Here is a 281,422-nt window from a genome sequence, read left to right as displayed (position 1 = left end):
ACATTTCCTCATATTCTGGGGTCTCAGGTCTGCATTTGTATTTATCACTCAAACTTGTCATCCAAATATTACAACTGTCATGTGTTGTGCTTTCCAGGAAGCTCATGGGCCGACTCATTTTTACTGGGTTATCATCTGTTGGTACAAATACAACACTGCGGGAACATTTTTTCATTTTTAGGCCACAGACTCGAGTCACACACTCCTGTGCGCTGATCTCTCTCTTTTTTGAGTAAGCCTGCATCACAGCTCTCATTTCATCACATTCATTGACGGTGTTCTTATCAGAGTTATCGATAACTGTCTTCAGGTATTCAGAGAGGCCAGATTCTTTCTTTGTTATATATTTACAGAGGTATTCTACACATGAATAGGCATTCAAAATGAATGAGACATCTAAATTAGAGTTCCAGGCTTCAAGCAGGTCTGGGTTGTAATTGTTGATCCAACAGTCCTTTGGGTCACGTTTCAGAATCAGAGCTGTTTTCTTGTTTATGTTCTGGAGGCATTGTTCATACTCATTCATTGTCAAGTTGCATCGTGACAGAATCTGCTCTATGGTGAGGGAAGCAGCTTCAGGTTCCTTCAGCAGGTTCAACAAAGGTCTGAGTTTGGCTTTTGCAGCTTCAGTGTCTGAATCCTCATCCTGTCTCACAATCATTGTTCTTGTGGATGGTGGTTTTGGAAACCCAAATCTACAACCAGAGTTCACACTCTTAAAGCATGTCTTTGTGTGGTTCTTGCTGTGCTTTTGTAGTTCAGAGACTTTTTTGTGCAGTTCAGGTTGTTTTTCTGGATCAGGGAGTTGAGCTGAGATGTATCTGTCCACAAAGTCACAGACAGTTTGGTCATCATCCACATCTGCTTCTACCTTTTCTCGAATCCACAGCAACATGTGTATATGCGGACTACCTCTGTGCTGGAACTCAACTCTGTAAAAGTAATCAATGATCTCACCAAGGGGCTGTGCAGGAGAAAAAAGCAAATCTCTGAACAAAGCCTCAACACGCTTATCAAACATCCGCATGGTGGTTACTGGATTTGATCTTAGAATTTCACACTTTTCTGACCAGTCCAGGGCTTCAAAATCAACCTCTTCACCTTGCTGTCTCTTTATTGCTTGAATCACTTCAGGCCATCTCATCTCAGCAGCAGAGAAAGTGACAAAGAACTGAGGTGTTCCTATTTGACGAATCATACTGAATAAATCTTTGGTAGTTTTCTGCCAGTAAGCTGGAGTTCCTCTGAGTGGCTGCATAAATCTGATTGCATCTTTATTTCTTACCAGCTTCTCTACTTCTGTCTTACTTTGTAACATTCCCGATGTGATTTTGCGTCCATCTTTGGTCATAGTTTTACCTTTCCTTAGCTGTATTGTCATGCTGGAATTAGCCAAATGTATTTCAGTGACAAACTGTGAGAAAAACAGGTAATTTGTGTCTTTAGCAAATCTTGCATCAATGTTGAAAAGCCTTGACTTGAAGTAAGCACTTGGTGTGAGTTTAAGAAGTCTCTTTTCATCCAGTGTATTCTGACCGGTAGGAAACTGCACAGGAAATGCCATGGCTTCCAAATGAGGAGTTCTGAAGAAGCTAACAGGATTGTTTCTTTCTGCAGGAGCCACACAATATGTGTTATCAGTGAAACAGAGAATCTCTTCTGAAATGTCAACAGGCTGCAGACAACTTTCTAGAGCAAAACCTCCATTGTTCAAATCACTTTCTGGTTCATCTGGATTTTGTTCCTCTGGTTGTTCATCACAGGATTGCATATTAATAGCTTGTTCACTTTCAGACTCACTTTCGCACAAAAGGGCATCTTTTTCATAGTTGTCAATTTCCATTAAATCTGCTTCATCATAATCATCACTTCCCATGCTGGCTTCATCACTGCTGTCATCATCAGGTAACGTTGGATCACAAAGCAATGCATCATCTCTGATAATAATATCTGTGTACTGTGGATGAATTTGTTTGAGTTTACGCAGGGCTTGAATGAGTTTAGACCAGGTGACAGTCTGGAACAGCTGATGGCCTTTGTAGCACAGTCGTCTTTTCAGCTTTATCCTCATGATCTGTGATTGGCTTCTGATCCTCGGTAAACTGTCAACTGTTTGTTGGACTTCAGATGGTACACACACCACATTACCACGTATGAGTCTCTGTCTGCCCTTTGGAAGTGGAATAATCTTAGCAAATGGTATGCATTTGGCAATCAGATGTCTCTCCAGAATGTTGAGATCGCACAGTTCAGCTGGAATATCCTGCAGTTCTAAACCGTTGACAGCAGCAAGTCTTGGCATGCGTCCACTTTTGAGGGAACTGTGACACGTGTGACAGATATACTCCTTTTTTCTCTCAACAGGAAAGCTGCAGTGATCATGACATGCTTCATCACACACATGAACAAATTTACCAGTTAGACACTGCTGAGCTACAATTTGGTGTTTTGAGTAATTTTCTCTTTTGCAGATTTTCACCTGATTAGGAAAAGAAGCTTTTAGACAAACAGTACAAACATAAGATGGTGCTGACTTAATGTTGGATCTGAAACGAGATATGGCCTCATTCATTAAAGTGTTCTCTGGATGACACTGTAAACTGTCAGCTGGTCGATGCATCTGACGATATTTTCTTTTTATTTTCATTGCACATCTGATATTATGCATCTGTCTAAAAGAAATACTGTTCCAATATTTTACTCTCATTCGTTCTCTCATATTGTCCTTGTGTTGCTGCTGAAATTGTCTCTCTTCTCCATAACGTTTAGTGATGTAACATTTTTTTTTCTGTCTAAATTCTACACTTTCTTTATATAGGTTAGAAACATATGACCTCATGTAAGCTTTATGTTTCTCTCTGAATCCAGCACAAGTTCTGTAATTTCTTCTTATACGTTCCTTCTGCTGTTCTTTGAATATAGGAGATTGTCTATAAGATTCTTTATATGTTTTTCTCATACGTTCCTTCTGCTTTTCTCGAAAAATGGGAGATTCTCTATATGTTCTTGTTATACGTTCCTTCTGCTTTTCTCTGAATGAAGAATCTTCTTTATACATCCTTATGACATGTTCTCTTTTTCTCTCTCTAATTTTAGCACTATCTCTATAGATTTTTCTAAAATGTTCTCTCTGTTTCTCTCTATATGTAGCATTGAGTTTACACAGATTATTTTTGTACACACTCTTCTTCTGTCTGTGATCAGGATCATGAGACTTTCTGCTAGAATCTTTTTTCTTTGCCTTAAAGCTTTCATCAAAAGCGTACATCTGTCTTTCTTTCTTTTTCTGATTTTCCCTTCTCTGTGGTAGTTTTTCTTGGACCAACAGTCGTCTCCTAATCTTTCTCCTTTGCTGTTTATTATGCTTCAACAGTTTATGTGAGAGTTCATCTGTTGTCATAGTTAAACAGGAGGCAGTGTTTAAATCATTCAGAGGAACAGAATCTTTTGTTACCTGAGTGTCTCTTACAGAAGATGCAGAGGTTTCTATTTCTAAATAATCAGAATTGTTCAGCTCAGCAGCTGGCTCATTTGAATAATCCACTCTGGATGACATCACTTCAGTAGCTAAAGTGTCGGCCACAGTTTTCTGTGTTTTCTCAGTGGATTTGGGGGTTTCAAATTTAGGTTCATTTAAAGCTGGTGCTGGAACAGTTGTAGCTGTTTGTCTGTTTTCATCAGCATTTCTTTGGTCAGCAACGTTTTCACTGTGGAACTCAACAGGCTGTAGCTCATAAGTGCAGGTTGGTGCGATGCTACACATTCTGTACAAACGTTTGATCCTGTCAATCATGTCGTTAAGACGTGTGAATTTTAACATAACTGCAGTTCCACCACTTACACTTAGCGACAATGGCATTCCTGTAGACTTACGTGGGTGAGGATCAAAATATGCGTATTCACCTGAAGTCAGCCTGGAAACTGCAATGGCGGTTCCTCCCATGACTAGCAAAGCATAGCAAATGTCTGAAGCCAAACACTGTAGTCCCTGTTCAAGGCTCGGAAGATGATCTGTACCGTCAAATGTGCCATAAAGAGCAAACTGAGACATGTCGACTTGATACTCGTGTCTGCGGCTGATGATCACAGTGGGAAGTTCATCACAGGCTAGAAACACGCTGTTCACAAACCTCTTTCTGGCATCTGAATACACGGCATGGCCTTTATCCAACACACGGTTAAGATCTGCTCTGGTAATGAATTCATCCTCGTGTAAGAATGACAGGAAAACCAAACTGTTCGCCATGCATTGCTGATTCCGGTACTTTCCATACTTAGCATTGGCCTGGCTTCGGGATGCACAGATGCTACTCACTCGTGAACGACTTTCACTGTTTGTAACCTGTACATGAGACGGTCCTGGAGCTTCTCCATCATGCTGCGTTTGCACAGTTAGCTGGGGTTCAGTCTGGATTACCTGCTGTACTTTAGCATTTGGCACCGATGATGAGCAAACACCTCTCTTTACCACATCTGCATAAGACACTGCGGCTGTCTGAACGCTGAGCTGCACTTCTGGACTGGGAATACTTGTAACAGACACCTTTACCTGCTCACCGGTCTGAGAAAGATTTACCTGTTCCTTCTGCTTTTGCCATCTAAGCTTCTGGGACTGTGACCTTTGACCTTTCCTTGGCATTTTGTGCAAGTACAAACTGGACCTTATATGTATTTATACACAAATGTATACAAAAATCAACCTGTAAACACTGAAAAACTCCTCAAGTTTCTATTAAATGGATAAATGTAAAACTATACAAATGATAAAGTGTTCTTATAACTGTTTAATTGATGTAAAAGGCTGACTTAAATACAAACTCAATATAAAAGTTATTGAAAGATCTTTAAAAAGTTTTATTGTAGCTTTTTCAAAAACTGTATATTATACTTTTTTTTTTTTAAACCAGACTGGTTAATGAATAGGTCTATACTTCTGTGAAGTAATATGCAGAATAAATCTCAACAATCAATCAACAGGCTATAATAAAACTCTTAGTTTTAAAGTAGACTTTGTGTAAATCTTTCAGATATCTAAAATCTAAAGCAAATATAAGGAGCTGTGGTGGTGATCAGATGACAGGCGATGAGGATTCTTCAGCTGTATGTTCTGCAGCAGTCAGGAAACAGGAAGTCTGGGTTCTCAGGGCAGCCTCTAGATGACAATTGTAACTGAATACTTACACTGAGTGACAAAAAAAAGGGGTTGTCCTTAAATAATAATAGTTTAAACTTGTAGTCAAATGTTATAGCCAGTGAAACAGACTAACAGACTGGATCTAATTTATTATTTATCTGAATGTATGTATTACAAAATAACCAGATTGTCTTATTACAAATAAACCTTTAAGAGGTGTATATTTTATATAATTTCTCAAAGTAATTGCACCTGTAAGCCAAACAGCCAATCAATGTTTATTCCAAAGTGTAATGCAAAATTAAAATGACAAATTTAGGGCTGTGTAAATAGTTTCTACAGTGACTTCTACTGTACTGTATATTCAACTTCTTACTTGTAATTTCCAGTAAAATGAGTGGATATGAGAGAGTTTAACGACAGGAAAGAAGGAGCAGTGAGAGCAGAGATCTCTCAGATTTCTGAAAACAGATCGTCGAAGTTGCGGTAACTTCAATTTCCAAAAACTTGGTTTGTTGTCAACCTTGGTTTGTTGTCAAACTTGGTTTCTTGTCAAACTAGGGCTTATGCTTGTCAAAATTAGATAGAGTACATGGCGGAGAAATGATAGAAGATAGAATCCCTTGTCAAAAAAGATGGAGCAGGGAGAGGGAGAGTGATAGGACAGACTGAATTTGCTTGTTAATGGCTTGTTAATGATAGAGGGAGAGGGTTTTCTGCAGCAGGTCACCTGTAAGACAGAAAGAAAGTGGAATTAGACACACTTCCAATAAACCTGGCTTTACCCTATTTTTCAGACTATAAGGCACATTTAAAAGCCTTTAATTTTCTCAAAAATAGACAGTGCACCTTATGTATGGTTGTGCTTACTGATTTCAAACCAATTCTATGTGGTACACGGCACTCTGTCAAATGTTTTAGTATGACTTTGGTAAGCTACAAAGCAGCACCACTTGATGTATCGTCGGAGCATGGCTACCATAGTCAGCACCCTCGTAGAGTAATTCGTACTGTGCTTCAACATAATATGGTGTGTGTGTATAAGGGCCTGGCACCTGTTGAGAGCCATGCTTATGTAGCAGATTTCAAACTGATCAATCCACATTCATCAGTCCATAAATCCTGAAAAGTAAGTGTATTGTTCTGTATTTTATGTCTTACAACTGAACAATTTTGAGAGTTATTGTAAATGAGTTGAATAAAGTTTGACTTATCTGTTTTGTTTGGCTTAATGTGCCTTAGAATTTAGTGCGCCTTACAGTCCGAAAAATACAGAACATATATATCATTACACACTGAAGAGTTGTACAGTACATTATTAGATTCAACTGAATAAAAATGTTTATCATATGGTGGTGGAACATTTCTAAGGACATTTTCGCATTCTATTAACACAATAAAAACAAACAGAGTCTGTAAACCAAGATATGGTGCTATAGTAACTTACTATAAACATTATATGGTCAAGCTAAACCCACACAATGAAGTCAGAGCAGACAGTTTCAGACCACCTGCTTTAAACACTTCACATGCACTCAACTCACATGATCCTAAATGCCCAAAGGTCTCAAATTCCCGTTTCTGTGTGTACTTACCTGGTACAACAGTATATCATAATGTCTGGGGAGCAGTTAACATAAAAGTAAAAAATAATTTACTCAGTATGACTTTTGGCAAAATGAAAAATTTGGAGACAGATGACTCCTAAACAGCAGTTTCTACATTTTTCAGTCAAATTTGGGGCATGTTTAATACACACTCCACTAAATCTACAATAAACTTAGCATGGCCGATATTAGGGCCTAATTAAAAATGTACTATGATGATAAGAGAGATCTGTAAGTCTGGAAATGTTTACATAGACTTTTCTATGATCTGATTATTCCCAAGAGCTGTGCTGACTCACTGCACTAAACTGAATCTCCTATAATGAGAAACATTTCCCAGAACTGCACCTCAGACAAACCTTTACTTACCAGACTGAGACGATCAGATCAGCAGTCTAGAGAAAGGAAACAATTCATCAGATCACTGTTTGATGATTCAGACTGTTGAGCCTCTTCACACACAATCCAATTTACTGTGACATAAATTAACTAGTAAATTTATTTAAGGCTTTATGAGCTTACTGTAGTCTAAAGAGGAGATAAATGAACTGCAGCGTCTCACATGGCTATAGCAAGTGTAATAAAAGCATTCTTTACTACAGAAATACAAAGAATAGCCACCAATATTTGTTGGCACAAGTGCAGGATATACCAAATATTTCCTACACAGAAGCTTTGTGGCTCCAACATTTTCTACAACAGGTCAGTACTAGTAAAGTGTGAAAACCAAAACTTTTAAAAATGTTAGATACAAAGTAATTATATAAATCAGAAGCAACAGAAAACCTCATCATGTCTGATATGAATATGTAAATCTTAAAATAAATATTGACATGTTACAATAGCAGAGGTGCACCATGTTTTGTAATTAAAATTAAATGTCTTAAATTTTTACACTAAAAAGTCCTCTCATTGTACCCGTTGCTAGGAATATTTATGTATTTTGCAGTGTACCTTTTTGGCAACTTTTCTATTTAATTTTAAAACACATTATATTCGCCAAATAAGTGATAAACTAATTAGACACACTGGCTGTAATGTACCTAACAATGTCCACTCACACCTCTGGTTCTCTTAGTTTTTCATTATGACTTTGTGTTTTTGCCAATCAGTAAATGGAAACATATCACAAAAAGTCAGACTACTGTATGTAAGTTGCCAAATGTGCTACGCAATGCCAGGTTCATACTGCTTCAGTTACAATCACTGTTTACTTACCAGCAAAGGCAAAACCAAAGATCTCTTTCACTCTGTGTAACAAAAGACAAAGCACAAAAACACAGAATAAGACAACTCAAATCAGCATCACAGTCAATACTGCATCACTCTGTGTAGTCCAAAAGATTCAGTACACTTCTTTGTTTACCACAGCAACAAACAACTCACCTCTTTTTTCTACACCTTATTAAAGATTACGTCTTCATTAAGGTAAAATGTGGTTTCATCCATTTGTAATAAGCCACACACGTTTCTCAGTTATGTGATAGCTCTATTAGTTTGGTGCTATTAGATAACACAGTAGATTTAATAAGCAATGATTTACTACACCTAGCTCTGCACACTTTATCAAATTCTGACATCACAATTTCAAAGCATGAACAATCATAAATGAAAGCTTGGATGATATTTTTGTAGGCTTCAACATTTGAGTTCGTCTGCATTCAAATTCTGCTTCCTAAAAATATTATCACCTGCACACAGTATCATTTAATATGCTGTTGTTTTAAATATCTACATATCATATTTATAATATTAATGGTGCACTGCTGCATTTTATTTATTTGAAGGTGGACGTTTTTTATATTTCGTTAGTTTTTCACAAAGTGAGAAGTTAAACAGAACTGCAGGTGAAGGTTTTATTTAAAAAAAAAAACAACCTGCACAAACAAGTGTTTGTTAAACAGTTCTTAAAATTTAACTAAAAAAACTAAAATTACCTAATTAAAAAAAACTTCTTGTTAAGAGATGTTATTATTCTTATATTATGTGTTTCATCCTCACTCTCTCTCTCCCTTCTGTTAATTAACCCACAGCACAAAAACACACCGGTACAGGCACGTGACTCTTCTTCTCCCGGCTTTCAGTCAGAAGCTGTGTCCCAAAATGTCGGCTGCATCCTCCGGAGGCCGCATTTGAAGGCCGATTATGTCACAGCCAGTCGACGAAGGCTGTCTCAAATGCGGCCGACAAATGAGTCCTTCATTTCATAAACTTTTAACATATTTTTAGGCGAGAGAGTAGCGGTGTAAATTGCAAATATCTGCTTGGTTTATCAAGACATCGCATATTTGCAAAAGTGTGCCGACGTTTTCAGAGACGTCTGTCACCCACCGGCTCGATGGCAAGCCGGGAGGGGGGTTCAGACCCCCGCTCTTTCGCTACTCAGGTTAAACATGATATACAAGTCACTCTGATAACTTAAAAATGTAATTGTTTGCCTTTTTCTGTGTTTTATTTGTTCTGGAGTAAATCTGTTTGGCTGAGATCAAAGTTATTAGATTATTAGATTAAATAAAGCTTTATTAATCCATCCGGTGGGTTCCTCCGGGATTTTCACATAGCTCAATAAACGTTAAACGGTCGAGAATTTACGCCAGTGTCCAGTTATATTTTAAATAGCAAGGAGCAGACGGCCAAATTTATTAAACTCCAGCGAGACAGCGGTGACGCAAATCTGAAGGCTAGACCGTCCAGTTTCACAGCCTTCTCGGTCCACGTAGACCGCGAAGGCCGGGTCCTCCGAAAGATGCAGCCGACATTTTGGGACACAGCTAATGGCGGTAAAATGGCTCCTTTGAAGTTGCCGACCCTGCTGCTTCAGCAGCTAATCAGTGGTTCTAAAATGACGGCTCATTACCTTACAACCGAAAGAATGAGGCCGTTTTAACTGACTGATTTGTGAAGAGAACTAACTTCAGCTTCCCTAACAGACTCAGAAACACTAACACACCGAATGAACCAAATACAACACAATAACTGTAATAAACAATCAAATGAACCATATTAATTTCACACTGGGCCTATAGCAGCTAGGCTAGGCGTTAGCACTTAGGGCTAGCATACCAAACACTCCTTTTAAATAGTAAAATTACAACGTTTCACTAAAAAAGCAGCCATTGTGTTACTTTAACATGACTTATACTTCGACTGGCTTCATAAGTCACTAACAACAACTGGGTAAATCCCTCATACAGCTTATAGACATTTCATTTCAGAAAAGAGAGACAGAGAAGCAGCGCTTACCGGTGGGGATCCAGCTGAGAGTGGACGGAGATTCAGGAGTCAGGCAGAGACGTTAAAAAAAGAGGCATTCACGGGTAGTGGGAAACTCCGCAATTACACAAAATTGGCATGGAAAACGTGAAAAATATATGTAAATTTAAATATTATTATACTAGATTTTTTTGCAACAAAAAGCAACTAGCAGAAATTTAATTCTATAAGTTTAATAAATGTTTAAAACAGGATTCTTTGAATTTGAAATAATGGTTAAAAGACATAAATAAACACAAGGTCATTATGTTAAAATGTACTTTATTATGATAGATTTATTTAACTGACTGCAGTAATAAGAACAGTCTTCTGCTGAACACCAACACCAAGGAGCTGGTGTTGGTGATCGCCTAAGCATCCTCACAGTAGGAGCTGCAGAGGTTCATCTCACTCCACTGCAGGACTCAAGAGGTTCAGGAGGTCCCTTAACCCCACTGCTATGAGACTTTTTAACAGCGACTCCTGATATGTTCATTGCACATTTGTTTCTTTTATTCTACTACATATTGGTTGTAATCATGAATTCTGAATTGCTTTAAAGCTGAAGCTGTCTGCTAAAACTAGCTGAAAAAGCTGAAAAGTTGCAGAAATTGTAAAAACTTTGCAGAAGCAAAGGAACTTTGCTAAAATGGAATAACTTAGCAGAACTGCAATATCTTAGAGGAAACATAATACTTGGCAGAAATACAATAGCATAGCAGAACTTAACAGAAATATTGTAACTTACCAGAAACATGATAACTTCTCAAAAATACAAGAATTTAGGAGAAATAGTATAAGATAACAGAAAGAATATATTTAGCCAAAAATACTTAAACATTACAGAAACATTATGATTTAGAAAAATAGTACAACATAGCAGGAATACTGTGATTTACCAGAAATACAATTATGGAGGACTAATACTTTAAAATGGGAGATATATTGATACACACACACATACACAGAGCCTAAAGGGAAGAGTATTTGTGCCATGGAGTCTTAACAAGAATGTGAGGTCCATATTAGAAAAGCTGGTAAAATCATAAAAGTTTGCAGAATTGTAATAAATGATGAATATGAATTACTGGTCTGTGACAGTGTATTAATTTGTAGGGAAAAAAACATGTTGACCAAGGTGGAATCGAACCCACGATCTTTGGCTTGCAGACCCATGTCATTACCAACTGCGCCACTGGGAAAGAGAGGAGCCGTTTTGAAAAACAGGGTAATGAGGAGTCAGAATTAGATCGCGGCGAGAGGCGAAAAACGCCGTTTTTTGGAGTTACAAAACGTTGTGTAACTCAAAACCTAGGTGGACTAGAAGCATAATTCTTGTACTACTGATCAGGCACCTCACTCCAGGAAGAAGGGCTGCAAGCCTGTCATCGTTTCCAGTGTGGCTTTGTATTCTTGGGGTAGCATCAGATTTTTCCCACAAATATTTAAAGGTAACCCTTATTTTGAGCTTATTTATTAAATCAAAAGTCTTCCATTGTGTAAATTATATTTGATATGTTTTTGTCTTCTTTTAGATTTAGATGCAGTGACCGGATGTGCTGCAGCTTTGTTAACTGTTTGGAAAACATCTGTTTGTGATGGTATTTAAAATTACACTTTAAGGTGACAGTTTCCATGTAATTTCAGTCCTTTTTCTAAACAAAAACATTTTTTAATTAACATATTTTTTTATTTGTTTTACCAGCACATCATTAGTCAAAGTTAAAAAGAGCCACATGTTACACCAACAATGAATTTTTGACTGTGTTTGTGTCACCAGATTTAACAAACAATATCAGACCTATGAAATAAGTAATTGCACCATTTTTGGATAAATGTGCAATTATATTGTTTTGTATTTTCAATTGTTGAATAATTATGTTATAGAACAAACTCAATCTGTTTAGCCAAACAACATAATTTGTTTGGTTAAATAGTGGATTTGTATAATTTTACTCTATAAGTACAGCAAGCTGAATTCATACAAACACACAGCTCTAAATCTTGAATTGTAGGATGCACAATAATGATCATTTAATTATTATGGACATTTAAATCAGAATCTATTGAACCATTACACATATTCTTAATAATTAATTATTTTTAAGAGAGAAGTGCATCAGCGTGTGAACATGAAAGTAATACCAGTCCACGCTCTCTCTGATGCTGCTGTTACCTTTAACTGTTAACTATGCACTTCTCTCTTAAAAATAATTTGATTTCTATTGTGTGGTCTTAAAAAAGTACAGGTGATTTAAAGATGCCAAGTTAAATGTTCAGTATGTTGGTCACACCAAACACATGCACTCTCCAGTTTCTTCTTCTCATCTAATGCAATCTTAATGGTAAATCAACAGGGTACCTGGTTGCATAATTAGGTACCCTGTTGAGGGTACCAGGGAGCCTCAGGGTGGACAACGAGGCCATGAGGCCTATAGTTAAAGTTTTTCAATTTGCAGTTTTCTCCAGCTGCGTTAAACTCCATGTCTGTCCCTGTGCTCACGTCTGCAGTCTGTCTCGTTCCTTTGAGGATTCTCTCTGCACAGTTTCACCCCTCATATAACAAACCTCTTAAACATGAAGATGTAATCTTGGCCTCTGGAACTGATGCCACTCCTGGTCGGCTGCCTGTTCACCTGTTGCTGTCTCAATCTTATTTGCCATGTCGTCTGTGCTTTCATCCTCACTGCAGACATGCACACACTCTGTGGGGTCCAGCCTGTACTCACAGTGTAGAGTAGCAGTGGCAGGTAAAGAAGAGGATCTTGGTAAATGTTTACCAAGATCCAATTCAGTCAACCAGTCTAAATATATTGAATTTGAATCTTAGAATGAGATAATCACATTAAAAGGCTTTCTCTCTCTCTCTCTCTCTCTCTGACACACACACACACACACACACACACACACACACACACACACACACACACACACACACACACACAGACAAACAGGGAGAGAGAAGTAAATTTCTAGGTCAGCCTGGGAGCTGCTGAATTTGAATCCACCAATCAGAGAGGCTGTGTACTTTTTCCCGCCAAAACTGGTGCCTGCAGCACACAGAGAGACACAGGATTATTGCAGCCTATTTCTCATAGTGACGACTCCCCTCAAACAAATGACCATAATTTCCTAACCGTAGGGGCTAGAGCCGTCATTCTTACACCGTTTTGTTCAGAAGAGATGGGGGAATCTTCCAGTGTTAACAATTTATCATTAAAATATGAATTATTAAAGATATTTGACTTGTAATGCACCATAACTGAGTAGAGCGAAGCAAAAACTGCCTTGACTTGCCCTCAAACAACGCTTTCTAACTCGAAATCTATTTGGAGTATCGATATCATTCTTTCACCGTAAGAGACAGCAGGCTTTGGTGAACAATCATGGAAATTTTCAGGTCTCTGTGGAAATCCAACAAAAAGTTATGACGAGAGAAAAAAGTGGTTCATTTCCAGAGTTTGAAATCTGAAGAAATCTGAGCGAGGGACAAATTTCCTACCCTCAAACAAACATAATTCATGGCCAAATGGTAATAGGTGAGAAAACAATTCTTGAATTGTGAGCGTCAGGAGTGTCTGAAAATATACCAGGACAAGCCTCATGTCTTAACTTTGCTTCGTTAAGGAGATATGACGATTCGAATATGCCTCTCATTACAGAAATCCAGCGATGATTTTGAACAAACTCTCCATTGACTTTGTATGGAGAGTTTTCTGACCTTGTGTTGGTCTGAGGAGATTTGCCAAAATTCTATGAATCCCACAACAATGATAGTGACATTGTCTGAAAGCCAGCAAAAATACCTACGTTTTGATGTATAATTTGTGGAAGTTGAGTGAAAATTGAGCAAGTAGCAAGAAGTTGTTCGGACATGAAGTGAAAATTGCAAAACCTTCAGTGACACACTGGAAGCCAAGAGCATAGCAACCATAACAACGCATGTATTTTGTGAAAAATCACAATTGTGCAACTGAAAACTTTAAGAGGCATAAAAGTAAAATGGTAAAAGATTTGAAAAAGCTGAATCATACATCAATAGCCCAATAATTTGTGAACATTTTAAAGTTTGAATGGTTGTTCTAGGTGAAAGTATGAGGAAGTAGTTAAGTTTCAAAAACAAGCAAAATTTAGCAGAATTTTGGAAGTTTCCCATTCATTTCAATGGGACAAATTAAAGGAAAAAAGTGGAATATTTTAAAAAGTATAATAGCAAAAAATAGCAAAAATCATAGCGATCATTAGCAGAAATAGCAGAATAGTTTAAAATTTGAACGGTGAAAATCGGCTGAAAATTGTGGAAGTAGTTAAGTGCCAAAAAGTGTACGGAAGCAACTGGAATAATAAAGTATAAAGAATAAAGAGAAACAGGAACTCAATAGTGTGGATGCTTAAAGCATCCACACAATAAAGTATAAAGAATAAAGAGAAACAGGAACTCAATAGTGTGGATGCTTAAAGCATCCACACAATAACTAGAAAGTGCATTTTCTGAAGAAACTGCAGTGTGAATGCTTGAATCTGAATGTATGCACTGAAATGAATTAATTGCTGAATTTTGAGTTAAAAATATTGAATGAGATTAAAAAAAACCAAAAAAACCCCGAATTTAACCTGAAAACAAAGGTGCTGAACTGCTAAAAGCTGAAGGTTACACAGAAGGAGGAGTTGGAAAAAAACTGAAAATGTTTTAAATGTAAATTAGAAAACCCTAAGAAATGAGAAAAGAACATTTAGAGTCAGAAAACATCTGAATGAATATTAAAAGGTCATATTCTTTGAATCACTGAATGAAGAAAATGTGATCCCTCCACTTTGATCCACACAGTTTAAAAAGTTTAAATGCCTGAGCTTTGAAAGATACGGTGTTGGAAAGAGAACAATAATGGCGACAATTTGAGGGTAAAATGATGGCTGTAACACTGTGGACACAGCAGCAGTTGAAAGAGAAGTGCTTAAGATGAATCTTGGCACAGTGGCAGGCAGAGCTCGTTAAGCAGGCAGGTGTGAGCCTGGTTGCTATAGTGACTGCACCCAATGGCTCCATACACACGTACACAGACATGCACCTCACTTTTGCTGCTTAAAATGAACAGAAAAGTCAGGCCCAAACAAATTCTTCCCAAATGAAAAGTACATGTCGTATTGACAAAATTCTTTCACCGTGAGCGACAGCCATGTCTAGTCTACCTAATTCTCAGTTTTCATGCCTGTGGAGTTTATTATATGGACGTGGTGACAGTGTAAAGACATCATGCTCTTCTGATTTTCAAACGAACCTTCTGAGCCATTTTAACATTAGAGTCTATGGAAGAGTTGGAGGGAGGAGGCTGTGCATCGGTGACATTTATGAAAGAACCATAACACCTAGTACAATAGTAAACACATTGGATGAAAGAGGACAGCCATGGCTACGTTTTGAGGGTAAAATCATACCTGTAGAGCAAACGCTGTGGACACAGCAGCAGTTTTAAAAAAGATTTTAAGATTAATTTTTTTGCTCCTCTCACTCTAGCAGTTGAGCTGTCTCACTCTAGCCCCAACATTCCGTCCCATACACACCCATTATAAACTCTGAAACGGGTGAAAAAACATCATGAAACTTAAACTGGAACTGAAGAAAAAGTATAATAGATATTGAAAAGATAAATACAAGTTGAATAGTTGAATGTCTTGTCTTCGTTTTAAAGTTTGAATGGTGGCTCTATGTCAATGTATGTGGAAGTAGTAAGAGTTTAAAAATGAGTAAGTTGAATGAGGATTTGAAGGGTCTCCCCATTGAAATACATTATAAATTTTTGTTGAATAAAGTTGAATAAAATTAAAAATATAAATGTTAAAAATATGAAAAATAGAAGCAGTGTTGTCCAAAAGAATAGGAATCTAACGATGTTTGAATGGTTTTTCTAAGTTGAACGGTTTTGAAGGAGTAGGCTTTCAAAAAACGTACGGAAAAATAATAAAATATAACTAGAAAGTGCATTTTCTGAAGAAACTGCAGTGTGAATGCTTGAATCTGAATGTATGCACTGAAATGAATTAATTGCTGAATATTAAGCTAAAAATGTTGAATTAGCTGGAAAATAAAGAATTTTTAACCTGAAAACAAAAGTGCTGAACTTTTGAAAGCTGATGTTCACACAGAAGAAGTTGGAAAATAACTGAAAATGTTTAAAATTTTAATTAGAAAAAGATGAGTAATGACAAAAAGAAAATGTAGTCAGCAAACCTCTGAATGAATAACAAAAGTTCATATTCTTCTAATCACTTAAAGAGTGGAATTATGTTTTATAAATCTCTAATTCATAAAAAAAATAATAAAAATAAATGTAAAAACAAATTTGTTAAATTGAACTGAAAAGATGAACAAACATTCTGGAGAAAATACAAACTTTCATATACAGCATAATGTTTTTCAGACATATACACATATGTATATCATGTTTAATAGTACCGGTATTATATACATCAATTTGTTTTGTATGTCATAGAAAATAACATAAAAATCTTAAGTCATATTTTACAGCTTCTTTCTGAAAAGGACTAGTAGAATAAATAAAAATAACTAAATTAAATAAGTAAATAAAAATAATAAGCAACACATGAAATACATGAAAATTCCACTTTTAAAACCACAATCCTGAACCTTTAAACTGTGTTGGTTTCTTAGAACATGGCTGAACAACTGTTTCTATTGGTCTACTTAATCTACTGATCTGTCTACACATCTCTTTATTACTCATTCTTTTTTATGTTTTAATGTAAACAGAGTCCACACAGTGGTAAAAGAGAACTGTATAGAGACTTTTGAGTAAACTCAAATGAAAGCGTAAGGTGGTGACACAGTTTAACACGTGCAAATAATCAAATAAAAACATTAGTCCTTTTTGTGAACATGGATAAATAAGTATCAATAGTTTACAGCATTGTTCAGCCATGCCGCTAAATGCTTTTTTACACGTTGTTTTAACCTGGGCTCAGACACAAAGTCCCAAATTTAGTTAGTCCCTGACTTTGAGTTGTGGTTATGACTAATTATTATACACAAGGCTTTATCTATCTGAACTCTAAGGACACAAATGTGAAAAAAAAACTATACTTACCAGCTGATACCCCACACTACACACTAGGTGTGCCATGTGACCTGAAACTTTGGTACAAAATCATCATAATCATTCTGTTAACACTGTTTTTTAACACTGTTTGTGTTGCTGTTCAGCAGTTTAAAATGTTTTAGATTGGATTACATGGAATGAATTTGAATTTTCTTGGGGGGTTTTGTGTGTGTTTTGTTCTTAGCAGATTTTTTCTTCCATACTGTTGAATTCCAGTTACCACATTTCTGGTCATATGACATCCCGAGTGCCCACTTAAAAAAATCCCCACAGTTAATTCAACATTAGAACAAAATAAAAAAATGTTAAATAAATAAAGGTTTGCTCTGTGATGAAATATTAAATAAGCATACATTGTACAGAGCACTAACAATGAAAACAATCCTTTAGCCTGTTGATCAGAGAGAGGCCGTCATTATGTCCATTTAAAACCTGTAATCACAGAGCACAACGTTTCTGTGAAACTATGAAGTCCCATATGATCCTCATCATGTCCAGTGACTGCAGAGTGGATCCTCCCTGTCATCCGACCAGTGTTTGACGTGTGGCAAGCAGCACAGAAGCAGGATAGCGGAGGACTTTAAAAGAAGAGCAGAAAACAGGAATATGTAGTTGTAAATGTAAATATCAGTGATACTTGTCTTGTGAAAGGGAATAAAATAATGGAAATGTTAACTTACACACTCATTTAGGGAGGATCTTGACACTGCACAGAGGAGGCACAGTCAGTCTGACAATGATGGTGATCTCCAGGGATGTTTTCCTGCAGCAACATTCTTGCCAACTGGCCATATGATCCAGAGTAGTTGGTTTGTAATGAACAGAAAGGTGTATATGTTAGGTAGTGTGCACTCAGAGCTGGTCCTAAGAAACAAACACATCCTGTAATAAACTGAATACCTGTAGTAGTGCTGCTGCAAATATGAAGCCCTTCTATCATGTGTGGTTTCAAAGAAGGCTCAGTCACAGAAACTGTGCAGTCTGTTCAGTCCTGAGTGTCTCAGCTCTGAAGGGGATGAATCACAGAGGGAAACACCTGAGTACAGACATTACAATACACTCTAACACTCCTAAGGTCAAGTGAAAACACAATTTAAACAGTTTACAAAGAATGAATACATGTTTTCATGGAAATAATGTCATTAACCCTTTTTGTTGTTAGTAAATCTCACCGACTGCTTGTGGGACAAGCTAGAAGGAGGACTTATCACAGAATCTCTCCTGTGCTCCAGATGTGAAGTCTCACGCTCTGATCGTATGGCGATGAAGATGGTGATGATGAAGTTTCTCTGATCTGTGGCATTACAGTTTCTAGCTGCTATGTGCTTCACACTGTTGGATCTTACATGTGAAGCTTGGAGAAGACACAGGAGGACTGTGTCTCTCTTAAAAAGAAAAAAAAAGAAAAACAAAGGAAACCTAACAGGAATGGAACCCCCCCCCCCCCTCAACTCCCACCGTAACCCCCCCCCCTTCCACTCAACTCCCCAACCTCACACCATCCAATGTCTATACAAATGTAGGGTATCAGCTGGTAACAGAAAGCAAGTGTAACATATGTACTACATATGTAACACTGCTGAAACATTTCTGGCCAGAAATGTGCAGTTATCAACCCAGACCCACCCTGATGATTGCACTGGCCGAAACATGATAAAAGCTCATAAAAATTTATGTTTCATAGAAAAATTTGTCCAAAAATATAATCGTATACTTTTGAAAAAGTTTAAAGTTTATAACAAACCAAAATAATAACATTTTTGTAAATAGTATTTCAAAATAGAGGCACACATAAAGTGGCTTAACTGTCATTATTGCTGTAATTAGGTTTGTTTGTTTGTTTTTTTAAAAAGCAACCTTTAGTCATTATTGTTCTCTCAGAAACAATGAAGAAGCTGTTGAACATTTATGTGTTGTGTAGGCAATCCTCTGGTCCACCCTCCCTCCCTCCCAGCCACAGTGAGACTGGGGCAGCCTGGCAGGATGTTGAAGCCTGGCTGCAGAGAGGATATGCCTACACTGTTCGTTTCAAACTGCTATATTTGATTTTTCTGACATTTATAGGTTACTGTTAGTGAATTTTAGATTTTCTGTAATAAATAAAATTGTCATCTTTTACTGATATCATTACTTAATTCATGTAATTATATTTTATGTAAACAATTCAACCATTATACTGCAATGCAGGGCGTCAACTTTTAAATATCGCTCTACTTTCTTAAGTCATTCAAAAATATAGAAATTACTTACTGTATTCAAAGATCTAGATCATGAATCATCACAGGACAATACACAGTATACTGGGTCATGGTAACTATGGTATGTCTTCATGACTCCAGAATGGAGACATCGATCTGACTGAGAAATGAAAATTAGGTCAAGCAGTGTGTTCTTCTCTGTGGTAGGGGCAGTGATGACCTGTGCGTATCCCCTAGACTCAAACAACTCCATGATTGGTTTGTTTGCACTGGATAAAACATTCTCATTAAAATCACCACAAACTATGATGGGATGACAGTCCATGATCTCCAATGAGTCTAATAGGCTTACCAGGTTTTTCAGGAATGGCCTCAGAGTGTAGTCTGGAGGTCTGTATACAACTGCAATCAGAGCACTGACTGGTGCTTCAACCTTTAAAGCCAGAAATTCAAGGTCAGTTACATTATGGATGTACTGTTTTTCATGCACTTGAATGTCACTTTTCACATAAACAGCAACTCCACCACCACTTCTGTTTGCCATCTGGGGAAAGTTTGTGTAGGACAGGTGTCTGTTGCGTTTGAACAAATTGTAATTTTCCAAGTGGAGACTCTCTGCGACAAAAGAGCCCCGCAGGTGTGTTTCTGTTAGGCACAAAACATCTGCTAGACACAATTCATGGTGACTTTTGATGTCATTAATGTGAGCTGGCAGTCCCTCTGTATTATGATGAACAATGGTGAAAACCTCTGACCTGCTGAGGGTTTGTCTCACGTGTAGAAGAGGCATCATGTCATCAAGGTTGGCTTGTCTCATGTTCTCAAGTGCTGCAGTGATTTCTGGGTTGGTGAATATTTTTTTCTCCTCCATATCAAGAAGATACAGTCCACTGAGAGACGTCACTCTACTGACAGCTACGTAGGCCATGCCGGGCTCAAAAATGCTCTTAAGAGAGACAACAGCTGATGTAGTTGTCATACCCTGTACCTTATGTATTGTACATGCAAAGGCCAGCTTCACTGGGAACTGTCTTCGTACCACTCCTTTCTGCTTCAGATTCTCCTCTGCTCTCTCAATGTACACCATGTCGTCTGCTGGTGTGCGGTTATTCTTTCCAGATGTCTCATTATCCATTTTAAGTCCAAGTTTGATGATGTGTTGGTCGTTTTCAGAGTGAACTACTCTAAGTAGTTTTCCAAAAGCTCCATTAACCAAACCATTTTGTATGTCAATGTTTCTGGTGAGCATGACACGAGCTCCTTCTGCAACTTTCAGTGTGTCTGGTAACTCGTTTTTACCTCCTTTCAACGGTCTGTCTTGAAGTGCCATTCTGCCAGTTCTAGGATCTTTTCTATAATCATCTGCATGGATGTCAATGATATGAGTGTGGAGCAGAGCCAGTGTTGAAGAGTTGTGTGCATCCACTTCTTTATTAGTTGCAAAAATGTGCAATGCATCAGTCGGACAATGGGCTGGTTCAGTTATGGCCTGTAACAACAAATCTCTATCTGCTTCGCAAAGCTCATCCAACTTTCCTTTCACACGAATTCTGTTCAGCATCTCAGCAAAGACAACATCATCTTTCTGACGCATAATCTCAGTCAGAGTGATCATCTGAAAATGCTCCCGCCACAGGTCGATCTCGGACGGGTCGTGCACACAGAGAGGTTTAGACTGTCGCACTGGGGGTAGCTGATAGAAGTCTCCGACAGCAATGACTGACATGCCTCCAAAGGGTCTCCGAGTCCCTTTGATCTGTTTGAGTCTTGCATCTACATATGCAAAGAGATGTCTTGACACCATAGACACTTCGTCAATGACGATTATTTCAGCATTCAAAAGTTCTGATCTGACTTCATCCAGCTGATTGCCAAGTCCCTGAATGGGAGGTTTTAAGCTTCTCGGGAGCTTGAGAAGAGAATGCAGTGTTGTTCCAGAAATGTTAAAAGCTGCAGTCCCAGTGAAAGCAGTTAACAGGACAGTGGGTTTTGATATGTCAACGTCGTCTGCATATCTGGGCACTTTGCTCAGTATCTTAGATGCTTCTGAGTAGATGCATTTGATAAGATGTGATTTTCCTGTTCCAGCACCACCATTAATATAAAAGAAAAACTGCTCTGGATTTAGAGCACAGACTCTTTTAATGCACCAGTCTCTAACTGCATAAAATATGCAGGCTTGCTTCTTATTCAGATTTTGAAACATCTGACGTAACAATGTGGGATCAATAGCAGGGGGTTCCCTGATGGCTCTGACTTCTGTTGAAGCATCAGCCTGACGGCTGTAGTCGGGCACATCTTCCTGTTCATTTTCATTGTCTCGCTCTCTTTCTTGTTCAACAAGTGGCAACCTTACGAGATCTGATTCAGGTGCCAGATTACACCATTCGTCAGTCACACCTCTGTTCTGCTCATATTCCTCAACAGCGCTCTCGATCTCCTCACTGTTTTTCTCATATTTTTCTCTGTTTCTTTTGACAATGTGTTGCACGTACTCAAGACGGTCAGTACCTGGCAGCTGTACACAGCCAGCACCATAGAAAGCCTGATAGGTTGGCAACGATGGTGTTTTCAGTTCGTGGTCTGAACGATGAGGAAGGTACAGTTTAAGCAGTCTTCCGTAATATTGCTCTGGATGTTTTTCTTGTGAGCAGCGGTGAAATCTGATGATAGCAGGCTTATTGTTTTTGCGCCTTTGCACAAACCCCATCTCATTGAGAAGGGGCAAAACATCTTTACCTTTTTTCTGTTGGCCATAGACAATCCTGCAAGTAGCAGCAAAGTCTGCCATGCACATCTCCTCATACTCTGGTGTTTCAGGTCTGGCTTTGTATTTGTCATTCAAAGATGTCATCCAAACATTGGAAGACTCAGGTGTTGTGTTGTCCAGAACTGACAGGGGACGACTCATTTTCACAGGATTATCATCAGTTGGAATGAATATTACAGCACGTGAACATTGCTTCATGTGAAGACCACATGCACGAGCAACACACTCCTGTGCACTGATCTCTCGCTTCTTTGAATATGCCTGCATGACGGCTCTCATTTCATCGCACTCATTTACACTGTCCTTATGGGAGTTCTCAATGACAGTTTTCAGGTACTCAGATAGCCCGCCCTCTTTTTTTGATATATATTTCATTAAATAATTTGCAGCGCCGAAAGCATCTAAAACAAAGCTTATGTCGATATTACTGTTCCAGGCTTCAAGCAGATGTGGATTATAGCCATTTATCCAAGAGTCTTTTGGATCACGCTTTAGTATGATCGTACTCCTCATGTTCATTTTATTCAGGTATCTCTCATATTCTGCATGTGTCAACTTGCATCTTTCCAAGAGCTGCTCTAAACTCATGGAAGCAGTTTCAGGTTCATTCAGCAGCTGGTTCAGTGGTCTGAGCTTGTTCTTTGCCGTTTCTACTTCCAGTGCATCATCCTCACTGGGTCTTGTGATCATTGTCTCATTGCAGGGTGGTTTGGGAAAACCAAAACGGCACCCGGAGCTTAAACTCCTAAAGCACGTCTTTGTGTGGTTCTTACTGTGTTTTTGCACTTCTGTTACTTTTTTGTACAGTTCGGGTTGTTTATGTGGATCAGGCAGCTGAGCTGTGATGTATTTGTTTATAAAATCAACAACAGTTTGCTCATCATCCTCCTCAAACACAGGAGCACCTTCTACCCACAGGAGACAGTGTATGTGTGGGCTTCCTCTGTGCTGAAACTCAACTCTGTAAAAGTAGTCAATGACTTTGCCAAGTGGCTCTGCGGGAGATAAGAGTAAATCTCTGAATAATGCTTCAACTCTCTTGTCAAACATGCGCATTGTTGTGACAGGATTGCTTCTCAGGATGTCACACTTTGCTGACCAGTCGAGTCCTTCAAAATTCACTTGTTCACCTTGCTGCCTTGTTATTGCCTCGATCACTTCAGGCCAGCGCATTTCAGCAGCTGAAAATGTGCAAAAGAACGTGGGAGTTCCCAACTGTCTGATCATGGCAAAAAGATCTCTTGTTGTTTTCTCCCAATAGGCTGGGGTTCCTCTCAGAGGCTGCATGAATCTCACTGCATCTTTATTTCGCACCAGTTTCTCCACCTCATGTTTATCTTGTAACATGCCTGAGGTTATTTTTCTACCATCTCTGGTCAGAGGCTTTGCCTTCCTTAACTGTACTGTCATGCTGGATGTAGCCAAGTGTATTTCAGTCACAAACTGTGCAAAGAACAAATAGTTTGTGTCTTTGGCAAAACGATCATCAATGCAGAAAAGTCTTGATTTGAAATACCCACTGGGGGATACTTTGATCAGCCTTCTTTCATCAAGTGTGTTTTGGCCTGTAGGAAACTGCACAGGGAAGGCCATGGCCTCCAGTTTAGGTGTTTTGAAAAAACTTATTGGATTGTTTCTCTCTGCAGGAGCAACAGAGTAGATTCCTTCACTGAAACATAATATCTCCTCAGCCACATCAGGGGGCTGCAAACAGGACTCGAGTGCAAAACCACCATTAGTCAGTCCATCTGCTTGCTCTGAATCATCTCTCATCTGTTCATGCGATTGTTCACCATCACAGGGTAACGTGTCAATGTCCTGTTCATTTTTATTTTGTGCTTCACTCAGTGCATTTTTCTCACAGCTGTCAATTTCCATTAAATCAGCCTCATCATAATCGTCCTCATTCATGTTTTCATCATCATCATCATCATCATCATCATCATCATCTTCATCAGGAAGTGTTGGATCACACAGCTCAGCATCATCTCTGATGCTCACATCCTTATACTGTGGGTGAATCTGCTTGAGTTTATGCAGTGCTTGCACAAGTTTAGACCAGCTTACAGTCTGAAACAGCTGATGACCTTTGTAAGACAAGCGTCTCTTCAGTTTTATTCTCATGACCTGAGAATTAATTCTCAATCGAGGCAATGCTTCAACAGTTTCCTGTACCTCGGATGGGACACAGACCACATTTCCTCTAATTGCTCTTTGTCTGCCTTTGGGAAGAGGAATGATCTTGGCAAATGGTATGCACTTGGCTATGAGATGTCTCTCCAGTATGTTGAGATCAGACAGTTCAGGTGGAGTATCAGCAAGATCCAGTTTATTGGCAACAGCAAGTGCTGGCATGGATCCATTTTTAAGATGATCGTGGCAGGTGTGACAAATCCACTCTCTCTTTCTCTCATCGGGAACATTGCACTGCTCATTTCTGCAGTTTTCATCACAAACATGAACAAATCTTCCAGTCAAACATGTTGCAACCACATGTGGGTTTTTGACATACTTTGACCTTGTGCAGGGTCGCACTTGGTTTGGAAATGAAGCCTTGAAACAGACAGTACATGGGTATGATGGTCCAGCTTTGATTTGTGATTTGAACACAGATATGGCCTCGTTGATCACACTGTTGTCACTCTCTTGGGTTTGTCTGTTCACCCATCTGTATTTCCTTTTTATTTTCATGGCACATCTCATGTTGTGCATAATCCTGAATGCAAGATTACTTTGATACCTGTCTCGCATTAGTTGTTTCATTAGTTGTCTGTGTCTTACTCTGAATGCATTGTCACGTGCATAACGCTGAGTCACTCGAGACCTCTGTCTCTCTCTGAATTCAGGGTTTTCTTGATACCTTTTAGTTATATAGTTTTTTTTTTTTTGTCTAAATTCAGCATTGTCACAGTAGCGTCTTTTAATATATTGTTGTTGTTTCTTTCTAACTGTAGCATTCTCAGAAAAACGTTTTTTAACATATTGTTTTTGTTTCTTTCTGAATTCATCATTTTCACAGTAACGTCTTCTAATATATTGCTGTTGTTTCTGTCTGAATTCATCATTTTCACAGTAGCGTCTTTTCATATACTGTTGTTGTTTTTGTCTAACTTCAGGATTGTTTTTATATGTCTCGCTTGTGCAAGATTTTTTCTTTTCTTTGTAATCTTTATTTGAAGCATACTTTTGTCGTTCTTTCCTTTTTTGGTTTTCTTTTCTCTGATTTCTGGGTTTCTCTGATGCCATTAATCTTCTTTTCATTTTGTTCCTTTGTTGTTTATTAACTTTTTTCACTTTTTGTAAAACTATATCAGAAAGGTCACAGGCAGCAACATTTGTTATGGCAGCATTTGATTGACATGAAAAAGCATCACTTGATGGAAGGAAACTTAATTCACTGCATAGTTCTTCAGTTGGTATATTAGGAGGTTCATTCTGATCTTCATATGATGTGAACTGAGTCATGTGGACTTCTTTTTGTTTCACCAGTGGCGTACAAATGGACATTTGACAAAAGATATTTTCAGTCGGATCAGTGGTTGTGTTTCTCCTTGGAGTAGAGGGGTTTGCTTCATCAACAGTTGTATCAGAGTGAGTAGGTGCCACAGCAGTGGCAGCTGTTGGTCTGCAGACTGTGTCTGTGATAGTATCACTCAGGTTGACTGTGCTCATACTGTAGAACTGCACAGGCTTCAGTTCATAGTTACAAGAGGGTGATATCTCCATCATTTCATAAGAATCTTGTAGCCTCTTAATCATGTCACTGAGGAGTGTGAATTTCAGCATCACAGCTGTACCACGATTACGTGACTGTAGTAGTAGAGGAAGACCAATGGGTGTTCTGGGGTGTGGGTCAAAGAAACCATATATGCCTGATGTGGATCTGAACACTGCGATACACAATCCACTCATAATCAGTAAGGCATACTGCACATCTGACAACAGGCAGCTCAGTCCTGCTTCTAAGCTCAGAAAGGTATCTACTGCCTCCTCTGGAGGTTCTTCAAATGTCCCATACCGGGAAGGCTGTGTCATGTTGACATGATACATAGACCTGCGAGCATCAACTTTGTCTGGCAGCTCATCGGTAGCCAAATGAATATTTTTAGGAAATCTTTTCTTGGCCTCTTTGTACATCACATCACCTTTATCCAAGACCAGATTAAGATCAGCTGTAGTCATGTTTTCATTCTCATGAAGGAAAGCAAGAAATGTGAGTGAGTTACATGTGCACTGCTTGTTTCTGGAGTCTCCATATTTAGGATGAGCCTGGCTGCGAGATGCACAGACATATATAACAGAGGGCTGGTTTTCAAGGTTCAGTCTTTCTGCATGAGATGGTCCTGCCACATCACTGTGACAGCCTCTTTTCAAAAAATCAGCATAACCCACCTGTGGGTCACATGACACCTCATGTTGTTCATTAAATTCATGCTGCAGTCCACTCTTTACAGCATCAGCATAAGATACCTGTTGTACATGTGCAGGAACATGTTGACCTGCCTGTTTGACACTGTCAGAATTGGTCTTTGTAGACACACTGTCTTCTGCAGAGCTCTGAGAAAAATCAAACTCAGCTTGTTCACATGTTGGTACTTTGTGAAACTCATGAAACTTTTTCCAGCGTTGTTTTGCAGCTTGTGACTTTTTCTGCTTCCTTGGCATTTTCACACACTGCAAGTGTTTCTTAGTCTTTAGAAAATATGTTCACAAGAGAAGAGTGGCACACACCAGGAGATGTTGTCTTTGTTTTTATATTTCAGTTTTTATTTGTCTTAAACAGTTGTCTTTCGTTTGACAGTTTGTTCTTCAGTTGAGAGAATATTATGCACTCTCTTTATTGGCTTGGCACAACTTAGCAGCAAGCCAAGAGTGAAAAACAGGTAGAGAGAAAATTTAGAAGAGAGAACAGGCAGAGCAGGAGAGACACGGCTGGGAAATCACAATCAAACCGTGAATTAGTTTTCTTTGTTTGTTCAGTTTGTTCTCAGGTAGAGGCAATATATGCACTCTTTATTGCTTTAATGGCTTGGCGTTTTTCAGCAGCAAGCCAAGAGTGAAAAACAGGTAGAGAGAAAATTTAGCAGTGAGAACAGACAGAGCAGGAGAGACACGGCTTTAAATCAAACCGCAGATTTTTCTTTGTTTGTTCAGTTTGTTCATAGGTTGAGGCAAAATATGCACTCTTTATTGCTTTGTTGGCTTGGCGTTTTTCAGCAGCAAGCCAAGAGTGAAAAACAGGTAGAGAGAAAATTTAGCAGAGAGAACAGACAGAGCAGGAGAGACACGGCTTTAAATCAAACCGCAAAAGGATTGTTGGTTTGGCAAAATTTCTCACAAACCACAGAGTGAAATACAGATGGAAAGAAGGCAGAGACAATAGGTGGAGGAGGATAGAGGGGTTGGGGGGTTGGGATGTGAGAGAGAAGACTGGAGATCTGGTCCTTGTTCTTCTTCTTCTTCTACACACTCTGAACAAAAAACAAGAAAAAAAAATAATTTTATTAAAATTATATCACATGGTAATTGTATGAACTAAATGTGACTACTGCAAAAGGACAAAACAAATATTCAAGCTAAACTGTTGTCGGCTGCCATGTGCAAAAAGTTGCATAATTGGGCACTTTTTAAAAGAATAAATATTTAATTAAATTCAGCAATAATATTTTTAAATACAAATATGATTGAGTGAATCATTAATTAATCACATGTAGTGTGACTACAAAAATGTACGGAAAAAATATTTTAGCCCAATTGTTAAGCTGCACTTATGTGTATTTATTATAAAATTGTGTTTAAAAGGTCTAGCACAAAGTTTGAACCCATCACTTTACAGCTTATATTAGTCATATTATTTTTTTATTTTGGTCTACTTCTCTTACAGTATGTGCACACCTACCAGGCAAAGCACAGTGTCAGTCAGGTTCCTGAAAGAAACGAGAAATAATACGTTAGTTGTCTGTACAGTGTTATCAGACTAACAGAAATACAAAGCCCACACGACATGATACACTGAACTTCTAGTCAGCAGGGTAATTATAGAGTAATATAGCACACCAACTGATACAGCAGTCATTTTACAATTCAAACTAGTTAACTGAAGTATTTCCACTTATGTAAGGCTACTGTTAGACTGTTACTAGCCTTAGCATTGCTGCTAGCGCTAGCATTCCGGCTAGCATTAGCACTTCAGTTAGTGTTAGCAATGCAGCTAGCGTTAGCATTGCAGCTAGCGTTAGCATTGCAGCTAGCGTTAGCAATGCTGCTAGCGCTAGCAGCATTGCAGCTAGCGTTAGCAATGCTGCTAGCGCTAGCACTCTTACTGTTAAAACTGAGCCACAATGGCAATAATAAAGCTAATTTCTTACTTTTGTCTCACTGACCAGCAAGAAATATCACAGGAATATTATTTTTGTCAGTTAACAACTGCTAAGGCTAGTGTTAGCACTATAGCTAGCGTTAGCATTGTTGCTAGCATTAGCATCGAAGCTAGCGTTAGCACTGCTGCTAACAGCAAAACATCATAAACGTATATAAATGATAGCGAAGGTTATTCTTTTTTCTTTCTTCTTTGAATTCTTTTTAACTCTGTTGGACTTGATATGTGAGTTTAAATGTCAAACATGTATTTTTTCCATCATAAAAATAAAACACTGCAGTACTGAGTGTACTGTACTTACCACAACAGAGAGCAAAGCGGAATGACGACAGTTGGTCCAGTGATAGGTTAAAAACAGATGAGGCGTTCAGGTGGTGCTTGGAAATTTGACCATCAGTTTGAACAGCAATAATGAGCATATACATGTCTGTGTGTTGGTCTCTGTGTGTGACAGACATAGAGAGATAGAGGGAAAAAATACACTATACTAGTGTACAAATTGGTACTTTTTGCCCAAGTATAAGCGAATGAGTGACATACAGAAAAACAGGGCAACTGGCATTAAATGAGCAAATAAAAAGTATTAAATCTTGAACTGTTTTGTGGGTTTTATTTTAAGACTACTTTGAGTGTATTCGTGGGGAGATAAACTATACAGACTATAAACAGAAACATTAAATGAGATTAGATTAGTTAAACGTTAGTTAAAAGGTGGGGGAAATTAACTACAGACCAATAGATGCTGAGAGCTTTAATTATCCAGTCAGAAAGGATGATTTTGAAGTCATCAACTGACTCCAACTGCCCAGATCTGAAAAACCTTTGTGCCAATCACAATGCTCTACTTAGTTGGCATATACTAACTAGTGACAAACTATTAATCTGTGGCAAAACCCTGTCAAAACTGTCTTATTGTACTTTTGAAAAAGTTAATCTTACTACAATCTAACATTTTTAGGTTTAACCTTGGCAGAGTGAGAGAGAGCTCGTTAAGCAGGCAGGTGTGAGCCTGGTTGCTATAGTAACTGCACCCAATGGCTCCATACACACGACACAGACATGTGCCTCACTTTTGCTGCTTAAAATGAACAGAAAAGTCAGGCCGAAACAAATTCTTCCCAAATGAAAAGTACATGTCGTGTTGACAAAATTCTTTCACCGTGAGCGACAGCAATGTCTAGTCTACTGAATTCTCAGTTTTCATGTCTGTGGAGTTTATTATATGGACGTGGTGACAGTGGAAAGACACCATGCTCTTCTGATTTTCAAACAAACCTTCTGAGCCATTTTAACATTAGAGTCTATGGAAGAGTTGGAGGGAGGAGGCTGTGCATTGGTGACATTTATGAAAGAACCATAACACCTAGTACAATAGTAAACACATTGGATGAAAGAGGACAGCCATGGCTACGTTTTGAGGGTAAAATCATACCTGTAGAGCAAACGCTGCGGACACAGCAGCAGTTTTAAAAAAGATTTTAAGATTATTTTTTTTGCTCCTCTCACTCTAGCAGTTGAGCTGCCTCACTCTAGCCCCAACATTCCGTCCCATACACACCCATTATAAACTCTGAAATGGGTGAAAAAACATCATGAAACTTAAACTGGAACTGAAGAAAAAGTATAATAGATATTGAAAAGATAAATACAAGTTGAATAGTTGAATGTCTTGTCTTCGTTTTAAAGTTTGAATGGTGGCTCTATGTGAACGTATGTTGAAGTAGTAAGAGTTTAAAAATGAGTAAGTTGAATGAGAATTTGAAGGGTCTCCCCATTGAAATACATGGGAAATTTTTGTTGAATAAAGTTGAATAAAATTAAAAATATAAATGTTAGAAATGAGAAAAATACAAGCAATCATGTCCAAAAGAATAGGAATCTAATGGTGTTTGAATGGTTTTTCTAAGTTGAACGGTTTTGAAGGAGTAGGCTTTCAAAAAACGTACGGAATAGATAATAATAAAATGGAACTAGAAAGTGCATTTTCTGAAGAAACTGCAGTGTGAATGCTTGAATCTGAATGTATGCACTGAAATGAATTAATTGCTGAATTTTGAGTTAAAAATATTGAATGAGATTTAAAAAAAACAACAACAAAAAACGAATTTAACCTGAAAACAAAGGTGCTGAACTGCTAAAAGCTGAAGGTTACACAGAAGAAGAAGTTGGAAAAAAGCTGAAAATGTTTTAATTGTAAATTAGAAAAACCTAAGAAATGAGAAAAGAACATTTAGAGTCAGAAAACATCTGAAAGAATATTAAAAGGTCATATTCTTTGAATCACTGAATGACTAAAATGTGATCCCTCCACTTGGATCCACACAGTTTAAAAAGTTTACATCTCTGAGCTTTGAAAGACAAGATGTTGGAAAGAGAACAACGATGGCGACGTTTTGAGGGTAAAATGATGGCTGTAACACTGTGGAGACAGCAGCAGTTGAAAGAGAAGTGTTTCAGATGAATCTTGGCAGAGTGAGAGAGAGAGCTCGTTAAGCAGGCAGGTGTGAGCCTGGTTGCTATAGTGACCGCACCCAATGGCTCCATACACACGGACACAGACATGCACCTCACTTTTGCTGCTTAAAATGAACAGAAAAGTCAGGCCGAAACAAATCGTTCCCATATGAAAAGTACAAGTCGTATTGACGAAATTCTTTCACCGTGAGCGACAGCAATGTCTAGTCTACTGAATTCTCAGTTTTCATGCCTGTGGAGTTTATTATATGGACGTGGTGACAGTGGAAAGACACCATGCTCTTCTGATTTTCAAAAGAACCTTCTGAGCCATTTTAACATTAGAGTCTATGGAAGAGTTGGAGGGAGGAGGCTGTGCATTGGTGACATTTACGAAAGAACCATAACACCTAGGACAATAGTAAACACATTGGATGAAAGAGGACAGCGATGGCTACGTTTTGAGGGTAAAATGGTGGCTGTAGAGCAAACGCTGTGGACACAGCAGCAGTTTTAAAAAAGATTTTAAGATTAATTTTTTTGCTCCTCTCACTCTAGCAGTTGAGCTCTCTCACTCTAGCCCCAACATTCCGTCCCATACACACCCATTATAAACTCTGAAACGGGTGAAAAAACATCATGAAACTTAAACTGGAACTGAAGAAAAAGTATAATAGATATTGAAAAGATAAATACAAGTTGAATAGTTGAATGTCTTGTCTTCGTTTTAAAGTTTGAATGGTGGCTCTATGTGAACGTATGTGGAAGTAGTAAGAGTTTAAAAATGAGTAAGTTGAATGAGAATTTGAAGGGTCTCCCCATTGAAATACATGGGAAATTTTTGTTGAATAAAGTTGAATAAAATTAAAAATATAAATGTTAAAAATGAGAAAAATAGAAGCAGTCATGTCCAAAATAATAGGAATCTAACGATGTTTGAATGGTTTTTCTAAGTTGAACGGTTTTGAAGGAGTAGGCTTTCAAAAAACGTACGGAAAAATAAAATATAATAATAACTAGAAAGTGCATTTTCTGAAGAAACTGCAGTGTGAATGCTTGAATCTGAATGTATGCACTGAAATGAATTAATTGCTGAATTTTGAGTTAAAAATATTGAATGAGATTTAAAAAAAAACAAAAAAAAAAACGAATTTAACCTGAAAACAAAGGTGCTGAACTGCTAAAAGCTGAAGGTTACACAGAAGAAGAAGTTGGAAAAAAACTGAAAATGTTTTAAATGTAAATTAGAAAACCCTAAGAAATGAGAAAAGAACATTTAGAGTCAGAAAACATCTGAATGAATATTAAAAGGTCATATTCTTTGAATCACTGAATGACTCAAATGTGATCCCTCCACTTTGATCCACACAGTTTAAAAAGTTTAAATGCCTGAGCTTTGAAAGATACGGTGTTGGAAAGAGAACAATAATGGCGACAATTTGAGGGTAAAATGATGGCTGTAACACTGTGGACACAGCAGCAGTTGAAAGAGAAGTGCTTAAGATGAATCTTGGTACAGTGGCAGGCAGAGCTCGTTAAGCAGGCAGGTGTGAGCCTGGTTGCTATAGTGACTGCACCCAATGGCTCCATACACACGTACACAGACATGCGCCTCACTTTTGCTGCTTAAAATGAACAGAAAAGTCAGGCCGAAACAAATCGTTCCCAAATGAAAAGTAAAAGTCGTATTGACAAAATTCTTTCACCGCGAGTGACAGCAATGTCTAGTCTACTGAATTCTCAGTTTTCATGCCTGTGGAGTTTATTATATGGACGTGGTGACAGTGGAAAGACACCATGCTCTTCTGATTTTCAAACGAACCTTCTGAGCCATTTTAACATTAGAGTCTATGGAAGAGTTGGAGGGAGGAGGCTGTGCATTGGTGACATTTACGAAAGAACCATAACACCTAGGACAATAGTAAACACATTGGATGAAAGAGGACAGCCATGGCTACGTTTTGAGGGTAAAATCATACCTGTAGAGCAAACGCTGCGGACACAGCAGCAGTTTTAAAAAAGATTTTAAGATAAAATTTTTTGCTCCTCTCACTCTAGCAGTTGAGCTGCCTCACTCTAGCCCCAACATTCCGTCCCATACACACCCATTATAAACTCTGAAACGGGTGAAAAAACATCATGAAACTTAAACTGGAACTGAAGAAAAAGTATAATAGATATTGAAAAGATAAATACAAGTTGAATACTTGAATGTCTTGTCTTCGTTTTAAAGTTTGAATGGTGGCTCTATGTCAATGTATGTGGAAGTAGTAAGAGTTTAAAAATGAGTAAGTTGAATGAGGATTTGAAGGGTCTCCCCATTGAAATACATTATAAATTTTTGTTGAATAAAGTTGAATAAAATTAAAAATATAAATGTTAAAAATATGAAAAATAGAAGCAGTGTTGTCCAAAAGAATAGGAATCTAACGGTGTTTGAATGGTTTTTCTAAGTTGAACGGTTTTGAAGGAGTAGGATTACAAAAAACGTACGGAATAGATAAAATATAATAATAATAATAACTAGAAAGTGCATTTTCTGAAGAAACTGCAGTGTGAATGCTTGAATCTGAATGTATGCACTGAAATGAATTAATTGCTGAATTTTGAGTTAAAAATATTGAATGAGATAAAAAAAAAAAAAAAAAAAACCCGAATTTAACCTGAAAACAAAGGTGCTGAACTGCTAAAAGCTGAAGGTTACACAGAAGAAGAAGTTGGAAAAAAACTGAAAATGTTTTAAATGTAAATTAGAAAACCCTAAGAAATGAGAAAAGAACATTTAGAGTCAGAAAACATCTGAATGAATATTAAAAGGTCATATTCTTTGAATCACTGAATGACTCAAATGTGATCCCTCCACTTTGATCCACACAGTTTAAAAAGTTTAAATGCCTGAGCTTTGAAAGATACGGTGTTGGAAAGAGAACAATAATGGCGACGTTTTGAGGGTAAAATGATGGCTGTAACACTGTGGACACAGCAGCAGTTGAAAGAGAAGTGCTTAAGATGAATCTTGGTACAGTGGCAGGCAGAGCTCGTTAAGCAGGCAGGTGTGAGCCTGGTTGCTATAGTGACCGCACCCAATGGCTCCATACACACGTACACAGACATGCGCCTCACTTTTGCTGCTTAAAATGAACAGAAAAGTCAGGCCGAAACAAATCGCTCCCAAATGAAAAGTAAAAGTCGTATTGACAAAATTCTTTCACCGTGAGCGACAGCAATGTCTAGTCTACCTAATTCTCAGTTTTCATGCCTGTGGAGCTTATTATATGGACGTGGTGACAGTGGAAAGACACCATGCTCTTCTGATTTTCAAACGAACCTTCTGAGCCATTTTAACATTAGAGTCTATGGAAGAGTTGGAGGGAGGAGGCTGTGCATTGGTGACATTTATGAAAGAACCATAACACCTAGTACAATAGTAAACACATTGGATGAAAGAGGACAGCGATGGCTACGTTTTGAGGGTAAAATCATACCTGTAGAGCAAACGCTGCGGACACAGCAGCAGTTTTAAAAAAGATTTTAAGATTAATTTTTTTGCTCCTCTCACTCTAGCAGTTGAGCTGCCTCACTCTAGCCCCAACATTCCGTCCCATACACACCCATTATAAACTCTGAAACGGGTGAAAAAACATCATGAAACTTAAACTGGAACTGAAGAAAAAGTATAATAGATATTGAAAAGATAAATACAAGTTGAATAGTTGAATGTCTTGTCTTCGTTTTAAAGTTTGAATGGTGGCTCTATGTCAATGTATGTGGAAGTAGTAAGAGTTTAAAAATGAGTAAGTTGAATGAGGATTTGAAGGGTCTCCCCATTGAAATACATTATAAATTTTTGTTGAATAAAGTTGAATAAAATTAAAAATATAAATGTTAAAAATATGAAAAATAGAAGCAGTGTTGTCCAAAAGAATAGGAATCTAACGGTGTTTGAATGGTTTTTCTAAGTTGAACGGTTTTGAAGGAGTAGGCTTATAAAAAACGTACGGAAAAATAAAATATAATAATAATAATAATAATAAAGATTAGAATAACAATACTGTGAATGCTTTTCAAGCATTCACACTAACTAGAAAGTGCATTTTCTGAAGAAACTGCAGTGTGAATGCTTGAATCTGAATGTATGCACTGAAATGAATTAATTGCTGAATTCTAAGTTAAAAATGTTGAATGACATAAAACAAAACAAAAAAATTCGAATTTAACCTGAAAACAAAGGTGCTGAATTGCTAAAAGCTGAAGGTTACACAGAAGAAGAAGTTGGAAAAAAGCTGAAAATGTTTTAATTGTAAATTAGAAAACCCTAAGAAATGAGAAAAGAACATTTAGAGTAAGAAAACATCTGAATGAATATCAAAAGTTCATATTCTTTGAATCACTGAATGACTAAAATTTGATCCCTCCGCTTGGATCCACACAGTTTAAAAAATTTAAAAGTCTGAGCTTTGAAAGACACGGTGTTGGAAAGAGAACAATAATGGCGACAATTTGAGGGTAAAATGATGGCTGTAACACTGTGGACACAGCAGCAGTTGAAAGAGAAGTGTTTAAGATGAATCTTGGTACAGTGGCAGGCAGAGCTCGTTAAGCAGGCAGGTGTGAGCCTGGTTGCTATAGTGACCGCACCCAATGGCTCCATACACACGTACACAGACATGCGCCTCACTTTTGCTCCTTAAAATGAACAGAAAAGTCAGGCCGAAACAAATCGCTCCCAAATGAAAAGTAAAAGTCGTATTGACGAAATTCTTTCACCGTGAGCGACAGCAATGTCTAGTCTACCTAATTCTCAGTTTTCATGCCTGTGGAGCTTATTATATGGACGTGGTGACAGTGTAAAGACACCATGCTCTTCTGATTTTCAAACGAACCTTCTGAGCCATTTTAACATTAGAGTCTATGGAAGAGTTGGAGGGAGGAGGCTGTGCATTGGTGACATTTATGAAAGAACCATAACACCTAGTACAATAGTAAACACATTGGATGAAAGAGGACAGCCATGGCTACGTTTTGAGGGTAAAATCATACCTGTAGAGCAAACGCTGCGGACACAGCAGCAGTTTTAAAAAAGATTTTAAGATTATTTTTTTTGCTCCTCTCACTCTAGCAGTTGAGCTGCCTCACTCTAGCCCCAACATTCCGTCCCATACACACCCATTATAAACTTTGAAACGGGTGAAAAAACATCATGAAACTTAAACTGGAACTGAAGAAAAAGTATAATAGATATTGAAAAGATAAATGCAAGTTGAATAGTTGAATGTCTTGTCTTCGTTTTAAAGTTTGAATGGTGGCTCTATGTCAATGTATGTGGAAGTAGTAAGAGTTTAAAAATGAGTAAGTTGAATGAGGATTTGAAGGGTCTCCCCATTGAAATACATTATAAATTTTTGTTGAATAAAGTTGAATAAAATTAAAAATATAAATGTTAAAAATATGAAAAATGGAAGCAGTGTTGTCCAAAAGAATAGGAATCTAACGGTGTTGGAATGGTTTTTCTAAGTTGAACGGTTTTGAAGGAGTAGGATTACAAAAAACGTACGGAATACAGAATAAAATATAATAATAATAATAATAAAGATTAGAAGAACAATACTGTGAATGCTTTTCAAGCATTCACACTAATAAAGATTCGAATAACAATACTGTGAATGCTTTTCAAGCATTCACACTAACTAGAAAGTGCATTTTCTGAAGAAACTGCAGTGTGAATGCTTGAATCTGAATGTATGCACTGAATTGAATTAATTGCTGAATTTTGAGTTACAAATATTGAATGAGATTAAAAAAAAACAAAAAAAACCCCGAATTTAACCTGAAAACAAAGGTGCTGAACTGCTAAAAGCTGAAGGTTACACAGAAGGAGGAGTTGGAAAAAAACTGAAAATGTTTTAAATGTAAATTAGAAAACCCTAAGAAATGAGAAAAGAACATTTAGAGTCAGAAAACATCTGAATGAATATTAAAAGGTCATATTCTTTGAATCACTGAATAACTCAAATGTGATCCCTCCACTTTGATCCACACAGTTTAAAAAGTTTAAATGCCTGAGCTTTGAAAGATACGGTGTTGGAAAGAGAACAATAATGGCGACAATTTGAGGGTAAAATGATGGCTGTAACACTGTGGACACAGCAGCAGTTGAAAGAGAAGTGTTTAAGATGAATCTTGGCAGAGTGGCAGGCAGAGCTCGTTAAGCAGGCAGGTGTGAGCCTGGTTGCTATAGTGACCGCACCCAATGGCTCCATACACACGTACACAGACATGCGCCTCACTTTTGCTGCTTAAAATGAACAGAAAAGTCAGGCCGAAACAAATTGTTCCCAAATGAAAAGTAAAAGTCGTATTGACAAAATTCTTTCACCGTGAGTGACAGCAATGTCTAGTCTACTGAATTCTCAGTTTTCATGCCTGTGGAGTTTATTATATGGACGTGGTGACAGTGGAAAGACACCATGCTCTTCTGATTTTCAAACGAACCTTCTGAGCCATTTTAACATTAGAGTCTATGGAAGAGTTGGAGGGAGGAGGCTGTGCATTGGTGACATTTACGAAAGAACCATAACACCTAGGACAATAGTAAACACATTGGATGAAAGAGGACAGCCATGGCTACGTTTTGAGGGTAAAATCATACCTGTAGAGCAAACGCTGCGGACACAGCAGCAGTTTTAAAAAAGATTTTAAGATTAATTTTTTTGCTCCTCTCACTCTAGCAGTTGAGCTGCCTCACTCTAGCCCCAACATTCCGTCCCATACACACCCATTATAAACTCTGAAACGGGTGAAAAAACATCATGAAACTTAAACTGGAACTGAAGAAAAAGTATAATAGATATTGAAAAGATAAATACAAGTTGAATAGTTGAATGTCTTGTCTTCGTTTTAAAGTTTGAATGGTGGCTCTATGTCAATGTATGTGGAAGTAGTAAGAGTTTAAAAATGAATAAGTTGAATGAGAATTTGAAGGGTCTCCCCATTGAAATACATGGGAAATTTTGGGAAATTTTTTTTGAATAAAGTTGAATAAAATTAAAAATATAAATGTTAAAAATATGAAAAATAGAAGCAGTCATGTCCAAAAGAAGAGGAATCTAATGGTGTTTGAATGGTTTTTCTAAGTTGAACGGTTTTGAAGGAGTAGGAGTACAAAAAACGTACGGAATACAGAATAAAATATAACTAGAAAGTGCATTTTCTGAAGAAACTGCAGTGTGAATGCTTGAATCTGAATGTATGGAGTGAAATGAATTAATTGCTGAATTTTGAGTTAAAAATTTTGAATGAGATAAAAAAAAAAAAAACAACCTGAATTTAACCTGAAAACAACAGTGCTGAACTGCTAAAAGCTGAAGGTTACACAGAAGAAGAAGTTGGAAAAAAGCTGAAAATGTTTTAATTGTAAATTAGAAAAACCTAAGAAATGAGAAAAGAACATTTAGAGTCAGAAAACATCTGAAAGAATATTAAAAGGTCATATTCTTTGAATCACTGAATGACTAAAATGTGATCCCTCCACTTGGACCCACACAGTTTAAAAAGTTTAAATGCCTGAGCTTTGAAAGATACTGTGTTGGAAAGAGAACAATAATGGCGACAATTTGAGGGTAAAATGATGGCTTTAACACTGTGGACACAGCAGCAGTTGAAAGAGAAGTGCTTAAGATGAATCTTGGTACAGTGGCAGGCAGAGCTCGTTAAGCAGGCAGGTGTGAGCCTGGTTGCTATAGTGACCGCACCCAATGGCTCCATACACACGTACACAGACATGCGCCTCACTTTTGCTCCTTAAAATGAACAGAAAAGTCAGGGCGAAACAAATCGTTCCCAAATGAAAAGTATAGGTCGTATTGACGAAATTCTTTCACCGTGAGCGACAGCAGCTTCTAGTCTACTGAATTCTCAGTTTTCATGCCTGTGGAGTTTATTATATGGACGTGGTGACAGTGGAAAGACACCATGCTCTTCTGATTTTCAAACGAACCTTCTGAGCCATTTTAACATTAGAGTCTATGGAAGAGTTGGAGGGAGGAGGCTGTGCATTGGTGACATTTATGAAAGAACCATAACACCTAGGACAATAGTAAACACATTGGATGAAAGAGGACAGCGATGGCTACGTTTTGAGGGTAAAATCATACCTGTAGAGCAAACGCTGCGGACACAGCAGCAGTTTTAAAAAAGATTTTAAGATTAATTTTTTTGCTCCTCTCACTCTAGCAGTTGAGCTGTCTCACTCTAGCCCCAACATTCCGTCCCATACACACCCATTATAAACTCTGAAACGGGTGAAAAAACATCATGAAACTTAAACTGGAACTGAAGAAAAAGTATAATAGATATTGAAAAGATAAATACAAGTTGAATAGTTGAATGTCTTGTCTTCGTTTTAAAGTTTGAATGGTGGCTCTATGTCAATGTATGTGGAAGTAGATACAGTTTAAAGAGGAGGAAGTTGAATGAGAATTTGAAGGGTCTCCCCATTGAAATACATGGGAAATTTTTGTTGAAAAAAGTTGAATAAAATTAAAAATATAAATGTTAAAAATGAGAAAAATAGAAGCAGTCATGTCCAAAAGAATAGGAATCTAATGGTGTTTGAATGGTTTTTCTAAGTTGAACGGTTTTGAAGGAGATAGAGTACAAAAAACGTACGGAATCCATAATAATAAAATATAATAAAATAGAATAAAGATTAGAAGAACAATACTGTGAATGCTTTTCAAGCATTCACACTAATAACTAGAAAGTGCATTTTCTGAAGAAACTGCAGTGTGAATGCTTGAATCTGAATGTATGCACTGAAATGAATTAATTACTGAATGTTAAGTTAAAAATTCTGAATGAGCTGGAAAATACAGAATTTTTAAAGTGAAAACAAAAGTGCAGAACTTTTGAAAGCTGATGTTCACACAGAAGAAGTTGGAAAAAAGCTAAACATGTTTAAAATGTAAATAATAAAAAAATGAGTAATGACAAAAGAAAATTTAGAGTCAGAAAATCTCTGAATGAATATTAAAAGTTCAAATTCTTCTAACTGAAATGAACTTAAAAGATGAACAAAAATTCTGGAGAAAATGCAAACTTTAATATACAGCATAATGTTTTTCAGACATATACACATGTGTATATCATGTTTAATAGTATTACATACATCAATTTGTTTTGTATGTCATAGAAAATAAAAAAAAAATCTTAAGTCATATTTTACAGCTTCTTTCTGAAAAGGACTAGTAGAATAAATAAAAATAACTAAATTAAATAACTAAATAAAAAATAATAAGCAAGATATGAAATACATGAAAATTCAACTTTTAAAACCACAATCCTGAACCTTTAAATTGTGTTGGTTTCTTAGAACATGGCTGAACAGCTGTTTCTATCGTCCTACTTAATCTGTCTACACATCTTTTTATTACTCATTCTTCTTTATGTTTTAATGTAAACAGAGTCCACACAGTGGTAAAAGAGAACTGTATAGAGATTTTTGAGTAAACTCAAATGAAAGCCTAAGGTGGTGACACAGTTTAACACGTGCAAATAATCAAATAAACACATTAGTCCTTTTTGTGAACATGGATAAATAAGTATCAATACAGCATTGTTCAGCCATGCCACTAAATGCTTTTTTACACATTGTTTTAACCTGGGCTCAGACACAAAGTCCCAAAATTAGTTAGTCCCTGACTTTGAGTTGTGGTTATGACTAATTATTATACACAAGGCTTTATCTATCTAAACTCTAAGTACACAAATATGAAAAAAAAACCTATACTTACCAGCTGATACCCCACACTACACACTAGGTGTGCCATGTGACCTGAAACTTTGGTACAAAATCATCATAATCATTCTGTTAACACTGTTTTTTAACACTGTTTGTGTTGCTGTTCAGCAGTTTAAAATGTTTTAGATTGGATTACATGGAATGAATTTGAATTTTCTTGGGGGGTTTTGTGTGTGTTTTGTTCTTAGCAGATTTTTTCTTCCATAACGTTGAATTCCAGTTACCACATTTCTGGTCATATGACATCCCGAGTGCCCACTTAAAAAAATCCCCACAGTTAATTCAACATTAAAACAAAATAAAAATATGTTAAATAAATAAAGGTTTGCTCTGTGATGAAATACTAAATAAGCATACATTGTACAGAGCACTAACAATGACAACAATCCTTTAGCCTGTTGATCAGAGAGAGGCAGTCATTATGTCCATTTAAAACCTGTAATCACAGAGCACAACGTTTCTGTGAAACTATGAAGTCCCATATGATCCTCATCATGTCCAGTGACTTCAGAGTGGATCCTCCCTGTCATCCGGCCAGTGTTTGATGTGTGGCAAGCAGCACAGAAGCAGGATAGCTGAGGACTTTAAAAGAAGAGCAGAAAACAGGAATATGTAGTTGTAAATGTAAATATCAGTGATACTTGTCTTGTCAAAGGGAATAAAATAATGAAAATGTTAACTTACACACTCATTTAGGGAGGATCTTGACACTGCACAGAGGAGGCACAGTCAGTCTGACAATGATGGTGATCTCCAGGGATGTTTTCCTGCAGCAACATTCCTGCCAACTGGCCATATGATCCAGAGTAGTTGGTTTGTAATAAACAGAAAGGTGTATATGTTAGGTAGTGTGCACTCAGAGCTGGTCCTAAGAAACAAACACATCCTGTAATAAACTGAATACCTGTAGTAGTGCTGCTGCAAATATGAAGCCCTTCTATCATGAGTGGTTTCAAAGAAGGTGTTTTGGAGGCTCAGTCACAGAAACTGTGCAGTCTGTTCAGTCCTGAGTGTCTCGGCTCTGAAGGGGATGGATCACAGAGGGAAACACCTGAGTACAGACATTACAATACACTCTAACACTCCTAAGGTCAAGTGAAAACACAATTTAAACACTTCACAAAGAATGAATACATGTTTTCATGGAAATAATGTCATTAACCCTTTTTGTTGTTAGTAAATCTCACCGACTGCTTGTGGGACAAGCTAGAAGGAAGACTTATCACAGAATCTCTCCTGTGCTCCAGATGTGAAGTCTCACGCTCTGATCGTATGGCGATGAAGATGGTGATGATGAAGTTTCTCTGATCTGTGGCATTACAGTTTCTGGCTGCTATGTGCTTCACATTGTTGGATTTTACATGTGAAGATTGGAGAAGACACAGGAGGACTGTGTCTTGCTTAAAAAAAAAAAAAAAAAAAAAAGGAAACCTAACAGGAAAGGAACCCCCCCCCCCTCAACTCCCACCGTACCCCCCCCCCCCCCCCCCCTTCCCACTCAACTCCCCAACCTCACACCATCAAATGTCTATACAAATGTAGGGTATCAGCTGGTAACAGAAAGCAAGTGTAACATATGCACTACATATGTAACACTGCTGAAACATTTCTGGCCAGAAATGTGCAGTTATCAACCCAGACCCACCCTGATGATTGCACTGGCCAGAAACATGATAAAAGCTCATAAAAATTTATGTTTCATAGAAAAATTTGTCCAAAAATATAATTGTGTACTTTTGAAAAAGTTTAAAGTTTATAACAAACCAAAATAATAATATTTTTGTAAATAGTATTTCAAAATAGAGGCACACATAAAGTGGCTTAACTGTCATTATTGCTGTAATTAGGTTTGTTTGTTTGTTTGTTTGTTTGTTTGTTTGTTTGTTTGTTTTTTTAAAAAGCAACCTTTAGTCATTATTGTTCTCTCAGAAACAATGAAGAAGCTGTTGAACATTTATGTTTTGTGTGGGCAATCCTCTGGTCCACCCTCCCTCCCTCCCAGCCACAGTGAGACTGGGGCAGCCTGGCAGGATGTTGAAGCCTGGCTGCAGAGAGGATATGCCTACACTATTCATTTTAAACTGCTATATTTGATTTTTCTGACATTTATAGGTTACTGTTAGTGAATTTTAGATTTTCTGTAATAAATAAAATTGTCATCAAACATTATACTGCAATGCAGGGCGTCAACTTTTAAATATCGCTCTACTTTCTTAAGTCATTCAAAAATATAGATATTACTTACTGTATTCAAAGATCTAGATCATGAATCATCACAGGACAATACACAGTATACTGGGTCATGGTAACTATGGTATGTCTTCATGACTCCAGAATGGAGACATCGATCTGACTGAGAAATGAAAATTAGGTCAAGCAGTGTGTTCTTCTCTGTGGTAGGGGCAGTGATGACCTGTGCGTATCCCCTAGACTCAAACAGCTCCAGGATTGGTTTGTTTGCACTGGATAAAACATTCTCATTAAAATCACCACAAACTATGATGGGATGACAGTCCATGATCTCCAATGAGTCTAATAGGCTTACCAGGTTTTTCAGGAATGGCCTCAGAGTGTAGTCTGGAGGTCTGTATACAACTGCAATCAGAGCACTGACTGGTGCTTCAACCTTTAAAGCCAGAAATTCAAGGTCAGTTACATTATGGATGTACTGTTTTTCATGCACTTGAATGTCACTTTTCACATAAACAGCAACTCCACCACCACTTCTGTTTGCCATCTGGGGAAAGTTTGTGTAGGACAGGTGTCTGTTGCGTTTGAACAAATTGTAATTTTCCAAGTGGAGACTCTCTGCGACAAAAGAGCCCCGCAGGTGTGTTTCTGTTAGGCACAAAACATCTGCTAGACACAATTCATGGTGACTTTTGATGTCATTAATGTGAGCTGGCAGTCCCTCTGTATTATGATGAACAATGGTGAAAACCTCTGACCTGCTCAGTGTTTGCCTCACGTGTAGAAGAGGCATCATGTCATCAAGGTTGGCTTGTCTCATGTTCTCAAGCGCTGCAGTGATTTCTGGGTTGGTGAATATTTTTTTCTCCTCCATATCAAGAAGATACAGTCCACTGAGAGACGTCACTCTACTGACAGCTACGTAGGCCATGCCGGGCTCAAAAATGCTCTTAAGAGAGACAACAGCTGATGTAGTTGTCATACCCTGTACCTTATGTATTGTACATGCAAAGGCCAGCTTCACTGGGAACTGTCTTCGTACCACTCCTTTCTGCTTCAGATTCTCCTCTGCTCTCTCAATGTACACCATGTCGTCTGCTGGTGTGCGGTTATTCTTTCCAGATGTCTCATTATCCATTTTAAGTCCAAGCTTGATGATGTGTTGGTCGTTTTCAGAGTGAACTACTCTAAGTAGTTTTCCAAAAGCTCCATTAACCAAACCATTTTGTATGTCAATGTTTCTGGTGAGCATGACACGAGCTCCTTCTGCAACTTTCAGTGTGTCTGGTAACTCGTTTTTACCTCCTTTCAATGGTCTGTCTTGAAGTGCCATTCTGCCAGTTCTAGGATCTTTTCTATAATCATCTGCATGGATGTCAATGATATGAGTGTGGAGCAGAGCCAGTGTTGCAGAGTTGTGTGCATCCACTTCTTTATTAGTTGCAAAAATGTGCAACGCATCAGTTGGACAAAGGGCTGGTTCAGTTATGGCCTGTGACAACAAATTTCTATCTGCTTCGCAAAGCTCATCCAACTTTCCTTTCACACGAATTCTGTTCAGCATCTCTGCAAAGACAACATCATCTTTCTGACGCATAATCTCAGTCAGAGTGATCATCTGAAAATGCTCCCGCCACAGGTCGATCTCAGACGGGTCGTGCACACAGAGAGGTTTAGACTGTCGCACTGGGGGTAGCTGATAGAAGTCTCCGACAGCAATGACTGACATGCCTCCAAAGGGTCTCCGAGTCCCTTTGATCTGTTTGAGTCTTGCATCTACATATGCAAACAGATGTCTTGACACCATAGACACTTCGTCAATGACGATTATTTCAGCATTCAAAAGTTCTGATCTGACTTCATCCAGCTGATTGCCAAGTCCCTGAATGGGAGGTTTTAAGCTTCTAGGCAGCTTGAGAAGAGAATGCAGTGTTGTTCCAGAAATGTTAAAAGCTGCAGTCCCAGTGAAAGCAGTTAACAGGACAGTGGGTTTTGATATGTCAACGTCGTCTGCATATCTGGGCACTTTGCTCAGTATCTTAGATGCTTCTGAGTAGATGCATTTGATAAGATGTGATTTTCCTGTTCCAGCACCACCATTAATATAAAAGAAAAACTGCTCTGGATTTAGAGCACAGACTCTTTTAATGCACCAGTCTCTAACTGCATAAAATATGCAGGCTTGCTTCTTGTTCAGATTCTGAAACATCTGACGTAACAATGTGGGATCAATAGCAGGGGGTTCCCTGATGGCTCTGACTTCTGTTGAAGCATCAGCCTGACGGCTGTAGTCGGGCACATCTTCCTGTTCATTTTCATTGTCTCGCTCTCTTTCTTGTTCAACAAGTGGCAACCTTACGAGATCTGATTCAGGTGCCAGATTACACCATTCGTCAGTCACACCTCTGTTCTGCTCATATTCCTCAACAGCGCTCTCGATCTCCTCACTGTTTTTCTCATATTTTTCTCTGTTTCTTTTGACAATGTGTTGCACGTACTCAAGACGGTCAGTACCTGGCAGCTGTACACAGCCAGCACCATAGAAAGCCTGATAGGTTGGCAACGATGGTGTTTTCAGTTCGTGGTCTGAACGATGAGGAAGGTACAGTTTAAGCAGTCTTCCGTAATATTGCTCTGGATGTTTTTCTTGTGAGCAGCGGTGAAATCTGATGATAGCAGGCTTATTGTTTTTGCGCCTTTGCACAAACCCCATCTCATTGAGAAGGGGCAAAACATCTTTACCTTTTTTCTGTTGGCCATAGACAATCCTGCAAGTAGCAGCAAAGTCTGCCATGCACATCTCCTCATACTCTGGTGTTTCAGGTCTGGCTTTGTATTTGTCATTCAAAGATGTCATCCAAACATTGGAAGACTCAGGTGTTGTGTTGTCCAGAACTGACAGGGGACGACTCATTTTCACAGGATTATCATCAGTTGGTATGAATATTACAGCACGTGAACATTGCTTCATGTGAAGACCACATGCACGAGCAACACACTCCTGTGCACTGATCTCTCGCTTCTTTGAATATGCCTGCATGACGGCTCTCATTTCATCGCACTCATTTACACTGTCCTTATTGGAGTTTTCAATGACAGTTTTCAGGTACTCAGATAGCCCGCCCTCTTTTTTTGATATATATTTCATTAAATAATTTGCAGCGCCGAAAGCATCTAAAACAAAGCTTATGTCGATATTACTGTTCCAGGCTTCAAGCAGATGTGGATTATAGCCATTTATCCAAGAGTCTTTTGGATCACGCTTTAGTATGATCGTACTCCTCATGTTCATTTTATTCAGGTATCTCTCATATTCTGCATGTGTCAACTTGCATCTTTCCAAGAGCTGCTCTAAACTCATGGAAGCAGTTTCAGGTTCATTCAGCAGCTGGTTCAGTGGTCTGAGCTTGTTCTTTGCCGTTTCTACTTCCAGTGCATCATCCTCACTGGGTCTTGTGATCATTGTCTCATTGCAGGGTGGTTTGGGAAAACCAAAACGGCACCCGGAGCTTAAACTCCTAAAGCACGTCTTTGTGTGGTTCTTACTGTGTTTTTGCACTTCTGTTACTTTTTTGTACAGTTCGGGTTGTTTATGTGGATCAGGCAGCTGAGCTGTGATGTATTTGTTTATAAAATCAACAACAGTTTGCTCATCATCCTCCTCAAACACAGGAGCACCTTCTACCCACAGGAGACAGTGTATGTGTGGGCTTCCTCTGTGCTGAAACTCAACTCTGTAAAAGTAGTCAATGACTTTGCCAAGTGGCTCTGCGGGAGATAAGAGTAAATCTCTGAATAATGCTTCAACTCTCTTGTCAAACATGCGCATTGTTGTGACAGGATTGCTTCTCAGGATGTCACACTTTGCTGACCAGTCGAGTCCTTCAAAATTCACTTGTTCACCTTGCTGCCTTGTTATTGCCTCAATCACTTCAGGCCAGCGCATTTCAGCAGCTGAAAATGTGCAAAAGAACGTGGGAGTTCCCAACTGTCTGATCATGGCAAAAAGATCTCTTGTTGTTTTCTCCCAATAGGCTGGGGTTCCTCTCAGAGGCTGCATGAATCTCACTGCATCTTTATTTCGCACCAGTTTCTCCACCTCATGTTTATCTTGTAACATGCCTGAGGTTATTTTTCTACCATCTCTGGTCAGAGGCTTTGCCTTCCTTAACTGTACTGTCATGCTGGATGTAGCCAAGTGTATTTCAGTCACAAACTGTGCAAAGAACAAATAGTTTGTGTCTTTGGCAAAACGATCATCAATGCAGAAAAGTCTTGATTTGAAATACCCACTGGGGGATACTTTGATCAGCCTTCTTTCATCAAGTGTGTTTTGACCTGTAGGAAACTGCACAGGGAAGGCCATGGCCTCCAGTTTAGGTGTTTTGAAAAAACTTATTGGATTGTTTCTCTCTGCAGGAGCAACAGAGTAGATTCCTTCACTGAAACATAATATCTCCTCAGCCACATCAGGGGGCTGCAAACAGGACTCGAGTGCAAAACCACCATTAGTCAGTCCATCTGCTTGCTCTGAATCATCTCTCATCTGTTCATGCGATTGTTCACCATCACAGGGTAACATGTCAATGTCCTGTTCATTTATATTTTGTGCTTCACTCAGTGCATTTTTCTCACAGCTGTCAATTTCCATTAAATCAGCCTCATCATAATCTTCCTCATTCATGTTTTCATCATCATCATCCTCATCATCTTCATCAGGAAGAGTTGGATCACACAGCTCAGCATCATCTCTGATGCTCACATCCTTATACTGTGGATGAATCTGCTTGAGTTTATGCAGTGCTTGCACAAGTTTAGACCAGCTTACAGTCTGAAACAGCTGATGACCTTTGTAAGACAAGCGTCTCTTCAGTTTCACTCTGATCACCTGAGAATTAATTCTCAATCGAGGTAGTGTTTCAACAGTTTCCTGTACCTCTGATGGGACACAGACCACATTTCCTCTAATTGCTCTTTGTCTGCCTTTGGGAAGAGGAATGATCTTGGCAAATGGTATGCACTTGGCTATGAGATGTCTCTCCAGTATGTTGAGATCAGACAGTTCAGCTGGAATATCAGCAAGATCCAACTTATTGGCAACAGCAAGTGCTGGCATGGATCCATTTTTAAGATGATCGTGGCAGGTGTGACATATCCACTCTCTCTTTCTCTCATCAGGCACTTTGCACTGCTCATTTCTGCAGTTTTCATCACAAACATGAACAAACTTTCCTGTCAAACATGTTGCAACTACATGTGGGTTTTTGACATACTTTGACCTTGTGCAGGGTCGCACTTGGTTTGGAAATGAAGCCTTGAAGCATACAGTACATGGGTATGATGGTCCAGCTTTGATTTGTGATTTGAACACAGATATGGCCTCGTTGATCACACTGTTGTCACTCTCTTGGGTTTGTCTGTTCACCCATCTGTATTTCCTTTTTATTTTCATTGCACATCTCATGTTGTGCATAATCCTGAATGCAAGATTACTTTGATACCTGTCTCGCATTAGTTGTTTCATTAGTTGTCTGTGTCTTACTCTGAATGCATTGTCACGTGCATAACGCTGAGTCACTCGAGATCTCTGTCTCTCTCTGAATTCAGGGTTTTCTTGATACCTTTTAGTTATATAGTTTTTTTGTTTTTGTCTAAATTCAGCATTGTCACAGTAGCGTCTTTTAATATATTGTTGTTGTTTCTTTCTGAATTCATCGTTCTCACAGTAGCGTCTTTTAATATATTGTTGTTGTTTCTTTCTGAATTCATCGTTCTCACAGTAGCGTCTTTTAATATATTGTTGTTGTTTCTTTCTAACTGTAGCATTCTCAGAAAAACGTTTTTTAACATATTGTTTTTGTTTCTTTCTGAATTCATCATTTTCACAGTAACGTCTTCTAATATATTGCTGTTGTTTCTGTCTGAATTCATCATTTTCACAGTAACGTCTTCTAATATATTGCTGTTGTTTCTGTCTGAATTCATCATTTTCACAGTAACGTCTTTTCATATACTGTTGTTGTTTTTGTCTAACTTCAGGATTGTTTTTATATGTCTCGCTTGTGCAAGATTTTTTCTTTTCTTTGTAATCTTTATTTGAAGCATACTTTTGTTGTTCTTTCCTTTTTTGGTTTTCTTTTCTCTGATTTCTGGGTTTCTCTGATGCCATTAATCTTCTTTTCATTTTGTTCCTTTGTTGTTTATTAACTTTTTTCAGTTTTTGTAAAACTATATCAGAAAGGTCACAGGCAGCAACATTTGTTATGGCAGCATTTGATTGACATGAAAAAGCATCACTTGATGGAAGGAAACTTAATTCACTGCATAGTTCTTCAGTTGGTATATTAGGAGGTTCATTCTGATCTTCATATGATGTGAACTGAGTCATGTGGACTTCTTTTTGTTTCACCAGTGGCGTACAAATGGACATTTGACAAAAGATATTTTCAGTCGGATCAGTGGTTGTGTTTCTCCTTGGAGTAGAGGGGTTTGCTTCATCAACAGTTGTATCAGAGTGAGTAGGTGCCACAGCAGTGGCAGCTGTTGGTCTGCAGACTGTGTCTGTGATAGTATCACTCAGGTTGACTGTGCTCATACTGTAGAACTGCACAGGCTTCAGTTCATAGTTACAAGAGGGTGATATCTCCATCATTTCATAAGAATCTTGGAGCCTCTTAATCATGTCACTGAGGAGTGTGAATTTCAGCATCACTGCTGTACCACGATTACGTGACTGTAGTAGTAGAGGAAGACCAATGGGTGTTCTGGGGTGTGGGTCAAAGAAACCATATATGCCTGATGTGGATCTGAACACTGCGATACACAATCCACTCATAATCAGTAAGGCATACTGCACATCTGACAACAGGCAGCTCAGTCCTGCTTCTAAGCTCAGAAAGGTATCTACTGCCTCCTCTGGAGGTTCTTCAAATGTCCCATACCGGGAAGGCTGTGTCATGTTGACATGATACATAGATCTGCGAGCATCAACTTTGTCTGGCAGCTCATCGGTTGCCAAATGAATATTTTTAGGAAATCTTTTCTTGGCCTCTTTGTACATCACATCACCTTTATCCAAGACCAGATTAAGGTCAGCTGTAGTCATGTTTTCATTCTCATGAAGGAAAGCAAGAAATGTGAGTGAGTTACATGTGCACTGCTTGTTTCTGGAGTCTCCATATTTAGGATGAGCCTGGCTGCGAGATGCACAGACATGTATAACAGAGGGCTGGTTTTCAAGGTTCAGTCTTTCTGCATGAGATGGTCCTGCCACATCACTGTGACAGCCTCTTTTCAAAAAATCAGCATAACCCACCTGTGGGTCACATGACACCTCATGTTGTTCATTAAATTCATGCTGCAGTCCACTCTTTACAGCATCAGCATAAGATACCTGTTGTACATGTGCAGGAACATGTTGACCTGCCTGTTTGACACTGTCAGAATTGGTCTTTGTAGACACACTGTCTTCTGCAGAGCTCTGAGGAAAATCAAACTCAGCTTGTTCACATGTTGGTACACTGTGAAACTCATGAAACTTTTTCCAGCGTTGTTTTGCAGCTTGTGACTTTTTCTGCTTCCTTGGCATTTTCACACACCTGCAAGTGTTTCTTAGTCTTTAGAAAAATTGTTCACAAGATAAGAGTGGCACACACCAGGAGATGTTGTCTTTGTTTTTATATTTGTTTTTATTTGTCTTAAACAGTTGTCTTTCGTTTGACAGTTTGTTCTTCAGTTGAGAGAATATTATGCACTCTCTTTATTGGCTTGGCACAACTTAGCAGCAAGCCAAGAGTGAAAAACAGGTAGAGAGAAAATTTAGAAGAGAGAACAGGCAGAGCAGGAGAGACACGGCTGGGAAATCACAATCAAACCGTGAATTAGTTTTCTTTGTTTGTTCAGTTTGTTCTCAGGTAGAGGCAATATATGCACTCTTTATTGCTTTAATGGCTTGGCGTTTTTCAGCAGCAAGCCAAGAGTGAAAAACAGGTAGAGAGAAAATTTAGCAGTGAGAACAGACAGAGCAGGAGAGACACGGCTTTAAATCAAACCGCAGATTTTTCTTTGTTTGTTCAGTTTGTTCATAGGTTGAGGCAAAATATGCACTCTTTATTGCTTTGTTGGCTTGGCGTTTTTCAGCAGCAAGCCAAGAGTGAAAAACAGGTAGAGAGAAAATTTAGCAGAGAGAACAGACAGAGCAGGAGAGACACGGCTTTAAATCAAACCGCAAAAGGATTGTTGGTTTGGCAAAATTTCTCACAAACCACAGAGTGAAATACAGATGGAAAGAAGGCAGAGACAATAGGTGGAGCAGGACAGAGGATAGAGGGGTTGGGGGGTTGGGATGTGAGAGAGAAGACTGGAGATCTGGTCCTTGTTCTTCTTCTGCACACTGTGAACAAAAAACAAGAAAAAAATTATTTTATTAAAATTATATCACATGGTAATTGTATGAACTAATTGTGACTACTGAAAAAGGACAAAACAAATATTCAAGCTAAACTGTTGTCGGCTGCCATGTGCAAAAAGTTGCATAATTGGGCACTTTTTAAAAGAATAAATATTTAATTAAATTCAGCAATGATATTTTTAAATACAAATATGATTGAGTGAATCATTAATTAATCACATGTAGTGTGACTACAAAAATGTACGAAAAAAATATTTTAGCCCAATTGTTAAGCTGCACTTATGTGTATTTATTATAAAATTGTGTTTAAAAGGTCTAGCACAAAGTTTGAACCCATCACTTTACATCTTATATTAGTCAGATTATTTTATTATTTTGGTCTACTTCTCTTACAGTATGTGCACACCTACCAGGCAAAGCACAGTGTCAGTCAGGTTCCTGAAAGTGTAACACGAGAAATAATACGTTAGTTGTCTGTACAGTGTTATCAGACTAACAGAAATACAAAGCCCACACGACATGATACACTGAACTTATAGTCAGCAGGGTAATTATAGAGTAATATAGCACACCAACTGATACAGCAGCCATTTTACAATTCAAACTAATTAACTGAAGTATTGCCACTTATGTAAGGCTACTGTTAGACTGTTACTAGCCTTAGCATTGCTGCTAGCGCTAGCATTCCGGCTAGCATTAGCACTTCAGTTAGTGTTAGCAATGCAGCTAGCGTTAGCATTGCAGCTAGCGTTAGCATTGCAGCTAGCGTTAGCATTGCAGCTAGCGTTAGCATTGCAGCTAGCGTTAGCAATGCTACTAGCGTTAGCACTCTTACTGTTAAAACTGAGCCACAATGGCAATAATAAAGCTCATTTCTTACTTTTGTCTCACTGACCGGCAAGAAATATCACAGGAATATTATTTTTGTCAGTTAACAAGTGCTAAGGCTAGTGTTAGCACTATAGCTAGCATTAGCATTGTTGCTAGCATTAGCATCGAAGCTAGCGTTAGCACTGCTGCTAACAGCAAAACATCATAAACGTATATAAATGATAGCGAAGGTTATTCTTTTTTCTTTCTTCTTTGAATTCTTTTTAACTCTGTTGGACTTGATATGTGAGTTTAAATGTCAAACATGTATTTTTTCCATCATAAAAATAAAACACTGCAGTACTGAGTGTACTGTACTTACCACAGCAGAGAGCGAAGCGGAATGACGACAGTTGGTCCAGTGATAGGTTAAAAACAGATGAGGCGTTCAGGTGGTGCTTGGAAATTTGACCATCAGTTTGAACAGCAATAATGAGCATATACATGTCTGTGTGTTGGTCTCTGTGTGTGACAGACATAGAGAGATAGAGGGAAAAAATACACTATACTAGTGTACAAATTGGTACTTTTTGCCCAAGTATAAGCGAATGAGTGACATACAGAAAAACAGGGCAACTGGCATTAAATGAGCAAATAAAAGGTATTAAATCTTGAACTGTTTTGTGGGTTTTATTTTAAGACTACTTTGAGTGTATTCGTGGGGAGATAAACTATACAGACTATAAACAGAAACATTAAATGAGATTAGATTAGTTAAACGTTAGTTAAAAGGTGGGGAAATTAACTACAGACCAATAGATGCTGAGAGCTTTAATTATCCAGTCAGAAAGGATGATTTTGAAGTCATCAACTGACTCCAACTGCCCAGATCTGAAAAACCTTTGTGCCAATCACAATGCTCTACTTAGTTGGCATATACTAACTAGTGACAAACTATTAATCTGTGGCAAAACCCTGTCAAATCTGTCTTATTGTACTATTGAAAAAGTTAATCTTACTACAATCTAACATTTTTAGGTTTAACCTTGGCAGAGTGAGAGAGAGCTCGTTAAGCAGGCAGGTGTGAGCCTGGTTGCTATAGTAACTGCACCCAATGGCTCCATACACACGACACAGACATGCGCCTCACTTTTGCTGCTTAAAATGAACAGAAAAGTCAGGCCGAAACAAATTCTTCCCAAATGAAAAGTACATGTCGTGTTGACAAAATTCTTTCACCGTGAGCGACAGCAATGTCTAGTCTACTGAATTCTCAGTTTTCATGCCTGTGGAGTTTATTATATGGACGTGGTGACAGTGGAAAGACACCATGCTCTTCTGATTTTCAAACGAACCTTCTGAGCCATTTTAACATTAGAGTCTATGGAAGAGTTGGAGGGAGGAGGCTGTGCATTGGTGACATTTACGAAAGAACCATAACACCTAGGACAATAGTAAACACATTGGATGAAAGAGGACAGCGATGGCTACGTTTTGAGGGTAAAATCATACCTGTAGAGCAAACACTGCGGACACAGCAGCAGTTTTAAAAAAGATTTTAAGATTAATTTTTTTGCTCCTCTCACTCTAGCAGTTGAGCTGCCTCACTCTAGCCCCAACATTCCGTCCCATACACACCCATTATAAACTCTGAAACGGGTGAAAAAACATCATGAAACTTAAACTGGAACTGAAGAAAAAGTATAATAGATATTGAAAAGATAAATACAAGTTCAATAGTTGAATGTCTTGTCTTCGTTTTAAAGTTTGAATGGTGGCTCTATGTCAATGTATGTGGAAGTAGTAAGAGTTTAAAAATGAGTAAGTTGAATGAGAATTTGAAGGGTCTCCCCATTGAAATACATGGGAAATTTTTGTTGAATAAAGTTGAATAAAATTAAAAATATAAATGTTAAAAATGAGAAAAATAGAAGCAGTGTTGTCCAAAAGAATAGGAATCTAACGGTGTTTGAATGGTTTTTCTAAGTTGAACGGTTTTGAAGGAGTAGGATTACAAAAAACGTACGGAATAGATAATAATAAAATAGAATAACTAGAAAGTGCATTTTCTGAAGAAACTGCAGTGTGAATGCTTGAATCTGAATGTATGCACTGAAATGAATTAATTACTGAATTTAAGTTAAAAATCTTGAATGAGATAAAAAAAAAAAACGAATTTAACCTGAAAACAAAAGTGCTGAACTGCTAAAAGCTGAAGGTTACACAGAAGAAGAAGTTGGAAAAAAAGCTGAAAATGTTTTAATTGTAAATTAGAAAAACCTAAGAAATGAGAAAAGAACATTTAGAGTCAGAAAACATCTGAAAGAATATTAAAAGGTCATATTCTTTGAATCACTGAATGACTAAAATGTGATCCCTCCACTTGGACCCACACAGTTTAAAAAGTTTACATCTCTGAGCTTTGAAAGACAAGATGTTGGAAAAAGAACAACGATGGCAACGTTTTGAGGGTAAAATGATGGCTGTAACACTGTGGACACAGCAGCAGTTGAAAGAGAAGTGCTTAAGATGAATCTTGGTACAGTGGCAGGCAGAGCTCGTTAAGCAGGCAGGTGTGAGCCTGGTTGCTATAGTGACTGCACCCAACGGCTCCATACACACGTACACAGACATGCGCCTCACTTTTGCTGCTTAAAATGAACAGAAAAGTCAGGCCGAAACAAATCGCTCCCAAATGAAAAGTACATGTCGTACTGACAAAATTCTTTCACCGTGAGCGACAGCCATGTCTAGTCTACCTAATTCTCAGTTTTCATGCCTGTGGAGTTTATTATATGGACGTGGTGACAGTGTAAAGACACCATGCTCTTCTGATTTTCAAACGAACCTTCTGAGCCATTTTAACATTAGAGTCTATGGAAGAGTTGGAGGGAGGAGGCTGTGCATTGGTGACATTTATGAAAGAACCATAACACCTAGGACAATAGTAAACACATTGGATGAAAGAGGACAGCCATGGCTACGTTTTGAGGGTAAAATCATACCTGTAGAGCAAACGCTGCGGACACAGCAGCAGTTTTAAAAAAGATTTTAAGATTAATTTTTTTGCTCCTCTCACTCTAGCAGTTGAGCTGCCTCACTCTAGCCCCAACATTCCGTCCCATACACACCCATTATAAACTCTGAAACGGGTGAAAAAACATCATGAAACTTAAACTGGAACTGAAGAAAAAGTATAATAGATATTGAAAAGATAAATACAAGTTGAATAGTTGAATGTCTTGTCTTCGTTTTAAAGTTTGAATGGTGGCTCTATGTCAATGTATGTGGAAGTAGTAAGAGTTTAAAAATGAATAAGTTGAATGAGAATTTGAAGGGTCTCCCCATTGAAATACATGGGAAATTTTGGGAAATTTTTGTTGAATAAAGTTGAATAAAATTAAAAATATAAATGTTAAAAATATGAAAAATAGAAGCAGTGTTGTCCAAAAGAATAGGAATCTAACGGTGTTTGAATGGTTTTTCTAAGTTGAACGGTTTTGAAGGAGTAGGATTACAAAAAACGTACGGAATAGATAAAATATAATAATAATAATAATAATAAAGATTTGAATAACAATACTGTGAATGCTTTTCAAGCATTCACACTAATAATAATAAAGATTAGAAGAACAATACTGTGAATGCTTTTCAAGCATTCACACTAACTAGAAAGTGCATTTTCTGAAGAAACTGCAGTGTGAATGCTTGAATCTGAATGTATGCACTGAAATGAATTAATTGCTGAATTTTGAGTTAAAACTTTTTTAATGAGATAAAAAAAAAAAACCAAATTTAACCTGAAAACAAAAGTGCTGAACTGCTAAAAGCTGAAGGTTACACAGAAGAAGAAGTTGGAAAAAAGCTGAAAATGTTTTAATTGTAAATTAGAAAACCCTAAGAAATGAGAAAAGAACCTTTAGAGTCAGAAAACATCTGAATGAATATTAAAAGGTCATATTCTTTGAATCACTGAATGACTAAAATGTGATCCCTCCACTTGGATCCACACAGTTTAAAAAGTTTACATCTCTGAGCTTTGAAAGACAAGATGTTGGAAAGAGAACAACGATGGCGACGTTTTGAGGGTAAAATGATGGCTTTAACACTGTGGACACAGCAGCAGTTGAAAGAGAAGTGTTTAAGATGAATCTTGGTACAGTGGCAGGCAGAGCTCGTTAAGCAGGCAGGTGTGAGCCTGGTTGCTATAGTGACCGCACCCAATGGCTCCATACACACGTACACAGACATGCGCCTCACTTTTGCTGCTTAAAATGAACAGAAAAGTCAGGCCGAAACAAATCGTTCCCAAATGAAAAGTAAAAGTCGTATTGATGAAATTCTTTCACCGTGAGCGGCAGCAATGTCTAGTCTACCTAATTCTCAGTTTTCATGTCTGTGGAGTTTATTATATGGACGTGGTGACAGTGGAAAGACACCATGCTCTTCTGATTTTCAAACGAACCTTCTGAGCCATTTTAACATTAGAGTCTATGGAAGAGTTGGAGGGAGGAGGCTGTGCATTGGTGACATTTATGAAAGAACCATAACACCTAGTACAATAGTAAACACATTGGATGAAAGAGGACAGCCATGGCTACGTTTTGAGGGTAAAATCATACCTGTAGAGCAAACGCTGCGGACACAGCAGCAGTTTTAAAAAAGATTTTAAGATTAATTTTTTTGCTCCTCTCACTCTAGCAGTTGAGCTGCCTCACTCTAGCCCCAACATTCCGTCCCATACACACCCATTATAAACTCTGAAACGGGTGAAAAAACATCATGAAACTTAAACTGGAACTGAAGAAAAAGTATAATAGATATTGAAAAGATAAATACAAGTTGAATAGTTGAATGTCTTGTCTTCGTTTTAAAGTTTGAATGGTGGCTCTATGTCAATGTATGTGGAAGTAGTAAGAGTTTAAAAATGAGTAAGTTGAATGAGGATTTGAAGGGTCTCCCCATTGAAATACATTATAAATTTTTGTTGAATAAAGTTGAATAAAATTAAAAATATAAATGTTAAAAATATGAAAAATAGAAGCAGTGTTGTCCAAAAGAATAGGAATCTAACGGTGTTTGAATGTTTTTTCTAAGTTGAACGGTTTTGAAGTTATAGGATTACAAAAAACGTACGGAATAGATAAAATATAATAATAATAATAACTAGAAAGTGCATTTTCTGAAGAAACTGCAGTGTGAATGCTTGAATCTGAATGTATGCACTGAAATGAATTAGTTACTGAATTTAAGTTAAAAATCTTGAATGAGATAAAAAAAAACCCCGAATTTAACCTAAAAACAAAAGTGCTGAACTGCTAAAAGCTGAAGGTTACACAGAAGAAGAAGTTGGAAAAAAGCTGAAAATGTTTTAATTGTAAATTAGAAAAACCTAAGAAATGAGAAAAGAACATTTAGAGTCAGAAAACATCTGAAAGAATATTAAAAGGTCATATTCTTTGAATCACTGAATGACTAAAATGTGATCCCTCCACTTGGACCCACACAGTTTAAAAAGTTTACATCTCTGAGCTTTGAAAGACAAGATGTTGGAAAAAGAACAACGATGGCGACGTTTTGAGGGTAAAATGATGGCTTTAACACTGTGGACACAGCAGCAGTTGAAAGAGAAGTGTTTAAGATGAATCTTGGCAGAGTGGCAGAGAGAGCTCGTTAAGCAGGCAGGTGTGAGCCTGGTTGCTATAGTGACCGCACCCAATGGCTCCATACACACGTACACAGACATGCACCTCACTTTTGCTGCTTAAAATGAACAGAAAAGTCAGGCCGAAACAAATCGCTCCCAAATGAAAAGTAAAAGTCGTATTGACAAAATTCTTTCACTGTGAGCGACAGCAATGTCTAGTCTACCTAATTCTCAGTTTTCATGCCTGTGGAGCTTATTATATGGACGTGGTGACAGTGGAAAGACACCATGCTCTTCTGATTTTCAAACGAACCTTCTGAGCCATTTTAACATTAGAGTCTATGGAAGAGTTGGAGGGAGGAGGCTGTGCATTGGTGACATTTATGAAAGAACCATAACACCTAGTACAATAGTAAACACATTGGATGAAAGAGGACAGCCATGGCTACGTTTTGAGGGTAAAATCATACCTGTAGAGCAAACGCTGCGGACACAGCAGCAGTTTTAAAAAATATTTTAAGATTAATTTTTTTGCTCCTCTCACTCTAGCAGTTGAGCTGTCTCACTCTAGCCCCAACATTCCGTCCCATACACACCCATTATAAACTCTGAAACGGGTGAAAAAACATCATGAAACTTAAACTGGAACTGAAGAAAAAGTTTAATAGATATTGAAAAGATAAATACAAGTTGAATAGTTGAATGTCTTGTCTTCGTTTTAAAGTTTGAATGGTGGCTCTATGTCAATGTATGTGGAAGTAGTAAGAGTTTAAAAATGAGTAAGTTGAATGAGAATTTGAAGGGTCTCCCCATTGAAATACATGGGAAATTTTTGTTGAATAAAGTTGAATAAAATTAAAAATATAAATGTTAAAAATGAGAAAAGTAGAAGCAGTCATGTCCAAAAGAATAGGAATCTAACGATGTTTGAATGGTTTTTCTAAGTTGAACGGTTTTGAAGGAGTTAGATGCCAAAAAACGTACGGAATATATAATAATAAAGATTTGAAGAACAATACTGTGAATGCTTTTCAAGCATTCACACTAATAACTAGAAAGTGCATTTTCTGAAGAAACTGCAGTGTGAATGCTTGAATCTGAATGTATGCATTGAAATGAAATAATTACTGAATTTAAGTTAAAAATTTTGAATGAGATTAAAAAAAACAAAAAAAAAAACCCGAATTTAACCTGAAAACAAAAGTGCTGAACTGCTAAAAGCTGAAGGTTACACAGAAGAAGGAGTTGGAAAAAAACTGAAAATGTTTTAAATGTAAATTAGAAAACCCTAAGAAATGAGAAAAGAACATTTAGAGTCAGAAAACATCTGAATGAATATTAAAAGGTCATATTCTTTGAATCACTGAATGACTCAAATGTGATCCCTCCACTTTGATCCACACAGTTTAAAAAGTTTAAATGCCTGAGCTTTGAAAGATACGGTGTTGGAAAGAGAACAATAATGGCGACAATTTGAGGGTAAAATGATGGCTGTAACACTGTGGACACAGCAGCAGTTGAAAGAGAAGTGCTTAAGATGGATCTTGGTACAGTGGCAGGCAGAGCTCGTTAAGCAGGCAGGTGTGAGCCTGGTTGCTATAGTGACCGCACCCAATGGCTCCATACACACGTACACAGACATGCGCCTCACTTTTGCTGCTTAAAATGAACAGAAAAGTCAGGCCGAAACAAATCGCTCCCAAATGAAAAGTAAAAGTCGTATTGACAAAATTCTTTCACCGTGAGCGACAGCAATGTCTAGTCTACCTAATTCTCAGTTTTCATGCCTGTGGAGCTTATTATATGGACGTGGTGACAGTGGAAAGACACCATGCTCTTCTGATTTTCAAACGAACCTTCTGAGCCATTTTAACATTAGAGTCTATGGAAGAGTTGGAGGGAGGAGGCTGTGCATTGGTGACATTTATGAAAGAACCATAACACCTAGTACAATAGTAAACACATTGGATGAAAGAGGACAGCCATGGCTACGTTTTGAGGGTAAAATCATACCTGTAGAGCAAACGCTGCGGACACAGCAGCAGTTTTAAAAAAGATTTTAAGATTAATTTTTTTGCTCCTCTCACTCTAGCAGTTGAGCTGCCTCACTCTAGCCCCAACATTCCGTCCCATACACACCCATTATAAACTCTGAAACGGCTGAAAAAACATCATGAAACTTAAACTGGAACTGAAGAAAAAGTATAATAGATATTGAAAAGATAAATACAAGTTGAATAGTTGAATGTCTTGTCTTCGTTTTAAAGTTTGAATGGTGGCTCTATGTCAATGTATGTGGGAGTAGTAAGAGTTTAAAAATGAGTAAGTTGAATGAGAATTTGAAGGGTCTCCCCATTGAAATACATGGGAAATTTTTGTTGAATAAAGTTGAATAAAATTAAAAATATAAATGTTAAAAATGAGAAAAATAGAAGCAGTCATGTCCAAAATAATAGGAATCTAACGATGTTTGAATGGTTTTTCTAAGTTGAACGGTTTTGAAGGAGTAGGCTTTCAAAAAACGTACGGAATAAGAAAATATAATAACTAGAAAGTGCATTTTCTGAAGAAACTGCAGTGTGAATGCTTGAATCTGAATGTATGCACTGAAATGAATTAATTGCTGAATTTTGAGTTAAAAATATTGAATGAGATAAAAAAAAAAAACAAAAAGAAAAACCGAATTTAACCTAAAAACAAAGGTGCTGAACTGCTAAAAGCTGAAGGTTACACAGAAGAAGAAGTTGGAAAAAAACTGAAAATGTTTTAAATGTAAATTAGAAAACCCTAAGAAATGAGAAAAGAAAATTTAGAGTCAGAAAACATCTGAATGAATATTAAAAGGTCATATTCTTTGAATCACTGAATGACTAAAATGTGATCCCTCCACTTGGACCCACACAGTTTAAAAAGTTTACATCTCTGAGCTTTGAAAGACACGCTGTTGGAAAGAGAAGAACGATGGATACGTTTTGAGGGTAAAATGATGGCTGTAACACTGTGGACACAGCAGCAGTTGAAAGAGAAGTGCTTAAGATGAATCTTGGTACAGTGGCAGGCAGAGCTCGTTAAGCAGGCAGGTGTGAGCCTGGTTGCTATAGTGACCGCACCCAATGGCTCCATACACACGTACACAGACATGCGCCTCACTTTTGCTGCTTAAAATGAACAGAAAAGTCAGGCCGAAACAAATTGTTCCCAAATGAAAAGTAAAAGTCGTACTGACAAAATTCTTTCACCGTGAGCGACAGCCATGTCTAGTCTACCAAATTCTCAGTTTTCATGCCTGTGGAGTTTATTATATGGACGTGGTGACAGTGTAAAGACACCATGCTCTTCTGATTTTCAAACGAACCTTCTGAGCCATTTTAACATTAGAGTCTATGGAAGAGTTGGAGGGAGGAGGCTGTGCATTGGTGACATTTATGAAAGAACCATAACACCTAGTACAATAGTAAACACATTGGATGAAAGAGGACAGCCATGGCTACGTTTTGAGGGTAAAATCATACCTGTAGAGCAAACGCTGCGGACACAGCAGCAGTTTTAAAAAAGATTTTAAGATTATTTTTTTTGCTCCTCTCACTCTAGCAGTTGAGCTGCCTCACTCTAGCCCCAACATTCCGTCCCATACACACCCATTATAAACTCTGAAACGGGTGAAAAAACATCATGAAACTTAAACTGGAACTGAAGAAAAAGTATAATAGATATTGAAAAGATAAATACAAGTTGAATAGTTGAATGTCTTGTCTTCGTTTTAAAGTTTGAATGGTGGCTCTATGTGAACGTATGTTGAAGTAGTAAGAGTTTAAAAATGAGTAAGTTGAATGAGAATTTGAAGGGTCTCCCCATTGAAATACATGGGAAATTTTTGTTGAATAAAGTTGAATAAAATTAAAAATATAAATGTTAAAAATGAGAAAAATACAAGCAATCATGTCCAAAAGAATAGGAATCTAACTGTGTTTGAATGGTTTTTCTAAGTTGAATGGTTTTGAAGGAGTAGGCTTTCAAAAAACGTACGGAATAGATAATAATAAAATAGAATAATAACTAGAAAGTGCATTTTCTGAAGAAACTGCAGTGTGAATGCTTGAATCTGAATGTATGCACTGAAATGAATTAATTGCTGAATTTTGAGTTAAAAATATTGAATGAGATAAAAAAAAAACAAAAAAAAAACGAATTTAACCTGAAAACAAAGGTGCTGAACTGCTAAAAGCTGAAGGTTACACAGAAGAAGGAGTTGGAAAAAAACTGAAAATGTTTTAAATGTAAATTAGAAAACCCTAAGAAATGAGAAAAGAACATTTAGAGTCAGAAAACATCTGAATGAATATTAAAAGGTCATATTCTTTGAATCACTGAATGACTCAAATGTGATCCCTCCACTTTGATCCACACAGTTTAAAAAGTTTAAATGCCTGAGCTTTGAAAGATACGGTGTTGGAAAGAGAACAATAATGGCGACAATTTGAGGGTAAAATGATGGCTGTAACACTGTGGACACAGCAGCAGTTGAAAGAGAAGTGCTTAAGATGGATCTTGGTACAGTGGCAGGCAGAGCTCGTTAAGCAGGCAGGTGTGAGCCTGGTTGCTATAGTGACCGCACCCAATGGCTCCATACACACGTACACAGACATGCGCCTCACTTTTGCTGCTTAAAATGAACAGAAAAGTCAGGCCGAAACAAATCGCTCCCAAATGAAAAGTAAAAGTCGTATTGACAAAATTCTTTCACCGTGAGCGACAGCAATGTCTAGTCTACCTAATTCTCAGTTTTCATGCCTGTGGAGCTTATTATATGGACGTGGTGACAGTGGAAAGACACCATGCTCTTCTGATTTTCAAACGAACCTTCTGAGCCATTTTAACATTAGAGTCTATGGAAGAGTTGGAGGGAGGAGGCTGTGCATTGGTGACATTTATGAAAGAACCATAACACCTAGTACAATAGTAAACACATTGGATGAAAGAGGACAGCCATGGCTACGTTTTGAGGGTAAAATCATACCTGTAGAGCAAACGCTGCGGACACAGCAGCAGTTTTAAAAAAGATTTTAAGATTAATTTTTTTGCTCCTCTCACTCTAGCAGTTGAGCTGCCTCACTCTAGCCCCAACATTCCGTCCCATACACACCCATTATAAACTCTGAAACGGGTGAAAAAACATCATGAAACTTAAACTGGAACTGAAGAAAAAGTATAATAGATATTGAAAAGATAAATACAAGTTGAATAGTTGAATGTCTTGTCTTCGTTTTAAAGTTTGAATGGTGGCTCTATGTCAATGTATGTGGAAGTAGTAAGAGTTTAAAAATGAGTAAGTTGAATGAGGATTTGAAGGGTCTCCCCATTGAAATACATTATAAATTTTTGTTGAATAAAGTTGAATAAAATTAAAAATATAAATGTTAAAAATATGAAAAATAGAAGCAGTGTTGTCCAAAAGAATAGGAATCTAACGGTGTTTGAATGGTTTTTCTAAGTTGAACGGTTTTGAAGGAGTAGGCTTATAAAAAACGTACGGAAAAATAAAATATAATAATAATAATAATAAAGATTAGAATAACAATACTGTGAATGCTTTTCAAGCATTCACACTAATAAAGATTCGAATAACAATACTGTGAATGCTTTTCAAGCATTCACACTAATAAAGATTCGAATAACAATACTGTGAATGCTTTTCAAGCATTCACACTAATAATAAAGATTAGAATAACAATACTGTGAATGCTTTTCAAGCATTCACACTAATAATAAAGATTAGAAGAACAATACTGTGAATGCTTTTCAAGCATTCACACTAATAATAATAAAGATTAGAAGAACAATACTGTGAATGCTTTTCAAGCATTCACACTAATAAAGATTAGAAGAACAATACTGTGAATGCTTTTCAAGCATTCACACTAACTAGAAAGTGCATTTTCTGAAGAAACTGCAGTGTGAATGCTTGAATCTGAATGTATGGACTGAAATGAATTAATTGCTGAATTTTGAGTTAAAAATATTGAATGAGATAAAAAAACAAAAAAACAACCTGAATTTAACCTGAAAACAAAAGTGCTGAACTGCTAAAAGCTGAAGGTTACACAGAAGAAGAAGTTGGAAAAAAGCTGAAAATGTTTTAATTGTAAATTAGAAAAACCTAAGAAATGAGAAAAGAACATTTAGAGTCAGAAAACATCTGAAAGAATATTAAAAGGTCATATTCTTTGAATCACTGAATGACTAAAATGTGATCCCTCCACTTGGACCCACACAGTTTAAAAAGTTTACATCTCTGAGCTTTGAAAGACAAGATGTTGGAAAAAGAACAACGATGGCGACGTTTTGAGGGTAAAATGATGGCTGTGACACTGTGGACACAGCAGCAGTTGAAAGAGAAGTGTTTAAGATAAATCTTGGCAGAGAGAGAGAGAGAGAGAGAGAGAGAGAGAGAGAGAGAGAGCTCGTTAAGCAGGCAGGTGTGAGCCTGGTTGCTATAGTGACTGCACCCAATGGCTCCATACACACGACACAGACATGCACCTCACTTTTGCTCCTTAAAATGAACAGAAAAGTCAGGCCGAAACAAATCGTTCCCAAATGAAAAGTAAAAGTCGTATTGACAAAATTCTTTCACCGTGAGCGACAGCAGCTTCTAGTCTACCAAATTCTCAGTTTTCATGTCTGTGGAGTTTATTATATGGACGTGGTGACAGTGGAAAGACACCATGCTCTTCTGATTTTCAAACGAACCTTCTGAGCCATTTTAACATTGGAGTCTATGGAAGAGTTGGAGGGAGGAGGCTGTGCATTGGCGACATTTATGAAAGAACCATAACACCTAGTACAATAGTAAAAACATTGGATGAAAGAGGACAGCCATGGCTACGTTTTGAGGGTAAAATCATACCTGTAGAGCAAACGCTGTGGACACAGCTGCAGTTTTAAAAAAGATTTTAAGATTAATTTTTTTGCTCCTCTCACTCTAGCAGTTGAGCTGTCTCACTCTAGCCCCAACATTCCGTCCCATACACACCCATTATAAATTTTGAAACGGGTGAAAAAACATCATGAAACTTAAACTGGAACTGAAGAAAAAGTATAATAGATATTGAAAAGATAAATACAAGTTGAATAGTTGAATGTCTTGTCTTCGTTTTAAAGTTTGAATGGTGGCTCTATGTCAATGTATGTGGAAGTAGTAAGAGTTTAAAAATGAGTAAGTTGAATGAGAATTTGAAGGGTCTCCCCATTGAAATACATGGGAAATTTTTGTTGAATAAAGTTGAATAAAATTAAAAATATAAATGTTAAAAATGAGAAAAGTAGAAGCAGTCATGTCCAAAAGAAGAGGAATCTAACGGTGTTTGAATGGTTTTTCTAAGTTGAACGGTTTTGAAGGAGTTAGATGCCAAAAAACGTACGGAATATATAATAATAAAGATTTGAAGAACAATACTGTGAATGCTTTTCAAGCATTCACACTAATAAAGATTAGAATAACAATACTGTGAATGCTTTTCAAGCATTCACACTAATTACCAACATCAGTGTTTATGAAAATAATGTTAATGATACAGTTTAGAGAAAGGGGGGGGGGGGGGGGAATCCAGTGCTCCTCCTCCTGTCAGTCTCTCTGAGTTTCAGTGACATATTTAATGGTTCACACCTCCTCTCCTCTACAGAAGGAGTCAAATCTCTTTTCCATTCCCAAAGCACAGTGACAACATGCTGGTGACTCTCTGTGCTCTCATCACTGCTCTAACATGTAAAGAGTCTAAAATATACTGAAGAATAGACCTCATGTTACATTTAAATGTCAGTGTGTTTCTCTTGACTCCATGTCTTTTTGTTATTTGCAGGTGTGAGTGCTGTGACGGTGCTGACACAGAAACCTCCTGTTTTATCAGTGAGGAAAGGAGAGACAGCCACCATGGACTGTAACCTGGGGACTGGTACTAATGCTGCTGCCTGGCATAAACAGATTCCAGGAGGAAGTCCTCAGTATGTGCTGAGGATGTATCATGGCTGGAGTTCTCCAACCTATGGCTCTGGGTTCTCCTCTCCAAAATTCACATCCACTCATCAGTCAACAACAGATTATCGTTTGATTATCAAGAATGTGGAGGAGGGAGACTCTGCAGTCTATTACTGTCAGACATGGGACAGCTCTGCTGATAGTGGGGTATCACAGTGATTTACACTGTGACAAAAACCTCCTCACAGATACTTCTGCTTTTTTATGCTCTTTGGCATCCTGATAAAAGACACCTTCAACAAACACACTGAAACCCCACCACCTTCAAATACTGTGTTATTTGTCTTGTTTTTTTAATTTTAATATTAATCATGAAAATCATGAAAAAAAGCCAAGAGGGGACTATTCAGTCAAAACTACTTAAATAATCATATACAAAACAGGAGACCAAAACTGTATGCTGTTATCTATAAGTAATATAACTTTAATAGACATCAGACTCAACTGATGAAATGGACAGAACCAGGGGATAGGAAAGACAAAGAAAACAGAAGTTGGGAAGAGGCTCAAGAGAAGGAGAGGGAAAGAAAAACAGAGAGACAGAGAAAAGACACTAAAAATCTGTTTGATCACCTGCTGGGGAAAAAAAAAACAAGCAAAAAGAGAACAACATAGTATGGAACCCACAGCAACAACCAACATAAGCATAAATAACAGTAAACAATAAATAATGAATGTTACTGAGCAGCACACAAGACCGACAAATCACAATATGTTTAGAGGCAGCAGCCAATCAATGGTGTATGTCTGTGAGTACCTTTTTGTACTCACCTGTGTGCAAACAGGTATTCACCACCAGCATTGTGCACCAGGATTAGAAGAGTTACATCCTGAGTGTTAGTAACAGTGGTGCTCAGTTTCATCAGTTTGCAATAATATGTGTCACAGTGATAATCAGATTGTTTAACTCTCAAGATGTAGATGAGAGAAACTATAATAAAATGTCTGTATCACAGTGATCTGTATTTGAACTCTTTGTTCAGTTGTTCAATATTCATTAATGACGTATTTCAGATTAGTAGTTATTTGTTGGATTCATAAATGTTTGTGTTTCTCTTGACTCCATGTCTTATTGTTGTTTGCAGGTGTGAGTGGTGTGACGGTGCTGACACAGAAACCTCCTGTTTTATCAGTGAGGAAAGGAGAGACAGCCACCATGGACTGTAACCTGGGGACTATTGATAACACTGTCTTTTGGTATAAACAGATTCCAGGAGGAGTTCCTCAGTATGTACTGAAGTTTTCTCATAGATATAGTTCTCCAAGCTATGGTTCTGGGTTCTCCTCTCCAAAATTCACATCCACTCATCAGTCAACATCAGATTATCGTTTGATTATCAAAAATGTGGAGGAGAGAGACTCTGCAGTCTATTACTGTAAGACATTTGACAGCTCTAACTCTGCTGTATCACAGTGATTTACACTGTGACAAAAACCTCCTCACTGATACTTCTGCTTTTTAATGCTCATTTTTTTCACAAGCTGACAAAAGACCCATTCAGATGAGAGTGTTCTTCTCATCTGTTTCATAGCCCATCTTTTTGGAGAAAGACATTTCACACATGTTCTTTATGTGTTTGTTGGCAGATGCTAATGCAGTGTTAGTGTTTATTCAGATACCTGCTGTCCACTCTAGGTAAAGAAGGTGTTCTCAGCTGCAACACAGAGAAATGGTTGAATTATGTTAGATGGTCTAAACATTAGTTTCTTTTTTTAAATTCATATAGCACATTTAATTACAACAGCAATTGACGAAAGTGCTGTATAAAAATACAAAATAACTAGTACCAAACACCAAATAAATATCAAATAACTCTCTTACTGTATTAAAAGCCAATGAATACAAAAGTGTTTTAAGATGAGATTTTAAAAGATTGACAGTAGGAGCCTGTCTGATGTGTAAGGGTAGATCAGGGGTAGGCAACTCCAGGCCTCGAGGGCCGGTGTCCTGCAGGTTTTAGATATCATTTGATTCGAGTAGTGATGGTAAATTTGATTCTTTTTACTGAATCGAGTTTTAATGAGTCACTCACCAAAGTGAATCGGCTTTTTTGAGTCATTTGATTCACTGAGTCAGTTGACCAGAGAGTGCAAAAAATGTACATTTTCACTCAAACTTAATTTGTTTCTCTTTTCATGTAAATCCCACTGCTAAGATGAACGATTCTAAAAAAAAAAAAAACAACAACTATTTTATAGAGCAAAAAAGACCAAAAACATTTCTAAAATTAAGCAATTTCCTATCAAAATTGCTTAATAAACATTTATTTTGTTTATTTTTATTTTATTAGCATTTTCCTTAAATGTATTAAATATATATTTTCTCATCTAAATGTCCACTGAGCTGTGAGCCAGGGTGCAGTAATGCGCCTTCACATTGGTTGCCAACCAAGAGGAAAAAGAAGCTGTGAGCCAGGAGGGAGGGGGTGAGTGAGTGAGTGATTCGTTCGCTCTATGATTCAGCACAGGAGGGAGGGGGTTAGTGAGTCCTGAGTGATTCGTTCGCTCTATGATTCAGCACAGGAGGGAGGGGGCAGTGGCGTGTCTAGAAAATTTTTGTTGGGGGGGCCAGGTAGGGGCACAGATTTGGAGAAGGGTGGCAGATGTAATTGGCAGATAATGTTAAAAACAATTCTACCAACCGTTAACCATAATTCAATAACCCTATAAACCTAATAACCAAATGCGCTTTTAACTCTTATTAGAATGAGATTTTAACCACTACGGTGCAAAGTTTTTAGATACTGCGTTGATAAAGTACAAGAGATACAATCAGTCAGTGTTTATTCAGCAGTCAAGGACATCAATATTTGCATAGTATTTTTACTGACATGTAGTGCACATATGTTTTGGGCAAAATCATTTTTGAATATCAAAATACGAACATTTTTAACATACAATTGGCAAATTAGCCAATGCCAATGCAAAACCAATGCCTATTAAAAAAAGAAGATAATCTTCTCACAATCTGGTGTTTGATTTTGAAACAGGAAAAAAGTGGGGAAACAAATGAAAAGACTAACATTTGAATAAAACCTGAAAGCAAGTAAATACTTTCTATGCTGCCTTATGGTAAACTTTGGTAATATTGATGTATAAAGAACAACACTGGCTGATGATGAATTACAGTCAGCTGGCATGGTGACACTGCCAGTATTAACCTGCAGGGATGGCCTGGGACAAAAAAATGGGCATTTTCACTACAGACCGGCCCACCAGGTATTAAAGCCATAAAGCCTTTGAATGAAAACAAATGCTGTTGTGACAGTGATGTACACTGTCTTTTTGGTATATGTATGATTTCTATACATTTTACATCAGATAAAAACTTTCTTCGCAAGATTCAGATAATTATTTAATAAAAGCTAGATATTTTAAATGAGAATAAGAAAGAAAAGTATTTCTTTGTGCCCCCCTCTCCCCATTAATGCCCTACCTGGCCCACTGGCAACACTTTGCTAGATCCGCCCCTGCACAGTTACCAGCTGTCAGCTACTTAGAAAAGGATCCTGGTGTTATTTGTCTCTCTGAAATAGTTCATAACTTCAACTCATTCATGTCACCTAAAAGGTAAACCTGTTTCTCCATCACCTGTTCAGCTCTGATGGTTCAGTAAGGACATCTCCTGGTTTCATCTTCATGTTTCCCTCTCACCACATATCCAAACCGATATCATGACCAGCAGCTTTACAGCTGTGGCTCCAGCAAACATCAGCTGATACTAGAAATTAATATTAAATAAATTCTAACAACAGCTGATCAAGCTTAAACGTGCTGCTGTTGTTTAGCGTGACATCCGCTGGTTTCCTGTTTCTGGCGCAAAGTGGGCGATAAACAAACAAGGGAGAAAAGCCGATCAGCTGATCATTGATCAGTTTCATGATTGAAGTAGCAACAGAAGACGGGGGGGGGAGAGAAGAGGCAGCTGTGCAGCATAACGACAGAATAACTCCAGCTTTGTGTCTTTTTCCATTCTAGCTAAAGTACGAGACAAACTGCGTCTCTTCTCAGCTCAATACGAAACGCGTAATATTTTCTCTGAATGAGGGACCATTCCATTTTTAAGGAGCCGTTGGCAACTCTACTAACCTTATGAATAAAATAAAGTTCACTATCAGTAACATCATAGCAACCGAACAGCTGTATAAACTCGTCATGCTAGCTCACGCAGTACGAGTTATTGTAACTGACTGTAAAAAGTCAGCACAACGAATATAAACTCCACCTAAACTTGGTTTATATCTGACCCAGATAGACTGCAGGTCATAACTTTTTACCTTAAGTTCAGTTCACCTGATACTCGGACCGGCGGCTGCCTCGTGGCTCTCCTCCTCCTGCCTCCCCTTCCCTCATCCACCTGTTGGCTCTGTGGAAGCTCCACCATAGCCACCACCAAACAACTGAGTTATTTTTACAAATCGGCCAGCATCTGGCCAATCCACCACCTCTCATTGTTCATGCCGTTACAAAAAAAATAAAAATAAATAAGTCATCAGCCCACCGTGCAAATGTCCGATGGCTAGTCCAGCTATGTTAACTTGTTAATCTTTCGCCGAAAAAATGTGTTCTGCGGTGCTGTGTTTCGTGCTTGGCTCTCCTACCTTTGCTAACATTCTGCTCACAGTGCAGAAGCCGGTGCTGCATTCACTTACCCTCGGATATCTGAGCTTCACTGTGAAACCATAATCGTACATTTGATATTTCATTAAATTTTATTGTTTTAGCTTCGGGGTGGCACCTGGAGTGGCCAGTCTGGTTGGGGCCGCTGGACACGCCACTGGGAGGGGGTGAGCGAGTCCTGGGTGATTTGCTTAAGCTTACGATTCAGCACAGGAAGGGAGGGGGTGAGTAGCTCAAATGTGTTGTTAGCATGTTAGCAGAGCGATGCTACTGTGAACCGAGGAGCTATTTTCTTGATGTGAGCTTCTACTCAGGGTTTTTTCTTCCAGTTCAGAGCAGAAATTTTTTTGTAAAGATACTGGATGTTGTGTTTTTCTCCACAATTTTAATTATAAGCTAGATACATTGCTGCTAACAGCAACAGGGATGAGTCAGTGAGTCAGTTGGGCTTGTGAATCATGATTCATGAGTTAGTAAAGTGATTCTCGAGTATTGAACGATTTGTTCATGATTCGTGCATCACTAGATTCAAGTGTGTTGACCCAGGGTGATATCTAAAACCTGGAGGACACTGGCCGTCGAGGCCTGCAGTTGCCTATCCCTGGTGTAGATTATATCACAGTTTAGGCTAGGGTTGCCAACCGTCCCTTAAAATACGGAATCGTCCCGTATTTCGAAACAAAAGTACACGTCCCGTATTGAGCTAATAAGGGACGCACTTTGTCCCGTAATACAGTGAGAATCAAAAGTAGTGTATAACTTTTAATGGAATTAACACTTTGTTTGAAAACATAATTCCCAGCCCCTCTCCTGCTTTGTGACCAATGAGCTGACAGCACACTTATGACAATTCGCGTATGACAATTCAGATTACCGCTCATCTCATTGGTCGAGGAAAGGTCGCTTGCGGAGAAAATACCGGAAGACAACAGATGACCACAACAACAAGCATGACCAACAGGGAAACAAACGCCGACACTGCGGTGCAAGTCTCGGACGACAGTACACCTAAAGCTGGGCAGACACTGTGTGATTTTTTCAGTCACATTATTCAGCTCCTGCTCAAACTGCACGATTGACTCACAGGGGTTAGAAGTTGGTAGGTCATGATGCAGGTCTCACACTATACTGCCCGATGCTCTGATGCGACCTGAGTGCGCACACTGTGCCTCCATAAAATGAAGGTTATAACAGAAAATCTCTCTCTCTCTGTCTTTCACTCACACAGACACACCACCCAGTGGCGTGTCTAGAAAATTTTTGTTGGGGGGCCAGGTAGGGGCACAGATTTGGAGAAGGGTGGCAGATGTAATTGGCAGATAATGTTAAAAACAATTCTACCAACCGTTAACCATAATTCAATAACCCTGTAAACCTAATAACCGAATGCGCTTTTAACTCTTATTAGAATGAGATTTTAACCACTACGGTGCAAAGTTTTTAGATACTGCGTTGATAAAGTACAAGAGATACAATCAGTCAGTGTTTATTCAGCATTCAAGGACATCAATATTTGCATAGTATTTTTACTGACATGTAGTGCACATATGTTTTGGGCAAAAACATTTTTGAATATTAAAATACGAACATTTTTAACATACAATTGGCAAATTAGCCAATGCCAATGCAAAACCAATGCCTGTTAAAAAAAAGAAGATAATCTTCTCACAAACTGGTGTTTGATTTTGAAACAGGAAAAAAGTGGGGAAACAAATGAAAAGACTAATATTTGAATAAAACCTGAAAGCAAGTAAATACTTTCTATGCTGCCTTATGGTAAACTTTGGTAATATTGATGTATGAAGAACAACACTGGCTGATGATGAATTACAGTCAGCTGGCATGGTGACACTGCCAGTATTAACCTGCAGGGCTGGACTGGGACAGAAAATCGGGCATTTTCACTACAGATTGGCCCACCAGGTATTAAAGCCATAAAGCCTTTGAATGAAAACAAATGCTGTTGTGACAGTGATGTACACTGTCTTTTTGGTATATGTATGATTTCTATACATTTTACATCAGATAAAAACTTTGTTCGCAAGATTCAGATAATTATTTAATAAAAGCTAGATATTTTAAATGAGAATAAAAAAGAAAAGTATTTCTTTGTGCCCCACCTTTCCCTGTTAATGCCCTACATGGACCCCTGGCAACACTTTGCTAGACCCGTCCCTGCACAGTTACCAGCTGTCAGCTACACAGAAAAGGATCCTGGTGTTATTTGTCTCTCAGAAACAGTTCATAACTTCCCTTCAACTCATTCCTGTCACCTAAAAGGTAAACCTGTTTCTCCATCACCTGTTCAGCTCTGATGATTCAGTAAGGACATCTCCTGGTTTCATCCTCGTGTTTCCCTCTCACCACATATCCAAACCGACATCATGACCAGCAGCTTTACAGCTGTGGCTCCAGCAAACATCAGCTGATAGTAGAAAGCAATATTAAATAAATTCTAACAACAGCTGATCAAGCTTAAACGTGCTGCTGTTGTTTAGCGCGACATCTGCTGGTTTCCTGTTTCTGGCGCAAAGTGGGTGATAAACAAACAAGAGAGACGATCAGCTGATCATTGATCAGTTTCATGATTGAAGTAGCAATAGAAGAGGCAGCTGTAAAGACAGAATAACTCCAGCTTTGTGTCTTTTTCCATCCTAGCTGAAGTACGGGACAAACTGTGTCTCTTCTCAGCTCAATACGAAACGCATAATATTTTCTCTGAATGAGGGACCATTCCATTTTTTAAGGAGCTGTTGGCAACTCTACTAACCTTATGAATAAAATAAAGTTCACTATCAGTAACATCATAGCAACCGAACAGCTGTATAAACTCGTCATGCTAGCTCACACAGTATGAGGTATTGTAACTGACTGTAAAAAGTCAGCACAACGAAAATAAACTCCACCTAAACTTGGTTTATATCTGACCCAGATAGACTGCAGGTCATAACTTCTTACCAGAAGTTCAGTTCACCTGACACTCGGACCGGCGGCCGCCTCGGGTCTCTCCTCCTCCTGCCTCACCTTTCCCTCATCCTCCTGCCTCACCTTTCCCTCATCCACCTGTTGCCTCTGTGAAAGCTCCGCCATAGCCACCACCAAACAACTGAGTTATTTTTACACATCGGCCAGCATCTGGCCAATCCACCACTTCTCATTGTTCATGCCGTTACAAAAATAAATAAATAAATGAGTCATCAGCCCACCATGCAAACGTCCGATGGCTAGTCCAGCTATGTTAACTTGTTAATCTTTCGCCAAAAAAATGTTTTCTGCGGTGCCGTCTTTCCTCTCCTACCTTTGCTAACATGATGCTCATAGTGCAGAAGCCGGTGCTGCATTCACTTACCCTCGGATATCTGAGCTTCACTGTGAAACCATAATGGTATATTTGATATTTCATTAAATTTTATTATTTTAGCTTCGGGGTGGCACCTGGAGTGGCCAGTCTGGTTGGGGGGGTGGCCTGTGCCCCCCGAGGCCACCCCGCTGGACACGCCATTGACACCACCACCATCAACTTTGCTAAATTGCTAATGAAAAACATTGATCAGGCAGCTGTGATTAAGCAGCAGTGTAGATCCAACTATTTTCACGGTTGTTGTGGTCGTGATAATTTTGTGATGCCACATCGAAAAGGCTCGGATGAGCTTTCCAAAGTTCTACAAGTTGTGCCTCCATCGCTTGTGTCCAGATCACACGCTGCACAGCCGTGCTGCTCCGTCTTTTACACCAACGTTTACGTGTTTGCGCGTGTGCAGTGTGAGCGGCTGTGGTGACACCCTCACGAGCGATTGATGATCGGGAGCTGGTCGTGAGGTGTTAATCACTTCTCTTTACCCCACGTATACTACACGACGCACGATGAAGGCCAAAATCGGTCCGATCACTCAAAAATCGTCTCAAAATGGGCCAAAAATCGCACAGTGTCTGCCCAGCTTAAGCCCAGCATTAGAGCAGCAATGTTTGTTCCCCTCAGAGAAAGGGAAGAATGGGAAAAGGAAAACACCTGGCTGGAAAAAGTTAATATGGGCATGTGCAGTGAATATCAGCGCTATGTGACTAGAAGTGTGATAATATAATTTATTTTGTGTAATAAACAACTGCAAGGATAGATGATTACAACAAATAGATGACTAATACATAAAAGTAATACATAGATGAATAATGATGATGAGTTATGATGCGTAATCATGGGAACAAGTGGGTTTACAAACAGGAGCAGCTGATTAGCATTAGAAAAGCTGAAATAATACCTCAACTGAAGCCAATTGTACTAAATGCACTAAATGTGCACTGTTACAAGAATGTTTTTCTTTCTATTGTTTTCTATTATTTTAAGTTAAGCAGGACAGGGTTCTTTTAAAGAAAGATTTACTTATATTCTCAAAAGTTAAGCATGACAGGCTTCTGTTTAAGAAAGAGACCTGTTTTACTGTGTTAATGTTGTCATTTTGAGCTAAAAATAAACGGCTAAATGATCATTTGTTTCATATGTGTTCATATCACAAAGAATACACATCTACTTAAATCAAATTCAAGTCAAAGGGTTAAAAAAATAATTTCACACATAAAAAAAGAGCTAGAAAATTCACCACACTGGGAAGGGTGAAGACAACTGGGTCGCCCGGCCCTGGCCACGAGGTGTCCCTTATTTATTTTTCAGGGAGTTGGCAACCCTAGTTTAGGCGTTACAACCCCAAACACTCGATCGCCTCTGTGAACCAGCCTTGACATTGGTATGGCTAAAAGCAAAAGATTATTTGATCAACAAGATCTAGAGGGCACATAAGGCTGTAAGAGGTCAGACAAATATCCAATTCAGGGCTTTGTAAGTCAACAATAAAATTTTAAAATCAATTCTGAAGTGAACAGTGAGCCGGTGAAGATAGGCAAGCACCGGGGAAATATGTTCATGTCTATTGGTTCGGGTCAGAAGACGAGCTGCAGCATTTGTCAAAGTCATTATGGCAGCTTACTTGGCTTCCGAACCTCTATCCCCAGAGCTGTACTTTTTAACACAAATATATCTACTTTCTACTCCGTACATTTTCAAAACAGAATTGTTGCATTTGGTTCATTTATAGCGTTCACGCTATAGGCTGGAAGGAGTGCAGGTGTCTTCAGGTACTACAGAATCTAGCTAGCTCTACAGAAGAGGATGAGGAATTAAGAAAGTGACTGGCAGATGTTGATGCAGTGATAGCGTTGACCCAGACGGCTGCTGTCCACACAGTTTCTTCAGGTCAACAAGCTGTTGTCAACTGCAACATTGAGAGAGATGATAGGAATTCTGTTAGCTGCTATAAACAAGTTCCTAGAGGGCTTCCTCGGTATGCTTTAAGATTTCACTATTCTGAGAGCTCACACAGCTTTGAAACAAGATGCAGACAGATTCAACTCTACATCCTAATGAATTATTGATTATCACTAAAATATCAAGCGGACAGAAACAGGAGCAGTGCATTAATGTCAGACATGGGATGACTCTGCTGATGATTCCATATCAGTTATTTACATTGTGGGAAAAAATTTCCTCAGCATTGTCTTTGCTTTCTTTGAATCTTTTACTTGAAGACAGTCCCATCAAGAAAACTCTAGGTAACATATAACCTTCAAATAACCCGTTATTAAACAACGGCTATCAAATTTTTAAAAAATTATTTTAAACCTTCATTATTAAAAATAGCTAGAGTAAATGTAATAGTATTTAGATTACTCAAATTTGATCACTGTTACACTTTGTTTAACACTTAATACTTAATAAGAACGTTAATAAGATGCAGCTATTAAAATTAAGCCTACACTAAACTCTGATTAGAGCTTCTAGATTGAGAAAATTTAAAGAAGCTTAATTTGGATTAATCAGAAACACATTTATAAAAATGGAAATGAAGAAATGTTAGGACAACTTTTGATTTCTTTGTAAGACATGGTTGTCAAACACTATGCGACCGATGCTCTCTTTTATCTGCTCTAACATGGTGGATCCTACATGTTAGAACATGTCTATTTCATTTTATAGCCTGTACAAGACAAAAAACATTAAATAAAATTATTTAATCTGTTTTTATTTTCTGAGAGGTGGGGATTCAGCAAAAGTGTTGACCCAATTAACCAGTTCTCAGTTCTGAGATTTCATCATTCTTACAGGTCAACTGCATTTTCTGCAGGATTCTCCTCAGACAGATTAATATCTAAATCCTGACCAAACACTGATTTCAAGTCTATTATCAATCATGCAGAGACAGGAGACTCTGCAGTGAGTTCCTGTTAGACATTGGAAGACTCTCCCAAGAAAGCTGGTTCATAGAGAAGCAGACTGTGGCCAAAATCTTATTGAGAGACAGTACAGCTCTGATTAATGCTGGCCAATAATGAGGACTTTATTAAATCTTGCACAAAACAAGTGACATGAAGGAATAAACACGACTACACAGAGAGAGACACAGTTATAAAATACAAACAGATGAAGTGAATGAGATTGTGACAGTGAAAGTTAATCTCTACAGGATGTTTCAGTTCCTCTCCCCTCATCAGTGACAGTCAGGAGGTTTTTGTACAGCCATGTATACAAACTGAATCACTGTGGTATTCGGACAAGGCACCAAGCTGATTGTGACAAGTAAGTACTTTTTAAATGATCATAAAACAACAGAGATTTTGCAAAAACCTGCTGATGACTACTTAATTCAATATGTTTCTTGTTCTGCATAATTTTTTATGATTTTGTACAATCTGAAATAGTTTCAGGTTGTCTCATATACAGCAGACATGAATTACATGTTTAAAAAATGTGAAATGGTGTCAAACCAGTTCTATGAAAATGGTGTGAAATATGTTGTTTTTCTGTTCTTATTGCTTTTAATTTATGTTTAGGTTGGAATTTCAAAAACATACATAGGCCCATTTTCTCTTTCTTGAATAGTTGTTAACACTGTTACTAAAGTTCAAAATTACTTTGAAGTGATTAGAACTTTTCTTTGATATGAAAGAAAATTACCCACATTAGCTGACATGTTATGCAGAAACCTGTAGAATTAAATCAAATATATCTTACATGGAAAGTCAAACAGTAATTAATCATATTTTATTTGGTAAAAATATAAAAAGAAATTCAATGTTGGATCTATATATTTTTGTATTGTACATTAGTTTTGTTTTCTTCTAACTTCATAACAAATGTTATGTTTATTCCATATTGAGTCTTCTTGATTTCTTCTGGTTTTATGACTTCATTTCCAATTTCCTTCTTTCCTTTCATTTCTCTTTTTTTGTTTTCTGAACATCCTTCATGTATTTTCAGGCTCCAGCCTCTCTCCTCCTGTCCTGACAGTCTTCCCTCCGTCCAGTGCTGAGCTCCAGTCCGACACAGCTTCTCTGGTCTGTCTGTCCAGTCAGTCTGTGCCTTTTGCAGATGTGAACTGGTTGGCTGCTGGGAGTCCAGTGAGCAGTGGGATCTCTACCAGCACTGCTGTTCAGAGATCAGACCAGACTTACCAAATCAGCAGCTCTCTGACCATCCAGACATCAGACTGGAACATGGATAAGGTTTATACATGTAAAGTGTCTTTGGGCTCACAGACTTCAGAGAAAACCATCAAGAAGTCAGAATGTCCCACTGAATAGTCGAGGATCAGAATGTGCATTTAAAATCTGCTTCTTTACTGCTTGTGCTGTTTGCTCATTACAGTCTTTACGTGTTAGAAATCAAAATAATGCAAAAGGTTTAAGTCATGTATTCATTAGCTGGTTTTTAACAAGTATTTTCAGGAATTCATGTTTTGCATTAACTTAATAAAAGCATTGATTTAAAAATGTGTTTTTTTTGTGAATAAATGGGAAATTGTGCCACTGTTTTGCACTAACATAAATTTAAGGTGATTGAAATGAACTGTTACATTTTAGAGAGGGGCACACCGAGGAAAACAACACTCATAAGCACAAAATTTTCAATTTTCTTGCTCCCATAGTTAAAACACAAGTATATTCTGACATACAGACTAAGTAATATTTGACCACTAGAGAGCATCATTTAATATTTCTTCATAAGAGTAAGAGAGAAGGTAAGTGTCACTGGTTTAAAATGTTGGTTGTAGATTTGCAAATGTATCTTCACTCTCAGTTAGTGAAGCATCACCTCTCTGTGCTTCTGTTTCTTCATTTCCAGGATGCACCTGCAGGTCTTAGTAACTCAAGTAAATGGCAAATAAGCTCCCTGTAAAATAAAATGGACCTGCTGTTTTTAATGGAAGTGTTTCAGGTCATATCCTTTGATCATTCAGAGACAGCTGAGCACGGTACGATGTTTGCCTAAACTTAACTTACTTACTGTTAAAGAACACTAAATGAAGTCCAGTTATGAAACTAAGCCTTTCTGCATCTTTCTGCTGTCATTTGTTGTTTTGCATTGAACATTAAAACCATTACATATAACCAGTCGGTAATATCTAACAAGAACAGAAGTTGAATGAAAAACACAAAACACTGTGCAGAAGACCCAGGACCATGACACATGAATGCAATCCATTCCTTCCACTTTTGTGAAAAGGCGTCTCCTTTAGACCTTTGCAAGAAACCCATCCTCTCATAAAGATATCCTTTATATACCCTTTAATTACTCCAAGATAGAGCATCATGGGATCTACAGGGATTTTGCCACCTATTTCCTTTCTTAGAGTTAAACATGTATCGTCCCAAAATGTTTGAACTTTCATGTCCAAAGATTTTGTGAGTGGGTGTCATTCATGTGACCACATTGCCTCCTGCTGCTGTGACTCACATTGCTTTTAAGGTGTAACAAAGACACAAATTCAATTTTTTCTAACCAATTTCTCTCCAGTCTGTTGAGCTTGTGTGTCACCCACATAGAAGATAAATTCTCCTTTGTTATTTGTATGTCTAGTTCTTTTTTGTTTTAATGTAGGTATTATTCCCTTTGTGTTTCTGGAGGCCTTGGTATATTTTTCCAATTATTCTGTTTATATGTTTCAGTCTTTATATATACACTATGATGCTAATAAAGAAATAAATGAAGACAAAGGAAAAACAATATTACGATGATGTAATAGGGAGAATGGAGGAGACACAGCTCCTCCTCCTGATACTTGTATTAAATGGCTCCTCCAGCGACTTTTCTCGAAATCAGTTCTTAGTTCAAGTCGACATCATGCTGGTGACTCTCTGTGCTCTCATCACTGCTCTAACATGTAAACATTTTGACTTATTTTGCACACATATATTTTATTGTCAGTGTGTTTCTCTTGACTGCATGTCTTCTTGTTGTTTGCAGGTGTGAGTGGTGTGACGGTGGTGACACAGAAACCTCCTGTTTTATCAGTGAGGAAAGGAGAGACAGCCACCATGGACTGTAACCTGGGGACTGTTACTAATGAACCTGCTTGGTGGTATAAACAGATTCCAGGAGGAGTTCCTCAGTATGTAGTGAGGTTTCGTCATGACTGGAGTTCTCAATACTATGGCTCTGGATTCTCTTCCCCAAAATTCACATGTACTCATCAGTCAACAACAGATTATCGTTTGATGATCAAAAATGTGGAGGAGGGAGACTCTGCAGTCTATTACTGTAAGACATGGGACATCTCTGTTAAGGAGTACGCATCACAGTGATTTACACTGTGACAAAAACTTCCTCACTATTACTTCTGCTTTTTGGGTACAAACTCAGTGCACCATATAAACAATTAGTTCTTAAACATTGCTCTTTTAAATGTATTCATTGTATTTCTTTATTTATTTCCACTTTCACTTTAAATAAACAAAGGACCAAAATATTCACATATTATTCACACATAAAACCTCACATCATCAGCTTTTAATATTATTGTACTGTAAAACATGTTTGATGAAAAAACATTCTCAACATATTAACCGGTTAATCTGATTTCAAGCCACAGTACGAAGAAAAATGAGACCACACAAATCCTCTTTATATTACAGTTCAATAATTTCACTAATTCATGCTTCACTAAAATTCAGTCAAAAAAAAAAAAAACAAGACTCAGATCAGATCAGCTAGTTGCAGAGATTTATTCTTTTGAATCAGCTTTAGTTCATCAGAAACATGTTAATGAGGTAGAAAGAGAATGTAAACATCCGTGTTGGTCAAGTTACTTGAAAAAAGTAATCAGTAACTAATTACCGATTACTTCCCCAAAAAGTAATCCCGTTACTTTACTGGTTACTTATTTTCAAAAGTAATTAATTACTTAGTTACTTTTTAAAAACACGATTTACAACCTGAATAGGTGATAGAGCGATAGATCTTTCAGCCCAATTCTACTTTTTCTGCATAATCCATCATACAAAATGTAATCAAATGGAAAAGTCTCTTTTTAAAACTTGTTTTATTAGTTTTAACCTTTTAACTTTATGCATCAAGCAAAAATTTAATTATATGCAACATTCTCTGACTGGAAGAAATTTTCTGCACATTCCAGCACATAAAATATTTTTTTTTGTGTGTGTGTTTACACTCACTCTTTCAAATAGATGCAAGTAAAACACAGCAGAAAATAAATAAAGTCAAAGACTCAGCGGTCCTATTTTCACCTGTAAAGCAGGACTGGGGGTAGGCAGAGGTTTACCCTGGTGCAGGTGTGCCGCGGTCAGTTGAAGAATCCGCGAGTTTCTCTGTGAATTTCCCATTACGTCGTTGCGCACTCGGTGTTTGCTTGGAAGTTTAGGGGTTTTTTTCACTGTAAAAAGTTTTCTTCCCATGCACAACGGACGCTAATGTTTTTGTCACTTTTTATGGAATCAAACTCAAAATAAGGTCAGTACTTCCACGCTTTAAATGCTGCACACTCTCTCCCGCACTCGATATATGATCCATTGTTGATCTGCACACAGCTGTTGTCACGAATGTTGCACTCGCTTACGTCACTGTCATGAGACATTCTCGCAAAAAAATCACGGTTTTAGTAACGCAGTAACGCAGTGTTCCTACAGGAAAGTAACGGTAATCTAATTACCGTTTTTGCAGTAGTAATCCCTTACTTTACTCGTTACCTGAAAAAAGTAATCGGATTACAGTAACGCCTACTGCCCATCTCTGGTAAACATATACAGATAAGGTAATTTCCCTGTGTTTATTTCTATTGCTTTTTTTGTTTGTTGACGGAGGAAAACACAGGGCTTAAATACACAGGGAGTAACGAGGGGATCAGACACATCTGGGAGCAATCACACAGGGACATGGAGGAAGCAAAACTGGAAATATTTACAAAGGATGCGAGACTATCAAAGTAAAAGACACAGATTTGACACGAAGATCCAACTGACTGCGAAGACAGAGCGAACATGGGTCACAGAGACAAGGGTAACTAACACTCACAGGGAGACATGACTGACTGGGGAGACACAGGAGATGAACAAACACAGAGACAAGGGTGACTCGACATGAAGCGGTGAACACAGGAACAGCACAGAGAAAACACAGCAGCAGAGACTAAACACAGGCTGAGATAAACACTGAGGGAGGGAGAACTAAGGTCACTGAAAACTTAAAAGGAAACCAAAATCATGAACAACAGTAATCAAAGATTATAAATCTAAAACCTGAAAGACAAATACTGAGTCGCAGACCCAGGACTGTGACATATACACTGATTAAGTCATTTATATTAGTTTTTGTAGAGCAAATTCAAAGAAAATTATATACCATACCATACCATACCAACTTTATTTCTAAAGCACTTTAACATAAAACCAGAGTTTCACAAAGTGCTGTACATGTTAATAGCATACGTAAAGAAAATTAAAATGAGATACGATAAAATAAATAGATACAATAAATTAAAACATGTTAACGATAAAATAAATAGATAAAATAAATTGAAACATGTTAAAACAAATTGAGTCAACCCCTCTAATCAATGCCAAAGGCTTCAGCGAATAAATATGTTTTAAGAAGACTTTTAAATTCAGAGAGAGAAGAGGCCTGCCTAACATGCAAGGGCAGATCATTCCACAACTTTGGAGCAGCTACAGCAAAAGCACGATCACCTTTAAATTTATACTTAGTTTTCGGTACCTTAAGGAGCTGCTGATTGGCGGACCTAAGGGAACGGGCAGGTGTATATGGTTGTAGTAGCTCCGAGAGGTAGGGGGGGGCCAGGCCATTAAGAGATTTAAAAGCAAATAAGAGAATTTTAAAAACAATCCTAAAATGTACAGGTAGCCAGTGGAGTGAAATTAAAATAGGGGTAATGTGCTCAAACTTTTTTGTTCCAGTTAAAAGACGTGCTGCAGCATTTTGCACAACCTGCAGGCGCCTAATGGACGCATCACTAACCCCAAAATAAAGTGCATTACAATAATCCAGCCTAGAAGTAACAAAGGCATGGATTACTGTCTGAAAATGCTGTTTCGATAAGATAGGCTTTATTTTGGCTAATTCCCTCAAATGAAAAAAGCTAGATCTTACAACAGCTCTGACCTGGCTTTCAAGTTTAAGATTTGCCTCTATTTTAACTCCCAGATTAGTGATGACTGGTTTAACATACTGTGCCAGTGAACCAAGATCTATAATAGTGGCCTCAGAAGCGCCACCAAAAACCATCACTTCTGTTTTCTGTTCATTAAAATGTAAAAAGTTCAAAGCCATCCAGGCCCTTATTTCATCAAGGCATCTGAGCAGCGGGTCTACTGAGAAGCCATTTATCTTTTTAAGTGGGAAATAAATCTGGGAGTCATCGGCGTATGATATCATTGAGTTTGAAACAATAATGCTCATATAATGGCAATGTTCACTGTATGAAATTATGAATTATTAATATCAGTAATTTAGTCTTTTATAAATAAAAGCTGTTTTTCTGAATCTCCTCCTCTTTCAGTTCTGCTTCTCTGTGTCTTTATAAGCTTCAGTATCTCTTCTCACTACATCCCCTCTCATCTTTCAGGATCAGTTTCTCCACCTACTATCATAGTGCTGGGGACCCTCTGTGCTCTCATCTCTGCTCTGACGTGTAAGATGTTCTTATTGATTTTAAAATCTGTATATTTTTAGGTAAATCTTTCACTCATTTTTTTTTCTCGGTTTCTTGGCAGATGTTGATGCAGTGATAGCGTTGACCCAAACACCTGCTGTTCACACAGTTTCTTCAGGTCAACAAGCTGTTCTCAGCTGCAACATAGAGAGATATGATGGGAATTATGTTAACTGGTATAAACAAGTTCCTGGAGGGCCTCCTCAGAATGGTCGAAGTTTTCACTATTCTGGCAGCTCACTTGAATTTGGAACAGGATTCTCCTCTGATGGATTCAACTCTAAATCCTCATCAAACATTGATTCCTAGTTCATAATTAAACAGGCAGAAACAGGAGACTCACAGTCTATTACTGTAAGATGGGACAACTCTGCTAACAGTGGAGTATCACAGGGATTCACACTGTGACAAAACCTCCACACTGATACTTCTGCTTTTTAAGACTCTTTCACAACCTGGTAAAAGACACCTCTAACAAACAAACCTTCAAATAGTGTATTATTTGTTTGTTCATTTTTAAAAAAAATATTTATCATTGAAATCATGAACAAAGCCAACTGGGGAAAATCCATATTCATCCATCCATCCATTCGCTTCCGCTTATCCTTTTCAGGGTCGCGGGGGTGCTGGAGCCTATCCCAGCTGTCAGTCAATAACTACTCATATGCAAAATCATATACAAAAAGCAGACCTACATTGTATGCATGTACGTATAAGTAATATAAATTTAGACACCAGACTCAACTCTTAAATAGTTATAAACATAGATTCAGCATCATTAAATGTAAGAAAAGAAGAAAATGTGTGATGTGTGACGATAAGGACATTTGCATTTGAACTAAAATTGTTCAAGGAACTGCCTGTAATGGTTCAAGTCTCTGATGGAGCTGATGGAGAGTTTTTAAATGAGGACAATTCACTTTACTTTGTAACAGGATTCTCCTCAGACTGACTAAATTCTGCATCATCCTTAGACATGGATTTAGAGTTAAAAGGAGGAGGGTAAGCATTGTACTGCACTGAAACATAGACTCTATTGAGTAGAACATAACACAATCATGAATACTGAGACAAAAAACAAACAAAACACAACTGAGTGACTGAGTTAACATTTCCAACCATTAATTGTAGAACAAAACAAATGAATACAAAAATGAATTTGAGTGTCTAAAACCAAAATGTTTTAGTAAACGCAAATTAGTCAGTCCTCTAATTGTTGTGTTTAACTCTCAAGATGTAGATGAGCGACACTGGTATTTGTTTTTGTGAATCAGGGGAACTGTATCAAAACGCCTGTATCACAGTGATTTCATTTGTGAGAAATACCACAAAACTCATGTGGCTCAAGTTTGCAATGAAACAGGAGCCCACACAGTTCTAGTACTAAAATTATTCTCTTTTTTGAACTCTTTATTCAGTTGTTTAATGTTCATAAATGGCGTAACATTTTATCAAATGTTCTCCTAATCCTAAACACTCCAGTTTCATGTGAATTTCCAGAGAAGTTCATACATTTCAAGGTTTTTGATTATGTAATTATAGCAGGTAACTGTAAGGGTTAGCGGGATTCTGATCTTTTTTTTTTTTTTTGTCCAAACATAAAAACTGGTAATGGTAAAAGCATCAGTAATAAACCTGAAGGACATAGCAACCATCCATCCATACATACATCTTCTTCCACTTATCCAGGGCCGGGTCTCAGGGGCAGCAGCCTAAGCAGAGGACCCCAGACCTCCTCCAGCTTCTCTGGGGGAACATCAAGGTGTTCTGAGGCCAGCCGAGAGATATGCATATCCGGGGTCTGCCCCAGGGAATCTTCCCAGTCAGACATGCCTGGAACACCTCACCCAGGAGACATAGCAAACAATTTTTGATAATAAAATGCAGCAGCACAATTTTAAGGGAGCGGAGGGAGACATCACAATCACCAATATTTATTAATACAAAAACAGAATTACCCTCCACTGAACATAAATTACCCAAACATCGCAAACTACGCAGATTTAGCTCCTCCTCCTGTCAGTCTCTCTGAGTTTCTGTCACATATTTAATGGCTCACACCTCCTCTCCTCCTACAGAAGCAGTGCCCTCTTTCTAGGTCACAGGTCTCAACACACAGTGACAACATGCTGGTGACTCTCTGTGCTCTTATCACTGCTCTAACATGTATGGAACCTCATTTATACTTCAGATTAGTAGTTATTTGTTGGATTCATATGTGCTTGTGTTTCTCTTGACTGCATGTCTTCATGTTGTTTGCAGGTGTGAGTGGTGTGACGGTGCTGACACAGAAACCTCCTGTTTTATCAGTGAGGAAAGGAGAGACAGCCGCCATGGACTGTAACCTGGGGACTGTTACTAACTATGTCTATTGGTATAAACAGATTCCAGGAGGAGTTCCTCAGTTTGTGCTGTATTTTTATCATAGCTCTAGTTCTCCAAGCTATGGCTCTGGGTTCTCCTCTCCAAAATTCACATCCACTCATCAGTCAACAAAAGATTATCGTTTGATCATCAAAAATGTGGAGGAGAGAGACTCTGCAGTCTATTACTGTAAGACATGGGACAGCAATGCTGCTGTATCACAGTGATTTACACTGTGACAAAAACCTCCCCACTGATACTTCTGCTTTTTGATGCTCTTTTTTCACATGCTGACAAAAGACCCATTCAGCAAACTCAGTGTAAACCCACCACCTTCAAATAGTGTGTTTATTGTTATTTTTGATTTTAATGTTCATCAATGAAAACTCATCCACTTCAGACAGTCTGCTAATAAATACTGAATTACTTGTTTTGATATATTTTTACATTCATCACTGAAAGTATAAAATATCGAGGAGTATAATGACCACCAACAACACAAATTGCCATATATATGTACACAATTATGTGCATTTTAAATTATGTGCATCTAACACAATTAAACCTATTATGTGTGTGTCTTTTTAAATAACAGCAATTTGACAAACGGTTTCCTAAAACTCTGATAACTGTCACATTCTAGCTGCAGTAAATCACATTAATCAACCCAAATGGATACTGATAAAGTTGCATAATAGTTTTAAAAATGTTTCATATGAAATAAAAATGCAGCTAAATTGAATTTGATCTGTTGCTTCTCTTGTCACTACAATCGTTTTCACATCTCAGCTGAATATTAAAGGATGTTTACACCTCACACTGACAACATGCTGGGGTCTGTCTGCTCTCTCATCACTTCTCTAAAGTGTAAGACGTTCTTCTCATCTGTTTCATAGCCCATCGTTTTGGAGAAAGACATTTCACTCATGTTCTTTCTGTGTTTGTTGGCACATGTTAATGCAGCGGAAGTGTTTATCCAGATACCTGCTGTCCACAAGGTTTCTCCAGGTCAAGAAGTTGTTCTCAACTGCAACATGGTTCAATTATGTTGGATGGTCTAAACAAGTTCCTGGAGGGGTTCCTCAGTTTTCATTCTGGCAGCTCACTTGGCGTTGGAACAGGTTTTCTGTCCCCAGAGGTGGGAAGTAACCAAGTACAAATACTTACTTACTGTACTTAAGTACAAAGTTTTCAACAAGATGTTCTCAAATGCAACATTGAGAGAGATGATAGGAATTCTATTAGCTGTATAAATAAGTTCCTAGAGAAGATCATCTGTATGTTTCTAAGATTTCTCCATTCTGACAGCTCAAAAGCTTTGAAACAAGATTCTCCTCAGAAAGATTCAACTCTACGTCCTCATCAAACATTAATTATCATTTAACTATCAAGTTCGCAGAAATAGAAGACACTGTACTTATCACAATGTGTTACAAACCTCTTGGCAGTACATATGCTTTCTTAGACTTATTCACAGTATAGTCCAATCAAGAAAATGCAGAGTAACATACAATCTCCAGATAATGTCTTATTAAACATTGGATTTTTTACCGTTAACCTGCTCAAATACAACATTAAAAAAGCTGAAAGCTTTTATGTCGGCTGGTACAAACAGGTTCCTGGTTCTTCTTCTCATTTCTGAGATTTCATCATTCTCACAGGTCAACTGCATTTTCAGCAGGATTCTCCTCAGACAGATTAATATCTAAATCCTGACCAAACACTGATTTTCAGGCTTTTATCAATCATGCAGAGACAGGAGACTCTGCAGTGAGTTCCTGTCAGACATGGGAACACTCTCCCAAGAAAGCTGGTTCATAGTGAAGCAGACTGTGGCCAAAATCTTATTGAGAGGCAGTACAGTTTTGATTAATTCTGACCAATAATGAGGACTTTATTAAATCTTGCACAAACAAGTGACATGAAGGAATAAACTACAAAGAGAGAGACACAGTTATAAAATACAAACAGATGAAGTGAATGAGATGTTGACAGTACAAGTTGGTCTCTACAGGATGTTTCAGTTCCTCTCCCCTCATCAGTGACAGTCAGGAGGTTTTTGTACAGCCATGTATACAAACTGAATCACTGTGGTATTCGGACAAGGCACCAAGCTGATTGTGACAGGTAAGTACTTTTTAACTGATCATAAAACAAGAGAGATTTTGCGAAAATCTGCTGATGACTACTTAGTTCAATATGTTTCTTGTTCAGCATCATTTTTTACGATTTTGTACAATCTGAAATAGTTTCAGGTTGTCACATGTACAGGAGACATGAATGACATGTTTAAAAAATGTGAAATGGTGTCAAACCAGTTCTATGAAAATGGTGTGAAATATGTTGTTTTTCTGTTCTTATTGCTTTTAATTTATGTTTAGGTTGGTATTTCAAAAACATACATAGGCCCATTTTCTCTTTCTTCAATAGTAGTTAACAGTGTTACTGAAGTTCAAAATTACTTTGAAGTGATTAGAACTTTTCTTTGATATGAAAGAAAATTACCCACATTAGCTGACATGTTATGCAGAAATGTGTAGAATTAAATCAAAGACATCTTACATGGAAAATTAAACAGTGACTAATCATATTTTATACTGTAAAAATACAAAAAGAAATTCAAATGATATGTTGGATCCATATATTTTAGTTCATATTTTATACATTAGTTTTGTTTTCTTCTAACTTCATAACAATTGTTATATTTATTCCATATTGAGTCTTCTTGATTTCTTCTGGTTTTATGACCTCATGTCCAATTTCCTTCTTTCCTTTCATTTCTCTTTTTTTGTTTGTCCTTCATGTATTTTCAGACTCCAGCCTCCCTCCTCCTGTCCTGACAGTCTTCCCTCCGCCCAGTGCTGAGCTCCAGTCCGACACAGCTTCTCTGGTCTGTCTGTCCAGTCAGTCTGTGCCTTTTGCAGATGTGAACTGGTTGGCTGCTGGGAGTCAAGTGAGCAGTGGGATCTCTACCAGCACTGCTGTTCAGAGATCAGACCAGACTTACCAAATCAGCAGCTCTCTGACCATCCAGACATCAGACTGGAACATGGATAAGGTTTATACATGTAAAGTGTCTTTGGGCTCACAGACTTCAGAGAAAACCATCAAGAAGTCAGAATGTCCCACTGAGTAGTCGATGACCAGAATGTGCTTTTAAAATCTGCTTCTTTACTGCTTGTGCTGTTTGCTCATTACAGTCTTTACGTGTTAGAAATCAGAATAATGCAAAAGGTTTAAGTCATGTATTCATTAGCTGGTTTTCAACAAGTATTTTCAGGAATTCATGTTTTGCATTAAATTAATAAAAGCATTGATTTAAAAATGTGTTTTCTTGTGAATAAATGGGATTGTGCCACTGTTTTGCACTAACATAAATTTAAGGTGATTGAAATGAACTGTTACATTTTAGAGAGGGGCACACTGAGGAAAACAACACTCATAAGCACAAAATTTTCAATTTTCTTGCTCCCATAGTTAAAACACAAGTATATTCTGACATACAGACTAAGTAACATTTGACCACTAGAGAGCATCATTTAATATTTCTTCATAAGAGTAAGAGAGAAGGTAAGTGTCACTGGTTTAAAATGTTGGTTGTAGATTTGCAAATGTATCTTCACTCTCGGTTAGTGAAGCATCACCTCTCTGTGCTTCTGTTTCTTCGTTTCCAGGATGCACCTGCAGGTCTTAGTAACTCAAGTAAATGGCAAATAGGCTCCCTGTAAAATAAAATGGACCTGCTGTTTTTAATGGAAATGTTTCAGTTCATATCATTTGATCATTCAGAGACAGCTGAGCACGGTACGATGTTTGGCTAAACCTAACTTAGTGTTAAAGAACATTAATGAAGTCCAGTTATGAAACTAAACCTTTCTGCATCTTTCTGCTGTCATTTGTTGCTTTGCATTGAACATTAAAACCATTACATATAACCAGTCGGTAATATCTAACAAGAACAGAAGTTGAATGAAAAACACAAAACACTGTGCAGAAGACCCAGGACCATGACACATGAAGGCAATCCATTCCTTCCACTTTTGTGAAAAGGCGTCTCCTTTGGACCTTTGCAAGAAACCCATCCTCTCATAAAGATATCCTTTATATACACATTCTTTGAGCTATTTGTTTTGTAACCAACAATGAGCCTATTTTTTTTACCACAACATCCTCTTTAATTACTCCAAGATACAGCATCATGGGATCTACAGGGATTTTGCCACCTATTTCCTTTCTTAGAGTTAAACATGTATCGTCCCAAAATGTTTGAACTTTCATGTCCAAAGATTTTGTGAGTGTCATTCATGTGACCACATTGCCTCCTGCTGCTGTGACTCACATTGCTTTTAAGGTGAATGTAAGGAGTAATATTTTAAATTGAATACGGTACTTTATGGGCAGCCAATGCAAGCTAGCTAGAACAGGAGTAATAGGGCAAAATTTCCTGGTACCAGTCAAGAGGCGGGCTGCTTCATTTTGGTCTGTTTGCAGTCTAAGAAGAAGAAAAGAGGGAAGACCGTAGTACAAGGAATTACAATAATCCAACCTGGAGGTCACAAACGTTATCTTAGTGAACTTCTCAAATCACATACTCCTGCTAGAACACTTAGATCTGCCACTCAACTACTTCTGACCCAACCCAGATCTCGGCTGAAGTCCCGGGGTGACCGTGCGTTTGCTCTGGCTGCCCCGGTACTGTGGAATACCCTTCCTCTCGACCTCCACGCATCTGATTCCATTGCACTGTTCAAATCATGACTAAAAACCCACTTATTCAATCTTGCCTTTCCCTCTAGTTAATATTTCTTTTATAATTTTATATTATGCACTTTTATGCTCATTTAACTTCTTGTTTGCTCTGTACCTGTTGCTTTCCTATGTATCAGTGACAGCTACCTGTTTGCATACCTAGTACTTGCTTTGGTCCTATTTCTATTATCTTCCTTCTATTCTCTATGCTACTTGTTAAGCACCTTGGCATACCCTTGGTTTTTAAGTGTGCTTTATAAATAAAGTTTATTATTATTAATACAAAGCTTTACCATCCCTGAAGACCAAGTTATCAAAATATTCAGTCTGAAGTAATTTGATTGAAAACATTAATTCAGGAAAGTATTCAGGAAAGTGATCACTCTAGAGTTGTGACTGACAAAAGAGCTCGTTTAAAGAGTTTTGATGAGATTTGACCCAATGTGAGAAAAACTGAAATAAACACTGAATTACTTTTTTGTGACTCATTTTAACGTTTATCACTGAACATATAAATAAGCAAGGAATTTCAATATGTGCACATTCATCTACAATAACACAAATGATTATACACAAAATGCTAACAAACACACAAATGTGTATGCTGCTGTATGTGATTCGCTTTAATTACATAAATTTGATGTATAACTAGTCTATAGTGTTAAAACTGTTACATTCCAGCTGCAGTACATGTGGCAATAATCAGACTAAAAGGATAGTGTTTGTTACACAATGAGGTTGTGTAAAATAGATACATGTAAATGAAGAACTGTCAACTGTCAAGAAAACATTTTTATATATAAACTGAAAATGCACTTAAATTTTAGTTGAAAATCGATCATAAACACACTTGGGTAGAAAGAAAATGGAACGTGTGGGCATAAGGACATCAGTTATAAATATTTGTTTCTTTTACATTAACTGTTCGAGAACATTATTTTACGACAGACATGAGCATGAATGATGAATATGAATCCAAAACATTGTGAAACAATGTGAACAACAATGACAAACTGCTCATAAATCATTTGATCTATGAATGAAAGTAGTTTTGTTGAATCTCCTCCTCCTTTGGTTTCCTCGGTGTCTTTATAAGCTCCAGTATCTCTTCTCACAATCTTACTCACATCTCAGCTGAACAGTAAAGATCATTTACACCTCACACTGACAACATGCTGTGGACCCTCTGCACTCTCATCACTGCTCTAACATGTAAGATCTTCTTTTTATTCCTATTTTTTTATTCCATATTTAGAGCTAAAATTTATCTTCCGTTTTTTTCTGTGTTTCCTGGCAGATGTTGATGCAGTGATCGTGTTGACCCAGACACCTGCTGTCCACACAGTTTCTCCAGGTCAAGAAGTTGTTCTCAACTGCAACATAGAGAGATATTATGGGAATTATGTTAGCTGGTATAAACAAGTTCCTGGAGGGGTTCCTCAGTATGTTCTAAGATTTCATTATTCTGGCAGCTCACTCAGCTTTGGAACAGGATTCTCCTCAGACAGATTCAACTCTAAATCCTCATCAAACATTGATTACCAGTTCATTATCAAGCGAGCAGAGACAGGAGACTCTGCAGTCTATTACTGTCAGACATATGATGACTCTGCTTCTGCATACGTATCACAGTGATTCAGGCTGTGACAAAAACCTCCTCATTAGTACTTCTGCTTTTTGAGAAACTTTTACATGCAGAAAAAAGACCCATCAAGAAAACTCAGTCAAACTCACCACCTTCACATAACATGTTGATAAACACTCAATTTTTCCATTTTTAAAAGCATAAAGAACAAAGCACTGAAATATGTACTTCTCATTTACTCACATCAGCCCAAATGATCATTTAAACCAAACTATCCAACATACAGTATTATATGTTGCTGTTTTTAATAAATTTTATAGACACTACTCATAGGTCTAACTGTTACATTCCAACTGCAGTTTAACTTATTGTTTAAAACAAAGTGTTGTTAACATGCAGTTAAACAAAAATACAAAGCTATACTGAAGATAGTTTAGAACATCTAGGACATCTTCATTTACATTTAGTTTGTATTGATCACAAACATATTTATAAGGCAGAAGGAAAGTGTAGAAAGGTGAGGTTAAGGACACTAGTAAATGTTTGATACTTTTACAACCACTTTTCAAGAACATTATTTTTGTCAGACATGGTGATTAAACATGACTTTGGTAATTCTGATGGTGTCATTTGTTGTAGTTATTGTATTATTATTGTATATATTTGAGCTAGTCAGTCTGAGCTAGATCAAATGATGAAGCTCAAACTGACTGACATAATACTCATGGGAAGGAAATAAACAGTATCTACTCAGTGTCTATTCTTCTTCCTGGAATTCTGTCAAGAATACTTGAATGTCACATTTAGTTAAGCAGGACGCAGAGCTGTGCAGTCAAAAGGGGTTTTATTTACAACACCAGATGAGTTATTTACATATACACGGGAATAATGCAAAGAAGGTTCCAGGGATTCGAAGAGAAGGTCAGGGAAAACTCACTCACGCTACTCTTTGTTTCAGTCCATAACAGGAAACACACTCAGTCCAATTCCACACTGTGACTCACTCTCACTTATGCTTATTCATGTCAGGTCCAAGGGAAACAAGCAAGGATCCAGGAAGATCTATACAGGGAGACGGAGACAGATGTTAGAAGAAATACCAGGGAACACAGGGAAGTACACTAGAGAGAGCCGGGCCTACACTAAAGGAGGTACAACGAGGAACTTAGGAGGAATGGCACTCCAACAAGGCCTTCAGTACTGCCGGGATCGATTAGCAGTGATGAGCAACAGGTGAGTAGCACGTGGGTGAAGAAGCCAAGAGGACACAGGAAACCAGACGACGACCTGGCAGAAAAGGTGAAGAGCAGCAAAAGGAGCACCATGAAACTTTAATGAATTTTATGTATTTTCACTTAAATAATTAGTACAATTGCCCATAAACTACCAAATGATGATCTGTAAATGTTCTTGAAAGTGACTGTTTACACTACACAGTTATGTCATAAATACATTTCTTGTATTTTCCTGCTCTATTAGCTGGTCCAAAGGCTATGTGCAAATAGAAATTATAAAAAATAAGACTTTTATTTGCAAAAGCAAACAGATAGCAATAGTATGTTCCCCTAACATCACATGCTTTGTTATTGATGACTAATGAATAAAAAGAACAACAAAGAATACAATACTAATTTAGAATTATTTTACAACAAACGAATGCCAACAAATTGAATAACAAAAGCACAATAAACATTCAACTTATTTGAAATGAATAAGACTTTGACATAAATACCAATTTTTGGTTCACAAATACACAAACACACACACACACAAATATATATGACCTGAGGACTATTACTCTCAGTGGTGGTCGTTGTTACAAACAGATTCAGTATTCATCAGTGTGTAATTAGAAACACATTTATAAGGCAGAAAGAAAGACTGTCACCAAAATCTTCTTGAGAGGCAGCTCTGATTAATGCTGGCCAATAACGAGGACTTCATGAAATCTTGCACAAAACAAGTGACATGAAGGAATAAGAGAGACAGAGAGAGACGGTATTTAAAACACTTTAACATTGTTTAAAATGAACAGATTGATGAAGAGAATGAGATGTTGACAGTACACGTTGGTCTCTACAGGATGTTTCAGTTCCTCTCCCCTCATCAGTGACAGTCAGGAGGTTTTTGTACAGCCATGTATACAAACTGAATCACTGTGGTATTCGGACAAGGCACCAAGCTGATTGTGACAGGTAAGTACTTTTTAACTGATCATAAAACAAGAGAGATTTTGCAAAAATCTGCTGATGACTAAGTCAAAATGTTTCTTGTTCAACATCATCTTTTGTGATTTTGTGCAATCAAAAAACTGAAAAGGTGTCAAACCAAATTTGTATATTTTTATATAAATGTTCACTGAGAATGATGTGAAATATGATATTGTTCGTTCTTATTATTCTCATAATGTTTTTATTTATACTTGGGTTGGCATTTCAAAAACATAGGCCTGTTTTCTCTTTCTTCAATAGCAGTTAACAGTGTTACTAAAGTTGAAAATTAATTTTAAGTGATTAGAACCTGGCCGTACCATTTTTTTTTTTAAAGAAAGAAAAATGCTCACATGTTATGCAGAAACCAGAATTAAATTCATGACATGACATCTTACATGAAAAGTTAAAGAGTAGCTAATCATATTTTATTTTGGGAAAACTTATAAAGAAATTCAATTGCTATGTTGGGTTATGTCTGTATATTTTTGCAAATAACAGTATAGTAGTATTGTTTTCTTCTAATTTCATAACAAATATTATGTTAATTCCATATTGACTCTTATTGATGTCTTGATTTTTTTTGTTTTCATTATTTTATTTCATTTCCTTTGATTTTTCCTGAACATCTTTCATGTATTTTCAGGCTCCAGCCTCCCTCCTCCTGTCCTGACAGTCTTCCCTCCGTCCAGTGCTGAGCTCCAGTCCGACACAGCTTCTCTGGTCTGTCTGTCCAGTCAGTCTGTGCCTTTTGCAGATGTGAGCTGGTTGGCTGGTGGGAGTCCAGTGAGCAGTGAGATCTCTACCAGCACTGCTGTTCAGAGACCAGACCAGACTTACCAAATCAGCAGCTCTCTGACCATCCAGACATCAGACTGGAACATGGATAAGATTTATACATGTAAAGTGTCTTTGGGCTCGCAGACTTCAGAGAAAACCATCAAGAAGTCAGAATGTCCCACTGAATAGTCGAGGACCAGAATGTGCATTTAAAATTGGCTTGTCTACTGCTGTTTGCTAAAATATATTCATGTTGGAAATCTGAATAAGGCATAAGATTTACACCATGAGTATATTTTCTTGTCATTACTGCATAGTTTTAGGAATTCGTGTTTTGCTGTCTTTTTCCTTATTTTAATAAAATGCAGTTTAAAATATTCATACATGAATTTTTTTTAAACCTTAATTAAAGTGTTGTTCATTTAAACTGTACTCATAATTCTTTCTTTCTTGCTTTTGTTGTTTTCATCTTATTTTTGCCAGAAAAGGCTTAAGTATGTGTTGTTTGTCACAGCGTAATGTACAATCGCTGCACACCAGTGAGCAGCGCTTCTTAAGTTTAGATAAACATACAAAAGGTCACAGTGACACTAAGATGACGTGTTGTTTCTACCCTGCATTAATTTGCATCCTCGGTCAGTGAATCATCACCTTTCTCTCTCTTCTCTTCTTTCCCCGGATGCACCTGCATGAGTTCATCTATTATTTATAGATATATGTAAATGAAGAACTGTCAGCTTTCTGTTTTAACTAGTCAGTTTTCACAGCCGTAGTCATCAAGTAATATTTTTATTTTTTCTCGTTTAATATAACACGGAGTAGAAGAGCTTCAGCTGAGCACACCATCTTTTTTTCAATCATGACCCAAGCATATCATATTATTATTTTAACATGCATTTAACATGCTCTAAATTACATTTAATAATAAGACAGAATTAAACAAAAATTAATCACCAATTTTTTTTTTTTTTTTTTTTTTAAGTGACATCAGAAACAGCAGCATGTGACATCACGTGATGGCGGAGCTTCAGTTCATCCTTTGTCATCTTTTTTTTTTTTAATAGGACAGGGGGAAATCACCAATTTTAAAGTCTGACTAGAGATACTGTTAGTATTAGTGGTCACTCATATTTCCAGGAGGTGTTCATCAGGTTGCAGTAATATCTTTCACAGTCATAACCCTCCAACAGATTTTTCAGATTTTTCTCAAATAAAAAATGGCTTACTTGCTTTTTTTTAAGAACAAGGGGAAGCATATTAAAAGACCTGTACCACAGCGCTTTACTTTGTGTCAAAGACCTCTTTACTAAGCAGCCTTAGGTCCACTTGCTGACTTTGTATAAGTTTGCAGTGTGTACTGGATAAACTGGATAAACTGGATAGTGACATAAACTCCCGTTTTTGTAATTATTCAGTTTAATTTCTGCTGTTACTGATAAATAGACAGACACTTTACAATGATAAATATGCAAACAACAATGATAAATATTTCAATTAAACCTACAGTTTAATGTAATATTGAGGGGAAGGGAGACATCAGTAACACCCAAATTCTAAATAAAAAAATAAGTTAGCCTCCACTCAAGACAATATCAGAAAGTATGCAGTTTTACCCAAAGCTCCTCCTTCTGTCAGTCTCTCAATTTCAGGGACATATTTAATGGTTCACACCTCCTCTAATCATCCCACAGAGGCAGTGAAATGTCTTTCCAAGTTACAAGTCCATTCTCAGCACACAGTGACAACATGCTGGTGACTCTCTGTGCTCTCATCACTGCTCTGACATGTATAGATCCTCATTTATACTTCAAATTAGTTGTTATTTGTTGGATTGATATTTCAGTGGGTTTCTCTTCTTATCATTTTCAGGTGTGAGTGGTGTGACGGTGCTGACACAGAAACCTGTTTTATCAGTGAGCAAAGGAGAGGCAGTCACTATGGACTGTAACCTGGGGACTGTTACTAATAGTGAGGCGCGCTGGTATAAACAGATTCCAGGAGAAGTTCCTCAGTATGTTCTAAGGATGTATCATGGCTGGAGTTCTCCAGACTATGGCTCTGGGTTCTCCTCTCCAAAATTCACATCCACTCATCAGTCAACATCAGATTATCGTTTGATCATCAAGAATGTGGAGGAGGGAGACTCTGCAGTCTATCACTGTCAGACATGGGACCACTCTGTTGATGAGTTCGTATCACAGTGATTTACACTGTGACAAAAACGTTCTCACTGATACTTCTGCTTTTGGGGACTCTTTCACACACTGTACACTCACAACTCTTTTACACGCACGTTTTCGTCCTTAATCAAGTTTTGAATAGACGATAATTTCAGTAAGCTTTATAGCGATAACTGTTGCATTCCATCTGCAGTAAAAGTAATAGTACTCAGTAAATCCTATTTACTCTTTCACCTTAGGGTATATTTACTTTTCATAGAGCTACATGCATGCAAATACTCATGCTGACGACATCAACAAACTTCTAAATATCATATCATGAACATCACTGCCATGAAATCCAGGATTTCAGTTTGTGCCTACTATTTTTCACAGTACACTTTGAAAGCACTCAGAATAAAGGAAAAAAACATTTTTTTTTAAAAATTCCTGCAGCAGTTACTTAGTTTATTAACGTGCCATTCAGTAATCTTACCATCTTTGCCACTGGATTTTGCTCAGACAGATTCAGAGCTTTAAATCCTAGAACAGCTAATACTATTTCATTACTGACGGTACAGAACTGTCGACTCTTTGTACTACACCTATTCTAGTGAAGTTGTATCACAGTGATTCAGACTGACAAAAATCTGAATGAGATACACTGCAGTGCTTATGTATTCCTAGTATTAATCAGGCAAAACCATAAAATCTTCAGGAAAGCAACTAATGACACAAAGGAGAAACTGAATGTCTAAAGAGACAGAAATTGTTTGAAACACGTAAGCAGTGTTTTGAAATATCAATTAAGGGAATGAGATGTTGGCAGTGAAAGTCGGCCTGAAGAGGATGTTGCAATTCCTCATGCCTTATTGGTGCCGTTTTGTAAAGCCATGTATACAAACTGAGTCACTGTGGTATTTGGTACCAAGCTGACTGTAAGAAGTACTTTTAACTGAAAAAGACAGACTTACTGATGATTCATGTTTTCATATGTTTATATGTTTTGTTGTTGTTATTTTATATTCATTTTTATTTATTGATTTAATTTCATTTTTTATTATTATTTATTTATTTATTTTGTGGCGGGGGGGGGGGGGTCACTTGTATTTATACCCTCTGTTATTTATGTGTAACAAGGAGAAATGAAACAGGGGGGAAGTTTTGAACATATGAAGAAAATGAGGTGCAAAAAATGCATGGAAAGTCATATCTATGAGCAGTGTTGGGAAGGTTACTTTTAAAATGTATTCCATTACAGAATACAGAATACATGCCCCAAAATGTATTTTGTAACGTATTCCGTTACGTTACTCAATGACAGTAACGTATTCTGAATACTTTGGATTACTTAATATATTATCATGCTTTTTACAACAACGTGAATGTACTATTGCTGTGTGATTTATTACTATTACTGAAGGTCCGCGACTCCAAACTGTCCCTCCGAAGGGACCTCTGACTAATACGGCGGGGTCCCTGTCGGCTCGTAGCTAAAAAATAGCTTTACTTTGTTGTGTGGGTCAATTTTTCTTGCGAGAGACAGAGAGAGGCGTTGAAAGACTGCTCCAATGGAACTTATTGTTTCGGAGGAAAACACGAACACGGTGTACAGTCGAGTCTTAATAGCTTACTTACAAATGGGTTCGTCAGGCACTCTTCTTGGCTGAAGTGGTTATTATTATATTTACATGCTTCCAGCTCCCGTTTTTCCTCGATGACAACTCGTACCTTTCCACTCCCATTTTTCTCCCTCCTCGAGCTCACAGACCCATAACGTGTATGGCAGTCCATTCTCCCTGCAGCACGGACTACACTGCCCATGATTCTACATTCTTTAGAGCTATGCTTGTAGCATTCTGCCTGTTAGCTTAGCACAAAAACAACGAAAAGGCGCTCTCTCACCCAGGAAACACACAGTCGCAGAGAGAGAGAGAGAGAGAGAGAGTCGACCTGTAACCATGGCAACCGTAACGCTGCCGCCTGGAACAACAGAGCGTAGCTGTCAAACAAAACCCAAACAGTCCTGACCCGCGTCAATATGAAACAGGAAAGTACCGCAGTGTAATCCGTTTATTTCAACAAAGTAACTACAGATACCTAGGTATTTTTTAACCTAGGTATCTGTACTTCTACTTAAGTAAAGAAAGTTTTCACTTTTGCCACCTCTGTCTATCTCATTGAGACTATCTCTTTACTTTGTTACATATTCCATATGTACAGGGAACAGCCTATAAAAAATGGCACACCAAAAATACCTGAAGTCAGCAGGTACAAATGTTTCAAAGAAAACAGTAAGCAATGCATTCAATATCCATGCCATGAGAGAGATGACAGGAATTCTGTTTGCTGGTATAAACAAGTTCCTGGACGGTTTCCTCAGATTTCTCCATTCTGACAGCTCACCCAGCTTTGAAAAAAGGTTCCTCAGAGACGGTGTCACGGACCCAGTTCCAGGGATTCGGGGTCCGTGAGCAGTGTGGACTAGTTATTATTATTATTATCATTATTATTGTGGTTATTGTTACTATGGTTGTGTCTGCTGTCCTGTTTTTCCATGTTGATGTACTGTCAGGTGTTATGGGTGTGTGCATGTGTGTGAGGGTGCGGTCGTGGGAGGCACTTTTAGGCCTGGTGGGTGTGGCCCTGCCAGCTGACCGGTCCCACCCAGGAATCCACACACACCTGGCGCCGATCAAGCCTCGTCAGAGGAGCTTCAAAACAGTGTGGCTGAGAGCTCCTCTGACGCTGGATCGTTGAGTGACTTCCCATCAGTCTTAAGTCTATGTGCAAGGTTAGTGCAGGTCTGCCATTAGGTTTTTGTACTCACGGCTACCTTTTGTATGCATGTTTCCCCAGGAGGCATTGCGGCATCCAGGAGGCAGCACACGGACAGTACACAGGGAACGGAGACAGAGCACGGAGCACGGGATAAAGGAGAAGACACGGAACGGGAGTTGGGATCGCACGGGGAATTTATTGTTGTTTGGATTTTCACCCCTGTAAATAAACGCACTGCCTTCAGCGTCAAGTCCTGCATTTTGGGTCCTCATTTCTCACATCCCCATGGTCTGCCAGCCAGACCGTGACAGACAGATTCAACTCTACATCCTCATCAAACATTAATTACCACTTAACTATCAAGCAGGCAGAAAAAGAAGACAATGTACACAATGTACAATGATTTACATTGTGGCTGTTTTCTTAAGGCTCATTCACTCAATAGTCCAAAGGAGAAAACTCATTTTAACATACAACCTTCAGATTAGAACAGGGCGATATGACCAAAAATATTTATCACGATATAGATCTGAAAATTTGCGATAATGATATAACTGACGATATAATTGACACTAGACAAAATACTTTACAACTCCACAATTTTATTAGTGCAAAAAAAACCCATCAATGTATTTTCACTTAAAAAAGCAGCTGTTTTTTGCATTAAAGTTATACAAAATTGTAACAGTGCAAATGCAAATTCCTTGCTGACAGTTTAACCAAAAGGCATTTCCAGTGGAAATTGGCCGACATATCCTCGGCATAACCATGTATAATATCCACAAAACTTAAAAAAAGTTAAACTTGTAATATTATGTTGAAGCACCGTACGTATCACTCCGCGAGGCTCCTGCCTACGATTGCCGTAATGCTCTGACAATCCATCAAGCAGTGCGGCTTCGTAGCTTAGCAAAGTCATCCTGAAACATTTGACAGATTTTCGAGCGCCGTGTACCACATAAAATTGTTTCGAGGTCAGTAAACACAACTAGAATTCAAACATAAGGCACACGGGATTATAAGGGGCACTGTCGATTTTCAGAAAAATCAAAGGATTGATTTTAAGTGTGCCGTATTTTCCAAAAGACACGGTAATAACGACGGCCCGCTAGCATGCACTACCAAAAATAGTGGTTTGTTGTGTTTCTGACGGACGAAAGCTAAACCAGTTCCACACCACTGAAGTTGCATTTTTACAAACCAGTTCTGGTTCATCCGTTTCATTTAACGATCCACTTTCGCCCTTCTCATTCACCGTCACTGTCGTCCCTTTTTCGCCATGTGCGTATGAAAACAAAGGCACTGCGCATGCGCGTTTTACCCATATTCTATTGCGATATTTCATTTTCTTGTCGTTGCCCAACATTATACCGGTATTACCGTGAACAGTATATGGCCCAGCCCTACTTCAGATAATGTCATATTGAACATCGGATTGTTCTTTTTGTTTTGTTTTTTGTTTTTTTTATCCCTTTTAACCTTTAACCTGTCTTTTATCAATCATGCAGAGACAGGGGACTCTGCAGTGAGTTCCTGTCAGACATGGGAAGACTCCCAAAAATGCTCCGTCATAGTGAACCAGACTAAACAAAATCTCATTGAGAGACAATGAATCTCTGGTTAATTCAGATGAATAATGAGTACTTAATTAAGTCTTACACAAAACAAGTGACAAGAAGAAAAAAACACGACTACACACAGAGACACAGTTATAAAGTACAAACAGATGAAAGGAATGAGATTTTGACAGTGAAAGTTGGTCTCTACAGGATGTTTCAGTTCCTCTCCCCTCATCAGTGACAGTCAGGAGGTTTTTGTACAGCCATGTATACAAACTGAATCACTGTGGTATTCGGACAAGGCACCAAGCTGATTGTGACAGGTAAGTGCTTTTTAACTGATCATAAAACAACAGAGATTTTGCAAAAATCTACTGATGACTACTTAATTCAATATGTTTCTTGTTCAGCATCATTTTTACGATTTTGTACAACATGAAATAGTTTGAGGTTGTTGTATGTGCAGGAGACATGAATTCTTTATATTAAAAAAAATTGAAAAGGTGTCAAACCAAATTTGTATATTTTTATATAAATGTTGTTCACTAAACATTATGTGAGATATGATATCGTCCGTTCTTATTATTCTCATAGTGTTTTTATTTAATATTTGGGTTGGCATTTCAAAAACATATATAAGATTGTTTTCTTTTTCTTCAGTAGTAGTTAACAGTGTTACTGAAGTTAAAAATTAATTTTAAGTGATTAGAACCTGGCTGTACAGTTTTTTTTTTAATGAAAGAAAATTCCTCACAGTAACTGACATGTTATGCAGAAACCTCCAGAATTAAATTCACGACATCTTACATGAAAAGTTAAAGAGTAACTAGTCATATTTTATTTTAGGAAAACTTAAAAAGAAAATCAATTGCTATGTTGGGTTGTCTGTATATTTTTCCAAATCACATTCGTATTGCTTTCTTCTAATTTCATAACAAATATTATGTTTATTCCATATTGACTCTTATTGATGTCTTGATTTCTTCTGTTTTCATTATTTCATTTCCTTTGATTTTTCAATTTCCTGAACATCTTTCATGTATTTTCAGGCTCCAGCCTCTCTCCTCCTGCCCTGACAGTCTTCCCTCCGTCCAGTGCTGAGCTCCAGTCCGACACAGCTTCTCTGGTCTGTCTGTCCAGTCAGTCTGTGCCTTTTGCAGATGTGAGCTGGTTGGCTGCTGGGAGTCCAGTGAGCAGTGGGATCTCTACCAGCACTGCTGTTCAGAGATCAGACCAGACTTACCAAATCAGCAGCTCTCTGACCATCCAGACATCAGACTGGAACATGGATAAGGTTTATACATGTAAAGTGTCTTTGGGCTCACAGACTTCAGAGAAAACCATCAAGAAGTCAGAATGTCCCACTGAATAGTCGAGGACCAGAATGCATTTAAAATCTGCTTCTTTACTGCTTGTGCTGTTTGCTCATTACAGTCTTTACATGTTAGAAATCAGAATAAAGCAACAGGTTTAAGTCATGTATTCATTAGCTGGTTTTTGACAAGTATTTTCAGGAATTTGTGTTTTGCGTTAAATTAATAAAAGCATTGATTTAAAAAATGTGTTTTCTTGTGAGTAAATGGGAAAATGTATCACTGTATTATAAATAACATAAGTTTAAGGTTATTAAAATGAACTGTTAAATTTTGGAGAGGGGCACAGAGAGGAAAAAGAACACTCATAAGCACACCACTTTTTAAAACATCTTCTTCCCATAGTTAAAACATAAATATTTTCTGACATACGTGCTATGTAATATTTGAACACTAGAGAGCATCATTTAATAATTCTTCCTGAGTAACAGAGAGGGCAAGAGTCACTGGTTTAAAATGTTGCAAATGAATCTTCACACTCAGTTAGTGAAGCATAACCTGTCTGCTCTTCTGTTTTTTCGTGTCCATGATGCACCTGCAGGTCTTATAACCTCATGTAAATGAAGTATCAGCTCTCTGTAAAATAAAATGAAAATGCTGTTTACTGGAAATGTTTTAATTATTACCATTCGATCGTTCAGAGACAGTTAGCTGAATCCTGTTTGATTTTTGCCTAAACATAACTTTATTTACTGTTAAGGAACACTAAATAGAGTCCAGTTATGAAATGAAATGTGTTACACCCCAAAACACATAAAAAAGGAAAGATAATGCCCCTGCTCTAATTTCCCAAAGAAAGACCAATGCTGCCACAGGGTTGCGCTTTCACAACAACCAGATATTTTGTTAATTTCAAAAGGTAGCAAGCATCAAGATGGGCATGGTCAAAACAACAAGCAAAACACTCTAGAAATGAAACAGAACTGACCTACCTATAACGAGAAACCCAAAAGAAAATACTGGCCTCTTACCTGTCTCCCTAACCTAAACTGGAGAAAAAGGTTTTGTCAGGTTACAAATTTGGAAGCTTTTGAATCCAATTAAAATCAAATCACTCATGCTTATTTTCTGGAAAAGAGCAGAACAGACTTAAAACAGAGTTTATTAAACATTGTCATATGAACAGCAGAACAGTGCATTTACAGCAAAAATAACACATATCAATCAACACAAACAAAAGCAAAGCAACCCCGGGGTGTAGAGCCTTAAAGCACAAACAGAAACACATCCAAAAGACAGACAGGAAAGAAGCAGCAGACAAAAGCTACCCAATGCATATTTCACTCATGTTATTTAGGGACAGTGATCCTCCCCCTCCCATCGTTGGGTATCCTTTCTTCCTTTTTTATTTTTCTTCATCTTCTTTTTGACACTCTTCCACATCCTGATAACAGAGAGATCAAGCAAACTCAGTATAAACCCACCAAGATAAAGTGGTGGGTTTACATTATCTGCAACACATTATGCAGATAATATTTTGTAGTTTTTCTCTGTCAATTGTTGCAAATTTCTCAAAGCAGAATCATCATAACACTCATTATGCAGTTCTGACAAGCAGTTAGGGCATTTTTTATGACACAGACTCACCTGTGCACAGGACACCCCAACAATTAAAAAAAAAACAAACAACAACAACAACAACCTTTTCACATCAGCCAAAACACGAATAGTAAGTCAGTCACTTCAATTCTGGGATGAATGAATGTAAATTTTTCACCACCCTATAAAGACAGAGTCATTGAAATATGACTAATATCTAATAATATAATATCTAATATCTAGCAACTCAAAGCTAGCAACTTGTGCTTTTTTTGGTCCAGACTCACACAATTAGTTTATAAACATTGTTCTGTTATTTTTATTGATTGTATTTTTATTTTCATTTAAATTTTCACTTTAAATAAAGAAAGCCCCAGAATACACACACATTATTCACACACAAAGCCTCACATCATCAGCTTTTATTATTATTGTACTGTAGCATATGTCTGATCAAAAACTGTGAAGGTTCTCAGTCATCCAGGTCATCTTCTTTCCAAGCTTCTTAGAATTTGATCAAAAACATGCTAATTGTGAATATGATTTCAAGCCACAGTAAGACAAAATTGAAAAAAAAATGAGACTACACAAATTCATTTGGCATTACAGTTCAGTAATTTCACTAACTCGTGCTTAACTAAAATTCAGTCAAAATAAAACAAGACTGCATCAAACTCAGAGTTATGTTCACTGTATGAAATTATCAGTAATTTATATCACTTAATTTAGTTTCTATAAATAAAAGCTGTTTTGCTGAATCTCCTCCTCTTTTACTTCTGCTCCTCTGTGTCTTTATAAGCTTCAGTATCTCTTCTCTTCTCACTACAGCACCTCTCATCTTTCAGCTGGACAGTTTCACCACCTAATATCATCATGTTGGGAACCCTCTGTGCTTTCACCACTGCTCTAACGTGTAAGATTTTCTTCTCATTTATATAACAGTTTGTATATTTTCAGGTAAATCTTTCACTCATTTATTTCTGTGTTTCCTGGCAGATGTTGATGCAGTGATAGTTTTGACCCAAACACCTGCTGTCCACACAGTTTCTCCAAGTCAAGAAGTTGTTCTCAACTGCAACATAGAGAGATATGACAGGAATTATATTAACTGGTATAAGCAAGTTCCTGGAGGGGTTCCTTAGTATGTTCTAAGATTTCGTCATTCTAGCAGCTCACTCAGCTTTGGAACAGGATTCTCCTCAGACAGATTCAACTCTAAATCCTCATCAAATATTGATTACCAGTTCATTATCAAGCGAACAGAGACAGGAGACTCTGCAGTGTATTACTGTCAGACGTGGGATGACTCTGCTTCCGCACCCGTATCACAGTGATTCAGGCTGTGACAAAAACCTCCTCATTATTACTTCTGCTTCTGCTTTCCCTTACAGATTATAGATTCATCAAGAAAATTCTAAAGAAAACGTATGGTGTTATTTTTGTGCCACTATTCTGAGCGCACGTAAATAAAAACGCACCACCTTCAGATAATGTGTTTTTAAATACTGGATTGCTAGTTTTTTCTTCTTAAGTTAAAAGTATCAAAAGGAAAACAATGAAACACATTCACACATTATCAGATAAATCAAAATTCAATTTCTCTCAATCAATTTGGTGCAATTCTCACAGCAGAAAGGTCATTCTGACCAGTCTACATGCTTTGCTCAAAACAGTTAGGGCATTTTTCATAATTCACACTCAACTGTGCAAAAGACAATGTAACTATTTTATATTTGTCAAAACATGAATAGACTGTCAGTCACCTCATCTCTGTGATAAATGATCATTTCCCCAGCCTGAAGACCAATTCATTAAAATGTTTAGTTTTTTGTTTAGTTTTGAGATAGAATAGAATAAACCTTTATTATCCCACAAATGAGAAATGAGGTTTAAATATTTCTGTAAGGAATAGGAACACCTTTTTAGACAGCGCATCTTGAAACTAGAGAATTTACATTCGTTCCATTGGCAGATCTTTTCACTTGTTCCAAGCTTTTGTTCTCTTCCTGCCCAGCATGCACCTGCAGGTCTTAGTTCTCAGGTCTCATTCATAACCTCATGAGAAATGTTGAAATACAGAGAGCTGAAGCTGAAATTTTGCACTTAATATCACTTGTTGAGGAACTTTGTGCTGGGTCATCGACCAGGAGTTTTGAGTTTTGCATTACTATTGAGCTTTGATTTTGATTTTGTTTATCATTTCTAGTCTTTTGGTTTCTTTGTTGGAGTTCTCTGCCTCATGGTTTATGTCTCTGTGTTCCATAGTTGCTCTGTCTCCCCTGTCAGCTGTATCCCCTTGTCAAGTCCACTTGTCTGTGTTATGTTTCCTGTTTTACTTTGAAAGTCCATGTCGCATGTTAATGTATCTGGTTTTGCTTCCCTTGTCTTATTAGCCCTGATTTGTCCCAGCTGTGTTTCCCTCCTGTCTCCCATTCCCTGATGGCTCCATCTCTGTATTAAGCCATGTGTTTTCTTTGGTCTGTGTCGCAATCTCCATTCTCCCATGCTGTCCGTCCACCTGCCCGCTGGCCAGCCCAGTTTAGCTAGCCTTCAGTTTTTGTAATAATAATATTAATGGATTGGATTTATATAGTGCTTTTCAAGGCACCCAAAGCGCTTTACAATGCCACTATTCATTCACTCTCGCATTCACACACTGGTGGAGGCAAGCTACGGTTGTAGCCACAGCTGCCCTGGGGCAGACTGACAGAAGCGAGGCTGCCATATTGCGCCATCGGCCCCTCTGGCCAACACCAGTAGGCGGTAGGGTAAAGTGTCTTGCCCAAGGACACAGCGACAAGGACAGAGAGCCCAGGGATCGAACCGGCGAACCGGCCTGCACACAGCCTAAACATGACACTTTGAAATATAATTTAAAATAGCCAAATTTAAATATAACCAATCAGAATTTTTTTTATTTATTACTTTTTATTTAGCAAGTTTTAATTTTGATTAAACTGTTTGTTCGTAACAATGAAGGAGATAGCATCTCCGTCAGCTATCATGATGCAACTGCTGTGACAAATTTTGAGATAATTATATAATTTTTATTTTGCTGCTGAATCTTAATAGTTTATCACAGGGTGGGAATTTCAAGCTGCAAACTGTTTCTGTTTTTAAAAAACTGTTTTTATACATCACATTTTAAACAGCCCCATCTTACTTACAGATATTTAGTTGTTTAATTAGATGATTCCACTGTTGTGCAAAGTTTGACATGTGAGAGAATAACTTACTGTGAAAATGATTTTCTACAGAGCTAAAGCTGAAATGGCAAACTTTATGTTGCTTCAGAATATGCTAATCTAATTATAGTTTTTAAATACAATACAAGTTAAAAGTATAAAATATAACCAACCATGGAAAAAGAATGGCTATTAACCATTCCAAAATAATTTAAAAAAACCTATATATACAAGACATATTATTATTGTTATTAATATTAATAACACAGGCAAGCGGAAAAAAGAAAACTCCAAAGCTCCTCCTCCTGTTAGTTGTATTAAATAGCTCTTCCACCATCGTCTCTCCACTCAGTTCTCAGCCCACTCAGACAACATGCTGGTGACTCTCTGTGCTCTCATCACTGCTCTAACATGTAAAGTCTAAAATATATTGAAGAATAGACTTCATGTTACAGTTAAATGTCAGTGTGTTTCTCTTGACTCCATGTCTTTTTGTTGTTTGCAGGTGTGAGTGGTGTGACGGTGCTGACACAGAAACCTCCTGTTTTATCAGTGAGGAAAGGAGAGACAGCCACCATGGACTGTAACCTGGGGACTGTTACTGGCAATGTTGCTGCCTGGCATAAACAGATTCCAGGAGGAAGTCCTCAGTTTGTGCTGTATTTTTATCATGGCTATAGTTCTCCAACCTATGGCTCTGGATTCTCCTCTTCAAAATTCACATCCACTCATCAGTCAACAACAGATTATCGTTTGATCATCAACAATGTGGAGGAGGGAGACTCTGCAGTCTATTACTGTCAGACATGGGACGGCTCTGCTAGCAGTGGGGTATCACAGTGATTCACACTGTGACAAAAACCTCCTCACAGATACTTCTGCTTTTTGATGCTCTTTCACATGCTGAAAAAAAGACACATCCGAGAAACACACTGAAATCCCACCACCTTCAAATAATGTGTTATTTGTTTTGTTTTGTTTTTTTAATTAATTTTAATATTCATCATTGAAAATATGAATAAAGCAAGCAGAGGAATATAGAGATATTATTCAGCCAAAACATGTCAGAAGAGGACTAATACTGTATATAACTAAAAGTTATCTATAAGTAATAGAAATTTAGTATGCACCAGTCTCAGCTCTTAAATAGTGATGACTATACATCAGGCAGAAATAAATATTTGACGAGAAGAAAACGTGTGATGTGTGAGGATAAGGGCATTTGCATTTAAACTACAACTGTTCTGAATTTGTTGAGACTTGTTCTACCTCATGTTCTTAAAAACGTTACTGTTTATTCTTTTCACATAAGTCCTGCTCACATTTCAGCTAGAAAGAGATTGGTGTTAACACCTAAAACTGTCAATAATCAGTTATATAATATTCATTCCCATAACAACAATATTTTCATGAGCAATATGTCATGACAGCCATAAGTGTGTCGGTTGAACATGAGCCAGAAACATTTAATTGATGTTATTTGCATTATAAATGATTTTTTATTCTATGAATGAAAATCATTTTGTTGAATCTCCTCCTCCTTTGGTTTGCCTCTCCTCTGTGTCTTTAAGTGTCAGTATCGCTTCACTTCTCACTACAATCCCACTCACATCTCAGCTGAACAGTAAAGATCATTTACACCTCACACTGACAGCATGCTGTGGATCCTGTGCACTCTCATCACTGCTCTAACATGTAAGATCTTCTGTTTTAGGGTGTATATTTTTGGAGGTAAACTTTTCATTCATGTTTTTGTGTGTGTTTCCTGGCAGATGTTGATGCAGTGATCGTGTTGACCCAAACACCTGCTGTCCACACAGTTTCTCCAGGTCAAGAAGTTGTTCTCAACTGCAACATAGAGAGATATGATAGGAATTATGTTAGATGGTATAAACATGTTCCTGGAGAGGCTCCTCAGTATGTTCTAAGATTTCTTCATTCTAGCAGCTCACCCAGCTTTGGAACAGGATTCTCCTCAGACAGATTCAACTCTAAATCCTCATCAAACATTGATTACCAGTTCATTATCAAGCGAGCAGAGACAGGAGACTCTGCAGTGTATTACTGTCAGACATATGATGACTCTGCTTCTGCGTACGTATCACAGTGATTCAGGCTGTGACAAAAACCTCCTCAGTATTACTTCTGCTTTTAGAAAGACTTTCATATGCAGATAATATATATATCTAGTGAACTATCTTTAGACTGTGTTTTTAAACACTGGAATGTTGTTGGTGTTTTTTTTTATTCATTTTAACCTTGATTATTAAAAGTATAAAAAGAAAAGCACTGAAAAATACATCTCATTTACTAACATTGGCCCAAATTATAATATGTAAAAACACATAAACCAAACTATCCAACATACGGTGTTTTATGTTTTTGCAAGTTATTTTTAAATAATAAAGATTTTATAGACTATACTCTCAGCTCTTTCATGGTTATAATTGTTTAATTGTTACATTCCAGCTGCAGTAAATGTGGCAGTAACCATATTCTATCTGTCAGACAGAACAAATCAATAGAAATACACTGGATTCATCAAAAAAAACACATTTTTAAATGGAGAAGCAAATTGTCATTTCATATAGAGATGTGTTTATGATGTTTGTCTTAATTGTCTTAATCTGATTTTGACATGGTTACTGCTGCGAGATCGATCAACTTTAGACCAGACAACAAACGACGGAGACTCCAGAAAAGTGCAATCAAACGATGAGTTTGATTGTCACAGGAGAACAACCAGCCGTCAGCATACGGAATGTGTTGCTCTGACAAGAATACACTGGGTTCTGGTTTTATAGGGTAAAATATCACACCTACGTCAATACAGTTCAAAAATGCCTGGTGACAGACGGGCAAAAGTTCAACTCGTGCAAACAAGGGTACATCACGTACATATAACCTTACACCGACATATAACTTCTCCTTTCTACATTACTTTCCTTTTAAGGTAATAACTTCAGGTCTTAGCATCTCTGAGAGCTAATAATGGACCCTTGTCATTAATCACTAAGTAAAGTACTTTTGCAGCCAGTCTCAAACTGAAGTAGAAGCCAGTTAGGCCTTCCCTCAGACCTGCTACTTGATTAATATGTGTATTGTAAGCGTGCATGCAATTAACCTGCTATGTTCTCATCTCCCCTCAGCATGTATCATCTGGACACTCTCACCAGTGAAGCTTAAAACCTTCTAGAATGGAACGTCAACTCTAACCAAGCACATTTATGCATTGTGTATAAAATGAACTCAACCTGTAAAAATAGAAAGGTCAATGTGATGACAGACATATTCAATGCAATATAAACCCTGTAGGAAATATTACTGATAAATGATACTGTGAAACATGTTATTAATACATTCTTCATAAGGCAAACCACATGGTATCAACAAAAGAATCTCTGAATCCCAACCTTACATATATAAATGTTGATGTTTTTGCTTTTGAAACTGTAATAACAATTCTTTTTAACCTTTCTAGTTTGTTTCCCCTCATTTCTCTCATTAACAAGAAACTTGTGTTGCTGAAGTGTGCCAAGAACAAAGGTGCTGCTAAGAAAGATATCCATCTCTATCTGGGTGTTTATAATAGTTCAGACAGATTTAGTACCATATAATAAACCTTCATGTTAGACGTTTATAAGCCAGAAAGTAAATCTAGAAAATTGAAGACAAGAACACTAGAGATTTCATTCTGTTACCTTTTTTCAATAACATTATTTATGTAAGTCAGGTCTTTAAAATATGACCATGAACTATAACACTGAAGGTGTGATTTACTACACTAAGTGTAAATACAGTTGAGATTGAAATAACTCCATACATATAGATACAGAGAGACTTCACTAAAACATAATTAGGTCATGCATTATTATAATTACACATTAGTAAGCATTAGTAAGGTACTGGTAAAAATATTAGTCCTTTACCAGTCAAAAGTTTTAGAACACCCCAATTTTTCCAGGTATTTATTGCAACTTAAGTCACTCAACTCCAATGAATTGCTTGAAATGGTAGTGGTGAACTGCCAGAGGTTAAAAAAAAAAGGTAAGGTTACATCTTATGCCATCAGCTTGCCCTAGGTCACGGTTTCCTTCCACATATAGCTTTGCAAAAATTGCATAAAAAGCGCTTGCAGGAACAAAAACATAATATTCCAGAAACACGCTTTGCCGATCCGATCAGCTGTTCGTAACACTTCCTACATTGAAATAAGAACTATCGCATGTCCGCCATTACCTGCCAGAAACTGGAAGTGACATCATTTTTGCGGAAAATGTAGTTTTTTACTTGTAGGCCTTATAAGCATATACTGGTGTTTTTAAAAGTCATGTTTGACTTTGCCTCCTTTGTCACCGATTCTGTTCATAATTTTTATGGACAGGATTTCTAGGCGCAGCCAAGTGGCGGAGGGCTTTCACTTCGGTGGCCTTAGAATCTCATCTCTGCTTTTCGTGGATGATGTGGTTCTGTTGGCTTCATCGGGTGAAGGCCTCCAGCTCGCACTGGAACAGTTCGCAGCCGAGTGTGAAGCAGCGAGAATGAGGATCAGCACCTCCAAATCTGAGGCCATGGTTCTCAGCTGGAAAAGAATGGAGTGCCCACTCCGGGTCGGGGATGAGTTCCTGCCCCAAGTGGAGGAGTTCAAGTATCTCGGGGTCTTGTTCGCGAGTGATGGGAGAAGGGAGCCAGAGATCGACAGACGGATTGGTGCTGCAGCCACAGTGATGCGGTCACTGCACCGGTCCGTCGTGGTGAAGAGGGAGCTGAGTGTAAAAGCGAAGCTCTCAATTTACCGGTCGATCTACGTCCCTACCCTCACCTATGGCCACGAGCTGTGGGTAGTGACCGAAAGAACGAGATCGCGGATACAAGCGGCAGAAATGAGCTTCCTCCGAAGGGTGCCTGGCCTCACCCTTAGAAATAGGGTGAGAATTTCAGCCATCCGGGAGGGGCTCAGAGTAGAGCCGCTGTTCCTCCACATCGAAAGGAGCCAGCTGAGGTGGTTCGGGCATCTGACAAGGATGCCTCCTGGGTGCCTCCTGGGGTTGGTGTTCCGGGCATGTCCCACCGGGAGGAGGCTGGAGAGATTATTTCTCTCGGCTGGCCAGGGAACGCCTTGGTGTTCCCCCGGATAAGCTGGAGGAGGTGGCTGGGGAGAGGGAGGTTTGGGCTTCTCTGCTGCCCCCACGACCCGACCCCGGATAAAGCGGAAGAAGAGGGATGGATGGATGTTTAACTTCATGCTTTTCTGAATAGTTTCTGGGATGCTTAGAACTCAAATTGCACTGCTGGAAATAGGTTATTTTGATGCATATGCTGTTTTCTTTGCAAATTTGCATTATAGAATTGTTTTTCGTTTTTTCTGCAGTATATAAAAATTGGTGTATCTCAAAAATAAAACTATGGGCTATAACAGTTGTGTTGATGTATAGCAACTTGAAATGCTCCCAAAAATGGCACTACAGCATGTAAAAATATAAAGTAAGCTCTGGCAGACTTGGTTCTATGGTAGGTCTTAAAGGGTTAAGGAATTTTTAATCATTAAAAAGTATATTGGAAAACATTATATCATTGTTGTGAAATATAAGCAGACTGATGAGGCGCATGATATGTTGACAGTGAAAGTTGGCCTAAACAGGATGTTTCAGTTCCTCTCCCCTCATCAGTGACAGTCAGGAGGTTTTTGTACAGCCATGTATACAAACTGAATCACTGTGGTATTCGGACAAGGCACCAAGCTGATTGTGACAGGTAAGTGCTGTTTAAATTGATCCTGAAACATTAGAAGATTTCCGGTAGTTTACTGAAAAGTTCTTAATTTAATATTTTTTATTGTTCATAATCCTTTTTTTATATATTTATAGTATCTGATGCAGAGCCAACTCGTATTTTATACGTTAGAAATGATTATGAGTTGTATTAAAATCAAGAAATGTTTTCAATCAATTTAAAAAAAATGTTGTTTACTGAAAAAGTGAAAGATTTTGTCATTCAATCTTGTTATTTTCAAAGCATTTTCATTTTTAAAGAATGCATAAGTCTATGTTGTCTTTTCTCATTAAGAGTTTTACCTAATTTAAACATTAATGTAAAGTACAAAATTTTAAAATATCTAGGTTTAAACCTGTCACCTTTGAAATTGAAAGGAATGACTTGCATTGTATAGCATATGATTGTTGACATATCCTCCAGAATTAAATTAAATTCTCTTTAATGTAAAATTAGGGCTTAATTTAGTTTTGTTTTATTTTTTGACAGTTTTTAAAACCAGTTGGAAATGTGTGATTACCTGTTTATTTATTTGTTTTTTTTACAGAAAAACTGTTTATATTGTTTGATTTTTATGGGATTTATCTTTATTCTGTATTAAATCTTGTTGATTTCACCACTTCTACTTTTATTACTTCAGTTCTATTTTTCCTTAACATCTTTCATCTTTCATATATTTTCAGGCTCCAGCCTCTCTCCTCCTGTCCTGACAGTCTTCCCTCCGTCCAGTGCTGAGCTCCAGTCCGACACAGCTTCTCTGGTCTGTCTGTCCAGTCAGTCTGTGCCTTTTGCAGATGTGAGCTGGTTGGCTGCTGGGAGTCCAGTGAGCAGTGGGATCTCTACCAGCACTGCTGTTCAGAGACCAGACCAGACTTACCAAATCAGCAGCTCTCTGACCATCCAGACATCAGACTGGAACATGGATAAGATTTATACATGTAAAGTGTCTTTGGGCTCACAGACTTCAGAGAAAACCATCAAGAAGTCAGAATGTTCCACTGAATAGTCGAGGATCAGAATTTTAATGCATTTAAATTCAGCTTTTTCAATGTTTGTGCTGTTTGCTTATTGCAAAGCTGATATTTTAGAAATCAGAATAAAGCAAAAGGTTCACATCATTTGTTCATTTGCATTTTCATAAACAGATATTTGCAGTTGTTATGCATTAAATCAATAAAAGCATCGGTTTAAAAATCACTGTTTCCTTGTTCTAAAATAAAAAAAATATTTCACCGTTTCACTGAGGGGTACACACAGGAAAACGATCCATTTATAAGCACATCATTTTTTTAATGTTTTTCGTTATAAATAAAACATAAAGACATTCTGAAATGCATGCTGTGAGGCATTTGTACACTAGAGAGCATCACTTCATAATTTTACCTGAGTACAGAGAGAAAAAGTGTCACTGGTTTGAAATGTTGGTTCGAGAATTACAGATAAATCTTCACACTCAGTTAGTGATGCGTCAACTCTCAACTCCTCCCTCTCTTCCTGCCTTGTATGCACCTGCAGGTCTCAGAATTTTATTTATAACTACACATGCAAATTAAGATGTACCAGCTCTCTGTCAAATAAAATGGAAGCTGCTTACTGGAAATGTTTTATTACTAAAATTTGGTTATTCAGAAACAGTCAGCTGAATACTCTTTCATTGGTACAAACTTACCTTTATGTATTGATTAAAAAGACTAAAGAAAGTCCATTGCTGTGCTTTTTCTTATCACTTTTTCTTCCTGACCTTTGTGCTGCTGTAACAAGTCAATCTCCCCAGTGTAGTAATAATAAAGCCCATGTCTATTTATATCTGTCTGATTTAACCTATATAACCTGACCCACTGCCATATGCAGGTTTGCTTTGGAAGTTTTTTGACTTTTGACATTTTTGTCATTATTATATGTATTTTTTCAGGACTTTTATGGTTTCTTTTTACTGTTGCATCTTATTGCTTTTCTCTATGTGGGCAATTCAAACACAAAGCTGTTTATTATTTCCTTTTCTTTTAAAAGTCACCATCAACTGTCTTTTAGACGGCACATTAATCCCTTTGGGGGTTTTGTGAGTAAGGACATCCAGCATCAAAGTCTGCCAAGTCTAACGAGCAGAGCTCATTGCTAGGCCACACCTTGTGATTTCAGTAGCAGCCAAAAGCACTGCTGATTTAAAAACAACAAATGCATTCTTTATTTTCTGACATTTGATTTGCTGCATGTCACCAAATGGTTTGGCAATTAAAAAAGAAAAGTAAGAAAAGTTCCCCAAAAGTTGCTCATTAACTTTAATATCCAAGAATAATCTACAGAAAGCTGAAGCTGAATTTCTGCACTTGTGACATCTCTTGTTAATGAACTTCAGAATGCTTGTCAGGGTCCCCAAGCAGTTATGAATTATATTGTGTTATGTATATGTATTTGTTATTCTATGCTTTTGTTCGGTGTTCCACTTATTGTATGTGTCAAGCACCTGCAGGCCTGATGGGTGTGGTCCTGCTAGAGGATTGGCCACACCTGAAGCCCCACACACACCTGCTGCTGATCAGGCTCGTCGGGGGAGCTATTTAAGAGACTGATGGAGCGCTCACTGATGCTGGACCATTGCATGAGACTCCACGTTAGTCATACAGTTTCGGTTTAGTCCTTGAGTGCATGCCTGCTATAGTATTGTGTCCTGCCTCTATTGTTTTCCCCAGAAGAGGTGTGGAGCACCAGACAGCAGCCAGCACGGGGAGTGCTGAGACACGGGAGCGGAGAGCACTAAGACACGGACTTTTCACGGAGGACGCGACACGGGAGTCAGGGGAGAGCACGGGGATTTATTGTTGTTTTTTCCATACACTGTAAATAAACGCACTGTTGCACACAGAGCTCCGCGCCTGGGTCCTCCTTCCCACATCCCCCACGGTCTGCCACACCGTCCGTGACAATGCTTTTTTTTATCTGAAATTTTCTCCTTTGTTTTCTTTTTTTTAACTTTCATTTTCTTTAAACATCATGAGGGAGGACATGGCAAAGAAGTAAGACAAATAGAGGAAATAAATACACAAGCCTATGTATGTGTCGCCCACTTAAAATGCCAATCATCCTCAGCTGTTTTAATCGACTTTGTGTTATAACCTTTTTGTTTCTGAAGGCCTTGGTATAATTTACAGATAATTTTTCCATTAATCAGTTTGCTTCAATCAAACTGTAGGCATTTTGTCTCGTTTTGTTTTCATAGTTTTTAATCATGTTTACCTATAGTTCAAACAGAAGCACCAGAACAAACACACATTATTCACACATTAAACCTCACATCATCACCTTTTAATTCAATTCAGTTTTCATAAAGACTAGAACTTTAAATATAGCACAAGCAGAAAACAATCGAGAGAACTAAAACCATGACTGACACTAAATTAAGGAATATTAACAAAACTCAAAAACACATGAGCACTGTGTTAAAGACCCAGTGCCATGACACTTTTAAAACGAAGAAACCTCCAACAGAACCAGGGTCAGTGAGGGGTGGCCATCTGCTACGACCAGTTGGGGTGAGAGGAGGCAGACAGCAAAAAAGATCAAATTCAATGTGGCGTATAAACACAGAGAGTAAAAAAAAGGGGGAATGAAGAAAGACATCATAAGAAGCCCTCAGCAACTTAGGTCTATTGAAGCATAACTATTGGAGAATTCAGGGTCACCTGGTCCAGCCCTGATCTTATGCTTTATTGCTTTATCAAAAACAGTTAGCGTGGGTGTCTGTGAATCCAATTTGGAAGCTGGTTCAACAGAAGAGGGGTGGGAAAGCTGAAGGCTCTGCCTCACATTCTACTTTTAAATACACTAGGAACCACAAGTAAGCCTGCAAGCTGGGAGGTCTTTAAAAAAACAGGACTTGAATTGTTTGGACCTTGTATGCAAGTAGAAGTATTTTAAATTTGATTGTGGATTTAACAGGTAAAGCAATATATGAGAAATATGCTCTCTCTCGCTAGCCCTTATCAATACTAATAAATCCATTTTGGATCAGCTGAGGGATTTTCAGGGAGCTTTCAGGGCTGCCTGATAATAATGAATTACAGTAGTCCTTCATAGAAGTAATAAATGCATGAACTGGTTTTTCAGCATCATTCAGACGGCTTCTAATTGTGGAGAAATTGTGTTAATGCAAGAAGGCAGTCCTAAATATTTGTTAGACATACACAACAATGTCTCCTATAGGAAGTAGATCAGGTCAGCTACTAATCAGAAGATTGGTGGTTTGATCCCTGTCTGCTCCAGTCTTAATGCCAAATATCCTTGGGCAAGATACTACTGCCTGCTTTATTTTTGTGTATTAGCCTGGCTTAAAGTCAACAAAAAATATTTTCACAGTATGAGGCCTGTCAAGCAGCGTTTTTATATGAAAATAAATTTACATTTGAGAATGTTTTCAGTCGGAGACAGTCCCCTCTTACTTGACACTTAGAATCTCACCACTTGATTTGCATAAAACTCTAAATACAGACAAGAAGCCTGCAGGTGCATCCTGGAAATAGAGAGAAGGTGTAAAATAGATGATGCCTCACTGACAGTCAAAGAAAATTCAGTTTAATTTAATACTCATCTTTTTTCAAACCTCTTTACTATTGCAGGTAAGTTAAACTAGAACAAAAAATATGACAAAAAGAGGAAATGCAGGATACACATCAATCATTTTGTTACAATATTTTTTTATTATTATTTTGCTGAATAAACATATAGCAAAGGCCAGTAGAGCACATAAATCAAACAGTCACAACAGTAACTGCTAGTATTTTATAACATGAAAATGAACACTAAACAAATGCCAGGAGCATTAAAGAGCCAGATAGATGTTAAATGCTGATTCTGACCCTTCTACTACTCAGTGGGACATTCTGACTTCTTGATGGTTTTCTCTGAAGTCTGTGAGCCCAAAGACACTTTACATGTATAAACCTTATCCATGTTCCAGTCTGATGTCTGGATGGTCAGAGAGCTGCTGATTTGGTAAGTCTGGTCCGGTCTCTGAACAGCAGTGCTGGTAGAGATCCCACTGCTCACTGGACTCCCAGCAGCCAACCAGCTCACATCTGCAAAACGCACAGACTGACTGGACAGACAGACCAGAGAAGCTGTGTCGGACTGGAGCTCAGCACTGGACGGAGGGAAGACTGTCAGGACAGGAGGAGGGAGGCTGGAGCCTGAAAATACATGAAAGACATTCAGAAACATTGAAATAAATCAATTAAATACTAGAAAAGTTTTTAAGAAAAGAACTGTGTAAGAGACAGCAGTGGATGAATATAATCTATCTGTTATTATAAATGATAACTTATTGTAGCCATGAAAAATATCGCATCTGCTAAATTAGAACTAGTCCTTTATAGCAGCTGAGATTTCATGTACAAACACACAAACAAGAGAACCATTTCAGGTTATGTCCTACAACATCATCATGAAGCAATTTACTATAAAATATAACTAATATCTTCCAGTAAAACTATAAATAAATAGTATCTAAAGCAGTAGAAATGTTACATTTCAAACACATAAACATTTACATCAGTCAGTATTTTTTAGTCTGAAACTCTTTAGTGTGAAATGAAACAATACCATCTATGATAAATGTTAAACAGAATACAGTTAGCTCTAAAACTGAACCAGATTAAGGTCAGAATGTTAACTTTAATTTAGTGTTTTGCCTTTTTGAGATTTGACTTTTAGATTAGTTACTACTAATCAAGACTGAATTATTCTCAAATTTTGTCTTTAAACAATGTCTCATCAAAGTTCAATAATACTATTGCTTCATAGGAATGACAGAGATAAATATCTGCCTCTAATCACGAAGTTAAAGAATTACATTCAACAGCATTCAAGCATTTCAAGCCTCATCTAAGAGGCTTTTTCAGTTCTGAAGAAACGAATTGAAGAAGAATCTTGTATTTGAAGGCTCATTAGAATATTAATAATTAATGATTAAAAATCTGAAACATAAGATATCAAAACATAAACACTGAATAATATTAAGAAAATCTCTCCCACTTTATAATCAGTTTAAAAGTACTTACTTGTCACAATCAGCTTGGTGCCTTGTCCGAATACCACAGTGATTCAGTTTGTATACATGGCTGTACAAAAACCTCCTGACTGTCACTGATGAGGGGAGAGGAACTGAAACATCCTGCTGAGGCCAACTTTCACTGTCATCTTTATTTTCCCCTCATCAGTCTGCTTATATTTCATAACACATTGAATGACTGAGCTTTTACTTTACTGTCACATTCAAGTTTGTTTGTCTTTTTCCTTTTTATAAGTCCAAATCAGATTGAGATGTGAGCAACGCTGTTTTTGTCATATCTTTAGCCACATCTGCATCACACAGTACATTTGTAACTTGTTATTCATAAGACTACGCTGAAGCAGTGGATAAGATTTATTATCTCACACTTTAACTCTCTGATTTCATACAGATATAAAATCAATCATGGTTAGATTTTAAAGCTGAAAGTATCATGCTACTGGGTCTGGAACCCAGCGTGTTGTGTTTTTGATTAGTTATACAATTACATAATTTCCCTAGGGATTAGTAAAGTATGCTGATTCTGATTAGTTATGTTTTGATTTGTCGGTTTTATTCCCGTTATTGTTTTCTGCTTATGTTACATTCTTAGTTATAGTCCTTGGGTTTCTGTTACCTTCCCTTCCCCGTGTTCCACGTTTAGTTACTCTTCTCTCAGTGCTCCATGTTCACTTTTCCCTGTCAGCCATGTCTCCTTATTTGTCTGTAAGTAAGCCTTATTTGTATTTCCTGTTTTACTTTGGCGGTCTTATGTCCTGCGTTCAGTGTTTTCAGTCTTGCTTCCTCCCCGTCTTGTTATGTCAGATTAGTCCACCTGTGTTTCCCTCCTGTTTCCCATTCCCTTGCTACCCCCTGTTATATTTAAACCCTGTGTTGTTGTTGTTTTTTATTGCAGTTGTTATATCATTACCCTACAGTGGGGCAAAAAAGTACTTAGTCAGCCACCAATTGTGCAAGTTCCCCCACTTAAAATGATGACAGAGGTCAGTAATTTGCACCAGAGGTACACTTCAACTGTGAGAGACAGAATGTGAAAGAAAAATCCATGAATTCACATGGTAGGATTTGTAAAGAATTTATTCGTAAATCAGGGTGGAAAATAAGTATTTGGTCACCTCAAACAAGGAAATTCTCTGGCTCTCACAGACCTGTAATGTCTTCTGTAAGAAGCTTTTCTGTCCCCCACTCGTTACCTGTATGAATGGCACCTGTTTGAACTCATCATCTGTATAAAAGACACCTGTCCACAGCCTCAAACAGTCAGACTCCAAACTCCGCCATGGCCAAGACCAAAGAGCTTTCGAAGGACACCAGGAAAAGTATTGTAGACCTGCACCAGACTGGGAAGAGTGAATCTACAATAGGCAAGCAGCTTGGTGTGAAAAAATCAACTGTGGGAGCAATCATCAGAAAATGGAAGACATACAAGACCACTGATAATCTCCCTCGATCTGGGGCTCCACGCAAGATCTCATCCCGTGGGGTCAAAATGATCATGAGAACGGTGAGCAAAGATCCCAGAACCACACGGGGGGACCTGGTGAATGACCTGCAGAGAGCTGGGACCAAAGTAACAAAGGTCACCATCAGTAACACACTACAACGGCAGGGAATCAAATCCCGCAGTGCCAGACGTGTTCCGCTGCTGAAGCCAGTGCATGTCCAGGCCCGTCTGAAGTTTGCCAGAGAGCACATGGATGATACAGCAGAGGATTGGGAGAATGTCATGTGGTCAGATGAAACCAAAGTAGAACTTTTTGGTATAAACTCAACTCGTCGTGTTTGGAGGAAGAAGAATACTGAGTTGCATCCCAAGAACACCATACCTACTGTGAAGCATGGGGGTGGAAACATCATGCTATGGGGCTGTTTTTCTGCCAAGGGGACAGGACGACTGATCCGTGTTAAGGACAGAATGAATGGGGCCATGTATCGTGAGATTTTGAGCCAAAACCTCCTTCCATCAGTGAGAACTTTGAAGATGAAACGAGGCTGGGTCTTCCAACATGACAATGATCCAAAACACACCGCCCGGGCAACAAAGGAGTGGCTCCGTAAGAAGCATTTGAAAGTCCTGGAGTGGCCTAGCCAGTCTCCAGACCTCAACCCCATAGAAAATCTGTGGCGGGAGTTGAAAGTCCGTGTTGCTCGGCGACAGCCCCAAAACATCACTGCTCTCGAGAAGATCTGCATGGAGGAATGGGCCAAAATACCAGCTACTGTGTGTGCAAACCTGGTAAAGACCTATAGTAAACGTTTGACCTCTGTTATTGCCAACAAAGGTTATGTTACAAAGTATTGAGTTGTATTTTTGTTATTGACCAAACAGATGCCATTCATACAGGTAACGAGTGGGGGACAGAAAAGCTTCTTACAGGAGACGTTACAGGTCTGTGAGAGCCAGAGATTTTCCTTGTTTGAGGTGACCAAATACTTATTTTCCACCCTAATTTACGAATAAATTCTTTACAAATCCTACCATGTGAATTCATGGATTTTTCTTTCACATTCTGTCTCTCACAGTTGAAGTGTACCTCTGGTGCAAATTACTGACCTCTGTCATCATTTTAGGTGGGGGAACTTGCACAATCGGTGGCTGACTAAATACTTTTTTGTCCCACTGTATGTGCTCCCTGTACATTCATTGGTTTCTTGTGATTCATTAATTTGGATCCTTCATTCTGCCTGCCACACAGCCACACATGACAGAAAGGTTCTCAGTATGTGCCAGTCAAGTAATTTCAGCCATCCTTTATTATTTTGGAATTCTAAGGTAAAAAGAAGATTTGTCAAAACCGTGTAGTGACATCTCATAACTGAGTAAATATCACAAAAACAGGAATGAATGGTTGTTTGCAAATATGATAACTTAGAAACTGTTGACAGTGAGTATAAAAAGCAAGAGAAATATATAAGTGTTTCCACCTTCAAATTTGAGCATTATAATGTCGTCACATTATATTACTAGTTTATTCAGATGAGTCTTCAAAACAATAACTATAACTCATATCATCAGTGTTTCTGGTTCATAATCATTTTTACATGTCTGACATAAAAAATGTTCATATAAAATATATTAGTTAATCATATGGTGGAACAACGTTAGTGCAGTCTGATGTTTGTCAATAAAAATAACATTTATTTAATCATACTTTCTTTAGGTGGTGAGTATACACTGTCTTAGTTATCAGTATGTGTAAAAATCCAAAAAAGGAGAAGTAACAGTGAGGAGGTTTTTGTCACAGTATAAATCACTGTGATACGAACTCATCAACAGAGTTGTCATGTGTCTTACAGTAATAGACTGCAGAGTCTCCCTCCTCCACTTTGCTGATGATCAAACGATAATCTGTTGTTGACTGATGAGTGGATGTGAATTTCGGAGCAGAGAACCCAGAGCCATAGGTTGGAGAACCCCAGCTATGATAAAACCTCAGCACAAATTGAGGAACTTCTCCTGGAATCTGTTTATACCACCGAGCAGCACTGCCAGTAACAGTCCCCAGGTTACAGTCCACGGTGGCTGTCTCTCCTTTCCTCACTGATAGAACAGGAGGTTTCTGTGTGAGCACCGTCACACCACTCACACCTACAAACAACAAGAAGACATGAAGTCAAGAGAAACAAACAGACTAATAAATCTTTCTTGAGGTCCGATTGGACGCATAAGTCCTCTTTACATGTTAATGCAGTGATCAGAGTACAGAGAGTCAGCAGCATGTTGTCGATGTGAGCTGAGAATTGACAATAAAATGTGAAGAAAATGTGCTGGTTGAGCCATTTAATATAACCAGGAGAAGGAGGAGCTGGGAATCTCTCTCTCTCTCTCTCTCTCTCTCTCTCTCTCTCTCTCTCTCTCTCTCTCTCTCTCGCTCTCTCTCTCTCTCTCGCTCTCTCTCTCTATCTCTTTCTTTCTGGATTGTTTCCTTTATTAAATTCTATTAAATTATCTATCATTTCTGATTTAACTACATATCTTTTTACCACTGCCACTAGATTGAGCCTTCACATTTATCATTCGATGGAATCAAGTAGAGATTTCAGCTTTTGTTTAATGTGGACCATTCTTTTGTAAAGTTTATATATCTGAAATAAAAGGAAGCTGGTAAAACTCATATTAAAAAGTAATACTGCCATTACTGTGACTATGACTAATGGTAACATTGAAACAGGAGTTTCAGGTGCACTGGAAGACTTTAAACATTGGGGGCTCAGTACAGCGCTGAAATCTTTTGGAGTTTCTCTTAATAACAGCACCTTTTTAATTAAAAGGTTATTTATCATATTTTATTGTCAAATTAATATAATTATAGATACATAAAATATCAACCAATATGTACTGCCTAGAGCTTGATGTCACAGAATGATACTGAAATAAACAAACAGTGAAATTTGATTTCTTCTTGTTTGTTACTATTTGTTATTTTAAGCAACAGGAGTAAAACCTTCAGAAAAACAAGTGAAAATGTTGATGAAGTATTCATATGTGAGACAGTATGCTGACAGTACTTAGTTCAATTTTTAAATTTTCTGATTCATCAAAACTAATTTAAGAGCAATATATGACTGAATTTTTTGTGTGTATTAGTGAATCATATCGTGAAACAACATTATTGTTTTCTGATGTTTGTTAATAAAAATAGCATTTATTTAAAAATGCTTTCTGTGGGTGGTGAGTGTACACTGAGCTTTCACTTATGTCTTTGTTATCAGTATGTGTAAATCTCAAAAAGCAGAAGTAACAGTGAGGAGGTTTTTGTCATGATGTAAATCACTGTGATACATGCTCATTAACAGACCTGTCCCATGTATGGCAGTAATAGACTGCAGAGTCTCCCTCCTCCACATTGCTGATGATCAAACGATAATCTTTTGTTGACTGATGAGTGGATGTGAATTTTGGAGCAGAGAACCCAGAGCCATAGTATGGAGAACTCCAGCTATGAAACATCCTCAGCACATACTGAGGAACTTCTCCTGGAATCTGTTTATACCAACGAGCATCATTAGTAACAGTCCCCAGGTTACAGTCCATGGTGGCTGTCTCTCCTTTCCTCACTGATAGAACAGGAGGTTTCTGTGTCAGCACCGTCACACCACTCACACCTGCAAACAACAAGAAGACATGGAGTCAAGAGAAACACTTTGAAATTGGTATATATGTGTGCAATATAAGTCAAAGTGTTTACATGTTAGAGCAGCGATGAGAGCACAGAGAGTCACCAGCATGTTCTCACTGTTTGACGAAAGATAGACTTGCAGCTGTGAAACGGACTGTACTGCTTTTGTTGGATGAAGAGGGGAGGTGCTGCAGGAGCAATTTTATAAAACAACTAACAAGAGGAGGAGCTTCAAAAATGTATATGCAACATTTTTTTGTCTTTACTATATTTATGTCTATTTGTGTTGGTCTCCCGCCTATCAACCCATTACAACATTATTCTTTTTTCTTTCTTTCTTTTTTAATGACCTTTTTGTTTCCTTTTGTTCATACTCACTCTGAATATATCTATCTGCATGCATCTCTCTGCTTTAGATTAGACATGAAACTTTCCTTTTTGCTAAAGCATATAGTTAGGAGTGGATCAGGTGACCCTGAATCCTCCCTTTTTTTATAGTGCAATATATCAAGGCAGCTGGGGGATTCCTATGATTCACTGAGTGTTTCTTCTTCAGTCACCTTTCTCCCTCACTATGTGTCTGTACATATATACATGGTGCCAATATGTTTCCAAACAACAAGAAGACACGGAGTCAAGAGAAACACACTGACTGATAATTCTTGCTGTATAATTTGGTGTATAAGACTCTTTACATGTTAGAGCAGTGATCAGAGTACAGAGAGTCACCAGCATGTTGTCAATGTCAGCTGAGATTTTACGGTAAGATAAGAAGAGGAGGTACTGGAGTAGCCATTTAATACAACGAGGAGGAGGAGCTATGGCGCTCTCACTGAATTGTTTCCTTTGTTAAATTCTCTTACATTTTCTATATTTTCTGATAAATAATGTCAAGTGCTTTTAATAGGTATCTGTTTACCACTGCCACTGATTTGAGTCTTCACATTTATCATCAAATAATATATTGACACTACTACTGATTAATTATACCTGGTGGTAATATTAGTGTTAGCAACACTGGGCTCATCTAACAAACTGAGGTGTAATGTTGTTAAAGGTGAAGGTAATTAAAAAAAAGAAGTTCATTCATTATCAGTATTTTTTCACTCCTTATGGAATGACTGGAAATATTTAATGTTTTTCAGAATTCATGAAAGCTGTAGTGTCTAATTCAAGTTTTCCTTGTAATATTGAATTACTGTGCTTTATTTACCGAGTCACCCTATCCCAAAGTCTTTCTGTGGAGATTGCTGTTCTAAAGATGAGGAATTTCCCAGAATATACAGAAGACACAAACCGATGTGCAGCAAAAACCTTTAATTTAAATTATTTACAAATTATTTCTGCTGATCTACTAGTATTTTCCCGCACAGTCATCTCTAGGGTTTACATAGTCATATGGGCCCAAAAAAAGTAAATATCCAGTAAGTGTCAGTTCTCTGGAATAAAAATGCCTTGTTGATGCCAGAAGTCAAAGGAGACTGCTTCAAGCTGATAGGAAGGTAACAGTAACTCTGTCAACAACTTTTTACAGACAAGATACTCAGAAGAGCATCACTGAAAAGACACACATCAAACCTTGAAGCAAATGAGATACAGCAGCAGGCACTGATCTGGTGTCACTCCTGTCAGTTAACAACAGGAAACTGTGTCTACATCTCACACAGATGATTCATCTGATTCATATTTCCTCTAATAAGCCTCCACAGATCAAAATATAATGAAGCTTTAAGTTAATTTGAAGCAAAACCACAATGCAGTAGTTCACAGTGATTTATGAGGGGCCGTACAAGCCAAAATTCATGTGCATGGAAGAAGAATATATGTATGTGAGAGTGAAAGTATGAATTTTGGCTTGTACGGCCCCTCATAGTGATTCCTTTATATCAACTACTTATTACCTCAATGCTTTTAAATAAAATCACACTCTTCAGTGGCTGAGACTGATTGGACAATGCCTCCCCCTTGTGGGGAAAATATATTCATTTTACAATGCTATTTATTTTTTACACATTTATTTTCTTTCTTATTTACTTACCAACTTATTTATTTGACTTTCAGCATCAGTGACTTTAACTTTTGACTCTTATATTATCTGAAAAGTTATTTATCATTTAACATCTTTGAGCCTTCACACTGACAATATATATATATATATATATATATATATATATATATATATATATATATATATATACATATATATATATATATACATTTTTTTTTTCATGGTCTATTATTTTATCATCACAAAGGATTTCTCCTTTTTTAGTAGATGAGCCAGGTTTAAAAGCAACAGTGGTTATTTGTAAAATAATGAAAAGGTTCACTTTTTTTTTTTTCCCAGTCAGGGACAGTCCCCTCTCACTTAGGACTTGATTTGCATAATACTCTAAATTCAGAGAAGAAGCCTCCAGGTGCATCCTGGAAGACAGAGGGGGAGGTGTAGATAGTTTCAGTTACTACTCATTTTGGAGGGGGGGGGGGGGGGTTCTTTTCAAACCACTTTTATTGCAGGAAACTTAAACCAGAATGTAAAATATTAATTATCTTTTCAGGCACTCCAATTCTCTATATATGATCAGAGAATTTTTTTACTTTTGTTTTTTGAGGTGGAAGTTTGGAGACTAACATGAAGCTATGATAACCTCCCCACAAGTAAAGAACTTATGGACATGCACACACTAGCACATGGACATACAGAAGAGTTGAGGAAATTCAAACTGGCAGAAGAAGAAAATGCTACATTGCCTCCAATGTTCACTTGCAATATTTTTTATTAACATTTTGCAGAATAAATGCATAGCAAACATTAACTGCTAGTATTTTCTTACATGTACACAGGCACAAAAAAATACCAAAAGGATTGAAGAGCAGACTTTAAATGCTGATTCTGACCCGTCTGCTAGTCAGTGCTACAGGCTGATTTGCTGATGGTTTTCTCTGAAGTCTGTGAGCCCAAAGACACTTTACATGTATAAACCTTATCCATGTTCCAGTCTGATGTCTGGATGGTCAGAGAGCTGCTGATCTGGTAAGTCTGGTCTGGTCTCTGAACAGCAGTGCTGGTAGAGATCCCACTGCTCACTGGACTCCCAGCAGCCAACCAGCTCACATCTGCAAAAGACACAGACTGACTGGACAGACAGACCAGAGAAGCTGTGTCGGACTGGAGCTCAGCACTGGACGGAGGGAAGACTGTCAGGACAGGAGGAGGGAGGCTGGAGCCTGAAAATGCATGAAAACCATTTTTAAAAAACAACAACAACAACAATAAAATGAATAAATAAAAACTGGATCAATATAAAGTAATGTATGAAAAAATACTATACTTTAACTCCCAAAATAGCTAAAATAACTTCTCCAAAATACATAAAGGCTATGTCTTAAAACATCATCATCAGGCCTGAGATATTGGATGAAGATGATATTTATCATAAAATAAACAATTGGCATAAAAGACAATGACATCTGCAAAAGAGGAAGGAATAGTCATCTAAAGCAGAACAAAAAACTAGATTTTTTTTTAAATCAGAAAATTGTTGTTTTTTTTCACACAGATGAAAAAATAATACCAACTATGACAAACTGCAGACAAAATGGGTTTAATTCTAAAACCAAGCAACACTAAGGTTAAGGTCAGATTGTTCAATTATAGTCAGTTTTCCACCTTTGGTCAAATGTTTGTTGAGAGAACATGGAATAATTTCCAGAAAATATTATTTAAAAAATGTTTTCTGAGAGGCAGATAATACAAACCTTTTTTTAAGAATAATCAAGTTCAATATCTGTGTCTGTGCACTAATGAAGAACTTAAGTCACATTACAACGTGTGATCAACTCTGTAGCTTGCAGACTGCATGAAACAGCAAAAAAAAGTCTAAAGAAAAATCTAAGTATATGAGAAATGAGAAAATTAGAGAATCTAAGCATAAACACAAAATACCTCCTGTTTCATGATCAGTTTAAAAGTACTTACTTGTCACAATCAGCTTGGTGCCTTGTCCGAATACCACAGTGATTCAGTTTGTATACATGGCTGTACAAAAACCTCCTGACTGTCACTGATGAGGGGAGAGGAACTGAAACATCCAATTGAGACCAACTTTCACTGTCAGTGTCGCTTCCCCATATATTGTTGATCAAATGCTAATCTGATGTTGATGAAGAAAAATATAGATATAATAAAAATACAGCACAAAGTAGGGATGGGACTTGATAAGAATTTAGTGAGTTAGTGATTATCAATATTATTTATCAATTCGATTCTTTATTGAGTCTCACTGAATTCTCACTGGCTTTGCTTCTAGAGTCACCAACATCACTGAAAAGCATATTAAATACATTACATTCATGAAAATTATTTGCACGCTGTGTGGTCAAACATTTGAACTTGTTAGAGGTATTTCCCCTCTTTGCTGTGATCATTGTTGGGTTATTACTCAAAAAAAGTAATGTTTTATACATTACTCATTACTATTCTTAAAGATAATGCACAAATAATGCACATGACTGAATTATTCCCAGTATAAAGTAATTCTCTACACTAGTTACATTACTTTTGCGTTTCTCCATGAAATGGCCTGAAATTCATTGTCTCATAATTGCTAGTGAACAATATAAACCTGAGGCTAGACTGTAGTCCCATACACCAACAGAAATCCATATCCTACGGAGAACACACACGTGATTTTTCTCTTAGTGTTTAGGTGTGAACTCAAAGCCATCAGCACAGCAGTCGTCACTGTGATTCTAGTTTAGAAACATGAACAGGTAGAAAAGGAGGCTGCAGTCTGACTGCTCATCACTGCTTTTTCAAATTCAAATTCAAATTCAAATTCAAATTTTATTTGTCACGTACACAGTCATACACAGTACGATATGTAGTGAAATGCTTGGACAACTGCTCGTGACCTAAAGAAAACAAAAAAGGAAAAGGCTATGAATAAGATAGGAAATAAATATGAAAAATTAAAAAGGGTAAATTTAACTAGGAAGGAATAAAATATAAATTAAGGTTAAAAATGAAATAACTGTACAACACAAATTAGAATGAAGGGTAAATTTAACTGGGAAGAATAAGATAAAATATATAAATTAGAGTTGAAAATAAAATAACTGTACAACAAAATACACAATATAGAACTATATAAGAATGTATGAAGAAATCTAAATATAAATAAATATATACACAATAACAGCAGCTGTACAAGTATTAACCGGAAATGAAGAATATAGTGACCAGTGTTGTGCAAAAACAATGTCCAGAAAGTCCAGTGTGTGTGTAAGAACTGTATGTGTGGGTCAGTACTGTGTGGTGGTGTGATTGAGAGACCGTATCGCCTGCGGGAAGAAGCTCCTCCTCAGTCTCTCTGTGTTGGTCTTCAGGGAGCGGAATCGCTTTCCTGACCTCAGCAGAGAGAACAGTCTGTTGTTGGGATGGCTGAGGTCCTTCACGATCTTCCTGGCCTTGGTCCAGCACCGCCTGCTGTAGATTGAGTGCAGGTCAGGGAGCTCGGAGCGGATGGTGCGCTCAGCTGACCGCACAACCCTCTCTAGAGCTCGTCTGTCCTGCATGGTGCTGTTCCCGAACCAGGTTAAGATGTTTCCCGCCAGGATGCTCTCTATGGTGCACGAGTAAAAGTTCCTGAGCACCTTGGAGGGCAGTTGGAAGTCTCTCAAGCGTCTGAGGTGGTAGAGACGCTGTCGGGCCTTTTTCACCACAGTGTTGATGTGACAGGACCATGACCATGAACTCCGAGGTATTTGAAGCTGTCCACTCTCTCCACTGGGCACTCGTTGATGCCGGGGGTCTGGTAGTTCCTCTCCTGCTTAGTGCTGAAGTCCACTATCAGCTCCTTTGTCTTACTGACGTTTAGAAGGAGGTTGTTCCTCTGGCACCAGTTCTCCAGATTCCTAATCTCCTTCAGGTAGGCCGTCTCGTTGTTATCAGAGATCAGGCCCACCACGACGGTGTCGTCAGCAAACTTGATGATGGTGGTGGAGCTGGTAGTGGCCACACAGTCATATGTGTACAAAGAGTACAGCAGGGGGCTCAGAACACACCCCTGGGGGGCTCCAGTGCTGAGAGTGGTGGAGGCTGAGACATGTCCGCCCATCCTTACTGCCTGTGGTCTGCCAGTTAGGAAGTTGGAGATCCACTGACACATAGATGAGCTGAGTCCCAGATGCTCCAGCTTGGTGGTGAGTGTGGAGGGAATTATGGTGTTAAATGCAGAGCTGTAGTCTATGAAGAGCATTTTAACATAATTCCCCCTTCTAGTGTCCAAGTGAGTGAGTGATGTGTGGAGGAGATGAGAGATGGCATCGTCTGTGGAACGATTTGGACGGTAAGCGAACTGTAGTGGGTCCAGTGTGTCTGGTAGTGAAGAAATGATGAAGTCTCTGACCAGGCGTTCAAAGCACTTCGGCTTCCACTTTTATTACCTGTTGAAGTTTAGAGTCTGGCTGCTGGGCTGGGGTCAGCATTTACACAGCTTTAACCTCAATATTTTAAATGCACAGTACAACAACAAATTAACAAAAAAAAAGTCAAAGTCAAAAAAATGTAATGATTTCAAATGGTTAGAATTTATTTTTAAAATCTGTAGAGTCTCTCATTTAGTTTTTTGTCACAGTGTTGATATTCTTCCTTTAAAACAACACATGATATAAAGAGGTGTTCCTAAAAACACACACAACGGAAATATTTGCTTCTATTTTATTTATGTCTGTATGTCTTAATCAGAGCCATCCCATGTCTGACAGAAATACCAAGCATCAGCATTTATGGCTGATGCTTGGCTCTGGGTTCTCTCTGGGGAGAACGTCAACAGAATGTATGCTGTCAAAGTCATGTGGTAATAGAAGGTTAGATAGTTAATCGAATTGAGAGTCCCTTGATTAAAATAAAGTAATTTATTGTTTATTAACACATTATCTGTCGTTAGTGAGTTGGTTTCAAAAAGTTTCAAAAGTGTCTTTGTTATCAGGATGTGTAAATCTCAAAAAGCAGAAGTAACAGTGAGGTTTTTGTCATGATGTAAATCACTGTGATACATGCTCTTTGGCAGAGTCATCCCATGTCTGACAGTAATAGACTGCAGAGTCTCCCTCCTCCACATTGCTGATGATCAAACGATAATCTGATGTTGACTGATGAGTGGATGTGAATTTTGGAGAGGAGAACCCAGAGCCATAGGTTGGAGATGTATTTCCATGATAAAACCTCAGCACATACTGAGGAACTCCTCCTGGAATCTGTTTATACCACCGAGCAGCACTGTTAGTAACAGTCCCCAGGTTACAGTCCATGGTGGCTGTCTCTCCTTTGCTCACTGATAGCACAGTTTTCTGTGTAACCACTGTCACACCACTCACACCTGCAAACAACAAGAAGACACGGAGTCAAGAGAAACACACTGACATTAGTATATATGTGTGCAATATAAGTCAAAGTGTTTACATGTTAGAGCAGTGATGAGAGCACAGAGAGTCACCAGCATGTTATCGGTGTGAGCTGAGAATGCACTTCTAATTTGTAACTTTAAAGTGGCTGTACTGCTTCTGTAGGATGAAGAGAGGAGGTGCTGAAGGAGCCTTTTAATACGACTAACAGGAGGAGGAGCTTAAAAATACATATGTATATTTCTCATCTTGACTTGACTTGATAATGTGAAGTCTCTTCTTTTTTTTAATTTTTACAATCTTTTCATGTCCTTCATGATGATTTTGCAGTGTTTTAACTTGATCCCTTTTCAGAATTTAAAGATAGATTTAAGTTTCTCAACAAGTGATATCAAGTAGATAATTTAAACAAAAATTAAACAGTACCTTAAACAAAAAGTGAGGATTACTTAGTGTAATACTTATAAAAGCTGAAAATAGTTTGATGTTTTTCAGATCTCATGAAAGTTGTTGTGTATCTCAGGTTTTTGTCACAGTCTGAGTCACTGTTCGTGTTAACTTACAGAGTCATCCCATTTCTGACAGAAATACTTAGCAGAAAGTAGAAATGCCATCTGCCTCCAACCACTAATGTAATCCCATTACATGTTTTGTTCGAGATTTAATGATTTGAGATGAGTAATGTTGGATTTTTTTAAAACTGTAATGTCTCTAATTTAGGGTTTTTTTTCACAGCCTCAATCAATGTGATTAAGCTTCATCTGTGCATAAGTCTGCAGTGGACATCAGATTCTTTACATGCTAGAACTTTGATGAGAGTGCAGAGAATCACCAGCCAGTTGTCAGTGTGAGATGAGAGCAGATTTGTAACTTCAAACAATATTGGACTGTTTTTATAGGCTAAAGAGAGAATGAGCATGAGGTGTCATTTAAGATTACCAAAAGGTGGACGAGCTGTGGATAAAGATTATTTTGCTCTCTTTTCATCTTGTCTAGCTTTATAAGTAATTGTATCAGCTATATAACCTACTTGCACAGGCATCTACTATTCATTGGGACATTATGAATTCTTGATGGTTTTCACAAAGACACTTCACCCAGTCTGATGTTTGGATGGTCAGACAGACCAGAGAGGCTTTGTTGGACTGGAGCTCAGCACTGCATGGAGGGAAGACTGTCAGGACAGGAAGAGGGAGGCTGAAGTCTGAAAATACACGAAGGACATGATCCAAAAACATACAGAATCAATTCAGTAAAAAACTGAAATATACAGCATAAGACTGAGTCAGTACAGAAATTTATTTCTGAAGAAAAAAAACCAAAGGCTATCCCTGAATATAATTAAAATGTGTACAGATACAATAATGTCATATAATCTGAACAACTTGTAGAGGATGGACGTGTCTGATGATTTGTGTTTTTATTGGCAGCTGCTGACAAACAGTCTAAATGACACGTCAAAGACTCTAAAAGCAGAAGTACTTTGTACAGAGGTTTTTGTCACAGTGTAAATCACTGTGATACGCTCTCCTTAGCAGAGTTATCCCATGTTCCACAGTAATACACAGCAGAGTCTCCTGCTTCTGCTCGCTTAATGATAAACTGATAATCAATGTTTGATGAGGCTTTAGAGTTAAATCGGTCTGAGGAGAATCCTGTTCCAAAGCTGGGTGAACTGTGCTCATGATAAAATCTCAGAATATACTGAGGAGTAGAACCAGGGACCTGTTTGTACCAGCCGACATAATAGCTTTCAGGTCTCTGAATGTTGCATTTGAGCAGAACCTCCTGTCCTGGAGAAACTGTGTGGACAGGTGGTGTCTGGGTCAACACTTTTGCAGCATCCACACCTGTCAGAGAAAAAAATTGCAGTAAGTCTGTTTTTAACTCTCAAAGTGCAGTCTATAAAATAAACCAGAAGATTATCTTACATGCTAAAGCAACAATAATAGTAGAGATGGTCCCCAGCATGTTGAAAGTACGGTGTATTCTCTTTGCTGTCCAGCTGAGAGGTAAACTGAGCAATGAAGAGAGGCTGAGACGTTTAATAACTAAGGAGTGGAGGAGGAGGAGTTTCAATACTGAAAACTGTACTATTACAACTCAACTAGAAATTAGGGTTTTACACCAAACTCAAAATTATTTTAAATGTCATAAATGTTTACTTTTAGGATAAGTCTACTAAATATGTTTTCAGTTTATAGCAATGTTATTTTTATTTATGAATATATTTAAATTCAGGACATATTTTGTTGGGATTAATCTCCTGTTAAGTTAAATAACAAAGTGTGTGTAGTCAGGTGAATCTATACATTCTATGTGGTTGTTTTATTTGCAAATAAGAAAGTTTTTGTAATTTTTTGCCACTTCTATTTTCACATAATCTTTGGATCTGTTTAAAAAGCAGGAATACAAAACTGATTTATTGTTGAACATAAACGTTACGTAAAAATAGCTACAACAGCTTAATCCAAGGATCTATATTAGGAGATGTTTTATAGTATCTAAATTCAGATCAGCCACACAAAAAAATTCTGCTGCAAACTGGATTCTTTAACATTAAAATGCACCTTAAACAGTCATTTCATCGCAGCTCAGACTTTTATGTGTACTAGCCATTTAAAAATTAGGATTAAGTAGTAATGGCAAATAAATGTTAAAAAATCAACATTTTTCATATCAAATGTTTGTATGACAACAACAGAGCTGCGAAAGTTGTACAGCTGAACATTGTTTACTGCTTCTTATATAATAAATAAAGTTATTCTTGGACAAAACCAAAGCAGTATTCAGTTAATTCCCTGAATTACTAAAGTATAGTGAAATACAACATTTCCAGTCAGGGGCAGTTACATCTCCTTTTAGAAAGACCTTAACTCTCTTTTACAACTTTCCTGACGTTATAAATTAGATGCTCAGACCTGCAGGTGCATTCTGGGAAAAAGAGAAGGAGGAGTAGAGAGGTGATGCTTTACTAACAGAGTGTGAAGGCTGCAGGTTTAAAATAAGCATTTTAAACCAGTGACACTCATGCCTTTAACTGTCCCAGGTCTACAAATGTGACACAGCACAACATTTTATTTATTCTAACTACAGTAAAGTTAAATGTCAAGTTAAAGTCATTGAACCCTTTTGTTTTATTTTAACATGTTTGGTAATCAGTAAACAGCAAAATCAATGTGCAAGAAGATTTTAAATACTCATTTTGGTCCTCTGTTATTGAGTAGGATATTCTGATATTCTTGATATTTTTCTCTGAAGTCTCCTAGCCCAAAGACACTTGATATATGTTAACCTTATCTATGATCCAGTTGGATGTCTAGCAGACACATAGTCATTGTTAACAAAATGTTAAAGCCTCTGAAAGCAGAAGTATTCTGTACAGAGGTTTTTGTCACAGTGTAAATCACTGTGATACGCTCTCCTGAGCAGAGCTGTCCCATGTGCTACAGTAATACACAGCAGAGTCTCCTGCTTCGGCTTGCTTGATGATTAACTGATAATCAATGTTTGATGAGGCTTTAGAATTAAATCGGTCTGAGGAGAATCCTGTTCCAAAGTCGGGTGAACTGTGGCTATGATAAAATCTCAGAATATACTGAGGAGTAGAACCAGGGACCTGTTTGTACCAGCTGACATAATTGCTTTCATCTCTCTGAACATTGCATTTGAGCAGAACCTCGTCTCCTGGAGAAACTGTGTGGACAGGTGGTGTCTGGGTCAACACTTTTGCAGCATCCACACCTGTCAGAGAAAAAAAGAATGTTTAAATTAATTAATATTTAAATAAAGTTTTATGTTTCTAAATACAGACTATAAAATGAACCAGTAGCCGCTCTTACATGCTAGAGCAATAAGAGTACAGAAGGTTCTCAGCATGTTGAAAGTATAGCGTATTCTCTTTACTGTCCAGGTGAGAGGTGAGCTGAACTGAATAATGAAAAGAGACTGAGGACTATATAGAGTAAGCAGAGGAGGAGGGGCTTCAATACTAAAAACCTTTTTGATCACAACTCAACTCTAAGAATTTGCATATTTAGATCAAAATCTAACTTATTTCAAATATTGTAAATGTTTGAGTTTTTTTTTTACAATAAATCTAAATGTGTTTTCATTTTAGACCTGTTTTATTTTATATATGTATATATTTGAATTCAGGATATACTGTTGATCCAATTTGTTGGAATTAAGATTCTGTTAACAGCACAATTCTGTCATTGCTATTATTTGTTCTGCTAATCAAGGTGAATACCAAAGGTTGGGTGAATGAAAAACAGTCAAGGTGTTTCAGCAGGCAATAAGCAGACATATGTACATCGTTATATAATATCATTAATCACATGGGCAGGGTTTTGAAAGCTAGCATCCTGCTCATATTGCAGGGTATATTCACTGGGCAGCACGGTGGCACAGTGGTTAGCACTGTTGCCATACAGCAAGTTTGCGTGGGTGCTCTGATATCCTCGTGTTGGTGTTGTTCCCAGACCATCATGAAAATGTTGTTCCAGGATCAACATTACAAGTGACCAATCAGAATGTTGTGACGTCATACTTTTGCGACTTCGGGAAAAACCGGCATAAAACAAAAAACTGTACTTAAGCTGCGTGAAACCGCCTCTGTCCGCCGATCAACAGACCCTGACCCTAACCCTAACCGTAACCCTTTAATAAACAGTAAGCAGAATTGATATTGTCCTTGCAACATTGGAATTTCATAAATGCACGAATGGCTTGCCACGCAAAAGAATAACGTCACAACAATGTGATTGGTCACTTGCAATGTTGAACCTGGAACAACATTTTCATGATGGTCTGGGAACAACACCAACACGAGGATATCAGATCATCCGCTCCCACTTCCTCCCACCGTCCAAAGACATGCAGTTAGTGTGAATATGCAAGTGGTTGTCTGTGTCTCTATGTGTTAGCCCTGTGACAGACTGGCCTGTCTAGGGTGTACCCTGCCTCTTGCCCTATGACAGCTGGGATAGGCTCCAGCGACAAGAAAGGAGAAATGGATGGATAGTCACTGTTTTTCTTTTCTTTTTGAACCCCTTTGATAAACATGCTCCTTTGAATATCTGCCCAGTAGTTTATTGGTCAGTCAAATACCACCACAGACTTGTGTAAAAGGACGTATGACCACCGATGCGTCTGGCTGTTAGAAATTTGGGGGAATGACCTGTGAATAAGCAAGAACTTTTGACAGGAAACTAAGCCGAGCAGTGTTTGTTGTAGGCCTGTAACTTTTTTGTATATTTTGCCTCCAGAGTTTGAACATTGTGATCTTCATCTTATTTTATTGTTTAACAAGTAGTTCTTTGAAGTAATCCTGTAGCTCTGCAGTTCTGTTCTTTCCTGGTTGAAGTGATCAGTGGTTCATAAGTTCTTCTCCGAAGGTAGTTACTCCACCTGAAAGTTTCCGTGTTTCAAGAGGTGCAGTATTTTGCATAGCAGCACTGCTACTGTTGCTGTCATTATGAAGCGATAACACATTGTAAAATACTATCTGTAAAAATAAATGCTCCAAGTACACTCAAGGAGTTGCACTGAATCTATAATTTAATAAGTATTTGGATAAACAAATCAAATACAAACCAATGGCTTGCAATGCTAATTAAAGTAATAAAAAAATCATAATGAGGTAATATATAACACTCCTTAACTACATGTTTAGCCATTTATTTGACTTTAAGTCCAGCCCGTTGATGCATCCAAAAAACAGCATATAGTGAAGATAATTTGATAAATGCTGCCACCTTGTGGTTTATTGTGATTTTGTAACAGCAGGTGGCTATAGTTTGCTTTAATAAAGTTTAATTAAAGCCATTTTATTTAGCTTTTTTGACCATACTCATCAAAGAAATAGTATAAAACAATCCTCTTCTTCTGAAAAATATATAAACATTTATTTTCAACAAATCTGCATTTATACCAAACAAAAAAGCCCACATGTTTAAGATCTCTGCGGTCCTCTCCTCCTTGCCCTTCTCAGTGTTGGGCTAGTGATTATCCTACTTTCAGGACCCCTCATCTGTGCACGCAGAGGAGACCTAAGACCAAAGCTCGGTTGGAGCCTATGTACGGGCCGCTGAGGCAGGGCGTATCTGCCGTCCTTGAGCTCATCCACGAAAGCCTCCATTCTGTCGAGCTTTGTGGTAAACTTTCCCAGCTCATCCTTTAAAGTGTTAAACTGCCGGTAGAGGTCTCCCAGAGCATCTGAAAGAGGTTGGATCCTGGACATAAAAGAGGACATGTGGAAAAGTAAATGGTTTCAGTATCAGAATGACCATTCAAAGAACTTTGGCACTGTAAGTTCATGAAACAGGAACCTTGTTTATTGGCAAAACATAACTAAGAAGAGAACCAAGTCTAATTGGCAGCATAAACAGGAAAGTCACGACATGCTGTTAAGTGGAAACAGCCTCACTGTCGACGGAAAACATCAGGATAGCAGACGTAAAGGTCGGAAGTCCCCTGAAAAAAATGAAAGTGCAAAACATAGCAGAGCTTTGGCCCAGTAGAGATGGGCTGACCTTAGATGTTTACTGGGAAAAGTTCTGGTGAACTGTGATCCTAAGTGTTGCAATCACAGTTCAGAATCGAATCACCAGATGAAATGTTCACTGACTTGGAGTAATGTCTGCCAGAGCATGATGAAACACTCACTATTGTATTTTGGCACAGTAAGTACACTGAGGTCATTTACAAAGCAGAGCTGGCCTCGTGTGAACAACAGCAATCATTGATCGCTTTACTGGCACTGACAATTCATGTGCAGCACAGAGCAGATTACATAAGTCTTTATTTCAACAAACCCTGAGGACGAGTCAAATGTTCACTGACATCACCGAGCGTTGTTTTTCCTGGACGTTTGACGTTACTCTTACTTAACATTTAGACTCGTCTGTCTGCTATCATTGCTGTGTACATCCAGTTTAATCAGAAGCTGATATAACTCACCTGTTATATTCAGGAAGGACTGAAGCGTGGTCATTGATCAGCAAGTCTTTCACTTGGGTCAGAATAGCAAATTTCCAGTTGTCCAGCACCTGAGTCAGGTTTGAGCAAGTCTTGGCACTAGTCTGTACTGCTGAACACAGAGTTTAACCGTATAAACAAACAAGTCATTATTCACTCCAAGTTTTAGAAACACAACCTCAGTGGTCAAAGGTCACATTACTAAAAATCATTTTCAGACCTTTAGGTTCCCAGCGTGATGTCTCCTGTTTCGATTTCTGAGCTCCACACGCTGAGATCATGCACAGCATAATGAGAGCCAACTTCATCCTCGTCGTTCTCATCTAACAAACACAATAATATAGGCTGTGGGTGCTGCTGAGGAGCAAGCTCACCGAAAAGTGCTGCCAAGCCACGTTACAAAAATACTAAACAGTCTTTCGGTTGAAGAAAAGCTGATGAGAAATTAGTTCAGTCATAAGTTCATCTTTTCTTCACCTTTTTTAAGCTATAAAAAATTGTTTAGTTTTGTTCCAAAATGAGCAAGAAAGTAAATTTAAATTTGGGTTTTTACGCTACCTTTTTTGCAAAGAAGTGCCAGGGGTCTTCTCAGATCAGAGTACCAGAACAAACTCTCTGTACTGTATGATCCTACAGCAGTGACACACTGAGAAAACATGAGTTGTGCAGAACTCTCTTATAACTCTTTCCCCAAACTCCCGGAGCAATTTCCCCACCTGATCCCATCCACGTCACTGATTCAGGGCGGTGACATCCTCAGTTCTTTTAGCATGTGTGCACACTGCAGCATTCACGTGCACAAAAAACAAAATCTCCCTAAATCCACTCGCACACATATGCGTCCCACTCTTGCATCATCTCTCATATCTTATAGACTGTGCATCTTCTAAAATAACCATAATAGGAGGTCCTGATCATTTCTGATGCCCCATCTCTGCTCCACATGTCTTTTAGGTTGTGTGGGTGGCATGTGACAACTGTGCTCCCCGTAGGCTCCAATCCAGAGAAGGTGTTTGATGTAGAAGTATGGCTCCAGGATAACATTCTTATTGCCTACTGTAATACAATCTGCTCAACATCTGGGCTACGACAAATCCAGCCAGCAACACTTTAACCGTCAAGGGTGATCAAAACCTGGTGAGCTGCACTCACTTAATGCAAATGGGACAATAAAAAACACACATTCAACCATATTAATAGAAAAAAGGAGAATATCCAAAACCATCTCAGAATTAGAAAATGGGTTAGAGTCCCAGATTAACTTTAAAATAGCAATTAAAGAGAAAATTATGCAGCCCTGAAGATATTTCTTAACACCTCAGCTGCCTTAATTTCTAACTTTACTAAGCTACTGTGTGATTTACTGCATTAGTTCACTCAGTCTGATGTGAGCCAACCTTAATAAATCTACATAACTGTGGAAGTGGGTTTAGATTTGATGTGCAGTGATGCAACACATGACATGTAGTTTCATGGCTAAGACGGATTTCATACTCTGGATAGTTTTCCACAGGCAAGTGCACCCAGTCTATAACCTATATAGTCTTCAAACAGCTATTTATCTTTCTACTTCTTCTTCTTCTACTCAAAAACCAGCAGCTTCAGGTCATATGAAAATATTGGACAACATTAGTGCTTTTTTCCTGTCCCAGATTTTTTAAATAAAATTCCAGCTTTGATTTATTTCAGATCAGAGTTCCTCATTCTGTTTGAAAGATGTGCCGCTGGGTATGCTGATGTCTGCAGATGTCTGCAGATAGTTGTGCTGATATATGAGCGGAGGTGCACCCATCACTGCTGAAAAGGAATGTAACAGGGCAGCGCTCCCTGCCATCTGCAACACCTTTACAGACAGTATACAAAACTGTATATGCAGTAGGTGGGATGAACATCACGTCACACGGACCATACATCTTCAGCGCTGACAGGCAGGAACTAAATACTTTTTAAATCTCCATCCTCCCAAAAGATTTAAAAGGAAACAGGAAGATTTGTTTAATAATGACTAGATGACATCCAACTTTTTTTTTTCTGCCAACAATCAGTCACGATAAATATATTTTCTTATTTGAACGTAGGCTCATAATTTATAACTAAATGAAAAACCATTTTTTGATAGTGGTTATTTGTCTGCTGACCCTAACAAGCTGGAGTTCATTTTCCCCAGTGAGATTTTCCATGACCTGAGAAACCACAGGGCCAACAGTGAAAGTTGCCTAATGTGCAACGAGGGAAAAACTATTCAGATCTTTTATTTCTTTCTTCATTTTTAAAGTAGGTTTTATGGGATTTAAATTATAGAAATAAAAGTATATAAGACAATATTCTGCTTTTTTTCATCTTTTTGTGCAGCGTCATCAACTATTCAGCAGTGGTACACCTGCTAAATATACATAGCAGCATTAAAATAGTTACCTGTGGAAAAAAAATCGGATTAAAAGGTATCATAAAATGAAAGTAATTAGTTTTAAAATTACTTAATTATTTGCCACCAGTCATCCATCCCAGTAAAAAGCTAAAACCTTATCTGATAAATTCCCACAACTTACCCACAAATAATTTTCTAGCAAGTATAAGTGAGCATGTCTATGTTTTGTTTTGTTTTTTATTAATCATATGGATATGGAATCAAATTTATGGAAGGACTAAAGCCAAGCCTTACAAGCCTGGAGTCCATCATCAGTCAGTGCCTGCAGCAGTGTGCAGATCTTCCTTCCATTTCCCTGCAGCTCAGTTCGGCACAGCCAGAGGAAAGAATGAGCACAGTGGACCAGCAGAGCCAGAGAGTGAGATAACCAGGCCTCGCTTTCTCCCTCTGCTTTTTCACTCAGTGTCACATCTGCTCTCTCATGTGCTGCTTGTTATTGACTTTCAGTAGCACATCACTTCATAACGACTTTATCAGAACAACAGAGGATTTTTACTGTGAAATATATCGGGTGTTAAATACAAACAGAAGCTCCACAATGAGAACTGTTGCATTTCTTCGTATTTGTTATAGAAGGTAATCTATGACCATTTCATCTGTGTTTGGGTGGTGTTTCATCTCATTTGACTGATAGCAAAAACCCTGATAAGTCTGAGAGGCAGGGAGTTAATTCGAGGGATTATTTTCAAGGAATAATTTGTAAGCTTTTTAGGTTAACACATTTTAAATTTAACTAAAACTGAATTGACACTTCTACATTTCTTTCACTTTATGTAAAACATGCTCCTGTAATTTCCTCCATTGATTTCATCATATTTTGAAGGCTGATTTTAGCATTCTAGCTGTGGTCATGTTGGTATTTTGGAGCCACGGGTTACTATATTAGGAAGAAAATGTGGAGCACTAAGTAATTTGCTAATGTTGGGATGTTAGAAGCTGTCTTTATAAACCTTTTAAGTATAAAGTTCAAACATACATATTTGCTTTTTTAAGTAAGTAAGCACAATCTTCCACAGTGGATTCATATTTCAACCATACAATAGCTACAATAACCTGCCAAAATAATTACACATTTCAAAGACTTTACTCATTTGATGTGTTTTGTGGACTTAAAGAGGTACGTGCATCATTACTAGAGACTGACTTGTTTTTTTTGTGCAGTGTGTGCAACATGATATCATATAGAAATTAACCTGAACACAACTAAGGTCATTCACAAAGGAATGCAAGATGCTGTTTCTGATTAAAAACTGACGAAACATTTTACTCAGTCTTCTAAGAAGTTCTGAATTCCTCTTGGTTAGTAAAGTGTGTTTTATTTTTAATAAATATGACAATTCATTTGCTTTTCTGTTCTTTGTCTGGGATTATTCATGCCATACGTTAGAAGAGTCTCGGTTTTCTGAACTTTTTGTAAACGTTAGAAGAAACTGTCTTGTGCATGATACCTGACTGCATGGCCAACCAGCTCTAACTAGTGACAGATATATTGACAGATATGATATGATTAGTCTCTGTTAATCCCGTGATAAATGTTAAGTTGCATACACAGCAGGAAACCAAATGCACCTGGAAAATCCTCATTATATAAGCACAAAAGCTGGGAATCTATGTAGATTCTGAAACTTAAAACTGGTTTTAGTGGTTGCCCAGCTGCTACAATGTTGTTTCTTTTTTGAGGCCTAAAACATATTTTCCAGGTTTCTGGAAAATTAAAGCAAGGATTTTAAAATATGTCTTCTACTTTCTTCCTTTTGTGGTAATCACCATCAGGAGACATTTTTGTGAGTCTTTGACCCATGGGTCCCACTGTAGGGCAATATATTATCCTTTGCAGGTCCTACTTTATTGCACATGAGTAGAGTTGAATAAAAAGTAGCTACTTCTATTTGGATGCCCACTTTTGTGTGAGTGTGTGTCTCCGACACGCTGCGATACCCTTTTAATCCCCTCACTGTGACTCTCACATGATGAAGAAATCCCACCCCCGAGGCTAAGCACAGCAATGGTTACTCCAGCTCAGCTCACATGCTTTTCTGTATTGTAGCAAATGATTGCCCTGTGTTACATTTTATCCTGTGTCATTCTGACCAGCTGATGTTTCCCAGTGGTTGACAAGATGAGGAGATTTTTGCCTAGAAAAAGATTCCCTTGGCCATGGCTGAGACGAGATGCTACTCCGAATGAGACCAGTCCACTCTTACCAAAGGTAGGTGTGTCACTGGGTTAGTTTGAGAATACTGTGTTCCTCTGTTCACCTGTAGTTACATTTCTGGGGTGGCTTTAATTTTTTGTGGCATTCTTGTGTGTCTAAAGGCAGGATCTACAAACAATGCTGAGGAGCTTGCCTTGGTCACTACTGATTTTCAAGCAGGGACAAACAGCGGACAGCAACACAACAGTCCCACAGATGCCAGGATAGATCCCTGTTACGGTTATTCTTTCATGGACTATTTCCTAAAATACTTTCTTATCATATGCAATCTGTTGTTCACAGTTCTGGGCCTGTTGCTTCTTGCTCTGGGGGTTTGGGGTCTCATTAGCAAGGAATCCTTTGCTCAGGAGAAGATCAGCAGTATTGGCACTGACCCAATGCTGGTAGTTCTGAGCGTGGGCTTTCTGCTCACTGTGCTGTGCCTGTCAGGCTGCGTGGGTGCCCTAAGAGAGAATCGCTGCTTGCTGAAGCTGTTCTCAGCCACAGTGCTGGTGCTCATCACAGCTCAAGTCATCATCGCCATTGTGGCCCATACTCTACAAGATCAGATTGAAGGTAACTTGCGATCCGGGATGTTAGTTGCCATCGCACGGTACCAAGATGATCTGGATCTGAGGTTCATCACAGACGAGATTCAGTCAAATCTGCAGTGCTGTGGGGCGGACAACTACAGAGACTGGGAGATTAACATGTGAGCAACTTGGAAATCTTTTTTTTTTTACTTTTTTGAAAGTAAATCAAAGCCAGTTGGTCACGATGTAGGAATGTGTTGAAGAAGTTAATGAAGTTTTTTTATTGGGTTATTTTTCCCTTTCTTCAGATATTACAACTGCTCAGCTCCAGGAGTGCTGGCCTGCGGTGTCCCTGCAACATGCTGCGTGGATCCTCTGGAGAACGGCACCGTGTGGAACTCTCAGTGTGGTGTCGGAGCCCAATTACTGGATGAGTTTACTGCTCAGAGTGTGATCTTCCTGGGAGGTTGTCTGGGGGAAATCTCTCGATGGATCAAGCAGCACGAGGGCCTGATAGGAATAATTGTGACTGTCGTGTTTGGGGTCCAGATTCTGATATTATTTATTACCATACGACTGCTGGAACGCATTAATCGTCATAAAGTATAGCTATAACACGAAGTGACGAATACAGCAATATGCTGGTTGGGGTTTAATGAGTTCTGGCTGTGCTTAAATTCTGGCTTCATTTGTCAATCATTTAAAACAACCTAACCTTAAACACACAGACTGAACTTTTGCAAATGGAAATGAGACATAATTTAAACGAGGAAAGCAAATTCCAACACAAATTATCCACTGAAAATGTTTTACATTTTAAAAATGCTTGAGAGTTTAAGAAAAAAAGAATTTCAGTTAAAAGTTAACTGCAGCTTCGCGATAGCTATCACCTCTTTTGTGTTTAAAAAAAAAAACTCCACTTTTCAAGAACATGTACTCACTGGCCACTTCATTAGGTACACTTGTTGAACTGCTCATTAACTGAAATATCGAATCAGTCTGAATATGGAAATGGATTTGAAAGATTTTAACTTCACCAATGTGGGTCAGACCAAGGAAAGTCTTGAAACTGTATCTGTGTGTGTGTTTATGGGACGGTAGTGACACTATCACCAAAACGTTTTCACCACATGTGCCCAAATCCTTCAAAGACACACACCTCCTGATATTTGAAGGATTCTTGGAGGATCTCAAAATGGTGAAACAGTTCAACAGCATAGGAGTGGTTGTAAATGGGTCACCTGGAGAGTAGAGGTCCTGCAGATCAGATCTGCATCTTCATCACAAGCACCTACAATGTAACAAAATAATCAATGAACAAAAATGGAATTCATTTATTCTGAGCTGAGATCAGAATAAATGGAACAGCTCAGAAGAATGATTAGAGTAAGATTGTAAAAGCACCTTTCAGCGACTGACGGTGGACAACCTGCTGCAAATATGTGAAACACATGTGCACGTCCCACACATGCAAGGTTTCCTGCGCTGTTTTGAATGAACTGAACTGAGTTTGCTAAAAGCAAGTTTTGTGTTCTGAGTGTTAACAAATATTGAATAAATAATGATGATTACAGATGGTATTTATGATGGGAATGATGTAATCTCTCATGCGCAGTGTGGGTCAGTAAATAACCGTCAAATAAAAGGACAAAATCAAATGACTGAAATTGTGTTAAAAATGTCAACATTTATTCGAGAGTTTGATTAAATATGATAAAGACAGTGCTGACGATTGTGCAGAAACCAAGCTAACAGAGTTCTAGCTAAAACCACAGACTCAAGCAATGACACGAGAACACATTCGAGATACACGTTTTGTGAACATGGCAGCTTGAGATCGTTATGAAATTAGGTTTACAATATAAAATATATAAGACAAAGAACAGGATTCACAGCATGCAGACGTATAAAGACACCTTTTCAGCCAGTATTAATGATCCAGATTATTGAAACTAAATACTGAAATTCAAAATTTGCCACATTTATTTAAAACAACTTCACAGCGGAGATAATCAGATGATGCCATACTGGGCAAGCTCATGTAGCTCTAGATGGCTGTATGCCTCCCACGGGCAGATTACAGTGATGTCTAAAATGAAAAAAACAAAGAGAAGAAAACAAATCATGAGTTGTTGTTTTTTTTTTTGTTTTTTTGTTTTTGTTTTTTAAAGGAAGAAAAGGTCATGTCATGTGCATGTTTTGGTTATGTAGCCATCTGACTTTTATTTTTTTACTTACCAGTTCCAAGACCTTCCATTCCTGGGATCTCCTCTCCAAAGCTGGTAAAGAAAGAAAATAACAAGCTTTACTGGAGGATATCTGACAAACTTAGATGACTCGTGCGAGGTTATCAGAAAGAGACATACCCAATCACTCCTCTTTTGGGAGGCTTGCTCTTGAACTGCCGCGTGTTCCTCTGTTTGAACTTGGGTGCAGACTTGCGTGGGGAGCCGGGGGCCGTGGCTCTGAGGGGAGCTTTGTTGCCAGTCTTTCCTTCGGGTTTGGCCACCTCCAAATTCATGCTTCTGTTGTTTCAACTGTAAAAGTCACTGTCTCATTAAAATGCCCAACAATGAATGAAACAGTTATAAAAAATCTTGTGACGTAATTATCCTCATATAAAGACAAGCCATGTGCTCATGTTACTAATCAAATGCTGCGATACCTTCAAGCTTGAAAGCGCCTTCATAATCAGATTACTGTGAGGATGTGCTGAAGTGGCCTCTAGGTTTACACTGACAATAGCTTGAAATGTTTATTTATTTATTTTCACAGTTAAAAAAATGGAAAAATAGCAATGCAATTTGTATGTAAATGTGCATAGATGTAACCACATATTTTTAAAAAAACAAAAAACAGATGCAAAGCCGAAAGAGTCCAATAAATATAATGTGCAAATAATGTACAAAACATGACTACATAAACAATAAGTTCTGCTTTTGCCCTGAAAGGTTACACAAATACACACAATGACAACTCTAATCAACAATTTCATAAGTTCAGCTTTTTAATCATTCTTAGAAATTCAGGTCATAGTTAAAGGCGGTCATATATTGTTCGGCGACTCTCATTTGTTGTCCTTCCATTATGCAAAAAAAAAAGGTGTGACAGAAAATTAAAAACAATTAAAAAGCACCTCAATGCTTCTTATAATGTCCCTGATATAATCTAGTCTTCCATATGACTGAATTAACACCTCATTAACTGTATTAAAAATATATATTAGGCTGGAAAGACTGAATTTCTATTCTGATTAATTTTACATTGCATATTATTTATTAAATATCTACGTTTTAATTAATAATCTAATACTACATGCCTGGATGGATACAGAAACATACTACCAGGTAAAGTCCAAATAAAGATGGAAACTTTTATATAACAATAATAAACTGCATGTGTTAAAATAAGTCCAAAAAGAGAAAGAGTGTTCAAAAAAGATTTAACCTGTTGTTTCAACTCACCGCTTGTGGTGCTTCTCTTGGTAGTTGATTATGATGGTAGTGTCCAAGAGGTCTGAGTGGCTGTTAAATGCTGTTGCATTAAGTTGCATTAGTGCAGTCCTTTTATACACCACAGACTTAGAGACGATTATGACGCCACCTGCCAACAAACTGATGATTCTATCATCACTTGTACCCAAGCAGATCATTGATGAGGGATTGGCCGACTGGCATTCAGCAGGAGGGGGCAGCAGTTTCCTGTTCCTGAGACTGTCCTGAAGACACACATGCTGATGATTCTGAACGGGAATTATTTGAGTATTTTATCCATAACCTCTTCAGATATGGTCAAATGTAAGCACTGAGTTCTGGAGTTTTCTCAGGATATAGCTAATTATTATCACTGTTTTTCTGTTATGACCAAATATTATGTAACACCTGAAGCCGAGAACTTACTGGCATGAACCGTGACATTCTCCTTTCATCAGCAGTCTCGCAGATTGAGCTGCATTATAGCTGCTAATCCAGCCCAGCCTCCTTCCATCACACAGGTGAACACACCTGCTCCATTCATGTGAAGATTTACTACAGCGTCGTTCTGCAATCTGTACTGCTGATGCATGCTGTTCAGGCACATGTATGGACACTAACTCCTCATGTCACCTGTACAAAAAAGATTCAAATGTCTGAGATTAGTGGATATATTCAATAGAGCAAACCTGTCTAGCTACAGTACACTAAGGAGCCAGCTGTGGTATTTTAATTGAAGGTTGTTTCATTGAAGCTTGTTTATTATGTTCATTATAAGAAACACATGACTTTTTTCCTTTGTATTTTTGTATTTTGTCTAGCTGATCAATCAAATGGTATTTATTTCTGATGAAGAAATGTAGAGTTTACTCTTCACATTGTTTACTGGACAGAGCCACTTATTGATCCGCGTGACTGTTACATGTTATGTGACTGCTGTACAAATGATATGCACGACTTTGTAGATTCAAACCATAAATGATAAAGAGCTTGGTCTAGATCAGGGGTGGGCAGTTAATTTCCCCAAGGGCCCACATTCATCACCTAATTGTAACATCTACTCTTACCAGAGGCAGTTTAATTACAGGACAGTCTGGGTAATGAGCTACCAGAACAATTTTTTAAATTTATTTTTTTTGTAATTTTACACATTTATCTGTTTATTTATATTAATTTAAGCCCAAAAACGTCATGCTGGCAGATTTTTCTTTTATCAAAAGTAGCTACATCTTCATGATGTAGAAAAACTAAGACTAATTGTAGAAATCTCACTTATTTTTCTTATACTGAGATATTGCAGGGATTAAATTTCCATTTAAACTTCTTTACACTGAGAGAGAGGGATATTCACCATTCCCGCCTATTTAAAGACAAAGCGAATTGTCTGAACGACTTTAAATTATTTTGACCTATGTTTTCTACAGTTACTGGATGATGCCCTCTAGCGGTGGCAGGAAGCAGAGTCGTTGAATGGAGTGACCAACGACTGGCTCTGACAGGAAGCGTCTCTTGAGCCAATCAGGTTTGACCAAAGATCGTCTTATGTCTCATGTGTGTCACTCTGCAATAAAATTACTGTACGTCTCATTGATTACAGCGATTTAAAAAATTGACAATACATATTTAATTTGATTAAATCAGTTTGGTTTTTTTTACAAAGCAAGAGTTTCATCACGAATCTCTCAATCTGTTTCAATACGCCAAACTTGCAAATCATGTTTTGGTACCTGAAAAAGAAATGGAGTGAGATGTCTGTCCTCTACTACGTGCCACCGGTAGAGTTTCGGTTGAAGTCTGAGCATAGTGCTCCACGTGTGTTGTTTTGCTTTGTTATGCATTCATGTTAATTATTGTAGCATGGTGAAGAATAAGAAAAATAAAGTGCCCGATTCGGGGAAACAAGCGGGAAAACCTGGACAACGTCAAAGGTACCATAAGGAAGCTAATACGTAATGGAAAATGTGCTAGTTAAGCTAGTTAGCAACAGAAGCTAGCTGATACGGGCTCCAACCCAAGTTGTGAGCGATCAGATTAAACCGGACTTGTTAAAGTTTTAAGTGGGGACTTGTGTCTGCAACTAAACATGTTTGCTTTTTGTTTTTTCCTGTCTGTATTGTGTCCAAATTTCAGTAATGCCAAGCTCCAGAGAGATGGTAAACCCAAGAAAGCCAAAGAGGTGGACCACATTCAACACATCCCCTTCAAACTACGAGAAATAATGAAGGCTAAGGACAGAATGAAAACTGGGTCCCTAAAAGTCAAAAAGCCGAAAAAGGGTATAAAAAAAGTTTATAAATATTCATTTTAGTGTCATGACTGTCGTGTATAACTAATAAAGACTGTGTTGTGTCTTTACCCATCTCACCTGAAGATAAATCAGAGTATTTTCTAGATGGAGACATACCTGTTCCACATTTCAAGAGGGGCAAACGGGAAAGCGTGAAAGCTTACGTGCAGCGGATGGAGCGTGAGACAAAACATGTCATGTTCCTCTCCAAAAACCAAGTAGACAGGAAGCCCGAAATGGATGCAAGCGAACAAGAGAGGCCTGCACACTGCAAATCTGATAAAAAGAAGGAGTGAGTACACTTTACACTACACTTTACACTAAACCCCATCCTTATCTAGTAGGTTTCATGGCATAGCTTGTCTTCACTTATTCTGATTTGTGGCTGGGTTTCTTTTTTAGTGTTGTGGCACTGATATTTTTATATGCGTGACATGGATTGAATAACAGTAAAGTATTGAAATAATGTGTAAATCTTTTATCAAAGTTCTTGATCCACAAACTAATGACATGACGAAAAGCAAACTTTGTAGCTGCTCCATCCATCACCATTTGTGTTGTACAGCAAAAAATCTGCAGTAATCCTCCAGAAGTTTTATTAAAACATGCAGATGAACTGTTAACGTTGCCTGATACCGTGTTTAAATTATACAGCTTACAGAATGCTATATAAAAGGTTATATGAAATGGGCAGCTGTCCTATTTTACAAAGAAGAAATAACTGCACCAAACAGGGGTGAGTTTAAGGCAGGGGTGGGCAACTCCAGGCCTTGAGGGCTGGTCTCCTGCAGGTTTTAGATATCACTTTGAATCAGCTGTGTTGGATCAAGGACACATCTAAAACCTGCAGGACACTGGCCCTCGAGGCCTGGAGTTGCCCACCTATAACACCGTTATAACATCTGTTTTCAGCAGCACAGAAACTTTGCGTGAATGCAGAGGGCAAACTTCAGAATGCTGATTTACCTGATGCTCTTCATTGCAGCAACCACATTCTCCTTTAAAGCCTTACAGACACAAACTCGCTCTTCGCTTGACTTCTTCATACTTAAACAGGCAGACACACGTGCACAAAAACTCATAAACATGAACTACCTCATCCCAGAAATAAAGCTTTGCCAGAGAGTGCTTTAGAGTCTTTACATATTTTTGCATTTAAGAAAATGTTGTTGTTTTTTCCAAAAAATTAAATTTGATCTGACATGTAAATACAGTCAGTGGGTTTATGTTTGTTGTTTTTCTGACAGGTGTTGTGTGCAGCTAAACTTTAAAACACTGCAAGTTCTAAAATGGAAACCAATGAACAGTTCATTTTGAAAGACCTGTGTTTTTTCTCTTTTGAATATTTATTATTGCTCATTAATAAGACAAAAGTATTTCTTATCCAATTAATCGATTGAACAATCAATAGATTACTCGATTACTAAAATAATCGATAACTGCAGCCCGACTGTCAAGTGTTACATTTTTAATGCCTACTGATTTTCTATTGGCAGGTATGGTAAAATGAAGCTACAGAAGCTACAGCAGAAAAAGGTGAACAAACAAGAGGACAAGATGGAAGAACAGATGTTTATAGGTAAGAATGAAGGTTTTACAAGGACATGTGGTGCATTGTTCTTTAGATGGGATCTGTCTTTGACTGTCACTCGGTTTGGTACTAATAGCAAGAGGTAGCATTTACCAGATATTATTTTCAACATTTCTTTGAAAGTCTGGGTCTTTTTGACATATTTAAAACACTAAAGGTCTTCGACACAGCACTTGCTTCAGTAGCATTTCTTTTTTCGTAGTACACCATCTACTAGGTAAACAAGGGTGCAGATGGAGGACATGCTGTGAGATATTCTTTCAGTAAAGCATTTTTTTTTTTTGCAGTACTGTCCTGATCACTTCCCTCTGAGGAAATTTCAAACCTCTATCTGAAGTAATCCCAGATTCAGCTGTTAGAACAAAACAAACATTAAAAATTTGTCAGTCTGAGCCAGAGTAAAACCAAATGACGCAGAACCAAATCACCTCAGTTGTAGTTCCCCGTGAAATTAAAGTAAGGACCCAATTCAAGTATATTAGATGATGTGTTCCTGGTGTAAGCCACAATGGATGCAGTGTTTAATGCCTTCAGTTGACATAAAAATCAACCACAAAGTTACTGTTTATGCTCATCTTTTCTGTTTGTGCCCTTATAAATCTACACTGTTTCCTACACAGAAAGTGGGAAGAGCATTTGCATCTCTGGGGTTTACAGAGACTGGTCCAAAAACAAATATTAGTGTGTGTAGATAGATGGATAGCCTACCTATGTATAATCACATTCTACGCATCCTATGATCGCTCACAAAGCTCTCAAACCGGTTTCTTGAATATGACAATGAGTTCACTGTATTCGCATGGCCTCCACAGTCCTCATAACTCATAATAGACTCATAATGGAACGGGAAATGTTATGGATGTGCAGTCCACAAATCTTCACCAATTGCGCGATGCTGTGATGTTAGTACGCACCAAATTCTCTGTGCCATAAATTAAGGAAGTGCTGAAAGCAAAACGAGTTTAAGCCGTTATTAGGACAGTGTAGCTAATAAAGTGACCAGTGTATAAATCAGGTGTTATGGTTAAAAGTTGTTGGGCTATACAAACATGGAAAATGGCAAGAAGTATTTAATTAAGGCAGCTTAACATGGCAACGGTGAGTGGTCATTAAAAAAATCCCTGTAGTTAAATGATGGCTTTTGTTTCGTAGATGATGTTCCTTTTGGTGAGGTTACAATGGCCCCTCCCTCTTTGAGTGCCAAACCAAGGAAAGCTGAAGTCAAATCTCAGGTAATCACACCGTGCATTGATCACATGATCTCTCATCGAACCATGCAGATGGTTCATAAAATCCTATTTCCTTTTTTTCCCCATTTCATTGTGCAGAAAGCATCAAAGGAGCTGCTCCTAAACTCTCTTCTTGGCCATACTGCAGTCTCCACTACAAAGCCCTCCATGGCCAAACAGAGAATCATGGAGGAGGAGCGGGAACGAGCAGTAGAGGCATACCGTCAGCTGAAGAAACAGAAACAGCAGCAGTATGAAGCTAGGACTGCAAGCATGAGAAAACTCAAAAGCCTTCATTAATGTCGCTTTTCACTCAGCTCATCTGCAGTCAGTGTTCCTGGCAGCAGCAGGGCTGAGCAGTGATCTGTAGAAACTGTCTAAATAAGATGGAGAGCTAGCCACATTTGAGATTAATATCTGGAGGAACTTTATGCATCCATAGGCCACTGTTGGAGGCTCCTGTAGCTCAACAGGTACAGCAGGCTGTTTGCTTTTCATGAAACTGGCAACATACCACTCCCCCACCCACGCTGTCTAAAAGAGGGGGAAAATGTGTAGTATTCAAATGTCTGTGTGTGCAAGGGTGGATGTGGCTCCTTGTGTAAAGCGGTTGGTTGGGAAAACTTTAAGGGCACTGTATAATTCCATTTTATCTTTAGGTACACTAAACAACACTGCCGCTTTCACAACGTTGTTAATTTAAAAGAGTGAACGGCTTTCAAAGTGCTTTGTAACACTGCAGAGTCATTTCCCAAGTCCGATGGAAAATACATGGAGATATTTTGCCTATGCTCATTTATCACCCTTGGAACGCTTGCGTATTTCATCATTTGTATTTACAGTTTTTTCACATTTGCATGTTCAGATAACCAAATTCTGAGGTCGTCCGTCATGTGATGGACAGTAAAATCCATCCATCAGGTTATTTCAAAGTAAAGATGATCCTCTGATTGTTTTTAGTGGTCCCACTAGATGGCACTCCTCTTGTACACAGCCGACATAACTTGCTCATTGTTGGTGCCACATTATATATTGAAGTATTTTATATTGTTGTTAAATGGTTGAGTGGTAATGACTGCATTTTATATAGAAAATGTAAATAACATGTTGAGAGAAACCATGAGGTCATTTATTATTAGATGTTTTTGATTTTTTCCATGCTCCTCAGCAGATGTTTGCTGTTTGTTGTCATATTCCCTGTTTTTTTCCAGAGCATTTGGATAAATCTGGAATTGTCATCCACACTGATGTTCAGAAACACCAGCTGAAAAAACAAATATCCTCATGAGACCTTTTTAGCTGTTCTTGGGTTTTAAAGTCCTTTGCAGCTGCTGTTTTTTGTTTGTACGTCTGTGATAGCCTCTGTCTTGGGATAAATGAGCCATTAGCCTTTTTAAATGTGCAGCATTTATTAGAGCCTGGCACAGCTATTTATATTTGTAATCCTTCGAAGGCTTTACACTCATGAACGAAGCCATTGTTTAAATATTTGCATATGAGACAGACTGCGCATATTCAAATCTTTGTTCAAAAACTTTCAAAGCATGCTATCTAAGGAAAAAAAACCACATTGATAATATAATGCAATAGTGATCAACTGAATAATATGACCAGATGGTGTCAATACTGAATTCTTCTTATCTGGTTCGTGGGTCCAATCACTGCTATTTAATCAGCTTGACTGGTGAAACCCTCAGTCCATGTTTGTCCTCTGATGGTTGTCACAGTGACACGGAAATGTATTAAGTGGGGACAGCTGCTGGTGATTGGGTGCACCGACTCCCTTGAGCTGAGCACATTTGCCATTGGTTATATTCCACCTGTGTGCAGGACAGCTGTTCACATTATCAGAGCTTTACAGCTGTTTTTCACTTAGGATGTTAAGATACTGGGGTTTTTTTTACCTTCTTCTTCTTCTTTTAGTTGAATTTACTGACCCCGGAGTTACGTAATATACAAAGCTTCAATCGTGTTAGCGTATTTATATAGTCAAATATTTCAAGTGCAATGTGGCACATTGTGAGTTCTCTGTATTAAATGTTTTACCAACCATCCAAAGGTCCGCTGGGAAGCACGAAATCTAACCAGACTTGAGCAGTTTCATTGGAAATATTCTGCTCTGTTTATGTCCACATGCAGTGTTTCATTTTGGATATCATGCAACGCTTGTTTTTTTCAGCCAGATCAAGAAGGTGATACTGAAGGTTATTACAGAGGAAAACATAATTTGCTTATGTGTTCTGTTGTTCAGTGCTGTCTGATTTCCTGTTAGTGAGCAATTTATCTTCCGATCAAGTACCCATGGCTGCTGACAGTACAGGATGGGAAAGAGTAATTGGGAGAGAGACATTTAAGCCTGCTGCTAGGCAGCCACTGCTGACTGAAGCTTTTAAAGACGTGTGAGTGTGTGTGAGCGAGATAAATTATATTAAAATAATTGTGCTTGTCATGTAGAGAAGACAGACTACCTCTTGTGAGTCAGAGCAGTTGTAGATGAAAATTTTCGCAGCAATACGTACGCAATATTAATCTGTTACCACAGCGATTGATGATTGGATTCAGCAGCATTACAACAACATCAGCTTGACTATCACAGCGGTCTCCCTTGCTGAACTACAAACTCAGGCATCACAGAGCCAACCCCTGGATGTCGTGCTAGGTGCCAGGCCAGGCTTATCAAGCAAACATATGTAAATATTTGAAGCAGTAAACTTAGCAATCCTGCTGACATGATGACACTTCCTCTTTTACCATCCAGTACCTTTCGTTATTAGTTGATTCTTTCTGCAATCCAAAACGCCAGAGAATTTAACTGAAATTTGTAGGGCGACACCTTAGAATTTACACCTTCACATTTATTTCATTCATGGCTAAAAGCCACATTTTTGCATATGATTACATTATTATAGTTACACAAATTTACAACTAAGTATGTTATACTGTGGTGATCATGAACAAATTCTAACGCATACACACACACACATATATGTGTGAACGTGTTAGAATTTGTTTATATATATGTGTGTATATATATCATCTGTATATACATATATATATATATATATATATATATATATACACAGATGATATATATACACACATATCTTGTATTTGTTGTATTTCACTATATAATCTTTCCTCTGTAAGCCCAGTGTGGTTTGCATCATTATAATAATGTGTGGTTTTGATGTACATAGAGCAAGCATTGCATAAGCATTAATGGAAACTAAGCAGTCATATACTGAATATTACTGGACTTTCACTCTGTTATTGCTTAAGAGAAAACAGAGATATAAAATATCTGATTCTTGGAGCTCTGAGATGGAAAAGCTCAGTGCAATGTGCTCGGCTTGGGCTGCTAACTTGTGATAGTCCTGAAGATGTTTAGGAATCCACTGAGCACGACTAGGAGCTGCAGCTCCCCATATTCAAAGGGCCAGGTGTGGTTCGAAGTATCATTGAGTCTTGGTCCTTCTGTGAAAATACACATATGGATTATTTTCACATGTGATGTCATAAAGACGGGATGTTTCGTGATTAAAAATAGCACTCACCCTTGTCAGACCTTTGGCAATCAAGGCTATTTCAGTGGGCTGGTATAAACAACTTCGTGCCTGACCATTGTAAACCCCATATGGAGACGTTGGATTTGTGGATTCTGTCATAAAAAATGTTATTTTACAGTCATTACTGGATTCATTTTGTTGTCTGTGTGCAATCTGTTGCAAAAACCTAGAGCCACTCCCAATTTTTTAAAATTATTGCGCTTCCAAGGAGCTGCACTTTTTTAAAATTGTCCAAGTGATGTTGAGCATCAGTTGTCCATTCTTTCTGAAGTTTTTTTTTTTTTTTAAAAATAAACAAATTGATGCCCAAAGTGCCTTTAGCCAGAGGTTTTGCATATCTCAGCATGGTATAAGCATATATGTGTATGTGCTTGTATGTAACGAAATTTGCTACATTCAAACTGGCATTGACGTGGATAGAAAAATACAGAATGGGACATTATATATTTCAGTAATATTGTGGTCTGAGCCTCAACATTACTGAAGCAGTTTGGGTTTGGGCCAGAAAAACATTCAAACAAGGTACAAATAAGGTACAGCCACACAGCACTGTTGACAGAACACTGTCCAAGACTGCGGCAAAAGTAAATCCAGTCAGAGTTCGAGAAGTATTTCTGAAGTCTACTTAAAGAAATGACAAGAACGTTTGCCTAAGAGAATCCAGCCTTTGTTAAAGAATAAAGATGGTGATCCAAAACATTCTCCTTCAAACTCGTTAGAACTTTGCTACTTGGCTAACATACTGTCTTGGCATGTATGTTTGTACAGTCATATGAGGTGGCTCAAGACTTAAACCTAAAAACCATTATTAAACCATTATTAACAACTGAAATGGCACAATTTAATACATCTGCTGTTTGAAATTGTACAGTGAAGAGAAGAATCAATATATTCAGCATTACTTGGGAAAATTAGGCACCACACACACCCTAGATATTTCCTAACATTGAAGCAATCTGTACTATGTGCCACATACTTTAAATGATAACAGTATAATGTATCCTGTATTGGTATCGGCTGATACCAGTTGGGGTCCAACAGTTAAACCAGATCATTGATCTCAATATTTAGTGTGTTGAGAATGTAAGGTTTGCGAGCAACAGACTTCATATTGCAATGCAGTGATTCTTCGCAATGGCAATATGCTTTGTGCTGATAATGTGGGTTGTGGATAAATAGGAAAGTGGTATACAAAAACAGCAATTTTCAAAATTACAAAACAGTAAACTGGAGAAGGTGTACTGTAGCCAGTGTGGGTCTTCATTTGCTACACTGATGCATTATGTAATATACCACGCAGTGCTTGTTATCAGTTTGGAATAATCCAAACGTGTCTCAATAAAATTTAGAAATTAATTCCTATTGATTACTTAATTACTACTTAATAAAATGTATTAATTCTAATGAGTCTGTACCCACCTAAACAGTATTAAACTGCTGAACTGTGAAGTTAATGGCTGACCATAATGTGTTATGCTGTACCTGGTTCATCCATAGAAAAGGCTTTATTTTCTACGTAGACATGCTGCGGGGTGGGCTGTGGCTCCTTCAGAATGTTGTCGTAAACCAGGCTTCTAGCAGGATAGACTTCTTCCCCATCGGGTTGTTCCTTGTTTGGGTCCTCCTGGGTCAATAAACAGATTTCTGGAATTGCATAGAACAAGAGGAACACCCAGGCATTTGACACCACGGCTATAGCCATAGTCGGATCGTCCCAGCTGGAATTATCAACTGCTCGGTTCCCATAGATGTACATGACAATCCAAGCTATCCAAAGTGCCAAAGTGAGGACTCCTGTGACCAGGATAAAGGCTCCATCTCGGCGCCAGTGCTTTTGCTTGTGTGTTAGTGAGGGCACAGACGTTAGCACCACAGCTGCTATCAGAACCATTACATATATAAGAGCCATCACAAAGTCCCGGCTGACAAAGCTGCAGGCCAGGTCAGGAACACCGAGACCTCTGAGTGGGCTCCTGGCCACAGTAATGACAAGCCACTCGGTGTTGATGATCACCTCGACAAGCCAGAGAGCCAGGGCTCCCAGCCATAACATCCAGCTCCTGGGCCCCTGGCCTCCCCTTTGCAGCAGGGCAAGCCACAGCCCATGCATCACCAGGCAGGCCAGACAGCCTGAGAACAGTACTCCAAACAGGTACCTCCGTGCAGCACAGGTAGTAGAATACTGCTCCACAATAAAGGCAAAACTAAGTCCAAACAGACCCAGTGTGAAAACTAAAATGCTGGCCTGCAGGCCCACCATACCCTTTCTCTTCTTGTCTGTCACAAACGGTAAGCTAGCCATGAGAATGACGAACAAGATAAAGGCAGTCAGCACACCAACAGCAGCAACAGCTTCCACTACGATGCCCCATACTGCTGTCAGGTCACACAGATTATAATATATGGAGCTCACATCACCACCACATCCTTTTGGAGCACTAGTTGGGTCCATCGCTTCACTGCAAAAAAAAGAAACAAAAATAATTTGATTACTTCAACATACATGTTAATGTTGTAGTTACAGATTTCATTAATAACATCCCTGATTATTACAAAACAAACTATTGGTTTAAATTGCAAGTAATATTACTGTAATAGTTTAATATTGCTCACACAGTAATATTACTGTGTGAGCAAGTTAAATGGTGCCATGCATATACAGCTGTGCCATTCCACTGGAGTTTCAATATGAAAATGACCTCATTTCTATTTTATGGAGTTTTAATGTGCCATACTAATTACTGTAAATTCAAATATTCATTCAGGTCTCTAAAGAATCCTGGAATTATGTACTGCATTCCCTGGCTGTAATTACAAAACTGAGTCATTCTACACAGAGCTTTAGTCACCGCTCACTCTATAGCCTCCTAAGACCAGCTAATTAGGAAAAGCAGCATTTCAGCATTTCAGCATTTTACCATGACACCTAATGAGTATTTCCACACAGTATCCCTGTTCCAGTACGCACACAGGTGTCATTCAGGAATCATATGTATTTTAATAGCAGAATGTATAGTTGTAGGTGTACATTTTAAACCAGTTATAATTGAACGGCAACTTAATTATTGTTTATTCTCTTCTTCTGACTGTAACTGTAATATAATAATTAAAGGACACGACATTCAAAAATGAATATGCTTTTTATGCGAACTTTCTGACTGTGAAGATTTCAGATAAAGGTGCCTGTGTGGGATGAGAACATCGTCCTGCTGCTTATTTAATAATTATATTACACCCAGTGAGTTAGCTTAGTTAACTAACCACAAAAACAGGACATGCTGTTTAAAGGACAACAAGTTGTTTATGATTATTTATATAACAGAATCGGAGAGACTTAGAGGGGGAGACAGTTATGATGTTATAAAAATAAAAGACAAACAGGTTCAATCAGGAGTCTTTGCGTAATAACACGAGTCTCTTACCAGGATTGCAATGAGAGCTGTTCCGCTAGCCTCTCCAACAGGTAACAGGTAGATTCAGTCCGATAAAGATTACTGACCTCCGAAAAGGAACTTCCCTTGCACGAACGAGTTGATTTTTTATTGGTGGTAGTAGTTCATCTCCATTTTTACAACACTTCTTGATGATTCGACCAATAATTTCTGTGCGTCAGGTGTTGACTTTTGTTTTGTTTTTTTTCGGGCGGGATCAGAAACGGACCTCCATCGGCCACTCCTCTTTTATTCAGGCATCTTATAGTGACCTCACAGGTAGTCCCAACGAAGTAGTTGCTTCTTTTAGTTGTTATTAATATTCTGTAAAAGTTCTCTAACGACTAACCTCAAACCACCCTGCTCCTTCCCCAGCCTCTGGTATCTACAGCTTTGCATATTCTTTGAGATTAGCACCCGGCCTACTTATTTATTTCAGGCAGCTTACATCCAAACAAAGGGAGCACTCATGTATATAGGCTATGCGAAGTGGTATGACCCATGCAAACACGCCGATCATCGATGACTTTAACAGGTTTTGTAATTAGGTCAATTTTGAGATTAGCCTTGAAATACTCAGCTCCTGCGCATACAGCAGCGTTTACAGTTGCCTATTTTGCGCTCCTATTGTGGAATATAATGACTCACATTCGTATTTTGGTTCAGATGATTAAATCCAATACTGCATATCAAATTTCTGAAATATAGCATTATTATTGCCCAAATGTCTAGGCTACTTTAGAGCAGTTACAGTTACAGGAGGGACTGTATGGTAAGCAGAGCCACCTGGTGGCATCAAGGCTGGGCTGAGTCCTGTGTTTTTCAAACAAATTGGATTACACAACAAAATAGATCTTTCTATTGATCCGTTGTACAGTAGGACATGTCAGTTAAAAAACCATAAGATAAATAAGCACATTAGTGAAGGAATTGATTTTAAGCTTTTAGACTGTCAGTTTTTCAAAAAGCTCTGCTTTATTTTATCTTCCATCAGTAACTTTTCCCCCCATTCCTGAAAGTTATTCAGTGGTGTTTTATGCCATAGTCTGTGTTTTCAAGTGGTTGCAGATCTGACAATTTATAAAACATAAACATGATTTTGGGTCAGGGGGTTAAACATGTTTTCAATGTTGTGTTTCTCTTTGCACTCTTTTTTTAAAAGCAGTCTCTTTCTCCTCTAATTTTAATAAACTACAAAAAAATTTTTTAAAAAGTAATAAAGTTTTTGTTTTTTAATTCAGTGTAATATAAGAGTAAGCGTCTCCTCACTGGCTTCACTGGCAAGTACCAAGGTGGACCTATTGAAGACAAACTATGGAGGACGTAATCGGCTACAATAATCAAAGCAGGAGAAAACTGAAGTCTGCAATAAATGTTCACAATTATTGGTTGACAGTAGAGGTGTGAAGTTTTTCAGATAAAAGAAACACAACTGGATGAGCTGTGACATAAGAAATTAGAATCAGAATACTTTATTAATCCCAAAGGAAATTATATAGTTACAGTAAGTACAGAACAGACTGAACTAAATTAAATAATAAAATACATTTCAAAGTTAAATATAAGAAATAGCTCTAATATATACAAATAGCTCAATTAGAAATATCCAGAATATTATCAAGATTAAATATATATGATTGACATTTTACCCTAAACTGAAAACTATAAAACTTTGCAACTATTGTACTGTGTACTGTGCATTAGATGGAGGAGTTGTACAGGGATGAGTGATTTCTTGTGTTCTTCAGTCTTGCATTTGGGTAATCTCAGCCTCTCACTGAACCTGCTCCTTTGCAAGCATGTCATGGAGTGGATGGGAGGTATTGTCAAGCATTGTCCTTATCTTGGACAACATCCGCCTTTCCGAAATCACCTTAAGGGAGTCCAGCTGTATCTCCACAAAATTCCTGGCCTTGCAGATCAGATTTATTGAGTCAACCTGCCACCTCAGAGAAAATCATGACAAATGTTAAAATACCTCAGCCGCTTCAGAAAATAGAGGTGACTCCATACCTGTAGAGTGCACTGGCACTTTAACCCTGTCTAGTTTATTATCTATGTGTACTCTGAGGTATTTACAGCCCTCCACACTGTCCACATCGACCCCCTGGATTGAAACAGGGGGTCACAGGTTTCCTGGTCCTCCTAAAGTCCACAATCAATTTTTTTGGTATTGTCACGTTGAACTGCAGATGATTCTGCTCGAACCACATGACAAAAAGGAGTCCACCACAGCCCGGTACTCCATCACATCACCCTGACTAATGCATCCAACCACCGCAGAGTCATCAGAAAACTTCTAAAGATGGCAGGTCTCTATGGTGGCTGAAGTCTCAACAATCCAGGACACAAGAGAGGCATTTATTGCATCGCTGTCAGCTGATCACCCAGGAGGGTTGGCCTGATACTATTGAATGCACTGGAAAAATCGAAAGAGATGATCCTCACAGTACTCACCGGCTCGTCCAGATGGGCATAGACACAATTGGTAGATGATGGTGTCCTCAGTTCCGAGGTGGGGCTGGTAAGCGAACAGAAGCAAATCCTGATATGGTCTGACAATAGGTGGGAGCTGCTCAAGGATAAGTCTTTCCAGGGTTTTCACGACATGGGAAGTCAGTGCCACGGGTCTGTAATGGGGGCCACTGAGACGTGGCATCTTTGGTACAGGAACAGAGCATGACGTCTTCTACAGTAATGGGACCCTCTGCAGACTCAGACTCATCATAAACAGTTTATAAAAGACTGCACAGGCCTTGAGGACATGGGGACTCACCCCATCTGGTCCAGCAGACGTGCCTGAGTGGAGTCATCTCATTTGTCTCTGAATTTGTCTCTATCTGCTTAGACGTAATTCATATTCTTGCTCAGAAATAGTCAACTTTTGTGCATTAAAGCATCTGAAAGTTTTATGCATTTACATTCATTTAACTTTTTTTTTTTTTTGAAAATTCATGACTGTCTTGTTTGAAACCCTGGCTAACTGATGCTTTCCCTCCCTGTTTAGAACAAGGGTAAGGTCATCCAGGGCACCTTGCTAAAGCCGGCTCTGGCATCCAGCCTGTACTTAACTTATTGTTTATACTGCGTGATGGAGCCCCCCATGGTGCATTGATCTCTCAATGGATCTTGTCCCCAGGGGTGCTCTCACAAATCCAGCAGTTTGTCAATCCATCCTTTTGCATTTTGGTCCGCTCAGATTCTTAATAGGAGGTTAGATCGAAGGAGAAAGCAATGTGACCTAAATGAAGGACATGCACTTTTCAGAGCTTTAGGCCTACTTTACTGTGAATTCTGCTTGCATATACCAAGTTCCTGAACTGGTAAACCAAGCGAAACCCAGTTAATACATAAAAATATTCATAATATTTACATGCAACAAAACAGGCTGAGTAGTTGACATAAGTCTCAGTGTGATGTCTATATTTTCTGTCTAAAGCTAAAACAGACTGAGATGATGAGATGCTACCATATATAATCCTGTACCCTGTCTGTATTGTCTTGTCCAGTTTGTTGCAGCAGACCTCATTAGGACACCTCAGCTGCACTGCTCTCCTTTGAGAACATGTCAGGTTATTCATAGAAGTGGCTCAGGTTTGGGTCTCACAGGACATCTCTTCTCCTGCATTTTTATTGCAGCCTGGCAGCCCTCAGCACTTCACCACAACCCAGTTCCATCTGAAATGGCCGCTCTCCTCATCTTTCCCAAAGTAGGTAGATGGGCATAATTTTTAAAAACACTCATCACATTGTTCTATTTCACTGAATATCGCAACTAATGATCTTGCAATGATCAAAAAACACCCAATCTATATATTTCAAGAATAGTTTAGCAGAGATCTCAGTATTGAAAGACCCATCACTGACAAGCAGTTCAGTACTAGCTGAGTGTTAAATAAAGGTTAATTTAGATGAGAATGCAAACATCTCTTTGAACCCAGGGGACATGATTGAAGGAATTATGTATTGTTGTCATGGTTGCTATCTTACATCAGAACCTACTGAATATAGGTGTACCCCACCTACTCTGTGTTTTTTGTAATTCTCTACTGTCACGTGGTTAGCTCACTTTCGAATCATTATAGCATTTAATATTGATTTTTATAGATGGGAGGTTAGTATGTTCCCTGCAAGCAGCAAACCATTACCTCCATATCTAGCTGGTATTTATACTAGATACTCTCAATAAGTACGCCACACTTTGTGGTGCACTGAGTGCACCTGAAAAGGAAGAAAAGGGAAAAAGTTTTACAAGTACTTAATGATGCACTGGGAAGTCTCATAAAAGCTTATTTTACATGCCCTTTGACGAAGAGCAGAAATTCCAAAGCACATGCAAAAAAAGTCCTGATTGGCACTTGAGTTTGATAGACAAAGCTTGCCTCAAATTGATGCGCAGACCCAGCACCAATGAAATTATCCTCACATTAGTATGATTAACATGCCATCAAAGAAATAATTGCACTCAGCTGAAAAATGGTCTAATAAATGGATTACGAAATTTGATTAACTGCAGTTGGTCACACACATTAGAAACTCAATTACTTTTGACAGATAGTCTCAATGCAACCTGCAGTAATTAACTGATAAATTACACAGCTCTGATTATACTGAACTTAGGTACCATAAAAGAACATTTTCAGCCCAGAGATCTGCTGCAGTTTAAGTGCCATTAAAATGTGAAACTGTGTTGTTATTGATTCTTAATAGTGGCTAACCCCCACTGACTTTAAACTAAAAAACATTAAGCTGAGTCCTTGGCTGGCCCGGTGTTGCAGATCAATGCCATGTAACATCCAAAAGGGAGAAATTCAAAATCAAAGCTGTCGCTATAGCAACGCCCCTGCCAGATTCCACCAATCAATGGAGTCCGTGGGGTTGTGAGATGCGCTGGGGAAAGGCCAGCGTCCTACATAAAGAGTCCAGGACAGGGAGCCGGGCATCACACAGGGCAACACACCTTTCTGCACACACATACGACAAAGGCAAAGCAGTGAGAAGAAGAAGGGTTAGGAAGAACGGAAGAGTGGAGAAAAGGACAAAGGAAGAGAAGGAGGGAATAACTAAGAAGATATGGTACGCTCATGTGAACAAGAGATTCCTGCCTGGGTCTGTGTGGGCACCCTGCTACTCTTGATCCACTCTGTCACAGTTAGCGGAGGTAAGATAGCAAATTAAAATCAGTAGTTTGAATTTTGCTACTAAAGAGTCTTCTTGCCTTTACATCTTTTTTTTCCCCACATCCTACACTCTAAGGGAAGCTGTATTGTTCTATTTCAGTCCAGCTCCCCCCATACAGTCATGGGTAGTAGGGCACATCATGAATGTGTGGCTCGTGCCCAGCCTCAGGGCAAAGGAGGGGTATTTATCTGTTCCACTCATCCTGTCCTCATCTGTTTGTGTGCCGGGTGCAGTGAAAGACGGGCAAGTCCATTTGCCACTAGGCTTTGTGCCAGCACAGTAGTACAGCAGAGTACAAGTGCTGAGAGGGAAATCTCCTCTACTCCTTAAAAGAAGGGCTGATTGTGACAAAAGTTATCGAAGGCCACATTATGCTGCTGTTTGATGTGTGTACACAGACTCATTTAATTCTTATTTATTAATGTGTATAAACCAATTCATGTTGATAGCTTTTTTCAAGCTTTAGTAGAAGAGGCACTACTTTTTAAGTTGTCTACTTTTAACTGAATTTCACATTTGTTATTCTTTTTCTAAAGAAATTCTGCAAAAAGATGTAACAGCCATTGTGGGTCTTGGGATTTATATTTTTTAATTGATCACACCATGCCAGAATCATTTGTCAATACACACTCCCATATACTCAGCTGGATCACAGTGCTGGCTGGCTAATTGGAAAAATGTTACTTTGAAGTGGGAGCTCTTGATTGCAGTGGAGAAATAAAGACTGTGATGCATCCCGGGAAGCCAAGTGTGCTCCCCCTTGTGTCTCATTAAACCCCCAGTTAACAGGCCAAGAAGGCTGCTGATGGCTGTGGCAGAGCAGAATGGAATCAGCGACTTCTCATGCTGAGTCTTTCATGTATGATTCTCCAGTATGTGCCACTTGTATTTATGCTCAAGAGGACCCATAGAAGAATCCATCTGCAATGGGGCTGCAAACTCAGGATTCATTTTGGTGCACCTGGTATCTGATGTTGTCTGAGTCAGCCACCTGGCTTGTTGCTCTCGCTCCCTATTAATTGAGAAGAGAGGTAGAGAAGGATGTGCAAGTCTGCTTTTCCCCCCGGCGCATTTTGCCAGTTGTGGTTTAGTCGAAAGAGGTGTGCTATTCCAGTTCTAGATGTGTCAGATATGATTTAACTTGTAAGAAAAAGATAGAGAAAGAATCAATCTGTAATCAGAGATGAATAATACATTTTCTTTAAAAAAAAAAAAAAAAAAAAGCTCAAGTGATTGTTGAGTTTCTGAGAAGTGGAAATCATCTTGCACTATTTTTTCCCCACAGCTGCCCTGAAGCATGATGTGGCATTGGATAGTGGAGCCACAGTGCTAAATCATACTATGAATTTAGTGCATCGTATGGAGACCCTGCTGGCCCTGGGAAACGGCAGTGATGTCACTCTCCGTGTGGAGACCATCAACACGGACGAAGTGAAGGTGATCCAGGCACACAGCCTGGTTCTTACCCTGCAGAGTGATGTGTTTGAGGAGCTGCTGCTCAGCCGCAACACCAGCTCTGTGGTTCTGAGGGAGACGCCTGACTGTGCAGCCATCTTTGAGAAGTTTGTCAGGTGAGCGGGACTGTCAGATGCCACGATTTATTGAGACTGATTTGTTACTGGGTCATATCGTTGATGACTAAAAAGATAGACACGTTTCCTATTTTTCCTTTCTTTTCAGATAAGTAAAATGCTCCATCTCCATCTCTATTCTAAAATTACACTTGCTCTTTGAGGCTTGCAGTCTAAAATCAGAGAGTGTGGGCTTTTTTCAGTGACTCAGATGCGTGCAGAAAAAAAGATTCAAAATATAGTATGCCCCACAGAAATGTTCCTTTCTTTTAACAATGCTTTCAAAAAATCTCTTTGCAGGTATCTGTACTGTGGTGATATTTCTCTGCGGCTAGATCAGGCTATTTCTCTACATAAGTTGGCAAGCAAGTACCATGTGTGGGGCTTGCAGGAGGGTTTGACCCAATATATGACTCAACATCTCTCCAGTGATTCACCCACAGGCCACGTGGTTGGTTGGTACAACTATGCTCTACAAATTGGGGACATAACCCTGCGGGACAGCTGTCTGCAGTACCTGTCCTGGAACCTGTCTTCTGTGCTGCAGAGCAGAGAATGGGGCTTCATCAGTGAAGATCTTCTCCTCTCCTTGCTCCAGCGTTCTGACCTCATTCTGCAGAGTGAGCTGGAACTCTACGAGGCACTGGAGGGATGGATTAACCAGAACCAGCCTGTTCGTATGACAGTGGAGAGTGCCCTGAGGGCCGTTCGATATGGCATGATCCACCCTCAGCATCTCTTCCGTCTTCAGAAACATTCCCCCCTCATGGTGAAGTATTATGAGTCAATCCGTGATCTCCTCTATCTAGCTTTCCAATTTCACTCTGCCTCGCCTATCCAGCTTGCCAAGTACTTTGATGTCAACTGCAGTATTTTTACTCCCCGTAACTACCTGTCCTCTGCCTGGGGATCACCTTGGATCATAAACAACCCCACCCGTGACGACCGGAGCTTCAGCTTCCAGACCCAGCTTGGACCCAGTGGCCATGACTCCAGTAAGAGAGTGACATGGAACGCCCTGTTCTCACCTCGGTGGCTCCCGCTCAGTGCCAGGTCAACTTATACCGAACTGGGTGCTATGCAGCCCACCCGCACGGAGGGAGGTCGACCTCGCATCATTGTAACACCAGCCACTTCAAGCCCTGACTTTGCCGGCGTGAGTTTCCAGAAGACGGTGATTGTAATGACAAAGCAGCAGGGAAAAGTGGTGGTCAAGCATGTCTACAACTTCCACCAAAGCACAGAGGAAGCTGGGGATTTTCTGCTGGATGCTGATCTGCAGCGGCGTGCATCCGAATACCTGATTGACAGCTCCCTCTATCTGCACATTGTAATAAAACCTCTCTACCATACCCTTCTTGTTGCCAGGAAGTAAAAACAGGAATTCACTGAGGCCTCATCATCAGTGATCCACCCACACAATCACATGCACATATTCCAAAGTACACTCATATCACAATACATGTGTATGTGTCAGATCTGTGACAATTCCAGTGTTGATTAGTTTGTGCATTTTCTTGTCTTCCAACTAGTAAGAAAAAGATTTGTCTCATAAAATAAAGGACTCAAAATAACAGCTCATAAACTGCTCAGCAGTGATTATTACAGTAATGATGATGGGTTTTTCATGTTTTCATCCATATTGAGAAACAGTGTTACTGTACTGTATTTATCTGTTTTTGTGTGGCAGTTTTCCCCTTAAATGTATTCAATCTATGTGATCTAGTAAGAGAAGCAAGGCTGACATGGTTAGAACAGAGTGATAGTGGCTTCATCAGGGTGTTTAATATGGAGCTACCAGAGAGAAGGAAAATATTAAACCACAGAGAAGATTTCTAGATGTAGTGAAGGACATGCAGAGGGTTGGTGTGGTAGAGGAGGATGCTAGGGAGAAGATGAGATGGAGGTGGATGATCTGCTGTAGTGAGCCCTAACGGGAAAAGGTAAAAGAAAAAGAATACGAAGAATATGTTTTTTAATAGGCCAGTAGACGTTTTCCTTTAAAATAAAAATGTTATTGAGCTTACTTTTATGCATTTTCTCATCCAGTACTCTGTAATGAAACATTTACTACATGGCACCCAATTCCTGTGATATGCTCCTGTTTGGATCTTGCATGCCAAACAGTGGAAACTGAAGTGAAATCCCATTATGAGTGTTCCTTAGAATAATATAGTTGACTTGCAAGACTGTAGAGACTTCTTCTTTTTATTGTTACACTTGAATGTTGCCTATCTTTTAAAGAAAGTCCCTGTGTGATTCTCCTGGAACAAATAAAAAAATCTGTATGAGAAAACACAATTAGAAAAGAAATGTATGTGGTGACTAGTAAGGATTTCCAAAATAAACTTTGATAAACTAAAATTAAGGTAATCTTTTCGTGTGGTTTTTTTTTCCTTGGGGGGAGGGGGGGGGGGGTCTTAGATTACCGGGAAATTGCCTGGAAACTACAGTCCTCGTGATGCTTTGCGCGCGGCCGGACGTACGTCATCGGAACCTTCAGCTGTCAGACTTTGGCCACCCTGCAGGTTTTGTTAGCAAACTAACGCGAACTCTGCGACTTTATTTAAAGTTGTGCATTCGTCTGCTAACCGATTTTGGATCTTAAAAGCTGGCGATTGAAGCGCAAAGCTTGCACGAAGACGAGGCGACTCATTTTTAATCGCTGCTAGCTCTTGCAACACAAGCCAGCGATATACTGAGCGGGTGTAAGAGTAAATGCAGGGAGGGAGGGAGTAAAAAAAAAAAAAAAAAGAAAGGCAAAAGTCTTTGTGCTTCCCTTCCCCCTCATCAAAGCGAAGGGGAAATGTCTCTGTCCAAAGGAGGTAAGTGTCTTTGTTTTGCTCTCTTTAAAAAAATACTTAAGTAAATAAATAGCCGTGCATTTATTGGAAACGCCGACGGGCAGTTTGTGGGGAAGTATTTTAGCTAGCTTTGTATAGGAAATGTAACCTTACCAGGTGGAGAGCTGCATGTATGAGAAGAGGGAAAAGAAGCTAGCCAGCAGGTCTCTTCTTCAGCTTCCTATCGTTATACCCACTCCTGACATCCTGGTATCTCGTGGTAGCGTATTCATCACTAACATATTGAAGGCGCTTCCACTCTATACTTTATGTGATTAGTATTATGGCTAAAAGAATACCACCGCGTCGCTTCGTTTAACTTCCCGTGTTGTGGTTAGCTAACAGCATTTTTTTTAAAACAAAAAAGGACTTTCGCCAAACTTGCCTCTCAGCTGGAAATCACAACGCTGCGCTTACCTCCCGTGTTTCTGTAAAGTAGAGCACACTGGGATTACAGGTGTTTATATTTTTAGTACCCCCCTCCTCTCTCCTGACTTATGAATCATCTATTTTTCGTCTCCTTTTGTTTTGGTCAGTCTGTTAGCGCAAAAGGTATTTTTAGCCTCGCGTCCGTGAAAATACCTTTTGTATTTTTTTGTGCGTGTGTTTGTGGAGTTTTCCCCCCTCGCTGTGGAAATTCTTTTCTTTTTAAAGCAGGCGGCGAGGCTAAGCATCCAGGGCCAGTATCACAAACAAAAAAAACACACACCTTGGGGAAAAAAAAAGTCAAGGTTCTTCCTCTGCGTCACACAGTGCGTGATGATGATCATACCGATGATGTCAATTTACATCTCAAGTTGACCGCTTGTGTTATTACACTATCGCGTTAGCGTTACCAAGACTGGGAGTGCTCGGTGTTTTTGAGACGGCCGGGTTAGATTGTCTGGGTGCTATTCAGACAGTCTCAGCCTTTGGCCTACTATAGCATGTTTTGACTTGCAGCAGTCTGTTGACAGTTCATTTGCTGCAAGCAGATAGCTGCTACACAGGTTCTGTACTCTTATTACTGCGTGCAAAGCGGGTTGTGGAAGGATTTTTTTTCCTTTCTTTTGGCCACTACAAGGAGTTGTACTTTCCCCGGTCAGTGGCGGTGTGGGTCTAAGAGCACTGCATGGCATTGTGGAGGCATGTTTGGAGATTGGGTTCTCTCTAACACACTGATAGGGTTGTGTGGAAGATTATCTGGGCATGAGTCATCATTGTCTTTATATGGACCCACTCTAAGGCTGGAACTTCCTGATGGTGACTCGCTGCACAGCTATTGGCACTTTGATCCCATGCACAATCCAGAAATTCTTGTTCACATTATGTATAGCATTGCTGTTCTCTGGGTATTTTCCACTGAACATCACTGGATTTCTAAGAATTCAATATACTGTTTGTAGTGGTTGACCTGAATGAACATCTTCCTGTGTATGAACAAAAAAAAATAATGCAGAATACGTCTAATAATTGCTTATAAAGCAAGTCTTTAGTGCAGACACTGGCATGGTTCCTTTTATGGTTTACTTCTGAAAAAGGCACAAGTTTCTGGGTAAGCACTAGGATTTTTTCCTCCCTAGAAACACTCTCTATTCAGAGCATTTCTGAGAAAATGTCTGTTTCCATAATTTTTTTTTTTTTTTTTAATTCCACGTGCAGCTTGATATACTTTGACTGTGTTTATTGTCATGGCACTATTGTGTCCTCTGAGGCTCAGTTTGCAACAGGGACAACAAGCGAGCCAACTGAAATGACCTCATATTTCCCAAAGGGTCCTGACAGTTTTTGAGTGTTTAAGCGGATGTGTCCCGTCTGACTGGCTGTGACTCATATCCCACTGCCCTATGGTTGCTACAGGGTCACACCGCACACCACATGCTGTGTCCCCAAACAGGACGACTACCTGACAGGAGATCATATTCCAAAGCCACTGAAACGTCACTGCACATAACTCCCACATAACTCAAACTACAACATGCACATATATCTTATTGCTTAGGTAGTTTTTCGCCTGCTGCAGGAGGTCATTGTTAAATGCATTCGAAAGCTTAAAATCAGCTTTGGTATTTGAGATCTGTCAGTAATGTTGCCCTAATTTTGTTGCATGGGGACAGGCTTGTCTTATTTGTCAGGTCATCAGAAGACTGTGAGTGCTCGCGCTTTATCCCACGCAGAGGAAATGCAAAATCTATTTTTGACCGAGCATGTGTGAGTAAATCACACTCAATCTCTCCCTACCACATGAGACTACTGTAGTCTGTCCAGACACTGCAGGCTTATTTTAGGGTTGCAGCACAAAATGGATGTGTCTAGGTTTCATTGGTTGGCTATAGAATCGTTGTAGAAAGTTCACTTCCCTTCCAGCTTGAGCTACCAAAGGAGGGGTTTACCCAAACATACTTCCTCCACACTGTAGTGGTGTGACTCAGTCAGCGAAAGCAAGTAACAACGACAGCTAAAAAATCAAAGTTTTCGCCAATTGTTGCTGTTTTTCCTTTCTAAAACTGAAGGTGACTTACTTGCACATTGAACTAGTTTCTCTGAACTATGGTTAGAACAATTACGTCACATCCTAGTGGGCGAAACTATGGCCTCGCAGTCCCAGCACACGCAGATAAAAGTAAACAAGGTCTTCTGTTTCTCCTCTCAAGCCTGGAACAAGAGCGAGCATGCTCGACACAAGTGTCAAGAGGAGTCGAAAGCTATTTTCCTGCCCTTGTTGTTCCTCGTAAGCTCGGTAGCTGTGTCATTCTGGCAGAGACTCACAGCCTCTTGTGGGAAGTCTCAGAGGCTGCTGGTAAACTGTGTTTATGAATGGGTGGCTGTCAGGGAACTAGAAGAGGAACCTCCCACAGCTGCAGAGTTTGGACCATAGTTTGCTCTCCACACAACAAAAAAATGTACAAAGAACTTGAATTTGTTTTTGTAAAGAAAAAAAGGAATGATTGTATTGGTTAAACACGCAAAACACGCCAGGAAGGAAGGCTTGATTCCACTGTACCCCTCACTCCCCCGCTTCATTTGAGTCATCATACCAGTGCTGATTAGTCATTTAGTCCACCTTCTCTCTATGGAAGGGCCTTAGCTTTGGGCACACCTAATCTCCAGTTAGATAACAGGTCATTTGCTTTAGTTTGCGTAAGCTGAAGGCTACAGCAAAGTGATTGACTTTTAAAGTGCTCTTTACTATGAGAACAGAAAAGGAATTAAAAAAAAAACATATCAATAAGCAAATGTGGATTATTAATAAAAAGGCAGTAGTTGAAACGAAGTATTCTGAACCTCAATTTTCATATTTTGTTGTGCAGACGATGGCAGCTTTACACTCAGTGCCAAATAGCCTTTTAAGTTTTGCAAGAAGAGATGAATAATTGCTCCACTGGAAGGACTGCTAATTATACAACTTGTGGTTTCTACTGCATACAGTTTTCTTGATCACCACGTACTGAGATGGCAATGTTTTATTCATTTGTTTTAATGGTTTTGCTTTAAGGGAGGAAGAAAAGCCATGGGCTGAAGCTGGCCAAAGAAGTTTTTGCAACGCCACCACCAGAAGTAACAGCGTAAGGCTATTTTTTAATATTGAGATAGTGAGCCATGCTTCTCAAAGTTGGCTCAAATAGATTGATAAATCTCAGTTACATTACAACTGAGCATACAATTGCTGCTGCTTATTTATTTCCTGTTTTCCTGCAGGCCCCCTCGAGCTCTTGACTCTATAACTTGTGTCAAAATTGGAGATAAGGTAAAGCTGGCTCTGTGTTCCTCAGAAACATGCAATTCTATTGATTTTTCCTGAGCTAAATACATGCAATGTCACAACTTTTCACTTCTTGGTCTAGAACTTTGTCGTGAAGGCAGATGACTTGGAGCAGATTGAAGAGCTGGGGAGGGGAGCATATGGTGTGGTGGACAAGATGAAACATGTGCCCAGTGGTGTTATCATGGCTGTCAAGGTAGGCTGCAAAGCTACTACTCTGGCTACCTGATTTATCATCTCTGTAAATGCACTGTGTTTTTAAAATGCTAATATAAGTGATAGATGTATCCGGTATATGACCTCAGCTTGTAAACACTTGGAGCCTTCCAACTCAGTGACTCAATGTTTGAGGGGCAATGTAGATATAAGGAGCGCCATGGACAATTTGATTTAAGCTATACCTGCCCGAGTTCATGCATTTATTACAGATTTCTCCCATATTGGCTTCCCTTCATTGGCTCCTTGTTAAATCAAGAATTGAATTTGATATCCTTTTCCTTAGGTCTTGAATAATCAGGCCGTGTCATATCTTAAAGACCTCATAGTATCATGTTACCCCAACAGAGCACTTTGCTTTGAGACTGCAGGCTTACTTTTCTAAAAGTAGAATGGGAGGCAGAGCTTTCAGCTATCTGGCCCCTCTCCTATGGATCCAGCTCCCAGTTTGGATTCGGGAGATGGACACGCTCTCTATTTTTAAGGTTGGAGTTAAAACTTTCATTTTTGATAAAGCTTATAATTAGGTCTTGATCAAGTGACCCTTAACCACCCCTTATGTATGCTGGTATAGAGTCAGCCTGCTGCAGGACTTCATGTGATGTACTGAGCACTTCTCCACTTACCTGTGTTTATGCACCATTGCAGCATGCCATTGCAGTTTTGTCTTCTGGCTCCCTGAGTTTGGGTTTTGTCCCATCTCTTTTTCCCTCATCCTCCAACCAGTCACAGTCAATGGCTACCCCTCCCTGTGCCTGGTTCTTCTGAAGGTTTCATCCTGTTAAAAGGGACATTTTCCTTATCACCATTTCAGAGTGCTTGCTTGTAGCGAGTCTTGTTGGGATTTTCTGTCAGACACTGTTGGGTCTGTACCTTAATGTAGAGATGGACCGATCCGATATTACGTATCGGTATCGGTCCGATACTGACCTAAATTACTGGATCGGATATCGGAGAAAAATAAAAAATTTAATCCGATCCATTAAATATCACGAAAGCACCTCACAAAACTTGCAACACGCCGTAACTCACCTCAGAACGTTAGCACGTCGGAGCAGTATGCATCACGTGATAGAGCGGCTGTGGCATGCGGGACCTGTCGGTGGTCTGGATAGCATGTGGAGCTTCGCTAGCAACCCGGCATTTCATCTCCGACAAAGTTATCCCCGAGAGAAGTAAAGCAAGTGTGTAAGTCCATCTCTGAATGTTTGTAAAGCATTCCTGCGTTAAGCTTACCAAACGATATATGGAGCGACTGCTTCTTCTGGCTGCTACTTCAATCATGAAACTGCTTAATGATCAGCTGATCGGCTTTTCTGTCGCGAGTCCGTCTCTCTGGTTTGTTTTTGGCCCACTTTGCACCAGAAAGAGGAAACCATCGGCTGAACAACAGCAGCACATTTAAGCTTGATAAGCTGTTGTTAGAATTTATTTATTATTACTTTCTACTCGAGGATCTTTTTCTACGTAGCTGACGCTGGTAACTGTGCAGGGGCGGATCTAGCAAAGTTTAGCCAGGGGGGCCGATAGGGCATGAACAGGGAAAAGGGGGCACAAAGACATACTTTTCTTTCTTATTCTCATTTAAAATGTCTAGCTTTTAATAAATAATTATCCGAATCTTACACCCAAAGTTTTAATTTGATGTAAAATGAATAGAAGTCCATTACTGTATATAGTGACTATTAAGTCTAATATATATACCCTAGTAAGCTATAGTACTTTTTCCTTTGGGAAGGTACCATCTGTGCAGTCTGCAATTTTGTTGAAGAAAGATGTTGAATCTATTTAATATTTCTTGAAAAATAATTGATTTCTGTGCATTTTTTTTCACACTGCATCAAATTAAGGTTGATTACGTTGATTAAGCATCATGAGGTGGAGCGTGAGGGGTGGTTCCCTATTTTTTATTTATTTATTTTTGTTGTTGCTGGGAGTTGGAACCCTATTAGTTAGGTTGCTTAATATTTACGCTAAGTACTCTTTAAAATACCAGAATAGGGAGGATGGTGTAGGTTTAAGTTTATTAGATTGATCAGTATTGCTGAACTATGAAATTTTTTTTTTTTGCATATAGGTATAACAGAATAGCTTTAGGGTAGTTGTTGTTTTAAACTTGAGTATGAACTTATACAAAATGCAGCAAGATATTAAAAAAAAAACAGTTTTGTTGATTAAAAAACATTATATCGGATTCATATCGGTATCGGCAGATATCCAAATTTATGATATCGGTATCGGTATCGGACATAAAAAAGTGGTATCGTGCCATCTCTACCTTAATGTAAAGCACCTTTAGGTGACTGTTGTGGAGCCTTGGCACTATGTAAATAAAGCTAAATTGAATGGTGCTGAAACTGCAAATCTATGATATTTGTGTCACCAGAGGATCCGTGCCACAGTCAACACTCTGGAGCAGAAGAGGCTGCTGATGGACCTGGACATTTCCATGAGGACCGTGGACTGCTTCTTCACTGTGACTTTCTATGGCGCCCTATTCAGAGAGGTGAAGCTAGTGTTTAAACGTCATTCGTGTATGACTGTGCTGTGCACTGTGTGTTTCTCACCTTATTAATGGTCGATCATCTTCTTGGGTTTTTTAGGGTGATGTTTGGATCTGCATGGAACTGATGGACACATCTTTGGATAAGTTCTATAAGAAAGTTATTGAGAAGGGCAGAACTATTCCCGAGGACATCTTGGGCAAGATCACGGTAGCAGTAAGTCACGTCCTCGACATTTTAAAGCCAGTATCACTAAGATTAGGTGGATGCACATGTGCATGCAAATACTCTAAAGGAGTAGCTCACTTTCCTTTTCTCTAGAACAAATGCTTACTTTCTTTTTAAGAGGAAGATAAGTAGAATGACAGTTTGTGGTTTTGCTGGTGAACAGCAGCTGGGCGTAGAGACTTTCTAGAATCTTGCCACACTTTGAGGTCGCCAGTCAGGCAGAGCTACAGTTTGAGATGCTCAGTATGGATGCTCTGATAAGCGTTTGTCAGAACATTCTCACAAGTCCCTCCAGTTCTGCAAACATTTTACATTTCTGCATGTGTACAATTTGGAAAAAAATCGTAACTTTGATGTGTGCAAAACCCCAAAAATACAACAGTAAGAAAATGGTTTAAACAGCAAATTTGAATTTGTGTTTTTTGCAGAGCATAAGCCTCGTTTGATTGCTGTGAAGCCTTTAAAAAAAAAAAAAAACTGAGAAGTTTAAGAGTGATAAAGTTTATGCAAAGCACAGTGTTGCATTGAAAATAGATATGATTATGTGGTGGAAATCACTGCACGGGCTATGCAAGACTTCAGGAAGCTTTTAAAAAGACTCATGAGAAACTTTGTTGAATTATGAAAACAAACACAATAAACGTGGCACTGAACTGTTACATTATTGTGACATTATTGTTTTTAGAACTACACAATTTGGTCTCTTTGTTTCCACAACACACACACACACACAGACCAAACACTACCATTAAAAGTTATGCAGCACAGTGGGAGAATGCACAACTTTTTTTCAAACTTGTTTGCATCAAATTGTAAATGAGCATAACGCAACCTCCTGTTTGTAAATTTTCCATATCAGATATGTTTTATGTTCAAATAAATGTTAGGTATGAATCATTTGAAAATCACCATATCCTTTTGCCCTAGCATAACACATAATATATATATATATATATATATATATTCTTTTTCTGAAATTTTGTTATTTATTCTACAGATTGTAAAGGCATTAGAACATCTGCACCGTAACCTGTCAGTGATACACAGAGGTAATCAAAAGATCAAATCACAAATGTACAGATTTTTCTCATCATTTTTAGTCTTGTATGTGCTCTCTTACACTCTTAACTATGTTTCTCACCAGATGTAAAGCCCTCCAATGTTTTGATCAACACCTTGGGCCAAGTGAAGATGTGCGACTTTGGCATTAGTGGCCACCTGGTGGATTCAGTGGCTAAAACGATGGATGCAGGCTGCAAGCCCTACATGGCGGTGAGTGAGGACTGTCAGAGCCTCTGCTGCCCAACAGTCTAAGCTTTCAGACATCCTCCCTGAAATGTCAGCTCACAAAACCAGAGCATTATTTGAAATAGTCTTGAAAGTTTTCCTATTTTGGATACTTCAGAATGTTCAATGATTCTAATTCATGTCTGACTTTGAGATTCATTTTTTAAATTTGTTTATTAAAAAAAAAAATAGAAAAGTAATGATCAAATATTTGTACCACTTATCTGTTCTTAATGTTTTCTTTTTCAGCCTGAGCGGATCAACCCTGACCTCAACCAGAAAGGCTACAGTGTCAAGTCGGACATATGGAGCCTCGGTATCACAATGGTGAGCGGAGCTGTACATGGAAATTTGAATCTTTTCTACCTGCACGCAAAGAAATGTTTTCAAAAAGTAGTGCTGCCTCGTAGCATCCACTGACTTACCTTTTTACTCGCATGCGGATAAAACCACTTTTAAAGGTTGCAAACCGTCCTTTTTCTGTTAGATGATGAATGCTTTTATGTGCTCTGCTGCTTCGACTTTATTTTGGATCCACACCAGTCACACAGATGGCAACCACCACACTCACAATGTTGGTTCAGTTTTATGTAATCATCTGTCCATTGTCCTGTCAATCAGAGCAGTTAATATGTCACAAAAATAAAATGATAAACTCAATTTTCTTGTCAGAAATCATGAGAACGAATATGCAAACAATGGCAGGCTTCCTCGGGTTGATTTGTGTAACTAACCATTTGGTGAGATACAATGCTACCAGCTAATGCTGAGTCATGGTGACCGTTACGCTTTTGATAACCGAGCCACACGGATTCCATTTCATTCGGCTGATAATAGTAGTTCATGGTGGTTTCAATTAATATATAAAATGGCTTACAGATTGCTAGAACTTTTATTAACTCGTTTTTACTTTCACTCCTAAATCTGATTGCTCTGACATGAAGGATACATCTCAGGCTTCTCAGTAAAAATTGGTCTAATTCAAGACAAATGCTGATTAAAATTTTTTTAAATCAATTTTTTATGTTGCATGAAACCATTTTTTTATTTTTCAGCAAAGTGCTGGAAACATTCCTCTGAGAATTTTGTTCGTCTTGACATGTTGGCGTCACAGTTATTGCAGATTTGCCAGCTCTGCATCCTTGAAATGAATCTCCCGTTCCGCCACGCACCAAACATGCTCTGTTGGATTGAGACTTGGTGACTGTGGAAGCCATTTGTCCTGTTCAACCACCAACTTGAGATGGTTTTAGCTTTGTGACATGTCAAGTTATTCTGCTGGAAGAAGCATCAGAAGATCATAACAGGATAAAAATGGTCAGCAGCAATACTCTGGTGGTTTGTGGCATTTTAATGCTGCTCAGTTGATTCAAAGGGATCCAGTGCAACACTTTTAGGATCCTCCAAATTCTGACCCTACCATCGAATGATGAAGTAGAAATCTTCTATTGCTCAATTTTGGTGTGCCTGTGTGAATTGTACCCTAAGTTCCCTGTTCTTAACTGACAGGAGTGGCCTCCACTATGGTCTTATGCTTGCTGGATTTTTTTTTTTTTTTTTTTTTTGTTCCATAGATCGGGAGTGTTTTCTTAAATACTCAAACCAGCCTGTCTGGCACCAACAGCCATGTCCATCCAGTTCTGATGCTTGGTTTGAAGTGTTTACGTGCCTGAATGCACCGATGCCATGTGATTGGCTGATTAGATATTTGTATTGGTGAGCAATTGAACAGGTGTACATAATGAAGTGGCCAGTGAGCGTAATAAAAGTTTCCAATTGTGCAAAATTCAAATTCTGTAGAAAGACATTTTGCAAAATGTGCTGAGTTTCTGCAAACATGAAAGTAAACCAGTACATGTAACATGTAATCATGAAGTTGAGCTGTAATGAGTACAGTATTTGTTGAATTCTCCTTTCTTTTCTTCCTAGATTGAACTGGCCATTTTGAAATTTCCCTACGAGTCATGGGGAACTCCCTTCCAACAGCTCAAACAGGTGGTGGATGAACCTTCTCCACAGTTGCCTGCTGACCGTTTCTCCCCAGAGTTTGTAGATTTCATCTCTCAGTGGTGAGTTTCACCTTAGATGGCAATCATTACCTTGTGCTTTAAAAAAAAAAACAGGAAGTAAACACTGAGATCCAGCAGGGGTCAGTGTTTGCCGTTTGTTTAATGGTTTAATGAAAGAGGTGGAGGAGAGTGTTTCTGTGTGTAACAGGACATGAGACCATGCTCACACATTTTAGTGCTTCTTTTGTATAGTTTTTGTATAAAATTGTTATTATTTTTCTCACTTTTGCATTTCTTTTGTTTTACAGCTTAAGAAAGAAGCCCAATGAACGACCGGCTTATACAGAATTGATGGTTAGTTGTTTGTAAATATTTGATCACTTTCTCAAAAATTCTAAACACCTGTCATGTAACAAGCAGTTTTGCCGCCATTAGCATTCCTGCCATGAAGATCAGTGTCTCATTCTTTTTTTTGTCCACAAGAGGGCAGCCTTGTTCTTTTAACCCAACAAACCTGTTAAATTATGTGCATTTAACATGTAAATAACAAGAGAGCTGTAAGTAGAATGTTTTCCTGCCATTCTGAAACATTATGTATTTTCTATTTATATGTATGCAGAAACATCCATTTTTCACCCTGCATGACTCCAAAGAGACAGACGTGGCCAGTTTCGTCAAGGTCATCCTGGATGACTGATGTGGTCACTCCAGGCTCCGCCTCATCGGGGATAGGCGGGACCTCTCAGCAAACGAACCTATGGCCTACCTTTTTGTGAAAACTCACTGGAATGACAGACTCATGCACCCACACACAACAAAGGGGGTGACCCAAAGACTGACAGCAGCCCAACAGCACTGGAGTTGGACAGCAGTGGTGATATGAACTTGTACGGTCAACTGGAGAGGTTTTAATTCACTCTTCCCAAGCTTCCTGTGTGAGCAGTTATGCAGTACGACAAATATGAACTCACCCCAATTTGTTGTTCTTATCTTGTTCAGTCCCCCTCCAAAAAATCCTTATTTTAACTCTTTCTCTAAAGCAGACAGAGCCAGCCTTTATTTGTTTGTGACATATTTTATGCATACTTTCAATTATATCTGCAAAACCATCAGTTAATGTGTATGCTGTTCTTGTACTGAAAGCTATATTTGCATATCCGTTTGTATCCGTTTCAATACTGTAGCTCATTGAAAAGTGTGAATTTTACCACACTAGGGCCTTACTGGTCAGCTCGGATCAGGTCTGACCTGGTTGCTGCCCACGTGTGATTGATCAGTGCAGGGGCTCCAGTTGTTGCGGGCCAGGCTGTGTGGGAGGCTCCGAAGCTGAGACAAAACGCAAGAAATGTCAAAGGTCATATTCTGGATAAGTCGAGTCGCACAGATCTGATCCATGCAGTGGGCCCCTCCCCGCATTGTGTTTTTTTTGGGTATTACAGAGTTGGCTCCTGTGCTGCCATTGTTACTGCCTGGTGGTGTTCAGGGGTTTGCCTAATCAAGCTCACAGCTTCGTCTTCTATGTGCCATTTTGCAAATCGTTCTCATGACTTATTGCATTAAATAATTTGTGTTCTTTTTTGCATTTGTTCTTTCCTGTGTTTTGTTTTGTTCCCCCCCCCTCAACCACCCTTTTAACCCCACCCCCTCCTCGTCTCAGTTCCTTCTTATCTTATTGATTCTGGTTGTTTTTGTTTTAGAGATCTTTTTATGCCTTACACAGGCAGTATGTTAGGGAAATAATTTATGTTTGGAAGATGTAAATATCTTTGCTTTGTTTTTTCTTTATAAATGTAAGATGACACTGTCCCAACCTGTCCCGGTGTAGATGAATGGTAGAGTGGTTGGATTAGTTTGTTTTAATGCAGTGTGACACGCATGCACACAAAACTCACAGGGCAAGCTGACTGGGCCAGGACTGATGTGCTCCACCATTCAGGTTTCTGCGCTCTCCTATCAGTACTCAAAGATGACACCCCCCCCTTGTTCCCCCCTCCCCCTGGTCATCTTCATGAGTACTGGACCAAGATCCTAATTTTTTTATTTTTTTTTTAAGTCCATGGTGGGCAGCCATCATTGTTTCTCTCAGACCATCCTATGCAGAGCTCCATGTGCACACAGCAAGAGGCCCTTGTTATGTGGCAGTTTCCCCACCCCCAAGTGTTAAGAGACTGAGATGGTGATGGTATTGATGGTGGCGATAACTGCCGGGCCTCAGTTCATGGCTAGTACTCGCTGCCCCTCTGGTTTACACTGTAGTGCTACCTTTTAAGTCAGTGAATTAGGAGTATTTATGATTGTGAATAAGGGAAAAGCTAGCAACACCACAAAGAAGCTGCTGTGGGGTTTTTTTTTTTCTTCTTTCGTTTTTTTTTTTCGGCCTTCTTTGCATGGCCATTCCCTTGGTGTGTAAAAGTGAGCTTTTACGCTGATCACAATGAGAATGGAACACTTGCTCTACCTCTTATTCCTTCACTCTATTTGCCACCTCTTCACTGGGTGGGAATGACAAACTTGAACTACGGACAGACAAAAAAAATTAATAAATAAATGCTTTATTGTTCAGTAACTAACTTTCATGTCATTATTCCTGCATGTGTACCAATAAAACCTTCCAAGGGTAATGCAGGCATTACGGTACAGCTCTGAAGTTTAAAGTTAGAAAGTTGTTTGGAGTGACATTTAATCAAACAGTGTGTCAAAGATGGACACGGACTACAACTTTTTGCCTTAAACTTAAATTCCATACAATTGCCATCAGTGAGCGACTGGTTTACAAAACACAAGATTCTTTATCTACGAGGAAAATGCTGCTCACTTGATTGGCGATGTCAAGCATTTAACGAGTTTAAGGTTTCACTCGGTAATTTAAAGTAATGGAAAAGCAAAAGTTGTCCATTTGTAAATTTGGTCTTGGCTAAAGTCAAGGCTTCAAAAAGAGTCCAGTCAAGAGTTTTGTTGGGTTTTTGTTTGTTTTCCAGTATTGTCTCTTTGTAGATCTGTCTTCCAGTACACTGTACACTTTAATTGGCCTGTATGATCCACAAGCATCTAAATTTTTACTTGCATGTTAGTAAGAATTCCACTTTAGACACTTGTTTGTGCAGCCATGCACTCTTGCATGAATAAAGAAGCCGACTGATGCAATTGTCACCAAGACGTCCGTCCTGCACTTTATGCTGTAAAGTGCAGGATATAATTTAATTGAGGCGAGAGACACAACTGCATACATCTATTGTTAAGTGTTGCTCAGAGGAAAAAATTGCCTGTGGCAGTAACACCACAGTTACTGCTTGTGTAAACGTCCTTATGTAATTACACTGATGTGAATGCACATTTTTGGGAAGGCAGTGACCCTTAATGGGTGCGTGATGAACAGGATTCCTTCATTTTGTAGACTCTTTCTGATTGCTTTAAAAGAAAAAAAACACGAGTGTCAACAGTGCAGTTCAACAAAAGCTTACTTTGAGCAGCCTATTCTGCCTCTAGTGTGTCAGGCAGAGGCCTATGATTTCACGCCAGGACGAGAAAACTCAATGCCAGTAGACTGCAGGCAGTGGTCCAGTGTTGTGCAGTAGAGGGGGATTGTCAGCCAAGCTAAAGACGCGCTTTTTAAGAAAGTACTCTTTTGATGATGGCTTACATAATGCTACACAAAAGATTGTCGTGTGAAGGGGGAAAACAGCTAACATCTGCTTGAATTAGTGTCCGAGCTCAGCCTAAAGTGCACTGTGATGGAGAAGTTAAGATGCCAAAACAGGTTATGACATAATCCTAACTTATAGGCATTAATTAGGAAAAAGCTATGGTTTTTATTTTTAATAGTCCACCTCATTCTGGATATTTCTGCTGTGGTTTCAAGTGACTATCGCATATTTCTGACTATCTTAGCACGTCATCAATCAGCAGGCAGATGTTGGGGTCTGTGTTGATATTCTTTTTTCTGTTCAACCTTTACTATCTCATTTCAAATTCTCAGATAGGTCTCATTTAACAAATAAGCACTAGTGGATTAAACTTATGCCTATTTTTTGCCTGGTGTAGTAAAGTTTGGGAACTCTTGCTGTTGCCCCAAGGGTCCCGCAGATGGACAGAAGAGTGCCAGACAAGACAAAGTATGTGCACTCCATTTTGGAACTGTTTTCTTAATCTTATGCCAGATCTCACGATCTCCTGACCTGCCTGCGTCCTTCAGATCGAAGTTCGAGTGGAATGTTTTTTTTCCAAGCCATTAAACAACTCATTAGTGTGTCTCACGTACGCATACTCTTACACATACAATCACGGCATCCACTGATAACTCTGTTTGCTAATTATCATAATTAGTCGGTGTAATGAAAACTGTGAGAAAGCTCGGCGTCGAGCCACTCTGAATCGGTAGCCTTCTCTTTCTCTACTCCTTGCCAGGGAAAATGTGGCCATTATCGTGCCCTTTGAGGGCAGATGCACAAGAAGCAGATGACATGGTGTATGTTTCCCTTTGACGGGCATAACACAGCGTGGCCTGTGGTGGGAAGTTAGAATAGGGTCATTTTACTGAGACTGGTGAAAGAACTTTTATGGAACTAGATCTTCCTAAGCCCTGGGCTGACATCACAATCTTATGCAATGTTTTGTACTGTAGATGCACACAACTCACACTGAGAGTCTGGGAGGTGTAAAGAATGGGTTACAAAGTGGTGACTGTTGACATCAAAGAGGAACATGGCCAGTTAACTTGCCTCAGGAAATACAAATATATACATATATATATATATATATATATATATATATATATATATATATATATATATATATATATATATATATATATATATATACATATATATATATATATATATATATGTATATATATATATATATATATATATATATATATATATATGTATGTATATGTGTATATATATGTATATATTTGTAGGTATAACCTCCATGAGAGACATACCAGATGCCATCTTTGAAATGAGCCAAACATTACATCACAAAGCAGTTGGCAACCTTTTTTCATGTAGAAAGAAACTTTTTGTATCGTAAGAAAGAGTCCGCTCGCTGAAAAACCTTTTGTTGCACATTAGCTTTTTTAAATCTCCAAAGTTCAGATGGAAATTGTTTTCTCAGTCCTTTAATCCTTAAGGATTACTGGAAAACATACCTAAAAGTAGGTACTCATTGAGAAAACAAACACGGGTCTGTCAGTGTTACATTTTGTATTGAATATAATACAGTTTATGCAATAATAAGAAGCCATGCAACAAATGTTACTCAACTGATATCTGCTGGATGCTTCATTTCCATACTGCAAATCTTTTCTGTGAACTCCGGATTATACTAGTAAAAAATATATGAACGAATACAGTTTAAAAAGTAAAGTTTTCCTTTATAAATGTAACACAGTGAAAGTATAAAACAGAATAAAATATAAAAGTAAAAAAAAAGGATTACAGTATTTTACCTTAGTAAAACATTCAAGAAGCTTATTTTCACCACTGAAAAGTATATGAAAGTTATAGATCATTTAAGCATGACGAGAGGGCTGAAACAACTCCTGCAAAATAATCACCATGTTTACATGCAAACATGTTGGTGTGCAGCGCCACATTGCTGGATGTAAACTGTCTCCTTTCTGTTAAAAGCCTTGAGGGAAGTTCTGTGCTCTCTGGTTTCAAAGGATTGGGTGACAAAGCAGACGCTAGGCCATAAATAAATCTTCTGCAGAAAAATGTCTCAGAGGGCATTGCACAGGACGAGGCAATTACATAATTACACTTTGGTGAGATCTTTTGGGACCAAAAACAGCCAGTGGCTTGGGAATGTCTGCTGCTGTACCTTTTTTTTTTCCCAGCTTTTCAGGCTTGCATGATTACAGAAGCAGCATGGCCCGATTACCCTCCCACCTGGCCTTTTTGACACTCATGATACGAGTTGGTTTCATTATTTCCCCAATCAATGTTGTTATTTTGCATTAAAAGTGCCAAAAAATAACTGCTAGCAGCTGTGAATGTAATGATACTCACCACTTTTGCTATTGTCTTTTGAGTTAATAATAGCTGTTATTTCCCATTTTTTGTGTTAATTACTCGCACTTTTCAATAAATCACAGCTTTGTAGTGGATGTACAATATTTGTCAGCAACATCGGTTTAGTTGTTCAAGCCAGCCATTTACTTGGGAGAAGCTTAATCCATTAAGGCATGTAGACGAGGTCAAGGGTACCTGAATGGGGGAAAAAGGTTATTTTAAGCTACAATGATGATGAAGGGTGAGCCCTTTCAGAAACTACTGATCTACTGGGATTTCAGTGCGCAATCATCTGTGGGATTTTCAGAGAACTGCCCAAATAGAAAAACAAAAATGCGGTTAGCGGTGGTTCTGTGATCTGATGAGCATAAACAATCCGGTCATTAAGTGATGACTTGACGAATCCTACTTCCGGGCCTAAAGTAGTCTGCGTTTAATATGGCTTTTGTGTTGTTAACATGTTTAATGTTTTGTATTTTCTTCTATTTAATCTCAAAAAGCTCTAAGACAGTCAGTGATCACTGTTGACCTCCCTCGGCTTTTATTACCGCTAATCATTTATTTAAGCTCAGTTTTTAAAACCTTAGGATGTAACTACAGCCCAGCCCATGCAGCAGTATATGAATGACTAACCTCGTATTGTGGATGGATTATCTTAGTTGTTCTCCTGGCTGAAGTTTGGTCCTTTTACAGCATCCTGCCATGCGATTACATTTGTTCCTGACCACCGAGAACACTCACGTTAACTTTTATCGAGTGAAAAAAAAGTTAGCTTGTTTATATTATGCTAACATAGCTGTGTCGCTAGCGGTCACGTAGCACATCGTTATATACCAGCTAGCCCAACTTCAGTAACCCTACAAACGTCACTGCTGTTTAGTTTTCTGTCTATATTTATGTTGGAAGTGATAACAGAGCTGTACGTTTTAATTTGTTTCCAAAACCCTGCAGTCATGACATGCTATATTGTATTTAGATAGAAGCTAGCGAGCTAACTTCCTGCTAACTTCTGACTCCGTTAAATATCATAAATTCCGTTTTCATGGATGCCTGGATGTTAAGCTCAATTGTTACACCTGGTAGAGCAGAACGCTGATCATTTTATTAAAGATGAAAGACTTTAGACAGTTTTTCAACTCTCAGTAATGCCATAGTGATCATTTGATATATGGACCTGCAGCGGAGTTTAGGCCCAGACACAGCTAGTGACGTCAGACTTAACGACCGGATTGGAAAATTCAATTCAATTCAATTCAATTTTATTTATATAGCGCCAAATCACAACATAAGTCGCCTCAAGGCGCTTCATAGATACAGAGAAAAACCCAACAATCATATGACCCCCTATGAGCAAGCACTTTGGCAACAGTGGGAAGGAAAAACTCCCTTTTAACAGGAAGAAACCTCCAGCAGAACCAGGCTCAGGGAGGGGCGGCCATCTGCTGCGACTGGTTGGGGTGAGAGAAGGAAGACAGGATAAAAGACATGCTGTGGAAGAGAGACAGAGGTTAATAACAGATATGATTCAATGCAGAGAGGTCTGTTAATACATAGTGAGTGAGAAAGGTGACTGGAAAGGAAAAACTCAATGCATCATGGGAATCCCCCGGCAGCCTATGTCTATTGCAGCATAACTAAGGGAGGATTCAGGGTCACCTGGTCCAGCCCTAACTATATGCTTTAGCAAAAAGGAAAGTTTTAAGCCTAATCTTGAAAGTAGAGATAGTGTTTGTCTCCTGAATCTAAACTGGAAGCTGGTTCCACAGAAGAGGGGCCTGAAAACTGAAGGCTCTCCCTCCCATTCTACTTTTAAATACTCTAGGAACAACAAGTAGGCCTGCAGAGCGAGAGCGAAGTGCTCTAATAGGGTGATATGGTACTACAAGGTCATTAAGATAAGATGGGGCCTGATTATTTAAGACCTTGTATGTGAGCAGCAGGATTTTGAATTCAATTCTGGATTTAACAGGAAGCCAATGAAGGGAAGCCAAAACAGGAGAAATATGCTCTCTCTTTCTAGTCCCTGTCAGTACTCTTGCTGCAGCATTTTGGATTAGCTGAAGGCTTTTCAGTGAGTTTTTTGGACATCCTGATAATAATGAATTACAGTAGTCCAGCCTGGAAGTAATAAATGCATGAACTAGTTTTTCAGCGTCACTCTGAGACAGGATATTTCTAATTTTAGAGATGTTGCGCAAATGGAAGAACGCAGTCTTACATATTTGTTTAATATGTGCATTGAAGGACATGTTCTGGTCAAAAATGACTCCAAGGTTCCTCACAGCGTTACTGGAGGCCAAGGTAATGCCATCCAGAGTAAGAATCTTGTTAGATACCATATTTCTAGGCTTTTCAGGGCCGAGTACAATAACCTCAGTTTTATCTGAATTAAGAAGCAGAAAGTTAGCGGCCATCCAGGTCTTTATGTCTTTAAGACATTCCTGCAGTTTAACTAATTGGTGTGTGTTATCTGGCTTCATGGACAGATAGAGCTGGGTGTCATCTGCATAGCAGTGAAAATGTATGCTATGTCTTCTAATGATACTGCCTAAGGGAAGCATGTATAATGTAAACAGAATTGGTCCTAGCACTGAGGACTGAGAATCCGTCCTGCAACCATCAACAATGCCAACAACTACTGTATCAGAAATTCAAGCTGATGCTGCTGGTGCAGTGGTGTGGGTTTTTTTGGCACACTTCGTCATCAGCTGAGCATCATTTAAATTCCACAGTATTGATGTTAACCATGTCTAACCTTGACCAAAGTGTCATCTTTTATTGGCGACCCTGAGTAGGATAACATGCCATGTCACACAGCTCATTTTATCTCGGCCTGTTTTCTTGACGACAGAACGAGATCACTTTACTCACTTGGCCTCCACAACCAAAGATGTGATGTTGTTAGGGTACCTTCGGGTGGTGTTCAAATCAAATCAAATCAAATCACTTTTTATTGTCACATCACATGTGCAGGCACACTGGCACAGCACATGCGAGTGAAATTCTTGTGTGCGAGCCCCACAAGCGATATTTAGCAAACCTCGTGGGCCTTTGCGTGGTTAGTAATCCATCCTCGGATACAGCTTTAGCATGCTATCAGGTGCAAGGTCATGGTGCTGCATATCAAATGTAAGGGCTAATTGAATTAAACATTGAATAGAAGCATTACACTATGAACAGCAACTGTGTTAGAGAGATTTTCTCGACCTCTTGACAGAATGATTTGCTTCAAATGGATATCCCGAAAAAAAACTTCAGAGTTGTTCTAAGCTAAACCCACTGGAAATCAACAATCTAGTATTACACTACATTAACAAGCAGCTTAACCTTACTTTGTCCCAAAACATACTTCAGGTGCATGTTAGTACTTCTGTCTTGTGCTGAAGGTGATACCTCAACAGATTAGCGATTTGATAGTGGGGCCTGGATTAAAGCATGTTGTAATTAAACGCTGATGCACCGATGGCAAGCATCCATCCTAAACAACATGGCCAAAGCAAAGTCTGAGAGGAGATGTGTGTGTCTCGGTGCTGCTTCCTGTGTGCAGAATGAAGTGCGTGTGTAAATAAGCAGAGCGCATATTAAAGCAAATATTTGTCATCAGTACTCCTCATGAAAAAGAGATGACAGTGTATTTAATCAAACTGGCAAATGGGTTCTGTGTACTTTCAGATGCCCATCTAATGAGTGGTAAAGGTTTCTACAATCAAATTTCAGCTCCAATGTTTGTGCTAGTTTATGGTTTCAGTAAAATGGATCCACTGCAAAGACCCAAAGCAGGTGAGTGTGACGTACGAGTTTCGATTGCTTAGAATTCTAACCCTCGCTCAGTTATGTTTAGTCAAGTCATCATGCAATGATTCCTCCACCATATAAAGTATGAAACATTAGTAGAGACCATAATTATATCAGTAATAGCCCTTTGCTAAGATGATGGATTGCACTGCTGAGGGAACCAGGAGGGTGTGTTGTTTACTGCATGATTGGGAACATTTGGACTATTTTAAAACTCGGGACAGCAGAAGAAGGTGAAATTTAATATCTTCACAATCACTGCTGGAGCAGAAGTGCTGTGAACTGATGTCAACAAGTTGAACAGCTGCAGCGAGACAAGGCAGCCTCTCCTGTCAAACCACAGCTGAAGGCAGAGCCCTCACCATCCAAATCTGGAATAATAACCTCACTGATGAATATTTATTCCAGCCCAGGTCAATTAATTTGTTGCTTGCACGCTGCAACTTCAGCCAGACCTAAAGGAGGAGACAAGGGCTTTTTTGACCCCTCATCACCCATTTGCCTGATTACGTAAATGCGTTTCAATGTTTCCATTGATGACCTCCAGCATTACTGACAAGCAACTATTGATCTACCAGTTGTGTTTTGGTAGGCATCTGCGCAAATGAGCAGAATGGTAACACCCATCAAACTGCTAGAATATTCCTGAATGAAATGAAGAATGCTTACGAGTTTTCTGTGCCAAGCCTGTTACCTGCAAACACACACGCACACAAACCGGCACACGTAACTCAGCAGTTACGTGTGCCGGCTTGTGTGGTCCTAGTATTGTGGTCCTGTGCAGTGTCTCATACGTGGTCCATCCATACAGATTTACAGTGTTTGCATTATATAAAATGTACTTTTAACAGGTCTGTAAAGATAAACTCCCATTCTGGAAAACAAAAGCAGTAAAAACTGGATCTAGTGATTCGCAAATATCATAAAGTATTTAAAGTGAGACATTTTCAGTATTTCATGAAAATTGTTAGCTCATTTTGAATTTGGTAGCAGCAACATATTTCAAAAGATCTGGGACAAAGCCCATGTTTAGCACTGTGTAGCATCCACTGTTCTTTTAATAACAGTCAGTAAAGATTTAGGAACTGAGGAGACCAGTTGCTGGACTTTGGGGAGGAAATGCTCTCCCATTCTCATCTGGTATAAGATTCTATAGATTCTAGCTTGGCCTTTCCTGAAAAAGACCGTCCCTCTTTTCTTTAGCCTGGAGGATGTTGTGTCATTGTTTTTCCAATAGGAAACAATAAAACTGGAACTCATGTGCAGTGTCTAATATTGACACAATGTGATTCTAAAACACCACTTAAGCACCTAAAAACTCCTCAAGCATCTCCCCCACATCCTCGATCTCTTCCTGGAACCTTTAAATAGTGTTCTGGCCCAGGGGAGGACAAAGGAGAAAACAGGCGAGTGTGTACGTGTGCTACACCCAGGAATTGACTTTGCACTAAAATTAGTGCACAGATACATTTACACACACTAAATGACCACATGGTGACCCATTGCATTCCTGTTGCTAATCCTTATCTTACAGGATCTGTCAACTATACACTAAATAGCTGCTCAAGCTGGGAGACAGGTCCAAAGTGGTAGCTAAAGAGAAAAAGTGCCTAGAAAAATGTATATTATCTAAAACAGAATACATTCCCAGTGCATCAGTGCCATTGCACCAATATACCAAGATTAGTCAGTAACTGATTCATAAATAGTACAGTGATTAACTGAGATTATCTGCAGATTCGTTTCTACTTATTCAGTGTTGCCAGTCTAGTTTGAATGAAAACATATTCTGAGTCACCATCTCTTCTTTGACTGGCAACCTTTAAGCACTGAGAAGTGAGGGAACCAGCAGCTAAAGTTTTGAAAGCCAAACATTTTTCCATGCTTGCAGTTTGCCTCTGTTTTAGTTTTAAAATTGCATGAAAGGCCTTGGTTGTAGGGAGGCCACTGTAGCCTTCACTGAACAAGGGTAATCCCTGCCCATCTTTATTTCTGAAACACTCAGCCTCCCTATGGTCTGTTTATGCCAAATCATATTAGAAGAATCCTTTAATTGTCCCACAAGGGGAAATTTGGGTGTAACAGCAGCAAGAAATACACATATACAAACAAACAGTGCACAAGACACAGAACAGAAACATACACAATTTTTACATATTTGCATACCTACCTTTAGATATTCCATCACGTATTTCTCCTGCTTATCTCCTGCTGCCTCTATTTGATGTAAAACGAGCAAAACATGCAATGTCATATTTTTACTTAAATATGGAGTTTCAGTAATTCGTAAATTAATGTTTTGCTTTTGTTTTTTTTAACCTTTTTGCACAGAATCCCAAAGTGAGATGCTTTTCATCGTGTGTACCTCTCTGCCTCTCTGTGCCTGTTCATGCAGTATAACCAGGATGGAAAAAAACACCATCAATCATAGTGCATACGTAAACCTCGTTTCATCAGCTCACGATCATCTTTCATCTTCAAAACGCCACTGTGAAAAGTGGAAACGCTTTCTTTCCAGTGCTATGAGTTTCTTTCAGGAGCAGGGCCAGTCAGCTGATCCAGCTCCAGTGGCCCTGCTAGATCCAGTGATTGCATCAATATCCCTTAACACACCCCATTCACTTTCCCCCCCCCCCTCTTCTTTTAATTAGCGATGGAAAGTAATCGTCTCTCACGAAAGGGATGATGTATTGTTTTTAAAATAGACTTGGCAAAGCAGTTGACTTTTGTCCAGATTATTTCAAAGTCTGCCAAAATTTAAATGACACAAATAATCCTGGCTTCTGGGAAAAAGGATGATGGCGTATGTGCTGCGTCTCCTTTTCAAAGTAATCTTTCAGTTGACAAAAGAGTGTGCCACATGCACATTCACATGGGGTCACAGCATTGCAAGTACATCATTTTCACTTAAATTCTGGCAAGGCACTTCCTTTTTTCCCGTTCCCTTTTGCTCGTATAACTCTTGCTGTCTTGAGATCAGAAGGCTGACTTTTCCTTGGTCTTTGTGCTGATTCCAAGGTGCCAAGGTAAGTGACAAGGAAAGTAAAGAGATCAGGGCACGACGTTGATTACCTAGCCCACAGGTGTAAAGCTGATCCCTCTCTCTGGCACAAGGATGTCCTTAAGTGGTGCGCTGCTCCTCTTCTGTTACCCGTTACTCTCTTTGGACAGAAAACTTGCCCTGTTTTCAGTGCTCTACTTGAGCAGAGATACAGTAGCTTCTGTTACTCTTGTGGCTCTTTTACATCACATTAATTAGACTGCACTGGATAGCCAGTACCTACTTTGTTACCCTGCTATGCAACACATTACTTAGTTTGCCAGAGGAGCGATGATGTATCATTATCATATGTATCACTTGTCAAACTACAGGTACTGGATTCGTGATATATTGTGTATTTGCTTTTAAAGCGACAAAGCTGATAATATTAAATGTTACATTATTATTTTTGATAATTTACTGTAAAGGACACAAGTGTTATCATGTCGACCTTGGCCTGCTCTTCCCCTTTCACTCTTTCCCCTCTAGAGTTCCTAATCAGGGGATCACGTGTCACCTCATGCCGAGCTTTTTTCTGCATTGTTTTCCTTTGGGGCGACCTGCTTAAATCAAGCATAAACTACCTCTGTAATCTCAGGACAGGCAGGGCCGAAGAGAAAATTGTGCTGTGACGTAAGAAATAATCTTCTTGTTTGGAGAAATTGCAGCCCGAGCATAATGAGGAAATTGCTTTGTGTGTGTGTGTGTGTATTTTGGTCTGTATTATTTACTTATTTTTTAATGGGGAAGCTTTTTGCTTACTTAAATATGCATTTAATATGTTAACTATTTTTAGAGTCTTTGTTTGCTTCCCTTCAATTTCTTTCAGTTATATTTTATTATGATACTAGAAATTCAGTGTATGCATGTATAAAATCCATGATCACTGTAACACACTGGGAACATTGGCGACCCTTTCGCTGTTTGTATACTTTGGGTCTCACACAGCAGTGGGAAACATTAGCGTCCCACAACCGGATAGCAGAAAGGCCACTACTGCAGTAAACATCCACTTGTAAAGTCTGAAGCCTAAAAGATAATCTCACCTAGAAAAGAAAGAAGATGATATCGACCATCTGCTTAGTCTGGAGGGGATTTCATTGGCCTGCTGCAGCTGAGTCGAGTCATGGGGATGATTAGGCCTCCCTGGTGTCTCATTCCACTGGGTGCCAGGTTCAGTGTCACCACTGATTGGATCCTCTAATCTTGTTCTACGTGAATTAAATTTAAAGCAAGGAAGAAGATGACCGCATTCACTTTGGGTCTGCTCCACATCTCTGTGATGGTGTGTCGCTGCGACTCCTGCTTCGCCTCTTCCATGATTAACAGGTATAGTATCAGACAAACCGTTTTTATCTGACATTAACAGATATCAAAGGTTATCTGAGTTCAAACAATGCAGTGAGTAACCACAGCAGCACAGTGAATATATAAGTTAAATATGAGTTTTGACTGACAACAGGCTAATTAACCCTAATTGATGCAGTGAGTTGCTTCTCCTTTTTTTTTTTTAAATAACCCTATAAGAAGACATATCCTAAAGAGGTTGCTGAAACTATTAAAAATGGGGTAAGAACATGTTATTAAAATCTGGCTGGACCCTCAAGGAAGAAATGTGGTAGAAAGAAAAATCTTAATTTGCCCATGCATGTTAGAGAGGCCCCTTCACTGTCCACTTTTAAATCACGTCTTAAAACCCACTTTTATTCCTTGGCTTTTAACCTCAGTGAGACTTAGTTTCTTTTTTAATGCAGTAGTTATTTAATTAATGATTTCACTCTTCTTTTATTTGTTTTTTATTTATATCTCATGTAATTTTATTTTACAGTTCCAATGTACAGCACTTTGTGTCAGCTGTGGTTGTTTTAAAGTGCTTTATAAATAAAGTTGATGATGATGATGATGATCATCTATTCGGGACGCCGAACAAACAACAAGAGTTTGATTCCAAGTTTATTATGTGTCTCTGTTTGCCCCGCAGAGGGTTCCATACTGGAGCTGACGTCGCTTGTTGCCCAGATATCGTTATGGTAACCCTGGCTGTTGGCTCTTTTAGGTGTGGAAGCTGTTTTGTCCTGAGGGAGCTGCTGTGCCACACATTCAGCGGAAAGAAAACAGCGCACCATTCACAAAAACAGATTTACAACACTGAATGAGCAGTTTTGTTCTTTGAACATGGAGCCAGCTGGTGCGCTTCTTAAAGAAACAGGCTTGTGGTCGAACTGGGTGCCAGCGAATACAGCGAAGGATCATCTCTATCATAATTTTCAAACTCTGGAATTGTATTTATTTTGTGAAAACATCATCGAGAAGATTTGAATAAGTAAATAAGAAAATATTTAGTCTTACGGCCAGCACAATTTGGTCGGATATTGGTTGACATAAATAAACAATGCCCCGTTTGGCACTTAGGCCTGCAGTTGGCTGTGCTCTGTATATGAATGTACAAGAGTCGCTGGCTGACAAGACCGGTTTAATGTTGACCTTTATCACTCAAGGGCTGGACACAGTTGAGAGGAATCCATCACTCCTCAGCTGTCACCATAAACAAACCCTTCTCAAGTATCCAGTTCCATTTAAATTATCCTTCAATGAAATCACAAGTTTTATTTTCCTTTATTGTTTTCCAGACTTCACTAACCAAGTTTAAGGGGAGACCGGATACTTTTGCAGGCATGACAAAACAGGAGAATGACATAAAACGGGCAAATCAGACATTTAAGGAGACAGAGATACACAAAACAGTGATGACTACCTGCACCTGTTAATCCTATAATGTATCACTTCCACCTCAGGACGAGTAGCTCATTTGAGCTGCAAGTAGATGCTGGGGATGCTGAAATGGAAGCGTGCAGTATATACGGAGGACAGGAAGGCTGCATGTTAGCTATTGCTTCTTATTTTCTGAAGCAACTGTATTATAGGTTAAAATAAATAAACAAGTAAAAAGTGTGATACCGCACACAGCCAAGTCCTCTAAGTACAAAGTGCTACTGGTTATGAGCCAACAATGACCATAAAGTTGGGATCACTTTTGTTTCCTGGCTCTGGCTGTCTCTGTCAAGGTCAGAGGAGCCAGAGCCAGAAGATCAGAGGCATTAATAGACAAACATTTACTGAGATATGACATATAGGATTGCAAGCCCGTGCATGCACCGTGCCTAAATGACAATGTTTGCAAAACAAAATTTGCATGAAATGAGAACGCAAAGTGGGAACAACAATAAACTGACAGCATGTAAATGTGACTACTGCAATCTGCTGAATGCAGTTTTTGTTGCTGCTTGTGTGACCGGACACACCCACTGTGAATAAATATACATATTGTCTTTCACCGGGCTCGGGGAATGGAAAAAGCCTGAATCCCATCCAACATATTGTACCTGCTGGATTCTCCTATTCCTCCCCTGAGTGTCATGAGACACTCAGCTGTCAAAGATGAGGCCAAAATGAGTGTCAGTGTGCTGTGTGTATGTATGTGTTTGTGCAAATGTGTAAGGTTATTGTAGCTGAAACGACATTAAAAATTAGCAAGGATTACTTGAAATTTGATACAGCATAATCCTGTTACGCATGCCAATGTAACGTGAAATCGTTTTTAAATTTTTCTTGGTAGGCAAAACAATGAAACTTGAGTAACAACTGAAAAAACACAAAGGGGGCAAAATCAAGTTGAAATCGCCCAGGCTGATAAAATGAAACCAATAAATAAATTAGCCAGAAACTTCTTTAAACACTCAACAGCAGAAGATTTTGACAAGTGTGTTGAGTGTTGGCCGTGTTAGTGAAACACATTTATCTGTGATCTGGCACTCTATTGCTTTTTAAAATGAACTGTAAAACTGTGTGGCTCCAACAGAAAATGCCAAACTGATTGTATCGCGTAATCTCAGATGCTACAATTACTGGCTCTGCGCTAAATGCTCATATCAATGTGCTAACAACTATCATGCTAACATGTTTTAATGCTAAATACCGCTTACATCAGTTTTTTGGCTATGAAGGTCTTTATATACTGTATATACGTAAAATCTGTGCAAATATTTCCTGCTTTAAAAAGAATGATTGGACTCTTCTTATTGCAGCTATTCATATTTCATATTTTTCAGATAAACAGATCAGCCTAATCAAGCCAATGCATTTGGCAACAAGTGTGTTGGCACAGTGGCAAAACTGGCATTGGTATAAATACAAATAGTAAAATAATACTATTTTACCGAGTACACATGGATGATGCTGCTCCACGTCTGAAATAATTTGTCATTTGTGGCCACTGCTCTGACAACAAGAGCTCAAACTGCTGCAATGACATCCTATAATAAGTGCGAAAGCAGTCATCATACAACTAACACTCCTGGATCAAACCATGAAATTCTCTTTAGAATCAGATGAACAACAGAATCTCAGTTTTTTCCTCTTCTTGTTTCAGGACCAGCTCATCATTGCTTGATGTTGACTATTTTGTACAGTGCATTTTTAAAGGACAAATTTACTGCAGAAATGCAACGCACTGTGTTGTACATGTTATATGACAAGTTCAGATTAGAAAAATTCTAAACTTTGCTTTGTTTTTTTTTCAGTGTTCTGTGTGTAATGGCCTGTAAATCTATAGAATAAAAATCTATGTGTGAATATAAATCACACATAGAGACAAAAAAATTGATTCTCTTCTATATAATGCTAGATTCTGAGTGCTTGTGTAAGAGTTAATCCCATTACCAGTCACGTGCTTCCGCACTGTTCAGATTGCATTTCTTTTATTTACATGGGTTAGCATTTCTGCTGCAGCAGTGTCCTTACATGAGAAATATGGCAACATGATCATTTTTGGTGTGGCAATTTAAATGCAGCAGGTGAGTATCAGTATTTTTTGCCCCATTGTCAGTCACCCTACCGCCATCATCGACTGACAGTCAGCAGGCCTCCATTGCACTGCCAGATCTACCGAGAAAACTTATGTAATTGCCATGTCATCAGAATTATATAATTACCTAATTTAATCCTGATGCACTCACAGAACACCATTATGGTGTCATGGTGTCTTTCCCCCCTATTTACACTAAAGATCAAGGATTTATAAAAGGCTAATTTATGATTGAATTACTGAATTTTGTGGCATTCCCCGTCTTCTTATGTGACAGCAATATATCACAGACTTTCTATGAGGTTTACATATACTTGCCATTAGTTATATTATTGCAAAATCCAAGGCCCAAACCACTGTTTAGTATATCCAAAATGCCGATGCTGTCTCTTAATCCCAATTTCAGAGGTTTGTTTAGTAAAAGGTGTAGTTTAACAGTTATTCATAACTGGCAGTATGGCTCCACTCTATGGCCTGGCTCAACTATGCTCATACTTTAAAAAAAGCGTAAAGTAGGGAGATCAGATTCAAGACCAACTGTACAAAATGGAGCAGGCAAGTCAGACACATCTTTGAAAACTCCTAGGATTGAAGTGGGGTGCATGCCCTATATTAGATTTGCCAAAATGATGCATAGAAGGATGTAAGATGAACCATGAACTGACATGAGGTGGCATTTAGATCAGCTGATCTATCAGGAAAAACAAGTGGCTTGCTTGAGCTAAACTAGCGTTTGATGTGACTGTAACAGAGATGTCTTAGCTGTTAGATGACCAGAAACAATAAGCCAAAACAAGTGACACAGATCGGCTCAAATCAAACTGCTAGAACTCATGATTCAAGGTTAACCCAGTGAAAACAAAGAGACCGGAGTCATTTAATCAGGCAAACGCACACATGTCACTGTCTTGGATTTTCACAATTTGTTTTCACAATAAAGAGGAAACTCCTCTGTAATCCCCCCCTCTTTTTTTAAATCTGATTTACAGCATTAATCTTGTTGCCGCCTAATGACCTCACCAGGACACTTAGGACGTTAATTCAGGGCAAATACACTGTTACAGCTATTTATAAAGTGACAAGCTGCGGATGTGGCCCACATAAGATGAGGCTCGGATAGTTTTTCTGATATAATTCCCTCCTAGATGTGACCAACTTTCCAGACTACAGACAGTCTTCCTCTTGAGCAATAAATATGACTGTGTTTTTAATACATTTTAAAATTATGACCATAAACTTTAAGCAAGCGATGGCCATTGAGATAATCCAGGGACATTTCTGCCTTTACAGACTTGACAGGAGGTCATATCTTAATGTGTTATTTATGTTCAGGTCTGAAACATGGAGTATGTCAGAGGGTTTTTTTTGTTCAAATTGCTGCAACTGCTACCATATTTAACATGAACCCATAAGCTATACTGTATGTTCTTTCGCGTGTTGGTTGACTCTGCTGGTTAATTGTTTATGTTTACATTCACCCTTCTAATCTGAAGGTCAGATTGATCAGTCTATTGCTAATAAGCCAGTTCAAGGGAATTCGCCAGAGAGACGTCATCAGAAGCATTGACAGGAGCTCTCAGGCCGGCGCTGGCTGTCGATTTCTTGCAAATAGGGCACGCAGCATGGACTAAACAGTCACCATCCACCATCCGCATCCAGTGAAATTTCTTTGTGATCATAGCAAAAGTTTAGAGATGATACTGGTGAAATTAAGAAGATATTTTTAGAAGGAAGCTACAAATATGGACTCGGCTTTATAGGATTTTACAGCTAATAAGAATTAAAATTAATTTTTTGCCTTTCTTTGACAACAAGATTGATTTTTACAGAAAATTGTAATTGTTGAACTAAAATTAATTTGCTATGAAGGAAAAAGGGATAACCCTCAATTTTATTCCAAACTCCAGCTTTGTGGCATTTTGATTGGCTAATGTGGAAAAAGCCCAGAGGCTTGGGACACTTCCTATGCAGAAACAAATCAAATCGGCCCACTGCCTCCCAGCGGATGTGCGAGATCAATCTGTTGCATTCAGCATGGATGAGACTAGGATCAGTCTGTGCTGTGGATGGAAAATAGCTAAATTTGCAGATAGCCGTGTCAACCTGCAAAACAGAAGTTCAGCTATTACTCAGCTACATTGATCAGATCTGTGGCTTAATAGTATTTTGTGCATATAAATGCGGAATTAGAGGCATTGCATGGTGCATATCCTCTGCATATTGCATCTAGAATATTGGTTTGTTACGCAATTTGTTTTACTGAGCAGCACATATATCATTTCAACTGAAGCATCTAAGAGAATATGAGAGCATCTCCATTCAAAATAAAGTCTTAGCAAAGGATTTGAGTAGCAGAGCTACGCATTCTGATATTATACTGTTACATATCAACACTTTCCCTTGAGACATTGTACACCGCAGAATTTATTTCCCACAGTTTACGGAAAAAGGCAGAGAAAAGTGAAGTCGAAATTCTTTCCATTGTGTCATTAAAAATTATATCCAGTTAAGCCACCTGCCACTGTGGGCTTTCACAGAAGTGGAGTGGATCAGTTTGTTGAAATACAGAAATTGATGGCGTTAGCTTTGACAGCTGGAAATTTGGGTCACAGCACCACACAGCTCTTTATAAAGTTTTGCTGGGAAAAGCGACAGAGCAGGATGGATAGTTAGTCAGATCACAAGATCATGCAGACACAATATCTCCATGATGCGGAGTTTACAATTAATGCATCAACTTCACAATGATTTCATTTTATTAATTTTTTTATTGAAAAAAGGACAAACTGTTTTCAACAACTGCAATATCAGAATACAGTATTTGCATTATAATTTACAAAAGATTAAAAAAAAAATCTGTTCAGTCTGTGGTTTGTGCAGGAAGGTGGGAAGACCCTGGTAGAAAAATAAAAATCTAAGACAGGAGAAGTGCCCATGTGAGATTTCCTTACCAAAAAAGCATTACAGTGTTCTGGCATCCACTGACATTATCCACGCTCGAATGTGTCATAATAACTCCTAGAGTAATAGGTAAAGCTTAATGTTACGTAAGACTGAAGTCAAGCCCTCTCCATCCGGCCAGGATTTCTGATTGTAAGTGAATTATTAGTCCTGATCTTTCATAAGACAAAGCAGGGGTCCATTCAGAAATGACAAATAACTTCACAAGACCCACAGTAAGGAAGCTAAAAGGTTAAAAAATTCCAAATTCTGCAAATCTCCCAAGTTGCCAAGAACACTGATGTTAAAATAACATGTTAAAAAGCTATTCAAATAATTCAGTGTTTCAAAAGCCAAGCTCTGTTAGATGAGGATCAGTTCAAGTTTCCAATTAACTAACAGATGTGTTACAGTTGCCTCTTATTAATATGTGCACATCTGGCTTTTAGGGAAATAACCTAGTTTCTGCTCTTACTGGGAGGAAAAATCTCAAATGAGGAAGAAAGTGCACTAAAGCTTTGGAAAACACACCAACAAGAGTCATGCTTGTCTATAGCTAGAAATAAAACTATAGGCTGCATCGGCAAACTTCAAAACGCTTTAAAACACAAATAATACATTTTGGCTTCTAGATTTCTGTCTGACATACAATATGTAACTTAGCAGCAGCTGTCATCAACATTCATAGCCTTGGCTAAAGGTTGAGCTTCCTTTCACTTTCCACCACTGAACAGTATTGCACATTACAACACAGAGACCTGTAAGAAGTGGCAGTATATTGCACAATGAATCACATCTTAATGCTACTCCTTCTGCTTTACATCTAATGCATTGTGTGCGTAGTCGAAGCCAAACCACCTGAGTGCCTCTACTGGGACTAAAACTTCTGTTAAGGCACACATTGCAAGAGATGTTCTATAGACAAGATGATAGGTTGAGGACAGCAGTGTACTTATGCCCGTAATCTGTGCAAGACATAATTTTAATCCTCAATCGAGCTTTCAGACCAACACATTGAAGAATACTGCAAATAAACTTCGCTAAGAGACCAGCTCATTAACAAATGATACCTTGTTTATTTAATGGTGGTTGAACTTGTAAAAATGTTATAGCCTGTTAAACAAAAATGTTGTCATTAAATGTATGATTAGAAATTTATAGGTTTGGGTTGTTGCTGCAAAGAATGATGAAAACATGTGATTCAAATAATTCCTTGTTTTTTATATATGTATAAAATTACATATATATAAAATTAGTCTAGCTAATCACACCTTGTGACATTTATTCCACAAGGATGAGGTATTACACCATAGATGAACCCCATGCAAAAAGTGCAAACTACGAATATGCAATTGATTAAATAGGCAAATTTAGTCATTAAATGAACTGACTATTCTAGTAAAATGTTTTACGGTGGATAATATTCTGCATTGTGCACGAAAACAAACTGCACAGTGTGTATTAGCGAAGGCATCGTTCCCATTTTATTCCTCTGACACCATGCAACCAGTTAATCTCTCACCACTTTCACCATACACAACACATTTGTCTGTACGTGTTGTTTCATGTGAGAGCTTCTGCATACTGAGAAGTTCATACTCAAATTGCAGGGTTTATTTGCCCTGTATTTTCAAACACAGCAATAGAGACCCAAGTCATACGAAGCTTCACGTACCCTGTGACAGTTTTTAACCTGGGTTCATATTTCTGATTCTGCCGTCAAAGGCCTTGACTCTAAAGGCAAAGAGTCAAGGTTGCATTCAGAGTCTAACACCTCATCTGTGTTTCTGTCCTCAAGTGCGCAAACCTCAACACCCCTCATTACCATGTTTTCCTCCACCTCAAACTCCTCCTCCATTTCAACTTTTTCAAGAGCCACTTCATTCTCATAACAAAAGGAGTTCCTCGAGCTAGAGGCAGTGGACTTCTTCTCAGCCAGTTCCCTGGCACTACAGCTGGGCGTGCTGGGCACCTCATAGGTGTTGTCAAAGCGAGAATAGTCCACTTTATAGTAGTTCTTTTCTTCAAAGAGCACTGGCTCAAAGCGGTGGCCCCAGAGGATCTCACTGGCAATATAGGAGCTCCGACACTGAGTAGTCATGGCTGTGGCCTCGACCATGCCCTCGAGGATCACCACTATCTCAAACTCTGATGTTTCCAACTCCTGCTTGCTCAGCTCATAAAATGGGCTGTCCTCATCAATTTCATGAACAATGGTAATTGGAGAAACCAAGAAAATTCGGTCAATGCCACTGTCAAAGCCTACGTCAATGTCTACCTGATCCAGAGGGATGAACTCTCCCTCGGCAGTGGTACGGGACTTGAGGAGTTGGGCCCTTACGTGGGCCTCCACCAGGTGACTCTTCCTCAGGTTTCCCACCCGCCACATCAGGCAAAGCTTGCCGTCCCTCATGGCCACTGTAGCATAGTGACTGAACACCAACGTCTCATTCCTCTTTTTGGGCTTTGCCATCTTGGCCATGACGGCACCGATGATAAAAGCATCAATGATGCAACCTACGATGCTTTGGAAGACGACCATAAAAACAGCAATGGGGCATTCCTCCGTCACATAGCGATAACCGTAGCCAATTGTGGTTTGTGTCTCCACTGAGAACAAAAAAGCAGCAGTAAAACTGTCCACGTTGGAAACACACATCTGCGTCTCATTCTCCAAGTCCCCATAAGAGAGAGCCACCAACCAAAAGACAAAGCCAAAAAACAGCCATGACAGCAGGAAAGAAAGGCAGAATATGACCAGCATCCAGCGCCAGCGAATGTCCACGCAGGTGGTGAAGATATCTGCCAGGTAACGCTGGCCTTTCTCGCTCATATTGATAAACTGCACATTGCAGTGGCCATCCTTCCTGACGAAGCGGCTCTGGTGGTGGTGCTGCGTATGCCCCTTGTTGACGTTGCCATTGCCGTAGCCATTTGGCATGGCAATATTCGCTAGCTTCATGCCATCTTCCTCAGAGGACACAATGCTGTAACGGTGGCCTCTCACACTCCCCATAGTTTCCTCTTGGGAGGGCTGGGCCGATTCTGCTTTGGAAAACAGTCTAAGTTTTTGGTAGAAGCGTTGGAGAAACAGTTTTAAATGATCTTGAGGACAAACTTGTGCAGAAAATGTGGGAAACAGGATTCAGTCCTGTGAGGGACGGGGGAGACTAGGTCTGTGCTTCTCTGCCAGTGATGAGCACTGTTGGTGAGGGCTGGTCACTCTTCTTTGATGCCTGGCTTGGACCTCATTAGTAAAGTGGGCTGTGGAAATTATAGACAGAGAGACAACATAGATCAGCACAGCTAGGTGTGTGGTAGCTGTTAAATAAATAATGCAGTGCACATCTAAAGTTAATAGCACAATTCTAGTATACTCTCAGAAAATGCATAAACTGAGCAGTCAGAAAGCACAGTCAACAGATTAGGTAAATTAGCAGTAATAGAAGGAAAGCATTAGACACCTGGCAAAGTAGGAAATTATGTTTACACTGCTTAATATAAGTATTAATTAGGGCGGGCCCTTCCTTGGGGAACGGAGTCAAATTATAGATCAAGTTCATGTTAATCTAGTAAATCTCTTAAAGAAAAATACATTACAAGCTGCAGCTCTGGACAGACATAACAGAATCATATGTTGCATGCATGTAAAAACCTATAGCACATTCACAAGCTATTACATGTCATTACTGAGCGAATACAGAGTTGCCCTGAACCACAATTAATGAAGCAGTAGCCTTGCTTTATATGTAATAGAACAACAAGGACAGCTAAATTAGAAAAGCTATTGACTTGATGTGTGTGGCATGAGAGGTCCATTAAAATACAACACCACAGGCTACAAAAGGTTATGGACAGCCAGACACGCTCTGGTGGTGCCAAAATAAATCACTGCTCCACTTTTAAAACTCATTATCTCATCAGAGATTCACATCTGAAGTGCATAAATGAAGTCCAGAGCCCTTTTCAGTGAATATTCTGATTGTTCTTAACTCTGAAATTGTAGCTCGTTAAAAAAAACAACAACAACAAAGCTCTTCGATAGTCATTCAAGTCATTTAAATTGTTTTGGATATTGTCAAAGGTCACATGGGATAAGATTTGCTGGACGTGGTTTCCCTGCATCATCTCTGTTTTCTCAACTTATTATGATGTCATTGTGGGGTCAACTTGAAACAGCAACAGGCCACTCATAATATGAGGCACCATTTACACAGAGCAAAGCATGCCAAAACATTATGTTTAATAGGTTTCAAGGTTTCAATGTATTTTACTTGGTATTTTCAGGAAATTTAAACCATGCTTGTTCCAAGTTTTAAATGTTTTATCTTATTTTGTTTTCTCCCATACACTTGCAAGGAGTCTTATACAAGCAATTATACTGGTGTATTGTGGGACACAAACTCAAACACTTGGATGGAGTCTCCAGCTTTGCAAGTCCTGATAAACCTGCACTGAGTGCATTGCAAGCTTCCTTCCTTATTGCACAGTTAGCTTTTATCTGCTCAGTATCACATCACTTATTACAGCAGGTTGTTTCATGGTGACAGAAAAGGCTTCCAAAGGCTGCACAACCTGGGATTGTTTGTTTTGCATGTGTTCTCATTTAGAGCTAACAGCTGAGGCAGATGGAAACTGGTTACATAAAGGTGGTCTATTTTTCATCACACAAATCGATATATATATATATATATACACATACATACATACATACATATATGTATGTGTATATATACATATATATAGATATAGATATACATATGTATGTATGCTGTATGTTATTTCCTTTTTTATTAGACAGTTAACAACATGTTTATCACGCGCCAACTACAGAGTTAAGAGTTTAGTTCAAATCAAAGACAATCCTTGCAGAACATCCAGTTCACATCCTGCAGTCTCTGAAACCACACTGCAACAACAATAATATTGTTGCAGAAAGTGGTATTACTTTCTGATCAAAACTTTTTATTCCTTATAAACCGTGATAAGTCATTTTTCACGTTTTTAACATCAACACGCACATTCAACTACTCCCAATGTCCCCACATCCATAACTACACAGAACATTCCCACAACACATGTTTTTACCTACCTGTTAGTCCTTGGCTGCAAATAGGATCGTTTCTTGTCGCAGTAAGTTCCATATGTGCGCCAGATATGCGCACTTTGCCCTTTTTTAAATCTCGACGTTCTGTTAGTATTTTTTTTTGGCTTCTCGTGTGGAGCTGTAAATTCTGCCATAACCCTCTCCAGCAATACTAGAGAAGATATTTGTGGTTGAAAAGACAGACTATAAAAAAACACGTGCGCATATCCCCGCCCCTGTGGCAGTGACAACCAATGGAAAGCTGCAGCGCCTGTTTAAGGTTTCTAGTCCAAAAAGAGGTTATATCGTTCTTATTTATTTATAGTTTATTTATTAATGTACTTTTTGGCAGACTGGGACACTCAGTGTACATCACTTTTAAAACTTCACGGTGAAACTGGAACCAAGCAACAAACATGCATGACGCTGGTCACAGGAATACAATGTAGGTAAGGTGGTAAGGTAAGGTGTTTGTTAATCGGTGTTTAAGTCTAAAGTAAATAAAGTGACTGTGCGAGAACGATATGACTGTATCTCTGACCTGCACAAAAATCTCTAGGACTGCAGGAATATTGAGTGGGTGAACACAAGGGGGAGGTAAAGAGCTACAAAGGTAATTACATACACAGGACTCAAAGTAGTTTTTATGACTGGTACTATTTTTATCATGCAATTAGAAATAAAACCCATTTTAAAATGACCAAAGAGAAGATTTTTCCAGTTTATTTCACTTACACTTTCATTTTACATGGCAGAAGCAAACATGAATTTCTGAATGCTGTATTATATGATTTTACATTGGCTATAAACATATTTACAAAAGCTCACCTTATCACATAATCTTTATGGGAACAGTGAAAGTTGCATTTTAATTTCATTTTGATTTCTTTTGTCATTTCATCTACAAAAATGTTTGCAGGATCATCTCCTCATTGATGTTAAGATTCACCTGAGCAATGTGTCTGTTTCTCTTCCCTATTGGTATAAGTGTGGTGCCATCTGCAGGACGTCCCCTCCTGTTGTATTCCTCTGCACTGAGGAAAGGCACCGGCACCCATGTGGTCACATGAAAAAGACTGAAGTCCACCTTGTAGTGTTTCTTGCCCATTTTCAGCACGTCCTGGAAACGCTGGCCCCAGCGGATGTCTGCTGATGTGTAGGAAGCACGTGTTTGGTGGAGTATTCCTGTGGAGTCCCCTGTGTAGGTGAAAGAAACTACCAGCTCAAAGCGATTGTCCTGCAGGTTATCAGGACCCATGTTGTACAGGGGACTGCCAGGCTCTAGCTTGTGAATAATAGTGGTAGGTGTGGCGAGGACAATCTCCCGTTCCTCTATATCTAAGTCCTGGTAAGTGATTACAAGTGACCCCACTGGCTGTTTTACATAGCGGATTAACTGGACCCTGACGACCCCCTCCAGGATGTGATTACCTCTGAAGTCCCCGAGGCGCCATGACAGACACAGAACCCTGTCTCGTAAGTTGACCACCGCGCATCTGCTGAAACCCACCGTCTGGGCTCTCTTACGAGCAGATGCCATCTTAGCTACAACAACGCCAATGACAACTGTGTCAAGAAGACAGCTAAACACAGTTTGAATCGTCACCACAATGATAGCTACAATAGAGTTTTCGGTTACATGCCTGTAGCCGTAACCAATAGTCGCCCCGGTCTCCATTGAGAACAAAAATGCCCCAGTGAAGTCGCGCACATTTGAAACACAGAGATCGTCATCTGCATTATCACTGTCTCCATTTACATGGGCAATTAACCAATAACACAGACCAAAAAGAAGCCAAGACACAATATTATTAAGGGAGAAAATAAGGAACATCATTCTCCAGCGGATCTCTACAAGACTGGTGAAGATGTCGATCCAATATGTGGTCCAGTCTCCAGGGGCCTGTTGAAACATCACAGGGAATTTGCCATCTTTTTGCATGTAACGGAGACTCTTTTCCTTCTTTGCATTTTGCCTGCCCAGCGTGTGGACTGTGGTGCAGCAGGTATCAATGACCTGCTCACTTCTTTCTGTGCTCATCTTGATTAAATCTAAAGTTCAGTCTCCTGCAGAAAGACAGAGATGACATGAAAATGCAGACTAAAATATCAAGTTTTTAGTTTACCTTGAATAACGTGTCATGTATTCATTCACTCATTACATGTGACTAAAATGTAGATGCAGACTCAAAACCTTCATGTTTTAGCAGCCACGGTCACTCTGTGCCTTTGGCTATTAGCAGAAAATGAGCAGGTGTGAAAAAATAGACCTCGTGATCACCTGCTTCTTGTTGGCTGATGATTAACTAAAAAGTTCCATTACAAAGCTTTCAATAAGCACTTATATGGCCACATTATAAAAAAGTGCAATTGTGAATAGGAATTTTTCTTTTCAGTTCTGTTAAATTACCAGCACTGAAAATAAGCCAGTTAATAAATCTACAGTTAGGCATAAAAAAATAGCGCTGTGGTCGCCCCTGGTCAGACTCATTAGTACAGATATGTGAAAAAAATTAATAAATCAGTCATCGTTCAGGGAATGATCAAACCACAAGCCGAGCATTGTAACTTGCACGCACACATTAATGTTTAAGTTTAGCCATCAATTGCATAGAAAGAGTTATATAAGACATTAAGAGAGGTCAGATATAATCCAGGTCCAAAACCATTTTTATCATATTGATACCAAATTGTTATTAGGGCAATTACACAGACTTATGTAAGCACGGCATGTTCCTCTGTTATATTGTAAGTATGCCATTTTCTTCCTCTTATGTTGTTTTTGTCTTGGACAAAACACCAGCTTTGTTTTACGGTAAAAAGAACAAACATGTATGTTTCTACCAGTGGAAAAAAAAGCCCAAAAAACAGTTACCAGGCAGATCTATGTCAATTTCATGGCATTTCAACAAGCTTCCATAAACACTAGTTTTCTGATCCTATTGTACTTAACCGTTATTTAAGTAAGAAGAATATTGCATTAACTTAGTTGGATCAATTTTTTTTTCAATTTCAATTTTCAACTGTTAATGATCAGAATTGTTAGATGTTACGCAGTGTGTATTTTTTTTATCCTGTCAAGCTTAATATTCTGTTTGAGTGCCTGACATAATTCTTTCATAATGATACGTCCTTTACTGTATTGTTTGTGCATTTTTCTTTACTTTAACACATTTTGCTTGCTAAATTACTCACTGTTACAGACTTTGTTGCTTTATATAGATTAGGCCCCGACCATCCAACAAGATTAACTCAAGCTATGGGAAAACCTATTTTCCTCAGTGAAAAACCTCTTTTTAATCACTTCGGCTAATCTCTTTAGTTTTGAATTTTAGCCAAGTTTGCTGTCTTCCAGATGTGACAATGGCCAGCAGGGAGCAGTGACCAGTGTTTTGATAACAGAGTGCAAATGACTTCTGAGAAATTAAAGTCATAAAAAGTTAAGGCCAGCTACTGTAACTTTTCACTCGAATCCTAAGAACTTAAGTCTCGGTTTGTCTCGGTTAATTAAGCAAAAATCTTGACCTTAGTGCGGTGTAGTTATTAATCTGTGTTTGTTATCGAAAGGGTAAATAATTACTCACCAACAACCTCTAACAGTTTTCACCTCCAAATGTTACCTCAGATGTCAAACTTTAATCACACCTAGTAACACATAAAATAAGGCAAAGCCAAGACGGTTTTATCACTTTTTGTCTGCAGCACACACGCCTACTTCGGGTGTTATTGATATCATAAATGACACCTGACAATCAAAGGCACCGCTTTAAGCTTGTTACCAGTTTTGTTCTTCAGGATCTTAGTCACAGATCAATAAGCTATGTCCTTCCAGTGAGTGTTTTTATTACTTATTTGAATGAGCTGCGTGCTGTTGTTTATCTGCTCTCGAGATAAATGGCTACTCAATAGGTCTAATCTTACATCTCCTGTGGTTTAATTATGAAACCAAATAATGTTAATGTTTGTACAGTTGTGTCAATCAACATCATCTTCAAATCAGTGTTCATGACAGTTTAATAAATGTCAGCCCAAAAGATGAACTGTCTTATTTCTACTTTTTACTAAGTCTTCCATGGAAAACTATGTCAAGGTGATGTCTGCATTTTGGTATATGTTAAATTAATGCACAGAAAAAAACAGGAAAACAAGTGCAAAGGTATTTGGATTACAAGTAGGGGAATGCTAGACTCATATTTGCTGCAACAATCAGTCTGTTCCCTGAATGTCAAATGACAAGGACAGTCAGGTCTAAGAAAACTGAGACCACTCCCACCCTCGAGGAATTCTACAAGACAGTTGAAATGACACAGATCCAGTATGCTGTTAACTCATTGCAGTTTACAATGTATATATCACTATCGCTTGTTTTTAAATGTCTTTCCAAATTAGTTCCTTGTTTTTAGAGTAATAATAATAATAAAAGATTATTTAGGATCCACTTATTATAACTGAATGTCTCTTTTGTTTTCTGTGAGTTTTGTGAGCTTTACTTTTATAAACGTAGCCTCTTGTCTTTTAAATATTATCAATTATTAAGTAAAAGAAACTATGCACTTTTTTTCTATTAGCGTTTTTTTTGTAGCTCACAAAGTTAATTCTTTTATTAGAAAATATGATCATTCGATTAAAAACGCTGTCTTACACATTAGGTACCCCTTTAATAAACCCATTGCAAAGCACAAACATGTTCAACTTACTTGCAGAGTAGATCAGAGTACGTCAGGTGTCACAAGTCCATCAATTCCACCAAGCATAAGACGATGTGTTGCTCAAGTTGTGGTAACCTTCACATTTAGTTGGCTGCAAAGTGTGACATTGTAGGGGGCCGGCCTGGTCCTGAGGCAAAGTCCCATTTTTTTGCGATATCACTGCTAGCATGTCTCCTTGAACCCTTATTGGATACAAGAATTTATGACCTATGGAATATTTTAGAAGTTCCTTACGACAAAGCCTTAAAGCCTTTTCATGTTAAAATTATGTGCTTTATTAGAAAAGAAGTTAACCTTTGCTCAGTCATGTAAAGGCTTTGTCATTGGCACACAGATTTTCTTTGTCTCAATTGTCCCCAATTTAGCTCTGATAAGACAAGGAAGATCACAGGTGAACCGAAAGTACACACTACGTTTCAAACCACTTTTACTGCAGTCATAAGAGCAAATTTAGCTGCAACAAGGTCAGCAACAGCAAAACAAACTTCTTGTGCTTTCAAAAATAGAACATGATCGTCCCTCCATTTCAAAACCTGCCTGATTCACGAAGCTGGTTTTCTAAAGTAATGTGTGAAGACAGAGATAAGAGACATTCCTCTGAGAGATAACCTGGAAGGGAAGTTCATCAGTGTGTCACTTGCAAGCAGCAGCTTTATATTGAATAAGTGAAAACAGACAGGAAATAGTATATCTATTTAACTACATGACTGATAACACAAAAATATGAAGGTTACACAAGGGTGTATTGATTGGTTTATTGATTTATTTACAGTTTCTCCCTCCACACTGTGCAGGGCCATACATGTCTTTATAGGCCTGTATGGCCCTGCACAGTGTGGAGGGAGAAACTGTAAATAAATAAGAGGTAAAAGTAAAAATGTAAACTAGTTAAAAGAAGATTTTGATCAGATAACCAATAAAATAAGCTCATACTGACTGTCAATTCAATTCATGTTTTTTAATACAGTGCCAAAATCACAACAACAGTCTCCTCAAGGTGCTCTATATTGTAAGGTAGACCCTACAATAATACATACTGAGAAAAACACGACAATCATATGACCCCCTATGGTGACAGTGGGAAGGAAAAACTCACTTTTAACAGGAAGAAACCTCCAGCAGAACCAGGCTCGGGGAGGGGCGGGGCCATCTGCCACGACCAGGTGGGGTGAGAGAAGGAAGACTGGACAAAAGACATACTGTGGAAGACAGCCAGAGATTAATAACAAGTAGGATTCAATATATTCAATATTGAATACATAATTCAATGTCTGCAAGGCTACACATTATGACATACCTGAATTAAGATTAGAATTAAAGGGCCATGCAAGTGATGGGCCAAGATTAATTCACTTTATTTTCAAGACTATTAGAAAGCATGTAGACCAGGGGTCCCCAATCCCAGTCCACGAGGGCCGGTGTCCTGCAGGTTTTAGATCTCATCCTGGGTCAACACACCTGAATCAAATGATTAGGTCATTACCAGGCCTTTGGAGAACTTCAAGACATGTTGAGGAACTAATTTATCCATTTAAATCAGCTGTGATGGATCAAGGACGCATCTAAAACCTGCAGGGACAACGGGACTCATGGACTGGGATTGGGGACCACTGATGTAGACTATGTGTCTGTGACTGAAAGGTATGTGACTGCTATGGATTAGGAGTGATGCTGTAGTGATCCACCACGAAAAAGTGGTAAGGAAACAATCAGATTAAAGACAATCTACAGAGTTTTTAAGAGAAAGCTTTGATTAAAAAAGAAGATGGTGTTTTGAGCTGGAAAAAGAGGCAAGAAGGGTTTAATTTAAGAGATGTTGTTAAATCATGTGTCAAGCATGCAAGGAGTTAAATGTACAGTAGCACATGCTTTCCAGCACATAAAATATTACTGAGGCCAAATTTGTTTTTTTGTTTGTTTTTTTTTTTTAGAAATTTTAGTTTACTGGAACTATTATAACTATTTTCTTTATATTACAACTATGTAATCCAAATGCATATTAATTCAAATTTTCATTAACATAATATGACATAATTGCTGTACAATTCGAAATTTAAGGATGGCCTTAATTAAAATCAACACGCAGAGGCACAGCAGTTTGAAAGACAGAGAGATCTGTTTATTTTCGCATTGTTAATAATCCATAATTATACTGCCTATAGGGTACAGCAACAATATGTCTTTACATATGAAAAAATATGTATTGTACCAGCTCAATGCAGAATTTCGACTGAGCATTATGTAACTTAATAAGCTTCTGAGTGACTTCATCATGCAGCTGTCGAAACTAGATGTTTGCTCAATGGTCACGCCTTTTTTCAACTTAACTTAAGCCACAGATGTCTCAGATCTTTGTTCTGAATCTATGGCTGGCAGACCAGCCTCATTCAGCATTACTGTCTGTATTACTGGTTGCTTCAGTTCACTCTTATGTATGACATACACAGCCCATTGTTAGGCAGATTAGCATAGCTCTAATAACAAAAAGCAGCTGGAGCTACCTGTATCTGTCAGTAGGTAAAAATACACTGGAAATAAATGTGCTCTCTGTTTACACAGGATCACTCACGAACACACTGAACCCTCTGTAAATAACCATGTTATTGTGTTCCTAAAGGCTATTGTGCGTCAGTGTCTTGAAGCGTGCACACTCTAAGAGGTTACACGACATAGCTGGGTTATAAAAGTGACATGTTGGGCTGAACCTAAACAAGGACGATAGGACAGTTATGGTAAAAAGTTGCACACAACTGGTCGGTCAATTTGTAGTTTTTAGTTGGATATAAAGTCCGGTTTAGAGACTACAGAAATGCTGAAATTTCTTTCCCACAATTTAGTGAGGACTATGTTCTTACTGAGTGTAATAACTGTAGGTAAGTGCACCTTACTTTTGTCAAAGCTTATCCTACAAAATATATTGTAAGAGGGAGCAGAACAGTGAAAAAGTGTTGTAAAAAGTATTCAAACTTATGTTCAAACTTTCTCCAATTTTAGAACATGTGCATTCATCCAACTGCACAAGTCGCCGATGTCTGAGTAACGTGTTGATAGATAAAAATCTGTTGTCGCAGCCACAGAACGATAGCTGCACTCACGAAGTCCGAGTGCCAAAATTAGAGTACCAGACTCTGGAAGTTGTAAGTATTAACTTTTTGTAGTGGAGCTAATATATATATTTTCATTTCTCCATTTACACCTCTTTGGTGACTTTTCTGTATGACAGTTCTTTGTTACCTAATTTGTTTTCAACAGAACACAAAGCAACTCCATCTACTAATTCTTCTACAAGCCTCGATCGTAAGCTTCAAAATACTTTTTAAAAAAGTAAAAAAAACAAACAAACCCCAAAACATTATTTTGAAAAAAATAAATTTTGATTTGAAAACACAGGAATGGGAAGATCCTGAGTTGGCGTGGGACACATCGGTGTACAAGTTTGATGAAGTAATTCTGCCAGTAGACAAAATCTGGACTCCAGAGCTCCTTGTAACAAACGCGTAAGTAGTTTCATCCAAGAGCCATCACTAAGCCAGTTCAAACAATGGCTAAAATTCTTCTGAGACATCACTTATCTCTTCTGTGTAGAATGACATCAACTCTGAAGCATGGCTCTGCTAATGTGCTGGTGTACAGTAACGGCACAGTGAAGGACGATCTGATCATAAATGCAGAAGTGAACTGTGAAGTTAACCTGTTCAACTATCCCTTCGCTTATGATGTGTGTCCTGTTGCAGTACAAGCCTGGGACACTGACAGTAAGCTCAGCAATTCACTAATATACTACATATGTGATCATTTCTGAGATGTGTTTTATAATGTCTCGTTTTCGCGTACTTTTTTGGCCATTTGTATAAGTTGAAATGTAAAATTTATGCATTACCATTTGAATGGAATTGTAATAATTTTAACAGTACGATAATCTCATAACAACACCGCTGATCACCGTTTATGATCAACGATCATAAAAGTGTAACATGGAAAAAAGCAGGGTAACTGCAGTTCTTCAATATAACTTAATTCATTGCAGGTCTTTGCTACCAGTTTTACTGCTTTTAATTTGTGTCTTACAATATTGCTAAGAAGTCACTCGATTACTGAAAAGAAATTATCTTTATGACTCTATTTTAAAATAAGCAATCTCAAAGCAGACTTAATTTTATTCAGAATGTGGTACAACACTGGTGTTTGGTGAAGTGAGACTAAGTGATAATAGTCACGGAGACTGGCAAACGATGGCTGCAATACTTCAGAAAAAACGAGATGACCGCAATTACATCCAGGTAAGTTCACCCAGGCCTGCCATTTGTAACTAAGGGTACTGCAGTGACTGTTTAAGAGTTAAATTCATTTTTATACACCCCCCCCCCCTTCCAGCAGTTAAAAACGAATTAGACTAAAAATAAATTAAATGATTATCATTGTGTTTTTTGAATTCCTGAAGTTTAGAAGACATAGCCAGTGTCAACAAGGTTTGTTTCGGGGCCTTTACTGCAGTGACAAATTGTGTCACTGTCCAAAAATGAAAGAATCTGGCTGTACATAGACCCACTTTCTTTCGTGGGGGGGGGGGGGGGGGGGGGATTTGCTGGTTCTCTTGTCACATATGATGGTGACCCAACATTTTTTCAACAGCTAGGACGAGCAAAGAAAGGACTTATCTTATTAACTGCTGCATCCTTAGATAACGTCCTTTTCATCTTTAAATTGAACACTGGCTAACATTTATATACATAAGATAAGATAAGATAAGATAAGATAACCTTTATTAGTCCCACACGTGGGAAATTTGTAGGTGTAAAAAAATGTCAAGTGTTACAAAGATTCTTTCAAAAATGAAAAGCCACTTACTTTATTTCCTTCTGCTATGTTTTCTGTTATACTCCTAAGGTGGAACTAAAACTCAAACCTACCAACCCGTTCTTAACATTGATGCTGCCCAGTTATTTGATCCTCTTTGTTGATATAGTCAGCTTTGCTCTGCCACTGCGAGGTGGAGGACGCAATGCTTTCAAGGTCACCCTGGTGCTCAGCTTCACCCTGTTTATCAATATCCTAAATAGCCAGCTCCCTGGAGACAGTGAATGCAGCCCAATAATCCGTGAGTCATGTTACAAGAGAAACATGTGCACAAACAAACCGTATACATGGCCTCACACTGGGTGTTAAATAAAAAACCTGACTAATTTGTTTGTGCTGCAGGACCCCACTTCTGTATTTGCCTGATCTTCTTGGTTGTGAGCATGCTGGTGTCCATGCTAACTACTAGGCTATCCCTAGAAGGCCAACTGGTTTTCTGCTGTTGGTCCAAAGGATCAGCCCCCAAAATTACAGAAAACAAGGAACAAAATGAGGATGAGGGTGAGGAAGACTTGACTGTAGAGCAAATCCTGCAAATATTGAAACTGTAAATTGTTACTATGTATGAGGTGTCTTGATGTTTATTGAGGCTTGATTTTTTTTTTAGTAATAATGGCATAACTTATTCTAACTATGATTTCAATCCCTCCAGAAACTAAAGCTGACATTAGCACCATCCAGCCGAATGGCTCAGAGAACAGTCGAATACTCAGAAAAGTGGCCAAATACTTGGAAACTCATGAGACCAAGGAAGCGGAAAAGGAGAGACAACACAAGTTTGCCGACATGTTGGACAAGACTTTTTTCTGGATCTATTTCATTGGTGGCCTTGGATACCTTGTTATGATGACTCTAATAATGTTAAATTATAAATGTGAAGTTAACCATTTTGATTTCTGGCATAACTGATGTGCATTAAGAGCTGCTCTTAAAACCAAACTACATTTATTTAAAGCTAAATCTTAGGGTACATGTCAGCTGCAATGACTGATAAAAACCTCTGCATGTGTGTATTAGATTAGTTAAACCACACTGTCACTATGATATGCTAATTACAGATGTCTACAGATGTGTGCAAATGTGTAGTTGTACTGTGTCTTTGGGTGTTTAGCAAAAAAGATGTTATTGCATACTTCTAAAAATAAGAGAAATAAAGACATTTAACTTTCACCATGAACTAAAAATCATTTTTAGGGTTTCTTTATTGTGATTATATCCACATATTTACCAGATCTGCTAAACCCAAGTGTTCCTTTGTTGCCACCAAGTGGCTGAATGATTCACCTGCAGTCTGGCGACAACGTTATTAATCGATTTTCCTCTTTGACATATTTATGAGATTAGCTAGTAGCTGGACCTCTGTTTATCTGCACAACACTACTAAATTGTGAGGATGTTCATATTTAGAATTTGGGACGATATACAGTCATCAGGCACATTATTAGGTACAGCTTTCAAGTACTGGGTTGGGGTTTCTTTTGCCAGAACTGCCTTATTCATGGAATATTCAACACAGTGCTGGAAACTATCTTTAGTTTCTGGTCCACATTGACATGATACCATTACATGCTGGCTGGAGATTTGTCGGTTTCACTTCAATGGTGAAAATCTCTCCTTCCAGCACGTTCCAAAGATGCCCTATTGAGATTGCGATCAGGTGACTGCGCAGGCCATTTGAGTACAGTGAACTCTTTGTCATGTTCAGGAAACCAGTTTGAGATCATTTCAGCTTCGTGGCAGTGGGTACTAAGGGACCCAAAGTGTGCCAAGAAATGATCCTGTATACCATTACGCCGCCACCTCCTTGACAGGAGGCAAGATGAATCCATACTTTCATGCTGTTTATGCCATATTCTAACCTAGTATCGGAGTGCTACAGCAGAAATTGAGACAATCGTCTATTGTTCAATTTGCATGAAAATTGTAGCCACAGTTTCCTCCTCTTAGCTGGCAACAGTGGCACCTGGTTTGGACTTCTGTATGCCTTGGTGATAACAAGTGGTTATTTGTTTGACTTACTGTTACTTTTCCTTGCGTTAATGAGCAGCTAAGAAAGTCAATACCCATTTCATAGTTTTGACATTCTTATTGGTGGAAAGCACCACAAGATAATAGTCCCTGGCTCTATGAAATCTGATGGGTCACATGACGAAATCTCATGACACATACAAGAGTGTTTTAAGAGAGTATAGACATGCTGAATCTTTCCTAAGCCTTTTAAATACTTTTTGACGACAATAATATAGTTGGACTACCACAATGGTAAGATTCAAATTTCAACCCAAAAATGACAGTAAACCTTTATTTTCTTATTTACCATAACATATAATTTCCCATAAACATACCTTAACAAAAATGACCAACTTTTGTATAAATTTACAGCTAAACTGCAAAACACTTTGTCTTTACAATACCCAATATCAAACACCATAAAAAGGGTAGGTAGCAGGTAACTACATACATTTTCCCAATAATGCACAGTAAAATGTATTTTTCCATGAGGCTACAAAAATGCATGAGTTGTCAAAGGCTACAAAGTGGCACACCCTCAAGATAAAAGGAATGATTTCCTTATCCAAATCCTCTTCCTGGAATTGAAATCACCCATGTGCTGTGAAAGAAGACCAAACACCTTTTTTTTTTAATAAGAAACAGGCCCATCCAGCAGCTGACTTCAAAAACTTTCTGGTTGCTTCGTTGCCTTTGTTTTAAAAAAGAAAAAAAAAAGAGGAAAATATTAATGTAAAAGTTCATTAGACAAACTACAGAAAAGAAGGGCTAATGTATGATGATTCACATACCCGTTTAAGAATCTGGACACCGAGATAGTTCTTTGCCATGTTTCTCAGGTTAGACTTTCCACCCACCTTGCACCTGACATAACCATACAGGTTTGCCCATTGTAAAACCAAGCCCAATATTACCACAACCTGGAGGAAACAAGAAGTAGATGTCAGCCAATAATCAGCAGCTATTTAAGTTGTCAGGAATGTGTCTTACACGCTGAAACTCTAAACTGACCAGCCATTTAATATTAAAGGAGAAGACAGTGCTGAACACAAACAGGATCCAGAAAATGGGGCAGACAAGAAGGCCGAGCCAGAATACCCGGGATTCTGCGCTGGACTTTGTGTTTTTGCTGTGCGTCTGTTAAGAAAAGTAGACATATTTAAAGATATATATACACATGTTATATCACCATCAGTCAAATGAAAAAGGAAGATGTCACATAAATCTGTGCACTCTGTCCTGTCCACCCCATGATTCAGTGGCTTGTAGAACCACTTTTAGCAGCAGTAAGTTAAAGAACTTGAAGTGATTGTTTTCTGGATGAGTTTCTCACAATGTTGTGTTGGACTCTTCTTTGTACCATTTGCTTCAATTCATTGAGGTTTTCGAGCTCTGAGTCTTTTCTTTGTGTGGTGTAGATCTGCTGTTGTGCTTAGGATCATTATCCTGACATATGGACCAATTTCAATACTTTAGCATCCAGAGGTGTTCACAGTTGACTCACTGACTGCAAGGTGCACAGGTCTTGTCAGTAAGAAGTATATGTGGTGACATGTTGAGTTTGGTTTTCTTTAAATATGTCCAATGAACATTATTCCTAAAGACTTGTGGTTTGTTCAGATGGCCTAAGATACCAAGATACCAGAGAAGAGTTTTTTTCTCTCACAAAACCTTCCAAATAAGCCACACAGTAATTCTCTAAACATGCAAACTGAGGCCTGTAGAGTCTAAGATGTTGCAACTAGGTTGCATAGGTCAGATCGCATTATATGATCTGACCTTGGAGTGAATTTGCTGGCATGGCCACATACTAAAATCAACAGGTCAGCAAACTACCAACAGCTTTTTTAGAGGTTCTTACACTTGCTGATCAATTAATCAAGTACATTTGATTTAAAGAACTTGGATGTTTCTTACTCTTTTAATTCCAATGGAAGCAGTAAGAGTGTGGAAACTCTTTTTTTAGGTGACTGTATATTGTGGCTGTGTATGTACATTTTCCCTTGTTTTTCTATTTTTCCATCTATAAGCTGGTGGTTTAAACCTTTCATACCTGATGTCTGTGAAGGTTCTAAGTCATCCGGGTCATTGTAGTCTAAGGAAGCGGTCCCCAACTTTTTTTCCGCGACGGACCGGTTTATGTCCAACAATATTTTCACGGACCGGCCTTTAAGGTGTCATGGATGAATACAACAAAATAAAACCAGTACCGGTACCAAAGGAAAAAAAAGATTTATTCATAACATATGGGAAAAGACCCAGGGAAACCGGGTTAATGATAAAAACGATTCAAAAATAATGCTAAAAATCGATAAAACCCCTGAAAACCATTCAACAAGCTTCTTCGGCTTTGGTGGAGAGTCACACATTTTTAAGCTTAAAAACTTGTGACTCTCTCTTCTGTTCTTAGAACAGAAGAAGCTTCTCGGATGAGAGGTGAAACATCTTAAAGAAACTTAGAGAAGATCAGATTCTTTTCTTTCCAAGCTCCTTAGACCCATTCAAAGCTGATTAGTTCCTACTTGCCTTCTTTGACTCAAACACCCAGTGGCTCTTCCCATTTTCATCCACTTGATTCCACCATCGAAGACCCACCAACAATCTGCCGGATACATTCTAAAACCCACAAGGTAAATTGTCATAATCTTTTCCAGATGCATTTAGTAATTTTTTTCTAATAAATGATAAAGTAAAAAGATAAAAAATCTCAATGCAGTGGTAAATGGTAAATGGCCTGTATTTGTATAGCGCTTTACTAGTCCTTAAGGACCCCAAAGCGCTTTACACATCCAGTCATCCACACATTCACACACTGGTGATGGCAAGCTACATTGTAGCCACAGCCACCCTGGGGCGCACTGACAGAGGCGAGGCTGCCGGACTCTGACCACCACCAGTCGGCAACGGGTGAAGTGTCTTGCCCAAGGACACAACGACTGAGACTGTCGGAGCCAGGGCTCGAACCGGCAACCTTCCAATTACAAGATGAACTGCCAACTCTTGAGGCACGATCTATTCCCTTATAAAAAAAAAAAATTATGCGTGGCAGCTACTTATATAACTGCATTTAGCCCTGTGGTGAAACGTTACCCACCTTGACAGTCCAGAAGTCACATGATAGCAGAAGTATGATGGTGACCATGCAGACAACAAAGCGACCGCTGAGAATGTCACAGAAGAGATAAACCAAGATGGCACTTGTTCGGAAGAAGAGATGGAAAAAAGACACCAGAGGATGTCTGAAACCCCCAAATGGAGAATTTAGTTCGTGGTTAAGGAGGTTTGGGCTAAAAAAAAAAAAAAAAAAACACATTAAGTGCAACATCTTACCTCATTTTGGACCTTTTTCTCTGGTTATTCTCATCCTCTTCTCCAAAAAGAGGGGCATCCTGAGTGTCCTGAAACCAGAACAAAGTTAAACACACCGAGAAAAGTACCTGCTACGGCGCTTTACTCTTATTTGATAAATATTAAACAGTCTAAAACGCCTATTTCAAAAAATAATCTCTTCTAAATACTGATACAACTCAAATTTAAGCTCGATCACCTGTCTCTGCATTTTGGCACCAGAAAGCTCTACTTCCTGGTGACGTGTAGTAAACAAACCCGTGTGCTAAGGACCCCGCGAAGGTGTGGCTTTGAATTTGCCAGACACAAAGGTAAGCACAACACTCCCAAATACGTAGATTATCCGTTTATGTTTTAAGCTTGTTGTATTAATAAGTAGCCTATCTGCTGTACGGGCTCTGGGAAAGCGTTTTCTTTGTTGCGTTTTAACTTATTTGTTTTATAACTTTTAAAAAGGGCAGTAAGGGCAAGGAACTCGAGAGGCGAAAGTTAATTGGTCATTACACTACAACACCGGCGCGTGTCAGAGCAGGTGAGTCGTCACAACTCTCTTTACAGTCACTGGGCCAGTACAAAGGTAACGCTGGGATGTATTTTTTCAATTATTATGGCATCTATAATCTATCTATAGTCTTCAAACAGAAGGGCGTAAACCCCCCAAAACTAATGCAGCCAGTGATTCGACATAAAAAGTTCTGTATTTATAGCACCATTTAAATCGCTAGTGAAGTTAGAAATGTGAACATTTCTGACCGATTCTTTTCGTTTGTGTGTGTGGTGGTTGGGAGATGATTTTTTTCATTCGTTTTTTTCCTAAGCTATACAGGAAAAGACGTGGGCAAAGCAGATCTGACTAGTCGTATTTATTGTAAGGTCTTCACTGTTTTCAATAGGGCTGTGCGATATGACCAAAATCTCATAACCCGATATAAGACATCTATCATCCCGATAACGATATAAATCACAAAAATATAACATTTTCTGTAAATTCTGTGAATCTCGGGCAGCTCGACTTGCGGGAAGTGTTTCCAGCTGCGCGTCATGTACCTGGAGTCGAGTGTTTTAACAGATGCATGAAACTATACATTTTAAGACATAAGTTGTAAAGGCCACCGTTTTCTTTGTGAGTATTTATTACACGGTGTGCCGCGGGGAAAAGCCTGTTCTAACGTTTGAGTCTAAGGTTTATTTTTTAGCACCTGGCGGCTTTTTTACTTCTCATCCGTAAATAATCTGCTCTTTCAAGTGATTCAGTTTATTTTGAAAAATCTCAACAGGATCTTGAGCTTTATTGTGAAAGTTTTATGTGGAACTTAAACAAGCGGACACGCGATGGCGTTACCGTCGTTGTTGCTAACCACAATGCATAAAAACAGGCGCTTGTCCGTCCCTAGTAGGGTTGCCAACTCCCTGAAAAATAAATAAGGGACACCTCGTGGCCAGGGCTGGGCAACCCAGTTGTCTTCACCCTTCCCAGTGTGGTAGCTTTTTTTTTGTGTGTGAAATTATTTTTTAACCATTTGACTTGAACTTGATTTAAGCAGATGCATATTCTTTGTGATATGACCATATGTGAAACAAATGATCATTTAGCCATTTATTTTTAGCTCAAAATGACAACATTAACACAGTAAAACAGGTCTCTTTCTTAAACAGAAGCCTGTCATGCTTAACTTTTGAGAATATAAGTAAATCTTTCTTTAAAAGAACTCTGTCCTGCTTAACTTAAAATTATATAAATTAATAGAAAGCAATAGAACAAAAATATTCTTGTAACAGTGCACATATAGTGCATTTAGTACAATTGGCTTCAGCTGAGGTATTATTTCAGCTTTTCTAATGCTAATCAGCTGCTCCTGTTTGTAAACCCGCTTGTTCCCATGATTACGCATCATAACTCATCATCATTATTCGTCTATGTATTACTTTTATGTATTAGTCATCTATTTGTTGTAATCATTTATCCTTGCAGTTGTTTATTACACAAAATAAATTATATTATTACACTTCTGGCCACATAGCGCTGATATTCACTGCACATGCCCATATTAACCTTAACCAGAGGGTTTAAAAAAACAAACCAGTGTTTACATACCATATCTGCTTCTGCCATGCCTGGTGGACAAGAAATTGGTTAAGGGTTCCCCGAGCTTTCACGCCCCTCGTGTTCTTCATGTGCCCACCATTAGAAGCATGCCTATGGAAAAAGTGCGCCAGCACACAGTGCAGTGCGCTTTATAGTGCACTTTTCCAGCCAGGTGTTTTCCTTTTCCCATTCCTCCCTGTACTTTTGCAGCCTTTTTTTTCTTTCTCTGAGCGAACAAACATTGCTGCTCTAATGCTGGGCTTACACTGTGCGATTTTTGGCCCATTTTGAGCCGATTTTTGAGTCGTGCGACCGATTTGGTGATCGGCCCGATTTTGGCCTTCATCGTGCATCGTGTAGTATACGTGGGGTAACGAGAAGCGATTAACACCTCACGACCAGCTCCCGATCATCAATCGCTCGTGAGGGTGTCACCACAGGCGCTCACATTGCTCACGCGCAAACACATAAACGTCGGTGAAAAAGATGGAGCAGCACGGCTGTGCAGCGTGTGATCTGGACACAAGCGATGGAGGCACAACTTGTAGAACTTTGGAAAGCTCATCCGAGCCTTTTCGATGTGGCATCACAAAATTATCACGACCATAACAACCGTGAAAATAGTTGGATTTACACTGTTGCTCAGTCACAGCTGCCTTATTAATGTTTTTCATTAGCAATTTAGCAAAGTTGATGGTGGCGGTGTGCGTGTCTGTGTGAGTGAAAGACAGACAGAGAGAGAGAGCGACAGATTTTCTGTTATAACCTTCATTTTATGGAGGCACAGTGTGCTGTCCGAGACTTGCACCGCAGTGTCGGCGTTTGTTTCCCTGTTGGCCGGTATTTTCTTCGTAAGCGACCTTTCCTCGACCAATGAGATAAGCGATAATCTGACTTGTCATACTCGAATTGTCATAAGTGTGCTGTCAGCGCATTGGTCACAAAGCAGGAGAGGGGCTGGGAATTATGTTTTCAAACAAAGTGTTAATTCCATTAAAAGTTATAGACTACTTTTGATTCCCACTGTATTACGGGATAAAGTGCGTCCCTTATTAGCTCAATACGGGACGTGTACTTTTGTTTCTAAATACGGGACGATTCCGTTTTTTAAGGGACGGTTGGCAACCCTAGTCCCTAGTGTGGTCATATAAAATATAAGAGAAAGAGAGAACTTTAAGAAATTAATATAGCCACTACAGTGACCATCAAAACCATGAAAAAATGTTGCCGTAAACAGTTTATTTTGCAACACCACGAAACAAACAATAGCGTAAAATGAAACGATAGACGTTTTTATATCGTCATCCGATATATATCGTTATATCGAACAGTCCTAGCTTTCAATGGTCATTTCAAAATAATACACCACTACAGTATTGGCTGCTTGTGGTTATAGTTATGACAGCTGGGATCCAGCTCCAGCGCGCCCCAACCCTGAAAGGATAAGCGGAAGCGAATGGATGGATGGTTTGGTGAGTACAGTCAGAAAAAAAATACATTTAATGTTAAATTAAAAAGCCAATACTATTTAGTTTACAATAAATAAAGGGGGGGGGGGGGGGGATAAATGAGAAACTGAAATAATAATAATTACTTTGACTTTTATATTGCACATGCAGCTTGTGGGGATAGGTTAATTGGATAATCCAAATTGCCACTAGGTGTGAATGTGAGTGTGAATGGTTGTCTGTCCCTATGTGTTGGCCCTGCGACAGACTGGCGACCTGTCCAGGGTGTACCCCGCCTTTCGCCCTATGACAGCTGGGATAGGCTCCGCGACCCTGAAAAGGATAAGCGGAAGCGAATGGATGGATGGATGGATGGATGGACTTTTATATTGTAAACTTGAATTAATAATAACAACAACAACAACTCTTTTTTTTTTCTTTTTGTGCATGCATTTATTTTGTGCTTACATGCCTGAAGTGTAAATCAGTTAATACAAGATCAGAAACAAAAACAGTTCTGAAAACATTATAAATACATGTGCATTTTCATATAAAAAATAATCAGATACATCTTAGTGGCTGTATTCATTAGTTAGTTTTGACCGAAATTTGTAAAGAAAAATCATTGGAACAAACCACAGGTTATAAATGGTTTAAGTGTCCACCCAGTCAGCTGTACAAGTTGCACGCTTCCATGTTATGATATCAGAAACACCTCAAAAAGGTTGGCAACCGAATGCATTCGGTAAAAGATGCCAAAAGGAAGTCCCACGTTTACAACAGGAGCCCATACGTTGAATTTGTAGAATTCAGTTTCAGTGGTGTGGTCAAACTGAGGACGAGCACCGAATGCAGGCATGATCCACAACTGTAAAAAATAAAAAAAAAATAAGAGAGCCTTAATATTTAGTGAGTTTTTAAAAACCATATTTAAGGCAGCGAGAGACGAGGTACTCACAATGATGTTTCCCATGAGCAAAAACATGCAGACCTCCTTCAACACTTGTCGCTTCCACAACGGTTTGTATTTGTACTGTATCTTGTCGCCTTGCAGGTTATCTTCTGGCATATCAGGGCTTGTCTCTGTGTTCGTGTTTGAGCCTTCGTGGTTGTTCATGTCATTGCCGGGTTCCACCACATAAGGATTTACAATCACAGATGGTTCCTTCACTTTGTGAGAAGGCAGCCGATGCAGACCTTCAATGATGAAAAAGTTCTGCAGGCCAAGCTGGATCACCATAATTATGGCAAAGGACAGATCAAGCCTATTCAGGGGGTCTTTGACTCCTGTTGAAATCATGGCTATGATACTGAAATAGCTTATGACGAACTGTCCCAGTGAGGCTCCGACCAGCAACCCCACATCCAAGTTGCGTGTGGGACTTTTTTCTGACACGTGTTCGCGGTCATCAACCCTGTAAATCATCATGCCGATCACAGTCACAATAGACATGAGGCTCACTATGACTATATTCATGACAAAGTGCATCATCAATGCTTCTTCTTTGGTTTTTGCATCTTCATTTTTCATTTCCATTTCATATGCAATGAAGGTCGCCAGCCCTGCGATCACTAACAGGATTCCAAAAGTAGGACCAATATATATGCCGTTAAGACGGAATTTGATTTTGGCGTGGCCATGTTCACCTACTAATCGACCCACGTTTTTCCACATGATGTAGGCCATAGCAGATGCAAAGAGGCTGTACTCGATATTGAAAGGGTACAAGTAGTAGTAGGCAACCTTGAAGATGCTACATGAAGAGTGGCTGCACTTACACTCACGGTCTCCATAACTTGCTGTAAAACATGAAACCAAAGAATTATGTTGTGGTTTCATAACGACTCTTTTATCTAGTACATTTTTTTAAAAACTGCTTTAATTACCTCTACTGATGTACAAACTTCGCCCAGTGAGTTTAGTGATGTTGTCCAGATTGGTGGGAACTAACGTTTGGTGAACAGACTCCTCAGCAACTGCAGTCATCCACAAAACCAGATTTGTGGAGAGGGTGAGCATCAGCCCACAACTAATATTGAGGGATAAAAAGAAGGTACAATAAAACAAGGATTAGATAGTCCAACATAAAACATATCAGATAATACCTATGAGTGTAATGTTTCCGGTTATTGTTATAGTTTCAAGCTAAATCCTGATTAATCAGCATGGAAATTCCTTTTAAAGCAAAGAGTTTCAAATCTAAATTTTAAATATAAACTGGTTCTCTTACTTCACTGTTATAGGAAATGAACTTCCTTTGAGGTTTTTTTAAATCATTTTTTAACTAAAACAATTCACAAGAACTTTTTCTACACCTTTTAATACAGATGGTAACTACTGGTTATAGCCTCCTTTTAAAAAGAGACCTTCAGAAGGTCTGGGAATCATAGACAGTGAAAAGCATAATTAGTGGCTGCAGCATTTCCAGTATAAAGTTACTCTGATATTTTTCACAGCTTCTTGGACAACAGATTTTACAGTAACTAGGTTACTTTCCCTGTATCGAAATAGATACCACCTGGAAGTACAATGATGAAGAAAGGGGTAGGAAATATCTTAATTACCTACCAAGAAATGTTCTTTTGTAGCTGCACGCAGTCTTTGGAATGGACCCACAAGAAGTATGTCTACAAATTGATTTTACAATTATTACAATAATTATTTTGCAACCATCAAGACCAGATTAAATGTAGTAAGGAGCATTTTATTATTCATTTCTACCTGCACAAATGTGAAAACAATTTGCACCACGGGAAATGCAACTTTAACTGCAGAACCACAGTGGAGGTATCCAACATAGCTGGCAAGCTTGAAAATATCCATGATAATGCTGAGGACTGCAAACAGCACAAGTCCTCCTGGAGGAGCAAAAAAGAAAGAAGATGTAGAACGGATGAAAAATCGTAAAACTACCCAATAATACTTAAACTGAACTGAACATTTACTCACCCCTGAGCCAAGTTGGCCCAGCGTGGACATCCTTGTAATTGACAGCATTTTTAATCCTGGCTGTGTAGATGCTGTAATAAATCATCCACATGGAGGTAAGCAGGAGGATGATGATGAGGAAAATCTGCAGGTGAGGGGCTTTGATATTTATATCTTCATAAGTACTCCCGGTGACCAAGACACTGCCCAGGATCAAAATGTTTACACATATGATCCCAGATCCCATCCATCCCCAACTTTGGCTTTTTTCCTTCCCAACTTCTGCAGAAGAGATCTTCAGTTCGGGTTCATCCTTGCTTCCCTCCTGACAAGGTGAATTTATGTTGTTTGACTGGTGGACCTCCTCTGTTTCCTTGTCCTGGGCCATCATTCTGCAGGGTTCACATTGATTTCCTGTGGTCAAACAGTTAAACTCATAGCAAGAGCTGATAGACATGGCTACTCTCTCTGCTCACAGGTGAGTTCTCTGCTGGATTTGTTTCTATATAAGACAAGACAGGTTTAACAGCCACACCCAGTCTTGGTTGCTATTAGTAGAGTGATCCTGCGCAAAAGAAACTTTTCTCTGAATGCCAAATCAGCACAATTTGGTCTTTTTCTTTTTATCTAAAACAAAACAAATTTTTAAATCAACAAACAAAATTCTATTTCCACACTTCTACTACACATAGTGTGTACAATAATGTGTAATGTGTTCAAAATCAGAAAAAATATCTCCTGCAGTTAAAATATAACTAGATCAGCTGTGCTTTTTTTCTTGAATTCACCAACAGCATCCCATGCCATCTAAATAAAGAATTACAACAGAGCAGGTGAAAGAATTGTATAATATTATTTTAAAAAAATGGTGCTTATCAGAGAGAAAAATCAAGCTCCTGTCCTGATTTTACGAAAATCAGGACATGAGCTAAAAATAGTGAAAAGTTACTGGATACCTGTAAGCCTACCTGTCTCAACAAGATCCTATGAGCAGTCTAGACAGTCACTACATTTATATGCCCAAGAAAACACTGTAGTATGATCTACAAAGAGTCATAAATATCAATAAATCTGCTACGAGCAAAAAGTACTCCAAACAGAGTGTGTTTTGGACTTAATGTTTCTGTAAAGTTCAAAGGATGTTTCCAAGAATAAGACTTGTTTTCTCACAAATTCTAAAGAAACTAAAAAAAAAGGAACTGGTTTATTTTCTCATAAACAGCTGTGTTTTGATATTATACAGTACATTTTATTGTTATGCAAGGTATGCTATGGGTGTCATGGAAGTTTTACTAGCATGGCCACAACAAACAGAGTAGAAAAAAAACAAATGGTATGAAACAAATTTTTGCTTTAATGCTTTCGAGGTTTTGTGTTACCTCTTTTTTTCTGTGATCCTATTGTTATAAATTTATTTGAACTGCCTGTAAGGCAGCAATAATCCATTGATGTCTAAATGGGTGTAGGTTGTATTAAGTGAATATCTTTTTTTAATTCAGTGCTTCAAGTTGTTTCCATTTTTAATCCTTTTAAATAAGCGATCTACCTGTCTATTTTATCATCTCTATTTTGTCATGGAAGTTCCAAGTAGTCTGAGTAGTCTTACTGAGAACGTGCATACTTATGCTGCAGTTTTACGCTTTGCAGTGGGGTGGGGCTGAGATTTGAGGTACTTTTTTGCAGCAATCCTTTGTACTAATGAAATCATTCTTTGTGTGCCATGCATTTTTCTAACTGGAGATTTAAAGTGAGAACAATAGTTGATTCAAAAGGACAGTGACACTTCTTGTCTTCTGTGTCCACGTCATAATGATACCTCTCATATCTCTGATTTTTTCCAACTTGAATGAAGTTGATTACATTGGATTGAGATTTATCACACACCATGAAAAATGAGTTGAAAAGAATAACGAGAAGTCGAAGAGATGTTAAAATATTTTTTATATTGATATTTATTTTAAAGATCCAAAATGGCACATTTAGCAGAGTGAAGCACGTTTTGTCTTTGTTTCCTAACGAGATGCAATGTGGTGTAAAATAATTAATAAAAACCTCAGGAAATGTTTCCGTTTCGGGTTGGATTTTTTTTTCTTTTTAGAGCCCCAAAGATGTCATCTCAGTTTCAGACCACCTCGACCATCAGAAGCACTGATATCTACTCTGTGTCACTGTGTGCTTCTACACATTCAGACTGCCACTTCTGCACCATGAATGACGGGTACCACGAAGCTGCTGGAATGATTTCCTGGACCTGCTAAAGGAAGCAACTTTTAAGGATCTCTTCCGGATACGGATGGCATGACACTAATTTTATGGTCTGTGTTATCAGTTGTGTTATCAGGCGATTGTGGCAATGGGTTGGTAAGGATTTATGCGAATGCGTGTGCAAAGTGATGAACAGCCACAAATTTTACCCATGATATAAAGTGATCTACCATCTATTTTATCGTATAAATTGTGGCAGATGTTGCACATGATCGAGATCTGTGTCCTCAACGAAGTTTCATCTGAGTAGGGTGACTGAGAACTTACAAACGTATGAGGCAGCATTGCTCTTTTCATTTGGGTGGGGCTGAGATTTGAGGTGCTTCTTTCTTGAAACACTCCTTTGTCCTAATGAAATAATTCTTTGTGTGCCTTGCTTTTTTTTCTTCGAAGCATAAGGTTTAAAGCATGAATAATACTTTATTCAAAAGGTTAAACAGTATTAACAAATCAACTAAATCTTTGTCCCCTGTGTTCCAACTGCTATGAGGTCAATAATTTATTTGTTTCCAACTTTAATGTAGTTTAGTGTAATTATTTTATTTATTTTTTAAAGCTAGTAGATGTAATAAGATTTATTACTCAATTTGAAAAATAAAAAATAATAATAAAGAAAACTTAAAGAAATATTAATAGCATTTTCAAATATCACAATACATTAAAGAACCAGGGCAGCTATTTTTTTAAGCAGAGTAAAGCGTGTTTCATGTCTTGTTCCCTGACATGTTGAATGTCACTTTAAAAATAAATAATATATCAGCTGTAGGTTTGGGCGAATTGGGACCTTTCGGCCACCGGAAGCACTGTACTGCAGCGCGTCCTTGGATACCACCGACGCGTTCTTCACTGCGGTCTGTGTCTGATCTGACCAAATGGTTCTGAGTGAAAAGGGGGGTAAACTGCCCCCTTAGCCGCTCAGCTACCATTGTGTACCCACACGAAGAAGACGATGGTAGCAATATTGACGCGTCGGAATGGGGTCGAGCTGGGTGACTTAATTGTGCACCATGAATGACAGATACCATAAGGCGGCCCGGGATGGCTACCTGGACCTACTTAAAGAGGCAACTCGGAAGGATCTCAACGCGCCGGATGAGGATGGCATGACACCGACGTTATGGGCAGCTTATCACGGCAACCTGGAAGCTCTGCGACTGATTGTGTCGAGGGGGTGAGTATGATTTATGAGACTGTGCGCAAAATGATAAAGGGCCATAAACATGACGCATAAGCCCGTATGTTTCTGCAGAAATTGACATGGCTGCTTAAACTACGGGCGTTTTTGTAGCACAACCATAAAATGTTTACACTTATTACAAGACTTTTAACAGGCACTGAAATAACACTAAAACAATGTTTTTCTTTACTGTAACCTAATTTCAGTCTCACCAACAGAAAATAGCCACGTAGATATGCTGTTAGGCCAGGTCTTAAAAATATAGAGGCTGCCTTTTAATATGAATATATTTATAGCGTAGTAGCAGAGAAATATCAGAAATCCACAAAATCTGAATGAACCTTATGTCTTCAGATGGGGGGGATCTTAATATTCTAATTTAGACTTTAAATCTTTGTTTGATAAGAACAAAACCTCTTTAAACAGATAATTTAGACAGTGGCGTTGTTTCTGTGGAATTTTGGCTGAGGTTCAACATCCAACATTGTGATGCCACTTTAACCCTTATTATCCATCTATTTTCAGGTCACACACAGCTTTGAATTTCAAATAACAGCGTGTGTTATGTGTCATGTTCAAATGAAGCACTCTACCATAAATTTTAAAAGCTCAGCTCATGACACTGCTCAAAGTCATCTCATGATGTGGAGATGTTATTTCATGCTAGTACAGAATCAGAGAATTACATGTAGAAAGAAAATCTATTTTGTCCTATAACAGACGCGCATGATTCCATGATGATAAGATGATGCAAGTTCCTTAAAACAGAGTTTGTCTTGGACAGTTTGCTCTATTCCCTCCGTAATATTTTGAAAATGTAATTCCAGTGGTAGAAAAAGAATTATCGAATTAATAGCAAATTAGATCATATTAGGGAGTTGTTGCATCTTTGCCGGTGTCCGTATTGAGCAAAATCTACAAATGTGATTGGTGTTCACATGGAACAGCCCATTTATCATTACATCTACTTGACCTGTTTTGCATCCCCCCCCCCCCCCCCCCCCCCCAAATCCTCCCAAATGGGGCCATTATGAATTTAAAGTGTTTCTGAAACGTTCTCAACAGCAGACCAAACATATCATCTGGTGATAGCGGCTAAGCACCTCTGCTAATAAGCGCACATATAAACTACTGATTGACATGTGATGCTAAAATTAAACATCAAATCCTCCAATAATTCAACCCCAAGAGGCCCCATTATATAAGATAAGTTTAATGCTGCCTGACATGCTTCATGGGAAAGATGCCTCCTCTGCCGTATTTGGCAAGTATATTACAGATGCAGTAACATCAAACTGTCACAGGGAGTAAAGAAGCAAACAGCCCATAATGTCATAAAGAGCAGATGAGGAAAATGTGCGCTCTACTGTAATCATCGACTTTACAAGGACAGGTATAAATTACATACATAAACCTATGAAGTTAGATGGCCCCTTACTGCAGCTACTGTATGGTATATAGAGTATAGAGATTGTAGAAGGTTCTAAGTATTTTGTCTCAACGTGCAACCTGAATATCTAATTTCAATTTATCTTTTCACCCGAGTTGAAAAGATAATGTCGTTTCAGTGTTTTACAGCACAAAAGGGCAATAATGATGCCTTTGTTTAATCTCTGTTTTATTGTTACTTTCTGGGTGGTTGGTGTTTACACTCACTCATGCAAACTGACAAAAGTCACTCTTCACATGAACTCAAATAATGCTTGTTTTTAAAGCTGCATATTTAAATCTATTACTGTCCATAAAGGTGGTGTGATTTGCTAAATTAAGCTATGGCGGACTTTGTACATACATTCCCAATGAAAACTGTGCAACAGCAGCCATCAATAATACAGCTTCACTTCAACAGTAGTTTCATGTCCTTGGTATCAGCACTCTGTATGTGGCTGTATTGGAGGAAATGGATAAGATACAAGACAGTTCAATAAGAATGTAAATACAGGAAGAGTGATGCCAGCAAAAGACTGTATACTTTTTAAAAAATCCACAGAAATAATAGCCTAAAATAAATTTACCTCGGTTTAGGTGTACTGGGCACACATAAGTTGTGCATTATGAATACATGCTGTTTTTGACCAGTTACCAGAAAGTTTCTTCATGGGATGCTAGTTTGTAAAAAATGATGATAATGAGCTCTAATGTGCGTAATCGACCTGTGGTGGGGTAGGAAATGTGCAGGGGCAAAAAAAAGGAAAATTTGCCCTCAAAGTAATCTAACTCAGCTGTAACAATGTGTTTTGTTCTGTGGACTTTAGTGTGACATTGCCATTCACGCGCTCATTCTTTTTACAGTTTCCTGTAATAAGATACAGGTAGTGTAGCTGTGGCACCAGCAAGCTTGTGGTCATATTACAGACTGACAGCAACATTACAACACAGATAGAGGTAACCCTAAGGTCGTGGAATGTCAGTGAAGGGCAATTGTTTCTTTTAAAGGATTCATTTAATTATGGTGCTTCCACTGTGGAAAAAAGAATTGATCCATTTTTCAATTGATCAAAACTACAGAAGATCAACAGTTATTTGCTGAAACTTAATGTAGTTCTTAAGGTTTAAATGATTAAAAGAGGTCCATTTAACATCCCGTAATTGGCAGTTCAGTGGTGAAATCACGGTCAAAAATCACATGATTAATCACAAGTGAGATATCTGAACACTAGTCAGAAAGAAAGAATCCTCTACCTCATTTTTTTTTATATTAAATGAATTAAATATATTATGTTTTACTTCATCTCATGTCTTTTTTTCTCTTTTTCATTAACTTGTGAAGCACTTTGGTCAACTTTGCTGCTTTTAAATGTATAAAAATAAAAATGACACTGAATTGACATTGACATATTTTGAATAAGAATGTCCAAATAGTCAATAAATTACTTTCTAAATGTGTCTACACTTTTCTTGTGACCTTCAGGGGAAACCCAGACAAGTGTGACATATGGGGGAACACGCCGCTCCACCTGGCAGCTGCCAATGGTCACCTCAACTGCCTTTTCTTCCTGGTATCTTTTGGTGCCAACATATGGTGCTTGGATAATGACTACCACACACCTTTGGACATGGCTGCCACGAAGAATCACATGGATTGTGTCCGCTACCTGGATTCCATCGCTGCCAAGCAGACAAGCCTTAATCCCAAGCTGGTCAGCAAGCTGAAGGATCGGGCATTTCGTGATGCTGAACAGCGAATCAAAGAATGCATGAAGATGCAGAAGAAGCACCACAAACGTATGGAGAGAAAGTTTTACAAGGAAGTTTCTGAGACGTCTGCATCAGATGTCATGAGTTTCTCCAGCTACACGAGCAGCTCTCTTAGCCACAAGCTGCTCAACTTAAACACAGCCACTGTCAGTGTGCCATATTCCCAGGTTTGTTGTTTGTAATTAGTTTTTTTGTTTTGGATTGTTGCCACCTAGAAAGAGCTTCTTCTCTTAATTGCAAAGCCTGAAAAGAGTAAGGATATAGAGTTCTCAACTCTATATTTTTTCATGCTTTTCCAGGCCTTTCCTTGCCACTGGCTTGAACTGCTGCTATACCTGTTTAGCCACAGACAAAATATGTTACACTTTATAAGGCATAAGCCACTTCAAGTGGTGAAAGACTATAAACTGTATGTAAAAGTTGGATGTAACCACCATGAAGTCTTCTGCTTTTTGATTCCTCATCGTGAGCATTTTGACTCCTGCCACGTTGGTGCTTTGTAGCCAGAAATGATTGTATATGAACAGGATAGTGTGCTAAAAAATATGTAGCAAGCTTGGTTAGCTGCCACTTTAAACTGGACAGGTACCTACTAATTGGTGACAAACTGATAAAATTCTAGAGTACCTTGAAAAAAAAAAAAGACAAACTTCTTGGTTCGTCTGTACCGCCAAAATGTTGTCTTCAGATTTTTTCATGAAAAACCTTCAAAAAGCAGCAACAACACAGGTGAAGAAAACCAGACAGCTAGCTAACCCACCTGTCTGTTAAGCTGCCACATCCCTAACTTTAAGTCTTAACAGTAGATCAGGGGTGGGCAACTCCAGGCTTCTAGGGTCGATGTCCCTGCAGGTTTTAGATGTGTCCTTGAACCAACACAGGTGATTTAAATGGCTAAATTAGCTCCTCAACATCTCCTGCAGTTCTCCAGAGGCCTGGTAACGAACTAATCATGTGATTCAGGTGTTTTGACCCAAGTAGAGATCTAAAACCTGCAGGACACCGGCCCTCGAGGCCTGGAATTGCCCACCCCTGATCTAGATGGATTACTTATGGATGGATTGGTGAAACTGTGCAAAAGTTCATGATAATCCATTCAAAGATGTCAAGACATATAAGTAAAATTAATGTATTGCTTTGGGGAAAGCTATCAGTAGTAAATACAATGACAGTGTATTTCAATTTGCATGGAAGCACATCCAATAATTCAAAACACATATACCAAGAAAGGATGGCAACAGTGTGAAAAATATCTACCATAAATAAATCTATTAAAATGTGTTACTACTAATGTAAGATAGACACAAAATTTAAGAATATTTGTCTCAAATTTGAAAAAGCTTTTAAGATGGAAGTCTTTCATTTCTGATGTGCGCCTCATTGCTGCATGCTTACTATCCTATTAGGCAACTCTCCATGCCACAAGCCGAGGGAAGACAAAGATCCAGAAGAAGCTGGAGAAGAAAAAACAAGGAGATGGCACCTTTAAAATCTACGAAGATGGTAGGAAAAGTGTGCGCTCCCTCTCTGGACTTCAATTGGGTAATGATGTCATGTTTGTCAAACAAGGGACTTATGTCAACCCAAAGGATCGTGCCCGGCGCAATGTTCGCGACATGTTTCCCAGAGACAATGACGATGCCATTTCACGTGCCATGAGTGAGCCAGACCTCCATGGACCAGATGTGGACTATTCTGAGATCAGCACTGATTCTGGACACGATTCCCTGTTCAACCGACCCGGTCTTGGCACCATGGTGTTTAGGAGGAACTATGTGAGCGGAGGAATGTTTGACCTTAGAAGTCACGATGCAGCCAGTGTGGCCCGTTCAGGCAATAATGTGCGTTTACGCAGTCGATTGCAGCAATACCCAAGTCTAGATGAAGACAGCATTGGCAGTGCACGCAGCCTACAGGAGAGAAATGTTGAAGAACTGCCTTGGGAAGAAGTTGAACTAGGGCTGGATGATGATGATGAGCCTGATACAAGCCCTTTGGAGGTCTTCCTCGCCACCCAGAGCATGAATGACTTTTTCTCCATCTTCAAAAGGGAGAAGATTGATCTTGCAGCGCTGTTACTGTGCTCCGATCATGACCTTAAGAGCATCCATATACCCTTAGGACCAAGGAAAAAGATCTTAGATGCCTGTAAGAGACGACGAGAGACTTTAGTTGAGCCTGACTACATCGAGGACACAGAATTGTGAGTGTTGAGATTTTTTGTTTCAATTTTAGTTTATTTTTTTTAAAAGGGACAATGCAGTTTAACATAGTTCAGATATGAAACACTATGGAGCATGAAACTGATGTGCTGCACATATAGTGTAGAGCTATTGCTAATTTTTAACTCTATTTGTAGCTATTGCTATTGTTCTAGTACTTTAATAGATCAGCTACTGCATTAGTCTTGATGAATCTTAGATATTTCTTTTCCTCCCTAATGTTTGGTCTTTATTAGTGAAGCACATACCTAGTTGTGACTAAGGTCAGATGACTGCAAGTCAAAAACATCCCATCCTGAAAAAATGCTTGTCTGGTCTGCATTTTGCTATCATCACTAAAACTGAAGAGCTGGATATAGAAAAAAGTATAGCTGAAATAATCAAAATCAATCTTTTACGGTATTAGGTCACATGCCAAAACACAAAGACAAAACTGTGTTTCTGGACTTTTTTTGTTGTCTTATTGTTATAGCTCTTGAAAGAATCTTTCATTTTACAAACATTCATTATTTTTCTTTCTGTTCTACAGATAACGAAAGATGTGGTCACCCATCCTGCTGTGTGCTCATCCGGCCTTAAAGGTTAGTGGAGCATTGCAAAGTAAATGTCACATATGGGCTGGATGTTAAACCCAAAAGGACACTGTCATGATGAATATATCAAGCATGAGATAAATCCTTAACAGGATTCCTTTACTGTCTTTTTAGCTCAGGATGATCACTGAAAATATCTCTGTTTGGTTTATTGGAGTTCCCCATGCTGCATGGTTTCACAAACTGAAAGACCCTTATCTGAGTGTAGCACTGTGCACATTGTATGCCGTTTGGCACAGTTAACAGAGAGATGATTGTGGGGTCTGTGTCCCCTGAACCTTTTAACCCCCTCGGGGTGAACCTGGACCTCATGTGCCTGCATTGCTTGTGCCTGTGCATTTGCTGAAAAGTGTATGTTGTTAGAAATACACTAGTGTGATTTCAGCTGTAACAGAATTTTTAATAACTATTTGTAACTGAAGTAACATTTACTTGTATTTGTATATTTTGTCTCTGTATATGTTTACATACAGACAGCCACGTCAGGTCTTGAGTAGCCCACTGGCAGTGAAGGCCAATCCTTTGTTGTTATTACACTTGTGATGTAAAATCTAATACCACAGTATTTTTTTAATAAGTGCATACTACACTGTAACATGTCTCTGTAGAATTAGACTAAAGTGGGATCATGAAATTGCGTTTTTGTTGTTTTTGTTTACTCTGAGTGCTTTATATTAATGTACCTTTGCTCAGTAGCACTTTAATGTTTACTATCTGAACTTTTGTAAACAAATGTAGGTTGAATTTACTCTTATTAAAAATGTTTTTAATGATGTAATTTGTTTAAAGGGTGTGTGCATGCACTACTTCTTCTTGCTATATAACATTTCATCTGAACTCAGAGTGACACTGATTGCAGAAAAAACCTCAGTTACATAATGCAGAGCATTAGCTCTAATGAGTGAGATTGAGTTCATGTGTGATATCATTTTTCTGGGAATGCCCATTCATTAGTGAGATAGCTTTGACTGATCACTAAACATCCTGCTTTAGTCATCTCCTGTTTACAGTTTGCATTTGAAGCTTCTTCTAAGATAATTGTGTGTGTCTGTATTTGAAAGACACACATAAGGTGTTTTCACAGCGGCAGTGCTTAATCCATGTAAATTGAATTCTGGTTCATTTTTCCATTTGGTGCTGTTCATATGTGCAGGTGTGAACACAGTAATCACACTCATTTGCAGACCAAAACAGAGACTGACACTGACCGCATCAAGGCCGCTTTGAAGAAGGTGGTTTCTGTATCGTTCCAAACAGACTCCAGAGCGGTTCATTTATGGTATGAATGTTATTCGACCTCAATATGAACCAGTTACCCAGTGTACATTACAAATTTGAGCTAAAAATCATCCAATAGCCACATATACTTTGTATTGTCAGTGCGGCAAAGTACTATAGAAGTGCTAAGATCTGTATGGGCTAGCAACTAGCCATGAGAAGAACATAAATTCTCCATGTTCTCCATTAGTCCAGAACATAGCAAATTGTTCTTGTATCTACTTTTGTTGCATCTGGACAATGGGTAAACTGAACAAACTGACACAATTTGATTTGCTTGGAGTTCACTTAGATTTTTCTCTGTGTGAAAAAATAAACCAAACAACAGGAAAAAGCTACAAGTTTACAAACACATGAACTGATTCTGACCAGAGTTAACGAAGTATAGGTGTGAAAACGCCATTGTTGTATCACCATAGTGATAGTACACGATTGCTGATCCCGAATATCATTGTTCCGTCTGTGCTACATGACAGGAAATGAGGAAGTTGTCTCAGTGGATAAAACTAATTTTAAAAATGGCTCAAATGTCATCTGTAAATGATATTGCTGTATGATAATATTAGTTTTACTGAAATTTAATTAAATTGTCAGTTTTGGAGTCTGTAATTGAGAACTAGGGAGGATGTTCAGTCCCTAGGCTCAAAAGCAGTCTCAAAGATCAGATGGGTCAAGTTTCGAAGAACAACACATGGCAACTCTTAGCGGTAATACAGTGGAGAGTTTGAAGGGCAATAAACACAATGTTAACATCAAAAACAAACTGGAAGATTGCACAGTTGAGATGTCCAGCATGCTTCTGCTACAAGACATGGTATGTGATTCCTGCATTGACAGCCCGAGTAAAGCCCTAAAATTCTGCCTGACTTGCCCTATTCCCTACTGTGAGAGCCATCTCAGAGCAGGAAAAAGCCAAATTTCAAAACCATCACTTAGTGGATCCACTCCATGACATCTCATTTTGAGGTTCATAAGCTTCCTCTCAACTATTTCTTCCTGATGGAGGACTGATTCAATTGTCTGGACTGCGAGAGAGAGAAGCACAAATTGAGGTCTCAAAGATACAACACAATATAATTTATTTACAGGGTAAAATGTTCCTAAAATTTTCTAAAAAAGGAGTAAAAATCATTTGGAATACAATGGTTTTGCAATCTTTTACTTACAATCTGGGGCTCACTTAGTCAGTAGATGTAGCATGTGTTATTTTTTGTGCTTTTTGTTTGTAGACTGAGCACCAAAGGAACTGAGGGAGATTAGTGAGAGTGCCTCAGGAGTTGATAAGGCAGTTGAAACACCGCAGAGCATTGACTGCATGATTTATTCATTCATCTAGTTGCATTATGATTTTGTCCAGTTTCCTTCAGGTTTGTGTTATCATTGAACAGTAGTTTCCTAGGCTGCAGAGAGCTGTGGAGAAGGCCAGAAAAGGGACAGTGGAAGTGCCTTAAGGAGAACAAAAAACAGGCCCATATACAGACTGAAGGCATTCAAGCACACCTGGGGCAAAAGAGAGCATAGGTGATGAGAACATTGACTGAAATAAACAAAGTGTCCAGGAGAAAGTCTAATATTGACTTCCTACAGGTAGAAAACATATGAAACATTCAGGTTATTGTATTATAAGTAGAGGAATTACATATAGTCAAGTGGGTGTGAAACCTTTTTGGCATCACAGCCTATTGTAATAGTGTGGCATTTTAAGACAAAGACTTTATTTTGGAAACGAATGTGTTGACAGTATACAAAGAACAGGAATTTCAACTTTTGGGATATTTATACAGAAGTAGTACAATGTTTCTTTTGATGTTGGGTTTTTTGATAAACCAAAGAAATTTCACATCATGGCATTTTTCAACAATGACAGAAGTGTGGAGGGAAAAACCTGCAGAACCGCACATAGGTCAGCACATAGTTAACTAACTATGGTGAGGCAAAAGCAAAGAGAGAAAAAAAGCAATGACAATAAACAATGCATCGGTTACCTGATATGTTTCTTTTGTTTGTGTACACGTGTCTTCTGCTTGCCCTCTTCTCTCTATGTAAGCTGCGGGTTTCTCTGATTCCAGACCTGCATGCAAGTCATAATTCTTACATGGTTTGTTGCCTCTCTTTGATCTTTTCTCTTTACTATCCCATCACCTAAAGCAGTCAAAGCAGAAGGTGACCCTCCTGACCCTGGTTTGTACAGAGGATTCTTCTGTATAAGGGTTTTTGGTTTGTTTTTTGTTCCCACTGCCACTCCCAATCAAATTGCTATTTTCTTTTTATGAAAATAACAATTTCCATAAAGGTCTTACCTTGCAATATAAAGTCCTTTCATATTCAAATATAATTTAATTAAATTAAATTGGCTTGTTTACAAGGGTACTCAGAGTGGAAAAAAGGAATGACCGCTGTATGTCTACCTAATGTGAACATGAACTGCATGGATCATCGAATCTTTTTACACCCAAATAGTAACAGATATTACACAGGAACTGTACAACCTGATTTTTTTTCCCTATTTTTTTCCTCCTGCAGTGGAAAGCTGAGCATGATTTGCAAAAGTGGTGAGTTTCACTCACAACATGGGTTTTGTTCCACACGTCATATTTGGTTATTTGAGCCTCGGTGAAAGTCAAGATATAAACCAATCCTGGTAATAACAGTCGTTTTCAAGGTGGTTCCACGCCTAATACTGGAAAAGGCCTCATACGAATTGTTACAGCGTGTTTTTTGTTTTGTTTTTGTATTTTTTTTTGGGGGGGGGTTACATTCATGACACTAGGGATGACACTTGGTGTGTATCAGTGTCTTCTGTGTCTACAGTATCTGATCCAGACTATGATGACTACTTTGATAATGAATTTATTCAGCAACACTGCAAGTTTCATATTTTTTCCTTTGAATGAAAAGTCTTACATCGCAGGCGTTCGTGTTTTTCTTAGGGTGACGTTAATGACCCTTTTTTTTTTCTTTAGTTTACATTTTCCAAGCACGATGTCGAAAAATAAAGTGGTTTATTGTTTCTGGATTAAGCATAAAACAAACACAGTTTACTTTGTGTTGTGTGCAAATTTTGCATGCTAACATTAGCATTTAGCTCAGAGCACTGCTGTAGTACTGCCACACAGAGCTGAAATTCAATATAGTGTAAACAATCATGAGAAAAACCTCTATATCAAATTAATGGTACTAAATCATCCGTGCCAGTCCCTCATCTTTCTACCCTGCCTAACCCTGACACCGGAGAGGACTTTTTAAAATGCAAATAACCCTTCAATACATCACCCACCCACCGCTTGTCATATCTTATTTTTATTTCCACATTGTCTATTTCCCCCTTTTTTTTAAGACTCCAGACGTTTGACCTTTGACCGAGACACCTGACCAACATCAGCCCATGGCAGCACAGATACCCGGAACATCCCGACTTTGAATACTCATGCCAAGCCATGAATTTACAGAGCCTTTACTTGGGAAAACACTATATTGAAGCAGAGCTGAGTGAGAAGAGTATCGATCGAAAGGGAGAGTAAAGTAGCAGCTGCATCACCGGGAACAATTTTTCCTGGTGCGTGGGAAAGAACAGCGGATGTTTTTCTGCCTGGCATACTGGTGTGGAGCCCATCTTGGAAACTACTGATATTAGCAGGATTGGTTAATATGTTGCCTATCACCAAGGCTCAGTTTCATTTCATAATGTTACTGGTCCTGTCAAGCTGCTCCATAAATTCATGGCCGACTTCACTGAACCTTTGCTCTGGTCAATGCAGAATGATGTATATGCTAACAGATTATGAGCTGCCTCCACTGTGAGCTTGTAAAAGAAAAGAAATGGTCTATTATGACTATTTATTGATGTTACATAACAAGCTTTGTAAAGATATTGTATAAAGAGCTTTTTAACCCCCACAATAGATAACATAGAAGTTTAAATTGAATAGTGGTAGTAAATGCGCACCATGGAGAAAACTATGCAGCACATGAAGTGTTAAGGATTTACTGCAGCTTTTTGAAACTTTATTGCTCTTAAATGTGATGCGAATGAAGAGGAAAACACACAATTGTCTGCCAGCAATTCTTTTATTTGCGTTACAGATTTATTTGGTTATTCGAAGATTTAGTGCCTGTCGCCTAGGTTATTTACATTGTTCAGTGGTAATAAAACTGTATACAACTATATACTTTAATTTGTGGGATTTAAAATCATTCAATTTGAAACAAAAGTACTGTCATTAAATGCTAACATATGTTCATCTTTAGGCAGTAAAATCTGTTTCACTCTCATCATAAACTGGGTTTACAAAGTGTACAGCTGTCTGAGTCATCGAGATTGAATTACTAACTCCAGTCCCATATAGACTAGGAATGTCAGGCATCATAGTGGGCTGGTCAAACATAGGATTATCAAACCCATGGTCGAGAGGTCCACCGAGATCTGGTATGTTGTTTCTATTTTTGAATCTGTTCAGTGTTGGCATTTGAACAACCCCTTTATGAATCAAGACACCCAAGATAATGAGTGTAATCAGCAGTAAAACTCCAAAAACAACTCCAACTGCCAACCCTGCACTATCTCCAGTTTCCTCAGAAGAGGTCTGAACTTCAACTCCGGAGATTCCCAAATTAGAGCCATGAGAACGAGCATCCTTCATTATGTCCTGGGCCAAAGCTGCTGACTGTATTCCCTGCTCTCCATCCAGTATTACTATCTGGATTTCAGATAACGTACCAAGACTGATTATCCCCATCAGCCGCTGTGGCTTTAAGACTTTGGACATCCCCAGCTGAATGGACTGGTATTGTGGCAGGGCAAGAAAAAGGTGACGGATTCGTTCCCTGTAAGTCTGAAGGTTAAAACCGTCATCAAAAAGGAGGGTAACAATGGCACCACACACATCACAACAGTGTCCTGTTGGGCGAAGAGGGTTCTTACAGTTTGGAGAGTCACACGTTACTGTGCTACAGATCTGCTGATGGTGTACAGAATTCCCACAGTCACAACCAGAGGGATCCTCACAGGCTGGGTTTCCGACAGCAACAGCAGAGGATCCATGAAACTGCAGTTTGCCCAAACTTGAGCTGAGATACTGGGAGAACTCAGACTGGGTAGTAAATGTATCCCCCAGCACAGACACAGATTTGACAGTGATGCTAGAATGACTAGAGCTGGTGTCCACTCTGAAGGAGGAGAGGGCTTTAAAAACAACATCATCGTAATGGCAGGGGACGCTCTCCTCGTGGACAGAGAATAGGAAGTTTCCTTGCTCTAGGTCATTCAGAGTTGCAGCTGCCTGCCATAGAGTTGGATCGTACCACTGAAATGACTCTGAATCTTTAAACTCGGTCGTGACACCCGTTCCACAGCCTGGGTCCTGCCCGGTGACAGCATAAAATCCAGCTCCTGAATTCAGGATGAACTCCCCATCAACTGGCAACCTCATCTCCAGCACAGCATGAGTGGTCTCCACAAACACAGACACTTTTCTTTGAGCCGAAAACTGAACTATGTCATTGCCACAAGGAATATCGCCTTTGTCCCAGTTGGTCTTATTCTCATAGTTTGTATCAGGAATCCACTGTTTATATAGGGCATTTGCTACCCCAACGAGACAGAAGAGCAAGAGCATGTCTGGTATTTTCAGCATCCTGGGTAATTGTGACAGCCTAAAAGAATATTGCGTGACCTTTGTTTCAAATCTTGTGACTAACACGAGTGCACACAGCTTACTAAGGGTACTAAACCAAATCAGCCTGCTCAAGCAGGTAAAACATTTACATTTTCTGCTACAACAGACCGGTTTTATTGGTAATACCAAAACATCCTTACCACTGCATTTTCCCTTCAATGCATTTCTGCTTAGAACTAAAGTAGAAATGAATTATTTAGGTTTATATTGCTGCTATTGCCACTGACACTGCTATTTGTATACTCACTGAATTACATTAAGTCCAATGCAATCAAATGTGGTGATAATTCTGCTTCGTCAGTAATGCTAATTCTCTGATCGATGCAATAATTTAGCTTCTGGTCTAAATTATATATATATATATATATATATATATTGTGGAGCAGGGAAATTATTTTACTGCTATTGTTAAATAATCATCATTATTACCATTGCATTAATAATATAATCTGCAGTATGATCATTGCTTTAACAATGTAACAGATAGCTTTAAGATGGCCTTAAGATGTTTATGATGATGTTAATTTTGTATTTCAGATGCAGTTATAACTATTGTGTACACAATGCATATCTGTGCTTATTTGAGTTGATGTTCAGGTTCTTTAAAGGTCTTAAGCTTCACTGACGTGACTGTTCAGGTGATACATGCTGAGGGAAAACTAGAACATAGAAGGAATTGCAATACATGCTTACAAAACACTTATATCAGGTCATTTCATATTAAGGTTTTAGTAGAGGTTCTTGGTTAAAACATTTATTTAGTAGAAGACATACACATAGTCTCAGTGAGCCTCTGGTCTAGTGAAAGGTCAGAAGTGCAACAGGTGAAGAGGTGACACAGAGAGCATGTGAGGTCGTGACACACACACATGAGTTAGATTTATTTAGAGGAGAGAGAGATTAGTCATGTCTCGGTAAAAGAGGAACCGTCCTTGTCGTCTCGGCAAGAAAGAGGAACCGAAAGGTAGAAAGGAAGTGCCGGCCATGAAAATAGAAGATGATCTTCTGGGTTAAAAGTCATTGTGGTGTTGATCTGATCTATGTATAAAATGTATCTGTGACGCATGAAGGGGCGTCAGTAAATCAAACCCTGATGCTATAAAATATCTGTTTATGCTTTGATTAAGTCGAAGATCACTTGCTGTCTGCGTACAGAGTGTCTTCCCACACGTGTGTAGTCATTAAAATCATTGTTTGACCAAGAGCTTCTGGACCAAGGGTGGTTTGTACTCTCCCTCCTCAATTTTGAACCTTAACAATATATATATATATATATATATATATATATATATATATATATATATATATATATATATATATATATATATATATATATATATATATATATATATAATGTGTGTGTGTGTGTGTGTGTGTGTCAAACATAATTAATTTGACTGCTACCAGCATCAGATACGCACCTTAATGATCAACCATCATCTAATTCATTTTCAGTGAGTAATGAGCATTTATATGCACATAAATCCATTCAGATGCTTAATATGAATGCATCAAAGTCCATATCATTTACATTGTTTATTTTGCATTCGAAGGAAAGCCATCAAGTTTACTTCTTGAATTTTCAAATGTCTAAGGTCAACAGGACTACACTTACAGTCGCACGACCAAAATAGCTCCTTCTTGGAAGCTGCAAGAATCTGCATAGTAAACAGACTCAAGTACCCGTCGCACTTGGATTTCCCTTCAGGCAGTTCCTGACGTGCGCCAGTGTCACGAGCTAGTAGAGTCCGTTGTTTATGGAATAACGACCAAATACGAAACCGGACCTGACCAGCACAAGTGACGATTGGGGAAAAACACCAAAATATGTGGTGTAAGTCTCCTTTGGGTGCGGTGAGAGATTAAACAATCAGCCAAAACTAACTGCACCTGTTTTTAGTCGTTTACGTGAGCACTGCGGAGGCTTTCTGTGCAATCTGACCTGCGCAGACTAGAGCGCTGATCCACTTAGGCTATGCCTTGTTTTCCAACTCAGTGTTCAGTTTAGATAAACTTTAACCCGAAAGCAACATGCACCCTCTGGCATCTTGACACTAGTTTGAAAGTCCAACACGAACGCTGTAGATCAGTTTTCAAAGATTCACTTTTCTTTCTGTCTTTCTTTTCTCTCGCTTTCTCTCTCTCTTTTTTGGACAATCACATTTAAAATAGTGGTGGATGTAAATAATATTAATCCTGTAGCTAAAGCTGAAATATCGTTGTTTTCCATAATAAAAGACTCATGTGGTGTTTTAGTACTCTTGAGTGCGCTTTTATAGTCCTTCCCCGCTTATTTTCTTTAGTAGGCTCATAATAAAATCTTGTATTTCTCAGCGGTTAACCTGTAAAGATATGGGATCATTACAGCTTCACTTAAGCTAAAGCACATGATCTTTTGTAGGAAAATGCCAAACGTTGTTATGACGGCTCATCCATCAAATGGTGGAACTGTGACACAAGTGGACAGCATCCAGCATTTGCCCAGTCCTCCCCATCCTCCCACTGTGGATGGTGCTAGTGAAAGTGGACACGATGTGGAAGTAGTTAAAGAAAGGACCCCCCAAGGTGGTGAATGGCTCCTGTCTGGGATAATTTGCATCAACATCCTGATGCTTGGCTGTGCTCTGGTCAGCAGCAGCGCCTTCAATGTTGTGGCCATAACACCAGTGCACCGGCAAATCTTCCTCATCACCCTCCTCGTCCTTACTATGTTGTGGATGCTGTTTTACATGGTCGTCACCTCCCGAAAGGATCGTGCAGTCTTATTTAAAGATCGCCATGCTGGGCCTGTGTGGCTCAAGGGTGAGAAGTCCGAGCAGTGCTTTCTGGCTCTGTTTCTGATTGCTCGTTTCAGCTTAAACCCCTAATTTTTTATTTTTTTATATGTTGCAGCTGGGCTTGTGCTGTTTGGCCTCCTTAGTTTCCTCATGGACATCTTCAAGATCGCCACTTATGTGGGCTACCTTCACTGTGATTCTCCTGTTAAAGTAGCCTACCCCACTGTGCAAGCTGTGTTTTTATTTTTCCAGGTTGTTGCATGTTATGAAAATTGTAAGAATATACACGCTCTTGCATGCTGCACTGGCAAAACTTTTAAAAGTTGTCTCTTTTAGACCTACTTCCTGTGGTTTCATTCAAGGGACTGCGTGCAGCTACACACCAGCTTAACACGGTAGATTCTTTTAAACATTTCATCACCTCCATTCACTCATTTCAGAGTATATAACATTCCTTATCTTTTTTCCCTTTCAGATGTGGGCTTACTCTTACACTTTCAACTAACCTGGTGGTGTGGATGGCAGCAGTGACTGAGGAGTCAATTCACCAAACTGAGATAACTCATCTGAATATAAGTGTCTCGCACAAGTTGTACAGAGGTATTGAGCCGTAGCTTCCTGTTTTTAGATGAAGGTCAGTGTTTACAAGGAAAATAACTGATGGTTGCTCTTTCTGTTCCAGCCAACTACGGTGCCAAGAAGTGCACATGCAGTCATATGGCATGTGAGACCTTCAAAGAGGCCTTCTACTACCTGTACCCCTTCAACATAGAATACAGCCTCTTTGCTTCTGCCATGACCTACATAATGTGGAAAAACGTGGGCAGAATTGTTGAACATCACAAGCACTACAAATTTAACTTCTATGTGAAAGATGTTTTCGTAGGGCCTGTAGCAGGACTGCTCCTGGTGGTGGCAGGACTTGTTACATTTGTACTGTACAAGATTAACATACTCAAAGAAGACAAGGATAAACGAAATAAGGCCCTGCTGATTCATTTCATTATGAACATAGTGATTGTTAGCTTGATGTCCCTCTCCACTATGATTGGCTGCATTATTTACAGACTGGACCGCAGGGAATATGTATCAGACAAAAACCCCACTCGCAGCCTGGACGTGGGGCTACTGGTGGCATCCTCTTTGGGGCAATTCATCATTAGCTATTTCAGCCTTGTGGCTACAGTGGCGACTGGAGCCCAGGGTTACCTAAATGTGCTCAACCTGGCCTGGGCTGTGGTATTGGTGGTTGAGATTGGCCTGCAGAACTATTTCATCATTGAAGGCCTCCATCGGGAGCCCATCAATGTAATGCCGGCAAATGCCCGTGCTTTTCAAGATCATGCTGAAATGGCCAATGACGTGGAGGGTCAAATATCAAGATACTCAATTTCTAAAAAGCCAAGTTGGAAAAGGAGAGTTCTGAGGGAAGTGTGTGCCTTTTTGCTCCTGGCAAACATAATTGTAAGTTGTATTTGTGCTTATTGGACTATCTACAGTTGTAACAACCAGTGTTTCCTGTCAAAATGTGTCTAATTCCCTTTTTCTATATTGACAGCTATGGATCATGCCTGCATTTGGGGCTCGTCCCCAGTTCGACCACTCCGCTGAGATATACTTTTACAATTACACAATGTGGAATGCAATTGTGAATATTGGACTTCCTTTTGGAATCTTCTATCGCATGCACGCTGTGGCCAGTCTCTTTGAAGTTTATCTAAGAGATTGACTAATCTCGTAATCATTATTTTGATTTAGGTGTATAAAAAGTGAACAATTTTATGTATCAAAACATTTAACATGTTATTTAACTACCTTTAATAAATAAATTTAAAAAATGTCTTCGTGTTTTCAGTTTTCCCTGTAGAAGGATTCAGTGCAGGGATTTGATATGTGGCGATGCAAATGTGTTCATATAATAAACCTTTTGCAGATTAAGTGACGAACAGGAGCATGATGCCACCTAGTGGTTAACATGTGAAGGTGGCGCTTTTACAGATGGCAGAATTGGACTTTGTGCAGAACTGCTGCTACTTTATGAACTGTTTACACACCTGAAATTTCAGATTTGCTTTACAGCACTGTCATACATAATGTGACCAATGCAGAATTTGCAGATACATATTATATATTAGATATATTTTTTTTCAGGACACTTTAAGGAAAATACAATTTCAGCATAGAACATTATAAGCATTTCTCAAAAATGAAACCTTGTCATATACATAAAAACATACAATCTGTCTCAAAATATAATCACATAAACTTCAACCACAAACGACAACTCAAAAAGGTGCAAGTTCACTTTAAAGCATTTCAAGTACAACAAATAATATTGGAATGATAACTTTGAGCTATACAGGATATGTTACACGTCTTTGAAAGTTAAACAATGTTCCCTCTTTCACTTTTATACTGCTAAAATTTGCCTCAGCCCTTACCAAACACTCCAGTCATCTCAGTGCTTTGACAAACATTCTGCGGTCTTAAGGTTTGAAGAAATGTACAAACACAGTTGTTTATGGACACTAGTGATAATTCAAACACTTTCTATCTTAATATAGAGAGAAATTTCTACTCCACTCATCTGAATGACTCCCCTGTCTAGTTTGGTGGTGTCAGAAGCAAGCAACAGGTTCACAAGGATAGTTTCAACACAATGAGGTTTCCCACAAAACCAGCAGATACTGAAGGGATGAAGAACCCTAGATTCATTTTCATTGACAGTCTACATCCTCTGGATCTCAAATAGTCGGACGTCAGTGTCATACCAGATCGGAGGATCAACATTGCTGAAACAGAAAAAAAGAAAATAATGGATTCGTTTTAATTTGCTTTTGAGGATATCAGTGTCCATAATTCTCGTCTAAAAATTCTAACTCACCGCAAATAAACGACGCCCCACATGTAGGTGCGAAACCACATGGCAGTGCCTGCATTGGCCTGATATTTCCTAATGAGGATGGGGTGAGGAACCGGCAGCAGGCCCACTAATGTGCCATGCTGTAGAAACTTTAGGATCTCTGATTCATCTGTTAGACCTCTGCAATGAAAGACACAGTAGACGTTTACACCATTTTTAGTAATATATCAAAACAGTTAGAATATGCTTTTTGCAGTCCGATCAAAGCTAAGTGAAGTGTTTGCATACTTGTCGATGCAGATTTTCTCCACCTGAGGCACCAGCACCTGTAGAAGTCTCATGATGGTCTGCAGGGGTAGCTTACATTTCCAAGAGAGGACCTGGGATAAAAGCGAGCAAATCTAAATTGACTTCTCATTCCTCTAAATATCCAACATCTAACAAAAACTGAATGAGAGGCTGAAAGCAAACCCAGTCTGGTGTGGGAGCCCAAAAGGACGTTGACGATGCACTTGACAAACGTCTTCTCTCCATTTCTGCTTCAGTGTAGAAAACATCCTAATAGTGTGAATAAATGCATTTAGAAATATCCTCTTTCCACTGGAGCAAACCAATACACCCCATAAAAAGGCACTTACTTCATTGTCCCTGCCTGAGTTAGACTCCGTGTCGCTGGTCCCAGTGACTGCACTTTGGTCTGGGTGGACAGCGTTTGGGGAGTCTGTCTTTGGAACTGACACCATGGTGCCATCCTCTGATACTTGGGACTTCTCTGTCAGTTTATCAATGCCTACAGGAAACCAGCATCATAAATCACAGGACATTAGTGAATACGTTACAGATGTGTCTGGCGACATTACTTTACTTTTATAGTCTTACCAAAAAATTAAATGCAACACCAACTAATTTTGTGTTGTAACTAAAAAATGCATAGAGACTAAATTAAAGACATAAGAATTCATTCTGCTAGTTCTAAGGCAGTCATTTTCATGTGCATGATGTGCATATGTACATGAAATACATGACACTTTATTAGTTATAGATGTTCAGCAGCTTGCATCTAATGAGCTAATAACATGGCAGCAACTCAATGTATCTAGGCATGTAGACATGGTCAAAGCAGCCTGCTGAAATTCCAACCGAGCATCAGAATGGGGAAGAAGGGTAGTTTAAGTGACTGAACATGAAATGGTTGTTGGTACCAGATGTGTTGGTCTGAGTAAGATTTACAGAGAATGGTCTAAAAATAAGAAAATATGGAATGAGCAGCAGTTCTCTGGGTGAAATGTCTTGTTGATGTCAGAAGAGGATGGCCAGACCGCTTTCAGCTTATAGGAAGACAACAGTAATTCCACTTCTTATAATCAAGATACACAGAAGAGCATCTCTGAACACACAAAATATTGAACCTTGAAGCAGATAGGCTACAGCGACAAAAAGCACACCAGGTGCCACCCCTGTCAGCTAAGAACAGGAAACTGAAGCTACAGTTCACACAGGCTGGTGGAAAAACTCTTCCAGGTCTGCTAAGTCTCAAAGTCTCAGTCGGATAGTAGAGACAAAATTTGGTGTGAACAACATAAACGCTTGGCACATTTTGGGCCCCTTATTACCAACTGAGTATTATTTAAACCCCACAGAGGACTTGAGTATTGTTAATGACCATATCAGTCCCTTTATGACCAGTGTACCAATCTCCTAATTGTTGCTTCCAGCAGGATAACGCTCCACGTGACGAATCTCAAATTATGTCTGTTTTTTGAAGAAGATAATGAGTTGACTGTATTTGAATGGCCTCCACAGTCACCAGATCGTAGACCTATAGAGCACCTTTGCAATGTGGTGGAACAGGAGATTCTCATCATGAATTTACAGCCCATAAATGTGCAGTAACTGTGTGGTGTCATGTCAATATGGATCAAAATCTCAGAGAAATGTTTTCCTCACCGTTTTTGAATCTGTGCCATGAAAAATGAAAAGACTTCTGAAGGAAAAATGTGTCCGGCGAAGATATATGTTATGTGCGCTGTGACTACCACACAGTGAATAGATTGTTTTGAAATTACAACATTACCGTACAAACAACACGTAGAGTCATTACCTGGCATAGCAACCAGGCTGGCCTTTAGTGTACCGGGCTCCGCTGGCACTGCAGGGTGTGAGCCCTCCATGGATACAGTCTCTTGGGAGCTGGTGCGGGAAATGACGTCGGGCGACTTCTTCTTCCTTTGCAAAGCCTTCTGGATGGAACTGGGGTCAGAGGGCAGGTTAGCCAGCTGATGGAACACATTACGCTTGCGAATTATGGCATAAACCAGGTTGCAGTTTCCTGGGGAGAGAAACATGGACACTTGTGAAAATAATGTATCTCACAACAAAAGAACTAGATATCTATCTATCTATCTATCTATCTATCTATCTATGCCTTGAATGTCTCCAGCTTTCTCTTACCATCAAACTGGTACTGGATAATGTTGTTGAAAGCCTCGAGAAGGAAAAAAACCAGGTGATGGTTCTGAGCTGCAGAGAACAGGAACCAGGTGGTGGAAAAGGCCTCCAGCAGGTGGAGCAGTTTATTAGCTGCTACCATTGACAGGCTCTTCAAGTAAGGGGAAACTGAAGGATAAGCAGGAGTATTAAAAGGGTGTGAAATAAAAACTGTAACAACTAATTGTCATGGCGTGGTTATGTTGAAAACAAAATCTGAAATCAAATGCGTATTTACCATTTACAATGATGGTTAGTAGGCAGTCAAAGAGAGGCTGGAGACGCTGGTGGCCTGTTGTGATTATCTTGTGAAACACCTAGAAACCAAACAGAGCCACAGCTGTAAAACTTCACTGTATTTGAATTAGTTAGCTATCAAGAAAACTCCCATTTCAGCACAGCAGCAGGTGTGTCTTACCACTATAAGGAGGTCAGCATGAGTCCCTGTGAACACCGGGATGTCCATAGGCACATGGAGAGAATAGGGCTTATTCAAGCGCACGCCAAAGTTTCTCTCACCACTCAGCAACAGCAAAATGAACACACCAATGTGCATAAGTCCAACACGTGCTGCAGAAAAGACAAATCACACCAGAAATTGTTAAATGCATGCTTCTAGTAGAGGTTTGTCGTGTGCAGTGAAGCAACTGAGGAGACTCACACTGGTCTGCTCTCGCGTCATTCAAGTAATAGAGTATAGGAACCAGGATATCTAACACATCGCTGCTCTTCAGGACAAAGAACAGGAACTTCTGTAGTGGGAACACAAAGTAGATTGTGACGTCAAATGAAAGCACCTTTTAATGCATCGCCTCCCCAAAGAAGCCTTTATCTTTGTTCTAACCTTATTGAAGTCGCAAAGTTTCCAGAAAAGCACCAGAAGCTCCTGGTGGAACTGGATCTTCTTGGTGGAGTTAGGCAGGTAAGTCTGGGTCAAAGGGTTGGTCAGCAGACGAGCCAGGCCTTTCAGTACAAAATCAAAGTCCTACCATTGGGAGACCACAAAGATACAGATTTTCACAATACAGTCTTTAAAGTAATGACATTGGAGGATTTTTAAGAAACACTGATATGCATACCTCCTCTCTGTGAATCCTTGACAAATAATTCACAAACAGGTTTTCTGGTCCTGTAGACTGAGCCGAACAAATTCAGAAAGATTTGAATAACATTAATTAAATGCAATAAAGCCATCAAGTGTCTTCGTCACAGTCTTGAAGTTACCTCTTGTTCCTCTATGCTGGATGGAGAGGCAGGGGGGTGGGGAATCCCTCCATCATGCTCCAGTGTCACAATGAGGATCTGTACCGCCTGCTCCACCAGCTGCTCCCGGTAGTCAGAGAAGAGCAGGTGGTTGTACGGGATGCCATAACCCACCGGGTCATAAGCGCACACCACATTCAGGAGAGACGTGAATAGAGGCAGAGCATGTCTAGGGACAAACAAAGATGGTGACAATGTCACTAAATGTCATGCAATCCATCTTTCATTTTTTGCAATTTTATTTACATCTAAGAGATAACTGAACCATGACACATCACCATGGTGATATAGCAAGGTTTATGTCACGAACACTGGGGGGTTTTTGTGACTGAGTTTGAGTGTTGTATTATTTTACTTTCAGCACTTATTCTTGGTTGGTTTCTTTATGTTTATACTCTCAGGCTTTTTTGGTTTCTGAACAAGTATTTGATTTCTTCTCATGGTAGTTTGTTAATATTTAGTTCCTTAAGTCTTCGGTTTCTTTTACCCCCTCTGTGTTCTTTGTATCCTGCTGTCAGCTCTTAGCCTCTGTGGTAGGTGTTTTTCTGTCTTGTTATTTCCTGCTTTATTCTGTCATTTGTCTCCTAGTGTCATGTTTTAATTTTACTTATTATTCTGATTTAGTTCAGCTGTGTGTCCCAGGTTCCTCCTCACTGCACCAATAACCCCTCTGTGTATTTATAATCACTATCTTCCTTTGTCCTTTGCCAGGCCGTCTGTGTTCTCAGCCTGTTCAGTCCGATCTGTTTGTTATGGTTCCTTGGTTTCAGTGGTCGATTTTCTGCTTTTTATTTGTATTGACTTATACTCCACTAGAAGAAAAGTCATTATTATTTAGCAAGATTGGCCTCTATAGTCTGCATTTGGCTCCTTTTGCGTACATCACTACATTTGTGTGTGTGTGTGTGTGTGTGTGTGTGTGTGTGTGTGTGTGTGTGTGTGTGTGTGTGTGTGTGTGTGTGTGTGTGTGTCATGGTAAATAGTCAAAACCTTCTGTCAGTTCTAAGGTTTACATATCAGGAAATTATTAAAACATTTTCTAGTCCTTACTGTGTCACCCTAAGATGAACAACAGCATGACATATTACACTTTATCTTTATTTATTTAAAAACTGATATGAAATTGAAGAAAATGCACCATTCAGTAGCTTGAAGAACTGCCTTTATCAGCAATAACTAGAACTACTTGTTTTCTCTATGACTTTATCAGTCTTTTCCATCATTATGGACTCTTCTTTACATGCATAACCCAGTTTCAGCCAAACTTTAGATATCAGACAGAAGGCCCCACATTTGACTCTAGAATAATTTGGTATACAGAAAAGTTCAGGGTCAGCTCAGTGACTGCAAAGTGCCCAAGAAAACAAGCATAAATCATCACCTTTTATAATTGGTATGAGGTGTTTGTGCTGATATGCCTTGTTTGGTTCTCTCTAAATGTGGTGCTTTGCATGATGACCAAACATTTCTGCTTTGGTCTTGTTTGCATAAAAGACACTGGTGTTTTCAGATGCAACTTTTCACATCTAAGCCATTCTTTTTAGAGAGAAGATGCTTGTGTTTTTCTTATCGCTTTGAAAAAACATTAACTTTTTTCTTTTTGAGTCTGACATGCAGCTTGGGTTTTTTGCACTTTCTGTGAGCACTGTGCTGTCTGACCTTTGGGTAAATTTGCTGGGATGCCCACTCCTGAAGATACTGGTAGCTGTCTTGCAATATTTTCCACTTGTGAATAATGTCTCTCGCTGAAAAACAATTGAAACTGCCTTATAAACCTCCCACTGCCAAAATATCTGTTTTTTTAGAAGTTGTCGCACTTGCTGATGATCAGTTAATGACGTATATTTGGTTAGCAGCACCTGGCTGCTCTTAATTCCCATGGAACCAGTAAGGATGTACTTGGTTTTGTCACACACCGCTTCTGTAGTCTGGTTTAAGTTGTGTTAAGTGATAAATGACATGCTGTCATATGCCATAGTTCATCTGAGGTTGTATTTACCTCATTTTGAGATGTGCTAAGGGCCTTTTTTTTTTATCGTGTCCTGTGAGTAAAACTTTAGAATTGGATTTTAAAATTTGTGTACTTCTCCTTCTTTCTTTTTTTTTTTTTTAAATCATTGCTGTATGTGTGCATGTGCTTTTATTTTCCATTACCTGTTTTCTGTTGAGCAGAAAAATGTCACCCAAGGATTGAGGATAGTGTTGTCTGATGAAGGAGGGAGGTACATGGCCTCGGAGAAGCAGGTCAGTAATAATCTCAACAGTTCTGTCCTGAAGGATGGAGATTGAAAAGACAGAAAAGACAAAAAAGAAAAAAGAAAAGTAAATCACACACACAAAAATAAGATTACATTTTAGCTTTTACCACACATGAGATTTTACACACTTGAGGCCAACTCACCTATTCAGATCATGGATGTAGTTTAGAGGGGGCGACTGTGCAAATCCCACCCCTGCCTCCCAAATGTATTCACAGCTGTCTATAGACTGCATGCTCTCTACTGAGTCCTGGATAAAGTCACACACACAGACGTACACACACACAAAAAAAATCCAGTCAAATAGCTTTATAGCTACATTTCCTGGTCTTAGATTTGCAAAGTAATTTATTCAGTGACTTAGACTCAATTGTAGATAATGGGAAGATTGACATTGTCAAACATTGTTAACTCCTGGTAAGAAATAGCTTATGAAACCTGATTTCTGGTATATGAATTCTAATATTCTGCCATTGCCATCCAGATTGTGGGTAGGTATAATTTGCTGTTGCTGTCACTTTTTATATAAAAGATAATTTCACTTTAGTTGCCATAACAGACTTTTCTGACATCTACCTTAGCACTGAAATGATTACATGAACAGCAATGGGGAGTTCAAAGTTACAGACTGAGCAACATTCTTTTCATACTCATGGAGAATTCTTCCTTTGTCGCTGAGAAAGTATCAGCCACCAGAACCTAGCTCGGTGCTTCGGTCAAACTTGAGTGGCAGGTTAGTTGGGAAATCTTTGATCAGGAAGAAGGAAACAGTGCTTGAAGAAATATGTCTAACGTCTGGAACAATGTTAGAGACTAAGGTCAAGGAATAAATGTTTGTGCTGCACTATTCTGTCAGCAGTAACTTCTTTTGCTGGATGGAGGTAGGATGACAAATTAATGACACTGGACTGTACCGTGTCAGAAGGACAGCTGTTACTCACAGGGCCCCTCTTGTGACTATGCACAGTGAAGTCAGGGCAGAAGAGGAGGTCAGCGATAGCCAGGAGCAGCGACTCGGCCAGTGGTCGAGCTCCTTCATCATCATCCAGCTCGTCTGTCTGAAAAAATGTGGAAAAAGTGGAATCCTTCAAAAATATTTACATTTTTTTAAAGAAAAGGAAGAGAATACACCTTTTTATATCTGGAATGAGGGAATTTAGGTTCACTGGAATAAAGCATTCCCACTTGGGAAAGCACAGGGCTTATAACCACTGTTCCCTATAAGCTGAGTGCATGAGCAATCGCGCACTGCTGACACAGTCTCCGCGCACAGAAAATCAGCGAAATAAAATAAATACATGTATTTACTTTAATTCCAATTCAGGCTGGATTTTTTTTCTTTTTGTGTGTGTGATTTTCTGTGTGGGGAGACCGTGTCAGCAGTATGCGATTGCTCACGCGCTCAGCTTAGAGGGAACATTGCAACTAATTTATTAGGTGAATCCATCTTTATATAAGTAAAATAAGAAAGCTTCCGAGAAGCTTGTTGACACTCTGTCATATTTTTTTAGAAACAAACAAAAGCAGTATTTAGTGTTACAAGTGATTTAAAAACCCGCTGAATGTGATGAGTATATTTATGAATATTTTTATCTAGCTATCTATTTTCTTAACTCCTGATCCAGCCTTGTGAGCACTGTGATAGACTGGTGACCTCTCCAGTGTGTGCCTCGATTTTCTTCCATACAACCATGGATACACAATGTTAATCTGTGACAAACTGATCTTCCTTTTCCCATGCCAACTCACCCCAGCCCGCCCAGCACCAGGCACTGTGGACCAGAAAAATCCTCTCCAGTCCTGGTCCTCAAAGATGTAGGGAAGGATGCGGGTCAGGATGCGACAGCAATTCAGGACTACCTGCTTTTCTTTCTCAGAGGGACAACCAGACTCTGCTCCCTGGACAAGCTTCTCCACGGCCTGAAGAATCCAGAAACATTGTAAGTGGGTGATTATATTTAGTATGGAACATAATATCTAGTATCTACATCTTCTGTACTGATATATGGCACTGATCATTTAATTCAGTTTGATATTGTGTTTTAATTCAATTTAAAAACAGTGAATATGCTTCAGCTACACTGGTGCTAGAACTTGTTTAGTTAATGAAGCATGACCCACACAGCACACCTCACCACACATCAAGGATCTATAGTGTTTTATAACATTTTTTTGAAATAATATAATTATTTTAACACTGAATTCTTTCCAAACCAGAATGTCACCATGAGGAAAACAGCTATCCATCCATAATCATAGATTTTAATCTATGATTATAATAATTTCCAATCAACTTTTAGTTTGAGGACATAAAGATATTATAGCAGTTATCAAGAGTCATGCTCATTTGTTTGTTAGGAAACATGGCACCATGTTAAGCACCAGCAGTCTTACCAACAAACAGACAAGCATACTTAATCTCTGTATCTGCAATTTTTGGACCAAAAACAAAAATTTACTTGGTGATTTATTATCTAAATTTAATCAAATACACGCTGCAGATAAGCAAGCTAAAAATAAGCAAGAACCCCTTTGAACCTGCTCAGCTTTCAAGGGCTCTCATCCCCACCTCTTCATTTAATTATGCTGTGAGCCCCACTGTGTTTGTTTCTGACAGGCAGCTTCAAAACGGAAGCTGGTGGCTAGAGACGGGAAGCAACGGGAAAAGGAAGGGGAGCTGACTCATTTATTCAGACATCTAAGAGCCTGTGCAGGGCTCTGCAGTCAAAATAAAGCACAGTTTCCAAACAACAGCATTCCATTATGTAACACAAAATGCGCCGAGAGTTTATTTAATGCTTACTTTATAACAAAGGGTCGCTAAATTTGAGGGGGACTCCTCTCGAACAGCTCTTATCTCTGCAGCTGGCACCAGTGCGAAAACATCCTGGACCGTGGTGGTGGTGTCTGCCCAGAACTGATCCCAGAAGGCATCGTCTGTGGCTTCCACTGGCTGGAGAAAAATATGTGCACATTTCAGTTCCCTTTGAAGCAAAGCTGAGCATTTAACCTCGGCCAGACGTCTTATTTTATTTTATTTTATTTACAACAGCCTTGATCTTGCGCTGCACAGCATTAAAATCGCATCTGAGACCTTTACCTTCATACAAAGATGTACACGCTTATCCTTTATTTATACATAATCAGAGCTCATGGCAATGTCAACACAATTGGTTGTTCTAGCAGCAGCGCAAACAGTATCTGTGACACTGACGGCACAGTCCACCTGCCGCATCTGCAAACGTAGTCCAGACCTACGTCATCACCTTTGATTTTGCTGTACGCCATAATGTATAATCATCTGAACTGAACGCGTACAGCATTGAAAAACCAAACAAGCAAAAAACAAACAAACAAACAAAAACAAATTACGGTGACTCACAAAACAGATTCTGTGACAATTTAATCCAGTTTAATAAAAATACGACACAGGCCTGTTTGCCGCGTTACATTCAGGTGATAAATATTTATAATCTGCAAAATAATAAACAGACGTGACCCGAAAAGGCTGCATGCAACACGAGATTAGTTTATTTTTATTTATATATATATTTTCTTTTGCTCCTGCGTCGCAAGCGTTATCCCTTCATCTCGTCGACGATGCTCTTCGGTGCGCCCACTGGCTCTGTCTTTTAACGATTTATTTAGTTGGATAGAATATATATATAAACTGCTCATAACCCACCTGTGTTTTGGTCGTGAGCTGGATCACTGCCTTCCTGAAGTTCAATTTAGAGTCGGTGCTGCCCATTGCGGTTATTTGCCTTTATACACAGAAGGACCGCCGCTACTGACAATCCCTGATAATCTCACCTTCGTCCTTCGCTCGAGTCATTGGCGGAGACAATTTTTCACTCTATTGGCTGACTGGGCAAGCAGGCTGCACTACAGACTGCAACTTCCGGGTTGAAAATGTGCCAGCCACTTACTTCAGAGTGGATATTTTGTTTTAAGCCTTCTATCTGCCATACAACAGAAAATACAATATAATACATGGCAACCTAATCTGCACGTCTACTCTTCAGTATAAAATATCCATAAGAAGGTATATGTGGAAATAGACTTCAGCTTACTGCTTTGTTGACTTGTTTCTATTTAATAGTCTCAGCCCTCAAGACAAACATTATGACAATAAATGTGTTTGCAAATGGCGACATCCTATGGGGAAATTAATGTGGTATAAATGGGGTTGACTTGATCAGTACATTTTCAGGGTTAATGTGCTGTTTAAAGTCAGTTCTTGTGTAGAACGTAAGTCTCTGAATGCTTTGTTACTTTCGGTTACCACAGAATCCGGGAACAAGAGCAAGAGATTTGTGCATTTGACTGACATCGAACCAAAAACTTGCTTCTAAAGCGAATGTACAAATTTCACACTATAATTGCTAGAATACTGTTACCTTTAGGCGTTCTTCCTTTCAGTCCCAAGCCACCTCATATTTTTACTTATGAAAAAGGAAAAGCATGCATTACACAAGTTAGCTTTATTTTCTGTTGCTTATTTCTGTTGCCCTTGTTATTAACCTTCACGTCTATATTGGTATATATATATGCTTTGTTCTCCCAAAAAAACAAAGCCATGTGAGTTAGGGTTCGTTTTTTCCTATTGGTCTTTAAAGGCACCATAATTGGTCTTTGCGCAGGCGCGGTGCCATGTAAACACAACAGTTGCGGTTGGTTGTGCGTGTTATCAGTTGCAAGTATCGTTGGCTAGGTTGAGTTTGAACGCTAGTAATTTTATTTCGATTTAAGAGCGCAATAGTTCCGAAAGGGAGTAAAAATTGTACTGCGTGCTGTAGTTAGCTAACATATGATAAGAGGATTCCCGTTAGCTTGCGGTGACGTTAGCATTAGCTTTGAACCTATGATAAAGCGCTTTAGGACAGGCTTGTTAACTACCTAGCTCGTCAACGCCTGATCTTTTTTTGTTGTCAATTAGCGCCACGTTGATTTTTTTGTGTGGTTTATCACTTTAACTGATGTCTTTGGCACTGTGACTGAAATGGAAAACCGTATCGCATTGTTATTGAGCGTAATTAGCTAATCAGGCAAAGTTAGCTAAACTAACAGGCCGTCGACAGACAGGAAACGAGCTCCGTTAACCAGCAAATAACGACAGCCAACCGGCTCCTCCTGTCTGCTCAGAAGAAAATAAAAAGAAGAATCTCATTTAGGTTGCTCAAGTGTTATCATATGTTGACTGAAAGCAGGTGAGCTTACAATATAACTCCATTTGAGTAGATTGAGTAGTGATTGAACGAGAGTTGGCTCGACGTTTCCGTGGCCTTTGTTGCAGGACCCACGTAAAATATTGAATATGCTAACAAAATAAGCATGGTTCCAGCAACCGTAACTGGTCACAGCAACTGTATTACTTTAACAACTGTAGTGCTGTAGGTCTATGGTGTCTTCGAAGTACCGTTGAGAATATACCGAGCTAGCTGGTCTTGAATATAACAATGGCAGCTTGCAGTGACTTTGCATAATAATCGTCATGTATACACTGTAGCAGGGATAAGTCATTGCTTTTAAATTCGTCTACTCTACAGTTAACTGAGGAGTTAGGTCTCATATGTTGCTTACACTTGTTTTTAATAAGTTGGTGAGGCCAAATTAATCTTTACCTATTTTGGCTTTCTACCTGAACAGGAAACGGCAGCACAGTGGTGGTGATGAGGAGAATGGCCACCTGGTGCCCCAAGCCAAAAGGCAGACCAGAGCACATCCCATCTCTCCTGAGCCAGGGCGTGATGCCTGGGACTCTGAGGTACAAGCGTTAACTGAAACTTGCATTAAGCATGTTATTCAGTTCATTTAGAAACTATAGAGGGAAGGTAACATGATACTCACAGAAACCTGAATAGAAATGCAGAATAAGCATTTCTCATTTTTTTGCATGTCATTAAGAAAATTTTGATATTACACAAAGATGACTGGTGTGAATACAAAGTGCAGTTTTTAAATGATGGTTTCATTTATTAAGGGGAAAAAGCTATCCAAACCTACCTGGCCCTATGTGAACAAGTAAACCTAATAACTACTTGTGCCATCCTTTGACCCAAGAACTGCAGTCTAGCTTTTGATAACTGGCTACGAGTCCTTCACATTACTGTAAATGAATTTTTGCCCTTTCTTTTTTACAGAATTGTTTTAATTCAGCTACACTCTCTAGGTTTTTGAGCACTTTTCGAGTTCAGGACAAACCCAAAGCATCCGAATCTGATTTGAGTCTAGAATTTGACTAGGTCAGTCCAAAGCTGTCCATTTTTTTGTTTTCTTGAGCCATTCAAAGGTGGACTTGCTTGTGTGTTTTTAGATAAGTCCGACTGCATTGACTAGTGTGTTTGAGCTTCATGGCACAAACTGATCAACAGACTTTCTCCCTTAAACGTTACCTACCATATTTGACTTTTAATGTAATGTTGGCAGCACAGTGGTTGGCACTGTTCTGTCACAGCAAGAATGTCCTGGGTTCAATTCCACTATCAGGCCGGGGTCTTTCTGTGTGGAGTCTGCATGTTCTCCCTGTGTTTGTGTGGGTTCTCTCCGGGTACTCCGGCTTCCTCCCACAGCCCAAAGGCATGCAGTTAATAGGGATATGTTAATTGGAACCTCTAAATTGCCCATAGATATGAATGCGGGTGCAACTTGTGTGTGTGTGTGTGTGTGTGTGTGTGTGTGTGTGTGTGTGTGTGTGTGTGTGTGTGTGTGTGTTTTAGCCCTGCGACGGACTGGCAACCTGTCCAGGGTGCACCCTGCCTCTTGCCCTATAACAGCTGGCATAGGCTCCAGCACCCCTGCAACCCTGAAAAAAAGATAAGCAGTAGAGAATAGATGGATATGATGTTGATGTACAAATTAAATTTTATGCTGGTACTAATGAAACTCAAACCTTATTTTCCAAAACTTTCAATTAAAGATATTAAGATTTAAGATCATTTAAAACATGCATTTTGTGTTCATTCAGGTTATCTTTGTCTAATGCTAAAATTGGTTTGACCTGAAACATGTCAGTTTTCCAAATCTGCAATAAAAGAAAACAAGTACACTTACTTGCACCCATAATGTCACTGTGCAGATGAAACTGTTGTAAAATCATGACTGCTTGTTCCTTAGTTTGAAATATCCCTCTGTTTTCCTGTATTAGTCTGTGTACATGTGGTATTTTAACTTTGTAGTATTTAATTTTATTTTTAGTCAGGAGCTTTGAATTTTACTAGATGCAGATTTAAAGTAGTATCTGTTTCACTTTGTATGATATTAAATTCCACGTTGATGTGCAGATCCTGGATTCTAACATTCTAATGGTAATGTAATATCTGCATTTCAGTCATCCAACAGTGAGAGCAGCAGCAGCATCAGCAGTCCTGAACGTGCAGCTGGGAGCTGCGTCAGTCAGTGTGCTCAGGGCCCCTGCAGTCCGCTTAGTGTGGGCAATTCTTTTGAGCCCACGAACCCAGTGTCCTACCTGCATATCAACCGCATCCTGAAGGATGCCCACTTCCAGAGCCTTCAAAACCGAGGTCACCTGAGAGACACATGACGACATAACGTCCCTCTGTCTGTCGCCAGAGGATTGAAGCCCTGAGATGAGTATGAGGATCACATGCTGAGTCACTTCACACATCTCTTCCCCACCCATCTCCACTGTGGTATGTCACAGCTCTATAGATGTGTGGATGGAGACCAGCATCTGGTCATGTGTCTGAGGATGGTTCATCATTAAAATAAATCATAATGATAATCATTTTAGCAATAATAACTGTGATCAACAACCATTCTTTTGATCCACTTATTTTCCGACCAGTCTGGTTTACGTGCTTCTCTATGAGCCTTATTGTGACTAGAAGATGATGATGAATCCATGTATTTTGTCTTAAATGTTGTGTGAAAACAAAGCAAGCTGTCAAGGTGCCACCATACACAATTTTAGGCTGGTCAGTGTGACTGCTTTAGGCTTCTAGTAGGGGAATGGGGGTTGTAAAATGCTGAATCAGATGTCTGTGTAAGTACATAGACCAGTCTCAGGGAGGATTTGCACTTGTCTTGGACTGCTCATTTGCTTTCATAATCAGACAGGGACTACTTTATGGGGGGCTGTAGAAACCATGGCTGTTAACTTGGCAAAGGACAAGATCTTTTCAACCCTTAATTATTTAAATACCTGATTTACTGTTTTGTAAATGCATCTCAATCAAACGTGTTAGAGTTGGGTCACGGAGAAGGTCACATTTTTGAAGGATTGATAACACTCCACTACAGAGAATTTCCAACAGTTTGACTGGTAAAATATTTTCAGTGCCATTGCATTCTTGTGTTCATTTTCATGTAGTTTAATTTACTTCTGATTTTGAAATTTACCATGTGTGGATCACTTGAATCACACTTTTTGTTAGTTCATGTTAATAATAACAAGATACTGAATTAAAAAAAAATAAATAAAAAGATGGACCAGTGCTTTTGCTTTTACTTTTTTTTTTTTTTTTTTTTTCTCAATTCAGTACCTTGTTATTTTAGTTTGAAAGCCAAGGCACTGCTAACCAGCTAGCCCCACCTTTTTTCTGCTAGCTGGGAAACTTTTAGCTGCCTTCAGTGAGTCTGTTATCCCAAGAAGGCTCTTTTCTGGCTCGGTACGAAATCAGCTGTAAGCTGAAAGGTCACTTCAGCCAGAATCTGCAGCAGACGCAGAAATTGTACATGTTTCATAATGCAAAGCTCAGCAGACGTGCAGATCAGGACAAGAACCAACATCTTTAACTGTAGTCCAATTCAATGGCGTTTAAGTCTATTTGTGGAACGTGATAAGTACTGGAGAGGCAGGGAAATGACATGAAAACCACGAGAATAGCCTCCTGGCCAACATGGGAGCTAGGGTAAGGTAGTTAATTCCAATTAGACCTAAAATAATATACCTCTGTATTGCAAGTTTTGTGAAAGTTATCTGATAAGATTGGTCGACCACTCAGCCCTTAATGCAGACTGAATCATCTATAATAAGGTGCATGTAATTATAATGTTACTGTTTTAAATAACAACTGGATGAAGCCATTTCCAAATGAATATAATAACGATCAAAAGGGACAGTGGGAATGCTCTTATTTGTCTGTATTATTATTTTTTCTTATAATAATGACAATAGAGGCTGGTTGGTATAAAATTGAGTGGACAAAGCTGACTAACAAAAACACAAGAGTACTTTGATTATTGTGAGTTGAGCTCAGACGAAGTAAAGATAATTTTAGTGTTTTGTGACCATGGAAAAGTGATCCAGTATGTTACCTTTTTATCTCGTGACCACAAAGAGAAATCCAAACAGTAATAACACCCATTAGCTCTACAGCCTTCCAGATGTCTTATTTTCTCAGTTTTTTTTTGTTTTGTTTTTTTTTTTCTTTCTTTCCTTTATTGTACAGGGGATGGTGCATTTGGGGGACAGCTAGTTGTTTCTGTCCAGACAGAGTTGCGGTGCAGCCTTTTAGGTTTAAAAAAAATAAAAAATAGGCTTGGACTGCAATTATTACTGGAGCCACTAAAGAGCAGATAGTTTTTTCTGCCTGTGCACTACCATTCAGATATTGCTGCATGAGTGTCCCTCTGCACCAAACATCCAGGTGGGTTTCTAGCATCCTGTTGGGATTGATTTATTTAAATCATTGTCCCAGGACTAAACTCAGTTGTTGTTTTTATTTTATTTTAATTTTTAAACTGGCATGGCAGAAATGAAAGCCTTTTGAAGATGTGGTTTATTTTTGTTCAATTTTATATTTTTTCTATATTATATATTTAGTAATGTACATGATATTAATGTGGCAATGATTCTTTTGTGAATATCCTCTCATTTCATAAATAAAATTTATTGATTTTTCAACAGTTGTCTGTCTTTTTTTTTTTTGCTTCTGGTCACCAAATGTTTTATGCTTTCCAAAGTAATGATGTCTTTTGGTTTGTTGTTAATATATCAACTCTTAATTTTCAGTGCAAGAAGGAATGTTTTCTATTGGCTATTCATGCTGTCAGGTTTGCTCATTGTGGAAAGTCTATGCATACAGGTATCCCATCTATCCACTTTTTTTTTTCCTCCAGTAATGAATGGCTCCCCATGCACTGAGACCATCTTTAATGAGACATGACCTGTGTCTAAGGGAAGCACAATGAAAGGTTTCTTTAATTAGCATGCTATGTGTCCTTGTCACAGACACAGTAATAGATTACATACATTAATGCACCACATGTAACCACGGTTACCGTACTGGCTACTGTGGGCGCTCATTACTTGCCTCCTTTGATTCACCCACTCCACCTCTGCTAAATTAGAGATGACAAATGGGTTAGAAATGTTCCCGCATTGTACAGATATACCTCTTTCTGCAGGTGCATGATTTAACTAACATACAGCAACATACAGCCTTTCATCTAAGCATCATCATCTGAAGTATATCAGAATATCCTCTTGTTTTGTTGTGGACAGATATATATACATATAGAGAGAGAGATAAATAGATTTAATTTCTTTTTCCAATATGCATGAGGGAGGAAAGAAGCCTATTAAAGATATTATACAATATTGCTTCCAAAAATGATTCTTTAAGTTGATGAAGTAATAAACTGTAAAAGGTACAACAGCTAAAGTTGGCCAAGGGCTGTCTTTATTTTAACCAAGTATGTAATTATGTATTTATTTATGAATTAATCTAACTTTTCTGATCTTATTTAACATTAAGTGTCATTGAAATTTTGCAAAAGCCCAAAGGCTGCTCCTGCACCAACCTGCCATTAAAACAACCCCAGTAGGGTTGAGTGTGCATCCCAGTCTGTGCTGTGGAAGCGGCAGATGTTCTAAGCACAGATGTTCTCAAACAGAGCAGCAGAGGGCAGCACACTCTGTTAGCTAGACAACGGTGTTCATTGCAGTCTGAAACTCATAAACAGTAAACAACTCCACAGCAGGATCAAGACATGTGAGCTACATAGAAGATATTTATCTTTAATCAGTTGTTACATAGAAACACACACACACAGAGTCCTTTCCTTTCAGCACACAGATATGAAGGTGGGCGATGATGAATGGCTCCCATCAGTTGAGTGGAGAAGCAGGAGAGAGTTAAATGTGCTGTCCTTGTTCTGCGGTCTATGTATGCGCATACATTGTTATATTTTTACCATGGCCAGCTAAAAATCTGGGTTAGTCTATGGCTCCTTTTCTGTGTGTCCTCTCGGCTGATTCCCATCTCGCTTTAAAGGTGAATGCACGGTGAACACCAGTTACACACAACAGTGCAGGCAAACAGAGAAACCTGTGCATGTTTTACATTCATCAGTGTCTGGTTCACCTTCAGTTTCAAGATTTGCAGATACCAAAGCTCCTGGAATAATCTAACCAACATTGTTCTAAATAATGTTCACAGGGCAGTCCCTCAAGTAATGGACATTCAGGTGTATATATAGTTATACGTATAAGTGTAAGGACTAAAAGAACATGAGAAAAGACAGAAAAAGTCTGTGTTAAGCTGCTCTGGTCACCTTTGACTCTGTTTGCCAGACTCTGGCTGAAATGTATTTGGGCAGCTGTTGCCTGGCATGAAATGGTGATTGGGTTGGCATCAAGTATGGTGTTTTCCTTCTCCAGCCAACACAAACATCTGCTTTGCCTCCCATCACCATTTCGCCCGATATCAAACAACAAAGCTCGCCTGCTCTGCTGCCCACGGCCATCCTAAGGATTAATGACCCACCGAGCACATTAGCAGTGCCCTATTGCCCCTGCCTGGCTGGGGATGGGAACAAGGAAAGCCAGGGCAGGCAAACAAGGAGAGGGAAGGATTAGTGGTCCGGATGATAAAGTACTGTACAGGTCAGGAATCAAGATGAATAAATTTTCAGGTGATTGTGAAATGTTGAGTATTTTCTCTTTATACACTTGGCCTTGATCAATAATTTTACTGCCAGAATAAAAATATTGCAATATCTGAAAAAAACAACACATAGCAGGGAAAGTCATCTGAGGATAGAGGTCGTTAAAATACGGAATGTATGGCTACTAAAGCACAGCACTCAGGCTAAAACGACTTGCTCTTAAGTAAAAACAAAAACTAAGGATCTTCTTCCTTCTCCTTTATGAGCTGACCTGCACTGCTCCTGTGAGTGCTCACTTTCCTAAATGCTGATGTCCGGGTGTGGACGGGAGGGCTGGATTACCTCAGTGACTGTAGCCTAAACATGCAGCTCCAATGCAGCTGAGACACAGTCGTCATTTTCCTGAGCGAAAGAAAGCACAGTGCGGCCTCTATCTATAGAGCTGTTTTAAAGCTTTGACCGGACTGACCAGACAAGGAAGATAACCAGCTCTGCATGCTTGGGCCGCTGTCTCCAGTCCACTTTATGGCCTCCCTATTCAATTTCACACAATACATTCCACGGGCAATGTACAGTTTAAGCTTTTCATCGCACAGCCGAGTCTGGGCCCCAATCGGACGCTATAAACGTTCATCCCAGAGTTCTGTGTGTCACATGCATGCTGCAGCTGTTCCTCCTTTTATGGATGCTTAGGAGAATATTCACCCACGCTGTCTTGTATTTGTAAAATGTGATGTTTACGTGGTTCCGTTTTGCTCTGTTGAACTGTCAAAACTTGCGGGCTTTCAACCCAGAGAGCTCTGCAGAGAATAAGTGCAATAGTTTAGAGAGTGTCATGCTAAGTGGGACTGTTTAGGGTTGGCTGGGTAGAACATGCACTCAGCACACCACCATATAGACTGCTGTTTTCTAAATGGACCCTATTAACTGAATGGAAATGGGCTGCACTCAGGCCTGCGTTGTTAGTTCAGAGAGGACAAGCTACGCGGCTCACACAGCCTGGTGTCGTCTCAACACGGCTGACCTGCCACACTGGCATGTTTCATCACCAGAGGACCGATATGGCGCCGCTCGCAGCCACCAAAGGGCAATTTGTTGCATTTGGACTATAACTGTCAGGAAGAGATATACCCTCACTTAAATAGCCGCCCATAATCTGCCCCTCTCCCTGTATTATCCTAATTGAACCCATGGGCGGCCAACACCATCAATAGCTGAGCTCATCTGCAAATTAATAAAACATGGGCCTTCACCAACTCTATGTCTGTGATAGAGCTTGGAGCTACTTAGACACACTAAAGGAGAGAGTGTTTGTGATTTTTATTTGGAGAAGAAAAGGAAGTACAATAAAATGTTCTCATTTTGTATTCCAGCGGTGATGAGCACAACTTCTTATGGCTCCCATGGTCAAACATGCATTTCCTAATGAGATCCTTTATCTTCTTCTCCTTCCAATAATGGAAATGCCTATGAAAACCATTATACACCACTTACCTAAACATCATCGTGGTAGTTACCCTGTCATATAGTGTTGCTAGATCACTGGTTGCAGGTTCCAGCTGATTCAACAGGTGATACGATGTTCTGTGTTTTTTCCTCACTGCTGATGTGAGAACACATATGCCTCAGTCAGGACTGAGACATGCTGGCACCATCAACAAGTGCCACATCAGCGCAAGTACGGGGCGGCGGGGCTTTTGACTAGTGTTTATTTTGACTGTCTGGACCGAAGCCCAGCGTGATGTGGGAGACTACGAGAGAGGTGGTCATCATAATAAGACCTGCTTCTTAATAACAACAATCCTCGAGGACACTAAGAAAACAGCCCGACGTTATTAAAGACATCTATCACATCTCGTGGGCCGTTAATCACTCAGTCACCATCTCTCCCTCCACCTCCTTTCGCCACTGATGATCACTCTTCTACCGAGTGTGCAACCAAGCCCACAGTGACCAAACTTTCCTCTTCTTGCCCTTTTTTCAATCCCATGCAGCTTTCTTCTATGTAGCACAAGGACCTTTGTTTTCACACACACAAAAAACCCACAGCAAAGACTTTCAAAGACTTTGACCTCCCACTGGTCCCCGAAAAGGAAGGCCAGGTCCAAAGTGGCATCACTCTCTGAGGGAAAACAGTGCTCCTCCAATATCAACACAGCGTACCTGGCCTTGAGTGCACCTCAAAGCTTTTGGTCTATTCATGGGTTTATTTTACAGAAGAGTTAGTGTGCACTAAAAAAAGAAGAAGAAAAAAGAAAAAGCCTCTTGGACATAAAGAAAGGAATGCTGTAAAAGCTGCAAGGCCATGACAACTTGATGAGCCATCAAGACCGACGCTGAGCAACCACAAACATGGATAAAAAAGGCTGACATCACAGGGCTTGCTTATATGGAGTCATGGATATATGGACAAAACAGAAAAACAAACTGACTCCCCAAAGAAAACAGAGCGAGTAATCCTTGGACAGAGCATTGTTTGGGCACACTCATGATTGTTGAAACACCTCAATGTTATTGTGAATGATGGGGCATGATTGTCTGTGCTGGACTGGTTACAAGGTGAGGGGGTGTAAAAACATGAGTAACCATTAAACAACGAAGGGTTCCCACAAAAAAATATACACATATATGAGAATGTTTAAAGCTTTTAATTACATGCATAAGAATGAAGAAAAGTATTTCAGAGTATAAGAATCATGTCATAACCTTTGAGTTAACTGAATCATACTAAAAAAGGATGGGTAGAGTTAGAATATAGTAAAGTGCATTTTTTTCTCAACTCTCTGACTTCACTTGCGCTATTCTTGGCGATTTCTGCAATGTTTGACTTTATTCCAGTGAAATTTAAGGGAAAATATAGTGCCTTTAAAAGAGTCTCTAAACCAGCGGTCCCCAACCCCTGGGCCTCGGTCCGGTACCGGTCCGTGAGTCGTTTGGTACCGGGCCGCGAGAGTTGAGGCTCAGGTGTGAAATGTATAGTTTTCAGGGTTTTTATCGGTTTTCAGCGTTATTTTGTTATCGTTTTTATCGTTTACTCGGTTTTCCTTGGTCTTTTCACGTGTGTTATGAATAAATTTTCTTTTTTTCGGGACCTGTACTAGTTTTATTTTGTTGTATTTATCCGCGACACCTTAAAGGCCGGTCCATGAAAATATTGTCGGGCATAAACCGGTCCGTGGCGCAAAAAAGGTTGGGGACCGCTGCTCTAAACCATCCATCGCCTCCTTTGGCTGTGAATCCAATGTGGGAAAAACATACTTGTGACTTTAAAAAAAATCAAAAATCAAATCTAGATTTGAAACAAAAAGCTTACATTACAAACCGGAGGTGAGACGTTTAAAGAAAGTGGATATTCAGAGATGGGAATCTTGGTTGTAAAGGATACTCACTTCAGGCAAATGAAGGTCGGATGTATGGGTGGATGTGGATGCTGGGAGTTATACAACACACTGAAACTCTATACCAAAGGCGAGTTGCTCTCGAGCAGCAACTGAAATGTGGTTAAGTTGTAACTCATTTTATAACTCAAATGCTTTGTTATGTCCATAAAGCGTTTGGACGTAACAAAGCATGTATGGTCAAGCTAGTATGGTCAATTCTGGCTGCAGGAACCCAATGTGCAAGTGGTTTTAAAATGTGGAATCCAAAACAAATGGGTTGCAGGATGGTGGCTGTGTCAGTCTTTTATACAGTCTCTGCTAGCATACAAAGTAATTCAGGAATTTAGTTTGAAATGCACCTTTTCCCCTCGCTGACTTGATTTCAGATTTCTAAATTTTGCTGTGATGTCAGGACTGAAAAGCCAAGCCAAGCCAAACTGCAGTTCCTCTAATGGCCACTTGACTTTCACTAGTTACTTTAACAGCATGAAGAAGTATAATATATGTTTTTAGCCTACATGAGTAGTTTCCTCCATCATAACAGCTGTTCGGTTGGAGAATGTTTTGATTTGTGGACTAAAGGGGACGGTCCCTTGATTGATAGCTTTTCTAACATACCTGCTCTAGCTAACGGCCTAAAATCCACTGAATTGTCCACTGTGTGTTTATGCTCTACCTGCCTTTTGGAGCATTTTTAATTGAATGATCTGATACATAATTTAGCTTTCTGTGTGTTTTTTCATCAAAGAAAACAGTGAGTAATCCTTGGACAAAGTATTTTTTTGGCACTGCACATGATTACTGAAACGCCTAAATGTCACTGTGAATGATGGTGCATAATTGTCTACAACCTGTTCAATCTTCAGTTGTGGTGAGTGAAATTCTAGTGTTTTGTTAGCATGTAAGCATTCATTAACTGATCTGAATGTATTTGCCTTGCACCCATGCAGATTATGAGTACAGCTAGCTAACATTAGCCGATATCTTGGTGCTTCAAAAAACCCCTAAACAATGCTAAAGTTAAGGCTTTAAAAGGGAAGTCTAAAACCAGTGGGTGACATCACAGTGGCTGTGTTCATCTGTACAAAGTCTGTGATTAATCTCCACAGACTCCCATGTTAAAATGTTTTACAACAAACTCTGCTGTTTACATTGTATTAAGGCTTAAAGTTGTGCACTTTTAGAGGGATGGACAGTTATGTGACAAGTGGCACTGACTAGGCCCAGCTGTCTATGAAGTATTGCCTCAGCATGTTTGATTTTCTTAGCTGGACCTCTCAGACATTCACAATATTATTGTATTCTATGCTCAATATTCCATTCAGTTAAAAATATCATCAATTTTACTGTTTTTTTAACAGCAGGAGATCAAAACATATTGACATATTCACTTTGCTATAGATCAAACAAAAATAAGTTAATCCATAGTGCTAGTAAGTGTACTCTGTTCCTTTTAAACACAGCCAGGTTATCCATTTGACCCTGCTTTGAATCTTCATCCTGAGCAAAGTTGTTAGGTCTAGCTTCATATTTTTCACACAAATGTGACAATATAGATTTTTCACATTTAATACTACACCAAAAAAAAAAGAAAGAAAGAAAGAAAGAAAGAAAGAAAGAAAGAAAGAAGAAGCACATTTCACAAAATGTTGGGTTCTGTGTGTGAACAGCACCCCTTCTTTCTGACAATCCCACATTTCCTGAAATGATAATAGGTGTTCAGACTGTCTAACACTGTTTGAAATAGTTTGCACAACTACATTAAAATCCTCCCTACAGCTTTGTGCATTAATAATTTAGCGCTCCGGAAGGGGCCATTCTTCATAAAGATGACTATTACTTTTGATTCCTAAGTAGTAAATTTTACAGCTGATACTTAAGCGCAACTTCTTCTGTAAGGTTGCACGTGTATTGTCGCAGTAAATTAAATTCCTAGGACTCGAATAGGATCTACCAAGAATGCCAGAAAGAGACATAATACCTTTATTTCTTCAAGTGTGGTCTTTAAAACAGCGCAGTGTCATGCAATGAGCTGTCCGGTTTCTATTTAATGATTTACTCCCGCGAAACTTCAGTGGAAACATAATATTTTACATCCCTCTGAATGTCTTGTGTAGTGCAGCAGAACGTAATGTCGACTTTCATTACTGGAATTGGAGTTTTTCAGAGAGTACAAGCTGGAGTTTGTCCAGACAGGGCTGTTGAAATTTGCTGTGTTGATTAACATAAAAAAAAAAAAAAGAAGTCACTCACTGTCGCTGTCACTGCCCATAAAAAGTCGAGCCCAAAAGACATTAAGTAGAGGATTTATGGCCCCTATATATTTGAGTGGAGGGCTGCTAAACCTTGTGAAGTCTCTCTTGGCGCGGTAAGGTTTTGCTTTCTCTGTCTCGCTCTGTTGGTTTTTTCCCTGTTGCTTCAGAGTGCCTACAATTTCCCTTTCTTTATTTTCATTGGCATTTAAAGAGCACAGCGCTCTGTTGAATGTACTCATTCAATAGTGAGCTTTTCAACACAGACATACACACAGGAATACATTAGAACACAGACCCGTGTACACACACAAAGAACGAAGCCATGCGCATGCAGAGAGTAGACCCTGACTTTCCTGCTCAATGCCACATGACGTTGGAACCCAGCGAGCATCAAACATGCACCGGCTCTGAAAGCATTTCTACCTGTCTGTGTTCGTTATTGTTGGGGGGGGCATTAATTGATTGGCTTGCTCTCTGTTCCCGTTTGTGAAGTGGATTTAGTCCTGGCCTTATGAAGGTTGCTGAAATCTATTCAGACCATTCTCTTTGCCTGGTGGAGCAGAGCACAGCGGTGGAGCAGCCGCTGTCTCCAACTTTATTGGTGGAAATTGCCCTTGCACTTTTTAATCTGCCATCTCCCGGGGTTTCATAACACTTTATAGCTTTATATGTCTCATCAGGTTTTATATTCTACGATCATACAAAAGATGACTTTCTGCTTTTTATGTCTTTGATCTCGTTTTTGGTTTTTCAGTCACATCAATTTCTTTTCTTCGATATTTCCAGCTAAACGAGTGGATGATGTTATGGGGCCCTAAGAGAAGTTGAAGTATTGTTTTTACACTTCAGTACAATAGTTTTAAAAAAAAGAGATGTGCATGTACCATTGCGCTAAAATAGAAAGAAACATGCCTTTTATGAATGCTGTACGTGCGTCAGTATGACTGAACTGATGAATAGAAGCAGTCACATGGGGGAGATCAAACTGTGTTTGTACAGCTACAGTTTATGATCTGTTTTTTTATATACACACTTCAAACTATGTTCCAGTAATTAAACATTTAGCTGTTTTTCTCTCCCATAAAACAGCCCACGTGCACCTCGAGGCTATCTGGATCATCCATAATTCTTAGAGGGAATAATTGCAGAGAGAAATTGTCAGGATCAAATCATCAAAAATAGTGACATTACTCAGTTTGACTCATATAAGCTGCAACTTTCTGTGCATGCCTCCCCCCCCCCCCCCCCCCCTTCTTCTTCTTTTTTTAACACACACACACACACACATGGTAATAGCTCATGCAGATGGTTCTATAGTCACATCTGGCAACAGCTGGAGTTGTGGGCCCATCTGTTCCATCCTAGGTGGAGACAGAGTGGGATTCTGCTGCTTTCATACTGACCCTCCTTTACATATATTCACTTTTCAATCCACTGCAGCAACACAACAGCCAAAATCCTACACCAGCGGGGCTCTCGTACCTTCCCCCTATTCAGACAGAGCAGTCTATTACGTTGTTGTTTCCTTCTCTTTGTTGTCTTCCTCTTGTGACTTCGCTGATTTTTCTTCCTTTTGTTCTTTTATTTTTCTCATTTCTGTCCCCCTCAGTTTTTCCCCTTCCTTTTCATTTTCCTCCCCCACTTTAATAATATGTCCACATATTATCAAAGTGACTCGTAATTAACTGCGTGGAACACGTACAGCTAGATGTGTGTGGGAGACACAAGATCATTTCTAAAGCAGCGAGGGTTTGTGGTCATTTCGTCACCGCCGTTTGATGACATCTTGCCATCGGAGGCTAACTCTGCATCAAACCCCCAAACAAAATAAAAACACCTAAGTTCTGTGCGGTTTTCAAACTAGACTGAAAAGACGCAAATAATTAGATCTGAATAAAAATGTGGAAACTCAAATACAGTTCAAGACACATGGCCTGTCTCTTACTCGTTTAATTTCACTCCCCAGTTCTTTTTTCTGGAGAGATCCATGAGACCCATTTCCTTTCTCTTCCATCACCTCCCACTACTCTACATCTTACTTTTTACTTGCCACATTCTGCAATCAATCTGGTGTTCATTTTATCTAATGAGCTCACTAGGTTGTCTTAAGCAATGGTGATTGATAATAATGGCTTAGAAATGTCTCATTGATTCACTCCTGTATCAGACTAGTGAAGTAAAGGCTCTCTCTTCATTAAAATCATAGGTCATCAACTGAACGGTCTCTCCCACAGTATGTTTTGCCTCTATCGGGTTGGCAGATCCTTTGTTTTTGACTGCCCCTCCCCCACTCCAATGCATGATAAGTGAAGCTGGTTTGTAGTTAACGCATCTGCATCTCTTGTAATATTCCTTTCTGTAAGGCTTCCCAATCTTATGTTATTGCTTCTTTTTTTTTTTGAGAACATACCATCCGCCATGTTTTACAATATTTTGCACCTTTAAACAGACTGTTGAGTGTTAGCAAATGTGTGCAGTAGACATCATTTCATTGCAGCCAATCAAAAAAAAGCAATCGTGTTACAGTTGGTCAGTTTGCTGGAAGTCTTTAATTTTTATGGCTGGGCTTCTTAACAGCCATGACTGATGGAGCCATTTGACTTTAAAGCTGTAAGAGCTCCTGTTTGTTATGCAGGCAAGATTGTGAGGCCACTGGCAATATGTCTCAAAACATATTACTGCTTTATGCATATACCCTTTGTGTGTTTGCACTCGCATGTGTGAGAGGTTGTGCATGAGAGAGGGGGAGTGACAGCGAGAGAAGGAAAAAGAACTTGAGGGGTGGGGGCTTCTTCTAATGATAATTTAGGAATGGGTGTATGTGACAGAATTTGCACCTACATGAACAGTGCACAGTCAGCATGCGAGCTCAAATCACTTCAGTAGTTTCACATCAACCAATTTAATAGCTCAATCCCGGCCAGTGAAGTTTTTATTCCAAATCCTGTCCATAATCTAATGGCCTTTGAAAGTCTGCCACTTCCCCCTGGCTGACAGGTTGTGCATTTGGATCTAATTGAATCCATTTACATCCTGCACAAATGGAAAGCACATGGAGGCCTTCCCACCTGGTTTTGATCAGCTACTGAGTTGGGAGAACCACACTCTTTGGAGTCCGCCGAGTGCCAGCAGGGGTACGCTGCGGAGTGAAAGATGGAGAGTGAAGGAAGAGAGGACACATTTTGATATCACCCTTGGCTCTAATTAAATTCAGTTTGAGTCCTGTTGCCTCTTTACAATTTTGAGTGTCCCTGCCTGTCTGCCAGACTGTAGTCGTTTACAGTTGTATTATTTTGCCACAAGGGGGAGTCTGGCAATACCCACTCATGTATCACTGCTTCTGTAGACCCAAGAATCTTTCATCCTTCTTTTCTGGTTTGATGTTGGATAGAATATAGATTCAATCTTAGATGTACAAGCCCTCAGGGGGTAGTTGAAATGTTACAGTAGTTTGAAGGATAATTAAAAACCTTTGCTGTAGCCTTTAAATCCACTTAACAATCAACAGGTTTGAGTTTTTAAAGCAACTTAAGGCATCTAAAGACAAACAGAACTCAAAAGAGGTCAAACCATTTGCAGCTGAGGTGCAGGAATCTACGAAATGCCTTTGTTAGGCTCCTCTTTTTTATTTTCGCTTCATTTTACAGTGTTTAAACTAGTATAAAAAAAAGATTTGGGGGCATGCTGGTGTTGTCACTGGGTGCACTTGGTTTTAGGGATGGGTCATAAAAATGTTTAATGTAGTTAGTCAAAAGTTCCATCCGTCTACTTTTTTCCACTAATCCAATTCATGGTTGTGGGGAGGGTGTGCTGGAGCTTATCCCAGCTGTCAGAAGTTAAAACGTTAAATTCATCTCAGGAAGAGTTAGAAGAGAAGCTAAACTTAAAGACCAGACATTAAAAAATATGCTTCATTTTACACATGTTAACCTGTGTACCGCTGTAGTCATCAAGGAGATTTAACAGTCATGCCTTGTTCCCATATAGAACTGCAGTCTTAAAAAATTATGCGTGAAACATATTTTCTCTCTCCCAGGCAGCTCGGTGGTGCAGTGGTTAGCACTGTTGCCTCACAGCATAAAGGTCTTGGGTTGAAATCCAGTCTGGTTCATTTGTGATTCTCACTGTATCAGGACATAGCCTATCTTGGTAGTTGGGATAGGCTCCAGCCTCCCCCATGACCCTGAACTGGATAGACAGATGAAGATGGACGAATATAACGGATGAACAACTGACCTCACAGCTCATTGTTCATTTAGTGGGCAAAGTTCAGTTATTGTGCAAATGTACTGTTTATAAGGTTGGGGAAACCTGCAGTCAGCTGAGACTGAAGAAGTCACTTAGATGAGTGACGAAATGTTTCTTCCACTGAAAGCGCTACATTCAGATGAACAGAATCAACCTTTTTGGGATGGATGACTATATTTTCTCCCAAACCTTCCTTTTTTCAGAGAGAACATATATAGTTATATATAATTATATTATTTACAAGATAATTTTTTTTCACTTTCTTTCAGGAAATAAATCATACTGGTAACCATAACAAAAACAGTTTAGTCTCTAAAATGAGGCCAATGTTGTGAACCCAACATTGGCCTCATCTCCTGAGTGAAAGATCTGCATTTGACCACCCCACCCTCCTCAAAGTATAAACATCTCTAATACCAGGAGCAGGATTACAGCTATTATTACTGGGGGGGAAAAGTATATATATATTAGCTATCAAGAAGACAATCTATTCAAACACAGGCACACTGATGCTGTCTCTCATTCAAAGCATAATTAAGATTTTGTTTTACTTGTGTGGGAAAATAAGAGGTTGTTTGTGTATCACCAGTTGCCAGCAGTAGTTTTGTGTACTGCATGCAGCATGCAAACGTTAAGATTAGTGTCATTATTTCTATCAAGAGAATTTCCTAATGCTGTTCTTTTAATTTAATGACTATAACTTTTTTGTTTGTAATGCTGATGTATTGCGCACATCATGGCTAAAGTATCCCTGCATGCTGAAGGGAAGCATATGAGTGGAAATTGGCATTTGTGTGTCTTTTTCCACACACATCAGAATTCATAGCACGACTGCTGTGCATGGCCTACATCCATGTAGTTCTGCAAACAGATACGGTTATTGGAGCAATGGGTAACATCATGACCTTCATCGGGTCCTGCTCTGTCCATCCAGCCCCACCTCCTGCCGCATCTGGTTTGACCATCTCAACCCCAAACCCCTGCTAGCCACCCCCACCTGCACCTCATCAATCTTGGGTGTCATCATTCCCACACTTCTGGCTATTGCTAAAGTAAGCCACGACATGAAGACGTGAAAATGATGAATGGACTTTTCCGGACAGGAAGCGGCAATGTTTGAAGAGACACCCCACCCCTCCGTCGTCTTTCCGATCCATTTTTCACTTTCTTGCATCTGCCATGTCTCTCAGTTGTCCGTCATCCTTGCATCAATAGAAACCCAGTTCCACAAAAATAGGCCTCAAAAAGACGTTTTGCGTTTCTTTTTTTTTTTTTTCATATTCTCTCTACAAAGTTGAATCCTCAAAAACACGTTTGTCTAAATTTAGTCTGTTGGTCATGAGCCACACTGAGAAAATGTATTTTCTGCAAACTGTGACTGCATAAAGGGAGCTTGAGAAAATCACTAAATACTTGTTATACATTCATCCTTTTTCAATACAGTCACTCAAACCCATGCAGTTCCCCACCATTTTAGCAGTTACTTCGCCATAAACAAGACTTAAAGTGAACTTTGACTGTCTGCATGCCATCCATTGTTGCATCTACATACCTATAGTACAGTCATTCATTGCTGTAAAATGCCATCCATTAACAGTTGTAGAAGTTTCTGTATTTTTATGGTTGTTGATGTGAAAAGAACCACTGTGTGTTCCAAAAGAGCCATTATCAATCCAAATCTTCATAACTCTTCTCCATAAAGCTTCTGTCGAACACTTGCATATTGTCGCTGAATGCCACAGAGGTTTTTATAACTGTTCATGACTGAGATATTCATCGTAAATGTTGGTCAGGCATGGTTATTACAATATGAATGACAGTAGTTTTCTCTGTCATGTGATTTTGAAGTTTATCTCAGGATGTATGTTAAGGCTTTAGGCGCATATTTTGTTGAAAAGAGCCAGCTCCTCAAATTCTTCTATAGTCTTTGCTTGCATTTTGCTCCCATGAACTCTAGCTTCCAATATCAGACCAAAGAAACACTCCCTTGTTCCTATGCTCCCTCAGGGCAAAGTGGCAGTGCTAGATATTTAAGAGATTTAAGCCTCCTTTGTCAAGCGGACTGAAGCCACTCCTTCTTTTTTTCCCCTAAAGCGCAGTATAGCAGCTGGGCTTTAATACAATATCGTCATCATCTGTAGATTAAGACAGGCAAGGTATGTTGTTCCCATCAAAATGAGCAGGGGAATAAAACGTCCACTGAAGTTTTCTTGAACTCATTTGTTTTCCAAGCCTTTCGGAAATGATTCTCTGTGGAATTGCGCAATTTGTCTCACATCAATTATTTCTTATAAGACAAAATGCTCCTGTTAAGTCTGCTATGCACAGCAGGACATATGTGAATATTCAATAAAAGATACAAAACTGCAGGTAAACACTCCAGTAAGGCTTTTTTTATTTGACACATATTCCATCACAGCATTTCATTGTGAATACATTGAGAGATACCCTTTCTTGTAATTTGATTAGTGGACCAGAATTACAGCCAGCCCTCTCTCATTTACTATTACTAAAAAGAAAACAATTAAGCTATACATGTTAGCTATCAAGGAGACAACACGCCTGTGCAGAGACACACTACTAGATAAAACATACACTCACACACACACACACACACACAAGTCTCATTTAATCCTTTATGATGCGCCTGGAATTTATAATGATTTTAATTAGAAAAGGTACGGTAGGAGTCTACTCCATAGCAATGCTGACACTCCAGGGTGCCTCGAGCCAATTAAAAATATGTGCTGATCAAACAGTCTGCCCTCACCGTGTACAACTATCCCCGGAGCCTCTGCTGCAGCAGAGGGATGGACAAGCTCACGGCCTCTTGCTCTCACCGCGCAGGCTACAGAGAAGCCAGCAGCTCCACTCGACACTCTCCACCCTGAGATCTGGTTCAAGGCTCAGTTATTCCCATTAGCCGTATATGACGCAGGGTAACGGAGGCCTAAGCGCTGAGCAGAACCCCCATAAGAGAAATCCATCAGTTCACAATCAAACGTTTGTGAGAAAATGTCACACACCCATTTGATCCCAAAAGAGATCTCCCCCCCTCACAAGGGAACAGGCACAGCCCACTTTGCTCTCACACTCTGAGTGAGAATTATATGACAATTTCGAGTGACAATTAAGCCTGGTATTAATTACATCGTTCTTTTTGTTTCAAGAAATCCCTGCGATGTTGCCAGACCCAGGAGTGCTCAAAATAGATACATTTAAATGAATGTGAAATCTTCTTATATTTTCCAGATGTTAATATTCTTGAGGAATCCTCCATCTCTGTCACATCCTTTTCTCCCCTCTCTCTGTGAAGTCCCTCCTCCCTCTATCATTAGGCATCTCTGTCCCTAGTGATTAATGACACTAATGAGCATGTGCAGCCATTCACTCTGCCACACATTATTCTATTCTCTGGCCTAGGCCATGTGTCATGTCCTCTTGAGGATGAAGAACATAGCTTCCTGGTCATATTCAACTGAACAACAATATTAACCCCTATCTTTTGCAATAAATGCATATCAGGGGTACACTTGATGCACAATCGCACAAACAGAAACAAACAGAGAGACAAATGATCATGCTAAAAGGTTTACATTTAAACCCACCTGAGTATATAATGAAAAATGATTTAGATAGATAATGATTTTCTAGCTCGTGCTCAGGTCAGAAAAATGTGAAAGCACAAACTTTTAAAAAAAGAGGCCAAAGCTTGTAGTGAGATCATCAAAAAAATAAGATAATTTTTCTCTTTGTGTGTTGCTTTGTGTCACTCTGCTGGTTTGGCAGCTCATAAATCCACATTCAAACTTTCTCTTTCTTAAAAATGAAGGGTTATTGATGATATTAGAGGAGATGTTGCTTATTGAACTGACAGTGCCTGATGCCGTTTCTGCTTTTCTCCGCTCCAGCGTTGCTGTGGTGGATCTGGCGCTGTTAAACTTTTATCTTTGGCAGACGTTGCAGGCTTGTCAGGTGAGCAATAGGAAATCATAACTGCATATTTGAAGATCCATAAAGAAGGCCCCCATATCTTTCAAGACATGTATTAGCCAGGACCCTGAAATACAGCTGCTCACTTTTATGTTGGAACCCCAGTTGGCCATTGGGATTTGAAATTAATATGACAGAAGGGCCATCTGCTATAGGAGACCACAATAACATTCAGGAAAACTGGTTTAGGCCTTGCAGAGGACATTTTTAATTGGATGCGTCACACAAAAATATATACATGTCATATAAACTCATTTGTTGGAATGATGGCTGAGCTGGATTTATAGTAGCCTGCAAAGAGACACAGAGACTCAGGACAAGAAGGGGAGATGCTTAGAAGGAAAATAAATCAAAGGCAGACACCCGGCCACTATTATTATATTCTTGTTATTGCTTTACAATCAATGCACCGCATCAGATAGCTGTGAAGGAATGCTTAGTTTTACTCCAATTGTTCTGCTTGTTATCGGAAGTCATGGCATTTTAACATGTCCTGACATCAGTGCCTTTAACTAAAAGCCACATAGTTTCAGTCAGGCCCGCAGCTTGCTGTGCCGCGAGGCTTGAGTCACTGAATCCCTATTGATCATTCATCAGTAACTGGTGGCTCACTCTCAGCATCTTCTTGATTCGGCAGCGGTGTAGTGTTATGCCCTGGTTTCATTTTTTTGCTTTGCTCTGCAGTCTCTGCTACATGTGTTGCAGTAAAGTCACAATACAGCATTGCAGAAGCAGAGCTGTTTTACTATATTCATGAGCAATAAAATGTATTTTTTTTTATAATTATTTATTTGAGGCTCGTTTGTACCTTGCATCTGCCGTTCAAACACATTTACAGCTTTTGCTAATTATTATCTGGTACCTTGATCATATTATGACATACTTTTTTTTTTCCTTTCCAAAGCTGGATTTATCATAAATGTTGCTCATAAATGTTTTGCTCTCCTTTCTTTATACTGAATTTTCAAGACAATCTGGGTTCTTGTCATTTTAAAACTCGTGCAAAGGATTTTAGCAATCATCTTAAAGCAGGATTTGCCACATAATTTCTCTCTGACATTACAAAGCAAGCAGTAAAAGAATTCTTTATTTGAACTATTTCACTGTCAGCAGAAATCCCCCAGTATTGAAACTGGCAAT

The 281,422-nt window shown here is 38.7% G+C and overlaps 27 protein-coding genes, 1 long non-coding RNA gene and 1 pseudogene across 61 annotated transcripts in view; 14 read left to right on the top strand and 15 right to left on the bottom strand.

Moving 5' to 3' along the window:
- The window catches only part of LOC146576251 (uncharacterized), a 7,451-nt gene extending 4,491 nt beyond the window's left edge, over positions 1-2,960 (bottom strand). For all 6 annotated transcript variants that reach the window (XR_014892233.1, XR_014892234.1, XR_014892235.1 and 3 more), the window contains exon 1: positions 1-2,960. This exon is cut by the window's left edge and continues 2,033 nt beyond it. Coding sequence is in view for 3 of the 6 variants with exons in the window: in XM_085271356.1 (XP_085127482.1) it covers positions 1-2,959 (2,959 nt within the window). In the remaining 3 variants the exon portion in view is untranslated.
- A 2,429-nt stretch (positions 2,961-5,389) lies between these two features.
- LOC146576250 (uncharacterized) lies at positions 5,390-8,498 on the bottom strand. The gene is made up of 3 exons (XR_014892341.1): positions 7,960-8,498; positions 7,111-7,136; positions 5,390-5,864 (listed from the first exon to the last, which is right to left on the bottom strand). It is a non-coding gene; the product is annotated as an uncharacterized LOC146576250 (long non-coding RNA).
- Positions 8,499-18,086: 9,588 nt separating this feature from the next.
- LOC146576249 (uncharacterized) lies at positions 18,087-23,928 on the bottom strand. 3 transcript variants are annotated; one of them, XM_085271355.1, is made up of 2 exons: positions 19,659-23,928; positions 18,087-18,114 (listed from the first exon to the last, which is right to left on the bottom strand). In XM_085271355.1, the coding sequence occupies exons 1-2, from the start codon at positions 23,847-23,849 to the stop codon at positions 18,109-18,111; spliced, it is 4,197 nt and encodes a 1,398-aa protein (XP_085127481.1). In that variant the 5' UTR covers positions 23,850-23,928; the 3' UTR covers positions 18,087-18,108. The 3 variants fall into 3 exon arrangements, with proteins under 3 accessions (XP_085127481.1, XP_085127479.1, XP_085127480.1); XM_085271353.1 differs by lacking the exon at positions 18,087-18,114 and adding an exon at positions 19,283-19,466; XM_085271354.1 differs by lacking the exon at positions 18,087-18,114 and adding an exon at positions 19,283-19,462.
- Positions 23,929-39,699: 15,771 nt separating this feature from the next.
- On the bottom strand, positions 39,700-45,858 carry LOC146576248 (ATP-dependent DNA helicase PIF1-like). Of its 6 annotated transcripts, XR_014892231.1 has the most exons (5): positions 43,254-45,858; positions 42,954-43,061; positions 41,613-41,729; positions 41,393-41,496; positions 39,700-41,290 (listed from the first exon to the last, which is right to left on the bottom strand). XR_014892231.1 is itself a non-coding variant. In XM_085271350.1 (2 exons), exon 1 carries the CDS (start codon positions 45,810-45,812, stop codon positions 42,972-42,974), a length of 2,841 nt encoding a protein of 946 aa, XP_085127476.1. In that variant the 5' UTR covers positions 45,813-45,858; the 3' UTR covers positions 41,556-41,729; positions 42,954-42,971. The 6 variants fall into 6 exon arrangements, 3 of the variants coding, with proteins under 3 accessions (XP_085127476.1, XP_085127478.1, XP_085127477.1); XR_014892230.1 differs by having other exon boundaries at positions 39,701-41,290; positions 42,954-45,858; XR_014892232.1 differs by lacking the exon at positions 42,954-43,061 and having other exon boundaries at positions 39,701-41,290.
- A 19,607-nt stretch (positions 45,859-65,465) lies between these two features.
- LOC146576247 (immunoglobulin lambda-1 light chain-like) lies at positions 65,466-78,203 on the top strand. Of its 2 annotated transcripts, none has more exons than XM_085271363.1 (4): positions 65,466-65,530; positions 65,625-65,951; positions 77,016-77,045; positions 77,727-78,203. In XM_085271363.1, exons 1-4 carry the CDS (start codon positions 65,491-65,493, stop codon positions 78,047-78,049), a joined length of 720 nt encoding a protein of 239 aa, XP_085127489.1. In that variant the 5' UTR covers positions 65,466-65,490; the 3' UTR covers positions 78,050-78,203. The 2 variants fall into 2 exon arrangements, with proteins under 2 accessions (XP_085127489.1, XP_085127490.1); XM_085271364.1 differs by lacking the exon at positions 65,625-65,951 and adding an exon at positions 66,886-67,216 and having other exon boundaries at positions 65,491-65,530; positions 77,011-77,045.
- Positions 78,204-85,556: 7,353 nt separating this feature from the next.
- Positions 85,557-89,112, top strand: LOC146576246 (immunoglobulin lambda-1 light chain-like). Its single transcript, XM_085271365.1, has 4 exons — positions 85,557-85,596; positions 85,693-86,009; positions 87,882-87,921; positions 88,608-89,112. Exons 1-4 carry the CDS (start codon positions 85,557-85,559, stop codon positions 88,928-88,930), a joined length of 720 nt encoding a protein of 239 aa, XP_085127491.1. The 3' UTR covers positions 88,931-89,112.
- Positions 89,113-91,674: 2,562 nt separating this feature from the next.
- LOC146576245 (immunoglobulin lambda-1 light chain-like) lies at positions 91,675-95,480 on the top strand. Its single transcript, XM_085271366.1, has 4 exons — positions 91,675-91,755; positions 91,841-92,162; positions 94,286-94,323; positions 94,985-95,480. Exons 1-4 carry the CDS (start codon positions 91,716-91,718, stop codon positions 95,305-95,307), a joined length of 723 nt encoding a protein of 240 aa, XP_085127492.1. The 5' UTR covers positions 91,675-91,715; the 3' UTR covers positions 95,308-95,480.
- Positions 95,481-96,858: 1,378 nt separating this feature from the next.
- Positions 96,859-103,177, top strand: LOC146576244 (immunoglobulin lambda-1 light chain-like). Its single transcript, XM_085271367.1, has 4 exons — positions 96,859-96,904; positions 96,988-97,307; positions 101,904-101,940; positions 102,667-103,177. Exons 1-4 carry the CDS (start codon positions 96,865-96,867, stop codon positions 102,987-102,989), a joined length of 720 nt encoding a protein of 239 aa, XP_085127493.1. The 5' UTR covers positions 96,859-96,864; the 3' UTR covers positions 102,990-103,177.
- A 4,910-nt stretch (positions 103,178-108,087) lies between these two features.
- On the top strand, positions 108,088-114,943 carry LOC146576243 (immunoglobulin lambda-1 light chain-like). 3 transcript variants are annotated; one of them, XM_085272652.1, is made up of 4 exons: positions 108,088-108,127; positions 108,220-108,538; positions 113,434-113,468; positions 114,170-114,943. In XM_085272652.1, exons 1-4 carry the CDS (start codon positions 108,088-108,090, stop codon positions 114,490-114,492), a joined length of 717 nt encoding a protein of 238 aa, XP_085128778.1. In that variant the 3' UTR covers positions 114,493-114,943. The 3 variants fall into 3 exon arrangements, with proteins under 3 accessions (XP_085128778.1, XP_085128777.1, XP_085128776.1); XM_085272651.1 differs by having other exon boundaries at positions 108,220-108,544; XM_085272650.1 differs by having other exon boundaries at positions 108,220-108,556.
- A 3,223-nt stretch (positions 114,944-118,166) lies between these two features.
- Positions 118,167-124,831, bottom strand: LOC146576242 (immunoglobulin lambda-1 light chain-like). 2 transcript variants are annotated; one of them, XM_085272649.1, is made up of 4 exons: positions 124,740-124,831; positions 124,334-124,656; positions 119,540-119,573; positions 118,167-118,669 (listed from the first exon to the last, which is right to left on the bottom strand). In XM_085272649.1, the coding sequence occupies exons 1-4, from the start codon at positions 124,777-124,779 to the stop codon at positions 118,347-118,349; spliced, it is 720 nt and encodes a 239-aa protein (XP_085128775.1). In that variant the 5' UTR covers positions 124,780-124,831; the 3' UTR covers positions 118,167-118,346. The 2 variants fall into 2 exon arrangements, with proteins under 2 accessions (XP_085128775.1, XP_085128774.1); XM_085272648.1 differs by lacking the exons at positions 124,334-124,656; positions 124,740-124,831 and adding exons at positions 122,814-123,139; positions 123,231-123,286.
- Positions 124,832-127,429: 2,598 nt separating this feature from the next.
- On the bottom strand, positions 127,430-135,992 carry LOC146576241 (immunoglobulin lambda-1 light chain-like). 3 transcript variants are annotated; one of them, XM_085271345.1, is made up of 4 exons: positions 135,920-135,992; positions 135,496-135,821; positions 128,650-128,683; positions 127,430-127,898 (listed from the first exon to the last, which is right to left on the bottom strand). In XM_085271345.1, the coding sequence occupies exons 1-4, from the start codon at positions 135,954-135,956 to the stop codon at positions 127,576-127,578; spliced, it is 720 nt and encodes a 239-aa protein (XP_085127471.1). In that variant the 5' UTR covers positions 135,957-135,992; the 3' UTR covers positions 127,430-127,575. The 3 variants fall into 3 exon arrangements, with proteins under 3 accessions (XP_085127471.1, XP_085127469.1, XP_085127470.1); XM_085271343.1 differs by lacking the exons at positions 135,496-135,821; positions 135,920-135,992 and adding exons at positions 133,602-133,927; positions 134,009-135,385; XM_085271344.1 differs by lacking the exons at positions 135,496-135,821; positions 135,920-135,992 and adding exons at positions 131,730-132,052; positions 132,136-132,305.
- Positions 135,696-139,699, bottom strand: LOC146576240 (uncharacterized). Of its 3 annotated transcripts, XM_085271347.1 has the most exons (5): positions 139,617-139,699; positions 139,279-139,381; positions 139,041-139,170; positions 138,030-138,313; positions 135,696-135,821 (listed from the first exon to the last, which is right to left on the bottom strand). In XM_085271347.1, exons 2-4 carry the CDS (start codon positions 139,379-139,381, stop codon positions 138,034-138,036), a joined length of 513 nt encoding a protein of 170 aa, XP_085127473.1. In that variant the 5' UTR covers positions 139,617-139,699; the 3' UTR covers positions 135,696-135,821; positions 138,030-138,033. The 3 variants fall into 3 exon arrangements, with proteins under 3 accessions (XP_085127473.1, XP_085127472.1, XP_085127474.1); XM_085271346.1 differs by lacking the exon at positions 135,696-135,821 and having other exon boundaries at positions 137,622-138,313; XM_085271348.1 differs by lacking the exon at positions 135,696-135,821 and having other exon boundaries at positions 137,622-138,313; positions 139,041-139,167.
- A 3,873-nt stretch (positions 139,700-143,572) lies between these two features.
- On the top strand, positions 143,573-145,985 carry tspan10 (tetraspanin 10). Its single transcript, XM_085271341.1, has 3 exons — positions 143,573-143,695; positions 143,803-144,392; positions 144,522-145,985. The coding sequence occupies exons 1-3, from the start codon at positions 143,606-143,608 to the stop codon at positions 144,820-144,822; spliced, it is 981 nt and encodes a 326-aa protein (XP_085127467.1). The 5' UTR covers positions 143,573-143,605; the 3' UTR covers positions 144,823-145,985.
- Positions 145,881-147,834, bottom strand: LOC146576238 (retinal cone rhodopsin-sensitive cGMP 3',5'-cyclic phosphodiesterase subunit gamma-like). Its single transcript, XM_085271342.1, has 4 exons — positions 147,678-147,834; positions 146,580-146,750; positions 146,452-146,492; positions 145,881-146,302 (listed from the first exon to the last, which is right to left on the bottom strand). Exons 2-4 carry the CDS (start codon positions 146,732-146,734, stop codon positions 146,226-146,228), a joined length of 273 nt encoding a protein of 90 aa, XP_085127468.1. The 5' UTR covers positions 146,735-146,750; positions 147,678-147,834; the 3' UTR covers positions 145,881-146,225.
- A 1,603-nt stretch (positions 147,835-149,437) lies between these two features.
- On the top strand, positions 149,438-154,845 carry ccdc137 (coiled-coil domain containing 137). Its single transcript, XM_085271340.1, has 6 exons — positions 149,438-149,614; positions 149,817-149,962; positions 150,058-150,265; positions 151,470-151,552; positions 152,717-152,796; positions 152,893-154,845. The coding sequence occupies exons 1-6, from the start codon at positions 149,544-149,546 to the stop codon at positions 153,091-153,093; spliced, it is 789 nt and encodes a 262-aa protein (XP_085127466.1). The 5' UTR covers positions 149,438-149,543; the 3' UTR covers positions 153,094-154,845.
- Positions 154,846-155,855: 1,010 nt separating this feature from the next.
- LOC146576236 (G protein-coupled receptor family C group 5 member C-like) lies at positions 155,856-160,986 on the bottom strand. 2 transcript variants are annotated; one of them, XM_085271338.1, is made up of 4 exons: positions 159,782-160,982; positions 157,842-158,818; positions 156,348-156,451; positions 155,862-156,267 (listed from the first exon to the last, which is right to left on the bottom strand). In XM_085271338.1, exons 2-4 carry the CDS (start codon positions 158,809-158,811, stop codon positions 156,199-156,201), a joined length of 1,143 nt encoding a protein of 380 aa, XP_085127464.1. In that variant the 5' UTR covers positions 158,812-158,818; positions 159,782-160,982; the 3' UTR covers positions 155,862-156,198. The 2 variants fall into 2 exon arrangements, with proteins under 2 accessions (XP_085127463.1, XP_085127464.1); XM_085271337.1 differs by having other exon boundaries at positions 155,856-156,451; positions 159,782-160,986.
- A 3,704-nt stretch (positions 160,987-164,690) lies between these two features.
- btbd17b (BTB (POZ) domain containing 17b) lies at positions 164,691-168,915 on the top strand. The gene is made up of 3 exons (XM_085271335.1): positions 164,691-164,951; positions 166,257-166,542; positions 166,843-168,915. The coding sequence occupies exons 1-3, from the start codon at positions 164,864-164,866 to the stop codon at positions 167,915-167,917; spliced, it is 1,449 nt and encodes a 482-aa protein (XP_085127461.1). The 5' UTR covers positions 164,691-164,863; the 3' UTR covers positions 167,918-168,915.
- Positions 168,916-169,019: 104 nt separating this feature from the next.
- On the top strand, positions 169,020-181,937 carry LOC146576234 (dual specificity mitogen-activated protein kinase kinase 6-like). Its single transcript, XM_085271339.1, has 12 exons — positions 169,020-169,367; positions 172,861-172,930; positions 173,064-173,112; positions 173,210-173,323; positions 175,730-175,849; positions 175,947-176,063; positions 177,073-177,124; positions 177,220-177,347; positions 177,612-177,689; positions 179,292-179,431; positions 179,680-179,725; positions 179,991-181,937. Exons 1-12 carry the CDS (start codon positions 169,349-169,351, stop codon positions 180,066-180,068), a joined length of 1,011 nt encoding a protein of 336 aa, XP_085127465.1. The 5' UTR covers positions 169,020-169,348; the 3' UTR covers positions 180,069-181,937.
- A 17,916-nt stretch (positions 181,938-199,853) lies between these two features.
- LOC146576233 (inward rectifier potassium channel 2-like) lies at positions 199,854-205,268 on the bottom strand. Its single transcript, XM_085271334.1, has 2 exons — positions 205,117-205,268; positions 199,854-203,288 (listed from the first exon to the last, which is right to left on the bottom strand). The coding sequence occupies exon 2, from the start codon at positions 203,038-203,040 to the stop codon at positions 201,724-201,726; it is 1,317 nt and encodes a 438-aa protein (XP_085127460.1). The 5' UTR covers positions 203,041-203,288; positions 205,117-205,268; the 3' UTR covers positions 199,854-201,723.
- Positions 205,269-205,775: 507 nt separating this feature from the next.
- Positions 205,776-209,906, bottom strand: LOC146576232 (inward rectifier potassium channel 16-like). 2 transcript variants are annotated; one of them, XM_085271333.1, is made up of 2 exons: positions 209,808-209,906; positions 205,776-207,013 (listed from the first exon to the last, which is right to left on the bottom strand). In XM_085271333.1, the coding sequence occupies exon 2, from the start codon at positions 206,945-206,947 to the stop codon at positions 206,012-206,014; it is 936 nt and encodes a 311-aa protein (XP_085127459.1). In that variant the 5' UTR covers positions 206,948-207,013; positions 209,808-209,906; the 3' UTR covers positions 205,776-206,011. The 2 variants fall into 2 exon arrangements, with proteins under 2 accessions (XP_085127459.1, XP_085127458.1); XM_085271332.1 differs by having other exon boundaries at positions 205,776-207,177; positions 209,808-209,888.
- A 2,645-nt stretch (positions 209,907-212,551) lies between these two features.
- On the top strand, positions 212,552-215,776 carry LOC146576231 (ligand-gated cation channel ZACN-like). Of its 2 annotated transcripts, XM_085272647.1 has the most exons (9): positions 212,552-212,692; positions 212,814-212,956; positions 213,072-213,116; positions 213,210-213,316; positions 213,405-213,574; positions 213,984-214,099; positions 214,707-214,917; positions 215,019-215,177; positions 215,329-215,776. In XM_085272647.1, exons 1-9 carry the CDS (start codon positions 212,629-212,631, stop codon positions 215,583-215,585), a joined length of 1,272 nt encoding a protein of 423 aa, XP_085128773.1. In that variant the 5' UTR covers positions 212,552-212,628; the 3' UTR covers positions 215,586-215,776. The 2 variants fall into 2 exon arrangements, with proteins under 2 accessions (XP_085128773.1, XP_085128772.1); XM_085272646.1 differs by having other exon boundaries at positions 213,072-213,316.
- A 1,188-nt stretch (positions 215,777-216,964) lies between these two features.
- Positions 216,965-220,311, bottom strand: LOC146576230 (Golgi apparatus membrane protein TVP23 homolog B). Of its 2 annotated transcripts, XM_085271331.1 has the most exons (8): positions 220,234-220,311; positions 220,017-220,084; positions 219,781-219,925; positions 219,550-219,705; positions 219,213-219,302; positions 217,698-217,823; positions 217,478-217,606; positions 216,965-217,377 (listed from the first exon to the last, which is right to left on the bottom strand). In XM_085271331.1, exons 1-8 carry the CDS (start codon positions 220,243-220,245, stop codon positions 217,351-217,353), a joined length of 753 nt encoding a protein of 250 aa, XP_085127457.1. In that variant the 5' UTR covers positions 220,246-220,311; the 3' UTR covers positions 216,965-217,350. The 2 variants fall into 2 exon arrangements, with proteins under 2 accessions (XP_085127457.1, XP_085127456.1); XM_085271330.1 differs by lacking the exon at positions 219,550-219,705.
- On the top strand, positions 220,299-236,934 carry ush1ga (Usher syndrome 1Ga (autosomal recessive)). 8 transcript variants are annotated; one of them, XM_085271322.1, is made up of 9 exons: positions 220,299-220,345; positions 220,496-220,566; positions 226,587-226,648; positions 226,786-226,975; positions 228,688-228,812; positions 229,523-229,933; positions 232,851-233,304; positions 234,544-235,340; positions 235,889-236,934. In XM_085271322.1, exons 6-9 carry the CDS (start codon positions 229,770-229,772, stop codon positions 235,890-235,892), a joined length of 1,419 nt encoding a protein of 472 aa, XP_085127448.1. In that variant the 5' UTR covers positions 220,299-220,345; positions 220,496-220,566; positions 226,587-226,648; positions 226,786-226,975; positions 228,688-228,812; positions 229,523-229,769; the 3' UTR covers positions 235,893-236,934. The 8 variants fall into 8 exon arrangements, with proteins under 8 accessions (XP_085127448.1, XP_085127452.1, XP_085127447.1 ...); XM_085271326.1 differs by lacking the exon at positions 220,299-220,345 and having other exon boundaries at positions 220,437-220,566; positions 235,889-235,940; positions 236,067-236,934; XM_085271321.1 differs by lacking the exon at positions 220,299-220,345 and having other exon boundaries at positions 220,437-220,566.
- Positions 224,052-226,961, bottom strand: LOC146576229 (proton channel OTOP2-like). Of its 2 annotated transcripts, XM_085271320.1 has the most exons (6): positions 226,519-226,961; positions 226,291-226,427; positions 226,138-226,196; positions 225,456-225,598; positions 224,527-225,368; positions 224,052-224,436 (listed from the first exon to the last, which is right to left on the bottom strand). In XM_085271320.1, exons 1-6 carry the CDS (start codon positions 226,952-226,954, stop codon positions 224,266-224,268), a joined length of 1,788 nt encoding a protein of 595 aa, XP_085127446.1. In that variant the 5' UTR covers positions 226,955-226,961; the 3' UTR covers positions 224,052-224,265. The 2 variants fall into 2 exon arrangements, with proteins under 2 accessions (XP_085127446.1, XP_085127445.1); XM_085271319.1 differs by having other exon boundaries at positions 224,052-225,368.
- A 1,080-nt stretch (positions 236,935-238,014) lies between the features above and the next one.
- On the top strand, positions 238,015-241,314 carry LOC146576227 (uncharacterized; annotated as a pseudogene).
- A 63-nt stretch (positions 241,315-241,377) lies between these two features.
- amn (amnion associated transmembrane protein) lies at positions 241,378-242,868 on the bottom strand. Its single transcript, XM_085272645.1, has one exon. It carries the CDS (start codon positions 242,861-242,863, stop codon positions 241,475-241,477), a length of 1,389 nt encoding a protein of 462 aa, XP_085128771.1. The 5' UTR covers positions 242,864-242,868; the 3' UTR covers positions 241,378-241,474.
- A 1,608-nt stretch (positions 242,869-244,476) lies between these two features.
- LOC146576225 (proton channel OTOP2-like) lies at positions 244,477-247,636 on the top strand. 2 transcript variants are annotated; one of them, XM_085271317.1, is made up of 7 exons: positions 244,477-244,739; positions 245,307-245,707; positions 245,798-245,934; positions 246,019-246,077; positions 246,158-246,282; positions 246,365-247,146; positions 247,241-247,636. In XM_085271317.1, the coding sequence occupies exons 2-7, from the start codon at positions 245,311-245,313 to the stop codon at positions 247,409-247,411; spliced, it is 1,671 nt and encodes a 556-aa protein (XP_085127443.1). In that variant the 5' UTR covers positions 244,477-244,739; positions 245,307-245,310; the 3' UTR covers positions 247,412-247,636. The 2 variants fall into 2 exon arrangements, with proteins under 2 accessions (XP_085127443.1, XP_085127444.1); XM_085271318.1 differs by having other exon boundaries at positions 244,477-244,759.
- Positions 247,637-247,695: 59 nt separating this feature from the next.
- hid1a (HID1 domain containing a) lies at positions 247,696-258,403 on the bottom strand. Its single transcript, XM_085271316.1, has 19 exons — positions 258,239-258,403; positions 257,357-257,506; positions 256,303-256,473; positions 255,495-255,611; positions 254,697-254,803; positions 254,450-254,566; positions 252,257-252,464; positions 252,112-252,168; positions 251,877-252,017; positions 251,694-251,784; positions 251,451-251,602; positions 251,271-251,349; positions 250,997-251,161; positions 250,647-250,874; positions 249,184-249,335; positions 249,017-249,103; positions 248,834-248,925; positions 248,567-248,725; positions 247,696-248,474 (listed from the first exon to the last, which is right to left on the bottom strand). Exons 1-19 carry the CDS (start codon positions 258,302-258,304, stop codon positions 248,411-248,413), a joined length of 2,403 nt encoding a protein of 800 aa, XP_085127442.1. The 5' UTR covers positions 258,305-258,403; the 3' UTR covers positions 247,696-248,410.
- A 798-nt stretch (positions 258,404-259,201) lies between these two features.
- On the top strand, positions 259,202-264,420 carry LOC146576223 (protein VCF1). The gene is made up of 3 exons (XM_085271315.1): positions 259,202-259,763; positions 260,203-260,320; positions 261,884-264,420. The coding sequence occupies exons 1-3, from the start codon at positions 259,747-259,749 to the stop codon at positions 262,094-262,096; spliced, it is 348 nt and encodes a 115-aa protein (XP_085127441.1). The 5' UTR covers positions 259,202-259,746; the 3' UTR covers positions 262,097-264,420.
- Positions 264,421-281,422: the final 17,002 nt, after the last annotated feature.

The sequence above is a fragment of the Mchenga conophoros genome, linkage group LG4 (genome assembly GCF_057382185.1).
Source record: "Mchenga conophoros isolate Kocher_MC1m ecotype Shallow Benthic linkage group LG4, M_conophoros_male_GT1.1, whole genome shotgun sequence".
Classification (NCBI taxonomy): Eukaryota; Metazoa; Chordata; class Actinopteri; order Cichliformes; family Cichlidae; genus Mchenga; species Mchenga conophoros.
This window is presented reverse-complemented; position numbering and strand designations above follow the sequence as displayed.

Bases quoted from the DNA above. Each gene is read 5' to 3' on its own strand.
- LOC146576249 (XM_085271353.1), bottom strand. From the start codon at position 23,849: ATGAGAGATGATTCAGAGCAAGCAGATGGACTGACTAATGGTGGTTTT. The intron at 19,467-19,658 runs GTAAGCCTATTA...TTCATTTCTCAG, and splicing joins GGCCATTCCTGAAAAACCTG to TCAGATCGATGTCTCCATTC.
- LOC146576248 (XM_085271350.1), bottom strand. From the start codon at position 45,812: ATGAGTCGTCCCCTGTCAGTTCTGGACAACACAACACCTGAGTCTTCC.
- LOC146576247 (XM_085271364.1), top strand. From the start codon at position 65,491: ATGCTGGTGACTCTCTGTGCTCTCATCACTGCTCTAACAT. The intron at 67,217-77,010 runs ATTTACACTGTG...CTGAATCACTGT, and splicing joins AACTCTGCTGTATCACAGTG to GGTATTCGGACAAGGCACCA. The intron at 77,046-77,726 runs GTAAGTACTTTT...ATGTATTTTCAG, and splicing joins CACCAAGCTGATTGTGACAA to GCTCCAGCCTCTCTCCTCCT.
- LOC146576246 (XM_085271365.1), top strand. From the start codon at position 85,557: ATGCTGGTGACTCTCTGTGCTCTTATCACTGCTCTAACAT. The intron at 85,597-85,692 runs GTATGGAACCTC...TGTTGTTTGCAG, and splicing joins TCTTATCACTGCTCTAACAT to GTGTGAGTGGTGTGACGGTG. The intron at 87,922-88,607 runs GTAAGTACTTTT...ATGTATTTTCAG, and splicing joins CACCAAGCTGATTGTGACAG to ACTCCAGCCTCCCTCCTCCT.
- LOC146576245 (XM_085271366.1), top strand. From the start codon at position 91,716: ATGCTGTGGACCCTCTGCACTCTCATCACTGCTCTAACAT. The intron at 91,756-91,840 runs GTAAGATCTTCT...GTTTCCTGGCAG, and splicing joins TCTCATCACTGCTCTAACAT to ATGTTGATGCAGTGATCGTG. The intron at 92,163-94,285 runs ATACGTATCACA...AAACTGAATCAC, and splicing joins TATGATGACTCTGCTTCTGC to TGTGGTATTCGGACAAGGCA.
- LOC146576244 (XM_085271367.1), top strand. From the start codon at position 96,865: ATGCTGGTGACTCTCTGTGCTCTCATCACTGCTCTGACAT. The intron at 97,308-101,903 runs TTCGTATCACAG...AACTGAATCACT, and splicing joins GGGACCACTCTGTTGATGAG to GTGGTATTCGGACAAGGCAC. The intron at 101,941-102,666 runs GTAAGTGCTTTT...ATGTATTTTCAG, and splicing joins CACCAAGCTGATTGTGACAG to GCTCCAGCCTCTCTCCTCCT.
- LOC146576243 (XM_085272650.1), top strand. From the start codon at position 108,088: ATGCTGGTGACTCTCTGTGCTCTCATCACTGCTCTAACAT. The intron at 108,128-108,219 runs GTAAAGTCTAAA...TGTTGTTTGCAG, and splicing joins TCTCATCACTGCTCTAACAT to GTGTGAGTGGTGTGACGGTG. The intron at 108,557-113,433 runs ATTCACACTGTG...CTGAATCACTGT, and splicing joins AGCAGTGGGGTATCACAGTG to GGTATTCGGACAAGGCACCA.
- LOC146576242 (XM_085272648.1), bottom strand. From the start codon at position 123,270: ATGCTGCTGACTCTCTGTACTCTGATCACTGCATTAACAT. The intron at 123,140-123,230 runs GTAAAGAGGACT...TGTTGTTTGTAG, and splicing joins TCTGATCACTGCATTAACAT to GTGTGAGTGGTGTGACGGTG. The intron at 119,574-122,813 runs GTATCACAGTGA...TGAATCACTGTG, and splicing joins ACAACTCTGTTGATGAGTTC to GTATTCGGACAAGGCACCAA.
- LOC146576241 (XM_085271343.1), bottom strand. From the start codon at position 134,048: ATGCTGGGGACCATCTCTACTATTATTGTTGCTTTAGCAT. The intron at 133,928-134,008 runs GTAAGATAATCT...TTTCTCTGACAG, and splicing joins TATTATTGTTGCTTTAGCAT to GTGTGGATGCTGCAAAAGTG. The intron at 127,899-128,649 runs GTAAGTACTTTT...ATGCATTTTCAG, and splicing joins CACCAAGCTGATTGTGACAA to GCTCCAGCCTCCCTCCTCCT.
- LOC146576240 (XM_085271347.1), bottom strand. From the start codon at position 139,381: ATGAGAACGACGAGGATGAAGTTGGCTCTCATTATGCTGTGCATGATC. The intron at 139,171-139,278 runs GTCTGAAAATGA...CTCTGTGTTCAG, and splicing joins ATCACGCTGGGAACCTAAAG to CAGTACAGACTAGTGCCAAG. The intron at 138,314-139,040 runs GTGAGTTATATC...TTTTATGTCCAG, and splicing joins GTCCTTCCTGAATATAACAG to GATCCAACCTCTTTCAGATG.
- tspan10 (XM_085271341.1), top strand. From the start codon at position 143,606: ATGAGGAGATTTTTGCCTAGAAAAAGATTCCCTTGGCCATGGCTGAGA. The intron at 143,696-143,802 runs GTAGGTGTGTCA...GTGTGTCTAAAG, and splicing joins CCAGTCCACTCTTACCAAAG to GCAGGATCTACAAACAATGC. The intron at 144,393-144,521 runs GTGAGCAACTTG...CCCTTTCTTCAG, and splicing joins AGAGACTGGGAGATTAACAT to ATATTACAACTGCTCAGCTC.
- LOC146576238 (XM_085271342.1), bottom strand. From the start codon at position 146,734: ATGAATTTGGAGGTGGCCAAACCCGAAGGAAAGACTGGCAACAAAGCT. The intron at 146,493-146,579 runs GTATGTCTCTTT...TTTCTTTACCAG, and splicing joins CCCAAAAGAGGAGTGATTGG to CTTTGGAGAGGAGATCCCAG. The intron at 146,303-146,451 runs GTAAGTAAAAAA...TTTTCATTTTAG, and splicing joins AATGGAAGGTCTTGGAACTG to ACATCACTGTAATCTGCCCG.
- ccdc137 (XM_085271340.1), top strand. From the start codon at position 149,544: ATGGTGAAGAATAAGAAAAATAAAGTGCCCGATTCGGGGAAACAAGCG. The intron at 150,266-151,469 runs GTGAGTACACTT...TTCTATTGGCAG, and splicing joins AAATCTGATAAAAAGAAGGA to GTATGGTAAAATGAAGCTAC. The intron at 152,797-152,892 runs GTAATCACACCG...TTCATTGTGCAG, and splicing joins AAGCTGAAGTCAAATCTCAG to AAAGCATCAAAGGAGCTGCT.
- LOC146576236 (XM_085271337.1), bottom strand. From the start codon at position 158,811: ATGGACCCAACTAGTGCTCCAAAAGGATGTGGTGGTGATGTGAGCTCC. The intron at 156,452-157,841 runs GTACAGCATAAC...TTTTTATGACAG, and splicing joins CTTTTCTATGGATGAACCAG to AATCCACAAATCCAACGTCT.
- btbd17b (XM_085271335.1), top strand. From the start codon at position 164,864: ATGGTACGCTCATGTGAACAAGAGATTCCTGCCTGGGTCTGTGTGGGC. The intron at 164,952-166,256 runs GTAAGATAGCAA...TTTTCCCCACAG, and splicing joins CTCTGTCACAGTTAGCGGAG to CTGCCCTGAAGCATGATGTG. The intron at 166,543-166,842 runs GTGAGCGGGACT...ATCTCTTTGCAG, and splicing joins ATCTTTGAGAAGTTTGTCAG to GTATCTGTACTGTGGTGATA.
- LOC146576234 (XM_085271339.1), top strand. The intron at 175,850-175,946 runs GTGAAGCTAGTG...TGGGTTTTTTAG, and splicing joins ATGGCGCCCTATTCAGAGAG to GGTGATGTTTGGATCTGCAT. The intron at 176,064-177,072 runs GTAAGTCACGTC...TTTATTCTACAG, and splicing joins TGGGCAAGATCACGGTAGCA to ATTGTAAAGGCATTAGAACA.
- LOC146576233 (XM_085271334.1), bottom strand. From the start codon at position 203,040: ATGGGGAGTGTGAGAGGCCACCGTTACAGCATTGTGTCCTCTGAGGAA.
- LOC146576232 (XM_085271332.1), bottom strand. From the start codon at position 207,151: ATGAGCACAGAAAGAAGTGAGCAGGTCATTGATACCTGCTGCACCACA.
- LOC146576231 (XM_085272646.1), top strand. From the start codon at position 212,629: ATGCTGAAATTTCTTTCCCACAATTTAGTGAGGACTATGTTCTTACTG. The intron at 212,693-212,813 runs GTAAGTGCACCT...CTCCAATTTTAG, and splicing joins ACTGAGTGTAATAACTGTAG to AACATGTGCATTCATCCAAC. The intron at 214,100-214,706 runs GTAAGTTCACCC...TATACTCCTAAG, and splicing joins ATGACCGCAATTACATCCAG to GTGGAACTAAAACTCAAACC.
- LOC146576230 (XM_085271331.1), bottom strand. The intron at 217,824-219,212 runs GCAAGTAGGAAC...TTTTCTTAACAG, and splicing joins GGGTGTTTGAGTCAAAGAAG to ACGCACAGCAAAAACACAAA. The intron at 217,607-217,697 runs GTCAGTTTAGAG...TGTTTCCTCCAG, and splicing joins CCTTTAATATTAAATGGCTG to GTTGTGGTAATATTGGGCTT.
- LOC146576229 (XM_085271319.1), bottom strand. From the start codon at position 226,954: ATGTCTATCAGCTCTTGCTATGAGTTTAACTGTTTGACCACAGGAAAT. The intron at 226,428-226,518 runs GTGAGTAAATGT...TTGCTCCTCCAG, and splicing joins TGGGCCAACTTGGCTCAGGG to GAGGACTTGTGCTGTTTGCA. The intron at 226,197-226,290 runs GTAGAAATGAAT...ATCAATTTGTAG, and splicing joins TTGTTTTCACATTTGTGCAG to ACATACTTCTTGTGGGTCCA.
- ush1ga (XM_085271322.1), top strand. From the start codon at position 229,770: ATGAATGACAGATACCATAAGGCGGCCCGGGATGGCTACCTGGACCTA. The intron at 229,934-232,850 runs GTGAGTATGATT...TGTGACCTTCAG, and splicing joins CGACTGATTGTGTCGAGGGG to GGGAAACCCAGACAAGTGTG. The intron at 233,305-234,543 runs GTTTGTTGTTTG...CTATCCTATTAG, and splicing joins TCAGTGTGCCATATTCCCAG to GCAACTCTCCATGCCACAAG.
- amn (XM_085272645.1), bottom strand. From the start codon at position 242,863: ATGCTGAAAATACCAGACATGCTCTTGCTCTTCTGTCTCGTTGGGGTA.
- LOC146576225 (XM_085271317.1), top strand. From the start codon at position 245,311: ATGCCAAACGTTGTTATGACGGCTCATCCATCAAATGGTGGAACTGTG. The intron at 245,935-246,018 runs GTTGTTGCATGT...TGTCTCTTTTAG, and splicing joins CTGTGTTTTTATTTTTCCAG to ACCTACTTCCTGTGGTTTCA. The intron at 247,147-247,240 runs GTAAGTTGTATT...CTATATTGACAG, and splicing joins TGCTCCTGGCAAACATAATT to CTATGGATCATGCCTGCATT.
- hid1a (XM_085271316.1), bottom strand. From the start codon at position 258,304: ATGGGCAGCACCGACTCTAAATTGAACTTCAGGAAGGCAGTGATCCAG. The intron at 252,018-252,111 runs GTATGCATATCA...TCCCAATGGTAG, and splicing joins CAAGGATTCACAGAGAGGAG to GACTTTGATTTTGTACTGAA. The intron at 250,875-250,996 runs GTAAGAGAAAGC...TTCTCTCCCCAG, and splicing joins TATCCAGTACCAGTTTGATG to GAAACTGCAACCTGGTTTAT.
- LOC146576223 (XM_085271315.1), top strand. The intron at 260,321-261,883 runs GTACAAGCGTTA...TCTGCATTTCAG, and splicing joins GTGATGCCTGGGACTCTGAG to TCATCCAACAGTGAGAGCAG.